The sequence below is a fragment of the Lepisosteus platostomus genome, chromosome 14, assembly GCF_059453375.1.
Source record: "Lepisosteus platostomus isolate fLepPlt1 chromosome 14, fLepPlt1.hap1, whole genome shotgun sequence".
NCBI lineage: Eukaryota > Metazoa > Chordata > Actinopteri > Semionotiformes > Lepisosteidae > Lepisosteus > Lepisosteus platostomus.
Genome location: NC_142624.1, coordinates 2,666,780 through 2,868,764, shown reverse-complemented (window position 1 = coordinate 2,868,764; position 201,985 = coordinate 2,666,780). Strand labels below are relative to the sequence as shown.

The following is a 201,985-nucleotide window of genomic DNA, read 5'->3' as shown; positions in this document are numbered from 1 at the left end:
ATATAGCGCTTTTCTGGACACTCCATTCAAAGCGCTTTCCAGATAATGGGGATCCCCTCCACCACCACCAGTGTGCAGCCCCACCTGGATGATGCAACGGCAGCCATAGTGCGCCAGAACGCTCACCACACACCAGCTATCAGTGGGGAAGAGAGCAGAGTAATGTAGCCAATTCATAGAGGGGGAGTATTAGGAGGCCATGATTGGTAAGGCCCAATGGGAAATGTGGCCAGGACGCCGGGGTACACCCCTACTCTTTTCGAGAAACGCCCTGGGATTTTTAATGGCCACAGAGAGTCAGGACCTCGGTTTTACGTCTCATCCGAAGGACGGCGCCTGTTTACAGTATAGTGTCCCCATCACTATATTGGGGCATTAGGACCCACATGGACCGCAGGGTGAGCGCCCCCTGCTGGCCCCACTAACACCTCTTCCAGCAGCAACCTTCCCAGGAGGTCTCTCATCCAGGTACTGACAGGCTCACACCTGCTGAGCTTCAGTGGGTTGCCAGTTGTGAGTTGCAGGGTGATATGGCTGCTGGCATATATATGCTTAACTTGTAGTTTGCTATCCTTCTAACGGTGCTGAATCCTACTGTAAAGCGCCTTGTGACACTATTTTTAAAGGTACTTTTTTATTATTATTGATGATGATGATTTATATGGTTCACGATGTATTTCATCTGCTTGTCCGGATTCCAGTAACGTGAACAGTGCCACCCGCCACCACGTGAAGGAAAAAGACTGAGTTTTCTTTACAGGAGACAGGAGAACCCGCACGACAGCACACATAGGCTATGGGCATCGTTTCTCCGTAAGTCCTGAGACAACAGAGCTCTGGGGGGTACACATTTCCAGGGGGATACTGATTAGGATAGGAAACGGGGTCTTGTGATCGGGTGTAGGCAGCCGGGCTGACGCATTCTGATCGCGGTTGAAGATGACGCCCAGGCGGCGCATTGGTCGGGTGTTTGCACGGGTCTCCTGGAGAGAGGAGAGAGGGTACCCGGGTAAGTAGGGTACGGCACGTCGTGTCATCCTCCGGCAGCGCGCAGCGCCTCCCCGTCGCCCTTGCGCGAGAGGAGAGCCGCGTGCCCGGGGCCGGCTGCCGCGGATGCCACGTCACCGCGTCTACGTCTGCTATTAAACATCTGATCTATCTTTTTGGAATGCACTGTTGGAAAATATAAAATGGAAGTTAGTTTGGACCACTCCTGATAGATATTGTATGACAAATAAAGTGAAAGAGATGTCGTTTAAAATTGTTCACAAGGTTTATCCAGTTCAATTAGTGCTCTCCAAATTTAAGCCTGAGCAGGGTGATCTGTGTGTTTTTTGTCGGGGTGAAAGGGAGTCTTTGATGCATTTATTTGTGAGGTGTAGGTTTGTGAAGTTGTTTGGGACGAGTTTTGTTTGCAGGCAGTTAAAGGTGTTTTTTAGATGTAAGGATTTTGATATTTCAGTGTACCGTTTAATAGAACACTTGGAAAAAGAGCATTTATTTATAGTCAATGTATTAGTCATTCTGGGTAAATGTCACATTCACAAATCAAAACGGTCTAATAATACTCCCCTTTTTAGTACTTTTGAGGTGGAGATGAAACACTATTTACATTCTATAAAACAATTTGAGAAATAATAAACCAAGGAAAACATGATATATGTAAAAAAAAAACAATGTGATCAGATAATTTACTTCATTACCCCTGGAGGTTAAATGTTTTTTTATGTTTGTGTTTTGTTTTTTCCTCTTGTACCTGTTTCTGATCCACTGGTAGTAGTTGTATTTGTAAATTATTTTATAAAAAAAGAACATCTGTTCTTCCTGCGGTTCCTGCTGTGCTGTACGCAGGCTGCGTCAAGCCCGGCGCTGGGTTTCTGCTACAGATCACCCTCTATGGTCCTACCAGGTATTAACTCTTCCTCATGAGCGAAGCAGGATCACAGACGGAACACAGGTTACCGGTAGGACGTTATACTATTGTAACTCAGCAGGGACCCAGCCCGGTGAGCCAAAGAGAGATCTCTCTACAGCCCCGTAGCTGTGGTCCTGCTATCACAGGGAAGGGCGGTGACGTCACCTGCTCTGGTACGCCGGCTCTTACACAGCACATGTCGGCCGTAAGCGTTACACTATGTTACATGTAAAGACACTGTACTGTTCACCATAAAAAAGCGAGCCCAGATATTTAAACGAGTTCTCTATTTGAGGGTATTTACTTAAGCAATCCGGGGGTGAGGTGTTCTTGCAGAGCAACACCCAGAATTTACTTCCCGCGACCGCCCGGACTGGGGTCCAGAGCCCTGACCGCTGCTGTTCCGGGCCATTACGTCATATTATAGTGATATAAGAAAGTCTCTAGGAAAACCCGGCTGTGGCCAATCGGCCGGGCGATTTGATCCATTTATTTACCTGGTTCGCGAATCTCAGCAACAATGCCTGAGAGAGTCACGACAAAGCACCCCGGATAGGATAAGACTGAAGCAAACACTGGAAGAAAGGCCCGAGTGGTCAGGTGGTAAGTTTTGGAATAATCTTTCTCCTGTCTGGGGAGGATTGCGGAGAGATTAGACGCGCCAGGTCTGCAGACACACAGCTTTGAGCTCAAGCGCAGGATGAGTTGTTAGATGAGTTTGCGAGTTTCTCAGTAAACCCTTGGGTCATTAAAGGAGCGGTTGATGGAAACTAAATCCATTTTTTTTGCAAACAAAAGTCGGCACTCAGCGCACCCTAAAGAGGAATCCTGCATCGTGTCTCCGAGTGCAGCTCCACGTATTGTTGTCGTTCGAGCAATGCGCTCGGAAATTCAGGATATCCCTCCACTACTCTCATCCCAGATTCCCACAGATCCAGACCCGTGTTTTTTATTTGTATTTGCTTGGATACGGCTGTGGAACTCGCACTTGAAATAAGTTTTTGTTTAAACCCCAGAAGTACAAAAAACAAGGAGAGAGAATATAGAAACAGATGCAGAAAGAGACACTTCACAGCCAGAGGAATTCACAAACCCGGCGGTGCGTTGTGCCCGTGAAGCTGAAGGACGTCTGACGTCACGGGCAACTTCCGGGCCAACCGCGTGACTTCGCGGCCGGCCAGCTCTACTGTACCTCGTGACGGAGAAGGCGCTCTCAGCTGACCCCTGTGTTTCAACACAGGGTTGAGCCAGATCTGCAGCAGACGAGCGCTTCACTGTGAATATTGCGCCCCCGGTATCACTCCCGCAGAGGCTAAGGACAGGACTCATGAAAGTGGGCTACACGCCCCAGTGTGCGCATCATGCAATATCCAGGTCCCTATAGAAACACTCGCTTGTGTGCGGTAGTCCTAGCCCTAGTAACACTAGCGTGCCGGTGCATCTAGCGTCCCCAGAGAACTTCACATATAACAGGCAGACAGGGTTGCTGTACAGTGCACAGTTAGCGTAAAGAGTTTTCAGTGAGGAGGCAGTCATTTCGGAACTATTTTGAGAGTTTGAGCCTCCCCCGTGTGCCACTAGGTCTTCATGTGTCGCGAACTGGCTACTCCGCTGATTCCTGATGGCAGCGGCCTTCCTAGAGACTGTTAGTGTAATTCGTGGCCTCTGTTTCTGTGTCCCTCGTCTCTTTCTCCTTTAGTTTTGCTCTTTTTAAGAGGGAAGATTTGGGGAGGGACGTCCGAGAGGGTTGAACATGCTGTGTTTTTCCCTCTTCGGTAAATTATTCTCAGAGAACCCACCCTCCCGACGTGACTTCTGTGTTTATCCTGTGAAGCATGCCTTTGCGCGGGTTTGAAAAATCCAAGACAAATCCCTCAGTGACTTCGACAGCAGTGTGTTCAGCTGGACAACAAACTTCAACGTCCGCCGTTATAACATACTAGGACGGTCCCTTTAAGGAAAGCGACCGACGCCGTCTGTCGGCTCGTCTGGATGATAAGTTCGGCTGTGTGGGGGCTGACCAAGGAAACTGTGAGCTCATGATTTGTCCCAGCACAGACCTGCAGAGCGCCAGCCGATTCGGGGTTTAATTCACGGGTTGGATTGAAAAGGGCAGGTGTGGTCACTGATAGAAATGCTCTCCCCTGAGTCAGTGTCCCCCCTTTGTGCGAGAGGGGGGTCCGATGTCCGGGCCGCTGACCTCTCACGCTTTTCGACCCGATCGGTCAGAGGAGCGCATGGCTCTGTGGCTCAGGATCTGCGCCGGTGGCTGGAAGGTTGCCGGTTCAAATCCCGCAGCCGGCAGAGAAATCCTATTCCGTTAGGCCCTTGAGCAAGGCCCTTAACCCCAATAGTACAATGGCTGACCCTGCGCTCTGACCCCCAGCTTCTCTCCCTGTCTGTGTGTCTCATGGAGAGCAAGCTGGGGTATGCCAGAAGACAAATTACTAATGCAAGAAATTGTGAAGGGTTAATAAAGTGATGTTAATCTTTAAAAAAAAAAACTCACTTCCTCAAAAGACACAGGCCGGTTCAGCTCCCAGGGGATAGAACATATTCGCTCCCTCTGCTTCTCTGCGGGGATAAAAAAAAGACTATAGCTGTTTGCCGAGGCACTGAAGAAATTTGTTTGTGAGGTGTTGAACGCAAAGAGCACCATTTAAGACAGATGGGTGTTAATATGGCAACCGTCTTAAATAATAATCCTAAATGTGGATGGGGTATTTAAGTAATAATCCTGAATGTGGATGGGGTATTTAAGACTTGTAAAGATAAATCTCTACGCTCTGACCTTGGGCGTAGTCTAGCTAAGCAGCTGCAATAAATTCCAATAAAGTGCCGTCTCCCCCCCACCCTCTTCTGATTGGTGAAGGAGCCGCGCGTCCCGCTCCAGCGGCCTCCCCATTGGCCAGGAGAGTTGTCAATCGCTCAGATTTCTCCTTATAAGGGGGGCCCCCAGCCCGGTGCGCGCTCGGTCCGGCGAGATAAGACGGTCGAGATGAGCGAGGTAAGCGTGCGTGCGTGTGGTTCAGCGAAACCAAGAAACTCTCGATTCCGCTGTCAGAAAGTTCAAAAACGGGTTTTAGGGTAAAAGGCAGGATCAAAGCCTGCAGTGTTGTAAGCGAGGAGGATAAAATAACTTATCTGAGCATTTTACCTTGTGCGTTGGTTAGCGGTCCAACCCGTTCACTCCTGTAGATGTAGTCTTGTTTCGTCATGACAGAAGTGTTTTGTTTTCCGTTGCAGAACTGAGTAAAACGCGCTCAAATCGTAGTCTTTGCACCGTAATCCGCACGGATCCCCATCTTGATTCAGTGACTCAGCTGTAGGGCCGGGTGCCAGCAGGTTAAATAACGGACACAAAATAATAATGATGCGACAAAAAAACAAACAACTGAGCTGCCCTTCTGAAAGAACTAGGGGAAAAAATGTTCCACAGTTACCTCCCAGAGCAGCCCGAAAGCGGGCTGGATTCATTCGGTCGGGGTGAGGGGGTTGAGGATAAACCGGCGCGCTGGCTGGACAGGCGAATCTGATCGCTCATGTCAGGAGTTCAGTGCATGGGCCAGCCGGGGTGTATTCGGGATAGAAACTGCTCTATAAATGCAAGGAAGTCTTAGTGAGGATTAACGGACACGCAGAGAGAGACAGAGAGAACTGTCCCGCTTTCTAACCGGTTATTAAACAGACGCATTTCCAGCACCCCGCAGCCGGCGAAAGAACCCTTTGAGATGGCGGGGGTGGGGGCGCACGGGTGTACTGTATGTGTGTAGTCCGCTGCAGGCTCAGCTCAGCTCAGCCCTGCTCCATCTGCGGCTTGTTCAAGCCGCACACCGCCGGCGGACAGCCCCGCGAGCTCCCGGAGCGCAGCGCAGCGCAGCGCAGCGCGGGGCGCGTCCGCGCGGTCACGGCTGCTGCGGGTTCCGGTTCCAGGTTCGGCACGCGCCCGCACCCGCGCCCACACACCAGTAGCCCGTGTGTGGGCGCCAGTAGCAGATGGGGCTCTCTGGGGACCGGACTGGGAGACCTGTTGCTTATAGGTTGAGGGGTCAACCTTCACCCTTTTTAAAAGACGGGGACTACTTATAAGCATTATAAGCATTACGTATTATGAAGTAGTTCAAGCAGGGAGCTGTGTCGGCACACGAAGACGGCAAAGGAACAAGTAAAGGGTTCACACCCGAAGAAGGCTCCACAGCTGAAACGCTGTGTCTCCTTTCTTCTCTTTTCAACAGGGAATAAACCTTCCCTTGCAGCCTACTTATAAAGCTGTTGGGCAACTCGGGGAACTCTGGTCCTGTGGGGTAGCTGGGTGTTCAGATCGTTTGTGTTCCAAATGATCACCGACTTTGGAAAATGTGTGTGTGCCGCTTAGCATCTGTCCAGTTTCCGCCCTGTTCTTCCTGTTTCGTGGGTCAAAGTCCGCCTAGTCTCTTCAATCAGCCTATTACTGAGGGTCTTCCTGATCACCTAGCTTATCTGCATGGCTGTGTGGAGAGATTTGGGAAAGTGGCCATAGAGCACAGGTTACCCGCACGCTTCAGAGCAGGAATGCAGGAAGCTAAAGGTTTTAATCCAGCAACAGCTGACAAAATTCACACAAACACAGGGGCACTTTTCCTCTCAAACGCAATTTGAATGTTTTATCAGCTCCGTTTTAATGCTGTATCTTCCCCGAGATCGCGGGGCTCGGCTGGGCCCGTCCGGTACCGGGGTGCGGGACTTCCACGGTAAACCAGGGTACTGGTACGTGTGGTATTCACAGGGAGCCCGTAGGAGTCCAGTCTGGGATTGGACAATCAGGCCTGCTGGCGGCTTTCCCATAATTCAGCTCTCGCTTGCTCTCCTGCTGGTCTTTGCGGGATCACTGCTGCTCAGTGAGGGTCCTTGTTGACGTTAAAGACCGGAGCTGGAAGCTGCAGATCGAAGAATCTCGCCCATGAAGGGTGTTGCCTGTGCTTAGACTCCCAGGACTAAGGAAAATGTCTGCTGCAGAACCTTGTCTTGAAAGGGCAGTCCTGTGATCTGCCAGAAGGAACAGACCAATGGCTGTTCAGGGATGCAAAGACTTAGTGACCTGAGGGGTGGGTGACCCTGAAGGCAGATCGCAGTTGCCAGACAAGAGGCAGCCATGTGGTCCTTCTGGCTCATGAGGTTCCTAGTAGCTCTGGGATCCGGTGGTAACCTCCTGCCGCTTCCCGAAAGAAGCCATGAGTGGGCAGCTTGTTCCACACTCCCACCACCCTTGGCGTACAGACCTGCCTTCTCAGGCGACCCCGGGTCCTGTGATTTTAGACGGGATGAACTGATGGCAAACCTCATTTTGAGCACTGAGACTGGGGGGGGGCAGGGATTGGACAAGATGGTAGGCGAGTCTGAACACAGGATGGGGCTTTGAAGTGTCCTGCAGTGTCCCCCACTCCCCTCCCCCGGTCGGTGTTCGGTGACGCCCAGCCGACTCTTCCCAGGGCCTGCCCGTATCCACGGGGTTCGGAACCCTCTCGCCCGAGTCCCCTCCAGTGAAGGAGGGCTGGGTAGGGCCTTCTGCCAAGAGGAGTCGGGCTCCGGCCAGACTCACGCGGAAAGAATGCGCTCTGCTTATCCTCAATCCTGCCAGAGTGCTCGATTTATTTTTTTTTTTTAATTGTTTAATTCTGCCAAAGGCTGAACGTAACTCAAATGTTAACGCAAATGTAAACTTGCGTCATCCGATTCAAACAAAATCCCTCATCCGCCCACGCCAGCCCGCCCTCGAACCACACCCCAGGCTTCGCTTTCGGGGTTCCCCCCTCCCCTCCTCTCATTTGAGCTCTCACTCAATCTCTCGGAAATCTGGGAGTGCTTTCGGACGCGTTTCTAGAAAGCGCCCCCGCCACACGAGACCTGTCAGTGGAAAACGAGGATATAATTGCTCCCAGACGTCTGGCCTTGCAGAAGGCAGACATTTTATGCCTCGTCTTTTTTTTTTTTTGGGATTTGGCAGACCTGCTTCCTGGGAAATGGGGAGTCATTAAAATCTGCGGTTCAGCTGAAACCGGCTGAGTTTTCCACTTCCCTGACAATCTGCTGATGATGATGATGGTGGTGGTGGTGGTGGCAGTTTTATCCCAGATAGATGCCTGGGAAAGGAGACTCTGGATGCGATCCCAGCTGGCTCCTCAGGATCGCGAGGAGCTGCGCTGTGACCCTGGTCCTTTTCCCTCTTCTCCAGGTCTGCGTGAGGAATCTGGCCTTCAAGGCCGGGCAGACGATGAAGGTGAAAGCCGCCATCAACTCGGATGCCAGCTGGTAAGTGTCCGGAGAAGGGGTGGAGGGGGGGGACCCCCAACAAATCCAATGAAGTTGAATGACAACTGATTATTCATCCCATCGGAGTTAACTCGGAGTCTTTTTTTTTTTTTTTTTTTGGGGTGTCGGGCTGTGTCGGGAGTTTCAGGAGGCTCCTCGCTGTCTTGGGGTGGTTTAGTCACTTCTTCCGTGCAGTAATGTTTGTGCTGTCAGTCCAAATTAAGTCGAATCGCATGGACGCAGCAGCGCAGGATAGACCGTGAGGAATGTGCACTTGTACCCCTGTAAACGGCTTCAGAACGGCACGGCTTGTTCCATGCTCCCACCACCCTGTGGGTACAGACTCCCACTGCAGCGACACCCCCTTCCCACCCGGTATTGGATCGCCGTGCGTGTGGCGTGTGAGGCGGGCTCTGCCTGGGCCTGTCTGTGTGGGGAGGGTCTTGTCAGGGTGTGTACTGGAAAGTTAACATTTGCAAGACCCTTCGACAGCTGTGGAAACGCCTGGGGCCCCTGCAGTGCTGGATTTTTAGGAAATGGGGGGCCGTGCGCCTGCAATGTGATCTTCTAGGCTCGTTATAATAATCCTTACACTTATTTGGAAAAAAGAAATCGAATATACTGAATGTAGTGGCAGGTGGATCATATTTTATGGTTCTGGTCCAGTATTAACAGCAGGTAGCTCTGCATCTGTACTCAGCATCCGAGAGCCCAAACCGTTTCTTAATAATTACTTAATAATCGAACTCTTTATTTGCATGATGGGACAAGCTGCAGCCTTTCCTTGTTCCTGATGCACTGTAGATGTAGAGAGATCTATACAACCTCCTACACAGTGGCCCTTGAGGCCTGGAGCTGGGATCCCCTGTTGTTGAACCTTAAACCATCTGTCTGCTTACTTGTATATCTTATGATGACAATAACCCGTACATAGCGCCATACTACAGCGCCCTTCTGGACAATCCACTCAAAGCACTGTGTAGCTAAGGAGGAATCCCACTACCGCCACCAGTGACCCTCTGTTAGGGAGAAACCCCAAGACCTGAACTGAAGGCTCAGTGTCCCTTTACTGCTCAAGCCACACCGTCCTCATCGATATAATTCAACACACCTTATATAGCGCTTTTCTGGACACTCCACTCACAGCGCTGGACAGGTCACGGGGATCCCCTCCACCCCCACCACCGGTGTGTACCCCCACCTGGATGATGCTCCAGTCCGCTCCCCACACACCAGCTCTCAGTGGGGAGGAGAGCAGAGTGATGAAGCCAGTTCAGAGAGGGGGGTTATTAGGAGGCCATGATGGGTAAAGGCCAGGGGGACATCTGACCAGGACAGTAGGGGTTAACAAACCCGCTTAATAAGTAATTGAAGTCGTTAGTGAACCAAACCTCTCTCTGTCCTTTCGTTTCCCCCCCAACAGCTTCTCGATCAACATCGGGCACTCGGAGAACGACCTGGCCCTGCACTTCAACCCCCGCTTCAATGCCCACGGAGACTCCAACACCATCGTGTGCAACTCCCGGCAGGGCGGGGCCTGGGGCTCGGAGCAGCGGGAGTCCGTCTTCCCCTTCCAGGCGGGAGAAACGTTCAAGGTGGGCTGGTGGGGGGGAGGGCGGGGCTTCTCAAACCACCGCGGCCAGGTGGGGCGGGGCGGGTCGGTCCCCCAGAACGAGCACATGGGTTGCAGATGCTCCTGCAACGAAGCTGGGTTGCGAGATCTCTCGCTGTCGATGGCCATTCCAATTGTTGTCTTAAAAGATGGTCCAGCTTGTAACAATGTCTTGACCTTGACCTTACTGCCACCTAGTGGGGAGCAGCAGAGTGGCGCAGGGGTCAGCACGGCTGCCGTGCGGCGCTGGGGCCCGGGGTTCAGTGCCGGACCTGGGGTGCTGTCTGCGTGGAGTTTAGATCGCGGCAAGACTCTTGATGGGCAATAAGAATACAGGCTCTCTGCTTCAGCATGGCCACGTCACGGGGTGGGTGGAATCTCTCAACCCAAACGGGCCGACTCCTCCTTTAAAGAGCCAGCCTCCTGCATTCTAACCCCTTCGTCGACTAGGGATCGCAGGAGAGCCGGGGGTCTATCCCGGGCGAGCAACGAGTTCCGGACTTGAACCCGGGGCCCCACGCTGCAAGGCGGCACTCCTAACCACTGCACGGTGCTGTGCCCTTTAAATTGTCGCTTCTTGGAATGGGAATTGAATCGTGCTGAAATGATTCGAATTCTGTCTTTTTGACGAGCAGTGAGAAGCTCAGGCCTAGTGTTTCCTGGTGCTCTGACGCACCCCGAGCACGTGTGAGGGATTCACAGGGCGCTTTAAGCCTGGATATGGCCCGAGCTCTTGCAAGCAGTCTTCCTCCCCGTCATTCAAGCATGGCCAGTGTCCATCCCTACCAGTGATGCTGGCAGTTATTGCTAAAAGTATGTACCCTCTTGGAAGCCAGCTTACAGCAGGGCATGTTGTGTAACGTCCGATAAATATAGATCAAAACGTAAAACTCAGAACGATGATTGCGTAAAATTTAACAGTCTCTGGACTTTAACCCGGATCGCTTTGTATTAAGAGAAGTGAAACATTAACATTATTGTGTATGCAGGCCTTTCTTTTTCTTAATTGTATGTCATTGACGTGCGTGTCTGTGTTTGTCTGCCCTGCGATGGACTGGCGTCCCGCCCAGGGTGTGTCCTGCCCACTGCTTGCTGGGATAGGCTCTGGCTCCCCGCGACCCTGGATTGGAAGAAGCTCACAACTCCAGTCTGTTAGAAAATGGGCAGATGTACTTCATTCATCCCGCATTGAATACTATTTTACATGTGGATATGTCGCCCTCAAGTGGGGGGAAAAAGCTGTCATTTACACAACTTCCCTGCATCCTTCATTTTATTTGCTCATGTAGGGAATTTGCCGCCTCTTCCCTTGAGATATTTTAGCAGAGGTTCGGGATATTTGTAGGAACTCCGAACCCCAGCCCAAGCAAGGTACCCCAGATCTGCTGGCGATTTAAACATGCTATAGGGTCCAGCTGGTCAGTCAGTCAGAGTGTCTGTACCAACGCTCTGCCAGTGAAGTGTGAAGATGAAGTAGTGTCCCATTCAGGCAGTGTGGCCGCCTCCCTGTTGGCAGGGTTTTAATCTGCTGCCGAGTGTGGTTAATATGGACAGTCTGAGTGATCACGGTCTGCCAGTGTAGTGTTAATGGGTGTGGGGCATCGTCTCTCTGCTCCCCTCATTCTCTCACTGCAGTGATGTCATATCCTGTATTGACCCCCCCCCCCCCCTCAGTGCAGTGTGACACATTCTCTAGTTTCCGGTTTAGTTGGTAAGGTATCAACCCCTCCTCCCACTCTCTCAAATTAAAATGAAAGTATTATGTGAGAGACTCCTTCTGTTTCTCAAGCTGTGACGGGAGATCACGGACAGGCCTATGAGCTCTGCTGAGTTTCCCTCACCAGGAGGATAGGTTCTGTTCTGATTATGCCGTTTGATTCTCTCTGAGCGAGAATGTGTCTAATCCCCGAGTATTTCTCACAGTCTAGGAGAAAGTGCTTTTTGATCTGTGCTTCTCCCTACTGGCAGTGGTGCAGCCAGGTCAGCTGTGGTCACTGAGCCTGTCCTCTTTGGACAGACAAGTCTGTCTGTGTCCAGCTTCTATATAGCCAGACTGTGGTCACCGAGCATGTCCTCTCATAAGCAGCCACCAGGTCTGCCTGTGTCCAGCTTCTGTAGCCAGACTGTGGTCACCGAGCATGTCCTCTCTGAACAGTCAAGTCTGTGTCCAGCTTCTATAGCCAGACTGTGGTCACCAAGCATGTCCTCTCATAAGCAGCCACCAGGTCTGCCTGTGTCCAGTGTTCATCTACAGGCTGTGCTCACTGGGCAGGTACTTCACCGGGCTCTGCACCTCCTTGTTGTCTCTCACCCTGATCCCTGTGTGTTGGGCTTTCTGGTAGCTGGATCTGGCAGCATTCAAGTTGGCGTTTCCTCTCCAGCATAGGGAACTGGCATTTGAAAGACTCCGATCTTCTCTCCCTCCCAGGTGTACATCACGCACAACAACGACTCCTTCCAGGTGAAGCTGCCCGACGGCAGCGTGGTGACCTTCCCCAATCGCCATGGAGACGACATGTACAATTACTTCCACATGGACGGCAACGCCAAGTTCGTCTCTATCAAGGTCGACTAGGGCACCCTGTCGGGGGGCGGGGCCAACACGTGGAGGGGGCGGGGCCCCATGATTCCGGATGCTGATTGGTTGATCTGGAGCCCAGCCAGATGTTGGTCACGATCTTTTGTACTATTGGTTCACTTCAAGGCTGCAACCCCTTCAACACACACACACACACACACACACACACACACACACAGCTTGCGTTATCTTACACCTGGAAACAAGGAAAAATAATGATTGTTTCATCAACAGCTGCAGTTCATTACTTTTAGCGTTTTATGGAGATGTAGGAATGTGTTGGGAAGTGTGATGCCACCAGAGAGGAAAACCAGGCAGGCGTGTAGATTTACCACTGTAAGCTTGTACAAGACGCATAGCTCTGCTAACTCCCCTGCTGTGCAGAAATGAATCCAGGCGTGTGAACCTCTTTTCTCAATAAAGGAGTGATGGGGTGCTCCAATGTGTTTCTTGTGTTTTATTGCTGCAATTGGGAGTTGTGAACTTTAGCTCAACCAGTGTGCTGTAGTTCTGCTGTGACCCCGTCTTGGCCCTGGACCCCAGACCTGGGATCGGCAGGGTCAGGCAGGACCACAAGCTAACGGAGGTCTGCTGGGCCTGCTGCTGTAGTCTTGGCCAGTGGTTCCCAGTCCTGGTCCTGCAGCGACACGCTCTCTTCTGAAGCGTCGTGCTCCAGCTGAAGTCTTCACTATGGGTCGTTTTTAGAGTTAGGGGCATATTTCGGAAATTTGCTTTTAGCTCTTAAAAGGCCAAATGGGATTTGAAAATGGTGTGAAATGGGGCCTCTCTGAAACTCATGCCACTGTTGTCCGTTTCCTGAAAGCTTAAGCAATTGGCCTTCTGTGGTAGAATGAAACCCCTCATTGTGAGTGTCTAATCCAGAGTCACACCCCACTTGGGCAGGGGTGATACAGTGACCGCCCCCCCCCCCCTGCTGTAGGTGTGTCTCGCGGTGTCATTTCCACCCGTGTTCATCTGCTGCTCCACCAGAAAGAGCCGTTCGCTCCGATGGGACAGAGTGAAACGGGGAAATGGAGCAGAAACTGTCTAAACTCCTGTCTGCTGAAGGTGCTGGACACGGGATGCCTGAAGTCGGGTATTCGGACAGAAGAAACAAGTTGGGCCACAGTCGAGTCAAGCAAGCCCCTCAGTTAGCACTGGAGCTGTCGATCTCAGCTGGGGTGAAGGCAGTGGACAGAATCACTGCTCCAGGGGTTCAAGACCGAGTACAGCACCCCTGACTGGACCAGAGGATGCAATCCCACATCCCTAATGAGCATGAGGTTTTTTTTTATTTATTGCTTGCTTTCTAGTTAACGCGTTTAGAGCAAAAGGGGACCCCTGGGGGGGCTCAGAGACCTTCAGTCAGTATTTTATCATCTTTTAAAAACCACCCAACACCCTTTGACTGTGTGCATGGTGTGCCAGCTGTGACTTATTTTGTACAGTTTATCAAGTATTTATAATCATACTGATCATACACTTCTGGCAGTTCAGGTGTCTCAGCTGGTGGTGGTGGTGGTGGTGGGGTCATCTTTACTGGGTGGAATTTCTTGAAACCACCCTCCCCGCAATAAAGAGTGGGAAATTTCTGATTTCGAGCTTGAAATATAAAAATTCTAAAACTTCTTTGTTTATGCTGTAGCAATTTTGGAGACATACAGTACACCACCCCCAATATGTTCACATTAACACACACATATGCTACCATCAATACGTTGTCTAATTTAAAGGACAGACGACACTATTGAGGCCAGAACATGTTTTAACGTTCCTGCAGACTGGTGGGGTTTTGGAACTGTAGGCTGTGGCCACTGGCAAAACACTGGGAGTTTCCCTGCGACAGGAGTGGGGTACAGGCCTTCCGACAGGGGCTGTGATCTAAGAGGGTCACCTCGGAACACTGTGATGGGGTACCCGCACAACTCTAAGTGCTGTAGAAACAGATCTGAACCAGACCGCACTAACAGTGTGGAAAAGTGTTTATGGCGCCTTGCATTACACTGCCCTGAAGATTTGTGGATCGGAGACCGAGGGGAAGACGGTGCTGCTGCTCTCCTGCACATAACGTGCCGCTTTGCCGGAGAATCAGACGGATATCCCCCCGCACAACACCTCGCTCAGCGAGATCTTCACTCGCAGTGTCTCCGCTGGAGAGCTGAAGCAAGTCCAGAACTGGGCTCTCCGGAGAGCCGCGCGCTATGACGCCACGCCCAAGCAAAGGAATCGCGTTCCTAATTCTCAGAACTGCTTGCAAGGCGTAAGCGAAGCGTCTTGTTGTTGTTTTTTTTTTTACCAAGTCTACGAAACCCACTGACACTGTTTCGAGACGGCTTTGAACGAGCACCGCTGTACTCGTGGAGTTCATTTAACTGAAGTTCGGGAGGGAGGAGAACAACCGCGCTCAATCACCCCCAGCCGTCAGTGATTAGCAATCACTCAATTCCTTCCTCCACCGAACGCTATAAATACCAAATGCGCTATCTCTCTCTCTCTCCCTCCTGCGCGACTTTGCATCCCACCTCCACTCCTGTGGCGACCCCTTGGTTACCTTGAATGGGGGGGTCCTGGCCTCCGCGTCCTATGGGCAGGAGGTCGGCCCTTGGCCAAGCGGCTTAAGCCAAATGTTCGCTCTACAGTAGTTCGTTGCGCTTTGATTTGGGGCGTTGTCATTCGTCGTGAACTCTATTGGTCTGCGTTTCACGGCTGGTCTTGTAGGGACACCCCCTTTTCTGGTTATCGGTAGACGGCAGCGAGGGGGGACGGAGAGCTCTGTCAGGGGTTATCTACGTGCGGGAACTTGGAGAGTCGAAGTGGAAAAACCCGGGGAGACATGTTTCGAGTCGCGGACTGGACCTTCGCGGCTTGTGTTCTGCTCTGCGCGGCCCACCAGCTGCCGGCCCAAGTGAGTTCCGATCGGACACTGTATTTCCACTTCTAGTTCAATAAAAGTCCTAGTTAAAAAGTGCGCGGTGCGGCTTCTTAGGGGGAAAAAAAAGCGTTTTCAATGCAGTGCACGGGGCGCCATTTGCAAATATTAAAAAAAAAAAAACATTCTACGTCTTTTTCTTTCCCCCACAAATTCGAACGCCGCCTCTTAATTGTGTTCGTGTTTTAGAAAGTGCAGTTCAGCACTCCAGCCGTCCTTTGTCTAAATGTTTTATCCAGTCTAGAATAGCAGGGGAGCCTATCCCAGCAAGCAACGGGCACAAGGCAGGGTACACCCCGGGGCAGGATGCCAGTCCATTGCAGGGCACACACAGACACGGCAGGGTCAGTTTTCCCAGAAGCCAATAACCAACCTGTCGGCATGCCTTTGGACTGTGGGAGGGAACCGGATCACCCCGAGGAAACCCACATGAACATTGAGAGAACATGCAGACTCCACACAGATAACACCTCTGGTCTGGTATTGAGCCCAGGGTTTGCAGCACCAATGCGTGTCACTGTGCCACCATACTGCCCTGAGTCAGTGCAGTATTTGTGTGTAACAGCGTCTTTAGTCTCAGTCAGCGCCCCCTGCTGGTCCTCTTCCAGTGGTGGTTTGGCTGGGCTGTGGGCTGTTAGGACTCCAGAAGGCAGAGATGCCACTTTTCCACAGTCTTCTGCTTATGTTCGTTGAAACGAATTGTGTGGAGTTGGTGACACACCCCTGCCAGTAGGGGGTGCTCTTCCTTCTGGACCTGAACTTCCAAACCAATGCCCCACTAGGGGGGGCATTCAGATGAGCTCAGGTCCTGACTCCTTTGGTCATGACAGATCCCCAGGGTGAGTGTATGAGCAGGGGTGTTCGTTCACCCCTGTGTCCAGGCTAAACTCTACCCTGGATTGCAGTTGGTGCCTCGCTGAAGTGCTCGGGTACAACCTAACCTCCCCAAAGCTCCTCCTTCATTCAGCTGGTGAAGCAGCTTCTCTGTCCTGCCCCTGATCTGCGCACTCCTGGGGCTCCTGTGTCTCTCGGGTGGGGCTTTGATGGGGTACTGGAGCGCTCTGTTTTCTCCTGAGTGTGTAAAAGCCCTTTGGGAGCAGGGTTGCCATAAGGAATTATTTTATTTAATTTTTCCGAACAGGAAGTCTTCACTGACAAAGTGCCCTTCAAGAAAGGAGAAACAATGGAGATCAGAGGCTATGTCTATCCAGGGGCTGGCCGGTGAGAGAAATACAAAGGTTGTTTTTTTTGTCCACCAGTACTGAGGCCCAGGTCATGATGGGGAAAACAGTCAGAATTCTGGCACTGGATCGGAAGCCGTCCACCTCAGGGCGTAGGTAAACAGGCTCAGAAAGAGAAAAATGTCAATGCTTATTTTTTTTACAAAAAACTTAAATGATATGTTTGACATGATGTCTTTCAGCTCTTAAAAGGGGTTTATAATTAATCCCAACCCTGAGCCCTGAGTCCAGAAATTCAGGACTGTCCTTCTGTGGGTGTGTCAATCGATGTGGGCGTGTGTGCTCCATTCTCACCCCCGCCTGTGCCTGATCATTGTCAGTTGATCACCTGTTAATAAGAGCCCTTTAGACTGAAGCAAGGCAGTAAGCTCTCAGCTAGCAAATAAGAGACCCTGAAGCTCTGTGCGTGGATGTCGATGGAGATGATGTATGTTAACTGGGGTTTTGATTGAAACCAAGGCCTGAGTCTTATGAAGCAGGACGATCCACCTGCCCTGGTGGTTAAGAGCCCAGACTTTATCCTTAAACATCTGACTAAATCGGGGTGGGACAGATGTACCGAAGCAAACGCATCACGAATGTAACCATGCAAAAGGCAATGGAGAGGGATTATTAGGTTATGTGTTGCGGGCTACCTATAAACAGAGGATGCACTGAACAGAATCGTAGGAATTAACCTGCGAATGGACGCTTTAGGGTTTTGATAAAAATAACAGAACATTGTTAGCATATAACGTGATTGTATGCTGTTACTAACCTTAATAGCTGTTGAAGAGTTCATGAAGGTGTCCAAAGCATACCACACCAAAGAGGTCAGGGCAATGCTGGGGTTTGTGTGTGTGTCCAGTGGGATGCGTTTGGATGTGCCTTGCAGGCCCGTCAGGTTTTTATTTGACTTCAGGGGCGCTCTTCCCTCAATTGCCTCTGATCTTGTCATCTGTCTGTTTTGTCTCTGCTCCCCTGTCAGGTTTGCGATTAATGTGGGGAGCTCGAGTTCGGACTTGGCGCTACATTTCAACCCTCGCTTCTACTATTACACCACGGGAGGACAAAACTCTATCGTGATGAACTCGGCGCGCGGTGGATCGTGGGGGAACGAGCAGCAAGAGTCCCACTTCCCCTTCAAGCGGGGGGAGAAGTTCACGGTGAGGCTGCTGGGAGTGGGAGGGGCTCACGGTGAGGTTGCTGGGAGTGGGAGGGGCTCACGGTGAGGTTGCTGGGAGTGGGAGGGGCTCACGGTGAGGTTGCTGGGAGTGGGTGGGGCTCACGGTGAGGTTGCTGGGAGTGGGTGGGGCTCACGGTGAGGTTGCTGGGAGTGGGCGGGGCTCACGGTGAGGTTGCTGGGAGTGGGCGGGGCTTCAGGGGGAGAAGTTCACGGTGAGGTTGCTGGGAGTGGGAGGGGCTTCAGGGGGAGGTTGCTGGGGGTGGGAGGGGCTTCAGGGGGAGGTTGCCGGGAGTGGGCGGGGCTTCAGGGGGAGGGATTGTTACACTGTGGAATGAATTTCAGTACACTTCATATTTCATCATGAACCCCATCTGAAAAAGCTTAAAGCCACTCCCCACCGAAGGTTCTAATATTGGCGTCTGATCAATTCCTCTTCTCCTTCCAGATGTCCATAACTCACAATGGCAACTCCTTTGGTATAAAGCTGCCTGATGACCGTGTGATAAGTTTCCCAAACCGCCTGGGACGAGACTCTTATGACCATGTGAGCTTCGATGGGGAAATTCGGATCTTCTCTATCAAGGCTGAGGTTGGCGGTGCAGGGCAGGCTTCTTTCTGATTAGAGCTTGCTCTGAACGGCAGTGGTCTTTTCCATCCCTTGTCGTTAATACCCCCCTCCCCTCTACTGCAGTGCAATGTGTTATCAAATTGCTCCACATGCCTTTCCACTCTACTGTCCAAAACTGTTTGACTTAACACTAATGTCACTTTGTACCGTGTCCCTGTGTGACTGGCTCCCTGCAGTGTGTCCCTGTGTGACTGGCTCCCTGCAGTGTGTCCCTGTGTGACTGGCTCCCTGCAGTGTGTTCAGTGTGAGAATCCTCAGTCACTGGGCTGGTTTCTCTGCCCTCCAGCCCCACAGACAGTGAAGGGGCAGGCGCTTGAGGACTGGGTTGCGGGTGTTAACTGTGTGTTTCTCCTGCTGCTCTGCCCTGTGAGGGCTCTTTTCTCAGCGGCTCCAGCGGAGACCTGCCCTGCGGGGGGCAGTTCGCAGAGTGGCACTAAGAGGCCCCGTGCCCGAGCCCAGGAATGTGTCGCCCCCTGGCCACATTCCTCAGGCCCAGCTGGAGCACAGCTCTACCCCCAGGGCTCGGGACAGGATGAGAGAGACGGTGTGGGTCGGCTCGGCAACACCTTCTGCCTTCCTCCTCCCCATCTGTCTCCCTTCTGCTCCTTTTACCTCTTCCTCCTCTCCCATTCTCCCTATCTCTCCCTTCCTCTTCCTCCTCCTCCCAGGGCTCAGTCCGATGTGTGGCTGTGTGCTGGCTTCTCTGTACGGCTCGGGACAGGGGGAGACGGGGTGAGAGGGGGAGAGAGACAGTGTGTGCCGGCTCAGCACCACCTTCTGCCTTCCTTCTCCCCATCTCCGTCTCTCTTCGGCTCCTTTTTCCTCTTCCTCCTCTCCCATTCTCCCCGTCTCTCCCTTCCTCCTCTTCCTTGATCTCTCTTCCTCCTCCTGCCTCTCTTCCTTCTCCTTGGTCTCCCTTCCTCCTCCCCCCATCTTCCTCACTTCTTCCTCCTCCCAGGGCTCAGTCTGATGTGTGGCTGTGTGCTGGCCTCTCTGAGGCCACCCCCCCTGCCCTTCTTCGACAGGCTGCGAGCTGGGAGCCGCGGTCTTCTTGTGCCCCCAGAGAGCTGCTAGGTGAACCCACTGCGTTCCGTAGGCGTTTCCACATGGAGACCCACCCGCCCCAGCTCCTGCTCCGCTCTGTTTGCTTGGCCGTAGCCATGGTACCGGCGCTGGGCGGCTCCAGCACAATTAGAGCCGCTGACTCCAATAAAACCGGAGGGCAGCGCTCTTAAAATTGTCACCCGCTGCCCTCTCCCCACCTCTCCAACTGAGCGGAGGTCCTGGAAGACCACAGGAGAAGGTGGGAGACTCGCGCAAAAGCAGAATGTGTTTTCCCAGAAAGAAATGTTTTCAACTTTGGCTTTTCATGAGCAGTATTCTATATTTTATTGGTACATATTGGATACTTGTATGGATGAGGCTTCACAAAGACATCTTGAAAGAAATAAAGATGTTCTTCCCCCCGCTAGTCCAGTTTCCTGCTGTCTCCCAAAGAAAAAGGCAGTAGACATAAGTAATGTATGAAGAGAAAAACTATAGGTGCATAGGGGAACAGATTAAATACAGTGACACAAGTACAAAGCAATGTAAAATACAAAACCAAAAAAGTCTTTAAGAACAACATTTTCACCAACTGCTTCTTTCCACAGAACAAAGTTCAGAATATGAATCTGCAATAACTTTGCTAGCAGCTGTATCACCCTGCAAGTGGCAGCCCCACTGGAGCTCAGTCATGTGAGCCTGACCAGTGCCTGGAGGGGAGACTCCTGGGAGAGCTGAGGTTTCTGCTGGAAGAGGCGTTAGTGGGACCATTAGGGATCTCCCCACAGATAGCTGGTGGGTGGGGAGCGTACTGGTGCACTGTCTGCCCTCGCAGGTGGGGCTACACATTGGTGGTGGTAGTGGGATTGTATAGGTAGATGGGGAATATATATTCCCCATGAAGATTCCCTGTGACCTGCACAGTGCTTTGATTGAAGTGTCCAGAAAAGCACTATATAGCTGTAAGGAATTATGATGATGGTGGGGCTCAGCCAGCAAAGGGACATCGAGCCGTTCAGCTAAGGTTTTGCTGGTTTGAACCCGGGCTGTGTCATGAGGCCAGGATTCCCTTGAACGGAGGGGCACTGCCTCTGTGATTTTATCATGAAACGGAGGCAGTTAAACCATCAGAGGAGAGAAAAGCAGTAAAGAGTCTCATTAAAGTACAAGGCCATCAGCGGTAGAGCCGGAATGCTATAAGAGCGTTTTCCCGCGGGTCTCCCTAAATGTTTTCATTATACGGTTGGAAATTCATTTGTTCCAATTACCCAAGCTCATCTTTTATGAATTTGAATATAAAGCACCCTGCAAAACTGTGCATGGATGTCTAGTGGAATGTTGTATTGCAAGTTGCAGGGGGAAACGTAGGCCTCCCATCGCACAGCAGGGGCTCCGTTTCAGGTTGTTTGAGACCCAAGCCTGCAAAATCTCGCGAGTACTTCATGTGCTTTTATCTCATTCCTGAGCAGATCTGCAGGGGCAGCACTCTGCGACGCTGCTTATCTGCTGCCTGGTCAGCACAGCAAGCGTGCAGCTCGTAAGAGCTGAAGTGGATCAAAGTGCTGAGCACCCGGAGTGTGTCCGGCGTGGCTCCGTACAGCATTTCAAACGTAACTTCTTGCAAAGTTAGCCATTATGGTTGCCTAGGTAAGAAATGACTTGCTGTCATATGCTGGGGGAATATTTTGAAGAGGTGGCTCCAGTTCTCATAGGTTTTACAGGTATTTGGAACACGTATGTGATTTAACGCCTTATCCTAGTGTTGTCAATGAAGCGATTAAGATGCACAGTGGAATGAGTACCAGCGGACACCACAGACCTCAGAGGAGGGGAGTCCACCAGCCTTGATTTACACAGGGACAGCCTGACTCCGGTCCTTCAAGTCCCCTGTCCAGGTTTTACAGGTCTCTCCAAATCTCCAGCTTCTCCAGGACAAGGCAAGGAGTGAACGTGAGTTCTTGCGAATGAAGTGTCCCGCGAAGTCCGGAAGACCACATTAAAAATCCCACCTAAAAAAAGAGACCCCAAGTCCCAGTTGCTGAGTATGAACGTGACCGGAGCGCAAACCCAGAAGCACACAGCAGAGCCCAGAAGCAGAGCTCGGCACCACTGATACGGGTCGCCAGTTACTTTCTAACGGGGTACTGTGTATTTACCCCCCCCTTCTTGTCCCCGGTCCCAATCCGCTTGTGAAGGGCCTAAGGGTGCCGAAGCGCCACAGCCCCTCCAGGACCGGCTGGGTCCGGCCCAGCTGAGCTGGCGGGCCGGGCCTTCTGGGCCAGGTAGTCCCTGTAGCTCCTGGTCAGGAGGGTGTAGAGCAGGGGGTTGACGCAGCTGTTGCCGTAGGTCAGGCAGGTAAGGGCGAAGTTGACGTAGGTGTGGGTGGCGGGGGACAGGCCCCCCAGGGTGCCAGGGGAGTACAGCTTGGCCAGCTGCCAGGCCCAGAAGGGCAGGAAGCAGGCCCAGTGGGCCAGGACGATGGCGAACACCATGGTGACCACCCTCCTCTTCGGCCCCCTCCGGCCCCCCGCCACCGCCGCCGCCCCCCCGCCCAGCGGCCCCAGCCCGGCTTGCACCGCCCAGTACCTCCAGGCCAGGCCCGCGTACAGCCCGGCGATCATCAGCCCCGGCCCCAGCACGCTGGTGCAGAAGAGGACGGTCAGGTAGGCCCGGAAGGCGGCCGGCGTCCAGGTGGGCGAGCAGATGCGCCGGGGGGGCCCCGCGGGCTCCGGCCGGTCCCTGTGCAGGCGGACCATGAGCATCATGGGCAGGGCGAGCAGGAAGGAGGCCGCCCAGATGGCCAGGGCCGCCAGCCGGCGGGAGGCCGCCGAGGCCCGGCGGGCGCGGAAGGGGCTGGCCACGGCGCGGTAGCGCTCCAGGCTCATGGCGCCCAGCACGAAGACGCTGGCGTGCATGGTGAGCAGGTCCAGGCTGAGCAGCACTCGGCAGCCCGTCTCCCCGAAGAGCCAGTCGCGGGCGAAGTAGGTGCACACCACGAAGGGGATGGTGGAGAGGTACAGGAGGTCGGCCAGCGCCAGGTTGACGACGTAGACGCAGAGCGAGGCGGAGCGGCGCAGCGCGGTGCTGGTCACGGCCAGGGTGTAGGCGTTCCCGGCCACGCCCAGCACCCACGTGGCCAGGAGGGTCGCCCCCAGCAGGGAGGTCACCCAGAGGTGGGCGGGCGCGGTGCCGGTGGCGTTGGCGCTGCGGTTCGGGCTGGGGTCTCCTCTCAGGTCCATGTCTGGGGTTTTGCTTGGGCTGGCTCAATCGCTATTGTAACGCAGCCTGGCCTCGCAGCCCGTGAGCTCTTCCCCGGTATCCCGAACTGACTGTCTCCTTATCCTTCAACACGGCTGCTGCGGAATCTGCACCCGTTTGTGGGTGTGGAGCGCTGGAGACATAAACACAGGAAGGCTTCCAGGTTTACTTTCCTAAAACCCGATCTCAAACGGTGCTAAATTCCGGGAGACCCTTTCAGTGACGGCCCAGCTTAAGCTCCAGTTGTCCGGATCTCTCCCAGTGCTTTGTGTGCGTCTGGGAGACGAGCCGATGGGTTAAAACGCTGGGAAGCAGTCCAGACAGGAGTCATGCTCACAGCGTCTGTGCTGATTTGCCGGAGTGGAAACCTTTAGAATTCGTCTTCCAGGTTCTTAGAATGGTGATCCACTGCGATCAGGAGCCCAATCCATTGTGTTTTGTGTTCCTGGGGAAAAAACACTGAGCTTTCTTCCACCTCCAATATCAAAAGACAAGCGACGCTCCCCCACCTTGAGAGCGGTGCTTTTTACCACTTGGTAAAAAAACTCTGGCTTTGTGCGCAGAGAAAGAGCGTTTCGATGTTCCTGCTTTTCCGAGGAAAATGCAAAGGGATCCCTCACCAGCCTCTCCTCCTGTCCTGTTGACACCCTCTTCACTTTCAGAAGCCCTTCTCTCAGGAGCTGACCTCAGAAAGCCTGTCTTCTGCGTCGCCCTGCACACCTTGAAAGCACATCGATCCAAGGTGAAGGCTCGATGGACAATTCCGATGTCGGAGAGAGATCTCCAGTTTGGATTCCCTCAAAAGCCTTTTGGGACACGCAGGCTCCTTTCAGTTCCGATAGCGATCCGTTCTGCCATTCCAAGACAAAAGTCCTGCGAAAAAAAAAGCAAAAATCCAGTCCTGCCCACCCGCTGTATCTCCAAGGGACAGATCGGTACCCAGTCCTGGGAAAAGAGGAAGAAAGGAACAACTGGAAGTAGGGACTTCACAGGAAATTCCTCTCGTTTTTGCTTTTAATATAACCTACACTGTGGTCGGTAAAAGTTTCGCTGGCCGCCCAGCAGCCTCGTCTCCAGGCTAGAGGGAGCTCAGTTCCCTGTGTCCCGTTTCTGTGCCGTTCCTTTGCCCTGCTGGATCTGTCCTTCCAGGATCAGTATTCCCTCTTGCCCGTTTTGTTTCCAGATGACCATCGTTTTCCAGGCTGCACTCTTTATAGTAAGACGGGAGTCTGGGAGGGGGTGTGTGCATCGGCCCGATCTCTCTCTCTCTCTCTCTCTCTCTCTCTCACAGACCTCTCGACACCCAGGTGCGACGAAGTCTCTTGACAGGGCCCGTGGCCAGATGACAGACTCCAGCTGTTTTACTGTTTCGAGCGCGTCTGTGACCGCGAGGGGGGTCGGCGATGATCTCGATCCGAGCGCGGCGAACCGGCCTGACCTTCCTTCTGTGTGTAAAGTTTAAAGCTCCTTAGCTGAGGTGCTCATTTTTTGTGTGGAGAACAAACAGTCCCGGGACTGTATCCCAGTCACGCCCCACTGGTGCTCTGTCTCATCTAAACTTTGCTGGCAGGACGCTGGTGACCCAAAGTCATTCAAGTTAAGTTAAAGTTAAAATTCCCAGGGGGGAGAGCTGTGGCAGGAGGGGGCAGGGGGAGTGAGGGGGGTGCAGGAGGGGCAGAGTGAGGGGGGGCAGGGGGAGAGACAGGGCAGGAGGGGGAGCAGAGTGGTGCTGAACACCAGCTTGTTTCGTGTTTCTCATTATTTCTTATTATAATTAAGCATTATGAAATGCTATATATATGAATGCATAATTATCAATCGATATAAGATTATTATGAAGTATTCATATCATTAATAGTGAAGAATTATGAATTATTCAGGACAGATCACGAGAAACCCCAGAGACACGAGGGCTTGTGTTGTGTTATTACTGTGATTCTAGACTGCAGTTTGACTTTAGGGTTAGGTGAGGGAGGGTTTACAGGACGCTGTTTTTCAAGGGGGAGCCAGTCAGGAAATGCCGGAGAGCCCTGCTGTAGATATTGCAGCTTCTCTCTGCTCTGGGGGACAAGCGCCCAGGTCAAGAGCCAGCTAGACAGATCTAACGCAGTGGGTATCCACACCTTTCTAAAAGTCTAACAGGTCAAATAACATAATATAATATACTAAGACAATATAACAAAATATGCTGGTTTTTTCCCATGATCCCTCCCTTCCCAGTAGCCTGAGGATTCCCAGAATCCCACTGGGGGATGTCCACTGGGGTCAACGAGAGGCACTTAGCAGCGAGTGGCGCCGGCCAGGTAGCCAAATCAGCCTCTAGAATCAGAACCAAGCTAGGTCTGCCGCTAGAGAGTCTGGCCATTTCTCTTCTACTGTGAAAACGCGAGGCGGCTGCGTTCCTACTCCCCCCTGGAGTTTTTTTCCACCGTGACCAGGCCTCGCAACGCTCACACCGTGATCTACTGCGACAATACCCATCAGCACAACCGACCCGCGTGATGCCGAGAAAAAGCTGGCCGAGCACAGGTGCCACAGTGGAGGTTTATTTATATATACAGATCCGTGTCCTTATTACAAAACCGGTCCGGTACAAAGAAGAGGCGGGCTACCCCATCAGCTTCGAAAGCAACTCCTCAGAGCGCTTGGCGGCAAGGGGAACGCAGCGTGACATTTCGGTAACTGGGCTAGACTGAGCCCCCCCCCCACGAGTGAGGGAGAGAGAGAGGACATACTTGACGTGACTCCCCCAGCGGAGGGAATGGCTGTCCAGACTCCCCCCCCACCCCTGCTCTGCTGTGAGGAATGAGCCAGGGAGCTGCAGCTGGGGTGGCAGGAGGGGTGCAACAGCCATATGGGAAGGGCAGTCCCGGGTGCGAGACTTACATACCCTAAGAAGACATTGAGATTGAGATCTAATCTCCCCTCCCCATACCCCCCTTATAAACTCCACTGATGCAATAACGGTCAAACCAATCGGATTTGTTCTTTGATGACGGCGGGTCTCGGGAGGGAACTTGTCGGACGGTGTGGACTGCAGGAGTTGCGCCGTTGTCCTCCTGTTTTCCGGACGGGAGCTGGACAGACGCTGACCGAGCGGTCACACCCCCTCGGGGGCAGTCGCCCCTTAAGAGCCTCGGTGCACGGTGGGGCCCGCGCCTCTCCAAATTTGGAAGCCCCACTCCCGTCTGGCAGGAGGAAAACGGGGATCAGGGGACGCTTAGTTTAGTTGAAGAAACGCCGTGCATCGTGACTTGGCTCTGTGTTTCCCCCCCGGTCCTGGAAGAACTGATCAGCTTCGCCCCCTTTGCCCCCAGTAATCTGACCCACTGTGTCGCAGGCTGTGGGTGGAGCACTCAAACGCTCTGCTCTTTCTTTGGTCCTGGCCAGCGGTCTGTGTTTCCCCTTGCCCAGTATTACCCGACTGGAGTGTTATGGCGAGGGAGCTACCCTGAGCCTCGGTCGGAGTGCTCACGGCCGTGACGTTAGTAGTGTTTCTGTGGTGCAGAGGTGCACTGGGCTTCTTTCACAAACATGGGTCACCCCCCCCCTCCCCCTCCCCCAACCCCCTCAGCTCTATGCCAGCCCCTGCTCTGTTGGTCAAGTGATCAGACGCCTCCAGTGCGGTGGGGGTGGGGGTGGGGCAGATGGGTGACCTTTCCTGTTTCCGTGGCGATGCATCATTTGTGCTTCAGGTGGGCTTCCACTGCAAGAAGGAGCGACAGATGGGGCAGTGAGATGGACAGGCAGTCACCCGTTTCGACACACACACTTGCTCGCACTTCCTGATCTGCCCATTTCAAATCTCGTTGCCCCCTGGAAAACCGTGAAATCATCAGATGCTAACACATGGATTCACATATTGCCAATCAAGTGACTTGTCAGATGACATCATTTAAAGATTCGCTTTCAGACCGCTTCTTCCAATGAACTGTCACAGGAGAGCTGGAGCCTATCCCAGCAAGCACTGGGCACAAGGCAGGGTACACCCTGGGTGGGAGACCAGTCCATCACAGAGCACACAAACCCAGACACACACTCACAGCAGAGCCAATTCTCCCAGAAGCCAAATAACCTACCAGTGTGTCTTTGGACTGTGGGAGGAACTGGGACTGTGGAGCTCCCAGAGGAAACCCACACGAACACAGAGAGAACATACAAACATCTCACTCTTTATCACTCTCACATAACCTCTCTCTCACTCCATCTCGCCCTCACGTCACCTTCCTCTCACTCTCCACCTCACCCTGACGCCCTGCTCTCACTCTCTGTCTCACTCCGAGGAGGCGGTGTGCTCACTGGAGAACTCCTGGGGTGACATGGGCTTGTCCATGACCTTCTGGAACTGCACCAGCCAGTCCTGCTGCTCCTCCTCCGTCTCGCAGGTGAACAGGAAGTTGCGGTCCGGCGTCAGGATGGTGATGCCGAACTGCCAGGTCCTGTTGTTGTGGGTGCTGCTGGGGAGCCCCGCAATGGCTTTGTACCCCATGTCGCGCTGACCGATGAACACTTCGCCCTTGGCGTAGGCATCCTACAGGCAAGGGTATCAAAGCAGCCAATCAGAGAGCTCCACTCTGGCGGCCACTACAAGCACATGGGCAGAAGCGGCCAATCACAGAGGGGCGTTCCTGGTGCGCCGAACTGGGGTTCTGAGGCGCGGCCCAGCGGACGCAAAGGGAAACTCAGGGCGTCGGAGACTGCGAACTGGAGGCACGCCCTTCCAAACAAAGAGGCATGGGGGGGGGAGATGAATTCAAAATTAGGAAACAAAATGGTGAGTATGAATATACAGAGCTGAAGGAACTGCAGCCTGGACGTTCTGGGTCACGTCTCACTGCAGTGCAATGGCTGTTTGATCTGCTTCACAGGAATAAGAAACACCTGCCTGATACGGTTTCAGGACGTCGATCAGGCAAGTCCAAAACCCAATAACACCCTCCCAAGGTCACCTCTCTCTCTATCTTTAGATCTCTATCTATTCTCTTGTCTTAAGCATAAGCATTGGCACCACTTGCTACTACATAATATTCCCCAGTAATGAAAGCCAACCGTGGTCACTTGGACAAAGCCTCTCACACAACCAGGCCTACGTTTGAGATGTGTGGCCCTTGAGTACAGGGACTTCATGCTGGGCTCAGAGGGTGGGATGAGCTCTACGGATCAAGCTTGGGTCCTGATGTTCACCAGCTACAACCAGGACTTTGCCAGTGCCTCTGTGAGAGACGTCCAGTGACGAAAGGCCCCGACAGCTGGGCGTGTCAGAAGAGCACATTCCAGGTGGGTCTCACTGACTCCCTCCCAGCAAGTACAAGAGTCTTTGGGGAAGGATCAAGTCTTGACAATTAACAATTCAAGCAGTCCTGCAAAAAGGTCACACTGCTCTGGCACATTCTGTACGTCCCTGACGTTTGCTCTTTGAGGGCGACTATCCAGCAGTCTCTCGCTGTAGCTCTCCTTACATTACCAGGATCTTCAGACGTCTGGCAGAGGTTAAACCGACCCGATTAAGAGTTCATTGAGTTAACTGAGCCCTCTTCCTGGCGACTTGCACTGCTGGGGCTCCCTTGAAGAGGCAGTTTTGGAAGGGGGTCTCTGCTCTTGCGTGTGGCGTTCAGGCTGCGTTAGGCCTCTCCCGAGGTGCCCACTGAGCAACTGCTTGACTTTGAAAAATGAGAGCTCCTACCAGGGGGTCTTTAAAGTACATCAGGCGTCTTTGGTCCAGGGTGAACCAGCGCTTCTTGAAGCCTTCGGTTTGCTGTGCGGGGAAGAGGACAGGGATGTCAGCAAAGGCAGGTGAAGGAAGAAGGCGGTGCAGACGTCTCTAAGACGGGGGCAACACAGAGCTGGGATCCCCAAGGGGATCTGAAAGATGGAGGGGTCACAGGGGAGACGGAAGCAAGCAACAACCACAAGGTAGGACACACCCTGGGCAGGACGTCAGTCCATCACAGGGCACACACACCCAGACGCACACTCCCAACAGGTCCAGTTTTCCCAGTAGCCAGATAACCCACAAGCATGTCTCTGGACTGTGGGAGGAAACTGGAGCACCTGGAGGAAACCCACACCAACACAGGGGGAACATGCAAACTCCACACAGACAGCACCCAGAGTCCAGAACTGAACCCAGTGCAACAGTGCTGTAAGGGTGCAATGCTAAATGCTGCACCACCATGCATGCGTGGTCTGTCTTATGAAAGACAGACCACTTAGAACTGCTGGCCGTGCTATGATTATGGCAGCAAGTGTGCAGGCACTGTCACAAGCTGCTTCCTGTACTGCTGCGGAAAAGTCTGCTCAGATGGAGGAAAGATTTTAAACAAATACAAATGACTCCACACACAATGTATTTCTTCATTACCCACCAGAGGGCGCTATGTGTCCGTACAGCATTGCTGTAGCTGGTAGGGTTTTGAAGGATTTCCGAGTTCAGCATGTATTTAGCTGCACATCTTGCGTCACATTTAAGTGATGTGTGCTGTTCCTGTAGGCTTTCTAAGAGAAGGGTATTCAGCCCCCCCAGAACAGAAATAGCACAATGATGAAAGCATAAATACACTGAGGTCTGGATTAAATAGGTGGATTAAATAAATGTTAATTAACACAGCACTTTGCTTAAAGTGGTTTTAAAGGGCTTGACATGATCAGAATCAATCGCTGAACCCACCCGCGGCCCGGTCTTCTCCATGTAGCCCTCCTTCAGGAAGTTTCTCGTCAACTTGGGTATGAGCTGAGAGACACAAGAGGCACGTGGTCACTGGGAGAGAGGGAACCGGAGGGGAACTGAGAGAGGAAGAGAGAATCGGCGCTGGGGGGGTAAAGTTCACATGAGAGGTGGGTCCTGACCCTGTGTGGCTGAGTCAGAGGAATTCATGCATTCAGAGCTGTGAGCCCAGCGTGCACTGGGGCACCGAGACACTGACTGAGAGGGAGCAGGAGGGAGAGAGAGAGCGAACAGCTGGAGTTTCTCTGGGCTTTCTAACGGAGCTGCAGTTAACTGCAGGGTTTGATCGGTGCTGGACAAAAGCCCCGAGGTGGAGAGACGGAGAGGGAGAGGGACGGGCTTGTAAGAGTCCAAGGAGCCAGCCCGCGAGGGAAAGGAAAAGATGGGATACCACTGGAAGTCACGGATCCCGAGGGGTTTGAAGATGGACCAGGAGACTAAGAGCCGCGAAGCCGAACTTACTTCAGTGTCGGTGGCTCCTGGGAAGGCGACTTGCAGGTTATGGAACTGCGTGGCCCGAATAGCGTTGAGCCAGTCCACTATTGTCTGGAGGAGACAGGAAGACAAGGTCCCAGTCACTGATTAACAGCCCTGCTCTGGGCCTCCCTGTGACCCCTGTTCATCAGGTCACAGGTGTGTCATCGCACAATCAACCCCAACCAAGCTAATTCCCTGGATGTTTTTTTTTTTGAGACACAGTGGGAGGAGATCCGGCTGAAGTGCATTTAAAACTGAGAACAGGAGGTTCTTCTTTATACAAAGGGTGGTGGGGGCGTGGAGCAAGCTACCTACACGCTGTTGAAGCCAGTACCCTTGCTTCCTTCCAGGAAGATATGACGCTAGGTAATGTCAAATGGCCTCCTGTCATGTGTGAGCTGCTTTGGATAAAAGCATCTGCCCTGTAAATACAGGTTTAAAACATGTAGCTGTTCTCATGTGTTTCTGGTGCTTTTGCCCAGATGCAGGAGATCCCCATCTCAGCAGGAGATATCTGTCTATGTGACACTACTGTGCTGCGTTGGGCTGTCCTCTTCAACTCCGCAGCCTGAGCTGCCTGGAACTGGCCCTCCTGTGTCTCAGTATGAGCTTTGTGCAGACGGTACCTTGCCGTTCTCGTGGTAGACGAAGATGTTGCGGGTGCTGTAGTCCTTCAGGAAGGTGATCTGCAGCCCGTTGGGGTTCCCGATCTTGATGGGCTGGAAGGTGGCGTTGATGGTGTCCACTCTGATTATGGCTTTGGGCTCTTTTGCCTATGGGAAGGGGGGCAGATGTGCAAGATGTTAGTCCCTGGTTGCCACCCCATCCTGTTCTGCAACTGGCTCCGATTGGCTATGCTGATCTGGGACTGGCTCCGATTGGCTATGCTGATCTGGGACTGGCTCCGATTGGCATGCTGATCTGGGATTGGTTCTTATTGGTTCTCCTGATCTGGGATTGGCTCCAAATAGCTATTTGTCACTGGGCTGACATCAACATCAGCTAATCATTGTTTGGGCTACAGGAACTGATGGCTTCTGGCTAAGAATACACAATACAATACACTCTACAAAACACAGCCCCTGTGTATGGTATGCATCTGGTGTACAGACTCCTACTGCAGCCCCTGTGGGCTCATGGCCCAGGTTAGTCTACGAATTTCACATTCAGCCTTGCCTAACCTTGTAGCCTACTTCTGCCCCATCCTGCCTCGTCCACTGGGCCCGGTCCAGCAAACCCCTCCCTGTCCACTCCGGTCCCGACCCGACTCACATCATACTTGGTGTAGTACTTCAGGACGCCCTCCCTCTCGATCAGGACGAACTTCCGGCTGAGGAACTGGCCGTTGTCTCTGCCGCGCTTCATCAGCATCTCCTCCTTGACCTCTGGCGGGCAACCAGACATAATTCCACACGGCCCTGAGCGTCAGGTTACAACTCAACCTCCAGGCACAGGAAAATAGAGCAGGAGAGAACGGGATCGTGGGCGAATCGTACCCCGGTGGCCAGTGAGAGCTCACAGCCAGAGCGCTCAAGGACATCCCAGATTTGTCTCAATCTCGGCTTTCACCAGGAACCCTGCTAACCCCTGTCATCGTCCCTGGATACACACCCCCCTTTGCTAAAGAGACCACATTCCACTGCTGCCCAGTCTGCAGCTCCCAGCTGGCACCCCACTGGAGCTCAGCAGGTGTGAGCCTGGCCAGTACCTGGAGGGGAGACTCCTGGGAAAGCTGAGATGTCAGTGGGGCCAGTAGGGGGCGCTCACCCTACGGTCTGTGTAGGTCCTAATGCCCCACTATAGCAATGGGGACACTATCCTGTAATTTTGTTCCATGCAGTAAAGTGGAAGACAATCAGGTCCAGGGCTGAACAGGACGGATGAGGACCGGGTGCACTGACCGGCGGGGACAGCAGACCCTACCTTCCTCATAAGGCAGCGGCTTCCCGGGTTCGGTGAACTCCTTCCTCTCGTATTTGGCTCGGATCCACTGCTCTCGGAGAACCCTGTGCAGAGATGTGTGTTAAGATATGACCCTGCACAGTCAGGGCTTGGCCAGGTAGCGTACGGTCAAGTTCTGGACCTCAGGGGAGAGACAAGCACTTGCAGGCCGCTGATCCAACAGTAAGGGGGCTCTATTGCTCCCTCCCCCATAATACTACGCATGCCAGGTGAGGGGAGGCACACCTCATTCCCCGTCAAGGGGTGCGCCCTCTGGTGGTTTACTACATTACAGCCTCGAAGGGACAGAAGTGATGAACCGCCAGGAGGTGTTCAAAAACCTGAACCGGAGTTTTACCAAGGCCGGGGGGTGAGTTTGCACCCCTGTTCTTTTGAACCGTCCTGGTGAGGAGGGCCTTTCTTGGCTCAGTCTGATCTGCACGTCGGCTGTGGGAGGAATGCAGAACAATTTATCGTCCCGTCAGCCTTTTGCTTCCTCCTCTGCAGTTTCCAGTTATGTAGGAGGAATGGTGTGCGTGTGGGGAGGGGGGAACGCTCAGTATCTGTTCAGAGTGTCATCTTTCTTCCTTGCTGCTTGTCCTGCTAGCTCGAACGCTCGCAGTGATCTCAGGTATGTGATGACAGGTATGCGGTAGAGTACCTAGGTCCTATCCCACCTCAGGAGTGTCCCGGGGCTCTGGGAACTTCCCCGAGGCATTCCAGGATAAATAATGGCTCCAGTTCCTGGAAAACCCCGTGAGTGCAGGATGCCATGAATATTGAAGGCTGGGGGGGGGAAGGAAATGAACGTCGCACAGCTCTCTGAAGGTCACCAGATCTCTGAAGACCTCAATGAGCGGGGAAGCACCCAGGTCTTGCGCTACTGACTGTGAACATCTGTCAAGAAGATCTAGGGAAAAGATCTCCCCCTTCCCTGACCTCTGTCCCATAGGATCTCCCTCCCAGGAAGGTATGTTGGACACTGAGCATAGCGCTGAGTTTCAGAACAGGCGTGTGTGACTGTCGCCTGGCGGGGTTTGTTCCATTGAATTTGTAACCAACTAAATAACAGGATTAATTTGACTGTTTTCACGTTTGAAACCTGTTGGGAGGTGGCAGCCTTTCATTTCCCTGTCGCATTCCCGAATTCCAATCAAATCCCGAGCTCTTGAGCCGGAAAGCGTACTTGCGAAAGATCCCATCCGGCCCGCCTCCCAGTTCGGCTTCCAACGAAGCCACGACTCCCAGCTGCAGGGAAACCCAGCAGGCGTGCGGGCCTGCAGGACCGGCTCTGGGAAGGCCCTGGTGTCGGATGTGCCGGCGGGCACGTGGTCTGTGCCGGATGAGTCACACGGTTGTGGTGTGGTTCTCTCTGGTGCACCACAGGCATGCCTCCCCACCCCCCACACAAACCCCACATCACTCACTGGCAGTCCCGGTGCGTAGGCTTGTAATAATAGACAGGGACCGCGGCCTCGTACTTGGCCTTCGCCGCAGTGTTGCCGTGCTCTGCCAGGAACTGGAAAGAGAGAAGCCGGGCGGGACAGTGAGAGGGACCTCAGGACCTCAGAACAAAAGACTGCAGCCCCGGGGAGACCGCTGACGTTTCGTCCCATCTTTCTCCCTAATTGAACCGACAGTCTTAACGAGCTGCTCTGTAAAAAAAATTGTAGGTCACCTACATGGGGGGGGTGGCTTGTTCCAGACACCCACCACTCTTTGTGCGATGTGTACTTCCTATTCCTAAATGTGCAACGCCTTGACTTCCATTTTGGTCGCCTGATCCTTGCTGATCGTTAAGCGATCCAGTGGATTAGCTGTGTCTGGGCTTTTCAGGAGATCAACCAAGCCTGATATATAAATATGCTGTTTGGGTCTGGTGTGGTGTGGAGCTGGTGAAGATTTGTGACTGTACCCCAGTCCTGACATTGCATGGTTGATGTGTCTGCAGGTTTTTCAGCTCCTAAACTCTTTAAGTCTTTCAAAATCTTAAATTGTTTAAAAACATTAACAAACTGGTCTAGATCATTTGTCGAGGTGAAGTTAAAACCCGGAGAAGCACCTAGACCTGGACCAGGAATAGAAACCCTGTTTTGAGGGTGACTTCCCCTTCCAATCCCAAAACTCTGTCCCAGATTTTGATTTCCACCAGAAAGCCTTTCAATTTATATATCAGACTGCAATAAGACTAGCACTCGCAGGAGGTGGACAAAGAAAGAGACAACTTTTCCTTTAGTAGGCACCATAAAACAAAACAACGTCAGGCTAGTTTCTAAGTAGAAATTGCTTTGTGGTGTTGGTGACTGTGAAACACGCCCTGCACAAGCCTGGTTATTATCAATTTGTTATCAGTGTGCACAGAGGGTGTAAGTTCCTCATACTGCCAGGCACAGCCTTTGTTAGACCGATCCAAAAAGGTATATATTGTCCCGTGCAAACAAAGGCAGGTCATGCAAATTCCGCAAAAAGGACGTGACAGACTCAAACCCGGGTCCCACGGGCTGTGATGCAGCAACACTACCTCAACAGTCGTTCTTTTTAGACAAGACTGCTTCAGAAGAGGTTGTAATTAGGCACAGACACACACCCACATCAGGGCAGGCATTTCCCAGAGGCCAATTAATCTACCCAGCATGCCTTGGGACTGTGCGAGGAAACCAGACCGTCTGGAGGAAACATACATGAACACAGGGGGAGAACATGCAAACTCCACACAGACAGTAGCACCCCAGGAACCAAACCCAGGGCCACAGAGCTGTAAATCAGCAATGCTGACCACTGTTCCACCATGCTGCTCAAAGTCTATATAGCTCGAACAATATAGCTCCTTTGTCCATGAAGGTCAACAGACTGGATCTGATTCCTGAGGACCATCGGGAACAGAGACTCTGACTCACCTGGACCTCCAGATCCTCCCAGGATGACAGCCTGAGGGACTTCACCTTGCTGATACTGGGAATGTTCCTGTGGATCCCGGAGCACTCCAGGCAGATGAAGGTGCCCAGGGAACAGGAGCCCCATGACGGGTCTGTGGGCGGAGCAGAAGTGAAGAGGGGGAGGAGGTCTGGTGGGAAAGCAATTCTCGAACCCGCGAACCGCATCGGTTGTTTTGAACTGGCATCTGTCCAGCACTCAAAGCACTGAGTAAATACAATCCGCTTTAGAGCAACCTCGCTCCTGTTGCATGGCAATTTGCTCCAGTCCAGGTTTTGCCAAGTCAAGCCTCTTGAATATTAGCCAGCAGGAGTGCGTCTGTGTGTTTTTAATGAATTTAAAATCTGTATTTCGGCTCTCAGTTCCAAACCCCAGCGACTGCATGCAAGAGAGAGTGAGGAGATGTAGGCAGACTCCCAGCGTGGCTTGTTCCATACTCCTACAGCCCTTTGTGTGAAGAAAGCATCCCCCCTCTAGTGTCCAACTGTGGTCTTTGACTGAAAGTAAGTACACACACAGTGTCACGCTAGTCTGGTTTAAAGCAGTGATCAGGGCTGTACTCCAGTACAGTGCATTGTGCCCCATGATGGCCAGGTTAAAACCACTCTGTGCTGGTGTTCAGGGCTGGAGCTGAACTCCAGTACAGCTGGCAGTAAGCAGTTGTCAGTGTGGGGTGCAGTGGCTGTTGCTGTAAAAGCCAGGGACAGAAGACGATTGCCTGGTTACGCTGACTTGCAATATACAAATAACCACCCCACACGGAGAGCCTGTGAGCTCTGTGGTTTCGGTGGTTTTAAAGAGCCTTTCATTGTATCACATTGTTCTCATGTGTACTCTCAGGCTGGGGGCTGCTATATATATATAGAGAGTATACAAACATCCTGTCCATGTGCATATCAGCCCTAGGCAGGATCTTCATTCTCTGCGTTTGCAGAAGTCTTAAACAGTTTATTCTGAGGGTTGCTAATTTAAACCAGGCCGATGGCGTCATTTCTGCCTCTCACAGTACTTACAGAAAAAGAAAGGTACAAGTAAGCGTCTCATGTCTTTTATCTGTAAGCGTGTGTAGAGACCCATCTATCTGCACCACCAAAACCCGGAATGGGGGACGAGCATCTGCATCAGGCCCTGCTTTAGGCCGTGTCGTGTCGCACGCTCTGTTAGGACCCATCCTGCTTTGCGTTTGCTGCGACGTCACCGGCTGCTCATTCCGTAAATGATGCAGGGTCATGAGAAGATGAGTAACTGTAACTGTAACTTTCATTCTCATCTGGTGTCGCTCATCTGCAAAGCCGAGAGATCTCGCTCCATCTCTCCAACACCCTCTCTGTCTCTTATGAACGCTTCCGAACGAGAGGAGCCCAATCAGCCTACCTGCCATATTTGGTGGTTAATAGCTAATTAATCCCCCGGATCTCACCCAGCTGTTTCTTGAGCTAAGGCAAGGGTATCGGCTTCAACAACACGGCTGGGTGGCTGGTTCCACACTCCCACAACTCTTTGAGTAAAGAAGTGCCTCCTGATCAGACAGATCAAATTCCCATGATCCCTTATCTATCCTTTCTATCATCCCTCTGTCACCCTAGCAACGCCTCGTCGCCGCCTTGTTCCACTCCTACAGTTCCACTCCTCTGGAGCGAGCTGCCGAAGACACCCCACTCGGGACAGGAGACACGCCCTTACCTAAAGGGTGGTGGGGGCGTGGAACAGGCTGCCCAGCCGTGTTGTCAAAGCAGAGACCCTGGTTTCTCCCCCAGTCCCTTCATCTTTCTTTGCCCGTATCCCTGTCCTGTCGCCTCTCTCCTCCTCCCTTGTGCTCTTCCCCTTTTCGGTCTCTCTCCTTCCCTTTTCCTGCCTTCCCCCTTCTCTCTGCCTCCCCCACCTTCGCTCTGGGAAACCCTGTCTGCAGAAGGGCCAGAGAGCTGTGGGAAACTCTTTGCCTGAAGCCCCGGAGGCAGATGTGCCTGTAACTGTCTTATCAGCACGTGGAAAATAGGAGAAGTGTGTTCTGCTGGCACTTTCATTTTCGTGGATTTTTAGCTGATCGCAGCAAAACCGCCCTCCCTTCTCCTGTCTCGCTGCACAGGGGACAGGCCTCTGTTGTGTCCCCGCGCCCCCCCCCCACCCTCCTGCGACGGGCAAGGTGCCAGGGGGCCTGGGTTTCAGCACGGAGCACCCAACGGAGCCTACACAGACACACCCTTAACTGGGCCTCGAGCAAGACAGCAGTCCGATCCGTGTCAGGGTTTGCATGTGGCGGTGTCCCCTGACCAGCACTGGGGGGCCCCCGTTATAATAATACTGCCTGGCTTTTCGCCTTCATTGCCGTGAGGTGTAAAACCCGGAACGGATCACACGGCTCTGCGGCGGGAGTCCCATCTGTTCCCCGCCGGGTGCAGAGGCGGGGAAAACCAGACTGCTCCGGCATGGCTCCTGCGTTCTGCTGCACGAAAAACGCCTTCACCTTCTTTCCTTAATATAACAAAGTCCACCGGCCTGGTGCTTCAGCACACACACACACGCGCGCGATCGTCTGATTTCAACATCCTTGACGTCACACGTACTGTAGGCCAGCCCGGCCGGACACAGCCTGCACCGTCCTCAAAGGCGCGGGCGCAGACACAGCGAGCTCAGCGGAACCGACGAGGGAAAAGTGACCCAGCAGTTGTCTCTTAAATTGTCAGCCTGTTGCACTATAGCTCGACGGCAGATACTTGCTGACAAATCACTCGGGCCCCGGCTTGAGAACACGCCATCAGGCGGCTCGCCCCTGTACTAAACGCGGGGTTTGGCGTGAGCGGAGTTCGGCACCCCAATCCCTGCGTCACGACGTTTTTTTTTTAAAAAGAAAAACCCAACAAGGCGCTTGTGCACCAGCGCTGCTGGGGTCCTCAGCCGGGGGGAGACGCCTGGACTCCGTGACCCGGCCGGGAGCCAGCAGGACTGACTGGGGCTCGGTTCGGGGACGATTCCGTGGGCTCGCCGCGCAAATAAACGACGAAAACATCCACGGCGACACCTCGCCGGCCGCGGGACGGGAGCAGCGGGCTGTGTTCGCGGAGTGAATGTACCGTGTCGCTCCCGTGTCCCGGAGGGCTACATGGAAGCGGTTAGCCCAGCCCGGTAGCGAGCATCCCAGGTGTGGCCCCGCCGAAAACGGGCGCCGCGGGACTGGGGCACCTGCGCCCTGCATCAGCCTCAGAGCGGCGCTGCGGGACCGCTCGTAGAGACGGACCTCGGGCGGCGTGAGCCGGGAGATCCATCCTGACACACGAGCGCGCGTCCCCGCCGTGCTCCAGTGCTGTCTGGACGGCCGTGAGGAGCAGTTTCAATAATAATAATAATAATAATAATCGCTGAAACCCGTCACAGTCGTGTGATATTGAGGGGCTGGGTGTGACATTCTGTGTCAGGCGCCACAGTCCTCATGAGCTCCAGATCCTGACTTTTATGGATTTTGGCTTTTGCCCCGGACACTAAGGAGGCCGGTGACGTTCGCTCCTGACCCCCGACGGCCGCAGCCCATCGGGATTCGGATCAGAACCGACAGTGCGTCTCGAGCTGGGGACCGCGACCGCTGACGGTTCGGGGCGGCGGCGGCGGGGCCCGGGTGGGCGATCACCGACGCGCGGGGCACGAGTGTGCTCGTCGGCTGGGGAGGGGGGGGGTCGGGAGATCACCTGCACGGCGCTTACCTGGAGCCCCGCAGTCGGCGCACGCGGAGTTGCCCGGCTTCAGCAGGACCTCTCTCAGGGCGCGAGCCGCCCTCTCGTTCGCCACGGCCATGCTGTCTCGCGCTGGCAACAACCCACCCCCCCCACTCCTCTCCCCACGCTCCTCCTCCTCCCGCGCCGGCGAAGACGGTCGATTGGTATTTTTTCGGGATCAAATCCTGCTTCCAGGTGCGGCTCCGGTGCCCCTTCTTCCTTTCTGACCCCTTAAAATTCCCCCCTTCAAAAAAAAAAAAAGCGAACAAAGGAAAGAAAAAACTTGTCTCGACAAGTCCCAACAGAGACAGGTATTCGCCCGGTGTCCTTTCCCAGTACCAAGACCCGAGCTACACAGAGTTACACAGAGAGATATGATTCGGCGGCTCAAGCCTTCGTCCTGCACAGCCCCGAGACAGAAGGAAACGCCACTCCCCCCTTTATCTCGAGCACAGTTCTGTCCCGAAAGAGGAGCCACAAACCCGCCCGTCTACCGCCGCATTCCTGCCGCCCCTGCCTGCCTTTCCATCAGGGCGTGTGCGGAGAGAAAGGTGCGCTCGGAAGTTCCGCCGGGAGACTGTCTGAACTTGCTTTTCCGCATATTTCCGATAACATGGGCATTAACTCTCAGGCGACCCCGCCAACCCTCCGGGGCCTGCGCCTCCACACCGCCACCTGCCGGCGAAAAGTGATGATGATGAGGATGATGATAATTATAATAATGATAATAATAATAATGCATCTGACTGACGTGTGCATTTAAACAAAGACTCACAAACACCCCCGACAAAGAATACAGAAGAAGACAGAGTTCTTCGAAGTAAAGTGAGAGAGTTATTCATTGCAAACTGCCATTACAAACCGAACTTTTTCACCGAGGCTGGGGACGGGGGACGACGGACAAGACCCTTGGGCAGTTCTAAATCTCACACTTTCCCGACGTCACGTCCGGAAAGCGTAACCCGTACATACAGGTAGTTCAGGTGGGGAGCTGCGTCAGCGTGCGTAGGCTGCAAAGGAACAAGTAAGAGGTTTATTCCCTGCTGAAAAAAAAGAAGAGAGGAAAAAACGCAACGTTTCGGCCGTGGAGCCTTCTTCAGGTGTGTGTGTGCTGTACAAACATGCTGGGGGGGTATATATGCTTTGCTTTGGTCTGGCGCCTCTCCCCTCCGCCTTCACGCTGAGGTGTGGGGGGGCAGGCCAAGCGCGTTAAGACAAGTTTCCCTTCGCTCCATCACTCCGCAAGCATCCTCAGATGCGCCCAACTCTCTTGTCGTTATTCCTTCTAAATAAAAATAAAAATCAAATCAAAGTGGTCGCGGTAAAGCAATACAGGGGATCGACTTGATTCGAACGTCAATAACAGCACAGCTACCAGTCATCGTCATCTTGAAACGTCTAAAATAAAGCTTATTTCCACGATCGCCAGAAGCCCTGTCTGCAGACGCCAGACGCTCCTCCCGTCTGCAACGGGCTTCTGTAGGCAGGTTGTGCTCTCGGGGCTCAACTGGTCCTGACGGCGGGTTTTTACTGGAGCGCGGCAGAGTGTGTTGCAGTTCAGCCGGCTCGCAGCCGACCGGCGTTGGGAAATCTCCTTTCCCGCGCTCAGCGACGCTTGCCACAGCGCAGGGTGGTGCAATAACCGGGGAAGTGTGGCAATTTCGGGCGGTGGCCGGGCGAGACGCGCACAGCCGAGCTCGGAACTTGCGGGGGCCCTGCGATGAGCGCGCAATGCTGTCACCTCTTCCAGAGAGCATCGCGGTGAAGCTGTAGGCTTTTCGCCCTCGCCTTGGGCTTTTGGTGGGTTTTTTCCCCCGCATTTTCAGCCAAATCCGTTTCGAATTAAATTCCCTGTTGTGTTTTGTTTTGTTTTTCTTTTAAAAAAGCGCGTCTGGCAACAGTGGCATCAATCTCTTGGTGTAGCAGGAACAAAAAAAAACAAACTTGCAGACGGAAGTTGAGTTTGGTTGGGACGTGCCTAATTCAGTCAGAATCGTGTTGAAGGCGACGGCAGGGTGGTGATCTCTGTAGTGTCGCTGTAGAAGAAAATATAGAATTGTAAATGACAGTTTATTCTGAAGGAAAAGATGAATATTGACTCAAGTTGCTCCTCTTCCCTCTAACCTACCCCATCAACCTAACGCTTACCGGCGCGGCGTGATGTAATGACCAGGATTCCACCACTAGGTGTCGCCACAGCACCGCGGTCGACGGCGCAGCTACCTGGACGCAGATTCTCCCCAGCTGTCCCTGCACACCCCAAACCTGCACCTGCCGACAGCAGCGGTGCTTTCTTTGTACCCAAACGGTCAGAAAAATGGAAAACGCGATATGGCTTCTGCCCGGCGCCTTTTATCGGCAAACGCAGGCGCGCCAATTGCGCCCGGCGGGACCGGAAACCGACGCCGGTGCAGCCGGCCTGCGCTGTCATCGTGACTCACTGCTGTGCAAGGGAGCCGAGCGCCTGTGTGACACACGTCCGTCAGAGCCCCTCTCTCCTGCTGTCTCCTGCCCGCTCAGGAGCCTGAGAGGCAGCTGCCGTGCTACTGCCCCTGCTGTGCCTGCTGATACTGGGGATCGAGGGGATCGCAAGACCCGCCCTGGTCCTGCAGGTGTCGCCGGTCCTGCTCAGACGAGCTGTTTCCCGTTTCTGGACACTCAGGAGGATTTGTGGCCACATTGGGCAGGCAGCGTCTACAACTAGGCCACTGGGAGATGCAGTGAAATCCACTTCAATTCCATTCCAATTCAATAACACTTTATTCATCCCCAGGAGGGCTATGTAAGCAGCCTCGTTGTTAAACCCACGCTCCCACCTCCCTTTGTGTAAAGGTGTTCCCGATTGGAGAACCTCATCCAGCCATTTCCCGAGAAAAGCCAGGGTATCGGCTCCAACAACGTGGCAGGGTATCGGCCTGTTCCACGCTCCCACACCCCTTTGTGTAAAGAAGTGTTCTTGGGTTTCGAAGGCACCAGCTCGGGGCTCTCCCCAGCCCAGCAGTCCACAGAGGAGGGGACGGCGCTGTGTGTGGATGTGTGGTCTCCCTGCAGCGCGCAGAGGGAGAGCAGGGGGATTCTCAGTGCGAGCTTTTCTGCCGAGAAGGTAATTGAATTTGTTTTCGTGGGTCGATGGCAATTCAAGTAAAGGGCAGAGGGTTAAGTAGACACAATAAATAAGCAGCAGTTCGTCAAGTGAGGCCGAGATTATCGCTCTGACGCCCAGGGAGCAATTTCGTCCGCAACCTGCTGCGTGTGTGTGTGTGTGTGTGTGTGCGCGTCTGTGTGTGAGCACCTCTGTCTGTGTGTGTGTGTGAACTTGGGATCGGACCTCCAGAAAATCAGTTTTTCAAGGTCAATTCAGCCAGCAGCTTCAGCCCCCTGCAGCTTGCCCACTGAAGCTCAGCAGGACAGTTCCTGGAGGGGAGACTGGGAAAAGGTTGCTGCTGGGAGAGGTGTTAGTGGGGCTCACCCTGCGGTCTGTGTCGGACCTAATGCTCCAGTATAGTGATGAGGACGCTATGCTGTAAAAAAGGTGTTGTCCTCCAGATGAGATGTAAAACCGAGGTCCTGACTCTCTGTGGTCATTAAAAATCCCAGGGCGTTTTCAAAAAGAGTAGGGGTGTTGCCCAGGTGTCCTGGCCAAATTTCCCCCTAGCCTTTACCCATCATGGCCTCCTAATAACCCCCCTCTCTGAACTGGCTCCATCACTCTGCTCTCCTCCCCACTGAGAGCTGGTGTGTGGGGAGAGGACTGGCGCATCATCCAGGTGGGGCTGCACACTGGTGGTGGTAGTGGGATCCCCCATGACCTGTACAGGGCTTTGAGTGGAGTGTGCAGAAAAGCCCCACAACGAAAGCAGTGGTGTTTAACATGGTGAGAGGTGTGTGCACACTCATCCACTAGGAGGGGGACAGGTGGCCTGCAGTGCCCCGAATCGACTGGCTCCGCCCGTTCTCCGCTGTGCCCCGTCAGTCCCTGCCGTTGACACCGCGCCTGGGACCAGAGAGTTGTGTTCTCTCTCCTGCCACACAGTCGAGCCCCTTCCGATGAAATATCTTCCTCTTAGGGCCATTGCATTCTAAACAAGGCAGCTGAGCGCACAGAATAACAAGGAGAAAAACTCCGGGGAGAATGAAAAAGGAATATATCAGCTGTGACGGAGGGGGCACGCTCAGTGTTAGGAGAATTAAACCACTAAGCGAGGCTCTATTGAGAAATGTGCAAATAACAAGCCATCAATTGTACAGAGAGCTGCGCTGTGCAGCCAGCTGTTTCCTTGCAATTTGTTCAGCCTGTGCCTTTCTCCCTTCCTCATTCCCTGTGATTCCACTGCTCAGCGCTGCAATGGCTCTGTTGTTGTTTGTGCTGCAGCCTGACATTGCCCCCGTGAGACAACAGAGCTCCTTAGTTCTCTCCCGGGGGGTGCGTGTGATTGATGGGGGGTTATCAGGGTCACAGCAAGGAGGGGGGGCTGTTTGTGTGCTCCCCCAGACACCTGCCAACACCTGAGAGGAAGATGGATGGGGGAGTGTGGGGTGGTCGGATTCTCTGGGTCCTTACAGAATCAGGGGGACAGAGACAGCGATCACCACACAGAGGCATGGACATGAGAGAGAGAGACAGGCGCAGACACCAGGTTTGGACTTCAGTTGGCTCTCCCCAGTATGAGCAGCCTTGTGCTCCTGCGTACTGATTCACCACGGTCCTGCAACAAGAGCCTGTTGTTTGCAAACGGCATCTTTTCTCATCATCGTCAGCATTGTCAACGTCAGCATCACCACCATCAGTATCATGTGCAAACTCATCTTCATCATCATCATCATTATCATAGTCGTCCTCAACATAGTATTCATTGTCATCAATGTAATCATCTTTGTCTACTTTCTCATCATCATTGTTGCCGATGAACGTGACACGATTTCCCAAAACCAGATCTTCCGAGATAATTACTGATATGGCGTCAGATTGTTTCTGTTTTGCTTGTCCTCGCCGTACCCCGACTTTCAAAACCCCCGCAGCCAGAAATAAAAGAAATCCAAATGGGAGAGCTGCAGCTCTTTTAAAAAGATTGTGAGCAAGATTAATTGAATTCGAAGAGTCTTGTTTCTGGCACAGGAAACTAATAGAATAAACGGACTAATACAGCGCATGCCTCATTACATTCACTTCAAGGAATGTTTTGAATGTTTAGGATAGACAAATTAGTCCTTAACAGTCTGCCACCAATACAGAAAAGATGGAGGTGTGTAACATGTAGTGTTTTTCCCCCTTTCTCCCTGTCAGACCGAGCAGACATTGAGGAATCAGACCACCCCTCTGTTTTTCTGTCCCTCTCTCTCCACGTCTGTCCTCCCTCCCTCCCTCTCAGCTCCGAATAAAGTGCTCCCCTCAGACCAACACCCCCCCCCCCCCCTTTGTGATGGTGCTGCCCCCTGTCTGCAGGGTGTGGAACATGTTCTGAGGTTCCTGGAATCCAGCAGGTTTTCCAGATCCCTTCTGGTCATCAGACCTGCTGGGTTAAGTTGATTCTTAATTGGACTCATTACCCCTTCTAGGAGGTACAGTATGCTGGTTATAACCTAGAGAGACCTGACTAGACTAGAGTCCTCTAGTGTTGGCAGATCATCTGGGGAAACAGGCAAACAGCCCCCCCTCCTTGCTGTGCCTCTGATAACCCCCCATCAAGCACACGCGCCCCCCAGGAGAGAACTAAGGAGCTCTGTTGTCTCACGGGGGCAATGTCAGGCTGCAGCACAAACAACAACAGAGCCATTGCAGCGCTGAGCAGTGGAATCACAGGGAATGAGGAAGGGAGAAAGGCACAGGCTGAACAAATTGCAAGGAAGTAGCTGGCTACACAGCGCAGCTCTCTGTACAGTTGATGGCTTGTAATGTGCACATTTCTCAATAAAGCCTCGCTCAGTGGTTTAATTCTCCTGACCCTGAGTATTCCTCATTTAATTACTGCATGTCTGTGCTCAGAAAAGTAAGTCTGTCCTTTGAAATTAAGGTCATTTCAGACTGCTGTACAAATTATGATAGTTTAATGTCCTCAAAAATGTCTCATTCAGTATAATTCTTTTATCTCTGAATAAAGCCCAGAGATCACAGCCAGGGTCCCAGTCCAGGATGAGCCCCTACAGCCTGGAGATCACATCCTTCTATCCTGTGTGAGTACCATTCGTTAGTTGTTTTTTTTTAATGCAGCAAATTCGTAGGCTTTTCTTTTCCCTTACCAATGAAAATTTGTTACCTTTTTTTGACAGTTCAACAATGTGGGTACCTGTAGTTCTTTTTGTATCGTAAATGATGGTTCCCGAGGGGTCAGTGGTCACACCACATAGAGACCGGCCACGCCCCCATACCTAAACTTAGTGCCCAATACAGCACAGCTCATCGACCCATCCACACACCCTGTCAAAACAGATCTGCAGCCTTACTTTGTGACTTATTGTAATAGGAGCACCTCTGCTCTGCAGAGGACCCTAGGGGTGTACTTTGAGAACCTAGGCAGCTTCCACAGGATTGAAAAGTAATTTATCCTGGGCTACACCGTGTCACTACACACACATTTCTCTCTGTGCCGCAGGTCCCGGGTGAGTCTCGGTACAGGCTTCATCGTCGTCGGTCGTGTCAGGCTGGGGACTGACGCTGTTATCATCATGTATCTATTTCTGCTCTTGACTTCCAAACGAGTTTATTCTATTAGAGATGCAGAGCCCTCAGAAAGCGATTGCCCACCGCAGGGCTCTGTGGCAACGTGACTTATGCAATCAGCCACTATCATGACCACGCTTTTCCACAGTCAATTCGACTTCCTCCCGCCCGGGCGTGTTTTCACACTGCCCAGATTCAAGTGCGGTAGAACTCAGTTCCGCTGTATCCCCACGGCCGTGAAACCTGTTTGGTTTGGGCAATCGATTGTATATCTTCATTTATACGGTTGTTTCTTTTTCCTTTCTCATGTAGGTGTGTTTCTTGTTTGTCAAGGGGTTCGTATGGTGGCAAATGTACTGTGTATGGTGTTCCTTCTGGGACAATGAGGAGAAGACCGTGCAAAGCGCTTTGAGATGAGAGCACACCGTGGAACAGGAGACAGGTCGACCGTACAACAGCACCATGAGCTGCGGTGCCCGTCTTCAAGAAACTCCCCAAGAAACGCGGCGGCAAAGCTTTATTAAAACGGATTTGGCGCTGATTCGCGTAAACACGCATCATTAGGCGGTATCCACTCAAAAGCGCGAAACCCCCGAGGGCCGAATGAGGGAGGGGATCGGTAATTAAGCGAGAGGAACGCGAGGAGAAAAGAGAAACAAATGCGCCCGGGTGTAGCGGGGATTAATTGTTCGCGATCTCCCGGAAAGAAGTGCGAGTCGGGCGGTTATGCGTGGCGGATGGCTCTCCTCTGCCCCACGCTTCGCCACGGACTCCGACAGGCGCCCCACGAGTCCGGCGTTCGCCACCTCCGTGAAAGGCGCGGGGCATTTTGGTGGGAAAAAGAACTAGAGAACATCCGGAAACAAGCCAGGGCCTGAAAACGGCATTATGGCTTCAGGGACAATTTTGTTTTTAAAACTGCATTGTTAAACTTTGCACTTAACTTCCACTTTTACACTTTTACAGTTTGTTTTCAAAGACACGCCGCATTGTTCATATATATATATATTTAGTGCAGTAGTATTTGATGATGAACGCTATTTTACTGCACAATACGATTTTGTGTTGTCCTGTGAAGTGGACTTCCACTCTGGGCACAAGCACAGTTTCCTTCTGGACAATTCGCTCTAAATGAAAGCGCACAGACACACAGCGCCCACCTGTCGGGCGTTTCGAGAGCTGGCCGCGCATCAAAAGACCAAGGCGAGCGTTCTGGGAATTATGGGAAATGTAGTCCTCAAGCTTACTTAACGAGTAAACGAGTTATCTGTGCCTCCAGATTCAACATGAACTGTGAAGCTCTGTGTATATGAAATGCCACTGACAACCCCTCCAAACCAAACCCAATCCCTTACCCTTACCCTAACACTAACATAACCCCAACCCCAATCCTTACCCTAACTGATACCTGGTGTAGTCACGTCTCTGCGGCACTTCTTAATTAACACTGGTTCGTGTTCAATGCTCGAGTCCATACACATACGTTCATTCAGAAATATGTGATACACACATGCTTGCACACGTACCTACTTACATGCTTACGGATATGCGTGCAAACAAATTAACATCTCATTTTGAAGCGTTGAAAAAGCTCCGACACAAGTCTGGAGCTCAGGAGAAAGTGCGGGCTACTGTCCCTGCCCTCTCGCATTTGGAGTACTGGGTGTTCGGGATGAGAGCCACAGGCCCTCTTAAACCCGCCTGGTGAAAAACATTCGTTGTTGAGCACCTGAAATGATGGGTTTTTTATATGCTGGACATGTATTTCCTTTTGAGAAAGCAGGGCAGTTGCACTGCAAACAGGCTTTTCAGCCATGAGCGCTCCCCCTGATGTTGGAACCATATGCTGAATTATTAGGGCTCATCCATTAGTACACTAAATGCCTGCTGTAACTAAGAACGCTTATACTCTTAGCTGATGGACTACCCCATAGTCACAGATGGATAAGCTTTTATACACTATACTCATCTGCAGATATGTGTACAGAGAAAGAGAGTAGAGAGGAGGCTAACAGCACTTTACTGAAGGTCTGGCAATCTTCATTTTTATGGTCATTTATTTCATGCCTACTCAAATGTGGCAGTCTTAATGAAATACAGTAGAGCAGTCCTGATATAAAAGGGGGCTATAGTAAAGACACAGTTACAGTGCAGGCGAGGCTGTGTTCAGACACAGTTACAGTGCAGGCGAGGCTGTGTTCAGACACAGTTACAGCGCAGGCGAGGCTGTGTTCAGACACAGTTACAGTGCAGGCGAGCCTGTGTTCAGACACAGTTACAGTGCAGGCGAGGCAGTGTTCAGACACAGTTACAGTGCAGGCGAGGCTGTGTTCAGACACAGCTACAGTGAGGCGAGGCTGTGTTCAGACGCAGTTACAGTGCAGGCGAGGCTGTGTTCAGACACAGTTACAGTGAGGCGAGGCTGTGTTCAGACGCAGTTACAGCGCAGGCGAGGCTGTGTTCAGACAGTTACAGTGCAGGCGAGGCTGTGTTCAGACACAGTTACAGCGCAGGCGAGGCCGTGTTCAGACACAGTTACAGTGCAGGCGAGGCTGTGTTCAGGCACAGTTACAGTGCAGGTGAGGCTGTGTTCAGATACAGTTACAGTGCAGGTGAGGCTATAGTAAAGACACAGTTACAGTGCAGGCGAGGCTGTGTTCAGACACAGTTACAGTGCAGGCGAGGCTGTGTTCAGACGCAGTTACAGTGCAGGCGAGGCTGTGTTCAGACGCAGTTACAGTGCAGGCGAGGCTGTGTTCAGACAGTTACAGTGCAGGCGAGGCTGTGTTCAGACACAGTTACAGCGCAGGCGAGGCCGTGTTCAGACACAGTTACAGTGCAGGCGAGGCTGTGTTCAGGCACAGTTACAGTGCAGGTGAGGCTGTGTTCAGACACAGTTACAGTGCAGGTGAGGCTGTGTTCAGACACAGTTACAGTGAGGCGAGGCTGTGTTCAGACGCAGTTACAGTGCAGGCGAGCCTGTGTTCAGACACAGTTACAGTGCAGGTGAGGCTGTGTTCAGACACAGTTACAGTGAGGCGAGGCTGTGTTCAGACACAGTTACAGTGCAGGTGAGGCTGTGTTCAGACACAGTTACAGTGAGGCGAGGCTGTGTTCAGACGCAGTTACAGTGCAGGCGAGCCTGTGTTCAGACACAGTTACAGTGCAGGCGAGGCTGTGTTCAGACACAGTTACAGTGCAGGTGAGGCAGACACAGTCACATACTCAGTGCAGAACCACCTTGAGAAAAGACTCCACCATTCACAGGTAGAGGTATTTGAGCAGCATGCAGAACAGAAGGACTTGATCTATATCCTTTCATCGCCACACTCCAGCTCAGCGCTTTCCCCTGCTTCCTCATTAAGTCGACCTGACGAGCAGCCTCCCTCTCAGAGGGAGGCTCAGGTGCGAGCGCACTAATCAGTCCTGGAGCAGGGTGTCGGGGTCAAAGGTCACCCCCCCCAGACAGGAGCAGGGCAGCGATGGGGGTGCCATGGCAACGAGCGACTGGCTTTCTCCTTCCTGCCTGCTGGGGGCTGTTTCCCTCTGCTTTCCTGTGCCTCCCTCTCTTTCTCTGTCACCGTTGACTTCTGTTTTTCTTTTCTCTTTCCCCAACTCCTCTCCGCCTTGCAGCCTCCGTCTCTGCCTGTGCTGCTCTCTGTCCCCGGAAGGACTGGCTCTCTCCCCCTGAGCTCCTGCTACCTCACCTCTCTCTGTCACACTCCCGATGAGCCTCGCTGTCACAACGAGCAGAGCAGCCGGCCGCCAGGGAATTTGCATTCATTGCATTCAATAACACACATTCGCTAGGAGTAACAGCATCCGAAATGCCGAGAATTCAGTGTCCTGCGAGGATCGTGGAGCGTTTCAGTCCAAATCTGATTTCACCTGCTCGGCTGAGGGCTGGCTGACCTCCTGGCCAGGGGACGAGGATCCGGGGACCCCCCCTGCAGAGTGAGGAGTGACCCAGGGGCAGCTGCAGAGGGGCAGATGGGGCAGAGGGGGGCAGGGAGGGTGCATAAAGACGTATACGGGGGAGAGAAGGGAATCACGTACAACCTTTATGACGTTTTAGGAGAGGAAGTGACATCAACGGCGATTGCAGATCGCTGACAGCTGCGTCTAATTGAACACACAGCCTCCAGGCTCCAGCTTCCTGGATCCGCCTGTCCGCTCACTTCCACTGCTGGTCGTGGACTGCGCCCGGCCAGGAACGGGGCAGCCTCTCTGTTCGTGTTTCACAACCATGCAATTCCCTGTCTGAGCAGGGGGGGCGCCCTTCTCTTCCTGTCAATCACACTGTGTAGTTCCCAGTCGTAGCAGGGAGGGGGCGCCCCTCTCTTCCTGTCAATAACACTGTGCAGTTCCCTGTCTGACCAGAGGGGGCGCCCCTTTGACTCTCGCTCTCTTCTTATTTACTGTCCCAGACTCTGTACAGGGAGATTCGATATTTTGGGAGGTTTTCAACTTAAAACTTGGCACCATTTGGCTTTTGAGAAAAAGGCGGTTTCCATTGTGGGCACATGTTCACATCAGGAGCTGCTGTCTGCATGGGGCCACTCTCCCTGATCTGTCTCAGGAGGCTAGTAATGCAAGCCTACACACACACACACAGTTTAATTGGCTTTCCTCATTATCTCTGAAAGAGAGAGCCACACCACCAGAAGGGCACTTTAATCTCTTTCTGATACGAGTAAACCAATCAGCGAGGTGGAAATGACAAGCCTGTACTCTTAAGTGGTGTGAAAATCACTGGCTCTTCTCTTGATAGCCTGTGAATTAATTTGGAACTTTATTGAATTAGATTTTTAAGCATATTGCTGACGATATTACCGAGAGAGCAACAGCATATGATACAGCATGATTTTATTTTATTTTATAGAGGAGTACCTCCATTACTTCAGGTACATAGAAGTACTTTCAAACATTTAGCTTTCCAGTTGACTGACTGTGTTTTGGAACAATCAACAGGTATTTATCCATTGGGAGTGATTAGGAACATAAGGAGGGCCATTGCCTGTGAAATTCTTTATAAATTGGGGTGCTACAATAAATCTAACTTGAAAAGACACTCAATACCCATTGAGGGAACCGAAGAACTGGATGTACAGTAACTTGTTTAGAAGAGTATATTCATTCATTTTCTAACCACTTCCAATTCAGGGCCGTAGTGGAGCCAGATCCTGTCCCGGCAAGCAACAGGCACAAGGCAGGCTACACCCTGGACAAGACGCCAGTCCATCACAAGGTACACACGGGCACAAACAAACTGGTACTCTGCCTGTGATCTCCAGGCTGTAGGGACTCATCCTGGACTTGGACCCTGGCTGTGATCTCCGGGCTGTAGGGGCTCATCCTGGACTGGGACCCTGGCTGTGATCTCCAGGCTGTAGGGGCTCATCAGTTCAGGTAACCTCTGCAGTGTACAGTTTAGATGCTGACTGCTCCATGTGTGTTTGTGTGCGTCAGGGTTAGGCCCTGGTAGGTAAATTTAGACCAGCCTGAGACCTCTCCCCCTTGAGCTGATCTCTATGGATCTCTGCTGCTGCTACTGCTGCTGCTTCAATTAGCCGCCCACTTCTTCCCTGCTGCATATTGATGGAGGGATTAAGTCTGGAGATGGTGGGTGCAGATCCTCAGACAGCCCGGCGATGAGCAGAGGCAGAAAAAGGTAACTACGTAGAAAGGGTCCTTAGAAACGGACCACTGTGTGTGCGCAGAGCGAGGAGGAAGACAAAAGGGAGGGACAAAGGAGGGGGGCAGGAGAGAGAGGGGAAGGGAGAGAAAGAGAGGCACCCTTCCTGTTGCCTTCATTTTGTTTGCCCTCTTGACAGACAGCCGTTTGATATAGGAGGCAGAATCAAAGATGGACAAACATTAACGCTGACCATCAGGTCCCTTAAATTAGGATGCAATATCTTCCTCTTCTTCGACCCGATATTCCTCAATTTTCCACACCGCTGCTGGTATGGAAGATGAAGGCGTTTGGATCTAATTTGTTTTCTTACACAGAGAAACAGAGCGGTAGAGACAAAGGGAAATATAAACAAGATAAACACAAAGTGCTGTAGGTATGAGATTCAGTAGATAACTACATAAATATGAACTATGGGTATGCATATTAATGAGCTCTGTCATAACGCAGTTGTGTTTCCTGTAGTGATATGCTTGGGCAAGGGCTAATTAATACTCATTTGAGTGCATTCATGGGGCGACACGGCGGCGCAGTGGAGTGGTGTGTGGGGTTCTGTCTGGGTGGAGTTTGCATGTTCTTCTCATGCTCACATGGGTTTCCTTCGGGAACTCCAGTTTCCCCCCACAGGCCAAATATTTTTTTTCTCCTTATAAAATATACTTTATTCTGAAAAGAGAAAACATCTCAAAAGGCAACATCTCACACATTAACAGTCCACGTAATAAAAACAACTGCGGAACAGCGGTGATTGTCCGTTATCAATCATTGCAAGTGTGGGCGGATGAGAGTCCCTCCAATCCCTACCATTTGCTGTTGTCCATTAATCCCTGTACAGGGTCCACAGTCCTTTCCAGCGCTCCCTCGCCATTTGGCTACATCGGGCTTCATCCTCCTCCTGAGGTCTGCCAGGATTCCCACAGGCCAAAGATACGCTGGTAGGTTAACTGGCTTCTAGGGAAATAGGCCCTGGTGTGATTGTGTCTGCGTCTATGAGTGCCCTGCAATGGACTGACGTCCCGTCCAGGGCGTACCCTGCCACTGTACTCAGAGCAGTGGCCTCCATACGGTTACGAAAACTGGCCACTGCAACAACACGCCGGCTTCGAATGAAGTGTGGAAAATGCGCTTTAACACTCTGCCAGATTAATGACTCCGTTTATCAGCGCAACAAAACAGGTTTCTGGGACAGCCATATCCTCCCGCTGGCCTGCGTGCTTTGAGAGTCCTGCGGTTTTTGCATTCGCTCCTGCATTCTCTGAGATCGATATTATTGACCAATACTGTTGTCATTGGAATTCGTACACAAGAATGTATAAGCGTGCGACGCGAGTAAAACAAATCTCTTTCAAAGTTTCCTAAAAGCTGTAACCAAAAGCGCCTGCCTCAGGCTCTTTGTAGAAACGGTTTCACGGGTTTTTATTGGAGAGGCGGGCAGCGGATCAGCGCACAGGCGCGGCCGAAAGCGAGGCGGAGTTCCGCTCTTTCGGAAAGTCCCGGATGCTCGCGTGAGACCGGAAGAGCGCGGCGACGGGTGCCTCGAGGCGGAAGGTGTCAGGTGTGTGAATAGTGCCACCGGTCTGTAACCTCCTTCCATGTGAGCGCGGAACTTGTTTTCCCGACCAGTTTTAAATTCCAAATCGGGAGGAAACGGGACCTGCCGAACAAAACGCAACATTTGTATGCGCATTTTTTTTTTGCAAAAGAAGGGTGGCAAATAGGTTTGTCGGCCGTCCTACGTGGGTTCGTGCTCATATGAAATCTCTGCCCTCCCAGGTTTGGGCGTTGCACGCCGACGCGACCGCTCCTACGTGAGATTCTTCTGCACGACGGGTGCATTCCCCTTTCCCTGCATTGTGTTTTATTTCCCTGGAATCGCTGATCCGGTCTGTACGGGCACGTGGGTTCCGCAGGGCCGAGTGTTAAAAGCAATGGCCAGCTCTCAAAGGGGCTGCGTACGCAATTCGAAAACGAATTGGCATTTTTAATTGCCATTAACAAAGTAAAAAAAAAAGGAGAAACTGGGAAACAAGAGGAAGAGCTCCAGGAAATCATAAAGCATCCCAGTGCTGCTTCAAATATACAAAGAACGTGGGAGAGGGATCCTGTTGGGTTGTGCGTTTGTGCACGAGATGTTAACACTGCGTCTGAAGTGAAAGAGTGAGACAGATGCAGGGAGAGGAGTGAACTTGAAATACGATGCGCCTTAGTGTGAGAGTGAGAGAGAGAGAGTGCACAGAGGGTACGTGCAGCGGTAAGGGCTAGGGATCTGAACTTGTGACTGGGGAGGTCACGGGTTCGAATCCCAGGTAAGGCTGTGCTGCAGTGCCCTTGAACAACGGATACTTCATCCGGATCGCTCCGGTGCAATACTCGGCCGTATGAACAGGTGGGAAGGTAAGAAGCACTGGGGACAAGAGCAGCGACCAGCGAAATGAATCTGATGCGCGAGGAACAGAGTGGAGACTGTGATGAAATGGAAGGATGAGTGTGTGTGTGCGAGAGAGCAGGAGGAATGATTCACCTAGCTTACATAAAGATCTCTAAATATAGAAGCACCGTGACTCTGCATCTCTGTGCAGAGGCAATCGACCACATTGGTATCTGAACCTTCGTGCTGGTCTCGTTAGCCAGCCTCCTTCGTTAGCTCTGCCCCGGAGCCCCGTCGTCCCGGTGACCGCACCGGTCCCGGTCTGCCTTTCCATCTAGCTGAGCCTCCCCCCTTGTTTCGCCGGAGCCTGAATTGGAGTACTAATGGGCTAATTACCCCTCCTTTAATCACTGGGAGCTCTGAGGCTTTTGGAGGTTACAGATGAGCTTATGAAGATTCATTAGTGTTGTGAAACTGGCAGCTTTGTTTAAGAAACGTGATGTGAAGAAAAGACTGGAAAGTCTCATTGTTGCACGTTATTAACTGGGTTAAGGCAACAGAGAGACTGCCTGAAGCCATGCTCATTCTCTCGCCCTGTGGATCTCCAACTAAGTCCCTTAATTGAACCAATTATTGTTTTAAGGAGGTAAGATTAAAGTGGTCTTTAGCCAATGTTGGATGGCTCTTCTTGATCATGAGTATTCAGGATAGTGACCACTGACACAGCCATGAGTGGACAGCCTTGGTACCTTAACATTATACTAGGGTGCAGGATATTGACCACTGAATCAGCCCACACCTTGGCAGGCTTATTTCCATAATGCTATAGCAGGATGCAGGATATTGACCACTGACTCAGCCCACAGCTGGGCAGGCTTATTTCCTTAACACTATTCCAGGACACAAGAAAGTGACCACTGACTCAGCCCACAAGTGGGCAGCCTTGTTAGAGCTCAGCTCACGAGGCAGGGATGGGGACGGGTTGAGTTTAAGAGATTCAGTTTGGCTGTTAGGGTTCAGTTTCTCTGTGGAAGGGCTGGTTGCTGGTGGTCCGCGTGGCCAGGAGGTCACGCGGTTTGTGTGTGTGGGAGGGCGGAGGTCATCATTCTGCCAGCCTTAATGTCTTGTGTGTCTGGGGGAGGAGTGAAACTGTTTTCACAGGCAGGGGGCTGGGGGATTGTAGATTCCATCCTGGGAGAAGGTGTGGTTTGTAAAACAAGTCTTTTCACCTTTTTTTGTCAGGGGGGTACAAATGACTTGACTCTCTCTGTCTTTTCCTCTACATCTGTGGACCAGGCCTGTTATTGTAAGGTGCGAGGCTCGGATTAAGAGTGACGAGTTCAGCTTAATGAATTCATGATTTGATAGCTGCAGTAAGGGCTCAGAAAATGAAATTCGGGAACCGTGCCCCTCCCCAGAGACCGGAAAAACATGATGAGACATGAATGGTAATGACAGTAGGTTGACAGTTTTGTAGAAATGTATAATTCTGAGTTGTTTTCTGGTAAAAGGAAGCTAGCTGCGTGGATTGACTTAATTTTCTTCCCCCTACTAGAACTCGGAGTTCTCCAGTCTCGAACAATCTCTGTGCATCCTCACGCCATTGCAGAAATAACTCAAAACGAACTTGGGAAAACTCACAAGATAAAAATGTACCTGTGGCACAGTGACAGTCCCTTGGGGTAAGGGGATATTAGCTTGGTAAGATCTATAGTTTCATTATGTAAAAGCAGCAGTAAACCCCCCCTATTTACAGATGATAAATCTCCTTTAAACTAAGATGATTCACAATATTGCTGTTCATAGTCATGCATGATCTTTTCTGCCACTGCAAAATATTCAGATAACAGCGGATCTTGCAAAACCTGGCTGTGGCCTTAGCGTTGGAGTCCAAGGCGATGTATCATGAACTGTGTTACATAAGGTAAAGGCTGTGGTGACGATGGCCTGCCTGATTCCATGTGAGGTGCCGTGTTGGTGTGGTACTGGGCACTAGAAAGGGGCATCGGGGGCAGTTCTTCCTAAAAGCGGTCGTCCTGCATGATTCCGTCTTGCCCTGAGGCAGTCCAGTGACACCCGGGGCGTTTACGCGGACCTGGGAGTGGTCGTGTAGACGAAAACGAAGGAGCAGGTGAATGTCCGTTCCACGCTGGAGGTTAAATGAAGAAACGTGGTGCTTCTTTTCTTGACCCTTCAGAGTGGAATTCACGTATCTTCATACCTGTCCCTTTCAATTAAGTCCCCCGTCCCCGATCAATAAAGCCTTATCTATCTATCTTGGCAGCCTCCACATGCTGACGTGGCTCCCTACTCAAACATCTAGATTTAAACCAACGTCGTAACACTGAAGCAGTTGGAAAGACGGGATTACGCTCTTCTCCTTTTTTATTTCAGCTGTCGAAGGCAATAGGGGGGGAAGCACCCCTTTCACGACGGAGGGCTCAGGCCCACTCTGCCATCGGGCTTGTGGTTTTACACAACACCTCACCCTGAGGTGGCCTTGGGGCGCGGTTCCGCTTCTCGCCAGCAGGGGCCGCTCAAACTCTGCTCTCCTCCTCCTCCGCTGGATGAATCACCGGGCACGTGGCCCGGCCAAGTGAGACCCCCGCCCGGTCTCTTGCCCAGAACGATGCAGTGTTATGCGAGTGTACTGAAAATGTCAACAGATGTGTTGCAGTACAGTCCATTGAGCAACACTTCCAACAGGCACAGCGCGGCTGACCTTGGAACAGCCCTAAACAGCGCATTGCCACGGAAGACACAGTAAGGTTTCCTATTGATCCTAAAGGACGGGCCGCGAAGCCTGGCGAGGACCGGATCTGAACTAATGTCTGGGAGCTTGTTTTGTCCTTCGTGAGGAATGAAGAAAAATAGGAGATGGGCTCCCAATGTTTTTTGAGAAGCCATCCTTCCATTTTCTATTTGCTTGAAACAGGCTTGTGGGGGAAGCTGGAGCCTGTCCCAGCAGGCAATGGGTGCAAGGCAGGGTACGCCCCGGACAGGACACCAGTCCATCACTGGGCGCACACACACACAGACACAGCAGGGCCAGTTTTCCCAGAAGCCAGTTAAACCACCAGCATGTCTTTGGACTGCAGGAGGAAGGGCGTCAGAAGGAAACGCATGCAAACCTGGGAACAACGTGCAAACTCCACACAGACAGCACCCCAGGTCCACAACTCAACCCAGGGCCCCAGCGCTGACCGGCAGCAATACTGACCACCCTACTGAGGTGAGCTGACGCATTTTGTAAATAGGAAGGACTTTCCTATTCGGGTATGATTGAATATGTTTCAGCGGGCATTTGGATATCGGTTCCACTCATCGTGCAGAGATGCTGCGATACGCTCCCCCAGCGCTGGTGCGGGGTGAGACGGCCCCGAAGGTTTCCAGGGATCGATAGGCAGCAATCTGGCCGCTGCCTGGGCCCATTTCCAGCCGGACTCCGTTGGTCGGATCATCAGGTCCCGGCTGGGGGCAAACTGTAAGTTCCCCTTGTGGAGAAGCACCGGTGTGGCTAAACTGCAGCGGGCAGCGATGGGCGGTGGGGGTGGCGTCAGAGACAGTACCGGCCTGTGGGCATGCAGGTGGATCACGGGACGCGGCAGGGGCGCGCGTGTCCGAGGGAGGCGTCTCCACAGGGGCGCGCGCGCGCCGGGGGAGCAGGAGATCGATTCGTCGGATCCGGTAGCCCACAGCGGTAAAACCGCAGGTGTGGCGGCTGACCCGAGCAGCCAGATTTGAGTGTTTTTTCTCACCCCTTTCTCCGATGAGGAAGTAACAGCTGTCAAACGAAACGTCTGAGACCCAACGCCGTCTTATTCATTTCCAGCTCTTTTACCGCAGAAGCAATTGCAGACTGTATGATTCGAAGCAGTTATTATAGCTGCTGGGAATCATACAGGCTGCTAAATGCAGAGCTGCAAATTGCGATAGGAAACATTTCAGACCTTGTTTTATTCTTAACAAAACACCCTTAGAGGTCTTACAACAACCCCTCCTCGTAGCCTTCAAATCTGAAAGGGTTGGTCTTCCTTGGCCCGTGTGTGTAACACGTCTGTTCGAGTCCGGAATGATGCATACGTTATGTACACATGTATCCCTTCAGTGTATCCCACCAGGATCGCCGAGTCTCACCAACGCCTGGAATAACCTTAATAAAGCTTTCCCGTTTCCCGGTTTTCCACAACATCATCACATCGTTTCCGCCTTTTTAAGTCTTTTCACCCGCTACAGATGAGACTCTACAGATCCCGTATATATTGTTCCTCCGCACAGCCCCAGTAACACCCCAGCCGCTGTTTCCCTGAATTCTGGCGGACAGGGGCTGAGTTTCGGATCTTTTTGATGAAGCACGGGAGGAAAGCGAGGAGGCGGGACGGCACCAAGAGAGCAGCTCTCACCTGACTGAAGTCCGCTGGACGTTTCATGTCATTCTTGGTGGATGTGGGCACAGCCCTCTGATGTTACAGAATTCAAAGAGGAGCCTGCGGGGGACCGTCCCAATTAGCATCCTGAAACATTAATGCGAGCCGTTGTAGCCTGGTTGTCCTGTATTGTTTCGGACATAAAAGAACAGCTGTAAACACAGCGCGCGGCGGTAAATGTTTGATGGGCGCCCGCTCCCTCTCCCCCCTCCCCCCCCCACATCGCGCGGCTCCGATGCACGTGCAGGGGAGAGTCGATCGACGCCGCCACGCCAAGGCCGAAGCGCACCAAGGACACAACACCGAGCACAAAGAGAGCAAGCACAAACACCCTGTGTCCCGCTTTAGCCTGACCGTGCATGGCCTGACGCAGACGTGCGGCACGTTTTATGCTGGTAAGGGGAAACAAGTGGAAGTGTGGGAAAACCTGCCAATTCTGTGTCTCGTTCAGACAGTAATTTGACGGGGCTGGGGGGCCTTAAAAAGATATTGTTAACCTACAGTACGTGCCGGCACGGGTTCGGTTGTGGACCTGCGGTGTGATCTGCGTGGAGTTGGCGTGTTTCTCCCCCGCGTTGGCGTGGGTTTCGTCCCACAGTCCAAAGACATGCTGGTGGATTAACTGGCTTCTAGGGAGTTCAGCCCTGGTGCGACTGTGTGTGTGTGTGTGTGTGTTTGTCTGCTCTGTGATGGACTGGTGTCCTGTCCAGGGTGTGAGTGTATGTGCCCTGTGATGGACTGGTGTCCTGTCCAGGGTGTGAGTGTATGTGCCCTGTGATGGACTGGTGTCCTGTCCAGGGTGTGAGTGTGTGTGCCCTGTGATGGACTGGTGTCATGTCCAGGGTGTGAGTGTGTGTGTCTGTGTCTGCCCTGTGATGGACTGGTGTCCTGTCCAGGGTGTGAGTGTGTGTGTCTGTGTCTGCCCTGTGATGGACTGGCGTCCTGTCCAGGGTGTACCCTGCCTTGTGCCCGTTGCATGCTGGGATAGACTCCAGCTCCCCCACGACCATGAATTGGACGAAGTGGTTCGGAAACAGATGGGTGGGAGCAGGTTTATTGCATAGGATGTTTTCCCTGTTCATTTCTACCTAGTAGTAGGTGGGTCTGTATTCTTTCGTCTGACCTCTTTATGCGAGGTAATTCACAAGAGATTGCGAGAATACAAACGCGATGCGATTTATAGAAAGCACGGACCACAGCGCTGAAGAGAAGGTGTTATTTTACACCTGACAAGGCCGCGCATGCAGGGGGGAGACTTGACTTCTTTCCTTGACATTGTCGGCAAGGGACTCTTCCCCCCCCCCAGCGGCGCCACCATACCTCAGGAGTCAGAGCTGTGCTCTGTGGGGGAGTGCGCAACCCGGAGGGAGGGAGAGGGCTGGGACCTCCCGCCTGAGGGAGGCACGAGATCTCAAACTCGCGCTGCGCGCCCAGCCCGCGACAAGGGAGAGGGAGCGCGACGGGAGGTTCATCGTCCGGGCGAGCCGATGACCGGCAAGGAAGGCACGATGAGATCTTGTCCCGGCCGAGACCGCTCCGCAGCGGCCCGAGCCCCGGTCGATCTGCCTGATCGAAAGGAAGCACAGAAACTCCGGTCTGACAACGCAGAGTGATGGGGCCCGGCCGTGCTGTCACGGTTCCACCAAATGGTGCTTGAGCACCAAATGCCAAGTTTGCAAAGCCCGGACGCTCAGTTAAAAACGCGCACAGACCGAATCTCTTCCCTGTATCGGTTATTTCCGACTCGTTTTACGCCGCGTGGCGAAGTGTGTGTCTTCACGTGAGCACGCGGATAGATTAAAAAAAAAACTCGTGAAACTGGAGCAAGTGTCGAGGGCAGCCGCTATCGTAAGAGTGTTCCCAGCGAGTGATAACGTGACTTGTGCGTGTGCGAGAGAAGGGGGGGGTTGTCTCATGCTTGATGTGTTTTCTCTTGTTCCTGTGTTGGAGCACGGACTGGTCTTGTAACCCGTCTGTGATGTCGTCCTTCGGGTTTAAGTCCCCGTGGCCACGAGCGGCGGTCACGCACCACGCAGGAACAACAGGTCGCATGAACCGTGCCGTAAACTCGTACGTGTGCGAGACCTGGAGCAGCAGACGGCAGAAGCAAGAGGCCACACGAATGACGTTTTACACGGAGGAGGCGGATGAGCTACGCTAAATGTACACGCGTGTGTGCCGAAGTTAAACACATTTTGATTTAAAAAAAAAAAGTCACCCTATCCGCCTGGTTTTCAAAGGGGGTACAGAATACCAGCTGCAGTTGATAGAATTGTTGTTTAGACGCGATACCCCGAACAAAACGAAAGCCCTTCATTTCGGTGTTTTTCTCCAAATGGTTCCAATTCAAAACGCCTCGTGAGAATGGGGCGCAGGTGGGGGGGCGTTCGAGCGACGGGACTTCGGTGATGTCATGCGCCCCCCGCGCCTCACGAGGCTCCCCGACCCCGAGAAGGCTTTGCGGGGCGTGGACATCCTCGCGCTGGCGCTCGGCGTTGTTCCTGCACGCTACCGGCTCCGGGCAGCATCTTGTGTTCAAAACGCGTTGGTTTTGTTTGTTTTTTTTTGTGGTTGTTGTTGTCATGATTATTTTTAGCGGGTAAAATAATCACATAACTGTTTGGAGAGCTGGTGTGGACACGGGACACGGCGGGATGGGCGTGGACGGCCCGCCGCGCGATTCCTACCGGAATTTCAGACTCGGCCCGTCCAGTGCGGACTGTAGCTCACTGTTCCTCGAATTCCGGAGAGGGACTCTGTTCTGCGGTTCCTGATTTTGATCTTACTCTCTGTTTTGGGATCAGACGCGAACCGAATGCGCGGTGCAATAAAAAAAAGCCCCAACAAGCCGGCGTGTATTTGTAGTTTTGTGTGTTTTTGTTGTGTTATCTGCGCCAAAATGCCTTTACATGTGGGTTTGAGCGCTCTTCCCGTGTCGGCGCCGTTTCACGCGTGAGTGATGCGGCGCTCGAACCCACCCTCCCCAACACCACCGCCACACACACACACACACCCCCACACCCACCACAGCCCCGGTCGCCTCCACGCCTCGCCGCTCCTCTCCCGAGCGACGGTGCTAATCAGCGCGGCGACAACGGCGCGGGTGCTGCTCCCTTGAAACCCTCCCTAGCAGCGCGGCACCGAGAGAGGGAGAGCTTGCAGGAGAACGCGAGAAGACGGGGCTGGGTGTTTTATTCCTCCTGTGCAAGAAGGCTTTAACCGAAACCAAACCAACGCTGTAGGACTTCTCTGCGGCAGAGGACGGACAGGCGCTCCGCTGCTGCTGCTACTGCCGCCGAGATCTCCTGGCGAGCGCGAGACGCCCGCGTGCGTGTCCGTGCGCCGTGTGCCGGGCGCTCGCGCGGCGTTTCGGGAGGCGGGCCGGGGCGCGTGGCCCGTGGCGCTCGAGATGAAGTCGCTCCGCCGTCCGACCCGGCGCTGAGGTACTGGTGCCGCTGGTGGTGGTGGTGGCGGAGGGAACAGGAGACGAAGTTGGCTCTTAAAAGCGAAGTCAGCGGCGGCTGGAAAGGGATTGTGCAGCGATTTTAAGAAGAAGAAGGCGACGAGAGGAAAAAAAAAAACATGAGCGTTTTTCAGGTAGGCTGTGGCAAGGAGACGAGATAGTTTCCCTCCTGTCGGCTTCTCCAAAAAAGACCGCGATGCCATAGGCGACAAACGGGACTTTTCCGCGACCCGTCCTCTGACAAACGCTGGGTGTATCTGGACGGCGAGGGCCGTCTTCACGCCCCGACAGGCGGAGAGAGCAGCCGAGCGCGTCCGAGCCTGGGCTCCGAGGTGAAGGTGTAGCGCCGTCGCTGGTATTTTTGGCTGCTGTGCTGTGCGGGAGCGCAGCCAAAAGTGGCAGAAATCTCTTATTTCTGCGCGTCTGTGCGGTGGGGGGAGTGAAGAAACAAAGCGGTGAGACCGAAGACGAAATAAAAAAAGTTAAAGGAAGATTAAACGCCGCGTCGCTCCTGGACTTTTTACCCCAATTATCCGAGGATATTTTTTTCCCCCACACAAGGAATAAAGGAGCTAAGAGTCGCTACACGGACAGAGGCAGCACCTCGCCTCCAGAAACCGATTCTCCGTACCGCTTTGAAACACCTCCGAGTCTGATAAAATTGGTTTTTCCCCCCTCCTCATGGGTGTTACGGATGCCTCTCGGAGTCGAGCTACTGCGTGACACTGGTGCCTCTGTTTTGTGTGGATTTTGGTGTGTGTGTGTGCGTGCGCGGGGGGTGTTATTCACAGTAACTTGCCGACGGGCGCGGGTTATCTGAACAAGCCCGGGATCATTTCTTTTTTTGTTGTGGTGGTGGTGGTGGTGGTTGCTGTTGTGTTTCACTCACACACACACACACCGAAAAAAAAAAAAGATACTCGGATCGCGGGGAGGCACGTGGAATGGAAATGCGGATTCCGGAGCCGCCGGAGTCGCTTCCGCGAGCACAGTCGGCGGAGACGGAGTTACCAAGGCTACCGCGCTGCTCCGGCTCGCGGAGCTGAGCCAGCCCGCGCCGCTCGGGCTCCGACATGCCGTCCCCGCTGGAGGTCGTCTCGACTGCGTGACTTGTTGGATACCGCCCGCCTCACCCTGCTGCTTTTTGGGGGGATTGTTTTAAAGGTTGGTTTCCCCCCCCTCCTCTCTCCACTCCCTCCTCCTGAGAAAGACCGGGGTTTTTGTTGGGGTTTTAGGGGGGGGGGGGTCTTCAGCTGAGCACCACGCGACGCACCTCTCCCGGATGTCTGGCAAGGTAAGGCTCGCGGTGATCCGTCCGAAGTTGCGACTGCTGGGTTGTTTTTTTTTTTTGTGTGTGTGTTTGTTTTCCGCGCACCATCTCCACACTTGGCGTGTTTCTTCGCTCTCTCTCTCTCTCTGAGAATTGCCTACAGCCCCATCGCATCTTTCTCTTCAAATATTTAACGACTTAAGAGGGCAAAAAAAAACACACACCAGCAACCTCAGCGCACCTCAAGACGCACACTCATGCAAGTTTAATCATGGTAGCAATTGTTATTATTGTATTGGTAAATAACCTCCTCCCCCCCACAGTAAGACGTCAACTTAGCCTGGCTGTTGAGGCGTTGTAGGCACCGGCGGCTGTATCAGGGGCCGGGGTTCGTTTCAGAATCACTGAAATCACAGAATCACCCGGGAACTGAACCCTTCCGCCCCCTGACGCCGAATTTCGGGGCTTCAGCGGGTAGCGCCCCCCCCCGAAAACCCTCGCGCCCGCCGGCCGGGAAGCGGGCGGCCCTGCGCGGCGCGCGGCCAGCCGGGGGCGCTCGCGGGGCGAGCAGCGGCCGTGTGGTGCGCGAGCCCGTCGCGAGGCAGGCTCCAGCCCGCGGCGCGCGTGAAGGATGGGCTTGGCGCCGGGATCACGGCGAAGCGACTTTTCCTGGCCGCATGTTTTGCACGTCGAGAGCTGCAAAGTGGCAACAAAGACGACAAAGATCAGTAACCGCAATATCAGCGACATCGTTACTCATTAGACGCGCCTGGCGTGCGGTTCTTTAAGCCCCATACAATTAGGAACCCCTTTGGTGTTGTGTGGTTTTTATGTTCATCTTCAAGTTAATTCTCAGGTACACACGCATGTGTGTGTGTGCTGCAAGAGGCAGTAATAACACGCCACAGGTTCTCTTGGTTTGAGTGCACATGTGCAGTGTTCTATACCTCCGCCCCGGGTGCTGACCCTGACAGGCGCTTTCCCAGGTGGAGACAGTCTCGGGGTGATGCTGCTGCTGTTCAAGGTGTTGCTCTACTGCGTAAAAAACAGCCACTGTGTTCTTCTCTGTATTCTCATCCAGGTTTTTATATGGCACTTGCACAGCGCTTCGGGGTCCTTAACGATGGAAAGCGCTATATGAATGCCGTGAATTAAAGTCTAAAATATATACGCAATGTAATTAAATATGCTAACCGCCACTGTCCAGTGAACGTACGACCGCGCCGAAACACATTCCGTGTAAACACTTCAGACTTATCCACGATCCTGGAATCGCCGCAGAGAGGACCGGGAACATCTGGATCTCGGAAGAGCGCAGCTGTGCGGCCCCGGTCCCCCGCGCGCGCAGGGCTAGGCGATCTGAGCTCGAGAGAGTTCTAGAGCGAGACCTCGGATGCCGGTGCAAGAAATGCATTTCCTGCCGTCGCGCGGTTGACAAGACCCCCCATTTCCTCGCGGCAGGGACTAAGAGAAACCCTCCCTTAATTCTTAAAGGCAGTGAGGTCTCGCTCATTATTATTTTTAATTACTTTTACCTCTTGGCTAGACATTTAGCTTTTGCCCTTTGGTATCCGACGCGTCATGTAGGTTCGAAGACTCTCCCTGCAAATCAGCTGATGAAGAGCGTTTTTATCTCTTTCTTTTCTGGCGGCCTGGCGTGACTTCTTGCCCCGGTTGTAACGCCCCGGGGGCCACGCATGTCACACGCGGGCAAGCGAGAACGCCGTGTGAAGGAGACATTCGGGCCTCGCGTGGCTCTGCTGGCCGTGGGAGCTGTCCAGGAGGTGAACGAGCCTCTCGGCAGGAGGAGGCGAGGGGTTTGTTCCGCGCAGGGGGACGAAAGATTCGACTGACCCCTCCCGGGGTTCACAGCTCCCCGTGCCCCCTCGCTGGGGGGGGCGGCGCAGCTCGACCCGGGTGTTTTGCTGGCCCGGCTGGTCGGGGGTCGTGTGAAGACGAGCGCGAGACGGCGGGGTGTTCCTACCGAGCTGGCGCTGGGACTGATCTCGCGTCGACCCGGACCAAGCCCTCTCCAGTAGGAGCGACTTGAGAAGAGGTTACTGGTGACAAGGCGTCGAAATGCGACATACAGTATAATCAACACGTGAACTCCAAGAACCAGAACGGTACTGTAATAGCCCGCCTCGAACCTGGGTTTACTGCCCGTCCCTAAACAAACTGCTGGCGGCGCTCACTACGAAGCGACACCGCGTGCACCCTCCGGGCGCTGTGGGTTTTTTTTTTTTATTTATTTACACACGCGTGGACTCCACCGTCCGCCGGCGGCCCGAAGGCATCGAAGCCCGTCTCCCCTCTCGCTCGTCCGGTCTGCTGCAGATCCAGGCGCAGTCATCCAAGACCGCGGGCTACTGCGGGGAATGCTGTAGTTTAGCACTTGACTTCTCCCCAAGTAATAATAATAATAATAATAATAATAATAATAATAATAATAATAATAATAATAATAATAATAATAATAAAATGGCTAAACATGTTTACCAGTAATAGTCAAGCATGGCTAATTTTTTTTAATTTTACAACAAGCTCTCCCGGCTCTCCTTCAGGCAGAGATTTGGAAATTTCCTACGCTAATAGGCCCCTTTAATGTGATTCGGTTCCAGTGAATGCAAGAGCAAGCGGAGTAGCGGTAGGTGAACAAAGCGTCTGGAGGCCCCGTGACAACCGTGCCTTGCGCTTCAGGTTAACTGCGCTTAAGGGTGTGTGTGTGTGTGGGTCTATAAAACAAGACCCCCACGTCAGAGAGCGAGTTCATGTCAGAAGAGATTTTTAGAATGAAAGCAAAGCGCCGCGTGACGGTCGGGAACGAGAGATGATCTGGCTCCGAGCTGCGGAGGAACAGGCGGAGGCTAATCGCACGCTCAGAGGTTGAAAGTAAGAAGGATAAAGGTAACGGTCATAACGTGGTTCCCCTCAGGTGAATGGGGCGTGAGGGGGACAGCGGGAGAAGTGTGACACGAGGAGGTGGGACCTGGGGGGGTGCAGACAATTCTGAGGGACGCGCGAGACGGGCATCTGCAGTATAGTTGGCCTCCAAGAGCCGAGGGAAGCTGAGAAAGTAGTTTGGGGATCACCTGGGCTTACTCTGTCCTGTAGAAGAAGGTGGACAGTTAAGGACACTGTGGACAAGGAGGCTGTAGAGAGCGGGTGGTCAGTGGTGTGAGATGATGGAGGCTGTGGACAGTTAAGGACACTGTGGACAAGAAGGCTGTGGAGATCGGGTGGTCAGTGGTGTGAGATTACTGGTTTGTCTGAGGAAATGGTCAGCCTGCAGACTGGAGGAGTTTTACTGGATGGCCTGGGGAGTGGAGATGGTGTAGTGGTGAAAGTTGTGGACAGTTGTGTCTCATGGAGATTTACGTTCTGAGGGCTGTTTTTGCTTTCCACTGTTTACTTTGGATTCTGCTAACACTGAATTAACACTGGATGCTAAGTTTATTACATTGACATTGGTAGTATGACACTGTTGTTTTAACCAAATACTATCAAATTTCTTGTAGTGTATGCCATGACTTACTAATTAATACCACGGTCAATTAATCATATACCCTGGCCTATCAATTATATACCATGACTTGCTAATTATATACATTGGCCTATTAATTATGTGCCATGGCCTATTAATTATATACATTAGCCTATTAATCATATACTAAGGCCATAGTATATAATTAATAGGCCTATTAATTCATCATGGTTTATTAAATGTATTATAGAATTCCCGCTGAGCTCTTTACCCAATTGATTGAACTGGCAAATTGCTTAATTGGACCCTTTTTATTTCCATGCAAGAGTTGGAGATTTCACGTTACACCTACTGACCTGAAACACAACTTAAACGGCTGCCTCCGGCACATTTAGGAGCTGAAAACAATTGAAGAGCTCAGATCAGCCCTGCGAGCAGGGCGGTCGGGGGTTCGATTCTGTGACTGAGAGCTCAGGAGCGTGTGTCCCGAGCCCCTGGACTGGAAACCCCTGTATCACAGGACTGCAGCCCCAGACTCGCACCTGCTGGGATCTCGACACTTATCGAAAAGCCTTAATTGAACTAACGAGCCACTGGACCGGGATATTTGAACGTTTCCCTTTCTGCTCAGACGCTGGGGAGTTTACGTGACTTAGGAAGTGCACCGGTCAAAGGGAAACCGGCGACGTGTTTAAGAGCTGAGAACAGTCAACGAGCTGGAAGAGACACCAGCAGGTGAGCGGGGATCCGGAACAGGGTTTGTGATCCCTGTTTTAGGTCACGGGGTAGGATTCTTCCCAATATTCTCCAGGCTTCCTGTGTTATCCCTCACGAGTTCAGGTGCTGGCGTGTGGTACATGAGAGGAGCCCCCCCTGGAGACCCAGCGCAGCCCGCCTGTCCTTAAGGAAGAGGACTTTGTTTTCAGAGAGAGGACTGATATGCCTGTAACTGCGCTCGGGTGCGAAGCCAGACAGTGTGTGTGTGTGTGTGTGTGTGTGTGTGTGTGTGTGTGTGTGTGTGTGTGTGTGTGTGTGTGTGTGTGTGTGTGTGTGTGTGTGTGTGAGAGAGAGAGAATCAAGGCGCCACCTTTCTCTGCAGCTCCTGCTCGATTTAGCTGGATGGCTCTTTCATCCTAAGCACTTCCGTTTCTACAGAGGGGCATTTCAGATTAGTATGCCTTATCTGCAGCTGTACACAGCAGCCTCCCTGTAAGTAAGATCTAATGTATGCTGTGGTGTCAGACCGGTGGGATAACTGATAGCAGGGCCTCCTGTTAGTAAACATGTGCTGAATGTGACAGAATTTTGTAATTGGACAGCAGTGCCTCCTATCCAACAGCAAGCAGATTGTCTTCCATGGCGGCGCCTTATGCAAATCAATGCACACAATCATGACACACTCTGTGTAATGTAGAATTATCCCAGGTCATGCAGTACAGTGAACAGTGGGTAAACCACAGTACATAGCGTAGAACAGATAGTGTGGTATGATGTGCTACAACTACAGTGTCTGTTTATTACGGTCTTTAGTGTACGGCCACGCTCTGATGACCCATGATGGGAGCTTATTGTCTTCTGTGTGCCCCCAGATCTTGCTTGGCAGGAATCCTGAGATCTTTCCATTACTACCACCTCGTACTGGTTGCTCAGCTCATACACATGCGTCCTGCGTCATTTCACCTGTCCAGCTGGGACAGACTGAGCGACAATTCATAAAAGGCAATTTTTTTAGGGGTGTTATTCCTCTATGTAGCCTACAGGGTCTTTACATAGTGATTATAATCAAGTATAGGCAATGCAAAAGTATTTACTATTACAGTGTATCGAAGTAGTGTTATGGGTGGCCTGGTGGCGCAGGGGTTAGCATTGCTGACTTGCAGTGCTGGGGCTCTGGGTTAAATTCCTGGGGTGCTGTCTGTGTGAAGTCTGCATGTTCCCCTTGTGTGCCAGCTGTAGTTCCCTTGGGCATCTTCCCGTAGAAAACAAGGAGGAAATTCGGAAGGTTGTGGGTTCAGGTGCCTGGTGAGATGCACTTGCTCTGCTCTTGAGCAAGGCACCTGGCCAAGGCAGCTCCAGCAAAATGGGTGCAAAAACGAAGTGACTTGGGGATAAAAGCATCAGCCAAATCAATAAGTGATTGATGAAAAAGCGATTTACATTTGTGCCCACTTGTACAGCTGGGGCATTTTACTACCGTCTGGGTGCAGTACTTTGCTTTAAGGAGCAGGAGCATCGTCTCCCCTGCTGTGAGAGCTGTGACACCACAGATTTGCAGTTACACGTCAGTCCTGTAATAGGTTCCACAGCTCAATAAGACAAGATCAGCGCTACTCTATAACTGCATGGCCCGGCTCAGTGATCTCGCACTCGTGCATTGTGCTGTCAGCCCAGCAGGACAACGCAGGACAACGCAGACCTACTGTACAACAGCCAAGGCATGTTAGAGGTTGGCACTGCTGGGAGGACCTGGGCTGGGAGAGTGTACTGCCCACTCTGCTCTGTGGGCTCTGCTTTGTCCTTCAATTTCAGGTTCAGAGCTTTCCAGAAATCTGTGTGTGTGTATATATATATACACAGATGTGCATGATTCCTGGATCAGTTCCTGGACCATTAATGACTGGGATGTGACCCGGAAACTATCCCTGTGACGCAGTCCCAGCACTGCATGACTCCTGGTGCATTATTCGGTTAATTCACTTTTTTTCCAGCAAATTTACGTTGTTCTATGAATAAAGCCAGTGAATTAGTGCCAGCCAGCCCTTGTCAGGTAGTGACATTTATGCTGGGTTAAGGATAAAATTCTCACACTCATCTGGCTGTGCAAGTTATCCAATACCCTTTAATTTGAGTGTCGGTTGTTGGGCAGGGAAATGTGAGGTATAATTACCATTATTCGTAACCGAACAGGCTGGAGCTGAGCGCTGTGTGAGACAGAGATAAAAAAAAGTCATTATTGGCCAGACAGGTTCCCATCCAATGTTAAAAATAGTTCCGGAGTCCTGTGGCTTCTACAGAAAGCTGGCTGCTGTGGCTGAGAAAATTAGCATTAATAATAAACAAACGGAATCTGAATCCAAGATTTGTTCTTCTTCTTTTCCTTGGAAGTGGAAATCATTTGAGATGCACTGCTGGAGTCTGTGAAAGGTGTGTCCTAAAGGAGGTCGTCCAGGAAACCTGGTCTATCTGTCTACGTGGATTAAGGATGAAGGAGATTTTAAGGGGAAGCAAAAATCATGATGGCGTCTGGGATAATTATGGGATATGTGGATATTAATGAGCTCGGACCATTTAACAGTGCTAGAAAGCAAAACTTTCTGAAGACATAGATCTCTCATAAGTCTCAACAACTGTTAGAACTATGTAAGCCCTCTCCATTTGTCAAAGCACAGGAATGCCATGCTGAGGAACATGACTAAGGGCAGAACAGACATCGTGAGCTGCTTAAACGGACTATTGAGATTTCTTGAGAATAAGAGCTGACAGTCGAACCGGAGGACACAGGTGGAAAGTGTGTGGAAGTGAGTTTCAGACCGAGAAGACCACAGGCTTGTGGGAGTCTGGAACAAGCTCGATACACCGGCTTCTCTTAAGAAGGGTGGTGAGTCAAGTTCTCTTCTAATCCCCCGTGGAGCCCCTCATCGACTGGGATCGATGAGCTGCTAACGACCGGGCGGGCTGGAGGGCCTCTTCCAGACGGCAGTGGGAGCTCGCAGCTGTCCTGAGCAGCAATAAAATCAAACCGCGTTCGTGCGGGGGTTTCCTCGAACACGAAGGAGAGAACAGAATTTAAACCAACAGGAGAGACACTCTTCTACAGCACGTCCTGTCTGGGGAAGCAGTCCTTTCTCTTTCTGCTGATACAGACGGGATTTCCACACCGGCTGCGTCTCTCTCTCTCTCTCCCCCTCCTCCCCTCCTCCCCTCCGTGGCGGATCAAAAGAAACGCGGCTGAACGGAGCCCGACATCTCTAATAGAGAAATGAAAGAGGCGAGGAGAACCCAGCCGCCCGGCGAAAGGAAGGGCGCGGGAGCGGTTATTCAGATATTTACCCTGCGCGCGTGTCGAGTCAGAACCTCAATTTTCAGGAGCAAATGGAAATCTCCCGAGACGCTCTCAGCGAAGCGGCAGCGGGAATCAAAGCGCCGGAGCTTCATTTGGTATGATGATTTCACGCCGCGCCGCTGCCGGGGCCCCGAGCCTGCGTGTGCGAGATGTTCGTGTGTGCTTACAACCACCCCCCCCCCCCCCGGGGCTTCGTTTGTGTTCCTCTTTTGGTGATTCTTGAAAAGTCCCTGTGGAGTCCAGCACACCGACACAGCCCATTCACAGGGCTCTAGACTCTTCTAGTCCCTGTGGAGTCCAGCACACTGACACAGCCCAGTCACAGGCTCTAGACTCTTCTAGTCCCTGTGGAGTCCAGCACACTGACACAGCCCAGTCACAGGCTCTAGACTCTTCTAGTCCCTGTGGAGTCCAGCACACTGACACAGCCCAGTCACAGGCTCTAGACTCTTCTAGTCCCTGTGGAGTCCAGCACACTGACACAGCCCAGTCACAGGCTCTAGACTCTTCTAGTCCCTGTGGAGTCCAGCACACCGACACAGCCCAGTCACAGGCTCTAGACTCTTCTAGTCCCTGTGGAGTCTAGCACACTGACACAGCCCAGTCACAGGGCTCTAGACTCTTCTAGTCCCTGTGGAGTCCAGCACACTGACACAGCCCAGTCACAGGCTCTAGACTCTTCTAGTCCCTGTGGAGTCCAGCACACTGACACAGCCCAGTCACAGGCTCTAGACTCCTCTAGTCCCTGTGGAGTCCAGCACACCGACACAGCCCAGTCACAGGCTCTAGACTCCTCTAGTCCCTGTGGAGTCCAGCACACCGACACAGCCCAGTCACAGGGCTCTAGACTCTTCTAGTCCCTGTGGAGTCCAGGACACTGACACAGCCCAGTCACAGGCTCTAGACTCTTCTAGTCCCTGTGGAGTCTAGCACACTGACACAGCCCAGTCACAGGCTCTAGACTCTTCTAGTCCCTGTGGAGTCCAGCACACCGACACAGCCCAGTCACAGGCTCTAGACTCTTCTAGTCCCTGTGGAGTCCAGCACACTGACACAGCCCAGTCACAGGCTCTAGACTCCTCTAGTCCCTGTGGAGTCCAGCACACTGACACAGCCCAGTCACAGGCTCTAGACTCTTCTAGTCCCTGTGGAGTCCTGCACACTGACACAGCCCAGTCACAGGCTCTAGACTCTTCTAGTCCCTGTGGAGTCCAGCACACCGACACAGCCCAGTCACAGGGCTCTAGACTCTTCTAGTCCCTGTGGAGTCCAGCACACTGACACAGCCCAGTCACAGGGCTCTAGACTCTTCTGGTCCCTGTGGAGTCCAGCACACTGACACAGCCCAGTCACAGGGCTCTAGACTCTTCTAGTCCCTGTGGAGTCCAGCACACTGACACAGCCCAGTCACAGGCTCTAGACTCTTCTGGTCCCTGTGGAGTCCAGGACACCGACACAGCCCAGTCACAGGCTCTAGGCTCTTCTAGTCCCTGTGGAGTCCAGCACACCGACACAGCTCACACGCAGGGCTCTAGACTCTTCTAGTCCCTGTAGGTTTTGCCTTGTTTATCTAGCCAGAACATGTACGCTAACTCTTTGTTGCATTAAGTAAGTGTAAATTAAATCTGACTGCAAATGTGAATCCATTTAAAAATCTAAGCAGGAAAGTCTCTCCCAAGGTGTCGGAGATGCATGAAGATTACCACTTTATCCAGTTAAGTATACCATTGGTTATTTAATTAATCTAATGAAGGAAGAATTAAATCCAGAAGCCACTGTGGACCCTACAGACGTGAACGTTTAGTGTTTTAGCTCAAAGTCACTGCCTTCTCTAGCCCACTGCTTTGTGATCCAATGTCTGTTCACAAACAGCCATCTCTCTCAGTGTCCTGAGTGTGTATCCCTGCCATCTCAGCCATCAGTACACCATGAGATTGACTCGCATCAGTTTTTGTGCTTTACGTTTGGGTCTCTGTGATTCTGAAACGTGGGCCACAAGGTGGTGCAGTGGTTTGCATTGCTGTGCTGGGGTGCTGTCTGCCTGGGGTGTTCCTGGTTTCCTCCCATTGTCCAGAGACATAGAGCACTGGTCGAGTGTGAGTCTGTGTGTTTGTGTGTCTGTGCCCATAAAAACGGACTGGCATCCCATTCAGGGTGTGCCCTGTGGTTTGCCAGGATAGGCTCCGGGTCTGCTGTGTTCCTGAATTGGATAAACAGTTAGAAAATGGATGGGATGGACTGGTTATTTAAACATGTACAGAGCTAGCCTTTACCTAGTGATGTCCCTTCAGCAGTCGGTGTGGTGGCATAGGAGCAGAGTGAAGTGTCAAAGGCACAGTGAAATCCCGAGAAGTTGCTGGAGTGCTGGGGTTCAGGGGCCACAGCAAACTTTCAGAGGGGTCTCTCACCGCGCGACTTTCAGCGCACTGACGGGACGCGCAGAGTGGAGTCTGACTGCAGCCGCCCACAGGGCTGAAGACTCGGGGTCAAGTGGAGTGTGGGTTTTGCCCAGCTTTGAACAGACCCCGAGGTGCCGGTGTCTGTGCTGAGTCATTAGCAGAGGCTGGGGAGGAGGAGGAGGGGGGGGGTGTGAGTGACGCACGGCTCACTTATTCAGATGAGGACAGCTTGTTAACATCTCTAATGGAGTAGATAATCCCCAAGGCTAATCAAGGAGCTGTTGGGAGAGCTATGCATTACAAGATACATCCCATCATCCCGAGCACATGATCAAGACGGAAGGGTGTTTGCCAAAGGAAGGGAAGCGGCTTGTTACTGTGTGATTGCTGGTTAATGCCCCATCTCTGGCGCTGAGGAATAACCGTGACTCTACAGCGGTATGTTCTGATGCATTGCGCGCACACCCTCGCCTCTGTAAATCAGCTGGGATTAAATTTGTCTGTGAAGAATTAGTGGTGAGACAACTGTAATCTAGTGCAAGAACGTAGGAGGTTCCTGGGACCCCCCTAACTCTAAACTGTACAACTGGGGAAAAAACAAAAGTGGGGAGTTCATCCTGGTTGGTCCTGCCTTCTTCCGACATCTTGTTGACGTTCGTGAAGACGGCCCCAGAGCATCACCTTGAGCTTGTGCTAGACCTCCACGAGTCTCCTCACAGGCACCGACGAACTCAGCCCAGCAGGTTTCTGCAGGACATATGAGCAGCGAAACAAGAATTACCCGGAAGTCCATTTGAAACCCAGAATAGGAGGCACTTCTTTACGCAAAGAGTGGTGGGAGCGGGGAGTAAGCTACCCAGCCATCTGATTGAAGGTGCTAACCTTGCCCTTTCCAAGAAACGTCTGGGTGAGAACCTGGTTATCAACGAGCTGCTAGCTACAAAAAGAAACGAATGGGTTGAATGGCTTCCTCTCGTTTGTGGTCTTGATCATCTTCCCTGTATAAAGAAAATCTTGCTTCTCATCCTTCGGTGCATCTCTGTTCATTCCAGCCCGTGACCTGGAATCTGTATTTTTGTTGCTGAGCTTGAAGTGCTAGCCATTGTGTCGACTCTATCGGTGCTAGAGTGTCAGAGTTTTCTGAAAGTCTATATCGAACCCTTTCACAGCCCGTTGTCTTCAGGGCCGAAGACATCCTGCTCCTTCAGTCTGTCTGTTTCCTTGAGATCGAGATTTAAGCTGGTCTCTCTTCTTTACTCCCGTATGACGCTGGAGCAGTGGTTCCCAGTCCTGCTCCTGGTCACCCACTCACACCTGTCGGGTTTTGTTCCAGCCGAGACCAGGTTTTGGAAGCACTGCCCTAGGGGAAGGTTTTCCAAGATTCCCAGCTGTCACGTACTGATGTCAGTCTTTAATCAAAATGCACTAATTGCATGATCTTCCACTTCAAAAAAAAAAGGTTGTAGAGTGACAGATACGAGCAGATACAGCTGTAGAGAGGTCCTTGGCAGTGAAGCAGGTCCAGTGCCTCCCTGTAAAGAAAGCGTTCTTTCAGGACCCTACGCAGACGACACAATCCTGGGTAGAGTGAGGAAAACACGGGGGGAAAAGCATGCAGGAGTCGGGAATGAAAACGGGGGGCGTGTCCGTGGTGCGCTGGTGTTCGGGGGAGGCGTGGCCGAGGCAAAACAGTCCAGAACCAAGATGCAGAGCCCGGAACAGAGTGAGCGTCTGGCTTTTAAGGGGAACTGAAAAGGGGGCTGGAACAGGGAGCAGGTGCGGGGGATGAGTAAAAAACAAGGAAGGGCTGGAGCGTCCTTAAGAGGAGGGGTTTCCGAACGTGACACTCCCGGGAGTAAGTCACACGTTCTCTTGGGATCTCTGTGTCCTTAGAGGAAACGTGGAAGTGATTTGCACCGTTCTTTCCCCTCCAGCTACTTGACTGGAGGTCAAGTGAGCTCGCAAATTAGCATCAACTCGTTGCAAGAACCCTGTGTCCTCAAGATGTTTTTTTTTTTTTTTTACAAAAAAATGTCTAATAATGAAGAGCCGATGCAACAGGAAAGAGCCCCTGGAGCCCTGCCCATCTCGGCCCGTATCCTTGCCGCCCATCTCTCTCCTTGCTTCCAGCTCTTCGCAAGATCACGCCTAATTCCCACAGCGGCTCATCCGTCACCGCGATGGGGACATGGAGATGATGTCATCCCGGCTCGCTGGGACAGGACGGTCAGTCAGTTCGGCTGATGTAACAGTCACAGAGGCCCCCCCCCCGCCCCCCTCCTCCCCTCCCCCGTCCTCCTCGCTCGCTCGCCCGCTCCGTTGTGCAGAGGCCTGTGGGAAAACCGGGGCTCTTGTTATCTCTTTAGCCACTCGGCGTAAACTTCGCCACTCCTCCCCGGTCTCAGCCCGCAGGACGAAGAAGCAGCTGCACTGTTGCTGCAGCCGCGGCTGATGTGTTGAAAGAAACGCCGTGATGTACGGTGTGAGATTAAAGGGGCTCCCGTAGCTCAATGCGGTTTGGGGGGCACGTGAGTGGTTTGCGTGTAGGGGGGTAAATAGGGCAGTGTGTGGTGGGGCAGTACAGGACTGCAGGGGAGGAGTCAGGGTGGGAGGGGCAGAAGAAAGGTGTGGAGGATAAACTAGTAATGTGGAAGGGCACATGTGGAGTATGAGGGTAGCTGAGAGGTGAGAGAGGGTAGATGGGGCAGTTAAGTTAGAGGTGTGAGAAGGGTATGAGGGTAGATAAGGCATGAGGAGGGTATTTGGGGAAAACAGGGTTCAGCACCGAGTGGCTTCGATGTGATGGGCAGGGGGAATCGAAGCCATGGAAACGGGCCATCCTGAGAAGGCGTGTGTCCAGACGCACGCACGTCACCGATTTTCCGTTGTATTGTAAAAAAAAATATGAACCAAGAGTCAGTGCCTCAGAATGCCAATCTGTGCCTTAGTTTCTGAATTGGTTTATGCCGCAAGCAGTAAGGACTGATCTTGGCGGCAAACATTGTGTTTTTTTCTGCGTGTGCTCAGCATGCAGAAGTGACAGGTTGCAGAAGAGAAACGGTCCGGTCTGCAAATGAAGATGGTCGAAACGAATCCTGACCTGGCTCTTTGTGATGAATTGACAATCCATCTGAAGTCTCAGAAATTCTGTAAATCCACCCTATGACAGACGATCAGCTCGTGATCACCCGAGAGGACACAGTTGCCAGTAGTCGGGAGCTGCGGTTCTCTCTCTCGAAACTGGTGCTCTCTTGAGCAGGTTTGTGAGGACCCACTTAGGGGAAGGAAGGCAAATGCGAGGAAGTTGACAGCAGCCTCAACCAAGCAACAGAGATCACTGACAGCTTAAGGAAAGAACTGACCTGCTGAGCAGGCAGAAGTCTGACAAACCAGACAATCCGAAAGATGAAATGAGCCAACTACAAGCGGCCGTGCTGAGCAACAGCTGCTGAAATGCATTTCTCTTTCGCTTTGATTCATGAAGAATATGTCTCAGGACTGGTGGTCGCGCAGCCGAGTGTGTGCTGTCATTTTCCCTGGAGCCTGTCCTACGGCCGTCATCAGAGCAGTCGGCCCCAGAAGGGCTGTCTCACGGAGGCGATGTCAGCCCACAGCAGGGGACACGCACACAAACGCAGGGGCAATCAAGAGACACCTTTTCACCTGCCCGGGATGACTTTGGAAGAAGGGAGGGAAACTGGAGCGCGGAGAGGGAACCTCCAAACTCCGGACACTCTGGTCTGGATTCAAACCCGGGACCCACGAGCCACAAGGCAGAAGCGCTAACCGCCAAGCCGGCACAGCCATCCCAAGTCTGTCAAGGTCGCCCCCACTGGAAGAAAAACGAATTCACCGGAAGACGGAAAAGATGGCGCAGGCAGAAGAGGTTCTGCGTGCGATCCCATCGTGGTCCGTCGCAGTGTGCCATGCTGTGCAGGCTTGCCAGTGATAACTTCCACTGGGCCGAGACGAGGCCCAGTCCCAGAAACCAACTGCTTCTGCTAGGGCCTTCCTTCGCCCACCGTGCCACTCTGTCCCTCAGTCCGATCGTCCAATAACGTCCTCCCTGGTGCATTACTCTTGTAGGGGCTCGACTCGGTCCTGAATGTCCAGGGGCCACATTGTGGTAAAACTGCACCACTGAAGACGCAGCGGGGCCACTGCTTATTGTGCAGTGAAATGTCAAGTGATGACAGGCAGGGTGTGGGGCTCTGCAGTGGAGCAGACCTTTGAAAGTGAAGAAAAGAATGCAGAAGATATATGAGCTTCTAAAGAAAGGCAGACAAGGAAATAACGATCAGGTCTTTATTTTAATGAACCCAGGAAGCCTTAGGATCAATATTCCACAAAGAACCAGAGTAGGAAGGTGGACCAAACCGCCCCAGTCTCTTCTCCTAACCCTTTTAATGCTTGTGTGTAATTACTTTTATATGGCGTATTGAGAGTACAATAAAGCACACTGGGTTAAAACAAGCTTAAGCAGATCTCTGGATAGGGCCCTAGATTTGCTACGGCACTTTGATGACAAAAAATAAAAGGCCTCGCCGCGGCTAAATGACAGGGGCCAGGTGAGTGGGCTGTACCGTTTTCCTGTGACTCGCTGGGAGACCCTGAATAACAGGGGCTCGGCGCAGCCCTCATGTGTATTTCAGCACCCTATATTTCAGGCTTTAACAGATGGGTGGATGGGTTCTTTGTAACTCAAGTGAGGACACAACAGTGATGGATGGGGTGTTTTACTGTCTCGGCAGGCGATTTTCACAGATGCCGTAGATCAGCGGGTCGTTAAAGATATATGGATGGTGAAGTATGGGAGGAGACAGGCACGATAGACTGGCAAATAGAGATACAGGCTCACTCTTCCTTCCTGACTGAGTGATTTAGGATATTAAGATTGATATACTGTACACCCATGTCACTGGGGGTCACCTTGTGTGACGACCCTGTTCCAGTTCTCCATGAGTAAAAGGAGATGAGACGTTGGGTCTGAGCCCAGCTCACCCAGTTGACCGTGACCGCAGTTCTCCACTTGGTGGCGCTCTAGAGGCAGAGCGCCGCTTGTGGGCGAGGCTGGGATTGGCTGCGTAGGGCTCTCTGAGACACGACTTGGCGCTTCCTGGCAGCTTAGGGGCTCGTGGCGACGCCAAACCAGGAGACGCACCCTCCCCTCCGATCGGCGGTATCTGGTACGGCAGCGGGCTTGCCGGACTCCGCTTTCTCCGCACAGCAGCGGTAGAAAGGAAAATGAGCTCCTTCCCCACTGCAGGCAAGCTCGCCGACGAGCTCCTTAATTCTTCGCGAGACGGGGAAGAGCAGGGAGCTGCGTGGAAGATATTCCGTTGCCTTATTTCCCCAACGCCACCCGCGACCGCTGTTCTACCGCCGCCACCCTTGCACAAACGTATGTCAAAATGTCTGTTATTCCCCTCCTGTTTTCCGGAGGAGTTTTTGATACTAGTTGGCTGGAGAGTCGGCAGGAACTGTGATCAAAGCTGGCCTTCAGCACTGGATACCCTGGGTGAGGAGGCGCGGCGCGACGCCCTGTTACCTCCCTTCGGAGCCGATGGCAGCTTGTGCTCCTCGAAGCCTGATTTCCCGGGCGAGGCTCGACGTCCTCGTGAGTGGTTGTTGTGCACGTCCGGGGCGCGAGACTGAGCGCGCCTGGTTCAGACGAGGCCGGGGGAGGCCGGGAGACGCCAGCTTCATTCAGGTCCAGTCTTGGCTCAGAAGGCTGACACATTCCCTTCTCATTATTTACTCTGCCAGAACTAGGAGGTGTCTTGCATTTGCATTCCACTACCCCCACGTGCAGTGTGAGCTCTTGATTGGAGTTTTTTGGCTCCAGTGGAGACGTTGTCCTCCACTTTTTTTCTCTGCCTGTGTTATTATAAACTTCGTCTTTTCACACGACTCGGTTCCAACGGGTTGAAACCTGGCTCCACCATCCCAGGACAGCTTTTGTAATGTGCACAGAGTTCAAGGAAATTAGCAGGTACTGCAAAGTGTTGTTGTTTTGAAACTTACTTTTCTAAAAAATATATATTTGTGGAGGGACCTGTGCAGAAACACTGCAAACTCATTTTTCGCTGGTGAGCAAAAAAATGTGTAGAGTTGTCGTTGTATTTTATTGTAACCCCAAGTGTGCACAGACTCCTCCTTGCCCCCTGATCTCATAGGGCATCTTACTCATCGTCAGAGCTGTCAGGACTGATACTCAGCGCGGAGGAAAGTGGTCAGTGAGTGCAGATGACCAGCGCCAGTTAAAGCATGTCAATACGCTCTGTCTAAATACCACTGAGCTCAGTGTCGGGAGTGTCGAACCCTGCCTGGTCTTAGATACTCTCCTGTGGGGCCATGTGGGCAAACCCTGACCCCCAAAACAAACCGAATTGTTCTGGGGTGCCCGGTGCATTCCCTGCCATCCCGGGGCAGAAGTAACGGAATCTTGAGTCTAGGGGAACTCGACACATTTTCTAGAGCCTCAATCGCCCAGCGCTTGTCAGATCAGTCGGATGAAATGTGCCTCACGGTCTGCTGGGATCCCCAGTGAGGGCGGGCGCGCGCACCCGGGTCCGAGCCGTGCCCCCGAGCGGGTGTGCGCGCCCCTCGGCGCTCTTCAGACAGCCGCAGAAAGCAATTATGTGCTTTGGAGAACATCTCCAGTGGAAGAGGAGGCAGGGCAGGGGCGAGGGAAGATGTGTTTAATGAGAGGCAGTGGCACGGTTGCTATAGGCACTGAGATCCGTCACAATGGCTCAGCTCTGCTCTGGCTGAAGCGGCGATCTCAGCCGTCGCAGGGCTTCGGAGCGAGTGGGCGTGCGACGCGCTTACATAAAGAGCACGTTATGCAATGCGACATGTGCATGTCTGTCTGCATGCGCGCGCTGTTGTGGGTTTTTTTGTGTGGTTCTCTTGGCGAGGGTGTTTTGAAAACGTAACCTCAACGTGGAAGGAGGTAGGGAGGAAATGAGTTTGCTGCTTCTGCTGCTGCTACCCATTGGTGATCAGCCAGCATAATCATGTTGGGGGGGGGGGGGAACCTTTTCTAACGGAGCTTGTGTTTCCTACCTGCGGAATTGGGAGTTGCGCGGCCTGCCTCCTGTGCCAGGGGTCACGCACCGCGACACGTCATCCAGGCGCACCTCCTGGGTCAGCTCAGCCCCGCGTTCGGGACGGGCCGCGCTCCCACCCCGATTCCGGCTCGGATCGGGAGATACGGGAGAAAGGCTGTCGAAACAAATCGATGTGCGTTCTTCGCTTTCAGGAATGGCAGGGACATCGGGGGAAGAAGGGAGGGGAGGGGGGGCTTCCTGCAGAGAGAGATTACGAGAGGGTGGGGACTGATGAAGAGGAAGGGGGGAAAGAGAGGAATGGAGAGAGGAAGAAAACGAAAAGAGAGGGAGAAAGAGTTATTTACTGAAGGAGGGATGCATCAGTGGGCTGGAATGTGAAGGGAATAATGGGAAGAGAGAGACAGAGATTGCCAGAGGGAAGGGAAGACATGACTGTCATTATCCGAAGCAGAGAGGAAAGAGGAGAGAACACCAGGCCTCCTTACAGCCAGGCGCTGTGGTGTTCCCATCTGTGCTGACCAGAGACAGGCGAGCCGATGAGGTTTCCAGGATAATCCTGATGACCTTTCTTCCTCCAGCAGACTACACCCGGCCTCTGGGCTTGGCACGCACAGTAATAGAGCCATGGCATCAGGAGAGAGAAGGACAGCACAGCCAGGTTTAGCATAGCCCCGCACAGTTCATCTCAGCTCAGCCTGGCACAGTTTGCCTGACCCAGCAACCCTAGCACTGCACAGCTCATCTCTGTGAGCCCGATATGTCACTTCACTGCTCAGCTCAGTTTTGAGATAAGGCTGTGAATGTCTGATGATACTCACTTAAAAGTACAGGATGAGAAAATTGAGTATTTAAGCTTAGCTTCTGACCCCATGTACAATGTATAAGCAACAACATCAAAGCTCTCCTGTATCCCAACTACTTTGCATTGAAACTGATCACATTTTGATCTCTCACTTGGATCTTAACCAGTTGTGAACCCTAAACCAAACCCCTTAACCTTTACTAGTCCTATTCAGTCTAGGCGTAACCTTAGTCCTAGCCCAGACTCACAACCTGTCCTGCCTTCTAATAAGTGATCAATACTATTTATTTCGTGTTGACCAGGTGAACGTTATGGGCTCATGTGGATTACGTCATGAACATGTCACGAGACTGGTGGCTTTTGCAGTTGATCAAATGTTTTTTTTTTTTCCCCCGGTAAAAAATGAAGTAGGGAGGATCTTAGCTCCACACCTTAATCGATAACAGATCCCTTCATTATGGTGACATCTGCTTTGCTGGCGCAGTTGTACGAGTTCCAGGGACCGAAGTGGTGCGAAGTGCCAGGCAGCCAGGAGAAACCGGGGAAGCTGGGACAACAGAGGGTTTGGAGCCCAGAGCAGAATGCTGGGTGTTCCTCCCTGCAGTCTAACCGGCGGGGCCCGTTGTGCAATTAGAACCAGCATTTTTCCATTTGAATTGGCCGCGGTGCTCGGCTCCCTAACGGATCAAGCGCCGCTGGGCGCCGGTGTTAACGGGGAAAACTGGAGCGCCGGCGCCGCGCTCCGCGAGGGAGAGGGGACGACAGCGAGACGGCGCGGGGAATTAGCGGTGGAAAACGCAACCCTTCTCCCCGCCTGAGGGCTTCTTCACACCTGACTGGATGTGACAGGCTCGGAGAGAGGCGGGAGGAGTTCTGAGCCTAATTTACAGCACCGGGCAAATTTAGCAGGACACCTTCAGATCTGCCATTTGCCAAGCTCCGCGCCAAGTCTTCATCTGCTGCAGAAGCACCTTATTCCCTAATTGAAGGCTTGGGGCCGTTTTTACAGCTGACAGTGTCGTTGAAGAGCGAACGTTTTTAGAACCGCAGCAGTGTTCTTCCCCTGGGCTGCTTAGAGATGCCTTTTCCCTTCCTGATCGGTGTGCTGAAAACTCTTTTACCACGAAAAGCGAGGTTAAGGATTTTGTTTTCCCACGAGCTGTGATCTCAACAGAGAGGACTCTGGTGTAACTCAGTGGTGTGCCCTTTGATCCCATCTGAATCAGAAAACAGGAGATCAGTCTTTGCGTCAAACGCTCGGTGTCCCCCCCCTCCCCCCTCCGAAGTGACATCATGGGACACAGCCAAAGCCTCTCTGATTCTGGAAGGAACCAGAGATTCTTCCCTCTGTGTTTGTTGAAGAGGAATTTTCCACAGGCTGCCCGATGTTGAGCTGAGCTTTCCTGGTTTCTCCCGGGGACAGACATAGACTCCCAGTTGTGTGGCACTTTGTTGATGAGCACAATTCCCCCACCACCCTTCTCCAAACATACCCAGGAGGAGAGGTGCCTTGGGGCCGGATTTCATCATAATGTGATGCTTGGTGGGAGAGGTGGATCGCAGGTCCACGTGATGAGGTCGGGATGATGTCACAATAATGTCCTTGTAAGGTAATGATGATGTCACAGTGAGGTCCCAGACAGCACCAGGCCATGGTGCTACAGTACTCGCTGCCTGATAACCCGGCGGCCCAGGGGCCTCTCCTGGCTGCCTTTTGCCTTGGCGCGGCTCACAGCGGCCGGAGAAACTCCAACCATAGGAGCCATTGTCCCACCTGGGCGGGGGTGGAGAAAGGAGTTTCTCCACCTGGGGCAGCCAGCAGGACACCAGTGCTGCTGCTCCCGATGCCCACAAAGGGCAGACGATGGATTTACAGCCCGAGAGTCTAAAAGCTCCTCATGATAACGGCCCCCGAAATGTGAGCAGTTTGGGCATCCCGTTGTAGTCCACTTTGCAGGAGCCCTCCAATCTGCTCCTAAAGGCAATGCACCATGTATGTGTATAGACATACAGTACATACACTGGGGGCCGGACTGAAAGTTCTTCTAGTGCCCCTCATCCATCCACACACCCCATCGTCTCTTTTGGATCCGACTCCATCGCCAGCCGGATCCCCGCCAACGGAAGGGAGTCCTGGGTGGGCGCTGGCCCCCCTTTCAGCGAACAGTAATTGAAGCCGTCGGCTCATTACCATGGGTGATTACCCCACAAACGAAGTTGTGATTGATGAATTGGCTCACAGGCTCCCCGACTGCCTCCCACTCTTAACAAGCTGTCCAGCCATGTGGAACACCGGGAGAACGGTTTTTAATCGGGGGGGTGGGGACGTGCCCGTGCTTTAATCACCGAGATTATCCCCTCTCCTGTTGAGCCTGCAGTGACAGGTGCATATCTGCAAACCAGTTCTCCTGGACTATTGAATTAGGCCAAAGATGCACAGTCAGCAGGCTCATTCTTGACGTTAGTGTACATTCAGCATTAGAGTCACGGATGGATTTAAAGGTACAGCTACAGTCAGGACTAGGGGTGGGATTAAAGGTACAGCTACAGTCAGGATTAGACATGGGGTTCAAGGTACAGCTACAGTCGGGATTAGACATGGGGTTCAAGATACAGCTGGATTCCAGCTGGATTCCGTTACAGTCAGGATTCGGGGTGGGGTTAAAGGTACAGTTACTCTCAGGATTTGGGGTGGGGTTAAAGGTACAGTTACTCTCAGGATTCGGGGTGGGGTTAAAGGTACAGTTACTCTCAGGATTAGGGATGAGGTTCAAGTTACAGTTAGTCTCAGTTAGTACAGGGGTTAGTGGAGTTAGTATGCGGTTGAGATTTGAGGTCACAATCAGGATTAGCACTGGTAACTACATGGGCTCCTGGAGCGGTTTTTCATGGGGGTAAGAAGGGCTTCTCCAGGATATATCCTTGGATCCAGCAGTCTCCGCCTGTGTACTTTCGTTTGCTCCTTGGCATGTCGTGTGGTGCCTCTGGGATGAGTACATGGCCATCCCACCAGACGCTCTCAGCTCCTCTGAATATTTACCCTCACAATCTGGGACAGTCATTATGCGCCTTGCAGATGGACTTTTCTGCATTTTCTTTCACAGTGCTACCCTGTATTATTATTATTATTATTATTAATAATAATAATAATAATAATAATAATAATAATTGTGTGTGTGTGCAGGTTTTCATCCCAGCTCAGCACTTAGGAGTCGAAAACAGCACACCGTGCTCCAGAAAAATCCTCTGTTTCACTTGTGTCAGACATTTTAAACACCATGCTTCCAATCCCCTTCATCTTCCACCTTAAGTAAGGTAGAGGATTTGGAATGGCTCAGCTGGTGAGGGTTCAGTCACGAACGAGGCTTGTAAGAACAACAAGGTTATAGATGGGAGGAGATCATTCTGTCATTTTGGTGGCTAGTAACTAAATGATCTCAGACTCTCACTCAGCTGTTTATTGAAAGATTCAAAACAATATGGCCGGGCAACTCCCAAAACCCTTTGTGCAAAGGAGTGCCTCTGGTTCTTAGTTTTATATACTCTTTTGCGTTGTCTGGTTTGTGTTTGGGATGGGCTGCATCTCTTGCTTAATTCCCCAGGAGTTGGCACACTTTTGGCCCAGTGCTGCAGGGGATGGCGTGGGCATGCCTGGGCCATTGAGGGGGGTGTCCTTGGCCACTGCTCAGTGGAGACCCCCTGTGGGCTTGCAGCGCAATCACTGAGGGCTGCATCGCTCCTCCACTCAACGCCAAGTGTGCTGCAGGAGCTGAGGGACAGGCAGTGTGAAAACAGCCCCTACGTCTCCAATAGCGCATGTTTCAGCGCACACAGTCCTCTTCCCTTCCAGTGCTTCTACAGACATTGTAGCAGTCAGCTGCGACGTGCCAGAAGTTGCATGGAAAGTTTGGCGGTCCTCGTTCAGGTGTGTGTGTGTGTTTGATTAGGGTGAAGCAGTAGGGAAGGAGGGATTCTCGTAGTTCTTGGGTGTTTCAGATCCTCCTGCTGTTGTAACGGAAAACGCATGTTACTATCCTGTTGCAGGAAGCAAAGGGGTCTCGAGCTGTGGTGAGAGCAGACCAGGCTCTCTGTGCTGCATGCGCTGGTGCTGTGCTGTTCTGCCTCTGTCAGGCTGATGGGAGTGTATTGGTGCTGGTGGAAGTGAACCCAGTGCAGTACTGTAGGAACCCCCTCTCGGCTCTCGCTGGCTGGTTCAGTCTCCTCTGGGTCTGCCTCGGTGTGTGCCCCATCCCCCATTTCTTCCTATCGGCTTGTCTCCTTCTCCTCTGAAAATACTCCTCCTCTGCCTCCCTCTCCTTCAGGTCTGCCCTCCTTCCAGCGTTTCTTCTCTGCCTCCCTGCCTGTCTCCCTCCATCCCTTCCTCTCCCGATTCTCCCGTTCTCTTCCTCCCTCCATCCTCCCCACCCCATTCTCTCGCTGTGTCTCCTCCCTCTCGCTCTCGGGCTCGATCCCTCGCTCTCCTGACTGTACTCTACCCCCCCCCCCCCACTCCCCTCCTCAGGCCATCGCAAGTTCTTGACAAATCTCTCAATTAGAGTGGCTCAGCGGCGCTGTGTACCGGAGTGCAGCTCGCTGGCAGGTGAAACACAAACACGCAGCTCAGGAAACAGCAATGCGATTTGGCATCGCCAGCCCCCCGTCTCCCCCCCCCCCCCCACCACCCTTCTCCCTCTCTCTCCGCATGCATCAGCAGAGCAGGGCAAATCGCAGCAGTCACACACAGGCATCTATAGAAATGCATGTAGGTATCCATCAAATTACACAGCGCAAGAGCAGTGAAGGGAGAGACGAGCAGTGTGGAGCAGTGATTGGTGCCCCGGGCCTGTACCCGGGTTCGAATGCTGTACCCTGCTTCACTCACGTGTGCTGAAGGACTGGCTGCTCCCCGGGCTGAGGTTGCAAACGGGAGACCCTGTTCTGAATGGACTGAGCTCATTAAATGAATGAAGCTCATTATTGCCATCACGACGATGGTGGGTGTATTTTTAGTTGTTGTTTTTTTTCAATCCCGTGTACGAGGAGAGTGAGGAAAAGAATGCAGCAGTACATGTCCTCTCGCCATCTGATGGTGCAGGTTGTTCCTTCAGCTGTTTCCCACCACAGAGAACCGCGGTGCTCAGTTGTTTGTGAAAAAGCGGTAGGTCCAGAGGTGGCCCCCAGAACTGAAAGGATTTAGAGGGGGTCTGGCTCGTTCCTGCAATGCAGGGCTCGACCGCAGCGAAAGCCAGCCGCTGTGTGGGGGTGCAGGACGGGGGCTCTGCAGGAGGCCGGGTGTTTGTGAAAGAGGGTCGTGTGGTAGATGTACTGTAGCAGGGGTCATTTGGGGCGAGGCACTTCAAAAGTGTTGCCAGCTCCCTGGGTCCCCGGTCCGGTCTTCCAGCTCTTGGCAGACTTGGCTGCCCTCCTGTGCCACAGACCTGGGCTCCAGTCTTCGCCTATCTGTGTGGAGTCTGCGTGTTCTCCCCGGGTCTGCGTGGGTGTACGCCAGTGGAGGCCACACCTCCGTTAAAGAGAGGATCTCCCTGCCCCGGGGTAAAACAGGGTCTCACAGCTAATTTCAGTGGAAAAACCCTTTGTTTTGGTAGTGCTTGTGTGAATCTGTTCTTGAAAGAAAAAAGCCTGTTTCAGTTTGAAGGGCAAACCCCAGCTCCGGCACGTCAGAGGTACGCCCTCCCTCCCTCTTTTTCTGGGCTGTTTCTCTCCTGCCCGTCCTGCTGTAGTCTTCTCCTCCTGGGCCTGTCTCCCCACCGCCCCAGTCCCGTGCTCTGTCCCTCTTCTCGCGGCCCCTCTCTCTGTCACGCTAACCCCACTCTCCCCTGCACGCTCCGTATGCGTCATTACAATCTCCGCCGCGCCTGTCCTGGTGACCTTTCACCTCCTGTAGCCAGCGCAGGCGTGGGGCCCCCCGTCCCCTAATCCGCAAGCCATTTCACCACAACGACGAGGAACACAAAACCTCCTGACCATGCAGAAAGTTGGACGAAGGGAACAGACAATAAAAAACGTCGTTGTTTTTTTAAAAATTTAAACCACTCCAAGAATAACAACTGAGAATACATCCCACTTATGCATTTACTGCAGGATTTAGTGTTAATGGTAATTACTGTACAATAATTATTGTACAACAATCCAGGGCCCTTCCGGTTAATATGCATGCTTATGCAAATGAGGTAATTAGTGAGATCTTGTGCAGCACCACTTTGTTATTCTTCTCGATACAGCTTAGCGAGGTTGAGGGAGTGCTGAAGGCACACGGCCCCTCTCACCGCTTCCTTATTTTGTGAACTAATAATGTCTTTGTTATCGTTTCGAAAGTGATTTGCATTTAATTTCTTCACCTTGGCTGCCTCTCTGGCTCCCCTAATCCGGCTTTCTCCACACTATCCCAGGTTTCCCACTAGCCTCCGGGGTGGGAAGTTGTGGCTGAGCTGGACTGAGTGCCAGTGCTGTCCCGGACAGCCCTGGAGAGGATGTGGCGATGATGACGATAGGTACATTATTCGGGTGTCACGGATGAGCTGGAATGGATATCTCTCAGTATGGTACAAGCCTAGAGAAAGGGATAATGCGGACGGGAGCATAGATTTTAGAGCTGTGAATGATCTAGGCGGACTTTTTACAGTGCTGTGCATATCTGATCAGAGCAGCTGATATTGTGTGTGAACGAGGACCGGCTCCCTTCCTGTCCTGCCCAGATCTTATTGTCAAGGCAGCGTGTGTTTGAAGCTGGGCATCAGCAGGGCCAGGTTTAACTCAAACTGTCTGTGACCTACAGTACCTCCCTCCTTTTTTTGGACGAGAGTGAAAAGAAAACAGGATGTCAATTAAAGCCTGCAGGGATTCTGGCAGGAACACCTGCCTAGACCCTGCTCCACCCCCAGGGTGTGAACTACGGTCCTTTTTGAAACCCATCAGCTGTTTTGTGTGTGTCAAGCGTGCACTGAGCACAAAGGCACAAAACTGGAAAAATGAACTCTCTCTCAACTCCATTGAGTTGGCTGGCTCTCAGCCTAGACTAGATTAAATGAGCTGGCTCCCAGATGTACAGCACAGGGCAGCAGTATCACCACTCCTCTATCTCTCTCCATCTCCCACACTATCTCACCTCCTCTCTCTAGGCTCTATTGACTGTGCCTGCTCTTGATTACACAGTACAGTGCAGCTCCTTTAGTCTCTGTCGAGACTAGACTGTATTGACATTACTGGCTCTCCGATTTTTTTTACTATTTCTTCTGATTTTGTTTTTCCAAGGTGATGTACATTTATCCAGCCTAGTATTTTAGCCAGAGCAATTCCGGTGGAGATATCTCGTTTGAGGGTACAACAGCTGTGTCTCTCCTGGGCTTTGAACCCCAGAACAGGGGTGTTGGCTCCTGTTGGGTTAGAGACAAAACAAGGAAGATTTAGATGCTCCTCATGGACATCATACTCAAATTCTGCAAGGTGGCATCTCTCAGACAACAAGATACCCTCCTCTGTAACAGGTGGGTCCACTCTGGATCCTGGAGGGGTGCAGTTGCAGCAGGGTTTGTGGAAATACCTCACCAATCCAGAACCAGGGCTAGACATCCCTGCTTTGGAGCCGGACCAGTGTTGGGATTGATCACCCATACACACCTGGTGCAATGCACGGGTTATTGTGCCTCCTACAGTATGTGTTACTGTACTTCCTGTTCATGCATCCAAAGATGGACCTGCTTAAACAAACAGGGCTTTCATCCCAGGTTGGGAACCTTTCTCAGATCTGCCAGATCTGCTGTCAAAGAGTTCATCAAACCTGTACTTAACTTTCACAGATCTCTCACATTGACCTTTGTAATTGTTTTTCACTTCGTGAAGGGTTGGAGATTTCAAGATACATGTATGATTTAAAATCACCAGCTTTTAAAAGAGCTGAATAAAACTTGACTAGACAAATTAAGCAATGGATTTAATTAGGATAATTAAGATTTGTATTCAGTAATTGAGAGATAAAATATCTCTGACATACAAGGGCAAGATAAAAACACTCTGGGAAATGTGATTAGGCAACGTGCAGATATGCACATTTTACTCATCTTCAGCTTTCACAAAGAAAAATGAATGGAAGCACAATTACTAGTATCTAGAGCCCTGTGTCTGTGCTGTGCCAGTGTCCTGGACTCCATAGGGACTAGAAGAGTCTAGAGCCCTGTGACTCAGAGTCCACGGTTTAATCAGAACTCAATTAGAAGTTGAATTTTCCTTTTGGAAAAAAGAACAAGGAACAGGACAAAGGCCAAAAGATTTACCTGCAGGCTGATGTCACTCCTGACCTTTGTTTTCATCTGGTAAATGGTGAGGTGTCTTGCCATGGCATCCAACGTTTTCTCCCAGTTTGAGACTGGTTCCAGTGCAGTTCCACGAGAGATGAGAGATGCATCTCCGCCTCAGAGAAAGTGAAGAATGAGACTGGAGCTGTACAGGGGTCACAGGCAATTTTAAGTTAGAACAGCTTTAAACTGCTCCTTTAAAGTAAGCTTGGCGTTTGGCCATCGAGAGCTGTACATATTAAATGCCAACTGAGCATTCCAGCTTATCTCCAAATACCATTTAAATTGCTTTTCTCTAAATACCACGATTTCCCTGTCGTTCTGGGTGGAGGATCTCTTTCCTATATGCCATTTCCCCAGGGGCTTCAACGAGAGCACAGTCCAAAAACAAAATACATATGTAATATATCTATCTGCGCATCAGTATGCTGACTTAATACAACAGCCCCTTGGAGCGATCACTTCAAACGCGTTCGTGCATAAAGAAGAGTGGAAAATCAAGTTACCATGCAATCACTTTAACTTAAGTTACTTGTCTTTTGCTTTTCTGTTCCTCCCGAGCTCCACAGCCGTATGTGCTGCAGTACATCTTGTTTCAAAAAACATTAGCAAGAGGACAGCAATCAAATTCCCACTGCCTAGCAGTCTGAGCCAATTCAGGCTTTACTGCCAACGTGGTCCTGCACCAACTGTAGTGAGAAAGCAGAATGGTGATATACCGTATATCTCATGTGGTGTTATCCTGTTTATCAACATCGGACTACCATGTAGAGGCATTCAGAAAGAGGCCATAACCATAAAATAGCAATATTAAGCACCTGGTGTTGGCTCACATACAAGAGCCCTGTGGCTGATAAAACCTGGACTGGATCTAAAAGCTGTGCACTGGCTGCTGTCACTGTGATGTTGTCTGTCAGAGGTACACAACTCCAGTCTGGTGGAGCGGGTCTTTATTTCACTTGAGTAAAGGGGCTGATTTGACTCTTGAACCCCTGTTATGGTTAGAAAATCCCTTAGGAGCCCCAGTGGCCTGAGGGTAACTCACAATGGGGTGCTGGCCCTTTGGTGTAGGGGAATTCACTGCTGCTTGGAGGAGGTGCTGTGTGACTCAGGAAACGATAGAGATCGAATTCTGTTAGAGGGTGATTTGCACACCTTATGCCAGGATGTCATGAATTGAGAACAATTGAGTCCTGTAAAGCAAATACTTAAATCACTAGGGAAGCTCAGAAGGAAGGAATACCTGCAGACACCAGATGTACAACATACAAAGCGTGGTGACACACTTTAGGAAGTCATTTCAATTGGGTTATACGTTATTTTGGGACCAAGAAACCTGGTCGTTTATCCAATTTATCCAGTCTGACTGTTGCACTGAAATGAAAGTGGTTTCAAAAGTTAAATTTGTGAAGAGACACAAATCATGCAGACAGCAGATGACATCACTGCTCTCCGAGAGAGGCCCTGTTCAAAGCCAAAGCTGCTGATTCCCAGGGATTCCCATTGACTGCAGGATCTGAAGAAGACCTGCGAAGTAAAGAGATGGATTGGAGCAGGGGTGGGTTTTGGTTGCACGTACGTGAGTTCAATTTCCGAGGTCAGGGAGATTTCTCGTGTCGCGTAAATCTGGATTGAAGCCTCGACGTTCCGACTGCAACCCCCACAGAACCAGGGGCCCTTCTGCCCAGGGCTTTGCACCCTCAGAAAGTCAGTTTCAGCCCGGGATCGCGGATCAAGGCTCGTGGCTCAGGTGCCTCGAAGTCCCAGACCGCTGAAGATCAGAAGACAAGTCGGAAAAGGCTTGTTATCAGGCCAATCAAGGGTGGCATCCAGTGGTTTCGCACTCGGCTGAAGGGAGTAACGTTAGATCTATTTCTGCCTTAGTTACAATTCGCTGTGTGCTGCTAAGGCCGCAGTGCAATGACCAGTGTGGTGACCAGTACAGTGACCAGCTGCAGATGCTCTTTCGAAGGCTCTGTCTGGTCTGTGTTACGCCACTGTGCTTCCAGGAGGTGTGTCTAACTGCTCTGCTTGCAGTAGGGCTCCCCGCTGAGGCGAATGCAGTGATATAGTTGGCCATAGGCAGAAATGCGCCATTACTGGGATTTATCTTTAATTTTTCAGTACTTCAGGTGAATTGCTACGCATATGAATTGTACGCAAATTACAGCAATTCATATGGGCAATAACCATAAAATGAGTACATTGATTGCAGTTTTTACACTGCAGTGCCTTGCTGCAGAATCTGACATTTTAAAGTAGCATTATTTTTTGTAGACAATTGGGGGACATTTAATTCTGACTGTCAAATTGTTGTCGTATGAAAATATATGTAGAAGTAATGGGACATGTTTTTGTGGCAGTAGCAATAGCTTGAAGTAGCTTAAAAAATGCAGGAAAATATAAGGCATCTGAGGGCTGAACAGTGCTGCAATGGTTAGCTTTGCTGCCTCACAGTGCTGGGTTCAGTTCCTGGCCCGCTGTCTGTGTGGAGTTTGCATGTTCTCCCTGTGCTGGTGTGGGTTTCCTGTGGGCGCTCCGGTTTCCTTCTGCAGTCCAAAAACATGCTGGTTGGTTAATTGGCTTCTGGGAATATTGGCCCTGTTGTGAGTTTGTTTGTGTCTGTGAATGTCTGTGGCCTGTGATGGACTGGTGTCCCATCCAGGGTGTACCCTGCCTTGTGCCCGGTGCTTGCTGGGATAGGCTCCAGCTGCCCATGTGATCTTGAATTGGAGGAAGCAGTTAGAAAATGGAGGGACGGGTGGATAAGCCATTTGACAGGGACAGAACAGTCTGCCAATATTATATTATTGTCTCGGCCAGATTCACACAAAGTCAAGCGCTCACAAACTGTTCTGTGTTGGGCTTGGCTCTGTTTTGTGCCTGGTGTTGCGTCACGAGCATGTCAGCCCTGAGCCGAGGCTGCTTGCTGAAGTGTGACCGAGCCCACATCAGAGCTACCCCTAAGGAACTCCCTCTCCGAGGACGGAGAGTCGCTCCAGCACAAAATGAGGCCTAGCCGGCTCTCGGGGGGCCGGATTCAGACACATCTGTCCCAGAATCGTGGAGAGGAGGGGAGGGGGCGATCACGCGCACACTGAAGGCCAAAGGAGGCTCTTGCGCTGACTGAGCTCCGCTTGCTGAGGCGTTCCGTGTAATTTAGGCATCTTTCCGTGTCTGGCTTCCTTCTGCTTCCGTTCACAGTCCTCGATCTCTCTCTCTCTCTCCTTATTCCGCTTCCCTGGTAAATCTCTGATGCCCCACTCTCTTTTCCCTCTTTCTAACCCTACTTCCCTGCCCAATTCCTGCTGCTACCCTCTCTTTCCCTCTGTTCAGCCCCTTACTCTCCTCTTTAAAACCTTAATGAATGTAAATAATACATTGGAAGGAGAGTGCATTAAAAGCATTAAGACACGGGCGACCACACAAGTCAGAAAGTACTGGTTTGAAATCATGCATACATCACTAACAAAGGAGTGCATTCAGTAATTTAGTTCATTTGAGCTAAAATGCATTTGTGGCTCAGTGGTTATTATTTCTGCCTTGTAGTACTGGGGCCCAGTACTACAGTTCTGTCTCCACCTGTTTGTGTGTCCTCCCTGTATTTGCGCGAGGTTGTCCTCCAGGTGCTCTGTCTTCTCCCGCACTTCAGAGACATGCGACCTGTGACCCTTTATTGGACAAGGTGGTTAGAAAATACCTGGATGGATAAAATGCATTTAATTTCCGTAACGTTTTCTGGTCACAGAATAACATATATCCCAACTGTCCTAAAGTGTGTCACCGCAAATTGCACAGATCCTACAGAGCTGCTATAGACCTGTCAGTACCTCTGTTGCCACTTCTGTCCCACAGTAAGAGAGGCGAGAGGGGCACAATAGTTACTAAAGGAAGCTACTTATTTCTTATATTACACATAGCTGTCCTTAAGGTCCACCATGAAACCTTAAAGCCACTGTTTTGTTTATCGCTCAGATTTTTATGTTAGGCACATTCCCCTGCCTGTCTCTGACTGACCGGATGCACTCTGCTCAAATGAAATATTTCTACCGAGTGCCTGGCTGGCACAGCATTGCGTGTTTTTGATTTTAGGCACACATCCGTGTAGCCAAAGGACAGTTTTTCTGCTGCAGGGACACATGGTCCTTGTGGGGTGACTGCAGACAAAGTTCTGCTTTCATAATGAATGTCGCAGAAACACCCGGGCCCCGCTCAGGGTTCGAGACAGTTGTCACGGAGACAGCCAGGCCCGGCTCAGGGTTCGAGGAGGCTGTCGGGGAAATGGCCTGTCGGAGCTCAGGGTTCGAGACGGTTTTCACAGGCACAGACCAGCCTGACCCAGGGTTCAAGGTGGATGTCATAGACACAGCCCGGCCCGGCCCGGCACAGGGTTCGAGATGGGTACCACAAACACAGGTCAGCCCAGTCAGAGTCACAACGTGATCCACTTGTTCATAGTATAGACATCCCCGGAATTGTCCTTCATTAAATACATTAGTGAATACTTTAGATGGAGGCAGCCGAACGCTTCCTCTGTAACGGTATATTGATAGATGCATGAATTCTATTACTATTATTGAATTCTCTTTTATTGTTTCCAAGTTCAAAGAGCTTACATCACACAAGAACATTAAAACAACAATGACATTTGCAACGTTATTGATTTTCCTGTAAGACCTGCCAGTGAGAGAGAGAGGAAAAAAACCCCCACATCTGAACAGAAAATTAAAGGTTCCTTCAGATTCCAGGTTGGGTCTCGTTTCCAGGGGTGCCCATGGCAGATCTGAGGCTCTGCTCTGAGGGCTCAGCCCTGGCCACCGGGGAGACGCATGTAGCGATCTTTTTCAGCGCCTGCACATGGCTGCCTTCATTGTCCTAGAAAGACAATGAGGTCATCTCACTTTTCTCTGCTGTTGTCTCCAGAGTTCTGGTCCAGCAACAGGATTCTCCTTGATTGCTCACCCTTAGCTTCCTAGAGGCCATCTAATCCTGTGACAAACAGGCTGTCACTATGTGACACTTTCACTCCTAGACAGCACTGCTCCCCTCCTCTGACAAAGTAGCCTGTCCCTGCCTCATGTAACTTTTATAAATGTATCATAAAACACTCAGGATGAGAGCTAATACTAGTTGTACATTTCAGTTCATGAAAGAATCTCCACTAGGAACAGAGTGGGTGGTCTCTATTGCACGTGCTCACTTCTAAAAGACACTCGTCCCCTGTGAGACTCAGGCTGCCACAGGTCTGCAGATGAACTGCAGGTGGCACATATGCTCAGCACCTTGGCATTTTTTAACCACGTCTGGCTGTTTCCTTGTGGCATTGATTTATACCTGCGGCTGAAACCTTCAACGCAGACAGTTTCTGCAGTGCTGTTAAGATGAGATCGCTGCACGGTCTGTGACTACAGCCGGTTCCTGGCTTGTTTAATCTGCATTTATAGTCCTTTGCAATCTCATGAATGAATGGATTGGTTTTGTAAGTGTCCTAAATCTAGCAAGGAAGCAAAATGCATGTTGCACCCAAGAGTACGCCAGTACAGTATGCAGCATCGCATACTACATGCAGGTCAGATCCGTAGTCATATCGTGACCAAACTGCTGAAATTCCTCCGTTTCCTGGAGTCTGATCTCCGGGTAATCCATCCATCCGTGCATTTTGTAGCCGCTGCATCCCAGTCAGGGGCGCGGGGGAGCCGGAGCCTATCCCAGTGAGGCCGGGCACACTGGGCACGCTTACTGGATAGTGACACTTCCCGCTGCAGAAAGGGATGGGATTCCCCCAGCTGCTCGCGGTCCGGGGGCTGTAGCCCAGGAGTCGCTGGTTCACAGGATCCACCGTGACCCCGGTTCCGCAGGGGAACGTGCTCGGCCGCTGTGGGGGCGGGGGGGGGACCCCCGCTGGCGGGGCTGGGGCCTGCAGGAGCCGCGGCGCCGGCGACCTCCGTCTGACCCCCCCCCAGCTGGTCCGCCAGGGGCCGAGGGACACCGGGAAGGAGAGAGGGCGGCGGCCGACTCCGATTAAAACGCACACGCGGTCCTGGAGTTCCAGGGCCCCCGCCAAGCGCGTGCCCGCCGCCTTGTACGCGTGATGAATGGGAGCTGTCCCGGCGAATTCCACAGGGGCTCGGTGACTCCCGCTCGAGAGAGGGAGAGGCTGAATGAGGCGCGCTGCCTGCTTGTATTCCCAGGGCTCGACGCTGATGGATCGTGTTTGTCATGTCCTGAAAGTAGTTCTAATTATTTAAATGTATTTAACTGACCATTTATCACCTCAGATCTGGAGAAATGCGTCCGGGAGCCGTGCAGGCACAGCCAGCGACTCTGTTTTTGACTTGTACTACAGCACACGTTTTATTTATAACACGGCGTCACTGCTGGCGGGATAAGTACAACGGGGAGGTGCTGAACCCCCCCCCCCACTCACCTCTTCCCGTCCTTGTCTTTGCAGGCCGCGGCGTTGCCATGACGACCGCGGACTCTTCCGGAATTTTCCGCCCCGACCCCCGGGGGGCGGGGCCCCGCCAGGACTCCGGCCCCGCCCACGGGGAGGGGGAGGAGGAAGAGGAGGGGCCGACCTCGGCCGACGACGCCAGCAGCGACCTCAGCGCCCTGGTGGTGCCCTACCCCGAGCTGGCCCCCGTCGTCTTCTTCTGCCTCAAGCAGACCACCTGCCCGCGCAACTGGTGCATCCGCATGGTCTGCAATCCATATCCTTTCCGCTCCAGCCCCGGACCAGGGAGCCGTGAGTACTGCCCACCCTCGGGTCACAGCCATCCGTGCTCCCTCAGGCTAGTAGATGACGCGTGGTCACCCTGTGTCCTGGCAGCCCAGCATAGTGATGGAGACACTCTCGCTGTCCTTCGGATGAGGTCCTGACTCTCTGTGGTTCTTGAAAAACCTAGGGTGCTTCTCCAAAAAAACGCAGGCGTGTTACCCCTCCTGTCCTGGTCAAATTCCCCCCTGGCCTTTACCGGTCATGGCCTCCTAATAACCCCCCTCTCTGAACTGGCTCCATCACTCTGCTCTCCTCCCCACTGAGAGCTGGTGTGTGGGGAGCGGACTGGCACATCATCCAGGTGGGGCTGCACACTGGTGGTAACAGTGGGATTCTTTATGACCTGTACAGCACTTTGAATAGAGTGTCCAGAAAAGCTATATAAGTGAAATGAATTATTACCATGATTAATAATAATAGGTCAGGCCCTGTGTCTCAGAGGGGGGCTCTAATCCATCTCTGACAGTGATGTGGTCAGTCGAGTGATTGCAAGGAGCACCTGGATCTTGCTCTAGAAGGAAGGGATGACCCGTCCTGCGGGCAGGACGTTCTGACTGGGGATAGGAGGTGCTGAGCTGGAGCAGCCCGTCCCGTCCTCGCCTGGTCGTGCTCTCGAAGCCGGCTCTCCGGGGGGGGATGCTGGGAGGCGGGCTCCCCCCGTGGCCCGGGAGCGAGGGTGACATCATTGTTAAAAAAACAGAAATTCAGAAGAATGGAGCAGTAGCCGGACGCAATGATCGTGCTCTGGGTTGTCGCTTTCCTGCCGGTGGTTGTCATTACTTGCCTAAGACCCTAGGTTGGACTGTAGCTCGTTAATTCAGTCACCTAATGGAGGCCTAATGTGGAATGAAAGAGAGAGGAGGCCCAGGCCCTTCAGACTGGGGGAGCTGTGCTGTCGGCCTCCCCTGCTCTGCGGCTCACAATGAGTATCTTACAGACACGGGCTGCTTCACTCCCTCAGACTGGGAGGAGGAGGCAAGTTTGTTCCGAAGTCACGCTGCAGTGGTTTGATGTGAAGAGATACCAGCGCAGAATTGGATTACACAGTGTGGCAGAGCTGCTATTGTGGAGAGAATCTGGTTAGTGGACTAGTCTTGTTGTGCTACAGTAATCACAGTGTCACTGTGCTGCAGCAGCTGTGTCTCGGTGTCACTGTGCTGCAGCAGCTGTGTCTCGGTGTCACTGTGCTGCAGCAGCTGTGTCTCGGTGTCACTGTGCTGCAGTAGCTGTGTCTCGGTGTCACTGTGCTGCAGCAGCTGTGTCTCGGTGTCACTGTGCTGCAGTAGCTGTGTCTCGGTGTCACTGTGCTGCAGCAGCTGTGTCTCAGTGTCACTGTGCTGCAGTAGCTGTGTCACAGTGTCACTGTGCTGCAGCAGCTGTGTCTCGGTGTCACTGTGCTGCAGTAGCTGTGTCACAGTGTCACTGTGCTGCAGTAGTTGTGTCTCGGTGTCACTGTGCTGCAGTAGCTGTGTCACAGTGTCACTGTGCTGCAGTAGCTGTGTCTCGGTGTCACTGTGCTGCAGCAGCTGTGTCTCGGTGTCACTGTGCTGCAGTAGCTGTGTCTCGGTGTTTCTATGCTGCCGTAGTAATTGTCACTACAGCACCACCATGTTTTTTCTCATGTTTTCTCCTGTGCAGCTGCCACTATCACCCCAGTTCTCTCTGGTTTATTTTTATTTAGTGGTGCCATTAAGGAGCAGATAAAAGACAGAACGTCTGTCTTGGGCATGCTTACCCAGAGTGCTCTAAGTGTGTTAAAGCAGGCATACAGCAACAGTCGTCTGGTGTCTCAGACTTTCTCCCGCGGCGGGGGAATTGTAGTGACGCCGGGGTGTGTGACAACGGTGCAGCAGAAAGCGTTTTGCGGCTCGAATCCCCACTCCCACCCGTGGGCGAAGTGCGCCACGGCCGCGACGCGAGGGAGCCGCTGAGCGGCGCGCGGTGCTGGCTGGGGAACTGGCGTGCCCATGGGGCAGGTCACCGGCGCGCCGCTCTCTGTCCCCAGTCCCTACCGGAGGGCCCAGCAATTTCTCCGGCAAGCGCAGCGAGGTGGTCGTGAAAAGAAAGGGGTACGTGTGGAAAGGAAGACCGGAACGTTGCAAGCCCTCCCAGGTTTCCAATCCACAAATACTTGTGTGCGTGATGTTCTTCTTTATTCAGCGCTCGGAGAGTGCACCGGAGGTCCCTTGTGATCCCTGCAGTCCGAGAACACTTAGAGACAGGACATTCGGTTCCAAATTGCCTTGAAAGCACTACAATGCCCAAACTGAGCATTAAGACTTTAAGAATGTCATCATTAGGCCTCGTGACAACTTAATAACACTCTTCTATTAAATAATTATTCCAATATTTTTCTTTTTTTTTCACATTATTTCTGTTGTTTTCTTGGGGGGGCTATTGATCCCTGTTAAAAATCACTCTTTTGTTAAGTAGCAGCGTCAGGGGCGATATGCATGAAAGGTTTTTCCAGTGTTTTCAAACTTAAATTTTTCAGAACAAACAGACTTTTTGGGAAGGTTTTGGGAATGCATGGTATAAATAAAAAAAATATCCATCCGTCCGTCTCCTAACAGCTTTATCTAATACAGGGTCGCAGGGGGGAGTCAGGGCCTATCCCAGCAAGCAACAGGCTCAAGGCGGGGTACACCCTAGATGGGACACCAGTCCAACAACACACCCACACTCACAGCAGGGCCAGTTTTCCCAGAAGCCAGTTAACCCACCAGCCTGTCAGGAGGAAACCAGGGCACCCGGAGGAAAACCCACTCAAGCAGAGGGGGAACATGCAGACTCCACACAGACAGCGCCCCAGGACTTGAACCCGGGGCACCAGCTATGTTTGTCGTGCGGTGGTCTTGAGGTCGTAGCCCCCGTCTGCGCTCCTGCAGACATCATCTCGCCGCGCAGCGTTCTGAGGACGGATCTGAAGATCTCAGCCCTGTTCCGCGGCTGCTGGGAGCCTCGCGGTTTAGCAGAGCTGCGGCTCTAATTGATTCGGCTTTGCGGGGAGGGAATCACAGCGGCTCTGACAGCTTCTTCCCGAGACGCAGCTAATGTTCGCACACCTCCTCTCACCTCCCTGCGCCTTTTCTTCTTCCCTCCCTCCCCCGTCACTCGTGCTTCGCCTCAGCCAGGCGTGAAGCCGGAGTCCCCGGCGTGCTGCTCGATTGCGCGACTAACTGCTCGGGATAATCATCAGGAGGACGGACGGGGCCTCACAGCGCCTCGCAGCGCCGGGGCCCCGGGCTCAATTCCTGGGGTGCCGTCTGTGTGGAGTCTGCATGTTCCCCCTGTGCTTGTGTGGGTTTCCTCCGGGTGCTCTGATTTCCTCCTACAGTCAGGCTGGTGAGCTGACTGCCCTGTGATGGACTGGCGTCCTGCCCAGGGTGTACCCTGCCTTGAGCCTACTGTTGCTTGCTGGGACCCGTGACCCTCAGTGGGAAGAATGGATATGGATGGATGGGTAAGGTCTGTCCCTGTCACCCAACCCTCCCCCCCCCGCCCCCCATGGGGCAGAGGACCTGGTCTTCTGACGTGACAGAATCGTCCCTTGTCCGTAGGGAGTGGCTCCGTGCCTGATCGGAGTCTGGATCGCGTCCCAGCAGGGGCAGGGAGAGCTGTGCTCTCACACACAGAGACTGAGCCACCCCACCCACCTTCATGCCTCATATAAACCTAGAGGTGATCAGGGGCTGACTGCACAGGCAGGGCGCTGGGTGCCTGCTCAGGCAGGTGCTGGGCACGTGGCCCTCTGGTTGAAAGCCCCTGCTCAGCGATGGGTGGGGGCTAGTTGGCCTGCAGAGGGAGGGTGAAGGCTTTGCGTCTCTGACCTGCTCTGCAGCACAGCGCTCCCAGTCTTGCGTCGTCGGGCGGATGGATGCCCGGAATTCTGTGCAGACCGGTGGTGCTGGCCCAGTACCGCCCCCCGTGACACGGTTCTCACAAGCTCGGCGAAGTGGGTGTGGCGACGTGCTTGTGCAGCTCGTGCCCATAGAGGGAGAGCGCTCCTCAGGCCACGGGCAACGCTGTACAGTACGTGCAGGTCTTGTCTGGAGCTGGGTGCCCAAAAGAAAAAAAAAACTTTGTGCGCGATGCGTGTTGTAGTAAGAAAGCTGTTGCAGTGTGGGTACAAATTCGAGGAAGTGGGTGTGTGGGGGCATCTTGGTTTGACCTTTGAACTTTGTGCGTGATGCGCGTGGTATTTAGAAAGCTGTTCAGTGGGAGTACAAACGAGAGGAAGTGGGATTCTGATTCCTTGTATTCTGGCCTGCAACACACAGAGGAGCCTGTCGGCAGTGGAGGGTACAGTCCTGTAGGCTTGGCTGACTGAGGAAGTCTGGAGCGAAGTTAGCTATGGCCGCCCAAGTGAGAGAGGGAACGAGACGGTACTGTGACACTGAGGCTGCCATGCACAGGGCTCCAGCAGGGCCAAATTCGCCCACTCTGCCAGTGGCGGGAGAAGAGAGAAGACTTCCACGCTCGTGCTCGCTCAGCCCTGACAACGAGAGGGACTGTACGAGACGGAGAGGGAGCCCAGAACTGTCAGATGTCGGTGCTGTATTTTTCCACTCCGGTCACAGAGAGGGAAAGAGACTGATGGGTACTGATGTGACTCCTTCCCTGGCTGTGCATTATTTAAGCATCTGCCTGCAATTATTTAACAAGCAGCCCAGATCTCTGGAGCTTAAAAATAGACGTGCCTTTTCCACCGTTTGGCAATCTGTGCTCCTGAAATAAGAGCGGGAGAGTGCAGGAGCTGGAATCAGCTGTTGGAAAAACAGTGCATAGCCCCCCCAACACCAACAGCTGGGTCATGTCCTCAGTCCCCAGTAAAGCCCCTCTCCTCTGAAGAAGGCAGATGTGCTGTGTGCCTGTTTGTACACGTCCTCTGGAGCTGGGCCACACTGGGCCACGTTGGACCTTAATGAGCCATGCTGGACCTTACTTCACCATGCTGGGCCATGCTGGGCCATGCTGGGCCACACTGGGCCATGCTGGACCTTACTTCACCATGCTGGGCCATGCTGGGCCATGCTGGGCCACACTGGGCCCGTTGGACCTTAATGAGCCATGCTGGACCCTACTTCACCATGCTGGGCCATGCTGGGCCATGCTGGCTCAGCCTGCGGCTCACTGCAGAGCAGAACGCTTCTCCTCCGTGAGGTGGAGGAGACGCTTCGTGGGCGGCGATGTGTTTAAATCACCACATTACCACAACAAGATACTCTTTCTTCGTTAGCAAATATGCGCATGATCTAATTTCCCTGAAGGGACCCCGGTGCTTGTCTCTCTCTCTCTCTTTCTCTTTGTTTCTCTCGCTGTGTCACTCGGCTCCATGACTTGACACAGCCTCCCTCCCTCCGCCTCCCTGCCTCAGCCTCTAAGCTCTGATCTTACCTACACTGCCCCCCCTCCCTCAAACCGCCCCCCCCCCCTACAGTGTCTCTGAACCCTGCTCTTCCCCTCACTGGATAACCACCCTCTCCCACAAGTGCCTCTGAGCTCTAATCTTATATTCCTCACCTGCCTCTCTCTCACCGCCTTCCCCTCTCTCTGCTGGGGCCTCATCGGGACTGAACTCGCGAGTCTTCCCTGGTCTCGTTTAAACGGTCTCGACCCCTGACAGTCGCCACTGCGCAGCTTGTCCAAACCCATTGAGGCTTTTCTGCTTCGTTTGGCTCGACGAGCTGTCGGCCCCCATTAGGAGCCTTGATTCTAATTGCGGGTGACACTCAACAGAGCAGCGCCAAGGCCCCACAGATGTGTGGGCTCCTCTGTCGGCTGTTTCTCTGCACACAATCTGCCTGCTGTCCCTGAGGAGAGTTTAGCAGTGTACACCACGCGTGGTGGTTTCTCCATTCTTTTTTGTTTGACGACTTCCATCTTTCCACTAATTGGCTTTGCCATGGATTAACAGTAGCACCATTCTGCTTTTCTGCAACAGGCGGTATAGCTAAGGATGTTGTCTTGTAGGTATGAACTGTTGTGACTTATAATATTATCGCAATCTGCTGTCATAATGTGCCAAAAAAGCAGTAGTAATTCAGAATATTCCACAATAAAGGAACCTCACTCTCTAAAAGGCTGTCCCAGATAGCTTTTTGTTATTGGATCGTTGAACACTAATATCAGGAGACCAGTAAGGCTCTCCTCATTAGGACTGAATGCCTGAATGGGCGACTAACCATTTCAAATACTTACAAGTTCAATTTAACCAATTAACATGTCCTTACAATCACGGTCCTCCGAATATGACACAGTCGTTACACTACATGTAATTAAATGCCTTGTCCGGAAAGGAGGGAGCTGCAGACTGAAAAGAGGAGACATTAAAGATATCTTTACACAAAGGGCGGTGGGAGTGTGGAACGCACTACCCGGCCTTGTGGTTGCAGCCGATACCCTGGTTTCCTTCCAGAATCAGCTGGACGAGATCCTTGGATTAATTAATGACTAGCTACTGTATCAACCAGGCCAGATGTGATGAACGGCCTCCTGGCGTCTCGAACTGTTCTGGGGCAGCGAGTCCTGTGGGTGTGATCGATTAGATCACCCTGCTGCAGTTGGCCACTTTTCACCCTTGGCACGGTGACCGCGGTCGCCCTAATCGAAGAGTTTAACTGCTGCCGACCCCAGAACTGGGCCGTAAAGGGGAGATTAGGGAGAGGGGGAGGAGGCCAAAGTTAACCTTTGTCAGCTGTGACTTTTGCCTGATGATTCAGCGCCGCAGAAGCTTGAAGGTGTAATTAAAGCGCGCTAATTGCTTTGGGGACTGGTGCTGTCAGCCTCGGGCTCTCTGGTGGCGGCTGAGCAGGCTGACAGCAGCTCTACGGGGGGGGGGGCTGCGCTCGGCGCTGACTGCCAGCGAGCTGCACATCGGCATGGCAAGACCAGCGCAGGAGAACAGCAGGCTGCACGCTGACCTGGGTGGCCGGGTTCATAGCGGACGGTCTGGTGTCGGCAAGCTGTCCTGCCCACCCCCCCCTCCCCCAGGTTCTGAAATGCTCAGGATACGACAGCTCAGAAATCCGGGTCTGGGGCCAGACCGCAGAGGGAAGACAGCACTGGACAATCAGGTTGCGGCATTGATTGTGGATAAGAACCACTGTGGCTTAAGCACTTACTTACATACCTCAGAAGCTCCAAAGCTGTGCTCTGGCTGACTGACATAACACCTTTAGGAGGTGCCACTACACTTTGCCTTTCTAACTGACTTGTCTTGACACCATGTCGTTAAAGAGCCACTGTTTGACAGACTAGGGTAACTGGATGAATTCCACTCTACTCTGTATCAGTCCAGCTCTACCTACTGTACAGTAAATTTCCCCTCTGGTGTGAGTGACTTCCTTTTCTACCTCCTGGGAAAGCGAGGCTTTCGGAAGTTCAGGGGTACGGAAAATTTTCTATACTGTTATGGTGAAAGAGTAGGCGACTGCATTGTGAAAAGCTATAGGTGAGCAGCTGGAAAAAGTGTGAGCCGGATATATATAGAAGCACCAGAAACTATTGTTAATGCACTTGCTTACAGTCCCTGTGGAATCAAATACACTGACACAGCCCAGTCACAGGGCTCTAGACTCTTTTAGTCCCTGTGGAGTCCAGCACACTGACACAGCCCAGTCACAGGGCTCTAGACTCTTCTAGTCCCTGTGGAGTCCAGCACACTGACACAGCCCAGTCACAGGCTCTAGACTCTTCTAGTCCCTGTGGAGTCCAGCACACTGACACAGCCCAGTCACAGGCTCTAGACTCTTCTAGTCCCTGTGGAGTCCAGCACACTGACACAGCCCAGTCACAGGCTGTAGACTCCTCTAGTCCCTGTGGAGTCCAGCACACTGACACAGCCCAGTCACAGGCTGTAGACTCCTCTAGTCCCTGTGGAGTCCAGCACACTGACACAGCCCAGTCACAGGGCTCTAGACTCCTCTAGTCCCTGTGGAGTCCAGCACACTGACACAGCCCAGTCACAGGGCTCTAGACTCCTCTAGTCCCTGTGGAGTCCAGCACACAGACACAGCCCAGTCACAGGCTCTAGACTCTTCTAGTCCCTGTGGAGTCCAGTACACTGACACAGCCCAGTCACAGGCTCTAGACTCTTCTAGTCCCTGTGGAGTCCAGCACACTGACACAGCCCAGTCACAGGGCTCTGGACTCTTACAGGCCCAGTTGTAGTGGTCTGGATCATTATACTCTGTGGAGTACTCGCACAGCCCAGGCTCTGTGTTTTACATTGCTTTGTTTCTTTTTCACACTTTTATTCTGCTGTTAGAGCAGGCAGGAAGCTGAATTAGAAAAACACCAGGATGCCACATAACTGTTGGTGCAGGGAAACACCGCTGCAAATTCCTTTTGACTTCAGGTTTTCCTGTGCAGCTCTGCGCTGGGTTGTGGATCTCACAGGACAGAGAAAAGCGCATTGCAGAAATGTGAGCAGCAGAGATGCAGTACTCTCCTAATTAATTATGGCAAGTATTACTATATCCAAGTGCAGAGATTCCCCTAATCCAACAACTCAACACAGGGGCTTTGCGTTGTGTGGCAACGATACAGTCACAGACTGTGCAAACAAACACACAACTGTCAGGGGATGATGCTGACAAAGCGAGGCTGCTGCTGGGATATTTCTTTCATTCTGGTCTGGGAAAGGGCCTTCATGACCAAATGCGGGAAGCAGTTCTTTACCCAAAGAGTGGCGGGTGTCTGGAGCAAGGTGCCTAGCCACATTGTTAAAGCACAAATAATGGAAACCAGACGTGCTAGATGAGTCAGATGGCTTCATTGTGCTCGTCGTCCTTTCTGACATTCTTCTGATTTCTTTGCTGAACTTTCCAAGCATGCTGGTCATGAACGGGTTAGCAAGCAAGCAAGCAACAAAAAAAGAAAGAAATAAAAAAGAGAAGTTGACATTACAAACTCTCTCTTTTTAAACCACAAACCCAGGAAATCAATACCAGTCCTCCGCTGAACGCAGCCTTTGAAATATTTCGGAGGGAGAATCTATTCTTCAGTCAGCTCTTTAATATTGAGCTGCTGTTCAGCACGACTCCAGAGCTTGCTTGGAATCCCAACCTGAAATGCACGCAGAGCTTTGTGCTGCTTTAGTGGATGCACACATCGGAGCCAGCCCCCCTACAGGGCAGCGCCCCCTGCTGTTCTGTATGGACACCACATCTTCCCCGTGGTCACTGGCTGCCCGAGTGCATCAGCGTCACTGGCAGATTCCCCACCGAGATCCTGTGAGCTGCACTAATGTGCCATCGCACAGCGCAACTGTAATTTGTGCAGCCAGGGTGAAGGGTAAAGTTAGACAGTGGTTTAAAGTGCCAGAGACCCGCTGCTAGAAGCTGCAGTGAGAAACGGCCGCAGTTTCCCTCCCAAAGCTTTAATTCTGCCTTCTTCCACTTGATCTGCGGCTCTCTAGCCTGGCTCCCCCGAAGAGGAGGATCTCTCCACCTGGCGTTGGAGGTGCAGTAGCTAACGTGCCCTTTATTGTAAAATGAGCAATGAGTTGGGTTCGAGCCGATCATCACTAATCCAGCGCCCCAGACGTTGTGCGCATTAGCTCTGTCTCTTGCGGATCTTGCAGGACCTAGCCCAGTAGGTCAACAGCCATGCTGTGGTTTCATGTTATTCTTGAAATAGAAGCTGCCTTTAAAAACACAATTCCTCATTTTATGCCCCGAGTCCAGAGACATGCTGGTAGGTTAACTGGCTTGTGGGAATTAACTCTGGTGTGAGTGTGTGCGTCTGTGTCTGCGTTTGTGCCCCTGTGTGCCCTGTGATGGACTGGTGTCCTGCCCCGGGTGTACCCTGCCTCGTGCACATTGCTTGCTGGGATAGACTCCAGCTCCCCCACGACTCTGAATTAGGAGAAGCTGTTAGAAAATGGGTGGATGGATGCTTGTTCAGAAATGGCACCATTTCAGATGCTGGCCTAATCCCGAGGCTTCAGAGCAGGCGAGAGGCTTGAGGCTTGAATCCTGCCAAATCGCAAACCACCTTAACAACTTCGCGAAACGAGTGCTTGAACGCGTGCAGACACATATTCCTAATTGAGTTGATTAGATGACTTTAGGGAGGAACAGTGATCGTACAATTATCATATTAGTGCTGTGCAACGCTGGGTACAGTAAGCAGTGTAGCATGAGAACTGCCTGGGGCTGATTCTTCTGCAGACAGTCCCAAGGCAGCTATACTGCTGCACAAACTGTCGTATTATATAATGGAGTAGTCTCGCGCAGACCTGGGGGTATTTTCTGAGCCTCACTGCTCTACCGGGTTAGTATACAGCACTGCCAAATTAAATTCGGCACCCTTGACAGTGATATGATAGCCGTGACAAAACACCCAGCACAAAATGGAGCAAGCAGTAGCAGCAGTACCCGGTGGAGCCTGTCCTCTATAGCATCAGGGAAATTTGAAAGTTGTTTTTCGAAAACTAAAAAAATCCACCAGCTTATGGGGAGAAGATACTCTTATTTGGGCATTCTCTCCCTCCCTTTTTCTTTCCCCACTCCTCTCTCTCTCTCTTCTTCATTCCCCTTCTCTATCTCAAATTCAAAGATGCTTTATTGCCATGACTGTGGCTGCCAAAGCATTTTTTAAACCTACAATTCCGGTTTGCACTTTCTTATGCGAGAAGATTAAAACTCAACTCTACACGTTCAATTAAATCTACAGCATTTTTCCCCCCTTAAAGAGCTCTCTCCCACCCCTGAGTTTTATCCCCAAGTTGCCAGATGCTCGCCTTATCCCAGGGTGCACCTGGGCTGTAACCAAGGGGACGGGAGGAGGCAGAGACCATTTAGTATGTTGTTGCCATGACAACTGCAAAATCCCTGCTCTGCAAAACCCGTTAGCAAATAAAAAGGAAAAAGGAAGAGAAATAAAGCAGGGAGACAGACAGGGATGCCCGGCCTGGGTGACAGAGCAGCTCTGGGGCACAGGAATAGATGAAAAGGCTGAATTACACTGGAAACAGAGAGTGTGTGGTATTGAGCGCCGAACATGCTCTGATCTGCTGTACAATGGAGTGCTGTCAACTCTCCTCTCTCTCTCTCTCCACTTCCCTCAGTTTTGCCTCCGCCTTCTAATCTTACACCGCTGCACAAAAGAAATGCAAAACATGCGTTAAGCGTGAGATTATAAAAAAAAAGTGAGTTCCAGTTTTGAACGTGACAGGCTGTCAGAATTAAAACAGCGCAAAGTCGGTGACGGGTTTGTTCTCCCTGAGCACTAACACGATCACGACAGCGCTGACACACTCACCTGATCAGCCTCTGGACAGACTGCTGTGGGGTGCTCCTCCGCTCCACTGCGGCCCGTGAGAGGGTGGCGGGCTGTTCCCAGTGAACCCTGCACCACGTTGTGCCATCACACGCTGCTGGCCTGCAGGGCCTGTGAAGGACAGAACGACACTCGTCGATCAGTACAGCACTGCCCCATCGCAGATGCTCTCTGGCTAAGAGCCAGCGGCGACTTCACCTCTCGTCCACCAGCTTGCTGTCCCAGAACGGGCTCTGCAATGGCAGATGCACAGGCTATTTCTTCCTTGTGCGTTGGCACAATGACTCAGAGATACTGTAGGTGTGGGGAAAGACCCTTAGCCTTCCTGGACCTGCCCTGTCCCTCACAGCACCTCTGAGCTCTGCTGATCGCTGAAACAGAGCCTCTCGTTCTCCGAGACACTCCTCTCGCAGGCAGACCAGCTTGGGTCACGCCCGGGGCAACCAGACTTGTGTCAATAAAAACCATGTCTTTTTGAATGGCTAGCAATGCAGATTCTTATGGAATCATTTTGGCATTTTTCGGCAATCGTTTTAGCGTTTGGCGAGCGAAATTGTTTTATCTTCACTCTGATACCAAACACTGAGTACCTGGAATTTTTATGAAATCTCATGACTTTTATCCAGCATTTTTAGTCCTAATGCACAAGACCACATAAACAATCAACAAATGTGTCACTATTTAAAATCAACTATTCAGTTTTTTAAATATGCCCAAAGAGATGTTGATATAACCATATAGTCTAAACAAGTTCATTTCTGGCATTTTGCTGTCAGCACATCTGTCAGTGTAAGGCAGCAGTGGGGGTCTTCACTACCTCTTCTCGGTCACCCCAAGAAGATTAGAGACAAGAGGGGGCCATTCGACCCATCAAGGCCTTTTGGTTTCCATTAGCTGAAGGATCTGGGGAGCTCATCCACTCGCGAAATAGACTGGGATATCTGCCCTGACAGCATGGCTGGGAAGCTTGTTCCAGACCCCCACAACCCTCTGTGTAAAGAAGAGTTGTTCTCAATGTTTAATTCGCTTCCCATGGTTTCCACCTGGCTCATGATTCAGGTATATGAATACCTCCATCTCTTTCCCTCGTTCTCCTCTCTCCCCTTCTCCCCCTCCTCCATCTTTCGTCTCTCTCCCCCCTCCCGCTCCCCCTGGCAGTCCAGTCTGCTCCCTTGGCATGACTGTGCCACACTGCCAGCACAGCAGCCAAAGCAATCACAAGCAGAATAAACAGTAGATCCCTGTGTGTCAATAGATACAAGTTAATGGGCAAACTGATTAACCTGCAGCAGTGGATAGTGGAACAGTAGTAAAATTACTTTATAAAAGGATGGTTTATGGACTGGGAACTTTCCTGGGATCTTTAGGCTGTAGTGACTCATCCTGGACTGGGACCCTGGCTGTGATCTCCGGGCTGTAGGGGCTCATCCTGGACTGGGACCCTGGACTGTGATCTCTGGCCTGTAGGGGCTCATCCTGGACTGGGACCCTGGCTGTGATCTCCAGGCTGTAGGGGCTCATCCTGGACTGGGACCCTGGCTGTGATCTCCAGGCTGTAGGGGTTCATCCTGGACTGGGACCCTGGCTGTGATCTCCAGGCTGTAGGGGCTCATCCTGGACTGGGACCCTGGCTGTGATCTCTGGGCTATAGGGGCTCATCCTGGACTGGGACCCTGGCTGTGATCTTTCTCAAGGGGAGAGACAGGAAAACCAACTGAGTCTAATATATTGTTTAGTGGATCATGTGATCATGTTTTGGGAGCAGCAATGCCAGTAAGGCACCTTTGAATTTGAGAGAGACAATGAAAAGACAGGGGCACAGAGAGAAGGGAGAGTTAAGATCTATGCTGTTCTGCAGATCAAGGATTTGGCATGCTCACAATAGACTCATCTAGAGACGGGGACATTTTCAGACAGCATTATCCACCACGCTAAGGTTGCTGAGCCTTTTAAAACGAGCCTTTTTGAAAACTGAACTCCTGATGTTGTGCAATCAAAAGGTAATGTTCAATCTGCCTAGAGGGAGTCTTAAATTAGCACCCTGGATAACTGAAGGGACATTTCACAGCTTCATTGTTTTGTTTTGTTGCTTACAATCTTCCCATTTTATGGTGGTGGCCCTAGGACACAGGGAGAGGGGAGGCGGAGAAAGACAGGAGAAAAAGATTAAGGAAGAGCTGTAATCTGTAGATCCGAGGGCAAATTCAATCCGGTTAGGTCTTAAAGCGGAGAGAACAAACGGCACTATACTATAGCACAGCTAATTGCCTACACTGAACTGTACTGAGCGAGGGAAAGATAGAGCCGACTGTTTCATTGTAGAGATAGCCAGCGAACCGATTCATTCAGAGCAGCAAGGTTGATACAGTGCAGAGATGGACAGATAGGCAGAGAGACAGAAGAATATTAATCAGCTCTTACTGTTTCAGAAAGCTGCACCTGTGTGTATCAAGTCGGCTAGCTGTGTCACGCTGATGAGCCCTAAAAAGGGTTGGAACAGCACTTCATGGCTGCTGCTTTTGACTTCATACACACAGAAGCAGAATCAGATGTCTGCATGATTCCGAACTCCCCGTCTTTGCTGAACAGCCAGAACGAATGCATGTTAATTCCCATCATCCCAGAAATGCCCGTGCATGCTCTTAGTGCACAGCATAGCCCTGAAGGACGCTCCGTGTAACATAGATATTCCAGTGCTGGAATGATGCAGTGAGGAAATGATGCGTTTGTGATGTTCACTGGTTTACAAGGGTGAAGTATTCCAGTCCGCCTGGAAGTGGAGTCAGCAGTCCCGTGGGGAGGCGGACTGCACTGGAGCCAGAGCTCGGCTCTCCTGAGCAAGTCGCCTGTAGCTGCCTCAGCCTGGGCCTACTCTCTCGGGACTCCCTGCCTGTAATCGTCTCTGCCTCACACACCGCACAACACTGCTGTGACTGACTCCAGAGGTGTCCAAGGAATAATCCAGGAGACCCAGTGGATTATGATTTATTACTGAGATTAGGTTGTTCTGCACCTGTTTGTAAAAGCAGACATGGTACTGAATCAGCTGGTCAGTGCATCTCATTCATCATCCTCTGAAATGGATAGAACCGATAGTTTTATGTGCCTGATAAAATAAATACCGCATGCACGCTTTGTATAAAACAATAAGTTCACAACCTAAAAGCATCAAAATATTTCACGTGGGTCCACTGAGCAAGGGTGTAGAGAGACCTGTTGGCACATCATACCCTGTTGTGCAAGCGTGAAAACCTTTCAGTGAAGGCAAGTCTGCCCAGTAGATACCAGTACCTCTTTACTCACACTCAGGGAAGAGTTGAAGAGCACACCTACCATGCACCCCCAGTGTTAGTATTGGCAAAATTGAATCAAATCTATCATTCTGTCCTTTTGGCAGATAGAGATTTTGACAGAGAGGACAGGGAGAGAACGAGAGAGGGAGGAAAGTTAGATTAGTTTAGGCCGGAGCCCCAGGTGAGAGCTGCAATGTCGTTTGTCTCCACCATTAGCAACGCAATCCAATTGTGCACTTAAAGGCATCAGACAGAGAGAGCTCTGCGCCAGGAGGAGGGCAGTGTTTTGTGAGTCTGAACCCTTGAGAGTCTGAATTGGACAAAGCGGTTTAAAAAATTGATGGACATTTATTTTGTGAAGTGTTCGTTGTGCGTTTTGTGTTATGGTAGCAGTTTGTGGAGGCAGTCTTATAAACTAAGGTGTCTTAAGAAATGCCTGTTCTTTATAGATACACTTTGAAGAAATGAGCTTTGCTCTCGGGAGGGCCTTCACAATAAACTTATTTCAGAATTGTACTGGACTGTCCCTACAACACCTAGAGACCGAGGGGTGATGTTGCTCCCTGTTCCACCTCTGGAATTGGAGAGGGGAGAAAGGGAAAGAGAGGGAGGTATTTGTGGAAGCGACTTCCGAGCAGGAGGTGGAATCCAGGGGGAACTGTGTTAGACATTGAGAACAGCACTTCTTTACACAAAGGGTTGTGGGGGTCTGGAACAAGCGACCCAGCCAGATATCCCAGTCCCTTTCACGAGTGGTCAGGGATCTCCAGATCCTTCAGCTAATGGAAGCCAAAAGACCCTGATGAACAGGGTAGAGATTGGGGAGATTGTACGGAGTGTAAACAGAGAACGGGCAAGGACGAAATGAACAGTATCCGCAAGGAGAGTGGAACATGCTGCTTTCCAATAAGTTCTGCCTCGATCTACCGCCGTTAAGCCTAATTAAAGCCTCATCTCTTACCTGTTTTCCTCAACCTGACCATGAACCCTAACCCTATCCTGATCGCTGCTCTGCTCGTCCTAACCCCAGATCGGATACACACCACCCTCCCTGTCGCTCTTGCGATTGGTACCTGGATCTCCTCGTTCTGGAATTCCGCTGAAGGATTTACCGCTACTGTTTCAAGACCGGGAGGGGTGGCGGAGGTCATGTCGGTGGCTGTAAAGAGGCGCTGGTGTGTGGGGGGGGGGTTCTTGAGAGAACGGTCTCCCGCTGCAAAGCAGGGAGCGCTAACAGAGGACCAGGGACAGCTCCGCGAGCCGGATGACAGTAATCGGGAGAGACAGGGCAATTTCAGGAGCTCAGGTTTAACATGGTATCGCGCCGCCGAGGACTCGGGGGAGAAAACCCGCTCGGCACAACGCAAATGTTTTGCCACTAACGAACGACAGGGCGCACGCCGCTGAGGCAGGGGAGGAAAATAATAAGAAGCGAAAATATGTAAAAGAAACAGAGGCTCTCCCGGCGTAGCATGGGGAGTGACACAGAACTGTTGGAGATGGGCTTGTTGGTGAGGGGCAGGCATGGTGGCGCAGTGGATAGCATCGCCGCCTCACAGCGCTGGAGTCCTGGGGTGCTGTCTGTGTGGAGTTTGCATGTTCGCCCCATGTCTGCTTGGGTTCCCTCTGGGTGCTCTGGTTTCCTCCAAAAGCATGCTGGTTAGTTAACAGGCTTCTGGGAAAGTTGGCCCTGCTGTGTGTGTCTGCATCTGTCTGTCCTGCGATGGACTGACATCTTGTCCAGGGTGTGTGAGTGTGTGTGTCCTGTGATGGACTGGCGTCCTGTCCAGGGTGTGTGAGTGTGTGTGTCTGCATGTGTCCTGTGATGGACTGGCGTCCTGTCCAGGGTGTGTGAGTGTGTGTGTCTGTGTGTGTCCTGTGATGGGCTGGCGTCCTGTCCAGGTTGTGAGTGTGTGTGTCTGTGTGTGTCCTGTGATGGACTGGCGTCCTGTCCAGGGTGTGTGAGTGTGTGTGTCTGCATGTGTCCTGTGATGGACTGGCGTCCTGTCCAGGGTGTGTGAGTGTGTGTGTCTGCATGTGTCCTGTGATGGACTGGCGTCCTGTCCAGGGTGTGTGAGTGTGTGTGTCTGTGTGTGTCCTGTGATGGACTGGCGTCCTGTCCAGGTTGTGAGTGTGTGTGTCTGTGTGTGTCCTGTGATGGACTGGCGTCCTGTCCAGGGTGTGTGAGTGTGTGTGTCTGCATGTGTCCTGTGATGGACTGGCGTCCTGTCCAGGGTGTGTGAGTGTGTGTGTCTGTGTGTGTCCTGTGATGGGCTGGCATCCTGTCCAGGTTGTGAGTGAGTGTGTGTGTCTGTGTGTGTCCTGCGATGGACTGGCGTCCTGTCCAGGTTGTGAGTGAGTGTGTGTCTGTGTGTGTCCTGCGATGGACTGGCGTCCTGTCCAAGGAGTACCCTGCCTTGTGTCCGTTGTTTGCCGGGACAGCGACCCTGAATCGGGGGAAGCGGTTGGAAAATGGAGGGATGGGTTGAAGGGCACACACTGAGGCAGGGACAACAGATCCTAAGGTTCGGAAAAGAAACAGCGGGAGGCTCTCCTGTCGCAGCACGAACAGGGGCAGCAGGATATTAGTCGGCGCAGCAGGGCAGCGGTTTGAGGGAGTGCCGGGGGGGAAGGTGGGGCATGTGGGCAGACAGAGGGAGAGAGGGAGAGATCAGATCCCAGAATTCCACCGTCAGCCACAGCCAGAACAGCGGGGGGGGAGGAAACTCAACAGGGCCGGCCACCCTGCCCCGGGAGCACCGAGCCTCTCAAGTAATAATTGGTTGGCGTTGAAAAACACTTGGAAGTCTTCTGCTGAGTGTTATTGCTTTGAAAGCTTTGTGATTGCTTTCTAGACAGTGTGGGGGGGGACGCAATTAAAAGGCCGAAGAGAATGCCAGGACATAAAATTAAAAGTGTGGAATTGAAAGCCAGGGATGTTAAGTTAAAATCTTCCGTTCACATCTGTGTACAGTTCTAGTCACCTGTATGCAGTTATGTATGTTTCTCGTAGAGATTGGCGCTCTGTACTTTAACCAGAGAAGAGCAACCAGGACAGGGGGCACTTCTTTACCTGCATAGTGGTGGGAGTGTGGAACAAGCTGCCCAGCTTGTCGTTGCAGTTGACACCCTGGCTTCTTTTAAGAAACGGTGGGATGGGACCCCCGAATCAATACTAAAGTATCAAGCACTGACCACCAACATGATGGAATGAACGCCCCAATCTCATCTGTGCTGTAGCTCTGTGTATAGTTTGTTCGATTAACTATTAACTACCAGGCTCTCTATCTGGGCGGAGGGGGTCCTCTCTACCTGCCTTCTGACACTGTAATCCCGTAAGTGCCCGGGAGTCTGAAAAAAGATCGAATCTCAAAGACAGAGAGAGGAGGGGGGAAACGGTGAGCGAGAGGAGATGGAGACAAAGAGCTGCTGTCCCTTTTTAACCTCCTGATTCGTGCGTGTTTGTGTGTGGCGGGCGGGGGGTGGCGGCTGCGACTGCCAAACAGAAATCCGAGGGCATGAACCTGCGCCGCCCAGACACTGGGCACGTTTACCCTGCAGGGAGAGAGAGAGAGAGGCAGAGACAGAAATAAGAAAGCTAACGGCATCCCTCCTTATTCTGTAGATCTGAGTGCTGGCAAATTCAATTTGGTTCCCTCTTTATCCATCTGGCCCGACTATAACTCCCTGAAAGATTTATGGGACAAATTTATTGTTCTGTGTTTTTTTATCGGGAGAGAAAGGAAGTGTAAACCTGGCGCGTTATAAATGTTTTATGAACTTCTGTCCATAGCGCTGTGTTTACTCTGCATAGCACTCTGTTGCTGCTGCTTAGATTGCTGTGTACTGTGTGCGTTTGTTTTATCCAGAACGTCTTGCAGGCAACGCAGAAGTATCACCATATGTCAAGAAAATTACAGGGGTCAGTTCATGGCCGCAGTGGTCAGCATGGCTGCCTCGCAGCGCTGGGGCCCCGGGTTCAATTCCTGCGGTGCTGTCTGGGTGGAGTCTGCATGTTCCCCCCGTGTTCATGTGGGTTTCCTCCCAGTCCACAGACACGCTGGTGGGTAAACTGGCTTCTGAGAAAACTGGCCCTGAGTGTGTGTGTGCCCTGCGATGGACTGGCGTCCCGCCCAGGGCGTGCCCTACCTTGTGCCCGTTGCTTGCTGGGACAGGCTGTGGCTCTCTGATGTTAATGCGTGGCGCAGGGCAGCGCCGGCGGAGGAGATCAGAACGGAATTCCTTACGCGGAGAAGTGCGGGCAGCAGTCGCACGTGAGCCGCAGGTTCCTGGGTCTGGCCTCCTGGGAGACAGGACCGCAGGGCTCGTGCTGGGAGCAGGGGGGCGCCGGACAGTGGAGTCTGGAGTGTAAGCTGTGGGCTGAGCAGCGGCGCCACGGGCGCAGGCCTCGGAGGAGGAGGAGGATCGGAGGAGGGGGAGGCTGGGGGGGACAGAGGTGGAAAACCGAGGAGCGGCAGGTGGTTGGCGTGTGAACTGGTTCTTGCGCCCCGAGTTAATGGTTGGGGGTGCTTCGGCATGTCGCCACCTGGGGGTTTCTCCATCTCCGCCTTGCCCCCTGTCTCTCTCTCTCTGTCTCAGTCTCCGTTTTTCCTTTTTCTTCCCCCTCTTCTCCATTCCTCTCCGGCCTGCCCTCTGCCTTTCTTCCTCCCGTGTCAGCTCAGACCCTGTTCCTGCCTGTCTCTCCCTCTCTGCACCCCCACAGCCTCTCCCTCCCTCCCTCTTGCCTGCCTGCGCTCCCTCTCTCCCCAGTGTTGTCACAGGAGACCCAGAGCCAGCAGACTCATCAAATATTAAGCTGTACATGAAAGCTCCTGGCTGGCCGTGTCAGGCTGGCTGAATAATAGATGTTGCCCCCCCCCCCGTCTGCTTTCCCTTTTCCTCGCTGCTCCCTGTCGCTCCTTGTCCTGCTCCCCACCCCCCTCCCCCTCCCGGCTCCCCCATCGCTCCCTCTCCGGCTCTCCTGCTCTTCTTTTCCTCCGCCTCCCGTCGTCTCCCTTGTCTTCCTTCGGTCCTCCACTCTCCTCTCTCCTTCTATTCTCTGTCCAGGGCCTGTCCCTCTGCGCCACTGTGCTGTCTCTCTTGATCTGGGCTGCTCTCTGACCCTCCAGCTCACTCTGCCCTGGTCCTCCTCTGCTTTGCCCCATGTGTGAGGAAGCCGGGTTTGAAACTGCTTTAAAGCTGTTTTGAAGCCCCAGCAGCAGCAGCTCCTGTTCCAAGCCGGGACGGGAGGAGGCGAGCGGCCACGCCTGCCCCTCGCCCACCCGCTGAGCTGCGGGCTGAGAGCTCCGTAGTGCCTGACGGGTGAGTCTCGCTGATGTCACTGCAAGCCTGCAGGTGCTGAGGGAGGCCATATGCCAAGGAACCAATAGGCTGAATGGGAGGATCCTTATGCGTTGCCGTGAACCCCGCGGAATGCAGGGTAGCACAGGGACAATAACCGAAACACGTCATCCAGAGGCTTGGTCGAGAGGAGAAGCAATGAGGCCGGTAACCGGAGAAATCCGAGAAAGACAATCTGAACAACGATATCCAAAAAGCGTGGCCGACAAAGGCAGGAGTAAAGATCAGGAACCGGGAGATCAGTCGGGGGGGCGGGGGGTTGGGGTAAGAACGAGCGCAAGAGAGCTCTCCGGGAGGCCTCTCAATAGTGAGCGTGGGCTGGTGAGGGAGGGAGAGAGAGGTGTTGAGGAAGTCGGCTCAGGAGCGAGGATCTGTGGAATCTGGTGCACGTGAGAATGTGGTGGTTCCAGTGGGGATGAAAGCGAGAGACGGAGGGGTTGGGAATGCCGCGGCGTTTGTGAGGAGGAGCGTGAGACGTGACGCCGTAGGAGCTGGGAGACAGGCCTGGCTCGCTAGTCCCAGCCCTCTGTGCCTGGCAGGAGTCTGCTTGTATTAGTTGGTGGCCTGTGCTGGCTAACCCCAGCCCTTAATCCCTGACCAAGCTCTGCCCGTGTTGATCTTGTTCCTTCGTTCTCTCTCCCTCGCCGGTCCGCCTGGATGGTGCTCGGGTGACTGGTTCCCAGAGCAGGCCGACCAGTAACACAGTACAAGCACGTGCGGAGCGCTTTTCCTGTAGGGGGGGGTCCCACTTCATCTACTGTACCTCTGAGGTGCAGCCTCCACCTGGGGGGGTGCGGGGCGGCCATTCTGCACCAGCAGCCCCGCTCAGCAGCAGGTTAGCTTAGGAGGCGCTGCGCTGTATAAATGCAACACACCTCTGCTGTTGATGCACACACAGTACACACAAACCCCTCTCTCTGCGCCAGGCAGACAGACACACAAACACGGCGTGCTGCTCTTGCCGAAGAGAGCCGTCAACAGCTGTCAGGTATTGCCTGCGGCTACAGTGCTTGTCTGTACTGTACAGACAAGGATCTTTCTGTACACACGTCATGAAGACACACACACTGCACAAACGCCCGGCACGCCGGAGTCGCTGTGAACACGCACACGCACGCTGAACCCGCCACTCTAGACGTGTGGACTCACGCCCGCGGGCTGTGCCACGTGAATGAGAAGCATTAAAATTTCAAAGTCTGAAAGTGTGTTTGAGATATTTTTAGACTGGTAACAATCGGCGAGCAGCATTTTCCCAAGGTCCGTGGATTTGCTGGCGCAAAGTTGCCCTTCATCAGCTGTCACCTGTGACTACGATTTCCCAAAGAGAATGTGTGCAACCGATCGAGCTCTGCTCAGCATGCCAGGCAACAGCGCCCCCTGTGGCCAACCGAATGCCTGCGAACCTGCACTGTAGGGGTCTCAAGCTCAGTTCCTTGAGGGGCCTGAACATCTATTAAACGATTAACCCAGTTATATTCGTAGATATCTAGAGGTGTTTTCTAAAGTTCTTTTACTGCTGATTAGCGCAAAGCAGTGCTTTATTAAAGGTTCGGCTACATATACAACCTCTGACGGATTGATTGACGTATTGCAGTCCTGTAATAAATATTGAATAATGTGTTAATTAAGTAATTAGACCAACTATGCATCTGAGTTTAGGGGGGCAACATAACCAGAAGACAACAGGCTGTCCAGGAGTCACGTTGGAGACCCCTGCTCTGCTCTCCAAAACCACTAATGAATGTAGCTTGGAATTAAAAAACACCAGTGTGCCAAAAACCAAACAGTATATCACAATACACTTGAACATACTGTCAAACGCATTTTAAAGCATTTTCATTCCCCTTTTGGTAACACCTCATGCTAAAGACGGTATCTGAGCGATAAATTTATATGAATGCGTAATTTCCACTAGAGCTAACATAAAATTACATTTAATGAAATTCACCAAGTATTTATAGGCTAGTCGTAAGACCTCATGAATTCATCATGAACAGCCGGTTCTTGGAAGAGTACTGTATTTCAATAGACTTAAGGCACAGACTTGCACAGTGCGTGTATGTCAAATTATGTCAAGACGAGCCCAAACAAAAAAGGAACGAGCCCACTTTTGAAGTGTATTTCTCTACAGTTTCAAGACGCTTCTGTATATTCATGTTTTAATGTATTACATACATATTTAACTGTATACTATCAGTATATTCAGGATAAACGCCCTTACAATTCTTCCCAAATGAGGATCGTGGTAGGTGCAGATCCTCCCCCCGCGCACGATTTGCCGACATACCGCAGGACAGCATTATTTCTGCCTGGCATCCCGAGAGAGGCACGGGCCTGCGAAACGCCGACTAGTGCAGCTTCACTCTCTCATCTCCGGGCACATCAAAGAGGGCTGCCTGAGCAGGCACGGTTCAGAGAGCGCCACACAGACAGGTGGACCAGCGCTCAAGCGCTCAAGGGCCCGCTCCTGTTGTACTGGCAGAACACTGAGACGCTGGTACCGGAACAGAAACCGTCCGGCACCCTGATCAGGACGGCGGCAGCGTAGTGGAGCCCGGTGGGGCCGGTGGGTGGGGGGGGGTCTTTGGAGGACGTGCTACAAAGGGGGCCGGCGCCCCACAAAGGCCGGGGAGGGATCAGAGGAAGCACAGGCAGGGCAAGTGTTTGCCGAGATGAAAGGAGGAATGACATGTGAGAAGGAACAGATCGTTCTGCTCCCCTGCCACCTTCCTCAGTCTCCCTCCCCCCTTCGGTTTCTGGCGAGTCGTTTCGAGCCGTCTCTGTCTCACTCTGCTTCCCACTGACTCTCTTGCTATTCACTCTTCCTGTGTGCTCCTTTCTTTTCTTTCTGCCTGAAGTCTTTCTCTGTTCCCACCCTCCCTTCCTGCCTCCCTCTGCCTCTACTGCCTCTCTTCTCCTTGGCCCTCTCTCTGCCTCTACTGCCTCCCTTTTTCTTGGCCCTCTCTCTGCCTCTACTGCCTCTCTTGTCCTTGGCCCTCTCTCTGCTACTCTCTGCCTCTACTGCCTCCCTTTTTCTTGGCCCTCTCTCTGCCTCTACTGCCTCCCTTGTTCTTAGCCCTCTCTCTCTGCCTCTACTGCCTCCCTCTCTCAGTGCATAATTCATCTTGTTCCGAAACAAAAACAGCTGTTTGCAATCTGTCAGGGCAGAAGCAATGGCGTGTGTTGAGAGCACACCAGACTCGCTGTGTCTCTATCAAAGTGACACACTGAAGGCTCAGCAGAGAGGACTTCTGACCTCTAACCTCTGTTCAAAAACCCAAGCTGCTCTCAGTGGGAAACAAGACAAACTGCAGTAATAATAAGACATTGATAAAGCCACCCAAAGGCCACCATCGTGTCAGAATTACTTGGCAGTTTTAAATTCCATCTTTAAATGAACCTCTGCTTGCTAGTATGCTTGCAGGTCAGATATTATAGGTCTTTCAAATTTATACCATTCTAGGTGCTCCTATGAGTTTGTGTTTATGTATTTCTACACAGGGCTCTGACATGCTCTGATAAAAGGTACTATTTTAGACATTAACATCTGTAGGTCTTAAATAGAGCTGATTGAGATTATTGTCTGTGTTGTCTGTGTCTGTGTTGTATGGATTGTCACATTTTGGTTCGGGAAATGCTAGTCTTAAGAGAAGGCATTTGACACATGACTGATGCAAGAATATAACAGTGTTCAACTCCTGGCACTTCATTAAAAAATAACTCTCGAGCTGAGAAGCTCGAAGCAAAAGTAGCAGCGAGAACGTGCCAGGAGACGGAGGAATAACAAAGGATGTTTTTGTGTGCGTTCAGGGCCTTATCTGCTGAAAACAGCCCTCGCATGCCTGAGTGTGGAGATGCGTCATGTCCGCGCTCACCCTTGCTCGATAGCCTGTCCTGCGTGGCCATGCGGAACTGAGCCTTTCTCTCGCGCTCAAAGAGCGAGCACATCGGAGCACGTCCGCGGGTGATCGGCTCCCTGTCCCGGCCCGCCGCCTGGCTGGGAGCGTGGAGCCGGGCGGGCCCCCCACCTGGGGCTACCCCCCGGAGACACGCTGCCGTGGCGATCAGCGGACTCCGATCGAGCCGTTGCCTGGGGCGACCGGAGCCGGGCTCTCTCGTCTTTAACCCAGCCTTCAGCAGCGGGGCTGACCGAACGGTCCAGGAGAGGAGCGGTCTGGCTTTTTAGAAAGGGGCGTGTGCGCTGTACCGCCATCCTAACTCTCTAATGCACGGGAACAGGAGAAGCCAGTGAGGCCTAACAACAGTGTAAGGACCTCTTTATCACTGAAACAGCTGAAGTGCCAGGAACTGCGTGCTATGCTCCTGTTCTGTGTCTTATAAGCGAAACACGAAGAGCTTGCGTTAGTCATTTATTAACGACAGCGTAAGGTAATAAGCACCTTGTCAGCCTTTACACAGAGGTTGTTTATCAAGTGCGAGTGTATCCCAGCACAGTGTTTCCCAGCCCTTGCCCGGGATCCCCCCCGTGCCTCCCGCTCTGTGTTAGAGCTCGGCTCTCAGTGAGATGATCAGACCCTTGGTTTCGCCAGCTGTTTGATTTTGTTTGCAATCAAGGCTTAACATCAGAATTAATTCCTTCCGTGGGTATTATTTCCTAGAAATGTAGTGAACAGGTCTGTTTCAGTCAGGCACAGCACAGTCGCTCTCCCGTTGTGCTCTCTGTAGTTCACTGCCAGTGTTCGTTAGGGTGTTTTTAAGAGCGTGGAGTCATGTATCGATGAAGTGCACAACCAGGTCAGGCATTGCCATGACAGGTGCTCTCAGGGCTGCGTCGACTCATTGGTTAAATTCCACCAGATCATTACCGCAAGAATCCTTAATGAGCGGAGATCGGAAAGCCGGCATCTGGCCCGGGGTTTGTCTCGACAGTGTCGCAGCTTGCTGTCCTGCAGGTTTTCCTTGGTGGGCCGATCCTCTTGGCAGACTCCTCTGTCAGTCCATCATTCTGCGTCGCTGCCCTGACCGGCTGGCCAGGAGGGTGAAATGATTCAGGTGTGCGCAGGACGTGACCTGTACCTGGGAGAAGCTGGGTCCCGGTATGAGTAGGATGAGCCATCGGTGTCTTAATAGCTTGAGCACCCTTCCTCAGCCTCTGTTTCCAAGACTTCCCGCGTCTTCTAGTTTGATACCGCGGTGCTCTTAATTACTTATGCTTATTGATCCCTTAATTGAACGGCAGCCTTAATGAGATCCTTTTTTAAGTTGCTATCAGCTCCCCGAGCCCCTGGTTTCAGAAATACCAGTGCTGTCGATGCACTGTTGTCAAGAAATGCATCAGATGGACATCTTCTTTCAGCCTTCGCGGGGCTGCTCCCCTGTGGCTTGGGCTTAATTAGAGACCAATTAGTGACGTGCAGATGCAGGAGAGAGTTACAGAGGCTCTAACGCTCCCAGACCAGGCGCGCTGAAGCTCGGCTACGTTGAACCTGGAGCCCAGCAGCCGGACTGCGATGGCAATCGCTGGGGTAGAAATGAGAAGAGCCTGAGAACCGAAGGGCAGAGCTTGCTCTGAGGGCTCTCGCTCTCTGGAGTCGGCGGACCCAGGCTGTGTGCCTCTGGCTGCCCGTGTTGGAGGCGGAGTGGCTCCGGGGCCCGTGCTGGCCAGGGGGTTTTCCCTGCCCCTTGTGTGACAGGCACCCTTGCGGGGCTGGAGTGAGCCAGACGTCTGCGCCCGCTGGGCTGCAAGGCAGCAAGCGACAAACCCCCCGGATAGGCAGGTGTTGCGGGCTTGCATTTGTTAGAGGATGCAAGAAGACACAGCACGGTTCAGCAGGGGCATGAAAATGAGTTTGGATTTGTGACGAGAACGGACGTTTTCTGGGGAGCACCAGAGCGGTCATGCACAAGGTGTACTCCGTCCCCCACGATGTTCTGAATCCAAGCAGCTTTTCGGGAAGTTTTGTAGTCTGAGTACAGCTCTGGTCTTCCTCTTATTACCATGAAGGGGTGCTGACAGGAGACCGTTGTACAGTATATGCCTTAGAACGGTACAAATATTTCTGCACGCGGCACAGTGCTTCATTCCTTAGCCATGCTGTAAAGTTAGCAGCGGGCGCGATCACTATCGGTTTCTGACGCTAGACAACCTTTTCCTTGAGCAGACGGGATCTGCGAACGAGCACTGTTAATGTGCGTTAGAGTATGTTTAAGTTCATGGGGATAGAGAAGAATATGGACTGTCCCTGACCATTTCTCGGGGCTAGAAACAGAGCTGTCTAGAGCAGGGTTAAGTAATCCTCAGCCATTCCAACCCACTCCTTAATTGTTGAATTGAGTTCAGCGCAGCAATTAAGGATCACAGCCCTGCTGACTGGAAGGGCCACAGGCTGTCGCCCTGGTTGCAGGAGACATCGAATTGTGCTTCAGCTGTATTTAGTCAACGCCAGCAGCTGTGGGGGCCTGTTTTGCATACTTGTGTGGCATTCAGCTTCACAGCCCTACCTACGCCAGCCCAACACCATGAACACCGGGCAGACAAACAGTTTTTAAGAACAGAAACCTGTTCTGAGCCTTTGACTGAACGCACATGAAGCAGAATTGAAGGTCTCTTGACATGCTTCTGCTGTGTGGCGATGTGAAACAGGTGTGTTATTCCTACAGCACATCCCACAGCAGCTCCTGCGCTTAAAGGCACAACGACCGTGAATGCTTCTATTTTATTGTTCTGCACCTACTTTACTATGCCTGCGCAGGACAGGGCTCACGAGAGGAGCCCTCCTTTCCAGCACACTGTGACGAGAGGAGCGTGCTGGTGTAAATCTCAGATGCTGGGCAGACAGCAAGAGTAGGCAAGCGAATTTACAGGCTTGACGGGATCTGGATTGACGCTGACAATTCCAGGCACGGGTCTTGAACTGTCATTGCACGCGCGTTGTGATCAATACTGCTGAGCTGGTTAGGAGGCATCGCCCCTTGAAACTTAAAGGTTATTCCTCTGCGCTGCTTCGGGAAATTTTCACCAGAAGCGCCACCACTGTGATTCGCTCCTACTACCAGCAGCAGCAGTGACGGCCATCATCACCTTTCCTACAGACCGTGCTCTGTGAGATCCGAACAGGAAGTGCAGCCTCTTTTGAAGCCCTGTCATTGTTCGGCATGTGTGCCATTTTTTACAGCTGTAAAATTTGCATTTGAAATCCTGCGGACTCTTTTCTCTTAGCAATGCAATTAGCTGGCTTTAGTTTGATTCGATTTTCCTCCCCCCCTTTTTTTTTTAAAGGAACATTTTACACATTTCCATCTCCTTGCGAGCACCTGCGCAGCTCGGGGATAAACGGATATTATAAATCCCGCGTCCGGCTTTACATGACTAACAAGCAGATGTCTGCATCCTAGCCGGCGCGCGTCTAACATGCCTAACTACCCGTGAAGCGACGGAGGAGGGAAAGATAAATACAAACGAAATCCCCTCTGATTGAAGCTGAGAAAGGCAAAGGGACCTGTTCGGCTTGTTCTGAATTAGCAGAGTGAAGAAAAGTGGCTTTCGTATTCATCCGCGTGCTCATCTAATGTGTCTGAAAACGGGGCTGCTGCCGCCACTGTATGTCCATACCCAGTCCAGCAGCGCATGCAGGAGAAGGGATACTGCTTTCTTAAAACAGAAAAGCACAGAAAGCAATACATATCGGAGACGTTCAGCAACGAAATTTTGAATTTGTACTCCGGTGGGGTAGCATGGCATCAGGGCTCACAGCACGGCCATGGCCTGTCTGGGTGGAGTTTGCATGTTCTACCTGTCTCCATGAGCGGTTCTTCGGGGGGCTCCGGCTCGCTCTCACAGCCCGAAGATGTGGGGGTGTCTCAAATTTGCTCCCTTTTTCTTGAGCCCCCACAATTCTTTTGTGTATTGCGACATTCCACCTGGGATAAAAACCCCGCTCCGTGCCCTGTGCCCGGGGGATCAGATCCCACCTCGCTGCGACACTGTAGGGATGTTGTGGTTACTGAAAACGGGTGGATGGGCTACATTGTGATTGCATTTGGAAATTCCTGTGAGAGGTTCATTTAGATCGTCTAAATAGTGTTTGCCGGTCCCCAGCTGTATATTTACATGTATAAATATGTGCTAGTGTCTGCCTAGAATATATTTAAATGTATTCCTTTTAAAATGTGTTGAATTGAGTGTGACTCATCTCTCAGAACCAGGCTCTTTGAGGTTATCCTTCTAGATAGAGGTTTTCATTCTAACACAGCGTATCACAATGCAGATCTTGTGATTTTCAGGTTGGGATTGAGGGTCGTTTCGCATTAGAATTAGGGTTATTGTGAGGATTATATTGAGGATTATGTTTAAGGGGGGTGGTTAGGAATATGCTCGAGGATTACGATTCAGGGTTAAGGTTAGGATTAAGCTCAAATTTAGGATTTAGGGTTAGGATATGGGGTTATGGTTAAGATTATTCAATTCAACTCAGAATACTTTATTCAATCCCAAAGGGGGCAATTTAATTTATTCTCAGGATTAGGATTTAGGGCTATGGTAAGGATTATGATCAGAATTAGGATTCAGGGTTATGGTCAAATATATGATTTAGGGTTAGGGTTAGGATTTAGGGTTACTTTTAGGATTAGGATTTAGGGCTATGGCTAGGATTATGCCCAAGATTAGGATCTAGGGCTGAGATTAGGGTTAAAACTAGGGTTACAGCTGGGGTCAAGGACAAAGCTCCGCATAAAGACATGGCATCTCCTGAGAGGGTATAACCGGGGGGTGATGTGAGCGCGTGTGTATCTGCGCACGTGTCTGTGCGCTTCCACTGCGTGTCTGCTCCCCCCAGCTGAACTCTCCCCAGCTCTCTGTAATTAGAAACCGGCGTCTATCTGAAGAGCGGTAGTTGTGAGCTGTACGGCAGCAACTCTCCCAGGCGCACATGCTGTGTGGGTAGAGAACCGTTCGGCTCCGTTGTCTCAGGCTGCTGAGCTACAGTAATTACAGGGTGTCTTTCTTTTTTTAAACACAGCTCCGGCAACGGGCTTGTTGCACAGTAATACCTGCAATTGCGCGGTCAGGCGAGGTTGACAGAGGTCGCTCGATCGCAAATGAGGTTGCGGGGTTCTTTTATCGCCGGTAACCAGTTATATTGTCCGTGGTCCGCTCTGAATTCTAATGCCGTTTTAGGAGAGGCAACCGTAGCGCAGGGGCCAGCAGGCGTGAGGTTTCCATGCAGGAATTGTGTCCACTCTGTTTCAAAGCGGGATTCTGCTGTAGCGGATCCTACAAGTCTTGAAGTGATTTGCCAGCAAGAGGGTCAGTTGAGCAATTAAGGGCCGATTAAGTCGTCAAGGCTGGGTCGAAGTTCTGCAAAACCACGGGACTGAAGGGGACAGGCTGCCTGCTCCTGCTGCGATGGAGGTGTTGCCTCTTCAATCTGCGGTAGCCGCACCAGTGCACTCCACTGCTGAATTTAAACACATCCACCAGCTAACTTATATTTAGTCTGTGGCTGATTCCATAATCATCAGTGAACTGCGGATCAGCGCTAAATCAGGACTATGATTTATGGACAGAGAAGTGAGGGGGAGACAGTGTGAAAGTGAAGGAGGGAGAGAGTGAGGGTGCTCGCAACGTGTTGAGAGAGATGGAGGGAGACTATGTGTGTGTGACAGGACAGGGCCTGCTGTTGGAGAAGGGGGGGTGTTATATGGCCACATCCGACTGCTGTCATTTTTCCTGAGTTCAGCTGTCTGTTAGCTGTCTCTACTTATTCTCTCAAACGCCCCTCTCTCCCTCTCTCCCTCTCTCCCCTCTATAACCTATGACTCCCATCTTCCAACTGCCACTGCATCCTAGGCCGGCATTCACAGAATCCCACGGCAGCACGCAGGCTTGTAGGAAACACTTCCAGCAGTACCAGCAGGCTCCTCTGCTGATGATAAGACATACCCGTGCTGTACGTGTGCTTATGTATTGGTATTTGAGATTATCAGCTATGGATAACGGACGATGTCTTCAGGCAAGCATGCACATTGTCTAACACACCGATCAGCGTTTTCTCCAGGCCTGCTGGTGAGGGACGGGGTGTTTTTGTGGCCGGTGTATTTGAGAGGGTGCGACACATCTACACGGCCAAGCCAGTGCCATTCGGATGATGCCAGTACCATCTGCAGCCATGACTGTGTTGCTGTATACTGTCACCTCTTGTATTTAACATCAATGCCCAGTGCTGGGTGGCACGGTGACACAGTGGTGCTGGGGCCCTGGGTTCCAATTCCCAACCAGGGGTGCTGTCTGTGTGGAGTTTGCACGTTCCCCCCATGTTCGTGTGGGTGCCCTCCAGGTGCCCTGGTTTCCTCCTACAGTCTGAAGACCTGCTGACAGGTTAACTGGCTTCTGGGAAAACTGGCCCTCGTGTGAGTGTGTGTGTGTCTGTGCGTGCCCTGCAATGGACTGGTGTTCTGTCCAGGGAGAACCCTGCCCTGTGCCTGCTGCTTTTCGGGACGGGCTCTGGCTCTGCTGTGACCCTGGAGGGGCAGAAGCCGTTAGAAAACAGACAGATGGATCAATGCAGGATGCAGTTTAGCCCCTGTTAATTACCCGATGCTTTAAAGTGGGTTGTGAGGAGGATTATATTGGAACTGAGGGACTGCTGGACTGCTACTCACACATGCATCCTAACCATAGAAACACCCTCACTTTCTAACACACATCTCCCCACATCTCAGGGCCACATCCTTTAGAAACACACACACCCCCCCTCCTGCCCCGTGCTCCGCTGGAGCCCATCTGGAGTGAAGACCCAGAGAGAGTTCCTGCATGAGGGGGGGCTCACACCTGCTGCCAGACGGACTTGGCCGACTGGTGCCGCAGCAGGCTGGGGCGCCCCAGGCGGCCTGTGATGAAGTGGGGTGATTAACCCAGACTGACACGGGCTGCAGGCCCTTTCCCTCACAGGCGCTCAGGGAAGGGCACGTGTTGTGGAGACATAGCAGCTGCAGAAGTCACGTCAGCGTTTAGTGAGGGCTCTACAGCGTTCGTGTTTCAGCAGAGGGGCCACTGGAAAAGCAGAGTAGATCAGTCCGATTACCACAGGGGGCTGTAGTAAAAGCACAGTACAATAATCGGGTTACACCGGGAGGCCGTCGAAGAGACATCAGGAGCGAGGGTGTGGAACAGTAACATCGCAGCTGGGAGTCATGATGGAGGTTAGGGAAACCAGGAGTAGATGAGTTACGACAGGGGGCCGAGTTAAAGGGCTCTGGACTTGCGAGAGGTCATCAAGATGAGCGCTTCCGGTATGTCTCAGTAAATAAGACGGTCTGTTCTGGTGATGCCGCTGGCCCAGTGCGTGATGTCTCCCACCCTGCGCCGGAGGTGGGGTGCCCCGTGACCGTCGGCCCGTGGTGCTGGTGGTGGGCAGCACTGGACCGCAGCCTCCTGACAGCAACTCAACCGGATGACCGCCCACGATCTGGAGGACGTCTCCTCTCCACCCCCCCCAGAAAACCAGCCTGGAGAGGAGAAGAGATCTGGGGCGTGCGGTCCGTTTCGGGGGGGGGCGCGCCCCCTTGCAGCAGTGCTCGGGCTCCCTGTAGCTCCGTGTTGGCCGTGCGCACCTGCTCGCTCGCTCACGGCCAGCGAGATCAGAGCAGGGCTACGGTACAGTGCTGCCCAGCGAGGCCAGGGCCAACGGGCCTGAACTGCTCAGAGGAAGAAAAGATGCTAGCGCAGTTACAGGAAGGCTCTCCCGATCTAAATGTCAGGGAGAGAGACCGGCGTGCCGTTCTCCGTCTGATTGACTGGCTGCTATAAGCACCTGGCCCTCCCCCGCCGTCTCTACAGTGCTTTCCAGCCGGAGGTTAATGTCCCTCTTAGCAGCCGATCCTTCAAAAGTCTTTGGATCCGCGTCGCTTCCTAATTAAATATCCCCCTTCTGTGGCTCTTTTGGTTAAGTGAAGCAGCCGGCTCCCTGCCAGCGCGGCCCCTCACACCTCCACACGTCTCGAGAGCGGCGACAGGGGTCGGCTCCACTCTCTTCTCCTTTCGAGACGAGTGCCGCTGTGAGGATCGAGCCAGTGTGGATTATTCGCGCTTTCCGAAGCGGCGTGGAATCTTTTCAGTGCTAAAATAAAGGAAACTGGGGACGGGGACCAGCAGGGGGTCTCGGAGCAGCGACGGACGTCCAGGTGACCTGTCACCCCAGCACCAGGATAACAGGGTGCCAGGCCCTAAGGTGACAGGGGCACACGTATCACAGATCAGTGGACTCTCCATCGGATTCCACTAAATTATTCATCACATCATTCGGAATTGATGAGCTCAGCCCATTCAAAGTAAGGGGGTTGTCAGTGGGCTGCCGGCTTGATGTAAACTCCCTGTTCATCACGTTCATCGTCTTCCCGCACTCTCGAGTTCTTTAAAATCCTGCTCCTGCCCAGCACTTCCGACTGCAGGGGGGGGGGCTGGGCTGGGCTGCCGGGGGCCAGGTTCTCGATAAAGGAGGCCGAGAGGGCCGTCTCCCCTCCCGAGGGCACGAGTCCTGGTGGCAGGCCGTGACAGCGTCGCCTCGCCCTGGCTGTGCCGACGGCCTCTTCCCCCTGTGCTGGGCCTGGCGCTGTCTCCGAGCCCCCGGAGCGAGGCTGACCGGAGGGCAGTGGCCTGCTGGTCAGTGTCTGTCGCGTCTCCCCTGTGTGGTGCAGGTGTTCTCCGGGGCAGTGGCACCATACGAACACAAGAGAGGAAAGGCCTTTCGCCCAGTCTAGCTTGGTAGCTATCGCCAGTATCGGGGGATCTCATCTCTTCTGTTCTTGAAAGCAGGCAGGGTGCCGGCTCCATCTACATGGCTGGGTACCCTGTTCCACGCTCCTGCAACCCTTAGTGGAAAAAGTGCCTCCTGTTCTCAGATCTGACCTCACGGCGCCTCTTAGCGGCATCACTGCACTGAACTGTACTAATTGCATGATCATATGTGCTGGTGTCCCTCACCAAAACACTGAGGATGCTCCCACTGAGACCAAAACCCCTACTGCTTCCACGGTGTTGCAGTGTTTCAAGCACTCTTCACCTGTTTATCGACTCAGGGACCTGTATGGATTTCTGTTGTCAGCTGGTGCTCAAGCGACTTTTTCATTTTGCTGCGTTAGGGTTTTTAGAGAACAGCGTGAGTCATTAATCCCAGCAGGATTCGTATGGACACTGAGGGCCCGTGTGTGTCGTGCTATAGGTGGGAATTGTCTTTAAACCCTATCCAAACGGCCGCAGAGCTTTTCCTGTGGAAAACCGTGGGATAATCGGAGAGCGGCGCAGTCTGTGTGGTCAAATCTTTTAAGGGCGCAGCCAAAATGAGGTCAATTAGACTTAATGCAAGGGAAAACCGTGGCAGCAGACCAGATTGCCATGCAAATTTACCACGGTGTATTTCCACGCCAATTAAGCAATGACACTGGTTGCACCCGTTTATTACTCCTGCTCAGCGTTGCCGATTTTGAAGGATGAGGTCTCTTCCCAAGCTGAGAGCAGGCTGGAGACCGCGCACAGACCTCCAACAGGCGAAGCAGCTGCTCTCTCGGAAGCTGTTAAAAAGGTGTCATAATAATCACTCAAGTACCTGAGGGGCTTGGCACAAGGCCTCACGCGTAGCCTGGGTGGGAGGGCTGTGCATCGAAATCTGCCGAGACACTTGTGGGCTGTGGTTTCTCGACTCGTACGGTGGTCTGAGCACAAGAGAGGTTCGGTGACTCCTTTAGGGTGACACTCACACACACACACACTTGAGTCTTTTCCTGTTGACAAACCCCCTTTACCTTAGCAACAACAGCCTCTAGTTGGCACAGTGTGTAGTGAAAATCAAATCGGAAGGAAAAACTGTGAGGCAGCCCCTGCCTGATGATTGGATGATTGGCTATGTGTCTCTCTCTTTCTCTGTGCTGGGATGGTCTCTCTCTCTCTCTTTCTCCTTGTGTCTCTTCCTTAACGGCCCCCGTCTCCACCTGGTTCGAGCACATCAGCATGATGGTCATCCTGCTGAACTGTGTCACCCTGGGGATGTACCAGCCCTGCGAGAACATCGACTGCTCCTCGGACCGCTGCCAGATCCTGCAGGTAACTCTCCGGCCCGCACGGCCTTTAAAACCGGGACTCTCTGCCGGCCGTCCCCCAGCTCTCCGGCAGGGGAAGGGGGGGACTAGTTGTTGCTGGGGTGGTGGGTACGGGAGTTGTGGTCTTCATCTGAGATCCTTGACCAGGAGGGACCAGGCCTGCAAGGTGACGGTCCAGTCAGGTCGTGCCAAACCCAGCTTTCTGTAGATCCAGATCCACAAGGTGGATTCCCAGAACCAGGGCTGCTGACTCCTGCTCCAAAGCTCCAGATCAGACCAGGTTTAACAGATGACCAGGCTGCTTGGGCAAAATTCTGGGTCCAGAGATTTCCTTCAGGTGTGGGTGCCGAGATCCTCTCAGCTCACACCAGTTGGAGGCTGCTGTTTGTTTCCAGTGTTCCCTTCAAGGCAGGTGTCACCCACTGTTCCGAAACCTCCTCGAAGCCGGTTCTTGTGTCTCAGTTTCTCGGGATCAAGCTGGTAGCCTGGGCGGGATGATTCCTGCAGCTACCCAGGGTGAGGCTGCTGGTGGTGGCTCTGTCCCTGTAGGTCTACATCACAGCATCGAACTGGGACGCCCCGAGTGTGGGGGGTTTCCATCAGAGGGGATGCAAAGAGGAGGCCCTTGCCGAGCAGCACGGAGCGGCAGAGGTGACCCTCTGCCTCAGCTGCTGGGCTTCTTCCACTCCGGTCCGTGATACGATTTGGCAGAGGAGATCAGACTCCCGCTGCCCAGGTACTCTTGCGCAGGCAGGGGCGGCTGGAGCAACTGTGTGGTGGCACCCATGTCCGAGCTCCCTCCCGGGCAGCTGAAAAAACCTGGGAAGTGACAGGCTGGCCTTCGAAATCGGCAGGGTTCCCAGTTTTCCAGCTTCAGACGCCCTCCAGAGACGAGGTGGTCCCGTCCTGACCGGAACGTGGAAAAACAGATTGTTCTGTACAGTGTGGCACTGGGTGGCTGATGACCCTACAGTACAGTCAGTTTACGGGAACAGTCACTTGTTATTTTCTCATGAAAGCAATCAGGGCCTCTTGTATCCAGTAATCCCTTTGAATGCCTCCAAGTGATATCCACGCCATTTAGTAGCATTCGTATTCGCCCTGTTTATAGACAGGCTGAGTCATGACGCAAAGCTCTGTATTAAGCGGCACTTTTATCAGGTTCTAATGAAGTGACACAAGAAAACTGCACTGAATAAACTGTGCACACTGGCAGAAACCAGGGAGAAAGAGAAGGTTCTCACCTCAGATGATCAAATTAAAGGTACTGCGTGTGGGAAGCAAATGGCCTGGGAAATTAAAAGAGTGGAAAGCGGATTATGTGCGGGTCGCCATTTCGTAAGTTCATTCTGAAACGCGTCTTTTGTGGAAGGAGTGCTTCGCGACTGTGCTTCACAGTTACTGACCAACTGGAAAAAAAGCATAAGGACTTGTTTTGGATCAATGAGGTCGTGGGGACCAGATACGTTTTATGGTTTGGAAGTTATAAGCCTCGTTATAAGTCTTTCGGTTCTGTGCTTCGTTCTCCTGCCTCCCTCCACAGCATCGTGAGCGTGAGTTTGTAGTGGAAACTGAGAAGAGAGACAAGCCTCTCCGAACAGTACTAATCACGACCTTACTAGGGCTTCGACGCGGACCTCATTCCTGGTCCTGGAGGGGTCAGTCAGTGTGTCTGCAGCAGGGCTGTCCGGTCCTGGTCCTGGAGGGGTCAGTGCATCTGCAGCAGGGCTGTCCAGTCCTGGTCCTGGAGGGGTCAGTGCATCTGCAGCAGGGCTGTCCAGTCCTGGTCCTGGAGGGGTCAGTGTGTCTGCAGGGAGGGCACGAGCTCTGTGCAAGAGCAGGGAGGGCATGAGGCAGTCACTGCACAGGCACTCTGGTTTACCCATGAGTCTATGCAGGGAAGCGCAGAGAAGGTGTGGGGCACAAATACAGCTACCGCACAGCCACTGTGAGACCACGTTGCAGGTGTGAAAACACTGCCGTGAATTTACACAATTAAAATTTCATAGGGCAGCTCGTTACTGTGCTTTGCAGTAATTGTTCCAGTTGTTTGAGAGCTGTGTAACCGTGGGAGTGTTCATGTGTCTTGTTGCATATGCATGGCCATTGTCTTGAAATTCATCCTGTCCTTTTCTCAGTTTTAAACGTACATCTCTTATTCCTGCCTGAAGCTGTTTTTATTTTGGCAGTGTTTATCTGCTCGATTGCAGAATCTTCTCTGCGGCAGGACCCTCAGCCGTGGGTAATTCAACACGCAGAGAAAAGGCACTGCTAATGTCCTTCAGGTGCCCCTGGTGCTTGTTTAACCTGCCTGGTGCGGCCAGAATTCAGCGCAGGCCGCGGCCTCAGCTGCTGACAGCGGTCTGGTGAGCAAGTGAAATTCCTCCACCCCTGCCCCTCTTCGAAGTTACCAGTTCACGAACACAGGTCGCGCAGCTCTCCCCCGTGGCCTGAAGGGGGCGCCCTGCAGGAGAGAAGAGGCAGGTGGGCTCCCTCGCTCGGGAAGGGAGCTGTCTTGGGAAAGGAAGCAGCCCCCCCCTTCCCCCAGTCACCTCATCTCTCCCACACAGCTGGCTGTGGCTCCGTTCTCGCCTTTCGCGAGAGAAAAGCGAATCAGGACCACATAATCCAATCAATAATCTCCGGGGGAAGATGTGACACCTTCAACAATGCATCGCACAAACTCTATTGTTCGCCGGATCAGTCCCGCTTCACAGGAAAACGCTCTCTCTCTCTCGGCCGCTAAGCTTTCGATTTGCAGGCCCTTCCCCAGCCCGCCGATTTTTGGACGCTGGTCCCGTCGGATCTTCCTCTCCGCAGATCTGCCCCCCGGGGGCAGGAACCGCAGCCTGGCAGTGTTTGTCCTTGCTGCCCTTTGACCTTCGACAGAGCCTGGACTTGGCACCTGTATGGACGGCTCTTTCTGTAACCACAGGAGACGCATGGTGCCCAGGCGGTGCCTGCCGGTTTCCAGGTGGTGCTGAGATGAAAGCGACCACAATGGCCACAGTTTACGTTTGACAGCCTCTCTCCCACCTCTGTGTGTGTGTGTGTGTCTGCGTGTGTGTGCGTGCACTACATTCACTGCTGAACCGGAGGGGTTGTGCAGAGAGCTGTCGAGCTGGGAGCTGCTGTTTCTCTACATGGTGGAACAGAGCCCTGCTCACTGTGTTTCCTGACCATGACAGTCATAGGGGATTGCAAGTGCGAGACTGCGCCCTGAGCGCCGTAAACAATTCAATCAATCATCAATCAATCAATTAATCCACTGGCTAAATGAAAGTTGGACAGAAAAACAGAAAACGCAGAGGTGCTCCAGGATCGGGGCTAGGACACACCGGTTAAAAGCCTGCTGGTGTTCTGTTGTACAAATACCTGCTCGCTGGTCGCTGTATTGTTGTACACTCCCACTGCAACTACTCTGAGAGCGTTAGAGCCGAGCGAGTGCGCGATTCCTGCTTCATGCATCTGCACCTGTGTTGACTCCAGTGTTTCATTTTGTTAGACTCTGAAACCTTCACGACTCTTGTCCAGTAAATCAAGCTGGAGATTTCTGGCGGAGAAATCCGGAGAGGACAGATGTCGCTAGCAGCTCGCCTCTCGCTCATTTTTCTGAGGGCGGCAACAGGTTTTTATTCCCGAAGGCGAGCAAAAGTTTCATCCGCAAACATACGTTTCTGATGGGGCAGTATCAGTCTGTTGCCTTACAAGGCGTCCACAAGGTCAGGAAGTCAGGCAGTTAGGTCAGCCCTGGGCAATCAACCAAGACCCCTAATTAGCTGAGACCCCTGTTCCCCTTTCATGCTGCTCAATCAAAGATGGGACACACCTGTTACACACCTCCACTCCAGAGCCCCTGAAGAAACCCAGGACAGCTGGGGGCCCACAAAACAGTAAGACAGGTCTTCAGGGCCTGACGGTTAACCCCTCACAGGCTCGGGTTCCTTCAGTTTGTACCAGAGCGATGTGGACCCGTCGGAAGAAGCTTCTAGTCGCCCGCGCAGGCCAGCGAAAGGCGGGCGAGGCCGAGCCGCGTCTGCAACCCCCCGACATTAACATTCCCGACAGGACGAGGCGCGGCGATCTTGATTCACCTCCTCTGTTGGCCGGCGCCCTCTTTGTAACCCTTCACGTGACAAGACCAGTCGAGGGAGGGCAGACTCTGATCGACAGTGATGGCTGGGAGACGTGTGGTACAGCTGGGTGTTAACAGGGGCAGTTTGAACTAGGCGCCTCATTCGAAGCCTCCACAGCTGTGCCTCCTGAGACTTGAACCCTCGATCCTCCAAAGTCTAGGGCCCTTACCCACTACTCTGCACAGGCCCCCCAGAATGTTTTGCCAATGCTGTATGTGATCACCTTTATCTGTACACCTGAATCTTAAGCTTTGCTTGTACCAGAAGACCGCACCCTTCACAAGCTCTTAGCTCACACATCAGCCTGCTCCTGCCTGCCCACCCATCTTCTGATGGCTTTATCCAGTACAGGGCCGAGGGGGGGCCGGAGCCTATCCCAGCAAGCAACGGGCACAAGGCAGCTCGGAAGACGCGTATAATTCCGGACAGCGGGGTATTGCCGACTGTGAATGAGACCCTGCAGTCACTCCTTTGCTCACTCCACAGAAACTCCATAACACGCAGCAGCAATTATTTTTTTTTCTCAGCCCAGTACCCTGCCTGGTTTCTTACAGTAGTCATCAGGCGGTTTTGTTCGCGGGTTTTAATGAAGTGTCGGGCTCCTCGTTGTTTCGCCTTTGGGCCCGTTTTGAAGGCGCCCTCATGTTTCACTGCAGCGCCCCGGAACTGAAGACTTGCAGGTTTACTGCGCACAGGTCAGCAGTGTTACAGCGCTGGTGTCCTGGGTTCAATTCCGGACTCCAGGGTGCTGTCTGGGTGGAGTTTGCATGTTCCTTTCAGGCTCACGTGGGTTTAGTTTAGGAGCTCCGGTTTCCTCCCACAGTCCAAAGGAGCAGGTTGATTGACTTCAGCGCCCTTTCTGATTCAGTGGCCGGGCAACACCACCTTGGCCTTCCGACTCCTCTCCCAGGTGTGCTCTCAGTCACGTCATGCGACCCCTTAATTGCACCAACCAGTAGCTGAATTCGATATCGTTCGTTTTTTTAAAGACGCTGGAATCGGAGTCGGCACAGGAAGTCTCTTTTCTCTCGCCTATGAAAGCTGCAGTATTTAATATCTTGAGTACAGCCCCCCTCTTTCCCCTTTCTTTATTTCCGAGCACGTGAATGCCTGCTCTTCGTGACCTCTGCGCGGCAGCTCAGCTGGGAAAGAACAGCGATGATAAAAAAACTAATAGTTCAGAAAATCACGCCGAATGGTTAGCGTGACACCTGCAGCAGTTAAACGAGACTCCAATGAAAACGAAAAGACTTTAACGATGGGACTGCATAGTTGTGCCCAGGGGATTAATTTGTGAAAGAGATAAAAAAAAAAAAGATGTAGACACTTGTTCTGGTCCATGGTGAAAACATGCTGCAAAAATTGGGAACAGGCCCATCTGGAACGCAGTGAATCGTGCGCGTACTGTATTCCTCTTGGACAATCTCCTGCCTTAACGGCGCGGATCTCTGGTGTGCGCTTCCGAATCCGGCTCGGAGTGTTCAGGTGACGCCACAGAGCAGGAAAGGGAGAAGCCATGCGGTCAGAGCAGCAGAGCTTGTGTGCGGCCGTCGTGCAAAATCAGGACAGAGCCCGCGGAGCCCTTCTGTGGGAAGATCAGGGACTCCCTGTGCTTCTCCTGAAGGGGGATTGTGACCTCCTGACCGCTGGGGTCTGGTGGTAAAAACAATGGTGATACACCCGCAAAATCCCGCGTCGCAGGGTTTGAATTCATGCGCCGAGAGGCTCGGGAGGTTCAAAAAAATAAAATAAGACAAAGTTCGGGCTGTAAGAGGCGTGCCGCGTGGGGGTGGGTCTGTCCAGCGCTGTGATTGGCGTGCGTTGGGTTTTGTCTTCGCTGCGCTCCGATCTGTGTGCCTCACCGCTTGTCCTCTGTCTGTCCCCCCCCCCCAGGCCTTTGACGCCTTCATCTACATCTTCTTCGCGCTGGAGATGGTGGTGAAGATGGTAGCCCTGGGGATCTTTGGGAGGCGGTGTTACCTTGGCGACACCTGGAACCGGCTGGACTTCTTCATCGTCATGGCCGGGTAGGAGACCGGGGAGGTCCTCCTCTTCACTGAGGCGGGCTGTCGGGGGTCTGAAATGATTATTAATCATCATCATCATCATCCTCCTCCTCCTCCTGCAGCACAGCCCAGTGAGGATGGCTGATTACAGAATCGCAGAGGCGACATTGTGTTCCCGTGGAGTGACTGGTCCTGAAAGCACTCCTCTTTGTTTTCGGTCTTTCAAGCAGAGGGCTTGCAAAGCCTGGGAGAAATATAGCAGCCGCACCTCCTGCTGTGGTACAGCTAAAATCCCCATACTGGCGTAGATTTACCAGTACTAGGAACGGGAAAATCGGTAAACGATTACAGAGAGTCTTCCAGGTTTTTTTAAAGTGTCCCCGCGGCCTGGATTGCTAGCGGTGTCAGTGTTGGCGAGTACGCGGCGGGTCGCTGTAGGCCCCGGCCTCGGTGGGGGTGAGGGTAATGGAAACGGAAAAGCCCGATTCCCACGCTGCCCCCTGAGAGCCGCGCGTGAGTCGGGCTCCGGCTCGTGCGTCAGCTCCGCTGCCTCGTCCGCGGCGTCGAGCAGGGGTCACCCGTGTCGCTGGTGCAGAAATGAAGTTTTAGTGGTGCTGCCTCTTTTATAAGACAAATAATATCATTTAAAAATGCCCCCCCCCCCCATTGGAGTCCCTGCCCCCCCTCTTCACCCCAAATATTAAATCCTGTGGTTACGTCACAGGCTGGCAGAGCCGGAGGTTGAACCATCTGTCTCCGGCTAACACATCACTTGAACATCCAGACCTCTTAGCCTGATTTGCAGGACCAAGTGGAAGACAAACAAGCTTCCTTTTTTTCTCTCAGTAATTCATTGACATTAGATTTCCGCTGGGAAATCACAGCACGCACATTTTTTTTTTGGGCCTGCGTCACAACACGCGCCTCTGATCTCCTGCAGACAGCACCATACAGTACAGGAGGGCCTCCGAGTGACTCAGGTGGTAAGAGACTCCAGTCAGGGCACTGGTGTAGCCAGGAATTACATGAAGTCTGTTTGTTTAGACTGGTTTTGTGGCTGATGACTGATTGCCAGACTTGTAGCGCATTAGTCCACCATTAATGAGCTGCTTGGTGGCTCTGTGGTTTGAGGGTTAGCTCTTGGGTCCTGGACTCGATTCTTTACTGGAGCACCAGTGGAGTTTGCATGCCCTCCATCACTTCCCTTTTGCATGTGGGTTTTCTCCAGGTGCTCCAGGTGTCCTCCTGCCCTTTAAAGACGTGCTGGCTAGAGTGTGGCGTTGTGTCTAGGGCGCAGTCCTGACCTGTGCCACGAGTCTCCAGTCTCCAGGCTCAGCTCCGGTTTGCTGCGACTTGCAGCTGGGACAGGGGTCCCGTCCGGCATCGCTGATGGTGTCATCGGTAGGGAACGCGGAGCTTGTAGCGTGTCAGAGGAGGATCATGGGAGGCCGTGTCTTCCTGTGGGGGTGCAGAAGCCCTGGCCATAGTCTGGACCCCAGCCTGGGTGGGTGTGAGATTAAAAGCAACGGAAAGACCTGAAGTGATCAGCACTTTTTCAGCTGTACACACGACAAGCACAGACACAGGACTGGGCAGCAGTGCTATAAAAAGTAGACCTCTTTCCTCTCTTTCCTGCTGAGAGAAGGCGGCAGGCAGCTCTCCTGACACTCTCGGGCGTTTCTTTTCGCTATTTTTAGCTGTTTGTCTGGGATGCGTAGAGAATGAAAAGTGACTCTGTCAAACGTGCAAGAGCTAAACACCCACCTACACTGCGCCGAGAGAAAGGGAGAGGGAGACAGGGGCTGAGGCTGTACAGATAGCGTGGGAGCAACAACTGGGAGAAACACGCACAGATTCTCAGAAGAGGAGAAGAAAGAGGAAGATGTACAATATATTTGTCTGTTCTAAGGCTAGGAGAGAGGGAGGCAGCATGGGCTCCTGCTTAAAGCTGAGAGTGAGGTAGGCAGGGTGGCAGTGACTTACTGTATTTGTAATAGTAGAGTGGGAAAGGAGGCACTGTGGGCCTGTGGTTAGAGCTGAGGCCTTTGGAGAGGCACTGTGGGCTTGTGGTTAGAGCTGAGACTCTTAGAGAGGCACTGTGGGCCTGTGATTAGAGCTGAGTCTCTTGGGGAGGTGCTGTGGGCTTGTGGTTAGAGCTGAGATATTTAGGGAGGAACTGTGAGCTTGTGGTTCGAGCCGAGACTCTTGGAGAGGCACTGTGGGCCTGTGGTTAGAGCCGAGGCTCTTGAAGAGGCACTGTGGGCCTGTGGTTAGAGCTGAGGCTCTTGGAGAGACACCGTGGGCTTGTGGTTAGAGCTGAGATATTTAGGGAGGCACCGTGGGCTTGTGGTTAGAGCTGAGTCTCTTGGGGAGGCACCGTGGGCCTGTGGTTAGAGCTGAGGCTCTTGGAGAGGCACCGTGGGCTTGTGGTTAGAGCTGAGACTCTTGGAGAGGCACTGTGGGCCTGTGGTTAGAGCTGAGGCTCTTGGAGAGGCACCGTGGGCTTGTGGTTAGAGCTGAGGCTCTTGGAGAGGCACCGTGGGCTTGTGGTTAGAGCTGAGGCTCTTGGAGAGGCACCGTGGGCCTGTGGCTTCAGCAGTCAGCACTTCACAGCACAGGGAGATAGGAGATCTTTTTGTTTTCACAGTAAATGCGCCGTGGGGTTGATAACTCTTTCCTCAGATAAGAGATCAATGTGTTACTGTGTGTGCTGAAAGGAGCGCTGAGAGGTCTGCGCCGGGAGGTCCCTGTGGAGCTGCCTTTATTGCGGAGAGGAAGGGCTAGTGCCTGTGGAGCCTTGTCTGATCAAAGGAGATTGAGTCTTTTAATGTGACGCTGCGAGGAGAGCCTGGCCCTGATGCTAATACAGTACGCTTCAGTACAGTAGGACAGGAGGCAGCCTGGAGAGCTGAGAGAGAGGGAGGCAGTGTGGAATAGTGCTTAGAGCTGAGAGAGAGAGAGGGAGGCAGTGTGGGCTAGTGGTGAGAGCTGAGAGAGAGAGAGGGAGGCAGTGTGGGCTAGTGGTCAGAGCTGAGAGAGGGAGGCAGTGTGGGCTAGTGGTTAGAGCTGAGGCACTGCGAGAGAGAGAGGGAGGCAGTGTGGGCTAGTGGTTAGAGCTGAGGCACTGGGAGAGAAATAGGGAGGCAGTGTGGGCTAGTGGTTAGAGCTGAGACACTGGGAGAGAGAGAGGGAGGCAGTGTGGGCTAGTGGTTAGAGCTTAGGCACTGGGAGAGAAATAGGGAGGCAGTGTGGGCTAGTGGTTAGAGCTGAGACACTGGGAGAGAGAGAGGGAGGCAGTGTGGGCTAGTGGTTAGAGCTGAGGCACTGGGAGAGAGATAGGGAGGCAGTGTGGGCTAGTGGTTAGAGCTGAGGCACTGGGAGAGAGAGAGGGAGGCAGTGTGGGCTAGTGGTGAGAGCTGAGGCACTGGGAGAGAGATAGGGAGGCAGTGTGGGCTAGTGGTTAGAGCTGAGGCACTGGGAGAGAGAGAGGGAGGCAGTGTGGGCTAGTGGTGAGAGCTGAGAGACTGGGAGAGAGATAGCCTTTTTGTGTTATGGTGAATAATTTCTTTGCTGTACACCTTGGCAAGCGTCTCACGCGTTTGATCAAGGTGACAGCGAGTATAGCAAAGGGGCTGGCAAGGGGAGGGTGATGGTGAAGGGGTCTATACAAAACCATAAAATTAGCAATTAAAATAATTCAGGCTGGAGCTGCGAGATTACAGCATCTATACAGGCCCTGTAGGAAATGAGAGCTGCTGTCTGCACAGAAGGTCGATGCCTGTTGACTCACACTGAGAGAGAATGGCAGGCTGGCCGAGTCCCTCCTCCCAGCTCTTCAGGGTGGAAAGAGCTGCTAGAATAGCTCTTTGTTGAGCCATTGTTGTGTAGCCAGGAGAGCTGGCTGCTTGTGCGCCTGTTGTGTCTTAGTGGCTGTTGGACTGACCTCTTCCCTGACCCCCTCCAGTGGGCTCACACACTATACAGACACAAATACACCTGCTACACACACAGATACAACACATCACACGTCCTGCACTGTACACACATGCACAAATAACACACAGATGTACAAACAGATCACACACACTGTACTCCTACAGTCACAAATCACTATACACACAGATATAAACGGACCACACACAGATCCACAAACAAATCAAACTCACTGCACACACGTACACCGCAAAACAGACTGTACACATACGGAAAATAACAACGCTGTTCACAAACTGCACCCCATACACACAGACGCACAAATGAAACATACACCACACAAAGGAAGATGCACAAAAAATACACTGCACGCACAGATGCATTGTACACACAGACACACGTCACACGAAGATGCAACACCAAACGATTACAACTCTATATTGTACGCACAGATCCACGACACACACACCTGGTACACAGACACACAGTCCAAACAAACACAATGTGCACAATGGAGACAGATTGGTTCTCTACACAGTTTCTCTACACCGGCGGGCCTGGCTGTCAGGATGTAATTGTAGCAGTCTGAGACAGCCACACAATGTGTCACCTTTAAGAACCGCTTTCCTGGTTAAAGATAAAGATGTTTGTCTGGCAGAATGACCGTATAACCAGTTTCATAGGTGCAGTTATTTATATGGGTGTCAAGCTATCTCATTAGGGGGTGGAATTACCAAAGAAACCACCCAGACATAATTGATCGCACATTTTGTATTAAAAGAGTGCTGTTCAATCAGATAGAGGAGACGGAGCAAAAATGAAACTGTTTCGGAAATGTGGTCGATCAAGCAGTATTTTTTCGGAATCACTGCTCCTTAGGCTGCGGCAGTGAAGCTGTGAAGCTCTGTGGCTCAGTGGGCTCAAATCCTCACTGAGCCGATCAGGCAGGAGCTGAGAACGCCAGGTCTGCTCACAGCAGCACACGTCACACACTCACCTGCAGCCTACACAGGTACACACACTCACCTGCTTCGAGTAGACAGACACACACCACGGGAACCTCCACCTTCCACTCTCTACAGGCATTTATGCCCACTGGCCTCTCTGTCTGTTACCTACTGTATATTAACCTGTCTGCACACCCAGTGCTCATGTATGCACATGGATGCTCTCTACAGACAACAGATCGCATGCACAATCTCCACTGTACACACAGACAGTGAGGCTGCGTCTGGCAGGTTTTCCGTGTTAAAGAGGGCATGAGCTGCAGGCCGGGAGGACAGAGCTGGGACACCACGCCAGGCGTTCAAGGAGAGAGGGGGCACACGCACGCATGGCTGTGCAGGGCCAGGAGCAGATGGCTCTGAGGGCAGGCGATGCGCCGCGCCAGACATGCGTTTCTGTCTGCGTTCCAGCTCTCCGCACCGCGCGGGGTCGCTCGGAAATGAGTTCCTGCCCTTCTGGCTCCGCCGTGGCAGGGCGACGGGAGGGACCACCGGACTCAAGTGTGGAGAAAGTGTGGGGGGGAGACGGTGCCTTGGCGTTCCTCTCCCCTCTCTCTCTCGTGCCAGGAGGCGTTGATCTGCAGAGCAGGGGGAGGCGAGGAAGACAGAGGGGGAGTTTAAGAGGGAGCGGTAATCTCTTCCCGGTGCCAGGGATATCCGACCCTCTGTTCTCCGCGGGAGAGACGGCACAGGCAGAGGGATTCGGGCGAGAGGCAGGGGAAAGCAGGAAACTCGGGGCGGTGGACGGGGGAAGGGAGGCGGAATGAAGTCTCGTGTGGGGTTATCCAGTGGCAGAGCAAGAAAATGGGCGATTTCCGCCTCCTGAAGGGAAGAGAGAGGTGGGAAGAGCGTTGATCGAGAGAGGGAGCTGGGGAGCAGGAAGGGACAGGGGTGGAGGGACTGGCTTCACGGAGCTGCCCTCACATCGCTTGGAATGGGTGTCAACCGCAGATTTCGCCGTGAACGTGAGCTGCCAGTTTCGACAGGCGCGCGGGACTTCCGCCGCGCACGGGATGATTTAATTAAAGCCGCGGAAGCCACAGGGGCTGCTGCAGCTCCAGAGGTAACCGCGCCGGGATCGTTACCTGGACTGGGCTGGGTACTCTGGGAAGAGCTCGTCACGCCTCTTCCAGATTGAGGCGCCGAGCGCTGCCGCACACGGTCTGCACACGGTCTGCACACAGCGGCACCCCTCGGGTCTCTTCGTTCTCCGCACCAGCAGGCTCGTGGAGAGGAGAGGAGAGGGTTTGAAGCCTACAGAAATATCAATTAAAAAATCCTGACAGCGCTTTTCTGGACCCCCCACTCAGAGCGCTGGACAGGTCATGGGGATCCCCTCCACCCCCCACCAGGCTGTACCCCCACCTGGATGATGCTCCAGTCCGCTCCCCACACACCAGCTCTCAGTGGGGAGGAGAGCAGAGTGATGAAGCCAGTTCAGAGAGGGGAGTTATTAGGAGGCCATGACTGGTAAAGGCCAGGGAGTAATTTGGCCAGGTTGCCTGGGGGTAACACCCCAACTCGTTTTGAGAAACACCCCAGGATATTTAATGACCACAGATTCAGGATCTTGGTTTTATGACTCATTAAAATAATGGCACGTTTTTTACAGTGTAGTGTCCCCGTCACCATACTGGGGCATTAGGACCCACACAGACCGCAGGGTGAGCGCCCCCTGCTGGCCTGCTCGGCTGTGCTTGACTGGACGCCCCCTGTCCTCGCGCTGACCGCTCCGCGGGCGCATGGAGAGAGAGCGTCTGGACACTGGCGAGGACCGCGGAGGCTGCTGGGGTGTGCGCGCAAATAATCAAGTCATAATCAAGTCAAAGTCCAAAGCCCCCTCCGTCAGACCCCCCGAGACGCTTGAGACTGTTTTGAGTGAACGCAGGGGCAGCTGGCTCGTGTCAAGACGTGGCAGCGAAGGGGCTCCGCGCCGCGCAGCGATCGTGCGCCTCTGAGCCCTCAAAACCCCCGAATCTCGAGACGCGGGGGTCCCCCAGACCCCCCCCGACACCCCTGCACCCTGGCTTGTGTGGTTGTTTTTACACTGTCCTGCTTCTGTTTCTTGAGGGAGGGAGGTTCGAAGCCTTTTTTGAGGTGCCCTCGGCTCAGCCGGCGATGCTGGGGCGCCAAGTGGGCATTTCGGGGTGGCCTCTGTGATCCTCAGAGAGGAGAGACGGGAGGGGCAGGGGGGGGCAGGCCGACAGGCGGCTCAGTCAGGCGCCCGGAGCAGAGGCGCATCAGAAAGGACAGACTGTAGTGATGACCTTTGCCCTCTGACCTGCGCTCCCTCCTGAGCCCGTGTTGACAGCTCACCATGTTGTTTCTGTGGTCTCTCCCCAGGATGGTGGAGTACTCCCTGGACCTCCAGAATATCAACCTCTCGGCCATCAGAACAGTGCGGGTCCTGCGGCCGCTGAAAGCCATCAACCGGGTGCCCAGTGAGTAGCCTGTCCCCACTCCACTGTACTTCCTGTTCGGATCTCATGAAGGGTGTAGAGGATTCAGCCCTGTAGCTCAGGAGTTTAGCTCAGGAGTGTTCTCAGGAAACCACACAGCTCAGGCAAGTCAAGCTGGAGATTGCTTTATTGCAACGAGGAAAGGAGGAAAGACGAAGTTTACAGCCTAACCTCGTCCTCCACTCATTTTTCTGAGGGCGGCAACAGGTTTTTATTCCCGAAGGCGAGCAAAAGTTTCATCCGCAAACATACGTTTCTGATGGGGCAGTATCAGTCTGTTGCCTTACAAGGCGTCCACAAGGTCAGGAAGTCAGGCAGTTAGGTCAGCCCTGGGCAATCAACCAAGACCCCTAATTAGCTGAGACCCCTGTTCCCCTTTCATGCTGCTCAATCAAAGATGGGACACACCTGTTACACGCCTCCACTCCAGAGATCCTGAAGAAACCCAGGACAGCTGGGGGCGCACACAACAGTAAGACAGGTCTTCAACTCCTAGCAGGCACAGGGGCCTTCAGTTTGTACCGTAGACCTAACCGGTTCGCTCGAAACATGGTCCTGTTTTCGCCTTGTCAGATCGTGCCGAGCAGAAGAAACGCAGGGCAGTGCCAGTTATTTTCACCGTGTATAAAAACGCCGTGCAGTCGGTTTGCAGCGGAGTGGAGCGCTGGCCGCGTAGGGCGGCGCCAGCCGGGGGAGGGCAGATCGGGGCGCCGCGGCAGGGGAGGGGTGGGGGTGCTGAGCTCCTCGCTGGCAGCGCGGCAGGCAGGCGGTCTCTCGGGGGTGCCACCGGCACCCACATCTGTCTCTCTGTGTGTCAGTGGAAACAAGGGGTCTGTCTCCGAGTCTCTCTCTTCATCTCCGTCGCCCTCTGTCCATCTCTCCATGTCAGGACCACGGAGGAGGTATAAACCCCAGGAACACAAGGGCACAGTGAGAACATACCAGAGAAGGAGAGTGTGAATATTGTCACCTTCTCACGTCCCCCCCTCTGCCCTGGACTCTCTGAATGCAGGTCATAGTGTTGCTTACGGGCTCTCTCTGGCTCTCCGGCTCTCTGCTGGGATGGCAGGCTGATACAGTGCTTACAGTGTGTCACACTAATCAAGTCCTGAGCACCAGGGTGAGCAGCCACCCTCGGGGGTCCTGCAGGGCAGTGTGTGTGTGCGCGCTACCGTGAGTCTGCCCAGCTGTGTAAGTGTCACTGTCTCTCTCTGTGTTTCTCACTGCCTTTGCTGCTGTGTGGCTGCCTGTGTTCATCCGTGCTATACCCTGTCTTGTAAATGGTTCAGGCCTCATACAGGTCTATTTTTTTTAGTTGATTCCTGGGGAGTCTAATCTTATCAGGGGTTAATGTTGTAGGAATGGAATTGTACAGTAAAGGGCCTTACAATAGACTAATCTTATGTCAAACCTCCCAGGGAGCTAATCTCATATAAATCTGATCTTATAAAGATCTGGGCCTGTATTCATAAGAGCACTTAAGCTAAGTAAGGTACTTATTTTGGCCAATTAAGTGGGGCACTTAAATAATTTCACATTCATACAATCTCTTAATCCTCCTGGGTTCTTATCTTAATGTTAAGACCCCTAAGGGGTCTCTTAAGCCTAGCTCATTAGTGCTCCTTTAACGATTGGGGTTAGACTCTGACTTTACAGAAGCACTAAAAGCTGCTACAGTTGTAGTGCCGAGCGGCTTATTTTTTTTAATATAGACCTTAATATAGGCCTTCTTATGGTCACCATTCATGGGAGGGTTTAGTTGTCAGTATAGAGCTATAGGGACCAGAAACACAGCCTGCACGCAATTCATTTCCCACACCTTGTTCCCACAACAGCTAGTTGCATGGAATTTGGCTCGGTGAGCTCATGCAGTGTAGGACTGCGGTGATCCGGGTTATTAAAGGACGCGGGGAAGCTCGGGCAGTGCCCACTGCTGGGATCTGAAGAGGGCCAGGAAGCAGACAGACATGGCAAGAGCCGAAGGACACCAGCTCCTGCGTCGAGCCTCAACCCCCGTCCCAGCCCCTGCGTTCAGCGAGTCAGGAGCAGAGACACGGGCCGCTCTGCGATCTCTGATCGCAGCCAGGCTGCGGACAGGTTTGGAGAGGGTGAGATCTGGGGCTGACCGGAGATAATGGTACCCAGGGAGAGAGCGGGAGACAGGCGCACGCTGCTGTTTTCCCGAACGCCGAATTGAGAGGTTTATCGTACAATATTGTGCGAGACAGCCTATAATAGGGAAGAGAGGGAGAGGGTGATTAGCAGAGACAGCACTTTCTCGGAGCCGAGGGAGACCCAGGGCAAGGAAAAATCAGACAGGGAGAGATAACGAGGGAGACGGTTTTGCAGCCACAGGGTGATGGTGAACGGTGAGCAAGGAACCTAACATCTATATGGGTGTCCAGTTTTTTGTTAAATCGACGCTTTTCTTAGCGGATAGAGATCGTCCCAGCCTGGGGGCCTTGTCCAGTCTGCCGTGTACACCCAGTCCCAGTATCCTCGCCCCAGTCCATTCCCCACGTGCGGCTCAGAGCTGTGTGGCCAGTTCATGGCCAGATCAGCTTGTTACCGTCCCACTCTTCCAGAGTTTCGCTTTCAGCCGCGAGAAGGGCTCTGACGCCGCGCCCTGTCTGCGGGCGCTGCACAAGTCTGCGTCAGCGGTCCCCCCCTCCGGACCGAGAGGCCCGCCGCCCGCCCTGCAGCCCTGCTTATTTGAAGAGCAGAGCCGTCGGTCCGATGAAGCGAGCGCTGATCTTTCGGAGGCGACGGGAGCTCGGGTTTCGGTTCCGTCTGATTTCTGAATCGCTTCACCTGCTTTGATTGACGGCGCTGCCGGCGGTTGTCCCAGGTCGGTAGAAACTGGCCCCTTTGGCAAGGGAACGTGCCTGAGGGGGGCTCCCCAAGAATGGGGATGGGGGACCCTGGAAAACACAGCCTGTACCCCCCCCCCCGGCAGCGGCAGGAGCTCCTCGGTGTGCTGTGACGAGGGGATCGAGCGGAGAGCCACGTCAGTGCGCGCAGGCGGCTCGGGAACAGGCAGAGCTCATTCCAGGCTGACAGGTGAAGACAGGAAACACTGCGTTCAGGAAAATCTCCATCCTGCTCCTCCTCTCTCCCCCTCTCTCTCCTGCTCCCCCCCTCTCTCTCTCCTGCTCCCCCCCTCTCTCTTGCTCCCAAGTCTCCTCAAGTAAGCGTGTCAGCCACATCAAAGTACTGTACATCAACAAAAATAAAATCAGTCTGCAGATGACTAGTATTGGGCTTTAATAGGCTAGTATTCTGCTTAATAAGGGAGTATTTTCTGCATCGACAGCAGCTTCCCAGCCACCTGAAAGAGATTCAGTTTTGCGGCTCATCTGTGGATGAGAACAGGAGGCTCAGCTAACTTGCTGAGAGTCTTAAGTGTTTGGACGAGGGCCTTTCTGTAAGCAAGTCTTTATCTCAGCCACTGGTCAGTCCACATTAAAATAGCACAAACACAATAGACAAGGTACCCAGAAAGGGATGGGCGCCTCAGCTGACGTCTTGAAACGCAAAGCCTGACGTGATCCTTCAGCTCGGGAAGTGTGAGCCAGTCTTCCGGCTCATCCAATTAAACCTCCCGGAGAAAGGCTCTGCTGGCTGGCCTTGTTTCCGCTGTGTGATGGATCGGCGGCGGCCCCGGCGCAGGAACTCGGCTCAACCCCGTCTTCGGGGAAGGAGGGAGAGAGCGATTGCCGCGCAGCTGGAGGAGAGGGGGAGAGAGCCAGGGACAGCACCTAATGTCAGGGGTCTGGATTAATTGAGCCGTCAAGCTGGCAGACAGGGAGGGAGGGAAGAGCCTCTGCAAATTACAGAGTGCACCTGTCTGTCAGGTCACAACAAAGCGGATCAGTTCTGAAGAGGCAATAAATCTCTTTGGTTGGATGGCTAGATATGAACACAGGAGTTAGCCTTGACCGTTCCTAAAGAAATCTCTATTCTTCACATATACTGATGGAAAAGAGAAGCGCAACATTTTCTGGAATGAGAATACTATAGTTGTAGCTTATGTACCTTCACAAAAAGTTGTCAATTTGTTTTGAGCCCTCTGACCAGAAATACAGCTTGTGCAGTGAGGCACTGCGACTTGCCAGTCACACGAAAGCTCGTTAGGAGCACTTTTACCCAACGAGGTCCAGGTGGAGTAATGCCTGATCAGGTCACCTTTAAAAAGGCCTTAATTCAAAGTTTAGGTCACTGCAAGAAAATGGCCATATTCAGTCAGTTTTCTGTGCATTCCATAATGCCACGAATGTCACCAGAATCAAGAGAGAGGGCCATCGGCATGCTGCAGACACGTCATGTGCCAGCGTTGCCAGACACTATGGAGTGAGCCGCTCCACTGTGTCCTGACTGCAGAGAAGGTTTCAGCAGACCGGCAGGACAGATGACCATCCAAGATCCGGCCGCCCTCGAGTCCCTCTATCCCCTCTCCTCCGATTCTGTCCCTCTCCTCCAGTTCTCTGCAGGGTTAATGCACCCCTGTGTGGGCTCTCTCTGGCCACCCCTGGTCAGAGGCAGGAGTAGGCTGGACTCAGAGGCGGGGGAGTCTGGAGAACTGCACACAAACCGCGACAGCATCAACGTTCTTGAAATAAATCCACTGCAGCGTCTTGACTACCATGCACTAGAACGAATGAGCGTTCGACAGATTTAGACCGGCTCCGATGACTCCTAATTATGGTTTTACAGACAATAATTATTGCACATGATCATTTAGTGAGAAACATTGTTTCATAAAAAGGGTGCCAATACGTACTGTGTGTCTGCAACGGCGTTCAGTGGTAAAATCAGCGTTGGGTTTAGCGCTGTGCCTATTAAGCAGTACGCTGAAGCTCTTGCACAGGCAGCTTCGTTTCCTAAAAAGCCCAGATCTCTCTGTGGCTGGCTTGAGGTTATGGGACGTCCCGGAAGAAAGGAGACACTCTTTCGAGGTGACCCAGTTCAGCTGAGGAGGGGGAGTACTATGTTTATTGAAATACACTGTTTACTTATTGTAGTGTGATCCCTTCAAGCACAGAAGTGGTTACAGTGCTGGAATAAAAAAGGTCTCATCAGTCCCAGTATAAATGTGCAACATAAGGGATCCCAGTGGTCGAGCCCCTGTGTGATGGCAACGCTCCCAGTGTGGAGACAAGCCCGTTCTAATCTAGCTCTGAGCACGCGACACCCCTGTTGCACAGCATTTCCCAGCATGCCGTCTGTTTTTACCCTTTATTCTGCAATTGCCATTGGCAGTCCTGTGTGAACCCGTCAGAGGATATGACATCAGGTGCACTTCCTGCGAAGGGACCACTTGTCAGGCCACCCCACGTCTGACGCGTGGTGTGAGCTCTACAGCGCCCTCTGCAGGGCGAGGCAGCAGAGGGCGGGCTCTCTCGCTGGTGAGGCTGCAAGCGCATGGGTGCTTGGCAGACCACAGGGGGGCGCTGTGGCATGGCAAGGCAGGGAGGCCTTGTCTGACTTTGTCTGCCCTCCCCACAGCTCTTAATCGCACTTCACGATGACCAGTCAAAGCGAGCTAAGAGCAGAAAAGCATTGGAGTGTGCAGGGCACATTACTTTCGCCTCGTGTTGCGGTAGAATAAAACCAAGAAACAGTGTTTCATTCTGTAGGTGGTAAAGCACAACTAATCCCTTGTTGGTGCATCAATAATTAATTAGAATTGGGTTTACAGTTATGGATGGTTATTGATCTCTCGACATCCCTTTTGAAGCAACGTGGTCTGTCAGTTGAAAGCACGGGGACATCAGAGAGTTGTTCACTTCGTGTTTCAGTCGGGCTGCTAATTGTTCAGGTGGCAGTGATGGCTGTTCTTTACCTGAACCTGCTCCTCCACGTGACCAATCCGCGCTCCTCCGTGTTCCTCATCTTTTAGTGCTATTTTTACCGCTTTTGATCAAGAAATCCGCTGACAAAATAAGCCTGTTATTTCAAAGGCGGCGCTTCCAAATAGCGAGCAGAAGGGCGCGTGCTTTCGCTGACTGGCGGAGAGCCTCCCTCTTCCTCGCCGGCGCTGGGAAACTTTCTTCCTCATTAGGACCGCTTTCAGAAAGCGCTCGCGGGCGCTCAGAAGGAGCTGAAGCAGGCGAGACCGGGAAGGTGCTGATCGAACGGTCTGGAGTGGGGGTCGAGGCTGGGATAGAGCCGGAGGGCCGGGGGGGGGAGAGATGGAGCGGGAGAGGGGAAAGGAAGGGAGGAGGAGGAGGAGGGGTAACTCCAGCAAGCCAACCGAGACTGACAGGTGTCGACTGCCGAGACTGGAGGACGGGGAGCCAGGCAGCCAGAGCGTGTCAGGACTGGCCATCCGAGACGGATACGTGCCCGGAGGAGCTAGCAGCTCCTGGGAGACCGGAATATCAATCCAGAAACCACGGAAAGGGCCTGAATTCCCTTCAAGAGGAAACCGGCAGGCAGCTGTTCCGGTCTCGCTCTCCCAGCCTTGCGGCTAGCTTACCCTCCTCCTTGCTCCCTGCTCGGCGAACACCCCTGCGGGGGGGAGTGGTATCGCCCCCTTTCTTTAAGAAGTGTGACCCCCCGACTGGTGCAACGGGTCACCACCACCCGAGCCGGGGGGAGGGGGCAGTGGGATGAGTCAGGCCCTCTCTTTCCTTTCCACCTGCCTCATTCCTCCAGGAAACCGTGTCTTCGAAAGCTCAAGGAAAGGAGATTGATTGCAAGGGTCCCCTGCAGAGGTCAGAAATCACAGGGGGTTCCTCCGAGTCAGGGGGCATGTGCTGATCAGGAGAGACACCGAGGAGACAGCGGGGTAGGCGGCTGTTAACCACCTGAAGCCCCCCCGCCTCAGTATCCTCGAGCACCGCCAGTCTCCTTGGTCTTGTTCTCCAAGATCGGCTGTGCTGAAGCCAGGCCAGTTTGTGGGTGAAGCAAAACAGCGTCTGAAACTCACAGGGCGCCCAGGGCTTTCTCCGCTGGTTCGGGATCCTGTTGAAGAACCGCTGACGGGGAGGTAGGCAGCTGGAAAATGAAGACTGGAGACAGAGAGCCCCAGCAGTGCCCCCTCTGTGATCTAGAAACAGACCCGAGAGGTCCACACCCCCTCCACGCACTCGTGGGAACTGCTGTGAGGCTGAAGAGAAAGGACTGCAAGACTGCAAGGCGTTGATGGGGCACCACCATATACAATGTCACTCTGATCTGAAGTGGTCAGGGATTTTTCCCAGTTAAAAGGGAATGAGGGGTGGGCCGGAGGACGTCACGATTTCAGATTTGTATGCTTTTTACCGCAAGTGCAAGAACCAGGTTGTTATCTGGAGGTCATTTTTGGAGATTGTCCCCTCCGACGATTCCCAGCCTGCTCTGGCAGGACCACCTTAAGCTTGCTTACCCTTGCTGGCCCTGTTGTCACCCCCACACGGGTTCGGGGTGCCTGCATTTCATTGCAGGGGACCCCTTCCTCTGCTGGAATGGGACTGACAGTCCCGTTTTGGGGAGCGATACGCGATAGTCCCGTTTTGGGGAGCGATATCAGACGAGGCTGGTGCAGTACAGCCGAGATGAGGCGTCATGAAAGGTACTGTACGGAATTCGGATGTGTCTCTTTTGACAGCTGGCTGGAAAAAAATACCACAGCACAGCTTTACAGCTGAGCGAGTCCCGCAGACTTGCTCTGAGCGTAGCCGTTCTCCGCGGTCTGAAATGACCCCGAATCGCCGGGATCGGTGAGTCCGCTCGACCTTTCCGAGGATTGGCATTGGCGGATCTGGCGCACCGCACAGTTAGGCCTTGGGACACCTCTACACGGCTCAGTTTTTCAACGGGGTGACGGCAGCTCCCGTATGCTGAGGCTGTGCCGTAGGAGCAAGGCGGGGGTGAGGAGTGTTCTAATGAATTTTGCACCCTCTGCAAAACGTGTTCATGTGCGCTCCGCGTTACTCTGTATGTAAATATTTATTTCCAGATGAATAGATGTACAAATCTCCTCTGCTCCTGGCAAGCGTGAAATCTACCCAGAGAGCATGTTATTTGCTTGACAGCTCTGCGGAGCATTAAGGCTGCGCTGCTCAGGGCCTCTTCGGTTACGGATTATTTTTCTTGAGTTTATTGAGTTGCCTTTAAAGCCACAGACCACGGCCGCTCAAGCCCCCTCCTGTCCGCTGTCTGCCCTAGTCCTGCCGCTGTGTCGGGAAAGCTGGAGAGCACGGCGAAGGCTGAACCAATCTGAGCGCCGCACCGAGACTGGGCTTCCAGACCAGGCGGTCTGCTGCAAGCTGAGCTGCCCCCTGCCCTGGCTGGGCTCTCTTTGTTTCTCTGCGGCCTGGCTGTTGGAAAAGCCCACTGAAGCTCCAGGAAAATTCGATTAAGAATAATTGAAGCTTTCTCTCACAGGGAGTGTGAATACAGGAAATTGGCAATTTGGCAATATTTCATTTTTTTCTGCAGATAAAACCAAAATGAAATCACGTCCAATTAAGCAGCAGAATGGAGTACTGGGTGATGATGGCTTTGTCATCATTAGACATCTGTGATTTAATTAAGAAGCGGCTGTAGTACAACAATGCCAGCTATTATAGCAAGGAAGTCTTCAGGAGAGCGTAGAAGAAATATCCATAAGGGGCCCTTTCTTGCACACACGGTATTTGCCCTGTCTCTGTGGGGACTGTCTCAGTCCTGTGTCCTGCAGTGTTAAGGTACTGGAGTGTCCAGTGTGTTAACCTCTCTCTTTAAAGCCCAGAGCAGCTGTGTACTACAGTGTGCCCAGCCTGTGTCTCCCAGCCCCGCGTTGTTAGCGTGCTGCAGTCTGGAGGCAGGGAGTAATGGCCCCTCTCTGCGTCTCAGGTATGCGTATCCTGGTGAACCTGCTCCTGGACACCCTGCCCATGCTGGGGAACGTGCTGCTGCTCTGCTTCTTCGTCTTCTTCATCTTCGGCATCATCGGCGTGCAGCTGTGGGCCGGCCTGCTGCGCAACCGCTGCTTCCTGGAGGAGAACTTCACCGAGTGAGTTTCCCTGCCTGTCTGCCTGTCCCGCTGTCTCTGTGATTGACTCATCTCAAGGACGACTGTCTCTGCCTGTCCCGCTGTCTCTGTGATTGACTCATCTCAAGGATGACTGTCTCTGCCTGTCCCGCTGTCTCTGTGATTGACTCATCTCAAGGACGACTGTCTCTGTGATTGACTCATCTCAAGCATGACTGTCTCTGTCTGTCCCGCTGTCTCTGTGATTGACTCATCTCAAGCATGACTGTCTCTGCCTGTCCCGCTGTCTCTGTGATTGACTCATCTCAAGGATGACTGTCTCTGCCTGTCCCGCTGTCTCTGTGATTGACTCATCTCAAGGACGACTGTCTCTGCCTGTCCCGCTGTCTCTGTGACTGACTCATCTCAAGCACGATTGTCTCTGCTGTCCTTCTGTCTCTGGGATCTGGTGAAGGACTTGGGGGAACTTGTCTCTGATTGAGGTTCATTAAGCGAGTCCTTTAGACCGCTGGGTATCTTCCTCCTCTCCCTCCTCTTCCTCCCTCCTTCCTGTTCCACCTCTTCCTCCTCTCCCTTCCCTTCCTCCTCTTCCCCTCTTGTGGTCACGGCAGTGTCCTCTCCTCCCAGATCGCTGGATATCTTCCTCCTCTTCCCCCTCTCCCTCCCTCCTTCCTGTCCCCCCCCCTCTCCCCCTCCTCTCCCTCCCTCGCGCTCACAGCGGTCTCCTCTCCTCCCAGATCGACAGGTATCTCCCTGTCCTCTTCGTACTACCGGCCGGAGGAAGACGACGAGAAGCCCTTCATCTGCTCCCTGGCGGCTGACAACGGGATCATGTCGTGCCGGGACGTGCCGGCGCGGCGGGAGGAGGGCCGGGAGTGCTGCCTGGACAAGGAGGACTACCTGCACCGCCTGGCGCTGGGGCTGCCCCCCGAGCCGCTGGCCAACGGCAGCGGCGGGGGGCTGTGCGTCAACTGGAACCAGTACTACACCCGCTGCGACACCGGCTTCACCAACCCCCACAAGGGGGCGATCAACTTCGACAACATCGGCTACGCCTGGATCGTCATCTTCCAGGTGACACGGCAGAGCCGGTGCCTGCGACCGGGCGCTCGTGTCCGCGTGTGGGGTTGTGCGGCAGCGTCACGGGGACCGAGCGCTCGTGTCCGCGTGAGGGGTTGTGCAGCAGCGTCACGGGGACCGGGCGCTCGTGTCCGCGTGAGGGGTTGTGCAGCAGCGTCACGGGGACCGGGCGCTCGTGTCCGTGTGAGGGGTTGTGTGACAGCGTCAAAGTTGCTGTGTGATTGTGTAGCAGCGTCACTGTGACAGTGTGACTTTGTTAGGGTGTGTGATTGTGTAGCAGTGTCACTGTGACTGTGTTAAATTGTGTGATTGTGTAGCAGTGTCACTGTGACAGTGTAACAGAGTTAAGGTGTGTGATTGTGTAGCAGCGTCACTGTGACAGTGTAACAGTGTTAAGGTGTGTGATTGTGTAGCAGTGTCACTGTGACAGTGGAACAGTGTTAAGGTGTGTGATTGTGTAGCAGCGTCACTGTGACAGTGTGACTTTGTTAGGGTGTGTGATTGTGTAGCAGTGTCACTGTGACTGTATTAAGTTGTGTGATTGTGTAGCAGTGTCACTGTGACAGTGTAACAGAGTTAAGGTGTGTGATTGTGTAGCAGCGTCACTGTGACAGTGTAACAGTGTTAAGGTGTGTGATTGTGTAGCAGCGTCACTGTGACAGTGTTAAGGTGTGTGATTGTGTAGCAGCGTCACTGTGACAGTGTTAAGGTGTGTGATTGTGTAGCAGCGTCACTGTGACAGTGTGCCTGTGTTAAGGTGTCTGTGATTGTGTAGCAGCGTCACTGTGACAGTGTGCCTGTGTTAAGGTGTCTGTGATTGTGTAGCAGCGTCACTGTGACAGTGTGCCTGTGTTAAGGTGTGTGATTGTGTAGCAGTGTCACTGTGCCTGTGTTAAGGTGTCTGTGATTGTGTAGCAGCGTCACTGTGACAGTGTGCCTGTGTTAAGGTGTCTGTGATTGTGTAGCAGCGTCACTGTGACAGTGTGCCTGTGTTAAGGTGTCTGTGATTGTGTAGCAGCGTCACTGTGACAGTGTGCCTGTGTTAAGGTGTCTGTGATTGTGTAGCAGCGTCACTGTGACAGTGTGCCTGTGTTAAGGTGTCTGTGATTGTGTAGCAGCGTCACTGTGACAGTGTGCCTGTGTTAAGGTGTCTGTGATTGTGTGCAGGTCATCACTCTGGAAGGCTGGGTGGAGATCATGTACTATGTGATGGACGCACACTCCTTCTACAACTTCATCTACTTCATCCTGCTCATTATAGTAAGTACAGCCCTGCAGATCCTACAGCTTGCTCGTGTCCTGGGCACGTCTTCACCAGCAATCATTCCATTTAATTACCGCTGGCGCCTTTTCTCCCGTCAATAACGTATTGTTGGCGATACAGCTGGAGGTGTGCTGGCAGTTCAAGATTATTCGGTCCCCTGAGACTGGCAGAGATTTCCAGCTGGCATTCGGCGACCCAGCTGAAGCATGGTATCTCTGCGGAAGGTTCCTCGTCTCCAGCGGTCACTGGACACTCCTGGAAACATACTTTTCTAGCACTAACTGCCCGCCTGCCATTACCACTCTCATTTTTGTTTTTAGCTCTGCTCCTTTCTTTCCAAAACGGTTATGCTCTCTCTCAGAGGAGAGTGCCTAGGCTTTGCAGGAGCTTTCAGATCGTTGGTCGTTTTTATGGTTTATAATCGTCCCTGCCAAATAAGAGTGCCTAATCCCTGGTAGATCCTTGTGTCTGAGCATTACAGTTTAATTAAGCCTATGTGAAACTGGTTTGCCTCCTGCCAGGGTAGCAGCACGTCCAGGCGCTCACTGACAGGGGATTAGAGACAGATCTGGGGATGTTCGCACTGTACAGCACTTGTCAAAATAATTGCCTAATAAAGCAGGCCTGAAGAGACACCTTCAGACACAATGAGGCCATTTTGCCTGCGCCTGAAGGATGGAGAGAGATGTGTCCCTGACCTTTCGGGCTGGCCCGGCCTAGCGGGTGGCGGTTTCTGAACCGTGTGGCCCTGCCAGACGCGCACAGCGAGGGGCGAGAGGTGAGAGGGAGAACCTGTGCCCAGGTTCAAGGAGACGACAGGTATTAAGGAACATCAAGAGCTCTGCCTTGTGCCAGAACTGCAAATAAAAGGAGTAGGTCAGATCGTCCTCCTGACCTACAGAAGTCTTTGTCTTTACGCAAAGGGTTGTGGGAGTGTGGCACGAGCTACCCAGCCACGTTCTTGACGCTGATGTCCTGTTTTGTTTTCCAAGAAACAGCTGGATGAGCAACTCCTAACGACCAACAGGGCTCGATGGGCTGAGCGGCCCTCTTTCCTTTGTCACCTTTCTTATGTTCTTAAGTTTTCAAATCAATTGTCAGGGCAGACCTCACTGAGTCAAACCCGTGCTGCTCAACGTCAAAAATGGAAAGCTTATTTGATCCGAGCTGGAACGGGAGGTGCTTAATGTCTTCTGCCTGTTGGCCGAATCCTGTTGAAAAGGCTGAATCTCTGGTTTCCTTCGGGAACAGAATTGTCCTCAAAATCCAGATTTTGTGCACATTTGGTGTGGCCGTGCTGTTCTGTGAAATGAATCGTGGAGAGGGCAGCTACACACAGCATCACCCGACAGCACAGATCTGGAAGTTGTGCACTAGAATTGGAGTGCACAGAAGGAATTGGAGCACTAGAAGGAATCCTATCCACACAGACGGAAGAGAACATGCAAACTCCACCCAAAAGGCACCATAGCCCCCAGTCAAACACAGGGACTCCATCCTGCCTCCCTTATGTCAGCCTGCGTCGATGAGCCAAGAAATCTGGGTGTATTCCAGCCATGATCAGCCCAGCACCCCTGTGTTTATTTACCCCCCTGTGCTACTGTAGAACTAGTTGATTGCGTTCTTTAAAGATATGCTCTCTCCAGCTGAGAACGGGCTTCTGCAAGAAGGTCGTAATTAACATAGAGCCGGCAAACTTAATCAAGCAGGTCTTTCTCAGAACCTGTCAAGAACTGATCAAACTTTGAGGTGTAATGCAAGGATCAAGACCAGCAGTCCGATTCTCTGTGCATTGATGTTTGATCTACCTCAGGTTTTCAGGGCAGCTGGCTCTTGGGCGAATCATTATTGATATCGGCCAATTGGAGATTCAGGCAAAATAAGGTCACAAGTGTGCCTGACTTGTACAGCTCCAGGGTTTCTGGAGTGGATCAAACTGCTGTGCAAATGGACTCTGACCTGTTTACCTGCACCTTAGCAGGCAAAATGACCAGAGCTGCTCATGGCGATGGAGGTGATGGAACGGTGTTTTTCTGCCAGTTTTCTGGGTGCCTCTCAGGAAACACATCACCCCCAGGACATAAGAATAGTCAAGGTGACTGTGTAATACTTTCCCCCTGGCGGCTAATTTCCTCATTAAACTCAAAGACATCTTGCGATGTGTCATCACCCACAGTGGGAGCTGTACAATAGCGCGTTAGTCACAGTGTGAGCACGACGAACTCGGAAATCCCAAACAAACTTTTATCTGCATGGGGCCTAGTGTTTCAAGGGCACCAAGATAGAAATGCAGCTGCAGAGAGCTCTCGCCCCACTGGGGATCCTAAGACAGTTTGTAACAGTGACCCCTGCTGGCCGGGTGTATGTGCACCTGTGTGTGAAGACGCCCGATACAAACGTGCAGCACAGTCCGATTTACTCTACAGGCATTTAAAATTCGCCGTCAGGATAGGAAACCAATTCCAAATCGCCACGCCCTGGCGGGTACCAAGTCGCTGTGTTTGAGGCCGTTCACAGGTCCTGCATCGGTCCTGATCCCACGACAGCTATCGACTGAATCTGCCGGCTGTAGATGCAACATATAAGCCTAGGCAGCACTGTGAAAACTATGCTTAATATTGATATGATTGCATATGAATAATGCATATATAAATAATAATTAATACTGAAATACAAATTATATATCTAAGGACTATTAACACTTATTATCGTAAACATGAATAATTATTGTTATTATTAATAATTCATATATTCATTATATTATATGTTAATGGATTCAACATAATCTTGATATGCAATAAACTGTTACCGTACTTAACATTTGGTAAAAGGATGGGATAAGTATAACAAAAACAAACAAAAACAACAACGAGACTCCTGTCGTATTACGAGTCAGTATTTTGTGTTGCATTATTTATCATTCTGTGCTGTTCTGCTTTTTGTGCCAGAGAAAGACTATGTGAAGCACATAGTATGTGCATGTATGAAGTAAGACTGGCTTCACATGTGACCCAGGTCAGACTGGGGGTGCCACCTGCCCCCCCCCCCCCCAGGTCCCATAACTCAGCGCCTCCCCCCTCGCCCTCCCCCAGGTGGGCTCGTTCTTCATGATCAACCTGTGCCTGGTGGTCATCGCCACGCAGTTCTCGGAGACCAAGCAGCGCGAGCACCAGCTGATGCAGGAGCAGCGGGCCCAGTGCCACTCCTCCAGCACGCTGGCCAGCCTGGCCGAGCCCGGCGACTGCTACGAGGAGATCTTCCAGTACGTCTGCCACGTGCTGCGCAAGGCCCGGCGCCGCACCGCCGGCCTCTACAACGCCCTCCGCGGGCGCCCCCCGCCCCCGCCCCGCCGGAGGAGGGAGAAGCGGGGCGCCAAGGTCAACGGCGGCAGCGGGGAGGGACACGCCCAGCCCTGTGAGTGAGGGGGGCCAGGGGTGAGGGGTGGGGGGCTCTGTTAGCACAGGCGATCTGTCAGACTGGACAGTTGCACTGCTAGTGCTGGTGAGCTGTCAGACTGGACAGTCGCACTGTTAGATCTGGTGAGCTGTCAGACTGGACAGTCGCACTGTTAGTGCTGGTGAGCTGTCAGACTGGACAGTCGCACTGTTAGTGCTGGTGAGCTGTCAGACTGTACAGTTGCACTGTTAGTGCTGGTGAGCTGTCAGACTGGACAGTCGTACTGTTAGTGCTGGTGAGCTGTCAGACTGGACAGTCGCACTGTTAGATCTGGTGAGCTGTCAGACTGGACAGTCGCACTGTTAGTGCTGGTGGTCTGTTATACTGATCTGTTGCACTGTTAGTGTTGGTGATCTGTCAGACTGATCTGTTGCACCGTTAGCGTTGGTGATCTGTCAGACTGATCTGTTGCACTGTTAGTGCTGGTGATCTGTCAGACTGATCTGTTGCACCGTTAGTGTTGGTGAGCTGTCAGACTGATCTGTTGCACTGTTAGTGTTGGTGAACTGTCAGACTGATCTTTCGCGTTGTTATTGCTGGTGAACTCTCAGACTGATCTGTTGCACTGTTAGTGCTGGTGAGCTGTCAGACTGATCTGTCGCACTGTTAGTGCTGGTGAGCTGTCAGACTGATCTGTCGCACTGTTAGTGCTGGTGAACTGTCAGATAATGAGAGAGGAAGGAATGAGCCAGGGATGATTGAGAAAGAGAGATGGGAAAGAGCAATTGCACATTAGACCAAGTTTATTAAAAGACCATCAGTTCATGTCCTGTATGGGAGAGAGAGAGGGAGAGACACTGGCAGTCCAGAAGAGTTTATTAAATGTTAATCAGCTCACATGCTGTGCTGGAGAGAGGAGCTGAGGTGGAGGTGGGGAGACACAGAGGGAGACAGTATTCAGGCAAGCAGACTGAATGATCGGATCTTCACAGGGTGTGTTGGAGGAGGAATAGGAGGAGAGGGGGAAGAGAGGGAGAAGAGGGATGGCAGGATCAAAGAAAGTTTGCTGAAATTCATACTGGATAGAGCCTCCAATGCCGGGGAGCTTGGTTTTGGAGAAAACTTAATTAAGGCTTAATTAAGAGATCATGCCCCACACCCAACACACATGTGCCTTTACACGCATACACACAGCACACACACAGGCACACGCATATACAGAACACACACTCACACACGCATGTACAGGCATGCACACAAGACAAAACACAAGCATGCACATACACACACATGTACACACACGCACAAGCACGCACACGCAAACGCACACAAACACGCGCTCACACACGTGCACACACGTGCTCCTCATGGTGTCAGCGCCCCCTGTAAGTTAGTGGCCAGGGTAGCTGTGCCCGATAGTCATGCTGTGCCATACTGACGCCCTCTCGTTTGCCTTCCTCTCCAGCTGCTCTCTGCCCGCATCACGGGCACGTGGAACACACTGCCCAGGCTCTGGTGACCCCCATCGCCCTCAGCGTGACCCCTGACCCCGAGAGCTGCCCTCACTGTGCGCCGGCCCTGCTGCTTCAGGAAGGGGCGGGGACTGGGGGCAGCGGGGCCAACGAGGAGGAGGAAGAGGAGGAGGAAGGGGGCGTGGGGGACGCTGACCGGGTGGGCAAGAGGAGGCCCGAGCCACCTGAGGAGGACGAGGAGGAGGTAGAGGAGGAGGAAGGAGCCCGGGGCAAGAAGAAAGGGTGCGGAGGGCAGTGCAAGGAACTGTGGGACGAGATGCGTGCCAAGCTGTGGGGCATCGTGGAGAGCAAGTACTTCAACAGGGGCATCATGATGGCCATCCTCATCAACACCATCAGCATGGGCATCGAGCACCACGAGCAGGTAAGCGCCCCTCGGATTACAAATCCTCAACTCAGCAGGTACCTCTGTGCACGGCGTCTTAAATCAAATACCCACCGGCTGGACAAGAGGGCGTCATGCTTTCTGGCAGGTCGAGCTGAGCTCCAGGAGTCTGTGCACGGATGCGGTCACGTCCGGTGCTGCAGCACAGCGACATGCTTCCACAATTCTGGCGTAAAAAACAACCAAAAACACAGTTTGATACGTTGAAATATGAGCTGCTTGGCATGTGAGAGACACTGAGCACAGATTTCCGCATGGCTGTTGAACTAGGGGAATCCTATCTAGCGTACCTACCTGTAACACAGCCAGCCTCCTCCGCTAAGAGAGCTCTGTCTACAAGGCCAGCCATCGTCATGGTGCTGACCCCCTGCAGCCCAGCAGGAGTTTAGGGTCACCCCTTAAAGTGGCGATTTCTAGACATTTGGAACAGCTTTGTTTTGACTTGATCAATTAATCAGATTAGAGATCGTCCGAAATGAAACGTGCATCCCTGACTTAATTGAACTTACAAACTTACTGCATTGGACAATGTGATCCAGTTCTTCACAGACTGACCCAGACTTGCTGGATTGTGGCTGTCTGGGACAGTTGGTATCCAGCCCTGTGTTACAATGCTATCCCACAGGACGGGAGCAGTCGTATGTATAGTAACGAGCACTAGAAATGTATTCCAAAAACACAACATCATTAAAGATGCTCTGGACTTCTGCAAATGACCTTGTTCCTTTTCGACATTCGACATTTTAGAATTACTGTGAAAGTACTGTGGCAAAGATACAGTACAAACCTTTTAATCTGAAGGATTCGTTGGATGGATCATTAAAACTAATTAACTGTGCAATGCTTTTGTAAAGTGCCTAGGATTTCATAGTCTGTTTTTCACCTGCAAAAAACTCAGATCGCACAGCTCCAGTGCTTTAAAGCTCTCGCCAGTGAAATATGTCCAGAAAAGGAGTGTTAATAATCGTCTGTCTAGTGCGCTGATGTAGCTAGCAGAGCGTGTCTCTCGGTCAATTGGACTAAAATATTTCAAAGCAGTTGCACTTAACGGATAAAAACCTGTCCATTTGAAAAGAAATGGCGAACTACTGCAGTATGTCCAAAATTCAGCAGCCAGAATCCTGACCAGATCTAGTGCAAGTGTTCACATTACTCCTATCCTGGAGTCCTTGCACTGGCTTCCGGTCAAATTCCGCGTAGACTTTAAAATCCTCATGCTCACCTACAAGGCTTTACATGGCTTGGCACCTCAATACCTGTCTGAACTTTTATCGCCCTACTCCCCACCTCGCAACCTCCGCTCTTCAAATTCTGCCCTCCTTACTGTCCCCCAAGCCCGTCTACATTGTATGGGCGACAGGGCCTTCTCCTGCTATGCCCCCAAGCTCTGGAACTCCTTGCCCAAGGATATTAGAGAGTCACCTTCTCTAAACTCCTTCAAATCCAGACTCAAAACCCTCCTTTTCAGAAAAGCCTTTACTTAACTGGTTCCATTCTTCACCCCTCTGCTCTTCTTAATACCATCTTCCACGGTCTCCTCTATTGTTATTGTTGTATTGCTGTAATTATAAATTGTGTCCTGTCTTGTGAAATTTTTCTTATTTATTGTTGTAGTCTTCTTATTTATTGTTAATGTCATCCTGTAAAGCGCTTTGAGAAGCCACCTTTAAAGGCGCTATATAAAATAAAGTTTATTATTATTATTATTAACTAATCAAAATTCATCAAAGCTGATGGAGCTGCTTGAATTAGAGTGCTCCCCACCCCAATTTACAGGTGTCACAGACAACTTAAACATCATCCAGAATTTGAAAGCATACTTTGCTGGTAAAAATCTAAGTGTTTGAAAGGAGCAGGGAGCTGTACGGTGACCCATTGGTTAGAATTGCTGTCTTGCAGCACTGGGCCCCTGGGCTCGATTCCCGACCTGGGCTGTTACTGTCTGGGTGGAGTTTGCATGTTCCCCTCCGTGTTCATGTGGGAATCGCTCAGAGTCTGGAGACCCTGTCGGTTCATTTTCCCCATTTCTTTATTTTCGGTATTTTCAGTTCTAGTGCATTCCTAATTTTGATGTCCTCTATTTATTGTTAAGTTTTGGTGGAGCTCACTGTGGGGCCCGGGAGAAATGTGGCACGAAACTAAGAAGATCACAGCAATAACATCCCATTTCCTCACCGCAGATCCTGTGTTGGACAAGCACATGAAAGACTCTGATATGCATATAAAAGACAATCATTTCTTGTCTGAAAGTGTCTCATTAATAAGCCCTTGAGTCTTTATGTCATTATTTTTTCATTCACATGTAAATTTACTATAAATATTAAACACTGGGCCGTTCCAGAGTCCAGGTTCTGTTGGGCCTGGTGCATGCATAATTCAGCTTTAAGGGCCTGGAGCCTGTTTGGTGTCCAGAGTGAAAGTGCTTCCAGAATTTGAAGCTCCTGTGCCCTCCACAGCCCGGTGGCCCGTGTGGCTTATAAAAAGAGATGGCTTCTCTCTCAATTCAATTCAATTCAAGGTGCTTTATTAGCACGACCGATGGGCACAATCAGTGTTGCCAAAGCAAATAAAAATAATAAAATTAACATGGAACAAAACAAAAAATAGAAGTAAAATAAAATCTACAGACATATTACAGACATTTACAACAAAGACATATTATAAAATATGTCTACCTCAGGCTTCTCTCTCTCTCTCTCTCTCATGGGGCTCTGGGAGAGGGGGGCCACAGACACTTGTCCACTTGCAAAGACGCCAGGCCCCGCCCCCTGTACGTAGACATCAGGCCCCGCCCCCTGAGCGTAGACGTCTGGCCCCCACCCCGGAGCGAAGACCTCAGGCTCTGCCCCTGAATGAAGAAAAACCTCAGCCAGGAGATTGCGGATGAGTGAGGGAGAGGTGATGGAGAACAGGCATGACCACAGCAGCCAACCGGGGTGTTGCAGGGTGCAGCACAGCCCCAGGAACTGGACTTGGAAGAGCTAAAAGCTGCAGCCACGACTACCCCACTCCCCCCGACTACACAACAGAGTATTGGCCCAGTATTGGCCCAAGTGCACCAAGACAAAATGGCCATTTCAGTTGTCTGATCCGGTCCAACAGTGTAGTGCACAGGAGAACACGTCGTCTATGGCACACATGCCAATAAAAATGTAACAACCGGAAGGGTAAAAACGAGAAGAGACCTTCTTGATCACTTGGTTAGTAAGAGCTAACTGATCCAGCGAATGGCATCAGACCATGTCTTGAAAGGCCTCTTGGAATACGCTTCAGCCCCTTTGTGGAGACATAGCTCTCATTTTTTGGAGACCCAGGCTACCTCTTTCCTCGGTCCAGACGGCCATGTGTCCTTCTAGGCCATTCAGTCATCCATCAGAGCTCCCTGTGAGCCTGCAGTAGAGTCTGGCCAGGTCCCAGCTCCACGGGTGGGGCTTCACAGCCAGGAGATCAGAAACTGTCAGAAGGAGAAAAACACATCCCGGGAAATGAAGATGTAGCCCTGCGCTGGAGCTAAAGATAGCCTGCTGTCCCCCGCACTCTCGCCCACCCCCTCACTGCTGCACAGCCAGCAGAGGTCAGAGTTCGCGCATTGCGGCTGAGTGGGCGCCTGGAGATTAAAAATAACCGTGGGAGAGAGAAGGAGCGGACAGATGCACGCTCTGACTTGCACACGCTGATGGGAAAAGTAGAAAGCGGGGGCACGCTGGCTTATTTCACTGGTGGGAGCGCACATCGGACGATACAGGGCTTTCTCAGGCGGGACTTGGAGTGCTGGGCTCTCCCCGTGGAGATCCTGTTTTTATATCCCGTTCCCACTCCAGACCCCTGAGAGGGCCGGGGAGTTTTGCTTCATTGCACCTCTTAGCTCAAGCAAAGCTGGAGATTTTGTGACCAAACTGTTGGCTTTTGTTTTCGTAGATTGCATTCAACGCCTGACATTTTCAGAACCGAAAGTGGGTGGAAGTGCATTCTGTTGTGCATCGGTGTCTTTAACTGACAGCGCATATCACGGCTGGATTGTTTCTTCCTCCTCTGAACTTAAGGCCACCTGATCATTGTAAACTGCAGGGTTCATCCTTCTAGACCTCAGGGTTGTGTTCATCCCATGACATGGCTGCCTGTGTTTATCGGTGTGCATTTGTACTGACTTGCACTGATGTGCTTTCGAAGTGAGGTGTCATACGGGTGACATCTCTCATGGTCACGCCTACCCCAGTGCATTCTGGTCACCGTGCATTCTGGTCAGGGCAGAGCTGTGACCTGCCAACCAGTCCACTCACAGGGGCACGAGCCTAGGATTCGCACAGGGAAAGGGTGCAGACGCCCAGCAGAGCTGCCGGGGTATATCTGGTAACTGTAGCTAACACGCTGTCTACACCAGGGCTGGGCGACCCCACTTTATAGAGAGCCAGATTCCCACAGACGCTACAAGTGCTTTTCAATGAGCAACATAGGCTGCAAAAATAGATCAGGCTGTTTGAGTACTTCAAGTTTATTTCATAGGTGTAATGAAACGCAGAGAGCTCTATGACCGTCAAAGGCTGGGGCTGATGTAAATCGTGACCCTAAATTTATAACCACTAAACATGGGGATTTCCGCCTGCCACTAGCTTAGATCCGGAGAGCAGCCATTCACAGAGCTTCTCCATCTCCCAGCGAGTGTTGGGATAAGGGGTATTAACTGTTAACTCTGATCTCTTCATTTACAAATTGGCCATTCCCAGTTGGATAATGTGCTGGGCGCCCCTGGACAGGCCCTGGCTATTCCCCAGGGTTGTGTTGTGCGTTTGCTTGGACTGTTGCAAAACTGAGATGAGCTTCCCTGCATCCGTCCGAAAGGGTCGCGGCCGCCCGGAGTCTATCCCAGAAGGAATGTGCGTTTAGCCGAGCCTAATTCGACAAGCGGAGCTGCCAGCTCACCTCCCTTCCCCCTTCCTCTTTCATTCCTCCCATCAAACCTCTGCCCGTCTCTCCCCACGCCTCTCATTGTCTGGCCGTTCAGTTTTGAGCCGCTCAATAGCCCTTCATTGAACCGGCTCACAAGCGAGCCCGGCATGATTGGCGCCCCGGCTTGCGCTATTGAGAGGCGGCGCCGAAGCCGCAGGCTGCAGGCAGAGCTCTCACGGGCACACAATGGCAAGGGTCCGCGCACACCGCGGTTTCTCCGGGGGCGTGTTCCCGCCAGCCTGCGGGCTGCGAGCTCGGCACAGCGAGGCAGGCAGGAGGGCTCCGTCACAATGCAGCAACTTCAGCTTATCGAGAGGCCGTTTCTGTCAGCAGAGGGCTGCCCGGGAGGAGCGCCTTCCTGCTGAAGAGGATGCTGGGACTGGGGAGGTGTCAGCCCTAGTAGAAGGGAATGATATAGTAAGCCTACAATAAGAGGGCAAACAATGCCAACTGCTGGAGGCAAGAAAGAACCCCAAAATTGGAGAGAGCAGGGGGGGGTCCCCGATAGAGGAAAGCACACAGTTCCAATTCGGGAAGGCTTCACCGGGACCCTCAGACTGCCAAGCCACAGCCCCCCAGATCGCCTTGCTCCTCACTGGTGTTTCCTCCTGCAGACGGACCGCGGGCACTGAGGCCGAAGGAGTAAAGGACTCCGCTGTCGTGAATCCTTGCAGTTTCTAGAAAGCTCTGTGTCACGCTGGCTGGCAGGGACGGGCGGCCCCAGCCTTCCCCCGTCACCTCGCTGAGCGAATTCGCAGGACAAGTCCTCCGGCCCGTGTCTGAGGTCGCGGTCAGTCGGCGCCGGACCCCAGCTGCCGAGCCCGTCCTGCTCGCTGATACACACTGATTGCACTGCGGGCGTCACACCTCAGCCCCCCTTGCGTGTGCCAGCGGACCCCTGGGGTCGTGTTCTCGGCGATGGCTAACGCGAAGCAGCGCTTTGCAGCTCCCCGGTGCCTCGATATCTCCCCCCCACCGCCCCAGATCGGCTCACCGTCGCTCGCTCGCTCTCTCTGTGTCAGTGTGTGACCTCAGGGCTGAGTACCGCAGTGATGCCAGCCAAAATGCCATGCTCTTCAGTGACCTTTCCAGGCTGCTGTCGCTTTGACCACCATCTCGGACTTAACCCTTTCATGGACAGCGCAAGTTAAGCACATTACAGCCCCTTCGTATTGGAAGAGAGAACCTTACTGCAGACAGAACTCCCCTAGTTTAGCCTGGGTCGTACAGTATGTTCATATCATGTGTGATCGGATTTGTTGCAACCAAAATGTCGTTCCTGTAATTACCTTATAGTCTATAGCAGTGTGATTATAGCACTATCTGTGCTGCAGTAGCTGTGTTGCGATGTTGCTGTGCAGTAGCAGTGTCGCAGTGTTGCGCTGCAGTAGCTGTGCTGCAGTGCAGTATCTGTGTTGTTGTGCAGTATCTGTGTTGCTGTGCAATAGTGGTGTTGCTGTGCAGTAGCCTGTGCTGCAGTGCAGTAGCAGTGTCGTTGTGCAGTAGCTGTGTTGTTGTGCAGTAGCAGTGTTGCTGTGCAGTAGCAGTGTTGTGGTGCAGTAGCAGTGTTGCAGAGTTGCTGTGCAGTAGCAGTGTTGCGGTGTTGCGGTGCAGTATCTGTGTTGTTGTGCAGTATCTGTGTTGCTGTGCAATAGCGGTGTTGCAGTGCAGTAGCCGTGTTGCAGTAGCCGTGTTGCGGTGTTGCTGTGCAGTAGCTGTGCTGCAGTAGCTGTGCTGCAGTAGCAGTGTTGCGGTGCAGTAGCTGAGTTGCAGTAGCAGTGTTGCGGTGCAGTAGCTGAGTTGCAGAAGCAGTGTTGCGGTGCAGTAGCTGAGTTGCAGTAGCAGTGTTGCGGTGCAGTAGTTGTGTTGTTGTGCAGTAGCTGAATTGCTGTGCAGTAGCTGTGCTGCAGTAGCTGTGTTGCGGTGTTGCTGTGCAGTAGCTGAGTTGCAGAAGCAGTGTTGCAGTGCAGTAGCTGAGTTGCAGTCTCAGTGATGCTGTGCAGTAGTTGTGTTGTTGTGCAGTAGCTGTGCTGCAGTAGCTGTGTTGCGGTGTTGCTGTGCAGTAGCTGTGCTTCACAGTAGTACAGAACACCTTATCACACATGTGCTCTTGGTGCCATTGTCAAGCCTCTTTGTTTCATTTTTAATTCATTTAGAAACAGGATTTAAAACATATACAACATCATCCAAAATGATGTCCCGTGACTCAACCGTTCGAACACGTGCTTTTCTCTGCTTCTACCAGAAAGGCCCATGGCACAGCAGAAGTAGTAAAAGGCTGGTATCCCGGAGGCTGCTGTCTGGTGGACTGGCGGTCTGGCGGTCTGGCGGTCTGGCGGTCTGGCTGTCTGGCTGTCTGGCTGTTGTCGCTAGGAGCTGCTGGAGAAATGCTCAGCACAGGCACATGTGGGAACCCTGCTGCCTGCTCTGTGCTCTGCTACAGAGTCGCAAACCCCACCGACACCTCGCCGTATAGAGCAGGCTGCCCTCCGCTCTCCACTGTAAATGTCAGCCGTGTGTATCCGCGGCTGATTGCTTTGGGGAAAATGTGGTCTATTACTCCAGACACCGTATGACATCATATAACATCTTACAGATACTTACAGGCAGATACAGAAGTTTAATTAGTTCACTGTCTGGCGGCGTGTTCTAGGACTCACACTTTTATTATATGCTCCATAAATCACACAAAGGTGCAGGTTGAGCCGGGGACTCGAGCAAAGCCGAGGTTATTGTGTTACAAAGCTGCAAAGCCCGGTTTTGGATTCTCCCCGCCCCCCACCGTGACACGAGGTTTTTGACCCCCCTAAAGCGACACGGAGGCAGAACTTAAAATAGTCCAACCGGCTGCAGGCTCCTTTGCTGAGCTGAAGGTGAGAAAATGAGGAATTGGCCGTTGGCACCACAAGAGGCCGTTGGCACCCAGCTGTGAGCTCATCTCGGCTGCCCTGCTGACCCGACAGACCCATGCGCTGCTCTTGAGGGCTTGAGTCCAGAGATGTCTGGTGTGGATGACAATCGCAGGCGTCTGCAGACCCGCTTGTGCAGAGAGATGCCACAGTTGTGGTTCCGTGCGGCCGTCCAGAGGGCCGTCGGAGGTGGACGGGCCTAGGTATTTCCTCTGCTCGCCAGCGACCCCTGGGTCAGCGCACACGCTGGCTGTGGTCAGCGAGGGCCAGACACCACGTTGGCAGTGGTCAGCCTGGGCCAGGCCCCCTCCCCGGTCAGCAGACACGCTGGCAGTGGTCAGCCTGGGCCAGGCCCCCTCCCCGGTCAGCAGACACGCTGGCAGTGGTCAGCCTGGGCCAGGCCCCCTCCCCGGTCAGCAGACACGCTGGCAGTGGTCAGCCTGGCCCAGGCCCACTCCCCGGTCAGCAGACAGGCTGGCTGTGGTCAGCCTGGGCCAGGCCCCCTCCCCGGTCAGCAGACACGCTGGCAGTGGTCAGCCTGGGCCAGGCCCCCTCCCCGGTCAGCAGACACGCTGGCAGTGGTCAGCCTGGGCCAGGCCCCCTCCCCGGTCAGCAGACACGCTGGCAGTGGTCACACCTGAGCGATGGCTGAGCCAGTGGAGGCAGTGATTCACCTGGAGGGACGCCACATGCGCGCTGCCCACACTCTGTCTCCTCACTCCCCCCCCCACAGCCGGAGGAGCTGACCAACGTGCTGGAGATCTCCAACATCGTCTTCACCAGCATGTTCGCCCTGGAGATGATCCTCAAGCTCACCGCCTTCGGCTTCTTCAGCTACCTGAGGAACCCCTACAACATCTTCGACGGCATCATCGTCATCATCAGGTGAGTGGGGGCTGCCAGCATGGGCCACATGTAGTGTTTCAACCACAGGGCCCCGTCATCCTGAAGTTAAGAGGGGAGTGCTGCCTGGTGCCATTGAGGGCTCTGGTTTTGAGCTCTGTTGCTGCTCGTCTCTTTGTGTAATGGGGTGGCGTTGCCTGTCTTATCTTAGCGCTAATAAGCACTAGGAATACATCCAGCAAGTAAAGCGCTACCCGCTGCAGGCCAGTGTGCTTCTCTGACACTGCTCTCTTCATCCCCCTCTCTTCTATCTGCACTTTCCCCTCTCTCTGCTGCCACCCCCTGCCCCTTTTCTCCTCTATCCTTTCTGTCTGCCCTTCTCTCTTCTCCTCTTCTCTCTCCCACCTCCCTCTGTCTCTCTCCCCTGGTCCCCTCTCTCCCCCGGTCTCCTCTGTCTCCTCTCTCCTCTCTCCCCTGCTCTCTTCTCTCCTCTCTCCCCCTGGTGTCCTCTGTCTCCTCTCTCCCCCGGTCTCCTCTGTCTCTTCTCTCCTCTCTCCCCCGGTCTCCTCTGTCTCACCCCCGCTCTCCTCTCTACTCTCTTCCCTGGTCTCCTCCTCTTTCCTCTCTCCCCCGGTCTTCTCTGTCTCCTCTCTCCTCTCTCCCCCGGTCTCCTCCTCTTTCCTCACTCCCCCGGTCTTCTCTGTCTCCTCTCTCCTCTCTCCCCCGGTCTTCTCTGTCTCCTCTTTCCTCTCTCCCCTGGTCTCCTCCTCTCTCCTCTCTCCCCCGGTCTCCTCTGTCTCCTCTTTCCTCTCTCCCCCGGTCTCCTCTGTCTCCTCTCTCCTCTCTCCCCTGGTCTCCTCCTCTCTCCTCTCTCCCCCGGTCTCCTCTGTCTCCTCTCTCCTCACTCCCCCGGTCTCCTCTGTCTCCTCTCTCCCCCGGTCTCCTCTGTCTCCTCTCTCCTCTCTCCCCCGGTCTCCTCTGTCTCCTCTCTCCCCTCTCCCCCTGGTGTCCTCTGTCCCCCCTCCCCCCAGTGTGTGTGAGATCATCGGCCAGTCCGACGGGGGCCTCTCGGTGCTGCGGACCTTCCGGCTGCTGCGGGTGCTCAAGCTGGTGCGCTTCATGCCGGCGCTGCGGCGGCAGCTGGTGGTGCTGATGAAGACCATGGACAACGTGGCCACCTTCTGCATGCTGCTCATGCTCTTCATCTTCATCTTCAGGTGAGGGGGGGGGGGGGGGGCCCGTGTGCAAGCTGCACTTTTCCCAGGAGGGGTTTCCTTATCTATCGCAGCGAGGTGTCGTTAGTGTAGGCAGAGGGCAACATCCCATGACTCCTTCGCTGGCCCAGCTCTGCTCCCTTTCCTGTGCATTAACTTCAGAAAGTGAGAGGTCCTCTTGGGTTTGTCTCTGGCAAATCCGAGTGCGACGCAAACTTCCAGTTCTCCGACTGTGAGAAGACAGTCAGAGATTACTCCCCTGGGCGCGGAGAAAGCATTTCGCAAGCAGATACCATAGGGAGAGGATTCCTTTGACTCCCACGTCCCCTGTCTGTGTTTCCGGCAGTATCCTGGGGATGCACATTTTCGGGTGCAAGTTCAGCCTGAAGACGGACGCCGGGGACACGGTTCCAGACCGGAAGAACTTCGACTCGCTGCTGTGGGCGATCGTCACCGTCTTCCAGGTACGGTAGCCGGGTCCGCGAGGAGGACGCGGAGGTGGAGACGCCGAGCTGACCAGCGGGCGTGGGGGGTGTGTGTGTATCGGGCAGGCAGGCGGGTGATTAGAGTTAGCCTGCGCTGCTTTGCCATTTCCAGCCGCGCACAGCGAGGAGTCAGACTCTCGCGTTAAATCTCACCCTTGAGGCAGGCCCGCGAGTGAACGGCTACTAGCCACCAGCTGGGCCCATCACACAGGCTCCTCGGTTAAAACATTTGCTACAGAGCCAGTGGGAAATGAATCATGGTAATAATTCATTTCACTTATATAGCTTTTCTGGACACTCCACTCCAAGCACTTTACAGGTCATGGGGAATCCCACTACCACCACCAATGTGCAGCCCCACCTGGACGATGCGCCAGTCACTCCCCACACACCAGCTCTCAGTGCAGAGGAGAGCAGAGTGATGAAGCCAGTTCAGAGATGGGATTATTAGGAGGCCATGACTGGTAAAGGCCAGGGGGTAATTTGGCCAGGTTGGTAGGGGTTACACCCCTACTCTTTTCAAGAAATGCCCTGGGATTTTTAATGACCACAGAAAGTCAAGACCTCAGTTTTACATCTTTTCCAAAGGACGGTGCTTTTTTAAAACTATAGTTCCCTTCACTATACTGGGCCATTAGGACCCACACAGACCGCAGGTGAGCGCCCTCTACTGGTCCCACTAACACCGCTTCCAGCAGCAACCATAGGTTTTGCCAGGAGGCCTCCCATCCAGGTACTGGCCAGGCTCACACCTGCTGAGCTCCAGTGGAGAGTTGCAGGATGATCTGGCTGTTTTTACTATCTGCACCGATCCTCTGGAGCGCTCCAGTTTCCCGGTTCTCCTCGTATCGCAGAGAAGCGGAGCTAGCCAACAGCAAGATGAGCGTGACCACCTGTTAGTCCTGTGTACTGTAGCAGTGAAGTGAGAATGAACGGCACTTGCTGTAACTGTCAATTCCCTTCTGAATCTAGCCGTTTCTGGAGGATGTGCTCTCTTGTCTTCATTGCATAGTGGGGATGTAGAGACTTTGGCTCCTTCAGCTCCACTGCCAGAACAGTGTAGCCCAAGGAGATGGGAAATTTGTAGCAGCAGGAGCCCCTCCTGGCCCTGCGGGCCTATGGCGTGGCTACCACTGTTTGTAAATACTGTTCCCAAGCCAGCCTTAGCAGAAACGTCAGTTGCAGTGAGGCATGTCCAATCACAAGCAGGAGCTTTGCATTAAGAATCCCCAGATCTGGGGGAGAAGTGTCCGATGTCACCCCCTGGGTGTCCCACGCACGTGTCTCCTCTCGCCAGCTCGTGTGGCCTCTTGTGTGTCCGGCTGCTGGCTTTAGGGCATGCAAGGTGCTGCCTGGACTCCCGACCCCTGGAGACCCGCAGGACAGAACCGGCCCAGTTTCTGCCTTTGAGTGCAGGTCCCCGCCAGCCCAGGCCGAAACGAATCAGGCAGAGATCTGAGGGGGAGGGAGGTCGGGGCCGCCCAGGGATGAGATGCATCGCGATGTTGGTGACAGTGACCCCTGCTGGCCGGAGGAGGTCAGCGCGGCCCTGTATTAAGCTGTATGCGGGTGTGCCACAGATCCTGACGCAGGAAGACTGGAACGTGGTGCTGTACAACGGGATGGCCTCCACCTCCCCCTGGGCAGCCCTCTACTTCGTGGCCCTCATGACCTTCGGGAACTACGTGCTCTTCAACCTGCTGGTGGCCATCCTGGTGGAGGGGTTTCAGGCCGAGGTGAGTGGCAAGCCACACCAGGGGCACAGGCGGAGCGACCCCAGAGAGGGCCCGAGACAGCCACTTCCTCTCTCTCTCTCTGCGTGACAGGGGGACGCCAACCGCTCGTACTCGGACGACGACAGGTCCTCGTCTAACTTCGAGGAGGGCGAGAAGCAGAAAGACTCCCTTCAGCTCTCAGGTACGCCGGCCTGGGCGCGATCTGACCCTCAGGCAGATGGGAGGCAGCAAGTGGGCCTGTCCCATTGGCTCTCAGAGAATCCTGCCCCTTTCTCTTTTCCTTCACCCAATTATTGGTTTAATTAAGTAGACCTTTTCCACAAAGCAGCAGATTTTGCTACTTCTCCTCCTGTTTTGATTCATCGGTCACTCCACCTTTAATTCGGTCTCTGTGAAATATTGTTAACATGTGTAATTCTGCTCTTGTTATCTCATCGTCTGGGGTTGTATTGTAAATGTCCAGTATCCCGTGTCGTGCTGTATTTCTTTATAAAACAGCCCTGCGATAATGCAGGGTGCCCTGGATGGAAGGGACTGCCAGACTATTCTTTCTAAATTGAACAAGAAAGAAATCGCAATGCTTTTAAATAAAACCTCAGAAGGGTTCGAAAGCTGTAATTAAACAGCCAGTATCTCAGTTCAGGGTCCAGTTTAGTAAGAGTGTTCCCTTCACTCCAGACCCCAAGATCTGCACTTTGACCCCCAACGGCCACCTGGAGCCCGGCCCTGTGCCTTCCTCCAAGGCGCCGTACGCTTCAGAGAGGTTGCATTGGAGCCTGGGTTCGAGGAAGAGCAGTGTCATCTCCCTGGGCCCGGCCAACCTGGAGCAAAGGTCGCTGGTAAGGACAGCTGCCCAGCTCTTTAACGCATCTAGTAGCCAGATCTCGTTTCTCCTCCAGGGAGACTGCTTGATTTCACCCTGTAAAGTAATTGAAGATAAAACACGGTTTGATTATCTGTAATTAACAGTATTTTAATTGTGTTTTCGAAACAGGTACCTTCTAGTTCTCTCCTGCACAACCATTCCTTGCTTCTCCCCTCATGCGAAAAGACGCATTCCTAATGCAAGAAATTGCATATGGCTAATAAAGTGATCTGATCTGATCTTATCATGTGTTACAGTGCGGCAGGCGCAATTCCCACTACCACCACTGGGGGCGCCCTCCTCAGTCCTCCTGGAGCCGGAGGTCCAGCTGGAACAGCCTGCGCTGGCCCTCCGTGGGAATGGGGATGACCGTGGTGGGGGGAGGCGGCGGCGGCGGCGGCGGCAGCAGTAACGCCCGGACCCGGAACCCCCCCAACCCCGCCGAGCACGAGTCCCTGCTCTCGCACCCCTCCCTCCCTCGCGCCGCCCCGCCCGCCCCCATGGCGCGCCACGTGCCCGCCCACCCCCCGCCGCCCCCCCGGCGGGACCGGCGCGCCCTCTCGCTGGAGCTCCCCGTTCTGCTGCAGGTCCCCGGCGCCCCGCCCCTCCCCCAGGCTCTGCAGCGCAAGAAGAGTTTCTCGGGGCCACAGGGGGCCCCGGGGGATCACCAGGACTGCAACGGCAAGACCCCCGGCCCCCAGCAGCAGCACCTCCTGGGCGAGGTGTTCCCCCAGCTCAACACCCGGAAGGAGAGGGAGGAACTGGAGGAGGAGATCGACTACGTGAGTGCGAGAGGCTGAACAGCATGGCGGAGTCATGACAGAATAACAATGATAATAATAGTTCCTTACACTTCTATATAGCCCTTTTCTGGACAGTCCGCTCAAAGCTCTTTACAGGTAATGGGGAATCCCACTACCGCCACCAATGTGCCATTGGACCCAACCTGGATGATGCAACGGCAGCCATCAGTGGGGAGGAGAACAGAGAGATGAAGCCAGTTCAGAGAGGGGGGTGATTAGGAGGCCACGATGGGTAAAGGGAAGGGGGTCATTTGGCCGGACACCAGGGTAACACCCCTACTCTTTTCAAGTAACGCCCTGGGATTTTGTGATGACCACAAAGAGTCAGGGCCTCAGTTTTACATCTCATCCAAAGGACAGCACCTTTTTTTACAGTATAGAGTCCCCATTACTGTACTGGGGCAATAGGACCCACACAGATCACAGGTACTGGCGCAGGTACTCACACCTGCTTAGCTTCAATGGGCTGCCAGTTGTGGGTTGCACACCTTGACTACACACAAAAACCTGCTTAGGACAGGGGTCAGCACTTCTTCACCTGCCCTGAAATGAAGAAATGCTTCAGATTTATCTCTGTCTGTCTGCTAAACTAATATGAAATCCTGCACCAGTCGGCTTCTGTCTCAACAGCAGTGTGTGATGGACGGTGCTGTTGTAGAGCCCAGGGTGATCCATGAATCTGCCTCTGCTGGGAGGCGACAAGGCACAAATTTCAGGCCCTCTCTCTCATTACCGTCAAGTCCACATGACCGTGTGTATTGCTCTTTTAAAGTGAATTGGTTCTTATAGCCCCTGGTGAAACACAGTCAGTCTTACATTGCCCCACCAGGCAATCCACTAATATCTAAATCTGGGAAATGGCTGGAAAACCATCAAAGGTTAGATAAAAACACACTGCTGCTGTGATGCAATCTGTATGCCGGTTCAAGCAGGTTGAAAAAAGGATCTTGCTGTCTTCCAGTGCACAAAACAGCAAGATTGGCGTCTGCTTTTCGCCCCAGTTATTTGTTAGATATTTATCACTGGCCGTTAAAGATATGAAATGAGATGGGAAGAGGAGACCGTTCAGGCAGTCATTCCTGCAGTTCGCTTTCCATTTATTGAGCTAATTATTTGGAGTAAAAAGGCAAAATCTCATGTGTTTCCGTCTAATCGAATAATGCCTGTAAAACCTGCAGGGCCTCTGTCTCTGTACTGTTCTGGACTGGACTGGACAGGGCCTCTGTCTCTGTACTGGACTGGACTGGACAGGGCCTCTGTCTCTGTACTGGACTGGACTGGACTGGGCCTCTGTCTCTGGACTGGAGAGGGCCTCTGTCTCTTGCCTGGACTGGACAGACTCTGTCTCTGGCCTGGACTGGACAGGGCCTCTGTCTCTGGCCTGGACTGGACTCGGCCTGTCTCTTAACAGGGAGCAAACAAATATTCAAAATGCAAAATAAACAAAATTCTTCTTGCGCTTCTGACTAGACCTCTTCAGTAGTCAATGCTAACACAGTCCTTGTCTTCCTTCTTCCATTCCCTCTAGTACAGTTTACATAACAGACAGTGAATGGTGATTGGCACTGAGGGCTTCCCCTCCCTGGTTTTTAAATTGTCTACAAGCCAATGGTCTTGTACCGACAGGTCAGGTGACTGAGGGCATCTGCTCATTCCCCACAGCATTCTGGGGATTGTAGTTCAGACAAGTAACTCCCTCATGTCTGAAGCCATTGCCCTCCCTCAAGGCCCAGTTGAGGACATGTGAGCTGGGAAGTCAGTGTGAATGCTGTCCAGTAGACTCCGGTAGCCAAGTCCAGATCTGTGCTGGTTCAACATGCGCCGCTGTTGTGTCTCCCTTCCAGAGTCTGTGTTTCCGAATCCAGAAGATGATGGAGGTGTACAAGCCAGACTGGTGTGAGGCCAGGGATGACTGGTCCGTCTATCTCTTCTCCCCACAAAACAAGTCAGTCTGCCCAGTGATCGGGGGGTGGGGGGGGTGGCGGTTGGGAAGAGGTGTTGGCAAGCAGACAAAGACTTTCTTGATTCCATCCACAGAAGAAACTGGTCAGCCTGCGACCCCTTGCAATTCAAACCAATGCTCCAATCAGCTTGTTCCGTATTGAATTGATATTCAGCTGTTTCAGTATAATAGTCATAGTCTCATTAGCTTTTCTGTCTCTTTTTTGAAGATTTCTAACACTAATCTTCTAACAAAAGTGACTGATCCCTTTGTGTTTTCAATTAACTTTATGTATAGCTCGTTAAATCCCTTCCCAGCTCTAATGGGGTCACTGCCCTAGTGTCACCTTATTTTCCAGCAGCCGTGGGTGGTACGGGACCACACACCTCTTTTGCTGTCTTTTCCTTGTTTCCAGCTTAAGTGCTTAAGTAAGGAGAGTGCTGGAGCTGAAAAATACAGCTTAATAAATATAAATGACTTTGTTTCCTGGATCACACATGATACCATGCAACCTTTGCCCCTCTGTGGCAATGTTTCTAGCCCTCCGTTACCATGTACAGTTGATCATAACCACTGTACCAGTTTTATCCATATTGTACTGGGATGCAATTTAGAGCCTTTTGCATCAGATAGAAACAAGATAGGAATTAGGGCCAGAAGTTGGCATCCCTGTCTATGACCGTGTGAAGTTCTGGATTCATCATTTCTGTCTTTCTCTTCCACTCACTGTTTGCACTTCTTCTGTGGTTGGCACTGTTCCCGCAGGTTCAGGCTGCTGTGCCAGTCCATCATTGCTCACAAGCTCTTTGACTACGTGGTCCTGGCCTTCATCTTTCTCAACTGCATCACTGTGGCCTTGGAGAGGCCCAAGATCCACCAGGGAAGCCTGGTAAGAAAGTTTCCCAGTCCTAGATCTAGACCCAAGAGCATAGCCCAGAGATATCTGGCTTCTTAGCTAGGATTGGTCCCCAAGAGTACAGCCTGCCAACTACTCAACACGAGATCAGCCAGCCCACTGGAGTACAGTCTGGTGATCTCATAAAGCTACTCAATCCAAGACCAGTCCCCCCAAGTACAGCCGGGAGATCTCGTCCTGGTTCCCAGTTTGATACTAATCTCCCTGAGTACAGCCTGGAGATCTCATCCGGCTTCCCAATCCAAGATCAACTCCCTTGAGTACAGCCTGGAGATCTCATCTGCCTTCCAAGTCCAAGACTTATCCCCTTGAGTACAGCTTGGAGATCTCATTCAGCTTCCCAATCCAAGAGTAATTCCCTTGAGTACAGCCTGGAGATCTCACCCAGCTTCCCAATCCAAGATCTGTCCCCTTGATTAGAGCCTGGAGATCTCATCCAAGGTTGCCCCTCCAGATTACAGTGTTTGAATTCCATCCTGGTTTCAAATTGAAGATAAGATCCCCGGAGCGCAGCTTCCTAGTCCGGGAGGAGCCCCTATTTCACAGAGATCAAAGCCAGGGTACTTCTTCAGGATTTACACCTGCAGTGATAATTCACATGATTTCTAAACAGTGCCCTGTACATAAATAAAACATTAACTGAAGCCAGTTTGAAATGGAAAAGCAGACATGTTCGTATTGCAAATGAGTGCCAAGGTCCACAAGTAACAAACGTGTGTGAGCGAGTGCTTAGTGTGTGAATCGGTTGTGCGGCACAGGGGTAGGTGTGTTCATCGTGGCCTCCAGACAGCAGGCCAAGGTCCCCCATCGCTCCAGACCAGATAGCCTGTAGCCCACCCTGGCTACAAACCAGCCCCTGCTCCTGCAACTTCCTGATGAGCCCTGAAGACAGAGGCAGTGGATTAATTCTGTGTGCTTTCCACAGGAGCGCCTCTTCCTCACCATCTCCAACTACATCTTCACTGCCATCTTTGTGGCTGAGATGACACTCAAGGTAAGGAGGTGATCTGTGTTTGTCCATCCATCTGTCCATGCATCCACCTGTTCTGTCACACTCCCACAAGGGCAGCAGTGCTGGTCATCCCTGGACTATTAGAACCCGCCTGACTGATGCTTCAGGGCTGGGATCAGAGCGGTCATTCTCGGTGCTGAGGGGTGGGCGGGTCAGGGGGCCAGGCGAGAGTCACCCGCTGAGAGCTGGCCCTGTCCTCGGCGTTTGTTGGGCTCGTGGACTGGCCAAGAGCACGCTTTTCAGAGAGCGGAAAATGAATGAGATCTTCTCCCCCCCTGTGCTGGTCAAAGCACGAGCACCGATTTGAGAAACGCCGGCTGCTTCCAAACTCGGATGGTTCCTGAAAACGCACATTGGACGTTGGAGCTGATCTGCCAGTTTCTTCCTCACAGATGAAGCGCCTTGTTGCCCTGTGAATCAGGATGTGGTGCAGGAGAGCTTAGCTTCTGTGACTCCTTCCTGCAGGGCAATTCAACACACTGAGTGGAGTGACACTAGCGGATACAGCCACAAGCAAAACAGGCAGGCCTGTCTGGATCTCCTGCACAACCCTGCATAATGACCTGCTCGGAGCCTTTAGCGGAGAAATCCCATCAGCTCCACGGGCTCCTGTGTCCCCTCCTTTTGCAGGAAGTGTCTGTTTCATGCACACACTGTGGAGAGGGGCAGCTGGCCCACAGCTCCGCCCAGAGGGGGAGTGTAATGACCACGGAAGGGCGGAACGGCCAAACGGAGAGCCCAGGCCTGCTAGGCTGACGGGAGGGCGAGAGTGGCGGGCCGCCCTCAGTGCTCGATGTGTGTGTGTGCTCCTCGCGCAGGTGGTGTCCATGGGGCTGTACTTCGGCGAGCAGGCCTACCTGCGCAGCAGCTGGAACGTCCTGGACGGCTTCCTGGTCTTCGTCTCCCTCGTCGACATCGTGGTCTCCATGGCGGGCGGGGCCAAGATCCTGGGGGTCCTGAGGGTGCTGAGGCTCCTGCGCACCCTGCGCCCCCTCAGGTACGGGGACTTGTGTGTGGCTGTTTGTGGGGCTTCTGCAGGGATGGCACCCCTGAAGCACCGGTGCCGAGACGTGGAAAAGCCCCATAAGGCAAGTGCCATCGATCTCACTACGTACGAGCAGTGAGAGAGGCCTTTCCTTTACTAGATCAAGTGTCAGTAAAGATCAAGTGTAAGTAAATCCCGTGAGGGGATCACGGCAGTGTCCCCTCTAAGCGCACACAGGAAATTGAAAATTAAATTCCCCCAAAAATATGATAATAAGACGAACAGGGTCGTCAATTGAAAAATGCTAAATTGACCACATGAGACTGGCTGCAAGAGGCCCACCTTGGCTCTGTGCGTTATTATCGCTACTCGATCATCGATATCTCTGCTCTCGTTGTCTCGTAGCTCCCTGCTCATGCCGGCTCCACGCTCAGTCTCTCTGACTGGGCTCGTTGAGTCGCTGTCCCGGACTGTTGGATCTCTATGTTCCTATGAGGATGACTATATTAACAAAAAATAATTTCAGGTTTACAACTTTACATACAATCAATTTAGCGTGCACTCGTTTTAATCACTGGGAAGAAATGTGTACAACTTGACATTTTTGCGCAGACAGGCCATTAAAAATTAAAGGGAACATTGGATGATGGGCAGGTGTATAAATAATGGCAACCTGCCCATGATCTGGTACTGGAGTACTCCTGTGCCTTTTGGGCTCTGCTCCAGCTGCGCTTGTTTAATTAAGCTTCCTGAAACCTTACTGAACAGCTGTCTGGTTATAACGTTGTACTTTTTCCTCTGAGGTTTTGTTTTTAGTAGTGCAGTTAGTTAGAAAAGCACAGCAACAACACTGTAACACTGTAACTCCTCAGTCATGCAACTTTTCTCTTCCTTGATCAAGTTGCTTTGATCTCACTGGGTCTCCATACAGTATGGAGCATGGAGTCCTGACTGCTGTCTGTATGTCTGTGTGCGGCAGGGTCATCAGCCGAGCCCCAGGTTTGAAACTGGTGGTGGAGACGCTGATCTCCTCCCTGAAGCCCATCGGGAACATCGTGCTCATCTGCTGTGCCTTCTTCATCATCTTCGGGATTTTGGGTGTGCAGGTACTGCGGTCTGTCTCTGTTTTAAGGGGCGCATGGCTGTCTTGTGCTTCCAGACCCATTTCCACGTCTGTTGTGTATCCCACAATTGTAGATGCCGATCTGAAAGCTTTAGAGACATGCAAATAGTCCATAAAAAAGTGTGCGTGTCACTTGTTCTCTCCATTAGTTTACTGATCTCCCTGCTATCTGATCTCCACATTCTCACTGTTGTTTCACAGAGTTTTGTAAAAGTGTTTGCTTTGTGCTCTGTATCACTCTTCCCTCTGTCAATCTCCAACCCCCATAGCTCTTCAAAGGGAAGTTTTTCTACTGCCTGGGCCCGGACATCAAGAACATCACCAACAAGTCCGACTGCCTCCTGGCCAATTACAAGTGGGTCCACCACAAGTACAACTTCGACAACTTGGGTCAGGTGAGTCATCGCACAGCACTGCGGCACGAGCCCCAGGCAAGCCAGTCTCTGTGTCAGCGTTACTGATGCGGAGCTGTTTCTATAAAAATACAAGCTCTTTTTAGTTCTTCGATTTCGAGATCAGTTCTCCGAGCCTGATCCCTGGGACACACACGTCTGTCAGGAGAAACTGCAGCATGGCTCCTGCCAGCTAACTGAGCCCTTAATTAAGTCTATTTTTTAAAATCTCATCTTATTCATTTTTTTTTCTGGTTATCAGTTTCTGGTTTCAGAAATCTGCTGCTTCGGGTATATAATTGCCAAGATATTTACAAAAAAAAATGTTCACTGTGTCCCCAATAATGTGCATACAATGTACATGTGATTAAACATCTCATGATAGGTTGTGAACTGCGCTTTTGTGATGCTGTGCTTTGAAGGAGAGCTCCTGCAGCGATACAGTCCACTGTTGCAGTGAATCTATGCCCTCCTGCAGTGATATCCATACTGTGATTTACAGCAACCCGTGTTCATGCAGACACTGTGAAGCTACTTTTACAAAGTTATCATAGTTGATAAATTATGAGCGTAGTGAGGAATTTCATAGTGCGGTCTGATTATTGGAGAGCACAGAGAAAATAAAGCCATGCATAGTGGTGAACAACGTAGAACATGTTAGAGACACTGGTCAGACCTTGTGCTCCAGCTGTTTGTACTGTATGTCTATAAGTCCTTCTCTTAAATATACAGTAGGGTAGCAGGGCTCTGAAAAGCAGAGCTTCATGCTTCCCACCACATCTCATTCAGCTGAAAAGTAATGTACTGTACAGTACCTTTCATTCTCTTCCCACGTTTCACAGTCGGGAGAACTACACTACCAGTATAGATGCATTTGTGGCGGTTTCTGTTTTCTCTCCCCCCCCAAAGTCGCTGTTCTTTCTTGGAGGAGGTAAAAGTAAATACTGTCACGATCATAATCCCTCCTCTTAAGGGCGCTCCGGCTCTCTCACATTTTAGTTGATCATGTGCACCGGCCACCGATCCTGCCTCTCCCTACTCTCCCTACTCTCCCTACTCTCCCTACTCTCCCTACTCCCGGCTCTGCACTGGAAGACGGCCGCCCGGAGGCCCGCCTACCACCGAGTCGCACACCTCCGTCCACAGCTTGAGGGCACAAGCCTCCTGTGGGCGACCTGACCCTGCTGAGTCCGGGGCTCAGAGAGCCTGGCCTCGTGATCCCATTTTTATTCCCTCTCCCCGCACTGGATCCCGTTCCGGTTTTTATCCTTGTCTAGTTTTTGTTTCGGATGATCTCCCAGCTATGGACTTCTGGACTGCCTCCTGGTTTCCCCTTCGGGATAGTTCTGGACTTGTTCGCCTGCGCCACGCCCCCCGGGCAACTGGAAAACTGCCGTCACGCCCACGCCCCCCCCCCCCCCCCCCCCCCCTTCGGTCATCCCATCCTGATCCTGTCGTTGTTCCCTGCTACCCTTCTCCAGTCTCTCCCGGATTTTACCGTCTGCATAGGGTCCTGACCTATACACATCGTTACAAATACCCAAAGTCAGGCCGCCCCCTCTGTACGGTACAGTGCGTCATCTCGAGAGCGGATTGGGCCAGACTTTGACTCTGCCGGGGCCGGCAGACGCTGGGATTTTCAGAGCCCTGATACTCGCTCATCACAGAGGCGAGTGTGCGAGGCTGTCTGGCTGTGACTAGCGAGTTAGAGCTGTTCATTCCCTTTTTTGCCTCAGAGCAGGTCGCTCCTGTGCGTGCCCTTGGCCGGCTTCGCGGGTCTGCCTCACCTGACATCTCTCTGATTGCCTCCAGTTTAATAACCCTGACCATGTCTGTGTGTGTGTGTGTCTGTGGCTTCATGTCTGCGTGACTCTGTGCGTGGGTGTATGTATGTCAACGTGTGTATGTGTGTCCTTGTGTGATTCCCACCACAGGCTTTGATGTCCCTCTTTGTGCTGGCTTCTAAGGACGGCTGGGTCAATATCATGTATAATGGACTGGACGCCGTGGGCATTGACCAACAGGTAAGAAAGGCCTCCCAGGCTTTCTGCACGCCATTCACTGCAGGGCAGTATCGGGGGCACACCTTGCAGCTTGTGTACAAAGATGATTCCCGTTCCAGGGCTGCTCGATCCATTTCAGGTTTCAGCTGCAGCCGGCTCTTGGACAAACCCTGCTGATTGCAGAATCTTTTTTCATATTGCTTGAAATGGAGCATCAAATATTTTAAATATCATTTTAATTGCACATTTCTGCCCTGCGCACACTGTCACTGTAAGGCAGCACATCCGGCATGGAATGCTGGTTAATATATAACAGCCTGCAGCAGGTACCACCTAGAGTAGCTCAGACCTCTGTGTGTAGATATTAGAAGCTATCACATTAAGTGTTACAACAGAGAATGAGAAGGAATTGTTGATAAAAGAAGCAAGTTAATTACAACCTTATAGGCAATCAAATTCCAGCAGTGAAATACTCTTGATATGATGCAGTAGCTGTGTCTCAGTGTCACTGTGCTGCAGTAGCTGTGTCTCAGTGTCACTGTGCTGCAGCAGCTGTGTCTCGGTGTCACTGTGCTGCAGCAGCTGTGTCTCGGTGTCACTGTGCTGCAGCAGCTGTGTCTCGGTGTCACTGTGCTGCAGCAGCTGTGTCTCGGTGTCACTGTGCTGCAGCAGCTGTGTCACAGTGTCACTGTGCTGCAGTAGCTGTGTCACATTGTCACTGTGCTGCAGCAGCTGTGTCTCGGTGTCACTGTGCTGCAGTAGCTGTGTCTCAGTGTCACTGTGCTGCAGTAGCTGTGTCTCGGTGTCACTGTGGTGCAGCAGCTGTGTCTCGGTGTCACTGTGCTGCAGTAGTTGTGTCACAGTGTCACTGTGCTGCAGTAGCTGTGTCTCGGTGTCACTGTGCTGCAGCAGCTGTGTCTCGGTGTCACTGTGCTGCAGCAGCTGTGTCTCGGTGTCACTGTGCTGCAGCAGCTGTGTCTCGGTGTCACTGTGCTGCAGCAGCTGTGTCTCGGTGTCACTGTGCTGCAGTAGCTGTGTCTCGGTGTCACTGTGCTGCAGTAGCTGTGTCTCGGTATCACTGTGCTGCAGTAGTTGTGTCACAGTGTCACTGTACTGCAGTAGTTGTGTCACAGTGTTACTGTACTGTAGCAGTGTTACAGTGTGTTGCTGTGCTTTTCTAACATCACGACTAAAAACAAAATCTCAGAGGAAAAACTAAAACATTATGATCAGACATCAGCTCAGTAAGGTTTCAAAAAGCTTAATTAAACAAACTCAGATTAACCAAAGCCCAAAAGGCACAGAGGTACTCCAGTACCAGATCATGAGCAGGTTTACAAATAAGGAGAGGCCTTTCTCACTGTTCATACTACGTTCATTGCTCGGTATTGCTGTTCCCAGAAATCTCTTCCCACCTGCCCTTCTGTCTCACCCCCTTTCCCTCTGTCTCCTCTGTCTCCTCTGTCTCTCCCCCCAGCCTGTCACCAACAACAACCCCTGGATGCTGCTGTACTTCATCTCCTTCCTGCTGATCGTCAGCTTCTTTGTGCTCAACATGTTCGTGGGCGTGGTGGTGGAGAACTTCCACAAGTGCCGGCAGCACCAGGAGGCCGAGGAGGCCAAGAGGCGCGAGGAGAAGAGGCTGCGGCGCCTGGAGAAGAAGAGACGCAGTAAGAGACAGAGACAGGGACCCTCAGAGAAACCCGGCTGTCCCATCGGGAGAGGGAGAGACAGGGGGACAGAGACCGGTCAGGGCCAGAGACAGAGACAGGGACCTTCAGAATAACCAGGCTGTCCCATCGGGAGAGGGAGAGACAGAGGGACAGAGACCGGTCAGGGCCAGAGACAGAGACAGGGACCCTCAGAGAAACCCGGCTGTCCCATCGGGAGAGGGAGAGACAGGGGGACAGAGACCGGTCAGGGCCAGAGACAGAGACAGGGACCTTCAGAATAACCAGGCTGTCCCATCGGGAGAGGGAGAGACAGGGGGACAGAGACCGGTCAGGGCCAGAGACAGAGACAGGGACCCTCAGAAAAACCAGGCTGTCCCATCGGGAGAGGGAGAGACAGAGGGACAGAGACCGGTCAGGGCCAGAGACAGAGACAGGGACCCTCAGAAAAACCAGGCTGTCCCATCGGGAGAGGGAGAGACAGGGGGACAGAGACCAGTCAGGGACAGAGACAGAGACAGGGACCCTCAGAAAAATCAGGCTGTCCCATCGGGAGAGGGAGAGACAGAGGGACAGAGACCGGTCAGGGCCAGAGACAGAGACAGGGACCCTCAGAAAAACCAGGCTGTCCCATCGGGAGAGGGAGAGACAGGGGGACAGAGACCGGTCTGGAGCAGAGACAGAGACAGGGACCCTCAGAAACCAGGAGACGAACGAGGCTGTCCAAGCAGGAGAGGGAGAAAAAGAAACACAGCGAATAACAGAACAAGAAAGTGACCCCAACACACAGAAAACCCTCATTTCAATGCACACTTGTCACAACGATCATAGCAAGGCAATTTCTGGGTTTTTTGGGGGGAAAAGGAACACCTGCTGCTTTTGTAGGAGCGTTTCTCATTGGTAATCAGGCCAACACATTCCTGTTTGCTGTCCTGGTCTGTTCGGCACAAACGGGTCATGTCTTTAGTTCAGCACGTGGCTCAAAAAGCAAGTTCAGAGCTAGTGTACGACATAGTGGGGGACTCTCCGCGCTGTGCAGAATTGACTGCGGTGCGCTCTCCTCGCTGCGGGGACTCGGGAACAGGAGAGCTGCTTTGCAGTGATCTCTCCCTTGTGTCTACCTCCCCTCCTCCTGCCCCCCCCCTCTCTCCTGCTCTCAGAGGCACAGAAGCTGCCCTATTACGCCAGCTACAGCCCAGTGCGGCTGATGATCCACTCTCTGTGCACCAGTCACTACCTGGACCTCTTCATCACCGTCATCATCTGCGTCAACGTGGTCACCATGTCCCTGGAGCACTACAGCCAGCCTCCGGTGAGTTCACCCCCCCCACCTCTCTGCAGGTATAGTTGGACCCCTTTTCCGCCCCTATATCGTGCCCACCGAGCCTGCACTCACTGTGTCTACCTCTGTGTCTGCACCAGTCCCTGGAGACGGCGCTGAAGTACTGCAACTACCTCTTCACCACCACCTTCGTCCTGGAGGCCGTGCTGAAGCTGATCGCCTTCGGGTTCCGCCGCTTCTTCAAGGACAGGTACCGCCGCGCCGTCTTCATGTTCTCGTCTCTTGTTCGCGTGTGTTCTAGCACATAACCGAGGGCAGCACCCGTGTCTGCAGGAGCACTGCGCTCCAAGTAAACAAAATGAAAACAAAAGCACCGCGATCGGACCTCAGCGACTGAGCCGCGAAGTTCCCGGCCCGAACCGCGCGCGGCTCACCGCTGTGGAAACTGCGCGGTGCCGATTGAACCGTATCACGCCTCCTGGAGAAACTCTGCACGATCGTGGGGCTGGAGCCCTTACAGGCCCCCCCCATCCTCAATCCGGCAGTGCTCTCTCTCAGGAGAAACTCGCCAGACGATCCCGCTGGATCCTTCTGTACTGGGGGGGGGGGGCACATAAGTTGTTTCCCGCGCAGTCGACACAGAAGCGGTCCCGCCCAGGGCGATGAGGTCGGAGACTTCCTGTGCGCGCGGCTGAATTCCCTCCCCCCCCGTCGTCGGCCCTCCGCTCGCGGTCACCCTGCATGTCCTTGTGCGCCCCCCCGCCCCAGGTGGAACCAGCTGGATCTGGCCATCGTGCTGCTGTCGGTGATGGGGATCACTCTGGAGGAGATCGAGATCAACGCGGCCCTGCCCATCAACCCCACCATCATCCGGATCATGAGAGTGCTGCGGATCGCCAGGGGTGAGTCTGGAGGCCGAGGCTGGAGGTGGGGATTTGGGGGGGAGTCTGTCGGCCGCAGGGCACGATTGCTGAGTCCCCCTCTGTGCTCGGCAGCGTGGATGTGCAGACCGAAGAGTCCAGATATAACTTAGAGTTATATAAGCTCTCTGGGATCCATGACAAAAGCTCTGTGTGTTATTCAGGAATAGATTTCTTCAGGAATAGATTTGCTACTTACAGCTATTGACCCTCCCTTATTGCTCATTCCAGCTCTCTTGTGTCTTTTGTGCTCTTTATGAAGATTATAGCTGGTCTTTAAGGCAGAGTCATAACCTGAGTCTTGCATGCAGGGGATGTTTCTGGATGTATCTCCAGACTTCTCCCGAATGTTAGCCGCAGGACAGGGGCCTGGTGGTCCGGTGTTTAAGGCAAAGGTCTTGGATCAAACAGTTGTGGGTGTTTTCTGTAGTAAAACCCAAAGAGCCCGAAAAGAACCTAGAGCTACTCTTCTCGTCCTTTCTGTCTCTCTCTCATTCCTCTCATCTCCCTGTCTCTCTCTCCTCTCCTCGCCCTCTCTGTCTCTCTCTCCTCTAATCGCCCTCTCTGTCTCTCTCTCCTCTCCTCGCCCTCTCTGTCTCTCTCTCCTCTAATCGCCCTCTCTGTCTGTCTCTCTCTTGGTCAGTGCTGAAGCTGTTGAAGATGGCCACTGGCATGAGAGCGTTGCTGGACACAGTGGTGCAGGCCCTGCCTCAGGTACGGTGAATGTCTCTCTCTGTCCTTCTCTCCATCGCCTTTCTCCTCTCTCTCCTCCTACCTCTCTCTATCCCCTTTCTCCCCTCTCTCCCTCTCAATTTCCATTCAAGAACCTTTTTTGGCCTGACTGGTGAATTTCAGTGTTGCTGAAGCGTGTACAAACAACACAACATCTACAGACATTTACAACACAGACACGTCATAAGATGTTAACATACAACATACAGAGCATTATTGGGAGACAGGCTCAGTGTTCCTCAGGGTGCGACAGGAGATCACATACTGGGCTGCCAGTCCAACTCCCTGCCCCAGGTGACAGAACAGCCCCTGCATTGACACACGTTGACAAGAGAGTGGCCGGTTTTAGATGAGTGGATTCTCATCCCCAGGAATAAATCTCGATCTGGAAAGCGCCCCCTGTGAATACTAGTGTAACGTGCTGCCTGTTTAACGTTTAGCCCTTGTTTCACTGAGTGAAAGAGAGCACTTTGCCTGTATTTTTAGTTTGACCTTTCGTGGTACGGCCCTGATGAAGTACAGACTGGCCAGAAACAAAATGCGTAGTCTTCACAGTTTCCCCCAGAGAGGGGGGCAGGTCTCTCTCTCTCCATGCACTTTGTGCCGGTGTCTCAGTGAGACGGCGTCTCAGTGGATGTGTTACCAGAGGCACGACCAGGCCTTCTGAGGGCAGGCTCCAGCTCATGAGATCCAGCCTCCTTGCTTGGGATCCAGGGATAATAAGTGGCAATAAAATCAGATGCTTTTGCCAAGACGTCCATCTTTCATTAATCTATATCCCTCCGCTGAATTTCAAGGACATCTGGAGAGTAATTAACAGGGGAAGTGAATAATGAGCCCTTCACTAAATGCTTTATTGGGTAATTAGCAGGAAGGAGCGGTTTTTTTTTTTAAAAGAGCCTACTGCTCGAAAAGATGGATTTTTTAAAAATGAATTTCCCATTCCATACAGTACCGTTCCTTGCAGGCTTTTGAACAAAAATGGCCAGATCAGCCCCACGTGTCTCTGCGGCTGTTGGGCTGTGTGAGCTCCCTTCTTCTTGTTCACCCCCTGACACGTCTCTCACCCTTCTGTGGGCTTGCTCACGGTCCTCGCTGTCCAGACGTGTGTGTTGGGGTATCGGCCCACAACACTCACAGCAGCTGTCGAAACTCCAGACCGACCCCCTGCGCAGGCCCCTTGCTCCAATCTAACAGCCTGAAAGATAGCCTGGATTTGCAGACTTAAAAATCTCGGCTGTCGATATGTGATCAATACCCGAGGGCGATGAGAGCACGTCTCCTTCTCCTTCTCAGGAAAAATACCTCAAACATCCAATGTAATGTAAACGGATCCAGGGATCTTCTTACAGTTGCATCACTGAAGCGGTTGATTGAAGGGGATGTATTTAGCATGAGCAGCTAACACTGTTTGCTTACTTGATTGACAGAGATTTTCAACCGCACAGTGAGGTTTTCTTTCACGACACTATGCTGTTTAGCTGAGCCTGGCCCAGGGTGCGATTATCCTGGCTGTGCTGTGTAAGGTAACGTTGCTGCTCTTACACTCTTCTGTTTCAGGTGGGAAACCTGGGGCTGCTGTTCATGTTGCTGTTCTTCATCTACGCAGCGCTGGGCGTTGAGCTGTTCGGAGAGCTGGGTGAGTGAGAAGCACGAGGTGTGAGCTCAGGTGTAGCCCGGTACAAAAACACACAATGGAGCACAGTCAGGTTGGCTAGGTTTCTAGTCCATACAGCCCGGAGATCACAGCCAGGGTCCCAGTCCAGGATGAGCCCCTACAGCCTAGAGATCACAGCCAGGGTCCCAGTCCAGGATGGGCCCCTACAGGCCAGAGATCACAGCCAGGGTCCCAGTCCGGGATGAGCCCCTACACTACAGTCTGGAGATCACAGCCAGGATCAGAAATGTGATAAAACCATGGCAGTACTAACAAGGAAACCACAACATTTCAATGGATAGAATAAACAAAGGAAAATCCCAGATCACAGCAAAGATTACAAAGCAAAGAAAGTTCTTTCCTTCCAGCACCACTGTTAAATTATCTTTATCTTCTACCTTTGTTCACTATCTTTCCCAGTGTGAGCTTTCAGCTGGGAATAGGCACATAACAAAAGCTTGAACACATCAGCCAGCTGTTGTTGGGATAGCAGGTGATCAGTAGGGTCACCAGCCGGGAAGGCGGTTTCAGTCCCTCTTCAATCTCTCCCGACAGTGTGCAACGCAGACTACCCCTGCGAGGGAATGAGTCGCCACGCCACCTTCGAGAACTTCGGCATGGCGTTCCTCACGCTCTTCCAGGTGTCCACCGGGGACAACTGGAACGGGATCATGAAGGTGAGGTGGCCGCCTGCTCTCTTTCCCAGCCACACAGGGTCCATCACAGAGTACACACAGGGTCCACCACAGGGCACACACAGGGTCCATCACAGAGTACACACAGGGTCCACCACAGGGCACACACAGGGTCCATCACAGGGCACACACAGGGTCCATCACAGAGTACAGACAGGGTCCACCACAGGGCACACACAGGGTCCACCACAGGGCACACACAGGGCACACACAGGGCACACACAGGGTCCACCACAGAGTACACACAGGGTCCACCACAGGGCACACACAGGGTCCATCACAGGGCACACACAGGGTCCATCACAGAGTACAGACAGGGTCCACCACAGGGCACACACAGGGTCCATCACAGAACACACACAGGTCCATCACAGGGCACACACAGGGTCCATCACAGAGTACAGACAGGGTCCACCAAAGGCACACACAGGGTCCACCACAGGGCACACACAGGGTCCATCACAGGGCACACACAGGGTCCACCAAAGGCACACACAGGGTCCATCACAGAGTACAGACAGGGTCCATCACAGGGCACACACAGGGTCCACCACAGGGCACACACAGGGTCCATCACAGAGTACAGACAGGGTCCATCACAGAACACACACAGGGTCCACCACAGGGCACACACAGGGTCCATCACAGAACACACACAGGGTCCATCACAGAGTACAGACAGGGTCCACCACAGGGCACACACAGGGTCCATCACAGGGCACACACAGGGTCCATCACAGGACACACACAGGGTCCATCACAGGACACACACAGGGTCCATCACAGGGCACACACAGGGTCCACCACAGAACAAACACAGGGTCCACCACAGGGCACACACATGGTCCACCACAGGGCACAGACAGGGTCCATCACAGGGCACACACAGGGCACACACAGGGTCCACCACAAGGCACACACAGGGCACACACATTCACAGACACAAACACAGACATGCACACACTCACACCAGTGTGGGGGGGGGGGGGGGCATTGCCCAGTAACACCCTGGCAGGGTCTGAGTCAGACAAAGCGCGACGCTGACGCCCGGCCGTGTCCCTTCTGGCAGGACACCCTGCGGGACTGCCCCAGCGGGGAGCAGGGCTGCCTGAGCAGCCTGCAGTTCATCTCGCCGCTGTACTTCGTGAGCTTCGTGCTGACGGCGCAGTTCGTGCTCATCAACGTGGTGGTGGCCGTGCTCATGAAGCACCTGGACGACTCCAACAAGGAGGCGCAGGAGGACGCCGAGATGGACGCCGAGATCGAGCTGGAGCTGGCCCAGGGCGGGCTGTGCTGCCTGGGGGGGCTGGGCGGCGGCGGAGGAGGAGGAGGGGGGGGCGGCGGGGCGGGAGACGGGGGAGGGGGGAAGCGGGGCGGGGGGGGAGGGTGCAGCACCTCCACCTCCTCCGCCCCGGTCCCCCTGCCCCACGCCCGCGACCGCCACGACCCCTGTGACCCCCGCAAGCTCTACTCCCCAGCCCAGGTGAGCCCCCGCTGCTCGTTCTGATGCGGCCACGTCCGGCGGTGGTCCCGGGACATCAGGACCCCTGGGGAACTTTCCCAGTGAGTGACAGCGGAGGTGCCGGATGGGCAGGGTGGCACCCCCCCCTGCCCACTCGACAGCTGAAGGGGGAGGAGTCTGCCTCAGCCACTGAGCCCCCTGCCTCTGGCCCTGGGTCCCAGGGAGGGCAGATCCCTGCGCAAGGAGCACAAGACGGGGTGTGGAAGGGAGGGGGAGGGGGGGCGCATAATAAGCGCGGAGGATCGGGAACCCACCGTACCTCGAAACCAGAGCCTCGCTGGCGAGAGTCGCCATGGCAACAGGTCCTGTTCGGATGCTCGCCGACGCACTGGGAAGAATGGATGGTGGGGTGGGGGGGGGGGGAGATGGGTGATAAAATGGGGGGGTCACGTTGCCCCATGCTGGAAGAGTGCGGCGAGCGCCGCACTCCGGGAAGAGAGAAGAAAGGTGAGGGAGCGGAAGACGAGGGAGAGAGGCGTTTTTTTCCGGAGCCGCCTGCCAATTCCTTTATCCGCGTCTGTTGATTCGGGGAAAGAGAAAAGATCTGTCGTGCTCCCGGCAGGAGGGGCCGCCCGGCTCTTTCCCTTATCTCTCCCGACAGATCCCCGGGCTTCATCAAAGCTTCGGCCCCATAAAGAAAGAGAGATTAATAAACGAGGCCTAATTTCCTGGGGAGATAAGGGGCCTGTAGATTGGATTCGGCATCATTTGCTCTTTCATTGCCTCTTCAATGGAGCTCAGCGTTCGACACACACACACACACACACACACACACACACACACACACACACACACACACACACACACACACAGGCTGTCAGGGTGAGAGGAGTGAGTAACACACTCCACTTGTCTCTGTCGCTGCCGGGCAGCCGCTGGGTCACGGGGAAAGAGCTCCAGTATCTCTCTGCCTGATCTGCCTGTCCAAACCGGTCCAGCGCTGGCCGGTATACCTTAGGAGAGACAGGTGGACAGACATGTACTGTGCAGGGAGCATCTTTTCATGTCTGCGGCGTGTTTAATAGCCACGAGTCGCTCTGAATGATGGGAGTACATACTGTATATGCCAGTTTCGCAGTGCTAGAAGACAGAACCATCAGAGCTAACTTCTCAATTGGCTTAAGGTAGATGGAATAAAGCGAACCACAAAAACTCATCCCAAACATGACAGGTCTCCCCTGTAAGATACATACTGTACATGCATGTTTGTCACTGGCCAGAAAGAGGGATCATCAGGCTTATAAGGGCAGGATAGCTGGCTGGCGTAGCTGCTGACGTTGGGCTTCATGTGCAGTGGAGCTCAGCTTTGCTTTTAGTGTTCTGAAACAGCCAGAGTTAATTATACAGGTCGTCCATCACCTGTGCTTTACTGTAGCTGCTCTGTGGCTCAATCACAGAGCCTCCAATGCGATCAGTCTGACAGATCTGTGTGCGTATACCGTATTCGTGCCAGCTGAACTCTTTCGAGGGCCTCAGTATGAAGAAAGAGAGAAGAACTGCAGGTTGTTAGTAACTGCAGAAAGCTCTGGCTGTGCGCCGTCGAGCCATGACGGTTTGGGCTGCGGGAAATCGGCAGCCAAATTAGCAGGGTGCGGCGCGCGAGGGTCAGCCGGCGTGCTCACAGCCCTGAACAGCGCAGGGCCTGTCAATCAAGCCCTTGACAGAGGGCCGCCCTGGGGCTTCACAGCAGGAGGCCAGTCTGCGTGCTGCTCCATGCCGAGCGCCGTATTGACTGGCTCTGCCTGCGCTTGGTTTCCCCTTACACAAGACACACCACCTCCTGACCAGCTGCCCAAGCTGGACTGCGCTTTGCGGCATGTTCACATGCCCTGGGCACCTCAAGCCTGGGCAGTCTGCTCAAAGATCAGGAACGCTGTTGCATGTTAGAAAGATCCAGCAGAAACAACGGAATTTGACTCGGTGTGCTTGGAAACGTGCTCTTCCTTGGAATATGAAATTCTGCCCATTTGGCTTCTTTCCAGAAGGGATTGTGTGACAGACAGAAATTCAGTGCTCCATTACTTGCACAGAACAATTAATACAGCATGTCCCCTTGGTACTGAAACCCCAACTTTATTATGCACCTACCCCCTCCCTCTCCCCTCCTGCCCCGCAGGAGAGCCTGTGGCTGGACAGCGTGTCCCTGCTCATCAAGGACTCCTTCGAGGGGGAGCTGCTGATGATCGACAACCTCTCCGGCTCTGTCTTCCACCACTACTCCTCCCCGCCGGTGTGCAAGGACTGCCGCCACCACCGGCAAGAGGTGCTTACTCACTCGGGTCTGCTGGGAAAGACGGGCTCCCACACAGCCGCGCACACCAACACCCACCCCGACTCACCTCGACCCACTCAGACCCAACAACACCCACCCCGACTCACCTCGACCCACTCAGACCCAACAACACCCACCCCGACTCACCTCGACCCACTCAGACTTACCAACACCCACCCCGACTCACCTCAACCCACTCAGACCCACCAACACCCACCCCGACTCACCTCGACCCACTCAGACCCAACAACACCCACCCTGACCCACCAACATCCACCCAGACCCACCCAGACCCACTACGAACCACCCAGACCCACTCCGACCCACCAACACCCACCCCGACCCACCAACACCCACCCAGACCCACTCTGACCCACTCTGAACCACTCCAAACCACTCTGACCCACTCAGACCCACCAACACCCACCCAGACCCACCCAGACCCACTCCGACTCACTCCGAACCACTCTGACCCACCCAGACCCACTCAGACACGCAGGCTTGTGCTCGAATCCACGCTCAGTCACACACGGATACACACTAATAGGCCACATCCAGGCAGTTTCAGATCAGGAACAGGTAATTTTCCTGCAGAACCATTTTCCTGAGCTTATCTTTTTGGTTAACGTGTTATGAGGGCAAAATGAAACACTTTTTGACTTCCTCTGCCTCTCCGTCTCTCAAAGATCCGATTGGCCGAGGTGGAGCAGGCGTCTCTGATGTCAGAGCAGATGTCGGACAAGTCCTCGTCATTGGCGCTGCCTGATGACCTCAGCCTGGACGACCACAGCGTGTACCAGCTCCTAGTGCGGGATGGCAAGGTGGGGGGCTGGCGCAGGCTGATGACATCACTCTAATCACTACCAACTAGATAGCCACAGCAGAGTTCATTTACAGTAGATGTACCTCCTGTGAAGGGTATTGGCAGTGTGGACACATTTCAAATGCAAATAGGGACTTACCCAGCGTATGAGTCATGTGCTGGTGGAGGAGAAGAATGTAAGAAAGGTTATAAATGAGGGGAGACCAATAAGCCTAACTATCTTGGGATTTTTAGTAGCTCAGTGATAAGAGAAGCTCATCTTGAAAGAAGCCTGTTTATCAGCTTTTGACAGTGTAGCTGGGTTACACGTTCCAGACTCCCACAACCCTTTGTGGTAATTCATGCCTCCTGGCTTCAGCGTTAAATTGAGTTCCTCATCACATTCTGATATTTAAATGATGTTCAAGAACGCAGGGAACTGAAGAAGGTATTGCAAAGACCCAATACACACAACCCCATGATTGTGGGAGATCTTTATTATCACCTATTAGATGCCATTAAGCTGAAGATTTCAGGGTGATCGGGGAGGCAGGAAACAGGCTGTAACCCCTGTGCGTCTGTGCTGATGGCCTGCTCTTGGTGTGCTCCGTGTGCACAGGAAGAGAGAGGAAGCAGTGAGTCCCGCAGTTCTGAGGAGCTAGGGGGAAGCCAACCTGGAGGTCAAGGGTCGCTGCCCCAGAGCCCAGGGGCAGAGGATGGGGGAGCGCTGTTTGAGCTGGGCAGCCAGCTCCCCTGTCCCAGCGCAGGTACCCCTGAATGAGCAGCTGGCAGCTTCCATTACTGATACATTACTGACTGGCAGCATGGCCCACTGGCACATTGACTGACTGGCATGTTCATTGTCTGACTGGCACACTAACTAACTGGCATGTTGATCGCCTGAATGACACACTGACTAACTGGCATGTTCATTGTCTGAATGACACACTAACTGGCATGTTGATGGCCTGAATGGCACACTGGCTAATGAATGACACACTGACTAATTGGCACATTGATTGACAAAACGGTACACTGATTAACTGTTATCTTGGTTATCTGAATGGCAACTAACTAATAAGTGGCACACTGACCACCTGGCACATTGTCTGACTGAATGGCACACAGATAGACGGACTGGCATCTCGACTGAAAGGTTTATTAATTGGCTGACACACTGATAGATTGTATGGCAATAATTGACTGTCACACAGGCTGGCACACACTGATTGAATGCCGTATTAATTGACGGGCGCAATGACTGGCACAGTGATGGATAGGCACAATTACTGACTTATCACGCTGACTGTTTGAGTTGCCCGCCGGTGCACACAAGAAATGCTGTTGAGTTTTCTGTCGTAATGACACCCCGTGCCGCACGCAAATGACTGAGCCCCCAGGCTGCGCCGAGATCCGGACCCCGGGCCGCGCGAGCGGGTCTCACGCCTCCGCCTGTCTCCTTCTCCAGAGGGGGCCCGCAGTGGCAGCAGGGGGGGCAGCTCGTCTCTCTTTCACCTCCCCGCCGAATTCTTCCACCCCGCCGCGGCCGCGGCCGCCCCCAGCAGCACGGGAGGGCCCCAGAAGAGGGGCGGGGGCAGGCTGACCTCGCCAGCCTCCTGGGCATCCCTGAGGTCTCCTGGCGCCAACAGCAGAGACTTGACCATGCAGGTGAGCCCCGCAGTACCCGATCTGATTGCAGGGCTCCCACCGCCAGCCAGAGGAGAACCCTGGAGGACACGGGTCTCGGCGTCTCACCCCTGACTTGTGGTCTTGTCCTTGTCTAGTCCAGTGGTCCACACCTCTGGTCCTGGAGAGTCCTGGTCCTTCTTATCAGGGGGTTATATAAAGATTCAGCAGTCTTGGAAACAGTGGTTACTTACTGTAGTTAGTAACCAGTGCCTGTGAGCTCGCTGTATTTTATCACTGGGATTTGTTTAGATTTGCTTGCGTGACCTCTGCTCTCTGCTCCCTCTGCTTTAGGGATTTTATCGTGGCCTCTCCCCTGTGGAAGAGTTAACGGTGCTCCTCAGAACCGCTGGCCCACTGGGCACTAACGTTACCCCGTCGTCCTCTCTCTCCCTCCTCCAGCACGCGGCCCTCAGCGATTCCTCCCTGGCTACGGGCAGTTCAGAGGGCAGCTTGCAGACCACGCTGGAGGAGGGCCTGAGCTTCAGCGTCTCCCCCCCCAGGGAGCTGGATCTTCCCCTGTTGTGCCCCCTTCCCAGTGATGACAACACCCCGGCCTTGTGCAGTAACACTCCCCCGGAGCCGGTGGCACAGCGGCACCCCCAGTTCGGCAGCGCAAGGGTGAGACTGGGGGCTGCCGCCAACTCCCCGGCCGCTTTCAGCCTCCAGGCCAGCAGGGGGCACCAGAGGAGTCAAAGCAGCGGGGGCAGCAGCACCAGCCCCAGCTGCAACCGGCAGGACTCCATGGAGCCGTCGGATGACGACCTGGTCATCGGCGGGGGCTCCAGTCAGGCCTGCAACAGCGAGCTCTTGTCCGAGACTCTCAGCAGCATGTCTCTCACTTCGCTGCTCTCGCCGGGCTCCCTGGCTCCCCCTCTGGCGAAGAAGTGCAACAGCACGGGCAGCCTGGACCACGCCAGTCTGAGAGGGACCAAGGAGGGCAGGCTGTTCTATGGCCTGGACCCCCAGGGCTACCTCTTCTCAGCCCCCACCTCCGCCTCCTGGACTGAAGAGGAGGGGGGCAGGCAGAGGGGACGCGGGGAAGAGGAGGTGGGGGACGCAGATAGCGGGGTGCCGGGGGGAAAGGGGCTGGCAGGATACAGCATGAAGAGTATGCCAATGGCATCCAAGAAAAACAGATGAGTCCCCTGGTTTCTCCCGTGACCCCACCCTTCCTCATCTCCCCAGTCTCCCCCTGCCCTCTCTCATCACCAAGCGCGTGTTTTTCGATGGCGGTCTGCAGCCGAACTCCCCCCCGCCCCCCAATCCGTTTCTCTGGTGACGTCCGTCACGTTCGTGTATCCTCACAATCGCGGGGGCTGGCGGGATTGGGTTCAGAGGAAAAACTGTGCGAGAGGGATTTCCCGCGACAGGGGAGGAAGAGAAGGGAGTGGATTTCTTACGCGCCGCCGGAAGGAGCCGGACGAGCACGAGCGAGACGAGGAAAGGCGGGCCCGGAGGGCCGCGTGGCTCTGGTGGTGCTGAATTCTCCCAGCTTGGGGGGGTCCTCGTCTTCTGGCACGTGAACGGGTGGGGAAATACACACGAGCAAAAAAAAACAAACGTGTTGGATTTCGGAAAAACGAGGGGAGAAGAGGATCGAGCCTGCCGTTCTTTCTCGGTCTTGGAAAACACGAGTTGATGTCAGGACAGGCGGGACTGTCCCTTAGACCCTGGCACGTGAAAGCATTAGGAAGCCGGGGGAACTTTGTACAGCCAGCAGCATTTTCTATTTCTAAGAGTCTATTGTTGAGTTGATCGCAAGGTATACAGGCGACGAGCAAATTCCTGAACTTCCCCTCGGAAAGAACGGAGAGAAGAAGAGTGCGGGAGAGGATTTGTGGGAGAGGAGCCTTGGAGTCTGCCGTTATCCCAGTGGCGCTCCTAGGGTGAGGAGAGGCGGGTACCCCGGAGAACCAGCGGGGACAAATCTGCCCGACGGGGGCAAAGAATAAAATACTCATCTCCCTTGCTGCTAATGAAATACAAAACAAAATCAACAGGTTTCGCTTTGGGGGGGAAAAGGACCAGAAGAAATGAGGGAGTGTTCCGTCATCGCCTGGAGTGCAGAGAAATCACAACCAGCCTGCGCCTAGTGGAAACTCTAGTGTGTGCCAGTAGAAATTGGCGTTGGGTTTCTAATGGTCCGAACTGGTAACGGCTCAGCGGTGAGGTACTGCTAACAATGTCCAGTAGAATGGAAAACTCTCTTTACAGCGATGCTGTACTGTACTGGGGTTTGAAGTGTTCGGAAATGGAAGGTACTGGTGGCCAGCAGACACCAAAGTAAACATTTCTACTAGAATTTCCACTAGGGGAAAGAGCACTCTCCTTTCTCTTTTACAGTACCTGCCCGAATCTTGGAATTCTTTCGTTCCTCGCTTTGTACAAGGGGAGTGGAAAGGGTCATGATAAGATTACGCTCGCGTGGTGATATTGTGGTGTGAGCTCAGAACTTTACAAGCAGGGGCGTGTGGAGTTTTTCATTTTATTTTAGAGGTAACGAAGGGACAACGGGTCGCAATGCCTCTCTCTTCTAATCTAGTCTTTAGCTACCATTTTCATTTGTTTTTGAGATTGTTATGCTGCAACGGCTTCCAGTTTTGTATGTGGATAAGAAAGCAAAATGGGGAAGTGGGTATGGTATTCTTTCAGGCCGTTCTGGGAAGGGGGGTGGAGTTTGTGAAGGAAGAAAAAAAAACAACCAAAATTGACAAAAACAGAAAAGAGGGAAGAAGTTCAAGGACAGACTTGAGTTCTGTTAGAATGCTTCCCCAGGGGTACAAGTGACTATGGAATCTGGTTCCAGCAGTTTTTTTTTTAACGAATAAACCAGCAATTTGAAAGCAGGGATTAGAGAGCGCTTTCCCGCAGAAAAAAGGGTGGGTAGGGAGAGAATATTTGAACTCTGGATCCTGGTTTTTGTTTCCTGTCAGAATTAAAACCCGCCTGGAAAACTAATGGCAACACTTTACAGTAAAGAATTATTATCCCTGTTATCCCATCATTATTTTGGTAGGGATAAAGAATTAGAGACCACTTTTGGACTGGCAGATAAGCATGTTTGAAAAGTAAGTCAAGGGATGTACAGGAAGTTGTCCAGAACACATTTTTGCTGGGTTTAGAAGAATTTGGAAACCAGATGTAATCCAGTCACGATTCTCTTTAACATGCCCTGGGCTCTGTGCAGATCACAGCCATCTTATCTTGGGTGAGGAGTCCACACTATCCATATAGTTTGAGCATATTGGTACAAATGTCAGTGAACAGTTTGGCCATGATGGTTTGTTTGCAAAAAACTGTTGTTTTATTAACTCAGTAAGTGTGTCTCCTGGGATGCAGTAACTGGAGACATGGAATAGCTATAGACGCCAGGCGCTGACATTTCACAAAGAGACACGTGTCAAAATAACGATTTTGTAATTTATCAAATTCTACATAATGACACCCAGTGGCAGAAGAATCGAGCATTCTTTGCTACATTTGTCCTAGATTTTACATTCATCGATCTTGCCTAGGCTGTGTTATCCTGTCATTTTTAATGCTTCTGTTGTGCGATATACAAGACCAGTAGGGACACTGGATGATCGCTATATTTGCTGTTTACCGATTCAACCAGTCTCTTAATCCCCTGTGTTGACTGATTGATGGGAGTCCTGGTTAACTTGTTTCTGCATTCCTGCACTTCAGGGGGTACTGTCCCCAACAGTTTTAACACACTGGACCTGGAGCATCCTCTCCTCAACTAGTTAAATTGATTTCAGACTCAATAGCTCTTAATAGCTGATCAGTTTCTCACGGACAGACGATGGATCCGGCCTCCCATGGGAAGGTTTTCTTTCTCTTTCTGCACTGAAACTCAGAAATTGATACAGTGTTGATATTACTGTAATGCCAAATCCCACTTGACCAGCAAATGTAAAAGGAGACCCCAGAATAGAAAGCTGAGGAATCAGAGGAGCAGACCCCCGGTTCACTGTCTGCTGGCCCTAAATTGGAAAACACTGCACTGAAATCCCACTGGGAAGCGATAGGAATTTTTAGTGCTTAAGGGTTTTGGATGCATAGCCCTAATTAATTTTGCAGAGACTCCTGAAGAGGGAGCAAGTTGTGTCTCATCTGCCTAGACACAACAGAGGTTTAATCGGTGACTTGCGGCCTCACTTTGAATTGCAGGTTAGTCTGGCAGCCCGAATCCACCGGTGAATATTGCAGAGCAGGAGCGCCAGCCAATCGCTGTCTCCTTACAGCCATTACCGTCGACAGTGCTCCCAGTCGGGCTTTGGCACAGATCTGACAGGGTATTAGATTTGGCCATCATTGATTTGCTGTTAGGTCACTGCATTTTCTGGGCTTTAAAAAGCAGTCAGGGCAGATCCCAGCTGTGTTCTGCACGCAGTTTACAAACCGGCACTGATGCTAGTGCTGTGTGAAACTAATACAGTCTCCATGCAGTGTTCTTTGTCACTGAAGCACTGAGGCACGAGGGGGTTGTGGGGGGATTAATGTTCGTTTCTCACATGCTGGAAGACGGCATGAGATCTGAGGGTTTTGTAGTGTTCTTAGTGCTGCAGTGTGGGTGAATCTCATCCAGAGACAAGTTATTTAAAATCCGATTATAAGAAATAGAAATTCTGGAATAGTATAGTCTACAAACTGTATGCCTGGTGGACAGATGTGCAGTGTACTGCGCATCTGGTACGTTAACAGTTTACACTGCATAAACCGAGTACATGTATGCCTTGTTTCTAAACCGTGTACACTGCACACCTGGTGTACATACTACATGTACTGTATACACTACTCACACCTAGTGTACATACAGGAGAGGAGAGTGGGAGAGTGGGAGGGCAGTGGGAGTGAGCTGGAGGAGACTGGGAGTGAGCTGGAGGAGACTGGGAGGGCAGTGGGAGTGAGCTGGAGGAGACTGGGAGTGAGCTGGAGGAGACTGGGAGGGCAGTGGGAGTGAGCTGGAGGAGAGTGGGAGGGTAGTGGGAGTGAGCTGGAGGAAAGTGGGAGGCAGTGGGAGTGAGCTGGAGGGGAGTGGGAGGGTAGTGGGAGTGAGCTGGAGGAGAGTGGGAGGGCAGTGGGAGTGAGCTGGAGAGTGGGAGGGTACTGGGAGTGAGCTGGAGGAAAGTGGGAGGGTAGTGGGAGTGAGCTGGAGGAGAGTGGGAGGGCAGTGGGAGTGAGCTGGATGGGAGTGGGAGGGCAGTGGGAGTGAGCTGGAGGAGACTGGGAGGGCAGTGGGAGTGAGCTGGAGGAGAGTGGGAGGGCAGTGGGAGTGAGCTGGAGGAGACTGGGAGGGCAGTGGGAGTGAGCTGGAGGGGAGTGGGAGGGCAGTGGGAGTGAGCTGGAGGAGAGTGGAGGGTAGTGGGAGTGAGCTGGAGGAGAGTGGGAGGGCAGTGGGAGTGAGCTGGAGGAGAGTGGGAGGGTACTGGGAGTGAGCTGGAGGAGAGTGGGAGGGCAGTGGGAGTGAGCTGGAGGGGAGTGGGAGGGCAGTGGGAGTGAGCTGGAGGAGAGTGGGAGGGTAGTGGGAGTGAGCTGGAGGAGAGTGGGAGGGCAGTGGGAGTGAGCTGGAGGAGAGTGGGAGGGCAGTGGGAGTGAGCTGGAGGAGAGTGGGAGGGTACTGGGAGTGAGCTGGAGACTGGGAGGGCAGTGGGAGTGAGCTGGAGGAGAGTGGGAGGGTAGTGGGAGTGAGCTGGAGGAGAGTGGGAGGGTAGTGGGAGTGAGCTGGAGGAGAGTGGGAGGGTACTGGGAGTGAGCTGGAGGAGAGTGGGAGGGTACTGGGAGTGAGCTGGAGGAGAGTGGGAGGGCAGTAGGAGTGAGCTGGAGGAGAGTGGGAGGGTAGTGGGAGTGAGCTGGAGGAGAGTGGGAGGGCAGTGGGAGTGAGCTGGAGGAGAGTGGGAGGGCAGTGGGAGTGAGCTGGAGGAGAGTGGGAGGCAGTGGGAGTGAGCTGGAGGAGAGTGGGAGGGTACTGGGAGTGAGCTGGAGGAGAGTGGGAGGGCAGTGGGAGTGAGCTGGAGGAGAGTGGGAGGGTAGTGGGAGTGAGCTGGAGGGGAGTGGGAGGGCAGTGGGAGTGAGCTGGAGGAGACTGGGAGGGTAGTGGGAGTGAGCTGGAGGAGAGTGGGAGGGTAGTGGGAGTGAGCTGGAGGAGAGTGAGAGGGTAGTGGGAGTGAGCTGGAGGAGACTGGGAGGGCAGTGGGAGTGAGCTGGAGGAGAGTGGGAGGGCAGTGGGAGTGAGCTGGAGGAGAGTGGGAGGGCAGTGGGAGTGAGCTGGAGGAGACTGGGAGGGCAGTGGGAGTGAGCTGGAGGAGAGTGGGAGGGTAGTGGGAGTGAGCTGGAGGGGAGTGGGAGGGCAGTGGGAGTGAGCTGGAGGAGAGTGGGAGGGCAGTGGGAGTGAGCTGGAGGAGACTGGGAGGGTAGTGGGAGTGAGCTGGAGGAGAGTGGGAGGGTAGTGGGAGTGAGCTGGAGGAGAGTGGGAGGGTAGTGGGAGTGAGCTGGAGGAGAGTGAGAGGGTAGTGGGAGTGAGCTGGAGGAGAGTGGGAGGGTAGTGGGAGTGAGCTGGAGGGGAGTGGGAGGGCAGTGGGAGTGAGCTGGAGGAGACTGGGAGGGCAGTGGGAGTGAGCTGGAGGAGACTGGGAGGGCAGTGGGAGTGAGCTGGAGGAGAGTGGGAGGGCAGTGGGAGTGAGCTGGAGGAGACTGGGAGGGCAGTGGGAGTGAGCTGGAGGAAAGTGGGAGGGTAGTGGGAGTGAGCTGGAGGAGACTGGGAGGGCAGTGGGAGTGAGCTGGAGGAGAGTGGGAGGGCAGTGGTAGTGAGCTGGAGGAGAGTGGGAGGGTAGTGGGAGTGAGCTGGAGGAGAGTGGGAGGGCAGTGGGAGTGAGCTGGAGGAGAGTGGGAGGGCAGTGGGAGTGAGCTGGAGGAGAGTGGGAGGGCAGTGGGAGTGAGCTGGAGGAGACTGGGAGGGCAGTGGGAGTGAGCTGGAGGAGAGTGGGAGGGCAGTGGGAGTGAGCTGGAGAGTGGGAGGGCAGTGGGAGTGAGCTGGAGGGGAGTGGGAGGGCAGTGGTAGTGAGCTGGAGGAGAGTGGGAGGGCAGTGGGAGTGAGCTGGAGGGGAGTGGGAGGGCAGTGGTAGTGAGCTGGAGGAGAGTGGGAGGGCAGTGGGAGTGAGCTGGAGGAGAGTGAGAGGGCAGTG

General features: G+C 52.9%; 5 protein-coding genes and 2 long non-coding RNA genes across 13 annotated transcripts; 4 read left to right on the top strand and 3 right to left on the bottom strand.

Moving 5' to 3' along the window:
* Positions 1-615: 615 nt before the first annotated feature.
* LOC148648698 (uncharacterized) lies at positions 616-5,798 on the bottom strand. Its single transcript, XR_015926435.1, has 3 exons — positions 5,073-5,798; positions 4,425-4,489; positions 616-983 (listed from the first exon to the last, which is right to left on the bottom strand). It is a non-coding gene; the product is annotated as an uncharacterized LOC148648698 (long non-coding RNA).
* On the top strand, positions 4,769-12,835 carry LOC148648697 (beta-galactoside-binding lectin-like). The gene is made up of 4 exons (XM_088606527.1): positions 4,769-4,922; positions 8,127-8,203; positions 9,627-9,798; positions 12,244-12,835. The coding sequence occupies exons 1-4, from the start codon at positions 4,914-4,916 to the stop codon at positions 12,388-12,390; spliced, it is 405 nt and encodes a 134-aa protein (XP_088462653.1). The 5' UTR covers positions 4,769-4,913; the 3' UTR covers positions 12,391-12,835.
* A 2,042-nt stretch (positions 12,836-14,877) lies between these two features.
* LOC148648695 (beta-galactoside-binding lectin-like) lies at positions 14,878-34,773 on the top strand. Of its 4 annotated transcripts, none has more exons than XM_088606525.1 (5): positions 14,878-15,298; positions 16,464-16,543; positions 17,531-17,708; positions 18,174-18,272; positions 34,642-34,773. In XM_088606525.1, exons 1-5 carry the CDS (start codon positions 15,227-15,229, stop codon positions 34,690-34,692), a joined length of 480 nt encoding a protein of 159 aa, XP_088462651.1. In that variant the 5' UTR covers positions 14,878-15,226; the 3' UTR covers positions 34,693-34,773. The 4 variants fall into 4 exon arrangements, with proteins under 4 accessions (XP_088462651.1, XP_088462648.1, XP_088462650.1 ...); XM_088606522.1 differs by lacking the exon at positions 34,642-34,773 and adding an exon at positions 19,382-19,827; XM_088606524.1 differs by lacking the exon at positions 34,642-34,773 and having other exon boundaries at positions 14,880-15,298; positions 18,174-19,234.
* uts2r4 (urotensin-2 receptor 4) lies at positions 19,721-25,036 on the bottom strand. The gene has a single exon (XM_088606521.1). It carries the CDS (start codon positions 22,637-22,639, stop codon positions 21,599-21,601), a length of 1,041 nt encoding a protein of 346 aa, XP_088462647.1. The 5' UTR covers positions 22,640-25,036; the 3' UTR covers positions 19,721-21,598.
* LOC148648694 (arf-GAP with dual PH domain-containing protein 1) lies at positions 25,184-38,559 on the bottom strand. Its single transcript, XM_088606520.1, has 11 exons — positions 38,430-38,559; positions 34,698-34,828; positions 33,228-33,319; positions 31,783-31,865; positions 31,132-31,244; positions 30,486-30,632; positions 29,845-29,928; positions 29,326-29,388; positions 28,342-28,413; positions 26,958-27,189; positions 25,184-26,364 (listed from the first exon to the last, which is right to left on the bottom strand). The coding sequence occupies exons 1-11, from the start codon at positions 38,518-38,520 to the stop codon at positions 26,339-26,341; spliced, it is 1,134 nt and encodes a 377-aa protein (XP_088462646.1). The 5' UTR covers positions 38,521-38,559; the 3' UTR covers positions 25,184-26,338.
* An 862-nt stretch (positions 38,560-39,421) lies between these two features.
* LOC148648693 (uncharacterized) lies at positions 39,422-52,520 on the top strand. Its single transcript, XR_015926434.1, has 3 exons — positions 39,422-39,541; positions 44,540-44,612; positions 50,263-52,520. It is a non-coding gene; the product is annotated as an uncharacterized LOC148648693 (long non-coding RNA).
* Positions 52,521-52,529: 9 nt separating this feature from the next.
* Positions 52,530-197,505, top strand: LOC148648692 (voltage-dependent T-type calcium channel subunit alpha-1I-like). Of its 4 annotated transcripts, XM_088606500.1 has the most exons (38): positions 52,530-56,149; positions 56,261-62,346; positions 94,907-95,165; positions 129,121-129,232; positions 135,258-135,391; positions 142,651-142,748; positions 151,587-151,746; positions 152,463-152,799; positions 153,973-154,065; positions 157,162-157,483; positions 158,931-159,361; positions 167,972-168,123; positions 169,113-169,298; positions 169,642-169,759; positions 171,361-171,516; positions 171,607-171,697; positions 172,195-172,355; positions 172,639-173,163; positions 175,029-175,129; positions 175,892-176,015; positions 176,968-177,036; positions 177,873-178,051; positions 179,019-179,145; positions 179,432-179,557; positions 181,489-181,578; positions 183,035-183,227; positions 184,388-184,539; positions 184,650-184,759; positions 185,278-185,411; positions 186,073-186,143; positions 187,722-187,800; positions 188,374-188,495; positions 189,583-189,996; positions 192,152-192,298; positions 192,994-193,128; positions 193,729-193,876; positions 194,578-194,777; positions 195,198-197,505. In XM_088606500.1, exons 3-38 carry the CDS (start codon positions 94,921-94,923, stop codon positions 195,936-195,938), a joined length of 6,783 nt encoding a protein of 2,260 aa, XP_088462626.1. In that variant the 5' UTR covers positions 52,530-56,149; positions 56,261-62,346; positions 94,907-94,920; the 3' UTR covers positions 195,939-197,505. The 4 variants fall into 4 exon arrangements, with proteins under 4 accessions (XP_088462626.1, XP_088462625.1, XP_088462627.1 ...); XM_088606499.1 differs by having other exon boundaries at positions 52,530-62,216; XM_088606501.1 differs by having other exon boundaries at positions 52,530-62,346; positions 181,522-181,578.
* The last annotated feature ends 4,480 nt before the right edge of the window (positions 197,506-201,985 follow it).

Coding starts and splice junctions, on each gene's coding strand:
- LOC148648697 (XM_088606527.1), top strand. Junction 8,204..9,626: donor ATCAACTCGGATGCCAGCTG/GTAAGTGTCCGG, acceptor CCCCCCCAACAG/CTTCTCGATCAACATCGGGC. Junction 9,799..12,243: donor AGGCGGGAGAAACGTTCAAG/GTGGGCTGGTGG, acceptor TCTCCCTCCCAG/GTGTACATCACGCACAACAA.
- LOC148648695 (XM_088606522.1), top strand. CDS start 15,227: ATGTTTCGAGTCGCGGACTGGACCTTCGCGGCTTGTGTTCTGCTCTGC. Junction 15,299..16,463: donor CCCACCAGCTGCCGGCCCAA/GTGAGTTCCGAT, acceptor TTTTCCGAACAG/GAAGTCTTCACTGACAAAGT. Junction 18,273..19,381: donor GACGAGACTCTTATGACCAT/GTGAGCTTCGAT, acceptor CTTCTTCGACAG/GCTGCGAGCTGGGAGCCGCG.
- uts2r4 (XM_088606521.1), bottom strand. CDS start 22,639: ATGGACCTGAGAGGAGACCCCAGCCCGAACCGCAGCGCCAACGCCACC.
- LOC148648694 (XM_088606520.1), bottom strand. CDS start 38,520: ATGGCCGTGGCGAACGAGAGGGCGGCTCGCGCCCTGAGAGAGGTCCTG. Junction 29,929..30,485: donor TCTACCACGAGAACGGCAAG/GTACCGTCTGCA, acceptor TGTCTCCTCCAG/ACAATAGTGGACTGGCTCAA. Junction 29,389..29,844: donor CAGGAGCCACCGACACTGAA/GTAAGTTCGGCT, acceptor TGTGTCTCTCAG/CTCATACCCAAGTTGACGAG.
- LOC148648692 (XM_088606502.1), top strand. CDS start 94,921: ATGACGACCGCGGACTCTTCCGGAATTTTCCGCCCCGACCCCCGGGGG. Junction 129,233..135,257: donor ACCGCTGCCAGATCCTGCAG/GTAACTCTCCGG, acceptor CCCCCCCCCCAG/GCCTTTGACGCCTTCATCTA. Junction 185,412..186,072: donor AGTGCTGCGGATCGCCAGGG/GTGAGTCTGGAG, acceptor TCTCTTGGTCAG/TGCTGAAGCTGTTGAAGATG.